Source organism: Microcebus murinus, chromosome 29 (assembly GCF_040939455.1).
Source record: "Microcebus murinus isolate Inina chromosome 29, M.murinus_Inina_mat1.0, whole genome shotgun sequence".
In the NCBI taxonomy this organism is placed as follows: domain Eukaryota; kingdom Metazoa; phylum Chordata; class Mammalia; order Primates; family Cheirogaleidae; genus Microcebus; species Microcebus murinus.
In genome coordinates, this window is record NC_134132.1 from 3,972,543 (window position 1) to 4,181,862 (window position 209,320).

Genomic DNA, 209,320 nt, shown 5'->3' on the forward strand with positions numbered 1-209,320 from the left:
TAGTCCACATAGTTAGGAAAAAGGAGGAACCATTGGGTAAAGAATGAGAGCAATGGAATTTTATTTAACTCTAGGTACCATGGTTCCGACATTAGTCAGACTAATGAATGAGCAGCCATATGGGTATTTTTGGTCACCGCGCTTCCAAGCACCAAAATAATGGAGCTACTTTTACTATTCAATTTCATCTTTAATAAGCTAGACAGGTCCTGCAGTGTTCTTTGTCTCTAATTGACCAGTACACCATCACGTGGTTTACTGCATGTGAGGAGCAAGTCATCATGTGGTACCAAGTTTATATCGTCAGAGGACTACAACATGCACATTCTACTTAACGCAGCTCAAGCAACAGGAATACAAGAGAACAGTTATGGGTGGAGACTTGTTTTTGGTGAAGTCATGTTCGCACTAACTATGGGTTAGAGACCTTACTAGGCGGGTACCTACAGAAGTTCTTCGATTGGCGCTGGAGCGTCACATGCATGCACAAGTGATATGGTGGAGATGAGGCAGCGGATGGAGGACGGGGCGACCGGAGACGGGGCGGCGCGCGTATCCAGGAGGGCAGTCCTCAGCTTTCCACCGTCAGTCTCTGCTCTGTGAGACAGGCCTGCTGGGCGACGCTTTTGTTCTCGTGATGGCGAAGTTTGGATACGACGTCCAGAAAGGCCAGATCCTGCACTTCCTTGTGTAGAGATTCTGGAAGTCAAAAACAAGACAACAGATGTGCTTCTGTTAGGTTCTAATCTTACTATGCAATCCATTCAAATGTTTACTTTGATAAGACCCAGTTACAATTCTGGAGAAAGACAGCAGTAGCTGAGCAACGTCTTTTTCAGGGATGTATTATAATCATCATATAAAATCAGGAAAGTTTTACTTGACACATTTTTAAAAAGAGGAACCAGAGGTCAAGTTCTACAGTAAAAGGTTGATTAGGGTAATGAGTCAGAATTAAACACAGCTTATATGACCTCAAGGTTCAGTTACAAATGTAACCCTATCATCAGTTCAGATATAAAGTCTGGTGAAAAACCTTATGATTTGTTTCAAATAATTTTGTGGCAAATGAAAAGTTAGTACTTCACATCCTCTCTCAAATTTCTGTGATGATGGGCTCCCTTTTAGATTTCCCATCCTTTTCCTTTTGGCTTTCTTTCTCCATTTGACCTCAATTACAGGAGAGTATAGGACTCCTGTTAAGATTCTGAGAACTCCTCTATGGGAAGAGCAAGGTCTAATAAGTTTAATCAGCACTCCCCAAAATGATGTGTTTACTTTGATAAGACTAACATAAAACTAGAACTTATTTTGTAGAAATAAATAGAAAAATCCATCTTAAAATTCATACAGAATCTCAAGAGACCCCTACTCTCCCAATCTTGAAAAAGAACAACACTGGAGGTCTCATACTTCCCGATTTTAAAACTTACTACAAAGCTACAGTGTGTGGTTCTGGCATAAAGAACTAAAACTCACCAACAAAATAAACTTCATTTAAAAAAATGGCAAAAGACTTGAATAGACATTTCTTCAATGAAGATATAGGATACAAACCACCAACAAGCACATGAAAAGATCCCAACATCCCTAATCATTAGGAAATGCAAATCAAAACCATAAGGTACGACTCCACACTCATTAGGGTGACTATTATAAACACACACACACAAATAACAAGTATTTGTGAGGGTATTTCGAAACTGCAACCTGTGTACACTGCTAGCAGAAATGTACAATGGTCCATTCACTGTGGAAAACAGAATGGTAGTTACTCAAAAAATCCAACAACCATATGATCCAGCAATTCCACTTCTGGATATATATCCCAAAAGAACAAGAGCAGGGACTTGAAAAGATATTTGTACACCAATGTTCATAGCAGTATTATTCTCAAAAGCCACAAGGTGGAACTAACCCAAATGTCCATCAACTGATGAACAGATAAAATGTGATACAGACAATGAAACACTGATGAACCTGACATGCTACGACACAGACGAGCCTTAAAGATGTTATTCCAAGTGAAATAAGGTAGACACAAAAGGACAAATAGTTTGCTGTTTGACATGTATAAGGTGGCTAGAGAGTCACATTCACAGACACGGAAAACAATGGTGGTTGGTTGGGAAAGGGGTGAATGGGGAGTTAGTGTTTAATGGGTACAGAGCTTCAGTTTGGGAAAACAAAAACTGTTCTGGAATGTACAGCAATATGAATGTACTTAATGCCACTAAACTGTACACTTGGTTAAAATAGTAAATTTTATGTATTTTACCACAATTTAAATAATGCCTCAAGAAACAATTATGAACATGCTTGAAAATGAAAGCAAGTCTCAGCAAGGAAATAGAAGTTATAATGAGGAAGCAAATGAAAAACGCTGAACTGAAAAATACAATAACTGAAATAAAACTCGATAGGCTCAGTATCAGAATGGAGGGGACAGAGGAAATAAGAGAACTGTAAGATAGAACAACAGAAATTATTCAATCTGAATAACAGAAAATAAACTAAAAAAATAACCAACTCTCAGGGACCCATAAGACTATAAAGATCTCACATTTTTGTCATTAGAAGACTAGAAGAAAGGACAGGCAGGGGCTGAAAACTGAAGAAATAATGGTTAAAACCTTTCATGTTTAGCAAAAGATGTAAACCTATAGATTCAAGAAGCTGAGCAAACTCAAAACAGGAGAAACCCAAAGAAATCCATGCCAAGACATATCACAGTCAAACTCCTGAAGACTAAAGACAAAAAAATTTTGAGAGAGAGAAATGACACCTTACCTCCAGGGGAAAAAGCAAATGGGAACACAGTGGATCTCCCATCAGCAACCATGGAGGACAGAAGAAAACAGCACATTTTTTCAAGTGCAAAAAGAAAAAAAGCCATGAACCAAGAATCCTACACTCAGAGAAAACATTCTTCAGGAATGAAGGGGAAATCAAGACATTCTCAAATGAGAAAAAAACTAAAAGAATTTGTTGCTAGCAGACCTAACCTAAAAGAATTTCTCTAAACAGAAAGAAAGTGATTTAAAAAAAGAAAGGAACAAAAAATGTGGGTAGGATTACACAGGCAAGATGGCAGACGAGAAACACCTCTAGCCAGAGTGTCTCCGCAAGAAGGAAAGATTTCAGATGAAAGTGAAAAATCAGACAAACAGGCAGACAAACATAGATAGGATGAGGGCTGGAAGGAAGGGTGCCTGAACCTAAAAGAGACTCCACGGGAAGAGGCAGCAGAGCAGAGCTGGAAGGAGAAAGACGTCGCAGGGTCTAAACCCCAAGAGGCATGGAGACCAGCGACAAGAGCGGGTGGAGCAGTTAAATTTCCTCTCCCTTGCACCTGGGACTGCTGGTGGCCCCTGGGCTGCTGGAGAGACCTGCCGACACCAGCCCAGAGACGGCTGCTGCCAGTGAGCCGAGAGCCTCTTGCCGACAGGCACCGGCTCCCTCGGGATACCACACCTCCGCCTTACAGACCCGAGCCGACTGGCAGGCGCCATATGGCTTCATTCTCCCCTCCCCACGGCTGCCGAGAGAGACACGTTAGCCACCCCCCGAAAGCATCCGGAAGGAACAGGACCTTTCCTTTTGGGGCCCTGCAGTGGACTGAGGGGTGCTCAGACTGTGAGCTCCCTACCCTTCAGCCCCCCAGGTGCTGCTGGCCTGGTGACTCCAGCAGAGTGGGGCAAATCCTGAGACAGACAGTGATCCAGCTTGGGCACCCCTTGGGTGACTTGAGACCAGCATTTTTCTCCCTGGCAGGGTCAGGAATTGATCTCCAGGGCCCAGGGGACAGGCCTGCTGGCCAGATTCTGTACACCCAGGTCTCCATCGCATTACCAGGAACAGACAGGGGCATCGCATAATGATAAAAGATTCAATTCACCAAAAAGGCATAGCAATCCTAAAGGTGTATGTACCTAACAACAGAGCTGATAATTACATGAAGCAAAAATTGATAGAACTGCAAGGACAAACCCACGATTTAGCTGAAGACTTCAGCATCCCTCTTTTATCTGTTGCTGAAAACAATTCGAAAACCAGTAGGGATATAGGAAGATCAACACCACTACCAACCAACAGGATTTAATCAACATTAAATCCTCCACCCCAAACTGCAGAACACACATTCCTTTCAAGTGTTCATGGAACACATACCAAGATATGCCAACAATTTCTTTTCTTTTTGAGATACAGTCTCACTCTGTCACCTTGCCTAGAGTGCAGTGGCGTCGTCATAGCTGTGACCTCAAACTCCTGGGCTCAAGAGATCCTCCTGCCTCAGCCTCCCGAGTAGCTGGGACTACAGGTGTGCACCATCACGCCTGGCTAATTTTTTTGGTAGAGACAGGGTCTGGGTCTTGCAGTCCTGAGCTCAAGCAATGCTACCGCTTCAGCCTCCCGGAGTGCTAGCATTACATGCGTGAGCCAACAACTTCTTGAACAAATTCCTTAGCTAGTATCAGGACATACACAATCAGAACTTGTTCTTTATATAAAATAAGATTTTAGGGCTAATGAAACTTATGCTTAGTAATTTTTTAACACTGGTTTTTGTCTACATTTGCCATATGATGATTTCTCTTAGAGTAAGGATTACTTTTATATTGAAATTTCCAAAGATTCTATCAAATAGTAGGATGACTATAGCAAATAATGTAGTATATATTTCAAGATGGCTAAAAGAAAATATTTTATATGTTATCACTACAAAGAAATAATAAATGTTTAAACTGATGGGAAAAAAAGTAATCCTATATCATCCATAAAATAATTTCTAATGCTTTTAAAACGCAAAGCAATCACTAACGATTCTGTATTTAATGTTTAATGTCAGCCACATGTTGACAGACATCAAATGATAGGAGAAATACTTACCAGACCCCATGACAGCACAGATCAGGACCATGGAATTATATTTGATTTCAGGAGCACTTCTCTCATCTGCTAGCAGTCTGTGTAAAATCTGTACCAGTTTAGCACTTTCTAGATCCTTCTCAGCAGTGCCTAGAAAATGAAACAAAGTACAGGTTGGGATCCATTGTGTATGAACCTAGTATCCTCAGGCTAAACACTGTTTCTTCTTCTAGAAACTGACCATGTGAAACCTTCCAAAAGGGACTGATAAATAATGACCTAGATAAATAATATTCTCTTTCTAGCACTCTAGAAAAGGCTGAGGTGGAAGGATTGCTCAAGGTCAGGAGTTTGAAACTAGCCTGAGCAAGAGCGAGACCCCCATCTCTACTAAAAATAGAAATTGGCCCACTAAATATATATATATATAAAATTAGCTGGGCATGGTGGCACATGCCTGTAATCCCAGCTACTCAGGAGGTTGAGGCAGGAGGATCGCTTGAGCCCAGGAGTTTGAGGCTCCTGTGAGAGAGGCTGACGCCATGGCACTCTAGCCCGGGCAACACAGTGAGACTCTGTCTCAAAACAAAAAGAAATCTCGCCCCATTTTGAGAATTACAAATATAAATCATCAGTATGAATTAAGAGGTAATCAGTTAACAGTATTTACCCAAATGGCCTTGAACTGGATGGGACCACCAAGTCTAAAACCCTAATTAGTACAAAGCAGCCTTAGGCCTTAACCACAGATCACGTGAATCTGACACACTGTCCCCAGCTGACTGTATCAGGGGTTGGTCCCCAGAGCCAAAAGTTGCTACACAAAACATAGGTGCCTAGGAGCTACCTTTTCAAGCAGAATTCTGCCCATTATGGATGCTGTATGTTAGAAACTAAAGGAATCACTTAGACTTTGCTTTTGGGGAGTTCTGAATGCAAAAATACACAGAAGATGAGACTTTAGAGTGAAGGCAAAGCTACAAAGTAACATAAACCATGGCCATAGAGAAGATCAGCAAGAGCAAATTGGTAATAGAATCAGCAGAGATGTAAGACAAAGTCCAGTTACTGCAAGAGTAGCACACTCTTCACTTGCTGTGGTATTGTAAATATTGTTTTCTTTCTCTGGGAAGCCTGCTCAAAATGCTTTCTATATTTTCTAAGTGGCCATAACTTGAAATAAACTTAACCTTAAAGCATTGTCCTAAAAATGTTACCAAAAGCACAACCAAAGGAGACAGCCATGGTAACAACCTATATAATTCTCCATATATTCAGATACAGGCGTGGACACACACAGGCAAAATGCTTCCAGTCAAAGTTCTGTCTGACTTCAATTCCACTCCTGAGCTTCCTTTCATCTGAGATAAAAATAGGAGAAAATAAGTTTGCCACAGGGGTACTTACCCAATTCTAAAGCTGCTATTAATGCCAAAGCAACAAGGGCTTCATTCTGCATTATTACATGTTCACTAGTTGCCATAGTAACTAGATGCTTGATGCCACCACTCTGTACAATGGTTTTAATTACATCCTACAATAAATAAATATCACAGAATTATAAACTAATTTTGAACATAAAGAAAATGCATTATAATCAGTCAATTCATTGTTGAGTGGTTTTGTGACCAGTGTCCTGTATGAATCTTCATTTAACCTTATTTTTTTTCTTCACAGAAGAAAAGGAAAAAGCTTTTAGCTTTAAATAAATTCATCAAAACATGACAACTTAAATTGCCTAAGTGGAAAAGACCATTGCAATTGCAGTTCGCAATGAAGGAACAGAGAGGTCTAGAAGCTACCAAAGGCAAAGAAATGAAAGTGCCACTTCCCTGAATGTTGACCTACCTCAGGATCAACAAAAGAGAATAAAACTTGAAATAATAATATACAAAAGTCCTGTCATACCTTTTCTGATAGTGCCAGGTCGTTGTTCTCTAGATACTCCAGGTAAAGCTTGTATACATTTTTTTAAGTGTTTTTAGGTTTGGTCTTACAAATACAAGAACTGGATTACATGCAGAGGGACTGAGCAGGACTTAAATCCTGTGTTTGCCTCCATTTCTCATGGTGGCTACAGCTCTGTCTTCTCTCCAAGCAGTGGGGGCATGGGGTCTGGAGTCAATAAATCCCACCAGCTTCGAGCAAATTACCAAACCTCTCTTACCTGAGTGACTTCATCTATGTTGTTGGAATGGTATTAAAAGTGTGTATCTCACAGGTTTTTGTAATAGTTACAAAGTTATCACACCAAAAGCATATGTAAGAATATCTAGCAAAAGTTAGATGAAAAAACTGGTTACATTTATTTTTAGTACTTATTTTTGTCTTCATCCCACTGAGGGTTTTGTCTTAGAACTCTTACAATAAATATAATGCAGTGGGAAGTCTCAATTAGAGTATTTTAAAAGTAATTTTCTTAGCTAGTTTTCACTATTTTTAATAATTTGAAGTAACTTCTAGATATTTTAAAAAGTAGCTTCTCCAAGTCACTTTCAATGATACAAATCTAACTGTAGTTAAAAATATTTTTCAAAGGAATTTGCTAAAATATTTGAAAAAAGTTTCCTTTATGCTTCCACATTATGTAAATTTTTAAAGGAAATCATTTGTAGACAACATCTTCGCTTTGAGCTCAAACAGGTTTAGTGCACAAGCATTTTGTATCAGCAGAGTCCAAGAACTTGGTTTTTATGGTAGCCTGTGTTCTGGTTGCCAAAAGTCTTTTCCATCAACCTCTTTTAGAAAGTGAGAAACTATCTTTTAAAGCCTTTCCTAAACTCCCAATATACTGCTTACTCAGTGACAGTGATTTGAAACTGATATAGAAGTCTTAACATTCTATAAAAATCACAAAGGAGCTTGTTGAGTAGAAAATAAGAGATTAATAGATACATATGCAGCCAGGTAAAGGAAGATCCTTGGCCTGTCATTTCATCCCCTATTTTTCGATTTACCCCCCAAAAGTCCACTGTAGTTGAAGGAAGAGCAGAGAATGAACAAAGGAAATCTGTATATCGGAAATGAATAGCTACTCAGTGGAGTCGCTTTGCCTGACGGAATGTGGGACCATGAGTAAATGGTAAAGCCAAGGTTCAAATCCAGGCAGTGTGGCTACTGGGTTCTTGTTCTTAACCATCTGCAGTCGATGGAAAAGTATCTGTACTATGTTCAGAGTGCCATGCACTGGCACTTATTTAATGTGACTCGAGGAGGCTCTATGAATGTGTTTTAAAGTTGTATTTAATTTCAAGGTATTTTTTAAATGAAAGATATTAGCACTACTTAGAGCAAGAAGGGTCATCTGGAGAATTACAAATCATTTAAACCAATACACTTCTAAAATTAATCTAGAGATCATTTGAACTTCTCTCAAACCATTTCATTTACATAAATAAATTGAAGATATACATAAGGAAATAGTTCTGTAGGAAGTCCTTTAAACCCTAGGTGTCTCTCTGCAAAGTCTCTAAAAATTCTGGAGATGTTTTATGAAGTTTGAAACAATGTTTTATTTTACAGTTCTATTTCTCCAGGAGTTTTCTTATGGAAAGCTAAGTTTTGCTACATATATTATCTGTGCTAACAATTTCACTTATTTAGCATTTATAGTCAACTTGCCCTTCATTACTAAAATAAACACAGCTTAAGACTTTGCTGATAACTGCATAATGGAGTGTTCTGAGATAGGTCGGATTTGAGATAATCAATTTATAAAATGGCAGGTTGGCATAGCCACTGAATTGGTGAGCCACTTAAAAATTTTCTTTTTCAAGATAGTATCATCCAAGCCTTCTCAGTATGGGATTTAAATAAGTGTTTGTTAGATGAATGAGCGAATGACTAAATATATTTGTTTAAACAAGTTTTTAGCTTGATAACTGATAAAGAATGTTACATTTTTAAAGGGTAAAGAAAAGCGCCTACTTTGATAGGAGGGCGTTTTTATATTTCTAGGGTTGGAGGCAAAGTATATTTGTTTTTTGTTTGTTTTTCTTTTTAGAGACAGGGTCTTGTTCTGTTGCCCATGCTGGAATGCAGTGGCATCATCATAGCTCACTGCAACCTCAAACTCCTGGGGGCTCAGGTGGTCCTCCCACCTCTGCCTCCCGAGTAGCCAGGACTTAACAGGTACACATCACTACACTTGACTAACTTTTTTATTTTATTTTTTTTTTTATATTCACTTTTCTAATTACTGTTATTTAGTAATTCTTTTTTTTTTTTTGGAGACAGAGTCTTACTCTGTTGCCCGAGCTAGAGTGCTGTGGCATCAGCCTAGCTCACAGCAACTTCAAACTCCAGGGCTTAAGCAATCCTTCTGCCTCAGCCTCCTGAGTAGCTGGGACTAAAGGCATGTGCCACCATGCGCGGCTAATTTTTTCTATATATTTTTAGTTATCCAGCTAATTTCTTTCTATTTTTAGTAGATACTCTTGCTCAGGCTGGTCTCGAACTCCTGAACTCGAGCTATCCTCCCACCTCTGCCTCTCAGAGTGCTAGGATTATAGGCATGAGCCACCACATCCGGCGACTTTTTTATTTTTTGTAGAGACGGGGTCTTGCTATGTTATCCAGGCTGGTCTCGAACTCCTGGCCTCAAGAGTTCCTCCCACCTTGTTCTCCCAAACTACTGGGATTACAGGTATGAGCCACTGTTGTCTGGCCAAACTATATTTCTTTTTCTAGTTTTGATATCTACATTTGGCAGGTTTAGATGGCTGGTCAGAACTAGATTAGGGCACTCTTTCAAGGGAAGACGTGAATTTACCTAATGGCATAAGCACAGGAATACACTGCATATGGCTGGGATGACTAAGCAGCCTGAAACCTTGTGAGTCAGTGCAAACTTTTGGAAGGTTGGACTCTAAGATAGAATTCAGGGTGGAGTATGATCTTCAAAGTTTAAGAATAAAACAAGGAGAGAGCTGTGATTCACAAGTTGGTTAAGGAGATATAGGAATGTAACAAATTTGAGCCTAGTGTTTAATTATTTTAGAAGCTTATTCCGGAACAGCATTTCCCAAAGTATGTCCAATGTAATATTAATAGATGCTACTTGCAAAAAGGATCCATGGTCAAATAGTTTCAGAATAAGTGGATTAAATAAAGTTGAGGAGGGTTATTTAGAGTAGTACTAACGTATGCTGTGAATCCCAAAGGCAAGGAAAAGTAATGTACTATTTCTATAACTAACCATGCAACATTTTTTCTTCGTGGAACATTGTTGGGATTATTATTTGATGAGACGAACTTTGAGAACTGCTGCTCAACAGTAACTATGAATTCCACTTTATTGTTGGTTTAAAAATAATTTAACAGTTCTGACCTGGAGCTCAAGCAACGAATATACCTTATAGTTCTGATCACTAAAATATACGAATCAAGGTTCCTATTTCGGCTTAGCAGGAACATACTCCCAATTGTAGGAAAGATACACAAAAGGAAAAAAGGCTGAATTATAAACCTAAAGTTATAATGTGACGATAAAGTTGCAATTCTCTAAAACTTCAAATTGTTTTTTGTCACACTTGCATTCCCCTAAGAAAGGTACCATGCTATATTTTTCCTCTTTCAAAGAACCTGCGTGGCAACAGATGCTTAATGGGTACTCAAAACCTTTTTTAGGGGTTTAAGGGGGAGGGGAGAAGTGGGAGGTTAGATGAGGGAAAGGAATACCCATGGGAAAGGAATCATGGAATTCCCATGATAAATGAAATTCACAGAAAAGCCTCAAAATCTTCAGATCTCAGTTTCATACTGTAGCATGTACATAGTTTTGGCTCCTCAATTCAGCTGTTTCTAAGATGCTGGGATGCATCTTCCCATGGCCACAATGTGTGTCCATTAACGGTCTGGTTAAGTGATTCTGTTAGCTGATACTGAACTGAAGGTACAGTGCTGAAAGTACTGAAGGTAACAGATTAATCAAGGCTTTGGTGGCCTTACTATCAATGTAACAGGAATTTATCTAAGAGCTAAAAAATTCGGATGCCAGAAGCATGTCTCTGTTGTTTGTAATCTAGTTAACAGAATAATGGCTTGCCTAAACTCTAAACCATTGGTGGGAATTCTCATGGAGTATAGCAAAGGACTAAGGGTAAAGACTCCGAAAAGCATGGGAGAGTGGCTTGGGAGCAGGCAAGTTAGAGAGTGTTAGCTGCACCTCTTCCTGTAGTATCTTGTTTGGATGCGTGGCATGAAAACCCAACCTGGGGCCAAAGCCCAAACCTGGAATTCTCTCTAAAACCACCTCCTCCTTTAAGCCTACTGTTCCATCTGTCAATTCTACTACCTGTATCTTTCTCCTTCTTTTCCATCCTCACTGCTATTAGTTGGCTGAACCATACAAAGTGTGTCAAAAACAGTTGAATATCAGCAATTTCACATTACTCAATCCAAAACTTGAATTCGGGCTTTCACCATCTCTCATGTATATTTTTGCAATAACTCTGTTATTTCTGCCCCTATAAAACCCTAGTCATTTTTCTAAATGAAAACTAAGAAATGACCCCCTGCTGCTTAAAACACTTTAAGAGCTCCTGGTTTACTACTGAATCAAATTCATCTATCTTAATTTGGCATATAATTCATCTTAGTCTCCAATTCTCATCCTCTCTGGCCACTCCCTCTACACACTCTATGCTCCAGCAATACTGCTTTATTTGTAGTTTTCTTCTAAATTCACGATGTTTTACATCTCTCTGCTTTTGTATACACTGTTGTCTTTGCCTGAAAAGGCTCTCCCCTCTGTTCTCTTCCCCTTTTCCCTCCTGAGATTCCTAGCTAACCTCTAAGACACACCCTTCTATGACACCACCTGGACCATCCATCCAGTGTTGGTCTTTCTTTCCTCCACGTTACACCCACGTGGTGTATGCGGTCTTAATGCTGCTCTTAAGCGAGCTGATTTTGTATCAGTCCCCTTACTAGACACCTAATTGCTTTAAAGTAACACTACGTTTTATAATATTCCCACTGCAAGCACCCAAGTATTAACTGTTAAATGAACAAATGGGCACAAGAAAGCAGTTATGATGGAGAAGGGAGAAAAGGAGGTCATTTTACTATTCTTTCTTGATACTTTCCATCCTGCCAACATACTGTTTGGTCTTGTGTTTGTGTTAATGAAAATGTATGGGCTTTTAGGCTGGTCCGTCTGAGACAGGTAATAGGAAGGTTCTGGTTAACAGCTGCTTTGCCCAGGGACAGATCTCAAGATTTAGCATCTGAGGGGGAAGAACACTGCTGTGACTGACCAGCTGAGATAGCTATCACAGTGAAGTCAATTACTTGTATGAAACATTTACACAAGGCAAGGAAAACCATTACTTCTCAGCTTTTTCTCTTGCCATCTTTTTAAAAAATCTGTTCTATAAATAAATGAAAATAGCTAGTGGATTTGAGTTCTAAATTGACCTTCTCAAATACCGTCACTACTGAAACTGTACCACAAGTGAAATGATCAAAAGGGTCACCTTAGAAAAGAAGGTATAAGAAAAGAAAAGGAATGCAATCTAGATACACTAAATCGGCTGGCGAACTGCTGGTCTGGTTCCCACCATTGTGATCTTTCAAATAGCTACCAAGTGCCAGACAGCTACTGTGCTAGACACTGCCATGACAATGGATTTTGTCCAACTTTGTGAGTTCTGGGCACCGTATACTACCTAGCTATCATTTCATTTCTAAACATCAGTAGCTCCCATGGTCAGAGCCTGGCACATGAATGTTTGACACTCATGCTGGTAATGGTGGTGCTAAAAATAACAGTGACGGCAGGAACAGCAACCTCCATTTAGTAAGCGCTTCCAACGTCCCAGGTACCAGCTGAATACACCGTGTACAAGATTCATTGAATCCTCACAATAATCCCAGATAAATATTATCCCAGTTCTTATTTTAAAATACGAAATGATGAGACTTGACCGTTTAAATGGTAGAGAGAAAATCTGAACCCATCTCTGTTTGATTCCAAAGCCTTACTCTTAGCTATTATGAAACAGAACTAAATAAAAAAGCTCAATCTTCATTGTTGATTAATGTATTCATATATAAATACATAAAAAATGCAGGCTTACCATGTAGGATCTACAATGTCGAGTTTCCTTCCAAAAGAGCTACTCTAGTATTTTCTAGTAAACGGTTTCCCCTGGAACTCACCTTTGATTTGCTGTGCCGTATGAGGGCAGACAGCAGTCTGTTTGACTCCCCCATCACACCAGCATGGTCTTTGGCTTCACACCATTCCACCAAACGCTCCACTAACTTAACATTCTTGCCCAGTTGCTCAGCAGCTTCTGCTATAAGAAAGAAGAAAAACCACAAAGGAATGAATCACTGATGAGCAACTGGCTGAAATAATTGCAAATCACATGTCTAAAAACACAACAATTTTATTAAAGCAAGGACTGCAAATACGCATCTGATGGGCTATCTGGCTTTTTCTATAAAGTTGTAGATTTTCATACAAAAACAAACAACTTCATATTCTTTTTGGTAAGCTTGACCATCTGGTTAGTACTCTGGCAGACTGTAACGAAGGTTTTTTAGAAGGACTTTAAGCAATCAATATAGAAAAGGGCTCAGAATTTAGAAATAATAAACATAATTCAATACTAGCAGTGGTTTTCACTGCTGTTTCTGCACAATGTTATCCCTGTTTGCCAAACAAATTTTTAAAAATTTTGACTATCACAATAATGAAATTTGATTTTGAAGACAAGGTAAAAATGGGCATAGAGTGCCAAGACACAAAAACCTCTCAGGAATAATAAACCAACCTAAAACCAGGATTACATGTACTAATAAAGAGGCATACAGTATCATTTCCACTTAAAATCAATTCATGACAAGCACAGGGATTAGTGAATGAGGTTCCAAAACCAACTTTTTTTTACCTTTTATCTGCTATTTATTTTTATGATTACATCATCCTAAATGCTAAAAACAAGTCCTTTTCCAACTAGAGGCACATTAAGACTATCATACCAAAAATGCAATTTGGAAAAACATTTCTTTTACCTTGTGCATCTATTAACATTCTTAATGTTCCCAAAAGTTTGAACTGAACCGGGGGCATTTCAGATTTAAGAAATTTCAAAACTGCCTCTGTGACCCCAGCTGATAACATCTTTGCTTTATTTATAACTAGAGAGAAAGAGAAAGAGAATATGGTTAAAGTGGTGTTAACATTCTTGATGATAAACATTCAATTCAATACACAATACACATTTACTAAATGGGTCCTTAAGGCTCATGTTGTATTTTTCTATTTAGAAACAATCCTGTTACTTTTCTAAGAATTTTAAGAATGGAATTAAGTGTGTGTGAGTGTGTAAGTATCCTGTTTGTATATAGGAGTATAACAGATAAATCATACTAACTGGCTTTTAAAACCCAACCTAAAAACATTTATTTACATAGTCTGTAAAGGAAATCTGAAAATGTTGTTGTCTTATAATAAGAAGCACAATTCCTCAATTTTATTAAATGTTTCTTTTTACCTCTGTCTCTGACCCAACTGTATTAATATGTTACAGACATTAATATATAATATTGCTTTATGAACCAAACTGAATTCATATGGATTGGATCTTCATATAATTGCATTATGTCACCTAATCAGAAATTTAGTTTTAGGCCAGGTGTGGTGGCTCATGCCTGTAATCCCAGTCACTTGGGAGGCTGAGGTGGGAAGGTTTGAGCCCAGTCTGGGCAGCATAGCAAATCCTTGTCTCTTAAAAATTAAAAAAACATTCTGTGAAAGTAGAATACAAGAATAGTTTTAACTATCTTCTGTATTCTTTCCCATGACAATGTGATTTCATGGCTCAAAAGCCTTTAATCCAAAGACAAATTAAGGCTATTTTAAAAAAACTGTATGTCTGCTTATGGGGGAAAAAAAGAAAAGCAACTTAAATCATTCTTTAGGAGATTCTCTTAATTGATTATCTTACCTCAACTAAAGATGTTTTAAAAAGCTTAACTATACTATACAATGAAAATCTAAGAGTTCACAAAAGGTAACAAGATATTTGAATGATCTGAACAAAGACAAGATTATTCTCATATAGTCTCAGAAAATGTATTTAACATATGATCTCCATTTATTAGTAAAAAAAACAGTATGAACAATTTGAAGACTAATTTTTTCTTCTTGGGCAGAGCAGGTCCACAAATCACACGGAGTAAATATCTTCCCAAAATGATGGATTTTATTTTTTACATAGCTGCTTCCTATCCATAAGCCTTACCTGGGATGGCCAGGTTTCTGAGGGCACTTAGCGCTGCATGTTGTACGGTTACGTTTCCATCTTCTACGTGTCTGTCCAGTAAATCCATAAGTTTTTCTACAATCCCATTGTCTACCATGTGAATACAATTTCCATCTGAACAAAACAAAAACATTTTTTCTTCCTCTTTAAAAATGTCTATAAATATTTTATAATACTGATACCAGCCTATTATCTACCTACATTAGGGAAAAAGGGAACTATAAAAAAGCACATTACAGGCCGGGCGCTGTGGCTCACGCCTGTAATCCTAGCTCTTGGGAGGCCGAGGCGGGCGGATTGCTCAAGGTCAGGAGTTCAAAACCAGCCTGAGCAAGAGCGAGACCCCGTCTCTACTATAAATAGAAAGAAATTAATTGGCCAACTGATATATATATAAAAAATTAGCCGGGCATGGTGGCGCATGCCTGTAGTCCCAGCTACCCGGGAGGCTGAGGCAGGAGGATCGCTTGAGCCCAGGAGTTTGAGGTTGCTGTGAGCTAGGCTGACGCCATGGCACTCACTCTAGCCTGGACAACAAAGTGAGACTCTGTCTCAAAAAAAAAAAAAAAAAAAGCACATTACAATTCTTTCTCTCATCAGATTTATAGGTTTATCTATTACTGAGTGAGATGTCTGATTATAAAGATTCTTAAAATAGATAAAATTTTAAAAATCATAAAAATTACAAGAAACATCCCTACCTTACAGCCTGATAATACATCAGAAGTAGAAACCACATGTTTAAAACACCCTTTTGTTATCATGGCTGATATTTAAATTATTAATATTTTGCTACTCTTAACTCCATCATTAGGGAGTTACTCCGAAAGAGAAGAGAGTAAAAATGGAATAAGCCATTATAATATACACCAATAGCTCATACTGGAATAAAATTAAACTAAAAAGAAAAATAAACCACATTTCCTAGACAAAGCATAGTTTGACTGAATTTGAGTTTCTTACAAGTGCCAGATTTTATAAATAAACACAAGGTCTTTTGTATCTGAAATATTAAACTAAATTAAATATCTGCCCTAAAACAGAGGATTAGTTATACTTAAGTTTTACGGGCATAAAAGTATAAACTGAGGCATAATAACCCTGGAATGAATACTCAAGAATATTAAATTCAAAATAAGATCTCAGGCAAGTGGTCGATGCATATTAGAATAGGACTTTAAGTTTACCAAGCTCTGAAGTGCAAAGAGTTCAAAAGAAGCACTTCATGATCACTGTTCGTGATCTTTAATCTGTCAGAATTTAGTTCAACTACATAAAATGTAATTTAGGAAAGTCACTATAAGTACTGTAGATTTCAAACTAAGCAGCATATACACATATTACACAAACTTGTGAACTGTTCCAGTTTTAGTACATGTGATGGCAAAGCAAAAATAAAAAAATAGAGAACATTAACAAAGGAGGAACTAATATGCTTACCATTTCTGGCAAAATTTGCAATTGCCAATGCTCCAGCAAGCTGTAGCTGGTGGTTATTTGATGGAATCCAAGAGAGCACCCTTTGAAACACACTGCCTTTTCCGCCTTCAAATAATTTCTGCATGGATTCATCTGGAGGTAAATGCAACAAATATGAGAAAAATAATTAGGCATAACAAATTCATATTCCTAAGTGAATATCCAACTGGGAAACTACATACTTCACAAACTATTAATTTCATAATGGGAAAGGTAATGAATCTTTTTATAATAAACTTTTAATAGAGACTAGACAATGGACTTTAGCATTTTTTTAGTCCAAGTCCCAAGCAGCCATTTACCTTTTAGTCCTTTGGTACCACAGCTTTGTCTTCTATATGACAGCTCTTCAAATAGTGGAAAATAGCCAAGATTCTTCTTTTTCAGTTTATTATCTCTAGCTCTATCCATGACATGTTTAAGGTTTCAAAATCATCACATCAACAGGATGTGAGATAGGAAAATGAGAAAATGTCTAGTATACTACTTACAGAAGAGACTTAATAAATTTTTAAAAATCTGATGACTAAGTTCTTTGGTTGGCATAAATTACAACTCACCTCCAAGAAGTAATAAAACCATTAGATCTGAACCAGTTTTGAGCTCAGCAATATCATCCTCTTTGTCACTATCCACTTTCTGTTGAACAATCTCTAGTAGACACTCAACCAGGCCTGCTTCAACCAGCTGTAGTTTAATAGCATCTAAAGAACAATGTGAACAAAATAACCAAAATGTGAGATAAAATAGGAGCTCTGGTATAAGCAATCCATTACAAAGAATTATAAGAAACTAAGAAAATGCACGAGTTAGGTAACACTTTCAAAGACTTGAGTTTCAAAATGATCTGATGGTACACCTTAAATACACAAAAGCTTTAGTTCATTTTTCCATTTGAAATCATGTCACCTTTCACAATGTCTCGCAGCACCTAAACAAATTGATTCTCAGCTCTGAAAGCAACTAATATCAATTCTAGATAGTATGTTCACGTTTAAAAGGCAATACTGGCTGGACACAGTGACTTACGCCTGTAATTCTAACACTTTGGGAGGCTGAGACAGGAGGATCACTTGAGGCCAGAAGTTTGAGACCAGCCTGAGGAACACAGTGAGACCCTGTCTCTAAGAAAACTTAGCTGGGTGTGGTGGTGTGTGTCTTTGGTCGCAGCTACTTTGGAGGCTGAGGCAGGTGGACTACTTGAGCCAAGGAGTTTGAGGTTGCATTAAGCTATGATGGCAGCACTGCACTCTATCCTGGACAACAATCAAACAAACAAACAAACAAAGAAAAAGGGCAACAGTATATCTGTTATATAAAGCTAAAATATGTCCACTAATGGGTCTTGAATACACAATTCTTAAAAAGTAAAGAGCTACTAGGAAATTTTAACCTATATCACAAGCATATTTGGATTCATATTTGTATAGATGTTATTTTTCTAGGGCAATTAATCTATATATAACTTTAGAAACTTAAAAAGTTATGTCTTTAAAACGGGCTTCATGCTTCATGATTTCTTTCTTTTCTTTTTTCCTTTTTTTGAGACAAGGTCTGGCTTTGTTGCCCAGACCTTGATGCCATCATAGCACTACAACCTCAAACTCCTGGGCTCGAGCGATTCTTTCGCCTTAGCCTAGCTGAGTAGCTGGGACTACAGGCGCTTGCAACCGTGCCCGGCTAATTTTTGTGAGATGGGGTTTTGCTGTGTTGCCCAGGCTGGTCTTGAGCTCCTGGCCTCAAGTAATCTTCCTGCCTCAGACTCCTAAACTGCTGGGGCTACAGGCCTACAACACCATGCCTGGCCAGGTTTTTCTTAATTTAACATTTTCTTAGGTGATGAGTACATGGTGGTTTATTAAAACATTCTATTTCTGAATAGGTTTTAAAATGTTCATAATAAAAGTTGAAAGAAAAAACCTTTTGAAGCTCTCTGATGGCTAACCAACAAAATATATTTTAGAGACAGAATTTATATCCCAACTCTATTTTTAAAAATGATCTTCACAGGAAACTCTACCCCTACATCAAATCAATTTATTATTATTAATATACTCCTAATATCCTAAATATTCTTTCATTATAACTTGATTTCACTGCAAATTTTATATTTGCATCTAATATCTATCTCCCATTATAGCAGATATACTTTATCTATCTTTAAACCTAAACTGGCCTACCTAAATGCTTTGGGTGTACATGATACTCCTTAAGATAAATGCTGATCAACTTTAAAATTACATTAGCTACCCAGAAATTTTTAAATTTACATTTAACTTTTCAGTTGGATTTTGTTTTAGACATGATTTAAGCTGTGTATGCATACATATACAGCAATGGCAGTTTCAGCCTGTCGTTTAGAAGAAACAAAGACTTTCAAAAAATATATACTTAAGACTTTCAGGCAATTTTAATGTGTAAAAATTTAGCCTTTTTATATCACCAGGACCACTGATCTTCTTTTGAATATTATCTAAGAATACGCAGAATATTCAACCTGGAATATTTCTTTAAAAGGTACACTCGCATTGCACTGTGCCAGGCTAAAAGTAGGGCGTTTCCTTGGTTACAGAATGCTAGGGGTAGAAATGTGTGGCGACTAGAATTTTAAAAAACATGATATAAAAAAGCCTTAAAAATATGAAAAACCTTGAACTGTACAAATCCCAACATATGATGTTGGAATTACTCTCCTTTGCGTACCAAGAAAACCAAGGATTAGTCTAGAAACAAGTTTTCAATCACTAGACCAAGAAATTCATTGCCAGCAACCCAGGAAGCCCATCTTGCATGCCCCTTTCTGACTACAAGCCAGGCCCTTCATTCCTCTCACCTCACTACCCTGACTGTTATGGTAATCACTCTATACTTTTTATTGTTTCACCAAATAATCATTTCTAAAAACTACAGTTTAGTTTTAACTTTTTTTGAACTTTATTAATATATAAAGGAAACCATACAATACGTAGTTTTCAGTGTTAGCTTTTTCCTTTCAACATGTTTATAAGATTCATCCACACTATTGGTTATAGCTGTCTTTGTTCTTTTTCATAACTGTATTTTTCCATTATATGAATATGATGTGTTTTATTCATTCTGTTAATGGATATGGGTGGGTTTCAATTTTTCGTTATTATAAATAATGCTGCTTTGAACATTCCTGTCCTGGCTCCTGGTGCACATATGAACATGTTTCTGGATGTATTTCTAAGAATGGAACTGCTGCATCATAGGCATGCACACTTCCAACTCCAATAAATATTATTTTCCAAATTATACCAATACTCCCACCGCTCCATATCCTCATCAACACTAGGTATTATCAGACCTTCCAGTGGGTATGTAGTGGTATTTTTTTGTGGTTTTATTTTGTATTCCCTGATTATTACAAGATTGAGCATATTTTTATGTGTTTATTAGCTTTTTGGATTTTATCTTTTGTACCTACTCAGATTTTTTGCACATTTTCCCATAAGGTTTTCTACATTTTTCTTAATGATGCATAGGGGTTTTTATATAATGCACATGAGTCCTCTGTCAGTTATTTGTGTTGTAAAAATATTCTCTCATCCACTGTCTCACTTTGTAACTCTTAATGGTGTCTTTTGAAAAATGGAAGTTTTTACTTTCAAAGCAACCAAAATATATCGATTTGTTCCTTTATGATTAGAGCCTTTTGTGACCAAAGAAAACTTTCTGTACTCCAAGGCCTGGGTGATATTCTCCTATCCTACATTTTAAGATAGACTTTTAACTCTCAAAATTAGGCCAATTTGGAATTTTCTATATAGTATGAAGCGTGGGATATCTCTAATTCAATTTTTTCCCATATTCCCAGGACCCTTTATTGAAAATACTATCCTTTCCATATTGTTTTGCAGTGACTTCTTTAAAACAAAAGGCACATCTGTTAATGCATGTTCTTGGGCTATATATTCTTTTACACTAGTGGTCTTGTCTATCCTTCTACAAGTACCATACTGTCTTTTACTATAGTTTAATCAGAATGAAGTTTTGTTATTTGTTATCTGGTAAAATCAGTTCTGCTGCCTTGTTCTCTTTCACAGTATCTTGGCTATTCCCGGCCTTTGGGATTTTGGTTAGAACTGCATTGAGTCTATAGATCAACATGGGGAGACAAAACGTCATTACAACATTGAATTCTCCAATCTAGAAGAGTAATATATATAGCTTTCCATTTATTTAGAGCTTTAATTTCTCTCAATGATTTTCTAAGTTTCCTGCTGGAGATCTTACACAACTTTAATTAGTTCATTCTTAGGTATTTCATTTTTTATAGTATGGTAAGTGTGTGTGTGTATATTTTTTTTACAGTCCAGATGTCTTTAATTTTTTTTTACGCGGCTTACGCTATGGATTCATAGGGAGCAGGCTGTAGCAGCTCAGGCTCCTTTCCACTGGTTCTTACAAGTGCGCTTCTATGGGTGAGCAGGCTGGGGCCTTCAGCTGAACTCAGATACTTTTCTCTTCGGCTTCCTCCTTTTTCTGATCATTTTCCTTCACACGTTTCAGGAAGCTATCTCGGCTCTCAGAGTGCTTAATATGCTAAATACATACATTAATACTCTTGGCAAGAATCTTGCTCTTGTTTGTTTACCACAGTGCTAACAGCATGCTGGGTAACACTGCAGACTTCCAGTTTTGTCATATAACATTGGTGGGGCATTCCTTTTCGAACAGTACCCGATTCTTTTGATGTCTACATCATCTTTCCTGTATGTGGCCATGTAGGTGGCCAAAGGAACAACTCCATGTTTTCTAAAAGGTAGAAAACATATATATTGGGTGTCCCTCCTCATTTCCTTTGTGTCTATCATTTTGGTGAATTACTGGAAGATGGCAGTCCAGCTGAAAGGTCTAAACAATATAATTTTATTTATTTTATTTATTTATTTATTTTTTTTTCGTTTGATAAGTCTAAGTTTTGCTAGGAACAATATAATTTTAATATTTTCTAGTTTTTGCTGGTATAAATACAATTTTCTTTTTCTTTTGTTTTTGGTCAGAAACCTAACTAAATTCTGGCTAATTAAAAAAATTGAACTATAAAATTGATGTATAGATTCTTTTGAATTGAACATATATAATCATATCTTATAATGGCATGAACATATATAATCTCAAAAAATGACAGTTTTATTTCTTTTCTATATCTTTTCTTTCTTTTATTCTTTCTTTTAATGCACTGGATGTTTCCCGCAATACAGTACTGAACAGAAGTGGGAATGATCCTTCTTTTTATGTTACCGTTGAGTATGTCCTCTGTAGGCTTCTGGTAGATATCCTTTTTGGATTAAAAATTTCCCTCCTATCGCTGGTTTCCTAAGAATTTTTATAAGTTTATAATTTAATTTTTACAAATAGGTAATCTTATCAACTGCTTTTTTTTTTTTAGAATCTGAGAAGATCATATGATTTCTCTCCTTTATTATTTTAAGGTGATTTATATTGCTTACATCTGAATATTAAACTGCTTTACATTTTCAGAATAAGTGCAATTTAGTATGATTAATTTTTAAATATATTACTAGAGTTGATTTACTAAAATTTTAGGACAAACTTTGGATCTATGTTCATGGTGAGATTAGCCTTTAATTTTCATTCACGTATTGTCTTTGTTGGGATTTAGTGTAAAGGTTTCATTAGCCTCATTAAAATTAATTGGTAACATTCTCTGGAAGAATTTAAGATAAGATTACTCAGCTTTTCTATTTCTTCTTATGTCATTCATACTTTAAAATGTATTGGCATCAAATTGTTCATAACTCTCTTAATAGCTGTAAGATCTGAAGGAAGGTCTCCTGTTGCATTCTTTTGGTTTTATTTGCACAATTTTGGTTAATTGTGCTTTCTCTTTCTTTTTTCCTGATTAATCAGTCTAGGAATTTACCAATTTTGATAAGTCTTTTCAGACTCAACTTTGGCAATTATATGCTTGTATTGCATTGCATGTTTTCTATTTTATTAATTTCAGCTCTTTATATATTTCTTTCCTTTTGCTTTTCTGGGTTTATGTTTTCTTTCCCCTAAATTCCTGAGAATGAATACTGAGCTCACTGATTTTAGTTTTTGTCCTTTTTAATTTCTTTCTTTTAATCCTCAATGTGATAGTAACTTTTTCTAATATATGCATTTATTGCAAAAAATTTCCAAGTATGGCTCTATCTGTATTACATAAAATTTGAGATTATAATATTTTCATTATTAGAAACATTTCTAATTTTCATTATAATTCTTTTTTGACCTCTAAAGTATTAGAAGTGTATTTCTTAATATCTGAACGTACAGAGATTTCCTAGTATCTTTTTATACTATTAGTTACTGGACAATTCACTTAGGTCAGATAAATGTATACTATGTGATTACAATCCTTTGAAATTTCTTTCATGACAAGCACACATGTTCTTCCATGTTTCACATGTTCTTGAAAGAGCTCTGCAGTTTAGAGCACTGGGTACAGTGTTCTAAAATATGCCCATTAAATAAATTTTCTTAATCATGTTGTTCAAATTTTCTATATCCTTATTTTCTTTAACTGCTTGTCCTATAAATTACTCAAAGAGGTATTAAAATCTCCCATGATACCTGTGGATTTGTCTATTCTCCTCATGGTTCTGAAAATTTTGCCCCACGTTTTGGGGTAATGTATAATTGTATCTTCGAGATGAATTATACCTATTATTACTATAGCAAGTAATACTGTATCTCTAGCCATCATCTTAGTCTATTTTATATTTATATAACTACTGCAGCCTTCTTTAGGTTTGAATGGTATAGTTTCTCCATCCGATTCTCAATCCTTTAAATCCCCTTATATTTTAATAAGTGTTCCTTATTTTAAAAAGTGTGGTTGGTTTACAAAACCCAGCTAACAAACGGTCTTTTAATTAAAGCAGTTAGGCCACACACATTTAATTACTGAAATACTATGACTTAAATCAACATTTTTAATGCTCTATTTGTCTCCCATGTTCCTTTTTCTTTCCTCTCTTGTCTTATTGTAGATTGTTAAAGCATTAAAGAAAACCAAAAAACTTTCCATAAATCCTTCTGTTTGGCAGTTATACATTATTTTAAAAAATTATTTTAGTAGTCACCTTAAAAGTTGAAATAATTGAATAACCAGAGTGTACCGTCTTCAAGATAATACAAGGGTCTTAGGACTCTAACTCCTGTTACTTCTCTTCTGATTTATGTGCTCATTTGCATCATATGTTACACCTCACAACTTATTTTTACTTTATACATTCAATGTTCATGAGATTCACCTACGTATTTACTAGTTTTTTTAATCTTTAGTCTCCCCTGCATTTACATCATTTATCTGACAAACAACCTTTATAACATCTGGCTTTCACTGTTGCTGTGGAGAAGTTAGCTGTCAGTCAAATTGTTGCTCCTTTGAAGGTAATTTGTTATTTTCTGGATACTTTTAAGATTTTGTCATAGGTTTTCTACATTTGTCATAGATTTTCTACATTTTCAGTACAATGCATGTAGATGCAGATTTCCTTTTATCAGGTTTTGAGTTCATTCAGCTTCTTGAATCTTTGACATCTTTCATAATCTCTGGTAAATTCTTTACCAAATTTCTTCTCTGTACCTTCCTAACCTCTACTCTCCATCTGGGACTTCAAAAAAATGTATATGAGAGCTTCTAACTTTATCCTTTATACCTCTTATTCTCTTTTATGTCAATTGATTTTTTTTTCTTTATAATTCATTCTGGATTTCTTTCCAATCTTCCAGTTCACTGATTTTCTAATTCAACTATATGTATCAAATCTGCCAGTAGATCCTTAATTTTGGCTGTATTTTTCAATCCAGGGATTTCCACTTGTGTGGTTTTTTTTTAAAGCTGTTATGTTGCTTTTTTCTGGTTTTTAATTTCTTTCTTAAAATTTTAAGCTTGTTTTAACACTTTAAATATAATAAGCATACCTGTTTTGAGTCAATGTCTAATAATTCCAGTATCTGGAGATTTTCTGCTATTGCCTATTCTTGCTTATAGTGTGCCTTGTCTCCCTATGTGTCTGGGCCTCTTCGATTATGTAGGAGACATTATATTTGGAAAATTATTTATATGGAATTTTTTTTATTCTGACTCATTCTCACTTTAAGATTTTTTGCCCCCAAAAGAGAATAGTTTACCAGTATTCTCACTGTTGACAGCCCCAAGACTCTAACTTTTATCCCCTTTGCCTTACAAACCTGCCTTTTCCAGAATGGCATAAGAATGTGTTAGCTACAGAAGCACCTTGCTAAGCTTTTAAAACCAGAGGAACTTGGAAAGCAGCTTTGGCCAATGGAGATATAGTTATAAAGTAGATGTAGCTGAAGTTAGATATCTCCAAAATAAAACTTATCACATTAGACAAAGAAAGAGTTTTAAGTTAAATAGCTGGCAATTAAATATGATCAAAACCTAAAATGTGAATTTATTTTCTCACCGTTTTCTGCCAATGGAGCAAGAACTTCAAAAATCATTTCTCTTTTATCATGCTCTATTTGTTTCTTGAAGAGTTTTACCAGCTCTTCAGCAATGTTTGTACTGGCAAACTGTTCTTTACTTGACTCTGTAAAATAAAAGAAAATTTAGAGTAAGCAAACAAAATTAAACCCCAAAACTGTTCTCTACTGCTTTCAATACTTGGTCATTTTGTATCATTACTGACAAATACAGACATTCTTCAAATACAGGAACAATCGAATCCATTTTTAATGCCCTTGAAAAGGAAAAATGTCCAAGGCTTTAGAAAAAATGTTCTGATCCAATTATATTTGAGGCTATAAAAAAATCCTCACTAGCATAACATATAGGTAACCATAGCAACAATAAAATTAGTCATTAATTTAGTTTCAAGGCTTTTAGTCAAAGAAAAATTACTTGTAACATATTGTATTTTACATGGCTGAATTAAAGGAGACTTGTCTTTAGTATCATTAAATTGGTGTTTTTGCACTGGTCCTGACACGCCCATGATTACAGGCCAGTTCTGCATGAGCACTGGGGTCTCATCCCCACCCCTTGCCTCCTGAGCACCTACAACCTTACTCTATAGCCTATCAATCAAGACTTAAATGTATTTCATATAAAAAATATTAAAATCACTCTTCCTTTTCTCCACTTCTTTCTTCTTCAACTACTATTCAATCTCTTTCACATTACAAGTAAGTTTCTCGATAACACTGTTTATGTACACTGGCCTCTACTTTCTCAACTCACATGCACTCTTAAACGCACTTTAAACTAGTTTTGGCCCACTTCTACACTCTGCAATCTCCTATGATTGTTCCTGCTTTTCCACCAGACCTCTATAAATTCCAGTTCCTTGGTACCTGGTCCTTTGATTTCTTACCTTCTCAGTCCTCACTCTCACCCTCTGCAATCTGACTCTCTTCCACGGCATCAAACAGCATCTCTGTGTTGACACATTTATATAAGCATAGCACTAGTGCTCTTCTAGACTCCAGGCTCTTTATTTAACAGGCCATTTGGCATCATCTCTACTTGAATCTCTCTCTAGCATCCTAAACTCAATGCCTAAAAGAGACTTTTGATATAGCCTAAAAGCTGTTTTTCCTTCAGGCTTCCTTAACTCAGTGAATGAACATTCCCTCTGTCTGTCTGCACAGGCAGAAATCCAGGAGTCACTGCTCATTTGTTCTCACTCAACTTCCATATCCAATGAATCACTGAGGTCCACCAATCGTCCTGCAAAATACAACTAGTAGGCATTCCATTTCTCTCCAATTCTCTCAATTTCTTTGGTTGCATTAGGTGTCATATTAATTTTCCAGGAGAAGTTTCTCTATAAGAATTCTAACAGATCTATGTCAAAATGATGAAAATCCAATCCAAGATGATAAAAAGGAAGGGTAAAGTGTCTTTTCCAGTAAGTTACCTAAAGCCTCAGAGACCATATTTTCCAAAGGTCAGTACATCTCACCCTAAAAGGAGGCTAGTTTGATTTAAATAGGGATGATTTATCTCCTGATAACTGCTGGTTGGTCCTCAGCTTCAGAGAATTCCCCAAATGAAATGAATTTCAGAAACATAAAATTATAGGTGAAGTATATAGACATCATCATTCATCTAGTTACATGCTTTTATTCTTCTTTAAGATAATATCATCAGCATTCCTTACCTTCCAACCCATAGTTTATTCTTCTAAACCCTTATTAAACTGTAACGAAACCACTGCTGCTACATAACCTAGGCCCTGTTGCCAGCACAGGAAAGAACGCAGAAAGTAACAAAATCTGAACTTATCCTGCCGCTGAGTAAAAAGACAGCATTAAGTATGATTTGGACAACATATCTTCAGAATGGGAGAAAATATTTTCAAACTAACCTCCTAGATTAGTTTGCATGGATCTGTTGTATCCACCAAAAGCAGAGTAATAAAAAGCAAATCAAAATCGTATTAAGTCACCCTATTAATAAAATTTGTGTTTCTTCTTTCTCTTTTATTGATAATATATCTTACTTGATATTAACACAGAAATTTACTGGAGGCTAGAGAGAAGAATCTAACTCTCATATTCATTGATGTGTTCATTTAGTTATTCAGTACATTTATTTTGAACACCTGCTTTGTACTAGGCACTATTCTGTGTACTATGTGGTGGTTGAAAAAATATACCTTGTCTCTGCCTTCAAGGAGCTTATAGTTTAGTGGGGGAAATGGATGTTTTTAAAATAATTTGCAAGTAAATTAGCATATAATTACAAATCATAGTAAAACTGCTTTTCAAATGATTCACATATAACGGAGATTCCCTTATAAGACTATATTTTTCAAACGCCAGATAGAGATCCACTAATAAGTTATGTAATCAATTTAGGATTGTGGCCAGTATTTTTAAAAATAGAATATAAACTATCAGAGTGCACTAAATATGGTTAAGATAATAACTATTGTTTAGTGTCAGATGTTTATGCAGTTAGGTGGTGATATAAGGTATATTTCTTATTGTGGGCCACAGTCCAAAAAGTGTGAAAACTATTGACCTAAGGTGGGTAGTTTAAAATCTGGGTTTCTGTGGGACACTTCTGGAGAAGTGTTAATATTTTATATTTATATTATAATGTTTTAAACACAGCAAGAGCTATATCAATATTTACATAATGAATGATATAAGGGTTCAAATGCGTAAGTTATTTATGTAATTTAAATAAATTAAATATGCTAATTTCCTTCCACAAATTTCCCTGCCAGAAAGAGCCCCCCCTACTATATAAGCATGATCCTAAATTCATATTACCAAATAAATTACTGGGTTGGATTAACTGTAAGGATTAGGCCCTATTTACTTCATAGGGTGACTATAAAGATGAGGGAGGTTTAATACAGATCCAGGACCTTCTTTTATTATAAAATGCAAGATTCCTATGACCAAACTCTCTCAAAGCCCACCCTCTATTACCATAGCTCTTATTGTATTCATTTAACCAGAAGAGATAATGATGACTAATCTTTTCTCCCTGATTCTCATTTGAGAATTGGACAATGACAGTTTACTGGGATATAGTGAACCAACAACTTAACTCTCTTCCCGTGAGATTCAGCAGCAGTTCTGCACAGTTCCTCAAAAGTTCAAGCATTTATAAGATTTAGACACATAACCATTAAAAAAAATGAAGTGATCCTCAGCAATCAATTGCAATTATATAAGCTCCTACCCAGCACAGCCTACCCAAGGATTGCTTGGTACTGGCCTTTCAAGAGGTTAGGTGAGATAAATTTCATCAGTCTTTGTTTTCTTCTATGTATTCTCCTAAAACTTCAAAAAGGAAGCAGCCTATACAGGGTGAAGGAAGACTTTGTTGCAGAGTTTATTTCTAGAGCATCACTGTCCAACAGAAATATAATGGGAGCCCAAAATGGAACCATATATGTATTAGTAAAAAAAATTTAAACAGTGAAATTTTAATATATTTTATTCCACCCAGTATATTCAAATTATTTCAGCATGCAAGCAACATTAAAAAATATTGGTAAACTATTTTACTTTATTTTTTTCTCATACTAAGTCTACAAAACCCATTGTTCAGACTATTCATATTTCAGTGCTGGTAGCTACTGTATAAGACAGTGAAGTCCTAGAAACTACTCATACTAAAATGCAAAAGTAAATGACCTACATTCTTATAAGTTTGATAAAACTGAAGGCGAGTAAAGAGAGATTTAAACCAATCATGTTTCTGTTACAAAGACTGACATTATCAGTATGGGATTATAATATGATTTGTTTAATTTCTACCAACTATATACTGAACACAAACTCCTACTTTCCATTTTAATAATGGAAAATAATAACTGAAACACTAAATATTCTTTTATTCTTGGTTTCACCTGAATGATAGAAAAAATGTGTTAATCAGGCTAGCATAAAAAAGAAGAAACAACAGAGGAAGAGAGAAGATAAGTAATACAAATACCAGAATATGACACAATAAGAGTGACTTTTACTAAATATCACTGATAAATAATTCTTACTCTCTTAGCTTGAAGACAAAAGTACAATTTTGAAATCAAGATTTTTTTAATTAGTAAGATGTAGAGACATGAGCTTTCAGTTAGAAAAACCAAGATTAGAGTCTTCATGCTGCTTTTGTTTATTTATAATATGGGGATAATTATCAGAATCTATGTATTTGCTTGTTACAACTATTATACTGAAAGCTATGATAAAACACCATTTCAACTCATTATGCCCATAATAAAGAATTTATCATGAACATGGTTGTGGGGTGGATCCAGACCAGCGAGTTGTAACTTTCTGTCCAGAGTCATAGGAAGGAAGGAGAGAAGGAAGGGAGGGGAGACAAGGAGGGAGACAAAAAAGAGAGGGAGAAAGAAAGGGTAATTTGTAATATAGAGGAAAAATAAAACACAAAAAGAGATGGGTGTGCTGAGGCTATCAGTCCTCTTCTATGTTATGACTAGAATGTGTTTCCAGCATTGGCCTTGTTCTGTCTGCCTTCTGATTTTCAAGGATTACTCACATTTTGTTTCCTAATGCTGTTACAAATATAATCTTATAAAAAAATCCCCTCTAACTCTTTTTTTGTTTTGTGAAATGAGGAAGAACCGTAGTCTGCAAGATTCCTCTTTACCTGATAAACAGTTTATATAAAATGTAATAAATTATAATGTCTTATTTCTATTTAGTAATGTGTAATGTAAATGTTGAACCTTAATACATAAAATAATTAGGGAAGCAAAGTAGCTGCAATTATAAACAATATAATCATAAGATCTAATTGGATTTACTTTTTCAAATATTGAGGCAAATATCTCAAATGCTTATAAAAAGAGTATAAGCTAAACATATAAAGAAAAATTTATTATAAGTGCATTAACAAGTTAATTACATTTGTGGTTCATGACTAAGACTTACCGAGTTCTGCTAAATTACCAAATGCAACAAGACACATTTCAGTAAGAGCTGCATTTTGGCAGTGGATGCCCAGTAATTTCACTAGGGTAGGAATAACACCCATATTGATAAGCTGAGCTTGAAGGGAATCTGTAAAAAGATAAATGAATAAATAAAATGTTCACATGTCAAATGAACATTAGTAAGAAGAAAACACCTCTTATTCTCCCTATTGTAAATTCAATGCTATTTGAATTACAGTAAAGGAAAATGAAGTCCATTCATAGGATTGTCTTAAACATTTTAAACACATTAGTTCAGAAGAGTTGAGTTTTGAATCTTTTCAATGACCAAAAGAAAATTAGAATTGAAAATATGAAAACAAAGAATATATCAAATCACTAGTCTTTTTTTAACAAACATGGTCTTATACCTTTAAAAATCAGGCTTTTAAGAAGTTAAATAATTAAACATTACCATAGGTTTAGGGAGTAAAAAGTTAGACAAAGTAATATTTGCATCATAGGAAATCACAAAATACATGAAAAGAGTAAGGAAAGTAGCAAGTTAATAAAGCCCAAGAAAGAAGACAAAAATCTTAGAATCCTTTAAAAAAGTTACTTCATTATAAAAACTGAATGTATATAATAAATACACAAAAATGATTGGTTCTGAGCATTTGCCAGCAGAGTGCTCTTTGATGACTGCTAGGAAGGAATGTGGTTTTAACAAGGAAATGATGGGTTACCTACAATATTTTTCTTCTTAAAGTTTTATTTAATTATAGTGAAAGATCATCTCAGGAAGAGGAAAATTTGGCTTGAGAGATGAAGAGAATGAGGTAAACATGCCTTGTCATCATTTGCCTTCATTTTCTAAGCAACTAATTCATTTTAAAATATTAAACATGCCTTGGATTTCCACAAGAGTTCTTTATGGGCAATGATAATAGAAAACCTGTCGCAAAGCTGAAAGTAAATGAACCAAAATAAAAATCAAAAGTACTGCCTCTTAGAATACGCTAAGAAGAAAGACATATAAACATTCATATGCTTATGAGATACACTATTACTATCAATAACTGGTTTGTCCAAAGACATAAGAATGCTTTCAATTTTTTTCTCTCTTTAAAATCATATGCCATTTTTAAGCTAATAATTTTCCCCAAATTCTTTGAAGTTACCTATTTGGGATCTAAAGGTAAAACTCTGTTTCTTATAAAACACATGTTCCCTTATAGCTCAAATCCTTGACAAGGTTGGCCAGCTAATGTCTTTTTTTACTCTTCAGCATTCTTTACCTGTAGATAAGAAAGTAGATGGGTAATGATCAAAAAAGAACATAGGCAGGGGTGAGGTGTCTCACATACTCCTGGTGGTCTTTATTGTTAATTCTTTCTGCTTTCAGAGTGAGGTATGAGGAGAAAGTCAATGGATTCTTATTGTCCCTGAAAACTGATGGCTGGGTCATTACAAATAATTAACTGGTTTGGTTGTGGGGGCCCATCTATACTAGAAAGGGGACTATTAGAAAATGAGAATAGAAAATAAAGCTGAGAAAAAGGGAAGGTAGAGTTCAAATAGTCTAAAACAATTTCAAATTTTGCAATGGAATTACGAAGTCTATTATAAGAGGAGATACAAATAAAAGAATATATTCAACTAAATGCTGTTTTTATACTTTTGGTGTTAAATTTCTTTTTCTGAATACACAATTAAGCTATTGATTTACAACACATATCTTATAGGCAAAATACTTATAGGGTAGATAGTGTTATATCTATATGTTATATTGGCAGAATACTTTAATTGTGGTTACAGTATTTATAATAATCATGCACCAAGGAGCTTTCCAAGTTAGAAATCATTTGATTACTTACCAGTAGACAGAGTTCTTTACTAGTGGATCGCCTCTGCAGATTCTGGTTCTTTAGCAGTATATTTATTTATTTATTTATTCATTTTGATTACTTTGTCAAATACTGCAGAGCTGTTGAATCATCAAATTTCAGGTACGTAAGCGTGAGCACTAGCGCATGCATTGAATGAGAGTCAAACTCCACTATATGTCTGCAAATATGTAAGCATCACACACCCCCTCAGTTCTGTTGGTACAAATTATAAAAATCCAACAGTAGGGACATCAGAGGAGTAACAAATTTTATGAAGGAGATAACTCAACAGAAGACTATCCCTTACAAGATAATACTCTTCATGTTCTCTAGCTTGGCATATCTACTGCTTTCTTGGACAGTTTTTAGAACGTTATAAATTTTGGTTCCAGGGAGAAGTGGGGCAAAAAAATTAAGTAATGATACAGAGCTTATTATACTTATTGAATATTACACTCACTGAAGTGTAATATTTGAAATTGTGGCTTATCAGGAGAAAAAAGTAGCATAGCCAAATGGCATATAGTGTGAATTGCAATAATTCATGAAAATCATGTTACTTTGTGAAAATGTGTTTTATAACTATCCAGGAGCCAAATTAATTATATACTCACATACAACATACATACCACACACAAAAGAAAAATATCATCCAATTGGACAGACTCATTTTGGACCAATTGGGTGCTTTCTTTTACATCCACTTCTGTGATGCTAACTAAAACAAAAATCATACTCAAATAGCTCTGAAATTTGTTCACATTGACTGCAAGCAAGTCATTCTCCTTGTATGATGAAAGCCCAAAGGGGGAAAAAAAAAACCAAACCTTTACTCAAACTTTTATTTTATGGACAAAGAGGTATACTAGAATATGGTTCTCAAAGTGGTGTCCCTGAAACCCTTTCAGAGGATCATAAAGTCAAAACTATCTTCATAAAGACACCAAGATTTTATTTGTCTTTTTCATCATGTTGATATTTGCACTGATGATACAAAAACAATGGTAAGTAAAACTGCTGGTACTTTAGCATGAACCCAGCCAGTTGCACCAAATTGTACTAGTAGCTGTTACATTCTTATATTCTTCTATATCCATCATATAATCACAGTAAAATAAAATGCCATTTTTTTGCAGCAATTATTTTTGGAAATTTTTTCATAAAAATGTCATTTATGTTAACATATAATGGGTTTTATTTTAAAATATAATATTAAATAACCTTAAGACTTTTCTCCATTTTAATTTCTAATTCAGTATGTATTGATAAAACCCATATACATAAAAAAAGTTCTTTGAGGTCTTCAATAACTTTTAGGCATGTAAAAGGGTCCTGTGACCAGAAGTTTCTTTCAGAACTACTGCCAAAGGATTACCTAATTCTTCTTAAAGATGGAGGGGAGGAGAAAACATGGAAAACATTAAGTTCAACGATGTGCTTAGCAGAAGTGATTAACAGGAAAAAAAGAAATAAAAATTAAGAACATGGTAGGAATCAGATTTTGGTTCTCAAATATTTTGAGAGAAATTACATTAATAAAGCACCTGAACATTTCATTTTGCTTATCTGAGTAGGAACTCAAGCCTGGAAGAATATTCCAGATTGAGTCTGTTAACCTATTTCAGTTACAATTTAGTATGTTACCATTCAGTAGCTGGTGGTGGTGGTGGTGGTGGTTTTGGATTTAGTAGGGTTCCTGTTTGTGTAGAATAAATTGATTCTTATCAATGGAAATAAATGATTTATTTGATCATCTTTTTAAAAATTTACTGCCCAAAGAAAGCTTGTGAATGTCCTTTAAAGGAAAATAGCTGACACTCATGGTATCATGAATATCAGGAGTGTGACTTTTAAATGAAAGACAGCAGGAAGATATTCTTGGAACTAGAAATAGTTCTTGTTCTCCAAACACAGTAGAGAGGGTAAGTAAAACAACTGCAAGACTAAGACTTTAGCGTCCCTCAATAAATGCCACCAACTCCAGGGGAATGTTACCAGAGCTCAACAAACACAGCAATTCACAAAAATGCAACCCAGGCCCATACATAGCGAACACTTATGTGTGAAAGACAGTCTTTAGACAGCACAATGTCATAAATGTCTGCAGATTCTCTTTTTTAACTGATCCTGACACACATCACAGACAAATACTGACCAAAATACAGATTTACAAAATTACATAGTATCAAAATGACACAGGCCCTACATGATCTATGGGAGGAAGAGGAAGAAAGGCACTGAGGGGGTGCAATACAGATGCATATACAAAGAGATATAAGGCAATCAACGCATGCGCTGGTGTGAACACTTACCTACCTACATTTGAATTTCAACGGTTCCAAGTTCTTCAGGTCACACTCATGGAAACTCCAAAGAATGGAGATCTGGAGAGAAGATCTCAAGTTGAGGAAACTTTTCCCCCCTGAGTTTTAAGTTTAATGTTTAAAACATTGGTATAGACTAGATTATAGGTCCAGAAAAGTATGCTGAGAATTCCAGTAACTCAACTGATGTTGATCAATTACTAAAAATATATTTGTTAAGGTTATAACACGTTTATCTTATAACTAAAACCATTATAGACAATGTTATAAGATTACTAAGCTTATCAATAAGTAGAACTTAATGATGAAACTGTCAAAAGACACAATGCAAAATAGTCTCTATATTAGTATAGGATATGAATATTATTCATAGTATAATGATGCAATATTGCTATTTACAGGCTTACATTAAAAACCATATCTACAGTCAAATGAGTGGTACATAGTTGAAACAGTATAAACAAGCAAATAAAACTGACAAAAAGTTCTAATTACAAATTGGCCAAAAACCACTTGAGGATAATAAAGACTGAAGAAAACTACCTTTGACTCAATGGCAAATCTGCATTTCAAAAAAAGAATATGAAAACTAATAATTAGAAATGATGTAACAGTATAGTAGAGCTTCAAGTTTAAATTAAGCAAGGTTTGGCTCTATTATAACACTGGAAAGGAAACTTCTTAAATAGAGCTATCAAAAGGATGAATATTGGTTAAAAACTTTATATATCCAACTGTAGAGGTACATGTCAGGACTTCCTTTTCAGTTCCTTATTATTTAGTATCTTTTGCTGATTGATCAGGAAAACGGAGAACTTTTATTCTAAACCCAGTGTTTAGGATATAATATTTACATGCATTTAAAGTTAAATTCAAATCCATTATTTTTAAAGCCTTCTTTACACAAAACATACATATTATGTTTCACACCCAGATTATCCCTTCAATTTAAGCCTCAGGTTATAAATTTCACTAACAATAGAATTATTTTTTCAAAAGAACAAATCACGATTCATTAATATTGAGAATATTGGAGGTTTAAAACAATACATCTATACATTTCTTGCTTTCTAGAAGTTAACAAAAAAATTTAGAAGTTCTGTGTTCTGAAAATAAAATTGTCTCTACACAGCAAAATTTCCCTTTTATAAAGTTCTCAAGATGAATGACAAAATTACATATGTGAAAGTAATGTAAAACAGCAGCAGCAGTAACAAAAAAACCCAAAGCAAAAATCATAAGAGATATAGGAAAAATATTTTATTCTGTAGAAGCCTACACATTTACTGTTCTCAATCCAATGACACCTAGAATGGTTATACCTTAATCTAGTAGGTAATATTTTTCCCTATACTCACTCCAGGTTAAATTACTTGCTACAGATCAACTTTTATTATAATGAAAAATGCAACTAAGGAAATTTCTATATCTGTTTCTACTCTAATTAAAGAAAACTCTATGCTTTCATCTCAGAAAGAAACTGGTCATTTAAAAAGTGGTCTTTATTTTTTTTTTTTTTAAATGACCGCTACCAGCTGTTGCTTAAGCAGCTTTTATTAGGAGAAACCAATCCAGTCACTTACATGGCACTGCTGAGATAAAGGCCACATCTAGAGTAAGTAGAAATTTAAGCCTGAATTTTTATAAAGCAAATTAAGCTAAATGCCAGGATAATTTATATCCCAATGTATACACCTTAAAAACGTGTTTAAAAACATAAAAATTCCTTGTTTTATAAATGGATACGTTGGCTTTTTTTAAAAAACAAACTTAACTATAATAGTTCTCCTAGAACATTATTATGATTTAGTTTTTACACTTTAAATTACACAGAAGTTATTTGCAATGTACAAATTGTGTTAACAAGATACAGCTACATATTCAAAGGATTTCTGATTTCCAGCCCAAACTCTCGCTTTTCAAATCGTATTTAACTTAATTTTTTTTTCAGTAAATGAAACAATATAGAGTAGTTAAGTGTTAATTGGATTTTACTTATAGTTAGAAAACAGGAATACTACTTTTTATAAAAGTTAACTTACACATATTTTATTTTCAGTTTCTCTCTGGATTTTTTAAGTGGCTAAATTACAGATGAAAATAGAGATATTTGCTCAAGATCTATTATTCACCTCTGGCTTTAGCCTCAGCTCTTAGAAGGCCGAACAGCTCAATGCTTACTTCAGTGTCATTTCTGGAACTTCAAAATTTGTGCACAATCAATGATCACGTGCTTGATATCACCATATTTCAGCTGACAATGCTGAGAAAGTACTACTCCTGTAATATAATGCCAAATTTTAAGTATTAAGGACACTAAAACACTGACAAAAAAACCTATAATAGTCATTTCATTTTTCAGAGATTGAAAATTCCAGATTCTTGCATTCACAAGTTCATTCCATAATGGCCAATGCTGAATATTAATGTCAATATTTGACCATGGTGGAGTTAGACCAAAATGTTCATTTTATATACCTCTACTAAAAATCATGCTCTCAGTCTGTCCATTAAGTAACGCCATTGTTATAGTAACAGTGTAGGAAGATTATGAATAAAAGTCAACCTGGTCTACTTGGGTCAAATTTAATAGGCAGAATTAGCAAGAGGCACCAAAATAACTACCTACTCTGTCCTTCATTGAAATAATTTGTTTAAAATGGCATTTGTAGCAGAACTTCATGAATGCAACCTGCTTTGGCAAACTGATTAGAAAGCTGCTGGACAAACAGTAAAAATTCACAATTTTTTTAATAGAGTACAACAGTAAAGAATAAGGTAAAGAACAAAAGTAAAGAATAAAATAAAAATAGGCTAACTTCTCAGCTGCATAGTAAATGTCTTTAACAAGCACCATTTAACTCACTAGAGTAATTTGACAAATTGGGCTTCCAAAGATGTGAAAATAAAAGTACATCTCTCATGTCTTTATAAACAGAGAATAAATGAACAGAAAAATACATTTAAAATAGTATACTGGAAAATTAGAACCATGAAGGAAAAAAGACAATGAATTACAAAGATATCATTTTATATCTTGAATTTTATTAATTTTTTCCTTAGAGTTAGGGAAAAACACTTTAGTATTTAAGAAACATATGAATTATTAATTAGTTTGTACTCATAGTAAGTAAACTTTGAAAATAGTTCCTTACTCATACGAAGCAAACCATTTTTCTACATATCCAAGATCTAGGAAATGTTCTTTCTCATCTGTAATAAAGTACTGTAATACCAAGACATGAGGATAAACAGGTAGCTCAAGCCAAAATGCTTTTTAGTTTTTAATCATGAACTGGGAAATTGTTGCTATTGATCGAAATGAAAGTAGTAGCTAAAATTAACAACAAATTAAATCATCTTTAAATTAGAGGAGAGAAAATAGGGGTCTTTCTTAAACAAGTGAATGTAAGTACTGAACTTAATACTTAAATTCAGTTGTTATGCTTCAGTAATATACCCCAGGAATTACATTTCCTAAATCACATGGATGGCCTCCCTTCAACTGTAGTTTAGTTATTACCAGTCCACGCAGCAAATAAATGTTAAGAATTATCATGAAGGTATCCCAGAGAGATTTCAGGATCCATAAAAAAAAAAAAAAAAAATTAGTCTTGCAGTAATAGTGAGCACTATAGTAACATATTAGAGAAAATTCAGCTCTATTTGTAGAAACCATATATGTGTGTGTATATGTATATAATCATGTATAAGTGTAAATAAAACATAAGTCTGATGAAGAAGCCATAGACTACATATGTTATGTTAATAATTTTAGAAGGAACCTATTTTTCCTGTCCTGATGGCACATTTCTTGCCTCTGCGTTTCTCTCTTATGGCATGGTTTATATAAAATCAGCAACGTAGTCTTTGTTTTAATGCTTATCATCATTTATAACTTTCTCTAGAGTTACAACAATCTTTCCATTTTGTGTCTCTAACACAACTGTATTAAGAAAAAATTAAACTCTCCATTATAGATTTTTCCATGAGATATTTATTGACTAATCATGGCTACTTATGCTATAACAATGGTGATCACCAATATAATCCTCAACAGGGTATTATTGTGGTTTCTAGTGCTTTGCTTTAGGTTATTGGTTTGCTTCTATTCAAACCTGCAATCAACTTTCAAGTATATATGCAGATTAATCAAGTTTGTGTGTCACCTATGGTATATTTTTAACTATAGGTCTGGTACATATTACTATCAGCATGTTTTCAATGCCCCTTTCTGCTGCTGTCATGTACTGTGTATGGGTAGGGAATGTCAACTAACACAGTGAGAAAGAGTTTATAATGCTCTTAACTTAATGAAAATGATACATTCCAATAACGTTATTTCTCTTCCAAGTATTGATTTTGTTAATGAAAATTTTAGATAATACTAAGTATCCAGAAAAGTCAATCAATAAATATTTTCCAAACTCCTATGTGCTAAAATGGTGTTATATTTGAAAACAGGTGGATAACCCAATATAATTTTTAGTCATCACTGCAATGTTTTGGCATCAGGCAACCAAAGCCAGGAAAAAGGTATTTAAAAGCCAATAGGATAAAAACAATAATAATTCAAGGTTTGAACTCTTTGGGTTACAGAATAGCTAAAACTTTGATGTTGTAACTAAATGAAGAAAAAATATAGGAAGTTCAACATACTCCCTCAAACTAAATGTCAAATCATCAACATGCTTTTCAACAGCCACAACTGTCAAATAGTCAAGCTACTTTAGAAGCCCACAGAATTGAAAAGTGCTTTTTTACCACATGAAAAATAGGATAATTTTCCAAAAAAGATGAATTTGAAAAGACTGTTACAAAAAAACTTTTATTTCTGTCTTTTATTTCAATATGATTTTATTTATATAATACTGTTGCTACAACTTCTCTGCTAAGCAGTTATAACTTTTATTACTCGGGTATTCCAAACTTACCTGAGTACAAACGTTTTAATTGTTTCACCAATGGGGAAACAAAAAATATATTCAGCTCACAGCTTTAAAAGTATAGAGTCATGAGCTGGTTCAAACCTTATGAAACTGATAAAAGCATTGAGGTATATGCAGTTTTATCAAATGGTACAAAATGTCTTTACTGAATAAATATTTTCATAATATATATATATCTTACGTATGTTTAGGAAACTTGTTTTATTCCCTATCTAATGGATTTAAAAATTGGATATGCTCAAGAGTTTCAGTGCATGGACAGGAAGCAACTGAATCAAGGTATCCTAAGTTTCAATCTGGTGTCAATCTACTCTTAGGACTAACAAACAATTTCAAAATGTTCTCTTCCAGAGAAACTATGCTGGTGGGTCTTTGTGACCATTTTCAGTACTTACCTGCATACTTTGAAAATATTTTAAAAATTGTATCTGTGAAGGTAAAGAGCACTCCCTAACTATGGATAAGGCTTAAGTTATTAGGTCCAAGGGCAGAGGTGATTTGAAGAGTATAAAGGAGGTATTTATTACTCAAATATTCTACTAAAAATTTAGCAGAAGCGTGTGTACTGAAATTCAATGGTAAACACACATAAAAAGAAACTCCATGTACCAGTGCTAATAAAAAATGCCTCCTAGGCCAAGGCAGGAGAATGGAGACCAGGCTAGGCACCATAGCAAGACCTCCATTTTCTATCCCTCAAAAAGTACCTCTTGAATTTCAAACGCTGTTGTTTTTTTGTCTCAGTAACTTATCTATACGGACAGGATCAATACCAAATTACCTGAAGTCAGTAAAGAAGATCTAATATTTAAGTCTTTCAATACAAACTTTAAAGAGTAAGGAATTGACACTACAAAAGTACTTAATAATTATGCCAAACAAACAAAATTTAAGTTAAAGCACATTAAGAAGACAAGGAATCATTTCACAAACTGTGAAGCTCATGACAGACAAAATTGAAAAAGGAAACAGAGGAAGAGGATAGTTACAACGTGACATTTGTTCTCCTTAAAAACACTAAAGATTATGTCTCTTTTATCCAGTTTGGAAAACTACATTCAAATTGCAGCTTTTGAAATAATGTAACAAAAAGACCATTTGTCCAATAACACGCTGAGAAAAGTTAATACAGCTTTCCAAAGTATCTAGGTTATTTCTTGGTAATACTTGCACACTAGAAAAAAGCTTACTCTTAAAAAAGAAATGTGTTATGCATTTAGACTGTGCACTCTGCGTGTTGTTAATGATTATGTTCTCAGTACACTTCTCTACACGCTGATATCCTATACAGGGACTCGATCACTGTCTGCTTTGTATTAGAATTAGTGAAGCTTTTGAAGACCATTTGGCCATTTGATTTACTTTTATACAGGTTTTTGAACAGCTTCCTCAAAGAACTGACAACTAGTTTAGATGTATAACAAGATTAATTCTATTATATCCAAAGCTACTATAACTTCATGATGAATTTCTTTTATTTACCTTTCTAAAATATTATCCCACTTAGCATTTTTCCTACTTCTCAAAGGTCTAAGCCCAAATGAAGTTAAAGGAAAAGGAAGTAACATGAAAAACTGACCAATGATTTCTTAATGCAATTCAGATACCTGCATAGAATGGTAAAATTTCAGTTATTTAGAAACTAGTTGTTCATTTTGTGGATTACCCAGACTATCCCATTTCTCCTGTTCATACTAAGACGATTTTCTCTTCAAAAACGATTCCCAACCAGAGGGGAAGAAAAATAGAATTAACTGGCCCTATAAGGACTGTTATTTGTTATTAGCTCAAGTTTGACAGGTAAGGCATTTGAGCAATAAAAACAACCTTCTATTATTATGGATAATTTTAATTCAGAGGTTCAAAACTGGTGGCCCTTGGACAGCATGAGACCTGAAGACATCTTCTGTTTAGCTTCTTCAGAGTTAAAAAAGCAAATGTAACACAACATTTAAAAAATTAGATGTAATACAAAAAGCTAGATTTTTACCCTTCTTTTTCCCCCAAATAAAAAGATTTGGGAGTATTTGGCCAAACTGCCGTAAAGAAACAACTGGCTAGAGAAGAGTAGTGGGGCTCCCCTTTCAATGGGACAGGGGCTCTTCAATTTGCCACAGTCCCCATCATTTGCTGTTGTCACTAGCATCAAGGGCCAAATGTAGCCATTTGTTGCCAAGATGCATCTTTTTTCTTTTTGAATTATTGAGAATATTTCTTTGGGCCCACAATTACCAAAAGTAAAAACAATGAATAATGTGTCAAAAGAACCACATATTTCTAGAACACGTGAAAGTAAAGAATAATATTACATGTTTAATATGCAAATGCTTTTGTTGAAAGACTGTAACTTAAAATGTTATTGTGAAACAAACACATAGAAAGATTTTGTGTTACTACCAGGAACATACCAGAATTTTCAGACTGTTTGATCCACACAATGATTCATATAAGATGATAAAAAAAAAATAATATTCTGTGACATAAAGTACTGTGATGCCTTAATAACACCGATTTATGTTCATTTAATTAACAACCATATAGACTACATAAAAATTACTGACATGTCAGTTGCTAGGTTCTAAAAATGTTTTACAGAGAAAAGAAACTGCTGTTTACAAGAATTTATTAAATTTCTAGAATGAGATAGCTGCAATTGCTCTGAACTTTACATTTCTAAAGCCAGATTTTATTAAAGGTTTTAAAAAAAATGCTTCTAAGTAAGCCTAGTATCTAGATAAAATAATTTTTACTGATATGAACAGTGTTCATGTTTCCAAACTATACCTGGCATTAATATAATGAACATGAAAAATATTGTTTATTTTTAAAATATTCATAGTAAGAATGCTTAAACCATACCACAAAAAAAAAACACAGATTTTTTTGTTGTTGTTTTGGTACTGATTAACATGGGCAACCCTTCAGAAACTAGTCCCATTTAGTAAACTAACCATTTTGTATTTCTGAAACAATAATTTAATGTTGGCTACTTATTAATTTTATATTCTATTTATGAATTCTTTGTTCATCAATTTTTAAATATTAATTTTATATTCCACTTATGAATTCTTTGTTCATCAATTTTTAAATATTAATTTTATATTCCACTTATGAATTCTTTGTTCATCAATTTTCATATACTTTTGTTTTGTACTATAGTAAATATGATTTTTAATTTTTCCCCCAGAGATAAAGCAAGTTTTCAGTGTTGTTTACCATTCTCATTGCTATAGTTCATCAGCATGCCACAAAAGACAGTCAAGAGCTTCTCATTGGCGGGGTCTGTTTTACTGCACAGTGACCTTAAATGGTCAATTACAATCTGTGCACCACCTGCTTGGTCAACTGCACTTCTGCCCTCATCTGTAAAACAAAGAGTTAAATTAAAAATAAAAGAAAAAAGAAATGTACCTTACAATTTCAAATATAAAACATAACAGTGTTATTCCTTATTTAGTGAGTAAGTAGAAAATAAACCTAAGCAGGGCATTAAATATGTCTTTTTGGAAAAACAAATAAACATGGAAATGGGAGTGGGATGGGCAAAAGAGACAATCACTCTTTAAGTGGAAAGATGATTATTCTCACTGGCAACATAAAGGAGCTTAAAGAACTTCTCTGTGTCCTAGGAGCTTATGATGTGAAGTATTTCACCCCCTCTTTCACAAATGAGAATTCTGTGTAAAAGGAAAAACATAGAAACCAAGTGATATTCTATTGGCGTAAGATTTTGTTCCTCAGGTTAAAAATCACTAACTTTATCTTTCTATCAGTGGTTTTCAAAGTCAGCTATTATCAAAGAAAACCATATAGGACACAGTAGAATCCTAGATGACAATATGTAATTCCTAAATATTAGTACTAGGATCTTTTTAATGGGGTTTTCTATAGTTTCTGTAGAAGTATGATCCTTTTTTTATTCTTAATTTGTGTGTCAGTTTCCTTATTCCTTCTGTCCCCTCTATAGTGCACACCAATATATGAAAATACTGCAACCAATGGTCAATATACCTTCCATTATGTATATGTATATTCTACACTGCATAGAATTGATGTCATTTAACTACTGGAACATATGAACAGCTTTAGAATACTTTCTAACAATTAAAGATAGGAATGGAAAGAGGTAGAAGGAAGAATATCTGTCTTTCTAAATCTGACTTCCTTATATAAAACATAGCTTCTAGAATAGTTCTTTCGAGAAGAAAAATGTAAGAACCACAAATGTGAGCCCCATGTGTAATTTAAGTTTACTAGTAGCCACATTAAAAAAGTAAAAAGAAACAAGTGAAAAATTAATTTTAGCAATATTTTATTTAATCCAATGTCTAATATATCCCAACATGCAATCAATATACAAATTATTAATATTTTACATTCTTTCTTCATAATAAACGTTCAAAGACCAAGTAAGTGTATTTTACCCTTACAGTTACATCTCAATTCAGACTAGTCACATTTCAGTTGCTCAATAGCCAAACTGAGCTGGTTGGTGGTTGCCATATTGGACAGTTCAGCCACAGAAGTATTACTATAACAAAAGGATCTGTAAAAGACATGGTTCACAAAGGAATTATAGCTATGAAGTCAGTAAATGAAAGATTTGCATTTTCCTAATAAAAGGACTGAAACTAAGGTCATATTTTTATAATTCCTGCTGAATCATATTAGACAATGCAATTTAAAATATATCATCTGTTTTGGTATATATACACACACACACACAACACGTACATAGCAGGGCCTCAGAAATACTAGCTTCATAATGTTGAAAAAAATGTTAAGGAAATCCATACTAAAATGAAACAAAATACTTTTCTCCACTTAGTTTCACACTATGTCCACTTAGTTTTATTATATTGTTATGTAGATGCATAACAGGACCCTATGCTTATCAGCAAATAAGATCTCAGAAAATTCTTATACTAGTTACCAGGGTAACTAGTCAGATGAACTAGCCAAGAATATTGGTTGAATCTCATTCAGAAAACTAATTTCCAAATTTGTATTTTCTAATAACAAAAATGTAAACTATCTAAATTATTTAGCAATTTGTATGTGGATGATGTCTCAGAAAACTGAACATTAGGATTAGGAAACCAAATGTTCAGACTTTCAATAATATGAATTGAAGGTTTATCCCATCACTAAATAGCAAAGCTCAAATAGTATTTGATTCTAACTGCTGAATAAATATGGGCTTTCAAATTATAAATCATGCATGCTTAGGACTTAAAAGAAGCTAAACTAAGCCTCAATTTCATGTACTAGGAAACTAAGGCTTAGAAACTATTAATATGTAGAGATGTTTGCAGTGAATTTTTAAAGCAAAGCTGGCTTCCTGTCAATACTAAGCTATTCAATAACTCAACAAATTTAAGTACAAATTTGTTCAACAAATTTAATGCAGTAAAAATATAACTACAATCAGAAGCAAATTACCTATGTGTGTTTCACAGGGCCATTATGGTTTTCTTCTTTTCCTTTTCTTCCTTTTCCTTCTGCCATGCCTTCCTCCCCTTTCTCCCAGCCCTGTTTGCACTGTCTATAACACAGCCTTTAACTCATGTGTTATTGAAAGTAGGCTGAAGACATAAACTCAATCTCTACACTAGAAATTGCATTAATACCAATTAAGAAAAGCAAAGCATATAATACAACAAATTGAGTTCCACAAATATTAACAAATTAACAAATATTAACCACCACTACAGGAATGTTTACACAGTTTGTTTCTTTTTTATGAGCAAGTCAGCCAGGGAAATAAGGTAAAAGAATTTTATTAAAATATTTAATAGAATCTAAGGATTCAAAGGAATGAATGGCATGTTATTAAAATGAGTATTATTGTTTACCTAAAAATAATTTCCAAAAGATTCCTTATTCTAAATTTTTATATCCCTGAATGTAAGCTGGCTAACTCTTTTCACATAAGTAACACCTAACTTGTGATGCATCCTGAGCTGTCGCCTCTAAAAATACAGTTTTTCAAAATACTTTTTCTTCGCAATTTAAAAATCTATCATTTTCATGCTCCCTTCTACCTTCATGGCTTAAACATCACCTTTTTCTTATTTCATCTCAGAATTTCTCCTATCAAATACAAATAATGAATGATGCCTGCATACATATCTGATATTAGTTTTGCTCCCACTCTCTAATTATTTGCATAATAACAGGATCTTGGTTTCTTAGGCATCCATCTGCTTAAATGCCTTATTTCCCACCAGAAGTTATAATCCTGTGACATAAGAAGTGGTTACTCTGGTGATGATAATGCAGCACTGCAGAAGATTATGAGTACATGAGAGAAATGAACAGCAAGAGCTGATCATACTAGTGAGAAGCTTTCATCTAATTTTGTGAAAAATTAATGAGAAACATGAGAAAAGTAGATATGTGGAGATACTGTTGAATAAATTATATTTTGTTGTCAAAGAAGTTTTAACAAATAAAAAGAGTTCAAGTTTAACATTCTAAAGTATCAGGAGTTTGTGCGCTGCCTCATTCTCTCTGCTATAAAAAGCATCCTGCACATAATGCTCTGCAAGTGTTAATTACTGACGCTGGCGTGCACAGGCTGCACGCACGCACTATGGCGAGTGCTGTTTCCACGTTAAAGATGGTATGTAGCATATAGATGCAAATGCTTTTTGAAGTTACTGACAGCCAAAATGAAAGTTAAGACACTGAGAAGGTAGATATGAATAACTTTTATCGTGAATGTACTTTAGAGATAATAACACTGATTGGTAAATTAAGATAAATTATAAACCATACTTCTTTTCTCTTATATTTCAACTCAGACTTTCCTTAAAGAAATTATGATGATTAAATATCAGCATTCTGAAATGGAACTGGGAAGTCTGAATTCTAATTCAGTTTCCTCATTACACACTTTTTAAAAGAGTATACTGTCTATGCCTGTGGTCCCCGCCCCGAGCCGCAGACCCATGCGGGTCTGTGGCCTGTTAGGAACTGGGCCACACAGCAGGAGGTGAGCAGCGGACAAGCTAGCGAAGCTTCACGTGTGTTGACAGCTGCTCCCTATCACTCGTATCACCACCTGAGCTCTGCCTCCTGCCAGATCAGCAGCAGCATTAGATTCTTGTACGAGTGTGAACCCCATTGTGAATTGCGCACGTAAGGGATCTAGGAGGTGGGGCTGAGGTGGTCATGCTAGTGCTGAGGAGCGGCTGCAAATACAGATCATCATCAGCAAAGACCATAGTAAATCAACTGCTTGCAGATTCACATCAAAGCCCTATCAGTGAGTGGCAAGTGACAATTAAGCTGCATCTGGTGGCAGGCTTTACATTGGCAAGTGAGCTGATGTACTTCAATTATATAGCTGCATCTGGTGGCAGGCTTTAAGTCAGAATCTGACACTTAAAGATTCTGGCCTGCCCATTATTTTATTTACCACTTCCGTCTGAACCTCTTCCCCCGCACTGCATACTTGTCTCAGTCACAGTTTTTGTAAACCCACAAGCTAACCCTAGCAAAATGAGTAAAATACAAACACTGCTAGAGAGCTTCTTTGAAAAAGGAGAAAGACCCAATGGTGAGACAGCAGAATATGACTGCCAACAAAATGAAAGCTGCATTTAAAAGAAAACTTAAATTATGGGTTCATTGCCACAGGTGATTCACATTCTCCAGGCCTGCTTTGTATAATACGTGGCAACTGGCTATCCAATGAAGCCACGAAACCTTCAAAACTGCTTTGCCACACGGAGACCAGACACCCAAGACAAGACTTTGGAGTTTTCAAAAGAAAAAATAAGTGAATATGAAGAAAGGAAGCAATTATTGAAGGCCACCACTTCATCAAATGTGTCTGCACTGACGGCATCATGCTTAGTGGCTAGCCACATTGCTAAAGCTAAGAAGCCCTTTGCTTTGGTGAATAGTTGATCCTGCCTGGTGCTAAGGACATCTGCTGTGAACCTTTAGGAGAGCCTGCAGCTCAAAAGGTGGCACAAACTTCTCTTTCAGCTAGCACCACAACTAGATGAATTGATGAAATAGCAGAGGATACTGAGGCATAATTGTTTGAGAGGATTAGTGAGTCACCGTGGTATTCAATCCAGGTTGATGGGTCTACCGATGTTAGCAACAAGGCAACAATACTTGTTTTTGTGCAATATATTTTTCAGGAGGATGTGCATAAGGCTATGTTACGTGCACTTTTGTTGCCAACCAACACCACAACTGTAGAATCATTCAAGTCTCTGAGTAATGACGTATCAGGAAAAGTGAATTTTGTGTCAGTGTGTGCACGGATGGAGCAGCTGCCATGACTGGACAGCTTCCTGGTTTCATACTGGGGTCAAGGTCACTTCTGGATATGAGTATACACACTGTGTCAGCCATAGAGAAATGCTGACTAGTCAAAAAATGTCACTTCAACTAAACATTTTGTAGGCTGTGATTAAAATTATCAACCACACAAAGTACATGCCCTTAACTGACGTCTGTTCGCATAGCTCTGAGGAGATGGACACAGAGCACAAATATCTTCTCTTATACACAGAAGTGAGATGGCTTTCTAAAGGTAGATCACTGGCCAGAGTTTTGAATTATGAGAGCTGCTCCAGAGATTTCTTTTAGGAAAACAGTCACCACTGGCAGCACATTTCAGTGACACAGAATGGGTTGCAAAACTTGCTTATTCTTGTTCCATATTCAACCTACTCAACAAACTCCATCTATCATTTCAGGGGAAAATGACAACTGTGTTCAAATCCATGGGGTGGGGGAGATGGTTTAGGAATGATTCAAGTGCATTACATTTATTGAGTACATTATTGCTATTATTACATTGTGATATATAACGAAATAATTATATAACTCACCATAATGCAGTATCAGTGGGAGCCCTAGGCTTGTTTTCCTGAAACTAGACAGTCCTCTCTGGGGTGATGTGGGACAGTGACAACTGCACTGTGTTGTGTATGTACAGTCTACTCTGTAATCTCATTCTGGTTGCTGTCACTGCAGAAAATCCTGCTTCACAAAGATAGGATGCTGGAAATGGAAGCAGGCTTTTCAGTGCTTTGTGGCAATCTCAGGATATTCTGCCTTGACTTTAATTCAGAATGTATGGAGATGTGAAGCTGTCTCAAACATACTTTTAAGGCCACCATCATTTTCAATCTCAGTTGATTCTCTTCTATCAAGGACAAAGTTGATTACCCTTGCCTATTTACAAATGGGAAACAGATCCATTCTTTCCCAGTTCGAGGCCTTTTGTGGTTGGGAAGTAATGCTCAAACTCTTTTGAAAGCTGAGATATGTGATCATGTACCAACTGGGAGAAAGAAGGCCCTGGCTCAATCTCTTTCAAAATCTCTGCTAATGTCTGAAAGCTGCCAAAAATCCCAATGTTCATTCATTCAGTGAGTCACAGACCTAAATGGCCTTCACTCAGGTTTCTGCTACAAGATTTACAGAGATAAAGAAGCTGAAATTCAGCTCAAAAAGAAAAATCACTAAAAAAGAAAGAAGTCAAAATGGAATATATGATCACTAGTAATCAGTGGTGTCCAAATTGCCAAATAGCTGGCTGGAGATACAATCTTGTATTTATTGTTTCAGATCTTGCTATGTGTTGTGAAAAGCATTTTGAAGACATGTAGATACTATATGTATGTAGTTAATCTTAATGATGTGCTGAAGCCAGCGTAACAGCAGAAACTGACTATCTCTTCCTAACTCTGCTTCTTTAGAGACACCATGCTGGTAGCCAGAAATCAGCCATGGTGGGAATATTTGCATGGAATTTTCCAAGAGCTATACATTACGTCTCTTTTTTTCTTTTTTCCCATAATGCCAATTGTTAATTTACCAGCACAACCCTGGGAATCTAACTGTATTTTTGTGAATTATATATTCACATATACAAACTCTCCTGATAAAAAAAAAGTATAAAACAATAAAATAATTAGTCACAGGCTATGTTGGCTAGTGATGTTAATATCAGACCCAGAAAGCAAATTTTTAATACAGACCCTTCAGTGTCAGCCAGACACTGGCAACTTGATTTTTACTTAAGTACTCTGTCTGCTTATATGATAATTTGCAAGTATACTTTTTATAAATATCTAATTTTACTTTGATATATTTTACATAGTATAAAATGCACAGATCCTAATAAAGCTCCATGAATTTTAACAGATGTATATCCCACGTAACTAACAATAAAATGAAGACATAGAGAATTCCCATCATCTCTGAATGTTCCCTTGTTTCTTTTCCAGTCAATAACCAAACCCAGCCTCCCACTTTCCTGCCCAGGCAACCATAGTCCAATTTTTAACATTATAGATTAGCTTTATTTATTCTAGGACAGCATCTAAAAGGAATAATAAAGTAAGTAAGTACATTTTTTATACTTGACTTCTTCCTTCAAAATAACACTTTGAAACTCATCCTTCTGTTTCTAAAGAACTACCAAAAATTGTCATCTTTGAAACTGGTCCCTGGTGCCAAAAAGGTTTGGGACTGCTGGTCTATACCATTATGTTCTGCATAATAACAGCACTTTCTTAGCTTCAACTGAGAATCTATTTTTGAAGATTCAATTGTGAAAAGTTTGTTGGTACCTTTTCCAAAAAATCTTTTCAGAGTATCCCTGAACTTAACAAATATTAAGACCAATCTATTAATATATCACAAAATAGTTGTCTAACATGTACACTAACCAGAAAGAATTTGATTGACAAAATCTCTTTCACATATAATTGGTTTAGGGCTTACAGTGGCATAGAATTAACAACATAATTTTCATATTCATATCAAAACTCATGGAGAGTCACAAATCCATTCACTGAGATTCATTCTGAGAATAAAAGAAATTTCCAAGATTCATAGAGAATATGCTTTGAATAACAATATTTAGGAACACAATAATGAATAAATTATATAATCTTTTTAACTTTGTAAATTGATGGGCTTTATAAGCAAGAACAAGCCCTTACTTGCACTACATAATCTTTTCACATACCTGTTACACTACCCACGATGACTTATCCAAATATTCACAACTTTCCACAGCTCCCTCCTTTTCCCAACTTTTGTATTTTTAACAGAAACCACACTTCCCGCTTCACAAAGACAACTGAACACAACAGGCACAATCTTCCTCACTTTTTCACCCTTTCCACTACTGGGCATAGGATTATATGAATTGCATCCAATCAATTTAAGTACTTCTTACTGTAATTCAAGTTCAGTTATAGCTAATTAAGAGTAAAGAAAGCAAGCCGGGCGCGGTGGCTCACGCCTGTAATCCTAGCTCTCTGGGAGGCTGAGGCGGGTGGATTGCTCGAGGTCGGGAGTTCGAAACCAGCCTGAGCAAGAGCGAGACCCCGTCTCTACTATAAATAGAAAGAAACTAATTGGCCAACTAATATATATAAAAAAAATTAGCCGGGCATGGTGGCGAATGCCTGTAATCCCAGCTACTTGGGAGGCTGAGGCAGTAGGATCGCTTGAGCCCAGGAGTTTGAGGTTGCTGTGAGCTAGGCTGACGCCATGGCACTCACTCTAGCCTAGGCAACAAAGCGAGACTCTGTCTCAAAAAAAAAAAAAAAAAAAAAGAGTAAAGAAAGAAGATTTTCAACAGCTGATCAGACTTTTTAAGCAAAGAAAGTTATAGACATGTCATAAGCTAAGGTCTTTAAGGAACTGAAAGGCAAGAACAATTAATGATGAAATACTAGGACTATCCTGATTATCAGAGAGGGAATTTGAATTTCTTTGCTACCTACAATTGAAATTTTAACTTAAGAATTTCAACAAAGGTAGAAGAGTTTAATATGAGAAAAATTATAATATCACTAAAGCAATAATTTACCATAAAATAACTATAATAAGGTCTCTTATTAAATTCTGGGTTTTGATAAGTTTGACCATAAGAAAGCCTCTTAATGTCTGTTGACAACAGCATGCTAATCTGGAAAAGGGAAAGCAGGGGCAGATGACTGCTGGGAACTTCGTTTTAGCTGTAAAGCTCTCTTACTTATTTCTGTCTTTACTGTGCCTAATACCATGTTGTACACATAGGAAGTACTTAACATATGATCTGTGTGGTTTTAATGGACCAAAAAACAAAACCCTTTGAATCTTGCTGTTTTAAGCTTTCCAATCATTAATGATTTTAATTCAGGTACCAAGTAATTATTATTAGAAACTATAAAACCATGGCAATTTAATCAGAAATTCTTTTATCAAGGTCAGCTGGAAAGCTGAGTTCTGAATTTTTTCTTGCTGAGTTCTGAAAAATTGTATTGTCTAGAAATAATTTTGATGTGTTCTTCCTTAGTAAACAGATGATTCAAGTCAAAACAATTAAAACTTAAGTTCTGGTTTACTGGTGTTAGTTTGCAAAAAGTGATAGCACTATAAAACTGCCATGATAAAATTCATTTTAATTAAGTTCCTCATGGTTTTTCCTTTGGATTCCATTGCTATGCCATTTTTTAGCCTCTAAGAACAAATAGTTCATTATCATAGTTTTTGAACATGCATAATATATGATGAACAAAGATTTCAAAAAATAGACAACATAAATGAGACTTTTAAATGTAAGAACATAAATACTACGCAAGTCTTTTTAGTTAATACCAGTTGACTTTATAACTGAGACTGGAGTCCTACATTTTAAACTTCAAAGAGCCCATTAGTTCTCAGTGTATGCTGGTCATACATGTTATGAAATTCAGATGTCTTAGAAAGCTAAATGAAATACTATAAATTCTAAAACTATCCCATCATGAGTTAAGGAAATGACTAAATTTAATTTTGCCAAAACTACATGTAAAGAATGCTCCATATATTAGTGGCAAATGGGATGGAATTTGTGAATGATTTCATTAAAATGTTACTTTAAAAAACTGTTAGTTGCATCTTTAAATTTATATGAGCTAAAATCAGGTATAAAAACTCTTCTAAAAAAGGTAGTATATTCTTACTCTGGCTTTCAGATTCAGTAATTTAGTGTCTTTATCCATATGAAATAATGTTACTGATATAGAGTATGCTTTTGAGACACAAATGTCATTTCTACTTATTATGGGTTGAATTTTGCACCTCAAAAATATCTGTTTAGGTCCTAACCCCTAGTACCTTAGAATGTGACCTTATTTGGATACAGGGTCATTGTAGATATAATTAGTTAAGATGAGGTCATGCTGAAGTTGGATAGGTCTTTAACCCAGTATGACTGGTGTCTTTATAACAGGAGGAGAATTCCATGTGAAGACACAAAGGAAGAAGATGCCCTTGTGAAGACAGAGGCAGAGATTGGAGTTATGCTACCACAAGCCAAGGAACATCTGAGGACACCAGAAACTAGAAAGAGACAAAAAAGAAAAAAGGCCGCTTTTCCTACAGGTTTCTCAGAGAGCATGGCCCTGCGAACACCTTGATTTTAGACCTATAACCTCTAAAACTGTGAAGCAATAAATTTCTATTATTTTAAGCCAGTCTGTGGTACTTTGTTATAGCAGCCCTAGGAAACTAATACTCTAACTCCACACCAACATCATGAAATGTTCAAGGTTCATACTTTTTCTCTTAGGTGTGTATTGTTTGGAAATGGGTTTTTGCTCCACAGGCAAATAGCGATGGATGCTCTGCGTGGCCCTCCTCAACAGCAGTTTGCCACTGGGAGAGGATCAAGGGCATGGAGAGAAACCCTTGTGGTGCAGGTGTGCACGGATGGCTGAAGGGAAGCAGGGACACCCAGAAATGTCCTCCAGCCCCCCACTCTAAGCACAAAATAAGAGCAGCCCACCACTAAAGGCATTTGAAGAATGTACTGCCCTGAAGTAGGGTCAGCAACAACAAAACGTGAACACACCTCAACTCCTGACTAGATTGGCTTGACTCCTACACCACACTAACAGCCTAAAACAAAAGTGTGCTCATTTCCAGAGATTAAATACTGTTCATCTCAACCTTTACCATTTTTCTATACATAATATCTAGTATCCAATAAAAAATTAAGAGATGCATTAAAAGAGAAAAATTCTGTCAAAAAAGAGGAATAAATAAGCAGAATCAAACTTACAGGTGATGATACAGATGTTAAAACTATCAGACAGGAACTTTGTAACTACAATAAAAATATTAAAAGATCTAATGGAAAAAGTGAATAACATCCATGAACAGATGTGGAATTTTGCAGAAAAATGGAGACTATAAGAAAAAGTTAAATGGAAATGCTAGACATGAAAAGCAAAGAATGATTTCAAAAAAATAATTCAAAACCAAAGAAAAACTCTGTGAACTTGCAGATCAATAGAAAAATACAAACTAAAACATGAAGAGACCAAAAGACTGGGGGTGGGAGAGTACCCAGGAACTAAAGAAAAATAGCAAATGTTCTAAAATAAGTATACAGTAGTTCCCCCTTAACCACAGTTTCACTCTCTGTGGCACCAGTTACTCATAGTCAACTATAGTCTAAAAATATTACATAGAAAGTTCCAGAAATAAACAATTTATAAGTTTTAAATTGTGCACTGTTCTGAATAGCGTGATGAATTCTCACAAGGTCCCACTTGGGACGTGAATCATCCTTTTGTCCAGCATATCCATATTACCTACCTGTAAGTCATTTAGTAGCTGTCTTGGTTATCTTACAGAACTGGGGCGAAATGGACACCCTCACAATTACAGCACAGGTGCTTGTTAAACATTAACCTTTGTTTCAGGCACAGTGGATATAAACAGGAATGTAAGAGGCCTTGCTTTCAAAGAGTTTTTATTCCAGTGAGGAAGACGGAATAGTAAACAGAATAAAAGCTCCAATACAGTTTTTCACGAAGCATTATGGGAGCAGAAAAGAGAATACATACATTTTCTGGAGGACTGGAGGAATGGATAGAGGAAAAAGTAGAAAGTAAGTTTACATAAAATTTCACAGGAATAAAAGGTTCATACTAAATATAAATATATTCACCTAATATCTACAAATAATCCACCATAGGTAGATATGTGTGTTAAAGTGTTTTCTCTAGCTCATCTGCAATCTAAGTTATATCCTATCTAATAGGAGTAAAGTTTCCTTAAAGTATTAATTAATTAATTACAAGTATTGCATAGTCAGTTTAATCAAGGTATCTCAAAAACTGTGACCAAATTAGCACTCGTTCTCCTTCCTCTATTTACTAATCATTTTGAAGAATGCCTATTATGTTTCATACACTGAACTAGGTCCTGGGAATACAAAGATAATTAATTCACAGTTTTATTTGGAGAGGTGAAAAAGTGGAGTGTGTGAAAGAAAACATTTAATTTAAGCAGTAAACACAATGAAGTGCACAGAGAATAATATAATGGAAGCACAAATAAAGAAATTAGTTTTACCTGGAGGAGTCAGAAAAGGGCTCAGGGTCATGTTTCCCAGAATGTTTTCAAGCCCTTACTGCAATTTATTATGTGTATAAAAAGAAACAAAGTGTGTACTTTTAAAAGTTCTAATTGGATTCCCTTCCTTATTTATTGAGGAAAAATTTATGTAAAACAAACTATGTAGAGTTAAAGTATATAACTGATTAGTTTTGACAGTTCTGTACACCCTAGAACCTATCATTAATCAAGCATTTTCATCACAACCAAAAGATCCCTCACGTCTCTTTGCTGAGATGTATAGAAGGCTGATGAAAAACAGGAAGATTCAATAGGTTAAGTCTTTGTTATTTTATTGTTCTACTACAGTAACATTGCTTAAAACTGGTGCAAACTGACAATAAAGAAGCCAATCCGAGTACTGTCTCTCACTTCACATTTTAATTTCATTCTCTCTGCTCCAGCCAGTATTTACCACATCACACCTGGCCTTCTAGAGTGGCTTCCTGGTATCTCTGCCTCACCTCTCTCCCCATTCTAATCCAAACTATAAGCTGTCATGAAATGGAAAATATCAACTTCCTCAAGCTATTTCAGTGGCCCTTTCATCATCCACTCATCAAAGTACAAAATAATTCCTTAGCCTATGGACATTTTAAGTGCGTAACACATTAATAAATGGATGTAAAATCAAGATCCCAACCGCAGTAGACCTACACTACCATTCAGCCATTTTTTAAAAATCATATCTTCATGACTGTTTATTACATGTCCCACCACCCCAATTCTGAACTTTCCCCCACGTACCACAAGTTTCTTACCATCACCTTGCTGCTGACTTTTATTAACAGATGGGTTTGACTTTCACTTTACTGGGAAGATAGAGGCCATGCCAGAAACACTCCTTTGACTACCCCGATTATTACTTTAAAATTTTTTTAAACTTTCAGTTATCTTCTGTCATTTTTCTCTACTGACAAAATATCCTTTCTTATTGTAATACCAACCCATTTACTTGTGTTTATGATTGTGTTTTTTTTTTGTCTATAATTTTCCCCTATCTACTACCCCTTCATTAGGAAATTTACTAAGACGTTCTCTGTTGGGTTCTAGCCTAATTCCTCTCTCCTCAAATGTTATTTTGGAGCTATCAGTTTTTTGTTGCTCTTTTCCCCTAAAAGTCAAATTTGGAGGGAGAAAAAACTGAAGGCAATTTTGTCCTTCACATGAATACATAAACCCAGTTTTTAAAATCATGGTTATTACTGTGGGCCATGCTTTAAAATTTTATGTGTATGTGTGTATATACTCACTCCCCACTCCCATCACCGCTTCAGGTAAAGATAAAAGGAACAGGGTTATTTATTTCCCAGTGAAGTGGGAATATGTATGCCTCTTAGATATGAGGGTTTTTAAACCTTTTTATTTTGAGATAATTAGAGCCTCATGAAATTTACTAAAACAAAAAAGTACAGAAATGTCTGGTGTACCTTTCATCCCACTTCCTCCAATGGTAACATTATATAATCCTAGTATGCAATATCTCAAGCAAGAAACTGACAGTGGTACAATCTACAGACTTTATTCAGAAGTCTTCAGTTTGTATATGTACTCGTGTACATGGATGGGCATGTATAGTTCTAAGCAATTTTATCATATGTTTAGATTCATATAACCATTACCAATATGGTATTTTAGAATATTCACTTTGATGCAAATTGATAATGGAATTTAAAAATCAAAGATAAGCATATTTTTTGGTCTCATAAAATAGAACTTAGATATATTACACAACATACAGAAAATGACAAGTATAATGAATGCAAAGCAGAATTGTATTTTGGTTTAAAACTAAAATAAGAAATATACTGAAGTGAAACTTCAAATTTTTAAGTTGTATCCTTGAAGCAAGTTTACCAACCAAAAAACAACACATTTGGACCATATTACCCAAATAGACTTACCTTTGCTAAGGTACTAAGATTATTTCTTAGATTCTGTTAAAGATCAGTATAAGAAACAATCACACATAGAACATTCGGGCAACTTTTGTAGAACCACTATTGGAGATGCTGTCTATAACACCAGTCAAAATTCTCTACATGTTTTAACCAGGTATGTGCACAGAACCATATAGCATCAAATGCTATACTGATGACTTCCTTCTATCATTTGTCTCAACAGTTTTTTGACTGAAGAACTGGTATATTTCTTTTTAGCATAAAATAAAAATTATAAAGCATTATCAAGTTATTTTTTTTCACCTTGGCTGCCAAGAAACTTCAGTTAAATCAGTTTTTATATATAGTTATATTATCCCTGATTCCTGCTATATTTATATTTGTGTCTCTTTATGTGATTTCTGGCTTTTATATCTTTTAACAAATTTTTTTAATTTTCATCTTATTTATTTTTTAGAAACAAGGTCTCACTCTGTTGCCCAGGCTGGAGTCTAGTGGTACAATCATAGCTCACTGCAGCCTCAAATTCATTGGCTGAAGTGATCGTTCTGCCTCAGCCTCCCCAAGTAGCTGGGACAACAGGCATGTGCCACCATGCCTGGCTAATTTTTTCTACTTTTTTTTTTTTTTAGAGATGGGGTCTTTTTTTTTTTTTCTTTCTTTCTTTCTTTACTTCTATATCCAATGGCAGCAACAGAGATGGAGTCTTGCTATGTTGTCTTGGCTGGTCTTGAACTGCTGGCCTCAAGCAATCCTCCCACTTCCTCCTCCTGAATCACTGCGATTACAGATGTGATCCACTGTGTTTGGCTATATTTTTGCTGTAAATATCTTGTGTATGTTAATGTGTTACATTATATTGCAGCACACTCCTTAGAAATGATCATAATATTTTCTTTGCATAACATAACTTGTATTCTACTTCATACTTTTATAGATAAGCGTTATTTAATCCACACAAGCCCATTCTATCAATGAAGAAGCTAAAATCAGAAAGATTAAATGATAATTTAGTAAATGGTAGAGCTGGATATACATCTATTTGCAACATCTACCTATTAGGAGTCATGTTAAAATTTTATACATTTATAATTATATTAATTTTTAATGAACTATGTTTCTTTTCTAAGCAATGCACCATTTGCTTAATTTCTTAAGAGCTGCAATTAATATTTTCATCATCCATTTTTTTATTCTGATCAAAATCCACATAATTATAGTGTGTACTCTGTAATTATCTTCAAGTTGTGTTCCTTTGTACATTATATTTTCTCCACCATATTTAATGATTTTTAGTGGCATGAATTTGATTCTAGAGCTTATGACAGTGTTACAAAACCACATCTATGTCAATCTATATTTAGGACATCTTTATGGTGGAGTACCTTCATGAGATAACAGTTATCTCTAAAAGTAGCAGTAGCATATTGTTGTTTATCCTTATGTGATGCACTTTGATAAGAATACCTTCATAAAATACAATAGATTTGATAAAAACTGAAAAATCTTGTTTTTATGCTACTTATTGGCTGATACTTCTATTTTATCTTAGAACTGAATAAAGAAAAAAAATAGGGTAAATATATAGACTTGCAAAGCCCTTTAATAACATAATTAATCAAATAACATATATCACTTAAATAAATATTTATTTTAAATGCAGTTCCCTGTTGAATATACTTGATGCAAATATACTTTGATTACTTAGGCAATTTCAAAGCATGTCTGTATTACATTAATACATACTTATCTCACCAACTTACATTGTAAAATATCATATGATTATTGCTAATTACTTTTCAGCATTTGCATTCAAATCTAAGATATCTTCATCCTATATATAACATAGTGTGGCATGGTAAGAATCACTAATATACAAAAGAGTACAGGCATATATTTGAGCATCCTTCCTATTGACATTTGAAGTCAATGAAATAAACAATATTTCACTTCATAAACAATAGTGTTGGCAAGCCTGATTACTACTTTATTTTGAACTTTTATTTACTCACCAGTGAGCAAGAATATAATTTTCTTTTCTACATGTAGACAGTGTATCATAAGTTTAAGCGTGCATATCTTTTCAATAATAGGATTAGTTACATAATAACAAGCATTAATTTTATTTCTATAAGGAGGCACATTCATTTAATTTTGAAATGTACTCACTTGAATTATAAATTTTTCTTCCTCTGTATATAAAAATCTGGAAATACTTAATTTCATGTGATTATTTTCTTCTAACCTCTGCAAACATCTTTTAACCAGTGCATCAAATAACATTTCCTGACCTCAAGCAGTAATATCCACAGAGAAAACTCAGTTTCCAATCACCAATTTATCCCTAGGAATTATAAATACAGGATGGAAATTTAACATGAAGATTTCTGAAACTATAAGGCTAGTTAAATGTATTGCCAATTTAAAATGTGCACAGTTGTATACACAAGTCAACGAAAGGAGGGGATACCACAAAGATGGCCATATAAGGAGAACACAACTCTCTCTTTTTTCATATCGCCTTTGAGAGGGATGTGTGATTAAATAGGCCAAATGTATGCATGTCTGAAACATGATACTACTTCTCTTTAAAAACCACATTCCCTAGCATAGCCCATCACATACACAGCTTTGATGATTTCTTTCCAAATGGAAATACAATTTTTCTCTCCTCTTTGATCTGAAAGATGTCAAACTTCTCATTAAAAGAGTCATTCTGACAATGTCAAAGGGCAGAAAAGTTTAAAAATAATGCTTATATCAGAAGTCTGGATACTTTAAAAGAGAAACCCATATATGAAGTGCCTTGGAAGCTCTCTGAAAGAAAAAAGACCAGGGCATTTTAAATGAAAAATGTTCCCAGCTAGTGATTCTTTCATCTCTATATGCAAGAGGGAGACTGGGATTCAAGAAGTCCATCAGCAACAAAGCCTTACTCCATCCCGTTTAGCAGTTATGCCAGCCTGCTACCTCATGTTAAGATTATATAAGACCGTGTCCTTCCATTAGAAGAGTTCCTAAAATGGGCACTGTCAAGGCTGGTAAAATTGAAATCTGACCTACTTTTTCACCCAAAGATTTCCATGGATTTTATGGTAATTATTTCTATACTTACAGCTCTCCTTTCAAATAAACTATGTTACCTGAAATATGCTAGCAGGTGCTTTACTTTTTAGGTATTAAAGTAAAAATCTACAAAACACACACAGATTTCTCAAATATTTATTTCTAATAGTGAATTCCCTATAGTACTTTCTGCATAGGTCAGTATTATGATCTACTGTAAGCCTACTAGCATCCTGAATAAACTCCTACTAAAAAAATTATTCATTTGGAGCACATTCATAAAACGTCAGTAAACTGATCAGTCTAACAGGTAAGTTTGATAAAAAACTAACATGTAGATTTTAAAACATACTTTATTTGAAAGAAAAAGATTCTTTGTATTTTCAAGGCCATCGCATATAGCCTTTCCTATTCCCCTTTTAAAAATGAAGCATTACATTCCTGAGAGTGAAGAAGGTTGATGAATTAATTAAAATAGAAGGCAATAAGACCTTTTCTTTAAAAAAAATTTTTTTAAACTTTTGATCTTTAAAATTCCCAGCTGGTACAAAAGAAAATGAGAAATGCATTTCGAGTATCCACAACCACACATTTACAGACTTTTATAGCATTACTATAATTCAAATATAAATATACTGTAGTTGTACTAAAATAATTCTCCAGCAATCACTAAGTTCATAGAATTTAATTTCAAATAAAAGGAGATGAAAGTATGCAGTCTTATGGAAATTATATGCATAAGACAGCATGGCATAATGAATACATTTTATTACATGATTTACAGTAATAAATATTTCCTTGGAAAAACAAGCACCAGATATATTCTCCAGCAAACTGGTATTAACTGAGTAGCACCTAAGTGGACACATAGGTGCTACAGTAATAGGGTATTGGGCAGGTGGGAGGGGGGAGGGGGGCGGGTATATACATACATAGTGAGTGAGATGTGCACCATCTGGGGGATGGTCATGATGGAGACTCAGACTTTTGGGGGGAGGGGGGGAAATGGGCATTTATTGAAACCTTAAAATCTGTACCCCCATAATATACCAAAATAAAAAAAATAATTAAAAAAAAAAATCTAAAAGAAAAAAAAATAAATAAATATTTCTTATATTTATTCATTTTTAAGACTGCTCACTTCATTTTCCTTAACTAAGGCTTAAAAGTTTAAAAATATGGCCTGTATTCACTATGCTTAATTATCCATTTATCTATAATTTCAACTGAACAAAATGAGGACAAACTAGTTATAAATATTTATAAATAAATGAAACAAAAAATTAACTTTATAGCTTAAAACATACCCATAGAACTTTATATAGTATATTTATATATATCTCAATAAGAGAAAAATGGATATGATAAAAAATGGACTTTAGTTTCATCAAAATAATAATCTTATTAACTAGACATTTATTACTCTAACTTTAAGGCTTTTTAAAATACAAAGGAAATAAAATTACTCTGTGTCCCTAAAAACCAAAGTAGTATGAGACAAAAGCTCACTGCATGTATTTCTCCTATTTTGACAATATTAAGTGAAACTCCATGACGAAAGTACTCAAACAGATCATATTTCCTATGTTCAAACAATGCATAATTCAAGACTAACTAAACTGAAAAAGGTTTAAAGAATACTTTTGGTAGTCTTAAATTCTAGTAACACAAAAGAAAGATAAGAATAAAAATAATAATAATAATAATCTCCAAATACATGCCACCAATCTTTGACTATTATTCTGCAGAAGTCTTTTTAATATATATTGCCAAAATTAATCATGTAAAACATACATTAAGTGGTTCATTCTTAAAGGCTAAGATCATAAGCTATGGTGTTTAATCAAAATCCTAAATGTGAAAATACAAAGTCATAAACACAAAGCACTAGAATTTTATAAATATAGCATATTAATACTCTAGGATAAAAAGAATTGGAATGAAGGACCAGATAGGTAAACTTATGGGCTATCTTACAGACTGGAAATTGTAAGTTAAAATTCATGTTAAGACATCCACATCCTCAGACATATTATGGCTTTGTCAATACTTATGGCTATTGTAACACAGTTCAGAAAAAATACAGAAAGGAGAATAAATGAGGCTAACTTTATCACTTCTGCTATAGACCAGTCATAACCAATAAATTTAGTTTCAATTTTTTTCCTATTTCTTTCTTGTATCATAAATGAATATGTTTATGCCGTTTACATCTGGCTCACATGTATAAAATCACTTTTTTGAAGGACTGCCTATTATAAAAGGGCCATGTCTTTTGTGTTTATAACAAAATATAACTCATTTCAGTTATAAACTCAATGGAGAAAATAAGCATCAAAATTTAATCTAGTTTTTTAATATGAAAAACCTAAATTCCAAGGAGGCTTAGAGGTAAATGATAAAATATGTGTTTTGGGCTCAGAAAATAAAAATCTAGGGAAAATGAGGATAAGTTAATTAAATTGAATACACTCAGTATTTCCCTGTGTTTTGTTTCTGTGTAGAAAGGGGAAGTAGAAATTCTAACATTTCTGCAATATATCCTCTACCCAAGTCGCTGCTTTCTCTTTGCCTAGTAGAGCAGTGTATTAAAGAAGGTGGTAAGGATGACGATGACATAATGACAAATAGGGATGGAGTCAATGCAAAGCAGTGGGCCAATCCAGCTTTTGAGAAAGTAACAGCTGTTATGAATGGTTTTACTCAGTTTCAATTAAAAATGTATTTGGACAGACTTAGAAACTTTAAAAAACTATGTCCATAGCATTCTCATTCAGATATTAACTTCGATAAAATCTAATTGAAAAGATACATACGTATTTTTCCTAAATTTAAAAGCCCCAATTTCTTAGAAATTGATTTACTTTCCTCTGAAAATATCATCTGTGATAACAGAGGAAAAGAATTCATTTCCTGTAACTTCTAAGTTAAGAATACAATGGCCCAAATTTCCATTGATTCTGCTAAATAAGCAGTGCTAAATCATACTGGCCCATATTAGTGTCTTAGCCTAGAAAAGTCAGTGCTAACACCAAAGTGAAATTAATCTGAAAATCATAATTCTTAAAAATTTATAAGTGTATTACTGATGCTTTAACACTTACGGCTGTCGTAACATATGTTTCCTAGAGCCCTGCCCGTTTGAAGCAGCACTTCTTGGTCTTTGCTATTTAGCAGCTGCACCAGTGGTGAAATCAATCCAGCATCCACACAAGGAATTCGCATAAATTCTGAAAATAAGAGACATACTTAATTAAAAATTTAAAGACTCACAATTTACTAAATCACCTCACTTAATAAAATATTTACTTTCTAAATGTTTAAGATGGCTTAATAGTTGAAGAGTACATTTCTGTTCAAAAGTACCCTGTTACAACCCTACTAAATACTTCATGAAATAAATACACAAAAATGAGTGGGGTCATATTTTTCTTAGTTGACAGTCTCTACCATAAACCAAAGGGATTTTTAATTAACTTGCATTAAAGCTAATTTATCATTATTTTTTATAATAAGTGGCTGTGCTATGGAAGCAATGTGCAATGATGGAAACATTGGCAAGGTGTTTTCTGAGTCTGATGAAGTACTACAGTTACAAACTAAGCCATCGAATTGTGTACTTTTTCACCATATGTTCTCTAAAAAATTCAAAATATATTTTTAAAAAAGGTTTCAGTGAGTCATTAAAAATAATAAGTTCTTTTCAATTGGTAAGACCTGGTGAAGTCCACTCCTTGTCTTTATTCTTTAATAAAATCCATTTCATGGCTCACTCATATTTGCTGCCGTACCGATGCATTTATAGGTCTAAGCACCAATTGTTAAGATTTCTTAAACTTCAAACTTATTTTTTCTTTTCTTTATAGTATACCATTCTCTATTTATTGACTTCCAATGGTACCACTACAGTCATGATTAGAAATAAACTTTTTTTTTAAACATTATCTCATGATAGACCACTATAAAATTTAAGGATAATGAAGTGATTGATGATGAAAGTTCTCCAATAACCAATATTAGAATCATCATTTTGGACATCACCACTTACCATAGGATGTTCTGGTCAATACAGTTTGTCAACAAAGAACTAAATCCTCTACCCATAACCTGTCCTACTAAATAAAAATCACTATCTTTTCGCTCTCTCTCTTTCAAGGAGGTCTACTTCCTTAGTTCGTGCCCCGTGTACCTTCATAAGCAATCCTTCTTCTCTTTCCCTTCGTTTTCAAATTCTTAGAGCACACCATACAGGGATATTGCGTGAGCTGTCACCTCTGAAATGACCTCTTAAAACTAACATAGTTTTAAGTCACAGAGGTGTTCCTCTCTAACTAAAGGATTTCATTCATATCATACCTCTTTCTTGTCACTGTCTTACTGAAAACCTCCTATAACTTAAACTCCTAAGACTGAGAGTATTTCCTACTTCTAAAACTAATCTTTAAGTTTATCTTTGATAGTTTTAACTCAGTAGTATGAGGTCTCCTATCACTCATGTTGGAAAAATACATTATGCTACACACATCCATGAATTCAATGACCAGCTATCGGAGATAACACACCAGTCTGCTTGTCTATCTCTTAATGGTTACTTACGAATCTTTATATTTCATATCTCAAATTAACATACCACCAACTAAAATTAATCAAGTTTTTTCCTTTTCACTAATCTATGCCTAGTTTCCAACAAATCATTTCATTGACTGCTAAAATAAGAAATTTAGGAATGGTCTGATTTGCACACTTATTTCATAAATAAAACTTGTTATATCTCATTTTGTTTGTTTTGTTGTTGCTATTCTTTAGGCAATGGCAACATTAATGAATTACTATTTGTCTTTGCTCTTATAGTTCTAATTATCTATATGATATCAATCTCTCAAAATTTTGACTCTACAACCAATAGCTTCAGGTATTCTTGAAATGAGGAGAGTAAATTATTACAGAAAAATTATGGAATCAAATAAAACTATTCTTTTTTTTTTTTTTTTTTTACTTAAAAACATATAAAGATAAAACAGAGCTAGTAAATTCCTCATCTTTTAATCAACACTGCCAATATAAAAGCAACATGCCAGTCTCTGGACAAAGTAAACTCTTGCCAAAAATCTCTTGCTTTTCAGCCAATTTACTTTTTCAACTGAAGAGTAGCAGCTCTCCAAAGCTAATTTTAAAGACATGAAGTTATCATCCTTCAGACAGATTTATATAAAAATACCAGTAATTTATCAAGAATATGTTTAAAATATTATATATATTATGTTGGAGAGGCTTCAGAATGGCCTTGTTCAAAGGAGTTTCTACCACATACAACCCTAAGCCTGCTACTTGTTCACATCTGGCTAGATTCTGACTTAAGTCCAGTCTATACATAGGTTTGCCAATACCCTAATGGTATATTTAGAAAAATCCGCTAAACAGCAATGGTGATAGACTTAAGAGAAAAATGTTGGCCAGGCATGGTGGCTCACACCTGTAATCCTAGCACTTGGGAGGCTGAGGCAGGAGGATTGCTTGAGGCCAGGGGTTCAAGACCAGCCTGAGAAAGAGCAAGACCCCATCTTTACAAAAACAGAAAAATTAGCTGGGTGTGGTAGTGCATGCTGGTTATCCCACCTACTTGGGAGACTGAGGCAGGAGGATTGCTGGAACTGAGGAGTTTAAGGATTCAGTGAGCTATGATGATGCCACTGCACTCTAGCTTGGGAGACAGGGCAAGACCCTGCTTCAAAAAAAAAAAAAAAAATCAGAATCTCTCTCTTGGCAATTTGAACTCATAGACTAAAAAGTTCTTAGGGTAGGGGTAAGGAAAGGATAAAATTAAGCTACATAAAGAATGACAGCAAGTAGAAATCAAAGTCAATGGAAGCCATTAGGTTGTACCGTAGAAAGTAGAAACCACTAAGTATTTGTAAATATGTGTGTGTTTATGTATATACAACATAGAATTAATTTTGTTTTCTGCATGTTTATATTTTAATGTAGAAATTCAATGCAGAAACTTTAAGGAATAGGGATTGCTCTATCTCCATATTAACAAAATTTAATAACATAATGTTGATTTTCATCAAAGACTATTTTTCCTTTAGAACTGTAGTAATATATTCATTAACTGCTTGTTGATTATTTCTATTCCTTTCTAAATCCACAGTGTTAATTCTTTACTTTTTTACTTTCCCAAACCTACTTGAATTACATATTTATTCAGCAGCATCATAAAGACCAGACTATGATGAAAACCACAAAATAAAATTATTTTCTTTTTATATACACTAAGATTTATAAAACCTCCCTTTACATATCTCTTTATCAAATATTTAAAAAACAGATACAGGTTGTATCTTCCCAACTTTCACCTACATGAAGGAACTAAATACTTTATTAATACTTTTAAACCAAAGTTTATGAGCCAAATAAAAACAGTGAGTACTAGAGTCTACCTTAATGTTTATTATACTAAATCATAATATATATTCAGAGTTTGAATTTTCTCTAATAACCGCCCCCCGATTACTTCTTAGCTTTTTATATTTTTCTTTTGAAGAACAAGGAAAACTGAGGCATGAATATAAAAGAATGATTGACTTTTGTACGTGGGTTGTCAAGCTGACATTATTTTTCATTCACACTTTGTATTTGCTCGTTTTTAAATATAATACTGATAATCATTCTTACAAAATAACTGAGGTTAAGCTTCCAACACTAAAGTGTCAAGATACACTTTAAGCTACCTGACAACAATTTTTCTGGAGTGTCAATTTTACTCAACAATTTTTCTAGGACACACACACATTTTACACTAAAATACATATGTACTTGTTGTGGAGTAGAGGGCAAATTTAAAATAAATAAATTTGTAAGACAGAACAGGAGATTTCTGTGTCTTTGGTGGTGCCCTCCCCAGATCCTCTTGGGTATATACTTTGGCTGTTTTGTTGTCAAGAGTATGCAGGCATGAGTTTTGATAAATACTTTTGCAATCTAATAAAGTACAGATAGGAAAAAAACAGCATATGTTGACCCAAACTACTGATCCTGTACTGTTTTAGACTGAGACTTGATTCTCAAGATTTATACTCATCCCCCAGAGGACTTTGTTAAAACACATGTCTAGGCCCCCTCTGAGTTCCTGATTCAGTAGGTCTAGGTGAGTGGATCCAAGAACAATTTGTATCGAAGAAGTTCCTGGGTGCTTTTGTTGTTGCTCCAAGGTAGAGAACTGCTTTAGAGGAATAGACATGAAGTGGCTCAACTTTTGCTTGTTTTTACACATTTTCACTTCAGTTACCAGCCCAATCTTTCAGTTTATATGCTGCTATCCCTGTACTCAGACAACCAGTACACTTTCCACTGCTATCATCATAAAGTCTCACTGAAAATAAGTAAAAGGAGAGGAAACAAAGTGATGCATAAATTCCATCTATTAACACTAAGTGTGAAGATAAGCAAGATTTCTCATGTATATAAAATAACCCTATCTCATATGGGATTGTTATGAGAATTTGAAATAATGTACACAACACTTGAAACAATGTAGGCACATATTAGTAGATAGCATTACGATTTATTATAATTATTATTATTCTATTATTATTAGATACCTGGAGAGTCCAGTTCTAAAAAGCAGGAAATAGTCACAGTATTTCTTATCTTGCTTATTTCTCCTTTGCCTTACATCAGTTGTAAGTCTATCATATGGGGGATATTTTATTTAAAAGGTCTAAAGTTCTTTTACTACAATTTATGGTCATAGCTATCCTCCCACATTAAACTCGCCTGTGGAACTTTTTACTAAAACCCTCTCTATGAGTTCTGAACGTCAGTACAAAGTCAGGTATGTTAATTTTTAGAGAGTCTTTTTTGTTATGTTTTGGGTTTAATATAAATCTAAGAAGTATATGCTAATACTTCTCCTCCCTGCAAAGCAGGGTAAAGATGAACAAATCAACTTCCAGCCTCATTTTTTTCTGGTTCATATAATCTTTTTTCACTGTCAAGTTTCTAATAAGAAGAAATACAAGCCCAATTAATATAGTGTTATGTCATGTTGTATTTCTAAAGATATGTATTTGTTTTAAAAAGAACACTCAACAAGATTCTATCGAGTCCACTTTTTCAGCTAGTCACTGAAAAAAGCATTGTGGTGATTAAGCAATAATCATCCAAGTATATCCCATTTATTTTAACTAGTAGAGGTTAGTAATATGCCCTTTATCAGCCTCTGATTAAAAGGACAAATGTTAAAAAAAAAAAATTCTATTATGTTTTTAGAACACAGCTGTCATCTACTAGAGTATTACTAGAAGAAACCCAGAGCAGCAGAGTTGTCATGAAACCGTGATGAAGCATTCTGAGGAATGATGTTAAAAGTATATAGGAATGGTAATCATTACACAAAAATCTATCATCCAAAATTTCTGAATATATCCTATAATGTGTAACCATTCTTAAGTAAAAGGGTTTTAAAACAAAAATTGTGGGATTTCTACTTGATTTCTGGAAATCTATATTGTGAATCTAATGAGGTTAAAAATAAACTATTTGATCTTAAAAACCAAGCTGCTTTGTATCTATTAAGATTCAGGCCGGGCGCTGTGGCTCACGCCTGTAATCCTAGCTCTTGGGAGGCCGAGGCGGGCGGATTGCTCAAGGTCAGGAGTTCGAAACCAGCCTGAGCAAGAGCGAGACCCCGTCTCTACTATAAATAGAAAGAAATTAATTGGCCAACTGATATATATATAAAAAATTAGCCGGGCATGGTGGCGCATGCCTGTAGTCCCAGCTACCCGGGAGGCTGAGGCAGAAGGATCACTCGAGCCCAGGAGTTTGAGGTTGCTGTGAGCTAGGCTGACGCCACGGCACTCACTCTAGCCTGGGCAACAAAGCGAGACTCTGTCTCAAAAAAAAAAAAAAAAAAAAAAAAAAAAAAAAAGATTCAGATACAGGTTGATGGGGGGGGGGGGTAACAATGTCTGAAAAAGATTCATTTTCAAACCAGATCTGCTTCCTGGATGTGGCGTACAAGCAAGAGGTAGCCATTTTTCAGTCAACACTGTAAAAATGGTTTACCAATATAGAACTTAATTGGAACTTAAAAGGCATTTTGAGAACTTCTAAGCAAATGGCAAAGTTTCTCAGCAATTTTCTTTTTGGTAACACACTTCAGAACACATTGTTTTACAGGCCAAAAACAACATATACTGACTGGTACTTTACACAGAGCCACCTGCCATGGTGATTATACAAATGAAGCCAGAATTTAATTTCTTTTCTTTAAATTATAATATATGCAACACTGTAAAATAAAAGAACTAAAAATATCAAACTTTGAAAATTGAGGCACACTAAAGTTATTATATTTAGTATGGCCTTCCTTTATGCTTAAAAAGTCCTTTAGGAACTCAGTATTTTTCTTAATCTGACTGAATTAAAATCATGTGCAAATATTTTTGATATAATATAATTTCTCTAAAGAATCTCTCACTGTATAAACAATGACATGGATTAAGTATTATATAAGCTAAGCTTGTTATCATTTTTCCAGAATATTCTTACATAGCAATTTAATAAATATATGTTTTCCATGAAGGTGAGTGTAAAAAACAGAACATATTCCAACTACACTGCTGAAGGGAACTGCCAATGTCAGGATGATAGGTTAAGACTAAAAAAAGTATAGTTGACTATATGTGGGTATAACACAAACAAACAAACATTAAAAAATGTTCTTAGGTCTTATGAAAAAAAAAGTATGCTTTCCTGTGACAATGAAGATGAATGACTCAATGGCAAGCTCAAGAATCCTACACCCAAAGTAAAAGTGACAAAGGTGTAGTTGGGACTAGCAGTGCTTTCCCTAATTTTACTCCAAAGGAATGGAATAGCAAATGAGAAATGTATGAACAGAATGACTATAACTATAATCATTAAAGACAATTACGTTGAAAAAGTCAAAGAAAGAGAAACAGAAATAAAAATGTCTAATCTATAAAATTAAAACATAAATTAATAAAACATACTGACAAGTAAGGTGTAAAACTGAAGATGTTCCCAGCAGAAAAATTCTTGAGGAAAACCTCACCATTTTTGGCTACTTCTGCTATGATGTTAGCTACTTTGGCTGTGCAGGAAGACTGTGGCGTCAACAGACTTGCAAACAGCTGAAGTATTCCGCTTCCTTGTATTTTTTCACTTGTTTCTGTATCTGAAAGAGAAACGTGCAAAGACCTTCAATGACAATCTTTAACATCAACACTGACAACTGTATCTACAATAAATTCTTCAAGAATTTTCCCATCCATAATATAAATTAGTTTCAGTATACATTCAAATGTATGTGTTTATGTAAAATTACCTTTGCTCTGTAAGTGGCTTTTATCTTGAGCTTTAATCTGCAAAAAACACTTGATAATATTTTGTCTGTCTACACTCAGATTATAAAAGAATTCTTTCTGAATATATCATTTGCATATCAAACTTACTCTCAATGTTAGTTTCAACCCCATCTATTCAGATTATAAAATGCTTTTTTTCTACATCCTTTTTGAATTTTAAAAGCTATAATGGCTTATTATTTTATATAAACTCAATGGTTCCCTATAATGACATAGCAACTTTTTAAAATGGCACTTATATAAGCAAAAAACTCACCTTAAATCATTTTATATGGAATGAATGAGTTTTCATTCAGCTATTGCTGAGGAGATTATATAGTTCTATACGACACCTATGTTTTCCATACAACTCATTCAAACCACCATTAATGAAGGGAACTACAAAAATTCACTCTACTTAGTGATATATTCAAGAGGCCCCTACTTTTTTCTTTTCCTTCTTTGTTAAAATACAAATAAAGAGCCTACAAGACTAAGCTATTTCATGTATCTGTTTTCGAAAGAATGACTTATTGACAAATAATAAAGCAAAGCTCAGGGAATAAAAATTACTATTTGCAAACAATGAGGGTAAATAAAACGTGTTTAACGTAGAGGGTTGTATGGCTCATTAAAAGGCTCATTAAATTTGTGTCTATATGTAGCTCTGCTAAATCCTTTAGATCCTTGGATAGACATACAAATAATAGAGAATTCTAAACATTTTTTAAGTAAATGGCAGTTGATCTGATCAATTAAGAAAATCATTTTTTACAGAATAATTTGAGTAAGTATATAGAAAAGTAAATAATGTATTTCTTTTTTTTTTTTTTTTTTTTTTTTTTTGAGACAGAGTCTCATTCTGTTGCCCAGGCTAGAGTGAGTGCCGTGGCATCAGCCTAGCTCACAGCCACCTCAAACTCCTGGGCTCAAGCGATCCTCCTGCCTCAGCCTCCCGAGTAGCTGGGACTACAGCATGTGCCACCATGCCCGGCTAATTTTTTTTCTATATATATTAGTTGGCCAATTAATTTCTTTCTATTTATAGCAGAGACGGGGTCTCGCTCTTGCTCAGGCTGGCTTTGAACTCCTGACCTCAAGCGATCCACCCGCCTCGGCCTCCCAGAGTGCTAGGACATTAGTGAGCTTTGAAATCTATTTGGTGAATGAGGACCAGCAATTCATTAAAAAGAAAAATAGAATTACCACCACCTACAACAACAACTAAAGAATAGAAAACAAAATTGCACATAGTAAAGTGAAATATTGTTTGTGAAACTTTGTTTTGAATTATGCATGTGCAACTGTACACATATGGGTACTATATATATATGTCAAATGTATTTCTGATCATCAGTTTGTATAAAAACTTAAAAACCATTCTTCCATGCACCACCTAACTATCAAAAATTCTGATTTAAAGAACTGTAACATTCCCAGTATATGCTTTTATTTTGTTTCTTGGACTAAAAAATAATTTTTAGGGTATCACCTGAAAATGCGACAGCTAAGATCCATGTTGCCCTATGTTAAAATCCTGCCTTTTCTGACCATTGCTACCAGAAGATGTACAACCTTAGAACACCAGGTCACACTGCCCCAGGGGTCTAGCCCCACCATCTGTTGGTGCTGGGATGTCAGCAAGAGTCTGGCATAAGGCATGAATCATGATTAGATGTGAAGCTGAGGCATTTGTGTGTGTAGAGGCGAGCAGTTAACTGCAAATCACCCAAGCATGTCTCACTTTATAACTAAAAGAATGGCTTAATATCAGGGCTGAATGTCAGGGGCAAGGGGAGAAACAAAACAAAATAATGCAAACTCTTACACTCTGGAGAGACTTTCCACGGATTACAATCTAATGAATTGGAAGGATCGCAGTTCTAAAATAGGAATCAAGAATTTGGGAATAGTATTTTTTATTGCTATTATTGAAGAAATAAAAGTGGAAAACATAATCTGGTTTTTCATATAAATCTGATTTACAATTTAGAAAAAATCTAACAGGACTTCTATTTAACTGCTAGCATCAGATTTTTGCGTAGGTTTAGAATTTAAGCATCTGGGAATTTACCTTTTTACTTTGGCATAAAAACGTAAAGAACAAAATACTGCTTATTGCTAAAACACCGCTGTCCAAGAAATAACTACAAAGTTTTAACTTCATTTCCATGTATACTTTCTGCACTGGCATTCTATTACATCTCAAGATGTGTATTAACCTGTGGACTGAGGATGTTTCCAGATACTTGTGAACACCCTTGAAATGACTTTCAAGGGCATTAACAAGTAGTCAGAGGTTGATGTTTGCAAGTCCAAATGAAAGCTACTTGTACAAATAATAATAATAATGCATTGTGATCAGGAGTCCATTGAAAAAAGTAGAATTTACATTATCTTTAGCCAGACTACTATTGACATTTTAACTACATTTCTTTTAAATGTTTGCAGGAATCAATTCTGCAAATCTTTCTCCCCCTTCACATTTAGGTACGGTCGTAAAAATATTTGAGTATCGGCCGGGCGCTGTGGCTCACGCCTGTAATCCTAGCTCTTGGGAGGCCGAGGCGGGCGGATTGCTCAAGGTCAGGAGTTCAAAACCAGCCTGAGCAAGAGCGAGACCCCGTCTCTACTATAAATAGAAAGAAATTAATTGGCCAACTGATATATATATAAAAAATTAGCCGGGCATGGTGGCGCATGCCTGTAGTCCCAGCTACTCGGGAGGCTGAGGCAGAAGGATCACTCAAGCCCAGGAGTTTGAGGTTGCTGTGAGCTAGGCTGACGCCACGGCACTCACTCTAGCCTGGACAACAAAGCGAGACTCTGTCTCAAAAAAAAAAAAAAAAAAATATTTGAGTATGCCTACAAATTATAGGCAGCTGGCAGTCCTTGAATTTTGAAGGACCTATATATGAAGGGCAATTGCTACTTTACATTGGTATCTGTGGGAACTACTGCAGGAGTCAAATCTATCACAAGAGCCCTTGCAATCCTGCAAGTCCTCACTCTCTCTCTCTGAAGCTCTATGTTCATGCTCTGCCTAACCTGATGGCAAGGAGGCAGCTTAGTTATGACACTGCCAGTGAAACAAGGAAAAAGAAAACTGGGCAATGAGGCCAGAGAAACCTGAAAGAAGAGTAAATCAAGAAGCCATGCTATGAAGCCACATGGGAGAAGCTAAAGCACAACTCGCACAACTCCTCAAGGCCAATACTCGGGGCAAAAGTTCCCAACAAAGCTGCCAAGTAAATATATTAAGATAACTGGCTTTGTAGTTAAATACCAAGAGGGAATTTTCAGGTATGCTACTACAACAAGCTGAATTGGTGATATTATGTCATGAGAATAAATTAATGAAAAGCATTTGATAACCAATTTATGGTAAATGTCAAGATAGAAAAATAAAATGACTGCTATTACTATGACTCTATTAGGTTAAAAATGTATTTGGATTAGATTGATAATACAGCTTGATAGTAATAAAAACGCTTTAAGTTTTACTTAGAGTTATGAGAACGATGAAGAAGTGATATCTTCATATTGTGCGTTCTAGGGGTCCCTAAGGCAGGCTGTGAGAAGACAGGTTTTCAATGAGTATTCAGATATGGGACTGAATATAAGGACCAGGAATATGATTCAAAGGCCCTGGGTATCCTGGTCTCTAGGGAACTGTGTATTTCTCAAGGGGTAGATTTTTTTAAACAAGGTGTAACAAAGAGACCTAGCCCTGTGCCTGGTGATCTGATTCAAATCCAAGGCCTCATTTACTACCACAGAGACAAATTCCAAATCCTTTCCTTTTATCCACCAGAAAACAAAACATTTGCACTTGGATATATCCTAAATATCTCAAATTTAACATGTGCAAAATCAAATTTACCCTCTTTCCTCTGAATTCATTCTGGTCTCTATCTCAGTAGGGGATTCACTGAAGCCACAACCTAGAATAATTATAAATTTTTCTCTTAGTAAATGGTTTGCTACCACTCACATTTAATCAGAACATAGGTCTCATAGATTCTGTTTAGCTATCTTTTGCATCTATCTTTTCCTTTCTACATTCGTGTTACTTTAAGTTCTCAGTTCTGACCTTTACTAAATGCAACAGCTTCCTCAAGAGTCCCCCTAACTTGAATTTGCCTCCCCCACTAATCTATCATCTACACTGGGTCACCAGAATAAAACCTCTAGAAATGCAAAGTTTACATCATTTCCCTAAATCTTTAACGGGTCCTCCAAAACTTTTGATTAAACATTCAAGCACATCCATATTTCCCAATCCTATCTCCTGATACTCCTCCATAGACATCCTACACTCCAGCCACACTAAATTACTTAAAGTAACCCAAATTAATCATCTTATTTCATAACTTTCCAGCATATGATGTTCCCTCTCTGAATGCCACCCCCCTAACCCTTCCATTTTAGTTAATTCCTACTCAGACTCACACTGTCCTCATTCAAAGGTGCTTGACTAAAAGCTATTCAATCTTTTTAACGATATCTGACTACCATAAAAACTTTATGTCTTAACTTCATATTGAGAGCATCTAAACAAATTCACAAAGCATTTTCATATATATTATCTCTTCATTTTTAAGTGATGTGAGATAGCCATTATAGGTCACGTTCGTCACATTACAAGGCCATATGATATCTTTATATTGGAAAATGAATAAGAAACCAGTGTTCCTAGTTCCTAGTCTAATGCTCTTCCTGCTACAACTGTCATTTGAAAATACATGTTCACGACTATGCGTTGGCTGGATATGCCAAATGATTATGTGAAAAATATTCTTATTTAATATCTCTTAAAGGAGTAAAAACTAAGATAAGACAACAGAAAGGGATGTATAATATTCTCAGGTAGCTCAACTGAGGCAGTAGTTAAAGGAGAGAAAGTGAGCTGAGTATACAGAGAGTAATGTAGGTTTAAAAAAAAACTTAAAACACCAAAGAGGAATATGCAGAGTATATGTAGGTTAAAGTAAAGGCCAGATAACTAAGAAATCAATGTTTCTAAAAGAAAATCGAAATATAGGAAGTGGGGGAGAAGGGTGGGAACAAACAAAATGGCAATTCTTTCACTGATGACAACTTATTCCCCCATAAAGGAAACTGATTAAGGTTCTTAAGCAAACAAAAGGAACATGAGATTCAAGGAAAAAATGATGTATGCAGTCATGAAAAGAAAGAGAGAAGAACAAAAACTCATTTATACAGTGATTCACCCTTAGAAACAGGTCTTGCTAAAAGACTAAGTTGTGAGACTTATTTTATAAAATTACAATAAAGGATTTTGATAGTTTTGTACTCATTTCAATTCCAGGGATAATGTAAGCTGTGGGAGTAGGAGAAGTTATGCCTTTGGAACTCGTCACTAGACTGAGCAGGGAGATCTGCTAGTTTGACTGTTTCCTTTAAAATTACCACTAAGTAGGTCATAACGCAGTTGCTAAAAAATTTAAGAGTTGTGTAGTTAAAAAATAAAATGTATTTACTGAAAAAGTAAACACCATGAATAAGCGTGTTAATGACTGTGGAAAAGGCAGAGATTATAATGAAAATTTTTCACTTAGAAGTCAAATAACTGAAAATATAGATATTTCCTATAGGAAATGTGGATTTCCTTACTTCAGACTAAGAGAATGAGGATGAAGTAAAAACAGTGAAGGAACATTTTTGGTAAAAAATTAATCTCCATTCTAGTGTAAAATATCTTGTGGTAAAATATAAAATAAACAAAGCTAAAGAGATTTGGCATCTACAAGATTCTTGGAAGTCTTTAATTTGCGAATGTCTACTGTGAACCTATAGGATTATATACTATTTATCAAATAAGTAATTTATTAATAAGGGCATCTAAGAAACTGAGTGATCCAAGGAATACATTATTTTTTTTTTTTTTCTTTAACGTGCTATATGTCAGAAATCAAGGAATACATTATTTAAACCACTTCGGTTCCACGCTCACCGGCCACGAAACCTTGCCCATTGCTGGCACTCATAGTCTGCACGATAGTTTGTGCTGTGCATTGATGACAAATCCGTTTTGCTCTTGTGTGGTGAGGAAAGCTTGAAAGCACTGAAAGCTTGTTTTACTTTACAGGCAGCTTTACTTGTAACGTAAATCAGAATAGGTAGCATAGACATATATGTTTTCATTATGTTATTTTTAAATGTTCACAATTTTATTTTGATAAATGAAAAATTAGAAAAGTCATTATTACGGCTGTCAGCTACAGTCGCTGTGCACGTTCATTTGTGGCTGTAGACTACAGTCCAAGCTGGGCTGTGCACATTCATCTGTGGCTGTCGACTACAGTCCACGATGGGCTGTGCGTGTTCATCTGTGGCTGTTGACTATAGTCCACGCTGGGCTGTGCACATTCATCTGTGGCTGTTGACTACAGTCCACGCTGGGCTGTGCGCGCTCATCTGTGGCTGTTGACTATAGTCGATGCTCATACTAAAGTGGTTAAGAAAATACTATTTTATATGCAAAGTATAGGTCAATGGAATGTAAAATTTACTCCACTTTCCCAGGAAAACAAAACAAACAAAAAGGTGCATAAAAAGTTAAAAAAAAAAAAAAAAGGTAAAGAGAGTTACTTAAACCAACATTATTGTAACCTTGGCAAAAGGAAAAAGCGTTAAGTGGCTCACAATATTATCTTAAATTGAGATGAAACTAAAAAATGTTCAACAATGAGTTAACTACTGTAATAGAGACAAAGGTCTAAGAATGAACAAAATGTTTTATAAACTGTCTCTTTAAGACACCCTCACTCTTTTGGGGAATTAAAACTGACATCCCTGCCTGAGGCCAGTAATCAGATGGGCAGGGGGGGTGTCCTTTGTCCTCTGTACCACAGGAGAGGGTTCAGGAATCCTACAGTTTTAGGATGCTATAGTTATAGGACACTATAGTTAACAATAGCCTGAAGCTAAAAACTCCCTTTAAAAACTCTGAATTTCTGCTTATGGATAGGACAATGGTACTTTAAGACAAGAGTCTCCCATCCTCCTCATTTGCAGGCAAATTAATAAACTTCTCTTTACTTTTCCTCAAACCACTTTGTCCTTGTTCTTCTTCAGCCTCAGGAAAAAGTATTGAACTTTCAGTAACACTACTACTGAGGTCCTGCCATTTAAAAAAGAATATTATATAATCATTAAAAAATTTTTAAAAGAATATTTAACAGCATGAGTAAATGCTCAAAAAAAGTTTCAAAAAAAGAAGCTACAATTATGCAGTATAATTCACATTTTTAAAGTAAAAATTTTGTTTTTCCATATTTTCCAAATTCTATACTATGTGCAAGCTGTCAGAATCAAAATGGAGTCACTTGTGTTTAAAGCAAACAAACAAAAACCTGGTAACAAAACTATCACAAAAGACTGCTGCGAAATCGCAATCTTGCACAAAGGCCATCACAACCTTACATGAAAAATACTTTTGCCCAGCGACTGCCTGTGTAACCTTGTTACTGATCCCTGTAGCCCAGTAGATATAGGATAGCTAACTATAATAAAAGCTATGATCTAGAGCTATGATCTAGAACACCAATCCAAACTCCTGACAAACTCTTTTTTTTTTTTTTTTTTTTGGTCTCAGTTCAAATTTAATAGAAGCTACAAGAGATTAATGGGCTGATGCCCTCTACTGATAGATACATTGCACAAATCAGATGGCCTGCCCCATAACACAACTCAGGCCATTCCCACTAAGGGAAGAAAGGCTGGTCTCCCCAACCCCTGTAGGAAAGGCCTGTCTCGTAACATACCACATCTTGGCTAAATCTAAAGTCTGTGTCTTGTGTTTTAAGTGTGGGGAAAAAAAGCACAAAAGAGGTTTTGTTCTCATGGCTGCCCACTGCAGCCCAGCACTAAAGTGGCCCAGTACTCATTTCTGCTTGGAGAAATATTCTTTGCTCTTTTGGACATCAGGTTTGATGGTATCCCTGCCAGGCTTCCAGCCAGCTGGGCACACTTCCCCATGTTTGTCAGTGAACTGTAAGGCCTGAACTAGTCTGAGTCTCATCCACAAAGCGACCAAAGGGGCGGTCATTTACAGTGATCTGCCGAAGGGTACTCTTATCATCAATAATAAAGAGGCTCCTGAACGAGATGCCTTCATCAGCCTTTAAGATCCCATAATCCTGTGCAATGGTACACTTGGGATCTGATACCAAAGAATTAAAATTAAACTAAATTAATTAAAATTCTAATTAATATATATATCATTCTATATACAAAGTATACAAAAAGATGTGTTTTTGATGAAAACATTTAAAAGGCATAAAAATATATTCTCTATTTAGAAAAATAATAATTTTGTATAATTCTGTTTCAAGGTTGTTTCAAAATATGGAGTTAGGATGGAAATAGAAATAAGATAGAAAGGAACAAGTAAGTAGGAGAGAGATGTGAAGAAAGTTATAGGTATGAAGTTGTATTTTTGGTAAGAACAGTATAAAAGAAAAGAGAATAATTTTACATAAGAAAGAATCTTGTGTAGTGAATTTTTGTCCAAAGCAAAATGGTAAGTCATTTAAGAAAGAATAAGTATAGGACAAAGCAGAAAGTCTAAGCATATAGTCAAAGGTCTGTACAGGTCGTAAAAGGTTCATGAAAGATAAATTTAGGAAAGAAATTTGTGTGTGATTAAGTTGGCTATAATTGGAATGGAATTATTTATAAGTCTTTCTAAGGCTTGAGCTTTGCTATTAAAATACACTGACACAAAACTAAAACTTTGGTCCCCTATGTTAGAACAAGCTTCTCTTGAAGTACTGATCTGCAATTAGTAAAACTGTAAGAGGTTTTGATTTTTAATTCTAAAATCTGTTTCTTTGCCAGTCATCTTCTAAACTGAAGCTTTTTCTGTTTTACAGACTCCATTTAATTTCTCTAGTTTTAGGTCAGAAATGCTGTCTTTTTCATTTAGAAAGGTAATTTCATTTCTTGAGGTAGACTTTCCCTCTTGAAGCTTCTCAGATTCATATCTCAGAAATCCAGCTTTTGCTGTGTATCGTTGCATGATTTGCAGGTCTTGCATTGCCTTCTGCTCTTCTTTCACCCACTGAAAAATCTATCTTTTTGCTTTTATAGGATGTTCTCCTTCTTATCTTTTCATTAGCTCTTTTTTTCTCTAGTTTCTAACTCTGCTGTTATAACTTGAAATTGAAATATTCTGTCTTGAAGGCCTAGAAAAAGCAATGTTTTCTTCTAGTAAAACTTGACTCTGTACTCTTGGCTTTTCTTGATGTATCTGAATTGTTCCATGTAACTAGGAGATTTCTCATACTGTTACCAAAAGCCATGCATTCCCCTGTTCAAGGTTTTAATTTTATTGTTTACATTCCTTTATAATATGGTGTACATTCACAACCTTGGACATACTCTTATTATGTCTGATTAAATTCAAGTACCTTTTTCATCAGGTTCAACTTCCAGGTTATTTGAGTGGGTTTCCCATAAGGAAAAGCAATCATACTGCAGAAGATTTTTCTTTACCTTTTTTGTTACTGGCCTAAGAAACAACAATTTTCCATTTTATCAAGATTATTTCATGTTGTCTTTTAGAATTTTGATTATTGGGAAAAACTGACCTTTGCAAGGGTTAAGGTTTTTAAAAGCCATGTAACTTTCTGTATTGCTTTTGAAGCCTTTTTATTACTACTCTGGTTAAAAACAAAACAAACAAACAAACAAACAAAAACCATTATTTCATAGTGACCTGTGATCCTGTTTTGTTCAAGTGTTTTGAACCTTTTGACATCTTTGGCAGAATTCCCTAAGATCAAAATTTTAAATTAAGATTTTCTGACTTAGAATTAACATTGAAATTTTCCAGTTGGACACATAGAGAACCTCAAAGAATGTATCTCTTATCTTTTTGAAATATTAAATGATTAGGCTTATTTGGTAAATTGTATAGAAAACACTGTCAAAAGATAAGTGATGCTAATCTTTCAATTACATCTATGAGTATGCTATTGATATGAGTGTTCCCAAACTGTACAAAACGCTTAGAAATCTAATATGTCATCAGTCATAACTATGCATATTATGTTGTATCCCACAAAATAACTAAATTTCCTTGCCAATGCTGACTATAATAAACTTCTATCAGATTTTTAAACATGGCTATCCTAAGTCTATGTCATCCACAGTTATTATTTTGAATTCTTTTCTGAAAGCATTTAACTCAGATTCATGGAAAAGACTCTAACAAGTACTCTTAAATGTAGGTTTCTAGTAACTTTAAGTTATGATATACAAAAATGATTATACCAGTTCCATGTCTTACAGGCACACACCACATAATCCAGAGCAACACGTAAGTCTTTTGTCTTTTCCCTACCCTTGGAAAAAAAGGCCAAAATAACCATGGCTCACATGACTGAACCAATATAATTACTTCGGCCAAAGAAATGCCGTGCCCTGATTGGTTTAGGTTCAAACCAATCTCTATAAATAGATCCTGTAACCTAGTGGGGGTGGAGGTAAGGATCACCTCACTTAAATACCATGGCTTCCCCAAAAAGGGAAGATTGTGAAATAAAAAAAAGGAGGGGAAAAGGAGGTGAGGATTAAGAGTGTGGAGGGAAAGAATCTTAAGTAGTAATAAAAATAAATAAATGTTAGAAACACAGAGCATAAAAGAAGCAAAGAAATGATTAAAAGCTGTATTGAAAGTGAAAGCTAAAAATTTTTAAAGTTCTATCAGACTAAATCACAACTTCCTTTCAAGTACAACCCTAGAAAGAATAGAAATTCTCAGTTACCAAATGAATTTCAAGAAAAGGGTTGAGAATGGGGAAGCAATAATGAAGGCATCATTGGCCAAGAACAAATTCGATGTTAATTTCCCAAAGGTTAAAAAAACACACCACTTCAGAACAAATGATCTGATGCTGAAATGACAAAGAATCAATAATTTTATGTAACTTTTGGTAGAGGTTTTTAATTTATTAGGAAGAATGGCTAAGACACAAGTTGTGACAGTTGTTGACCATGAGGTATTTTGAGAAAATTTAGTATTTAAAAAGTGTACTTGAGGGACAGAGAAGAATAAAGTCCTATTCTGAGAAGTAATGGAAGAATATCAAACCAAAGCACTTTAAGGAAAGCAAGCCATGAAACCGTCAGATGAAAATGCCTGTCACTGAGAGACTCTGAAAGAAGGTAAATAATTATTTTATCTTTAAGAGATCAAGAGTATGGCTAAAGAACCAATCCATAAGATGCTGATAACTTGTGTAAAATATACCTAGAACACCAACTTCAATGAATCATTCTCAAAAGAGAGGAGAAAATCAAGTAAACATTTTCAAACAGCTCCTCCTACTATATTTTGGTTACAACAATAACAAAACCCATCAATACTAAACTGAAAAGCTACCATAACCTACCAATAAAAAGGAGTAAGTATATATATCGGATTTAATTATTCACTGATAAAGTAGTAAGTAAACTAAATACAGTTGACTCTTGAACAATGCAGGGGTTAGGGGGACTAATCCCTCTGGAAGTTGATTTTCAACTCTCCCCAAACTTAATTATTATCCCATTGTCAACCAGAAGCCTTGCTAACGACATGAATAGCCAATTAACACATATTTTGTATGTTATACGTATTATAGATTGTATTCTTTCCATAAAGTTAGAGAAAATAAAATATTAAGAAAAAAATTGTATTATTTATTAAGCAGAATTCAATCACCATAAAGGTCTTCATCCTCACTGTCTTTGCATCAAGTAGGCTGAGGAGCAGGAAGAGCAAGGCTGGTCTTGCTGTCTCAGGGGTGGCAGTGGGGTAGGAGATTGACGAGGTCGAAGGGCAGGCAGGAGAGGCAGGCACACTCAGGGTAACTTTTTTTCTTAATATTTTTTGAATTTTTTTAAAATTATTTTTTCTTTCTGTTTCCCACTTCATACATATGTTTTATGTTCTTTCTTTTTAAAAATAGTTTTCAAATTTTTAAGTTTTTTTTCTATTTTCAGTGTAACTTTTATTGAAAAAAAAATCCACATATAAGTGGACCCACACAGTTCAAATCCATGCTGTTCAAGGGTCAACTGTAATGGCTTTTAAAATATACATGAGATTGAAAGATATCAGTAAACCAACAGACATTAACACCATAAGGTGTAAGGAAACATACATGCTAATGAGGATATATGACAGTATCACCATTATGCATACACTGAAGTTACAGTGTTTACTTTTGAGAGGTTTCCTCATGGCTCAAAGGAATGTTACTAGATTTGTGCACTGACTCAGCATTAAATACTTAGTTAAGTACCAACTGTGTGCTAGGCCAGGGGTGGGGAACCTGCGGCCTTAAGGCCACATGTGGCTTTCTAGGTCCTTAAGGGTCTTTTGACTGAATCCAAATTTTACAGAATCCTTAATTTTTATTAATACATTTTTTAGTCTTTAATATTTTTATTTTATTTTTTAAAATGAAAGTATTTCAAATACCAAAGAAAAAAAATAAGTTTCAAGAAAACAATCCTCCCAGACTGACCAGCACAATTAGAAGATTAGTAAGCCAGAAGAGCTAAATTGACCGCTGCTACACTCATGATTTAGTTCTAACTTCCCGTCTGACTGGTGCCACTACCGCATAAGGCTGGTTGGCGAGAGCTTATGGGGGTCGAGTACGCCAGTCTGTTATCAGCTTTTGGCAACGGTGCACTGTATTTCTGTTTGAAGTGGAATTTATGAAGAGTTGCACAGCTCGACAGTATTTTTTAATTCTATCTCCTTAAGAGCCCATCATATCAAAAAGCAGAACAAGAGAGCACTGAAGGAGGAAAGCAGATTTTTTAATGAGGATTGGGAATTGCACTATTATCTTGTTTCTGCTAAAGATAAAGATGATTCGCTTGCTTTGTGATACTGCAGTATCAACATTAAAGAATTCAATGCTCGTCAGCATTGTAACACCCACAAGGACCACAGATATTTTAAATTAGAGGGAGAGGTGCAAAAGGTTGTACTGCAGAAATTAAAAAATGAAAAGCAAAAGCAAAGATAATTCTTTCAAGCAGAATGAAGACCTGGAAATGATACCACTGAAGCAACGTATAAAGTAGCTTATATACTTGGAGGGGAAAGGGAAGCCATTCAGCGATCTGGAAATTGTGAAAAGAATGCATTGTTAAAGTTGTAGGATGCCTAGACCCCAATAACATTGCAAAGTACGAACAGCTGCCTCTTTCATGAAGAACCATAACTGAACAGTAGCATGAATTAGCCATCAACTTAATAGAACAATTGCATGCAATATTTCAAAGGGAAAATATATATTATTCAACACTTTGGATGAATCAACTGATACTACTGACTTAACGCAAGTTTTATACTTCATTTGGGTATAACAGAAGATTTTCTTTGCTACGAAGAGTTACTTGCTTTGGGCACTCTTGGGAACAGAACATGGGGAAGATATCTTCAACAACTTTCAAGACAAATGTTGTGAAGCTGGACTGACTTTGGTAAATTTAGTGAGTGTATGTACAGATGGTGCAAATTCCATGGCAGGAAAACATGAAGGGCTTATTGCACAGATTAAAAAAAGTATTAACAGATCCAGATGTCCTCATTTCTCTTCACTGTGTCTCTGGTCAGCAAAATCTCTGTGCTAAAGCTACTATTTTAAGTGATACTGCAAAAAGCTAAAAGTATTGTTCACTGTATTAGGGCAAACACAACATGGCATTCTCAGTTTTGTAACATGCTAAAGTTGAACCATGAAGTATTCAGTGTGGATTGGCTTTATCATTCTAAAGTGCGTTGGCAATCTCAGGGACAGGTGTTGCCCAAAATTTTATCTCTGCGAGGACAGTTCGATTTTTATGAGAACAGAAATGGCAGTGTGAATTACTGAAAGATTTCTATAGGAATGTAGCATTTCTGTGTGATATCATGTTAAATCAAAATTACTTGAATATTTCTTTGTAAGATAAAACTATGTCTATATATTATATGTGGGGGGAAATCCAAGCATTTCAAAAAAGCTACCTTTTCCCAAAATACTTCTTCAAAAAGAAAATTCAGATGAACATTTTTCCCAGTTAGCAAAGGTCATTGATGACCAGGATGATATAAGTGAAGCATCTGAAGACTATGCAGCTGTTATAGAGCTGTTAACTAGAGCATACAATGAAAAGGTTCACTGACTTTAAGAATCATGACATCACACTGAAATTAGCATTTCAGCCTCACCCAGTTGATATCACCAAGGCACCAAAAGAACTACAGATGGAACTGACTGAGCTCTCAGTAGATGACATTTCAAAGTCATTGTCTGATGCTAAGAAAAATCCAACTGAAATATGGAAAAATGCAAAATACCCACATCTTCAGCAACATGCCCGAAAAATGCTTTCTTGCTTTTTAAGCACTTACTACTGCGAATCTATATTCTCCTACCTGACCCAAATCAAGATGCCCTTAAGGTCACAGATGACTGATGCCCATCGATCAACTGAAACTGAGGACCTCCATGCTGCAACCAAATATTCAAATGCTTTCCAACAAAAAGCAGACACAATGAACTCATTAAAAGTTTAATTAACTTTAAAATTAATAGTTTTTATTTTTTGACATTATTAAGTACATAGTAGTTAGATTTTTACAAAATAACATACATTTGTAAGCATATCTAATTGAAATTTCTTGAATGCAGCCTTATTTGATTACAGCTAAATTAATGTGGCCTTCCCACATGAAAAGGTTCCACCCCCGCCCTGTGCTAGGCAAATGGCTAACAAGACATAGAGTTTATAATTTAATAAAGGAGAAAATATAGAAGCAGAGTTTTAATATTTTGATAAAAATTCCATAATAGACTTAATATACAGAGGCACCTAATCCAGTCTAGGCTTCTATCTGCCTAAACTTCATGGTATTTGTTGATGATCCATGGTTCCAGAACCTCATTTCCCTGAGAACTAGGGTAGTCCCCCCTTATCCCCAGGGTCACTTTCTGTGGTTTCAGTTACCCTCAGTAAACCATGATCCAAAAATATTAAGTGGAAAATTCCAGAAATAAACAATGCATATGTTTTCAGTTGCATGCCATTCTGAGTAGATGATAAAATCTTGTGCTATCCCATTCTGTCCACCGAAGACTTGACTCATCCCTTTGTCCTGAATATCCATGCTGCATATGCTACTTGCCCACTAGTCAGTGACAGACACTGCTCCTGACATCCAACCACGGACACTGCCATGGCTCAATGATGACCTCAGACCATTACAAGCAGATGATCCTCCTCCTGACATGCCATCATCAGGTCAGTAGTAGCCTAATGCTGCGTCACAATGCCTACATCATTCACCTCAATTTATCTTATAGCATCACAGAAAGAAGAGTGAGTACAATGCCAAGAAATTTTGTGAGAGATGGAGGGAGGGAGGGAGGCAGAGAGAGAGCATGCACTCACACTTCCATAACATTTACTACCATATGTTGTTATAAGTGTTCTATTTTATTATTTTTGTTAATCAAATTTTAGTGTGGCTAATTTATAAATTAAACTGTCATAAGTATGTGTGTACAGAAAAACACATAGTATACATAGGGTTTGGTACTATCCATGGTTTCAGGCACCCACTGGGGATCATGGAGCACCCCTGCGGATAAGGGGAGACCACTGTATAGATCTCTGTACTCTATTCTTTTATTCTCTGTACTCTACACACCTCTGTACTCTATTCCTCTGCAGGCCCCATGCTAAAATGGAAGGTAATAGAGACCAAGGTAGCTAGATTCAGGGTTCAAGACCATAGTCAGATATCAAAGCTGAAGTAATGACACAGAGCATCAGGTCTGTTAACACCACTGGAATGCTTGCCAGCCACTTTCCTCTCTTTACCCCACACTCATACACAACTCCTGTGGCCACTTAAGGTTCCGTGATTGCTTAGAGAATAAACAAAGTAGTTTGGCTTGCAGAATCTTGCAGATATCAGAAACTCTTTCCAAGTGCAACATTTCACAATTATTTTCCAGTTCAGCCCCATCTTCAAAATTAGTCCCTAGTCCCCATTCCCTACCACACTACCAAACCTTCTCCTCTAACCTCATCGCCGTAACAACCAATTAGTCTGTGACTGTAGGGGCAAGACTAAGTGACCTTAGCCCCCGCAGTGGAGAAGTTTGTGTTTTAAAAACATACTGTCCTTTGTAGACTATGGGGATGTGATAATACACAGAATCCCAACATGAGTACAGAAAGGTTTCAGACTGATTCTGGATTTACTAGGTATCATGGCACTAGAGTAATTGCTTAGGTTTCCCTAATACCTAAGACCAGGGGTCCTCAAACTTTTTAAACAGGGGGCCAGTTCACTGTCCCTCAGACCACTGGAGGGCCGTTGGAGAGTGCAGTGCACATTCCACACATGCGCACTGTGGGCCCCGGATGAGTCGGCTACTGAGCAGGACAGGCAGCAGTGGCAAAAACACCCAGCAGGCTGGATAAATGTCCTCGGCAGGCTGCATGTGGCCCACAGGCCGTAGTTCGAGGACGCCTGCCTAAGACAAATATCAAAATTGTAAAAATCCTACAAATTAGCATGGGGAAAGATAAAGATCAAGGCAAAATGTTCTAAAAGGGAAAAGCACGGGGTGGCCTTACTTAAGCAATAAGGGAAAAACATTATCATTATGCTAGAGACCTGTTAACAGTATCTGATTCAGGCAAACAAAGAGGGAAATAACATCAGGCAAAGCAGAATTCACTCTCAGAGAGGATAAGAAAAGATCATAATGAGAAAATGGATCCCACTCTCCCAAGCCATACAGATAGTGCAAAGTAACTGAGAAAAGAATAACTGTGAGACAGTACAGGACTTAGCCATCCCAAAGCAGCATCCCTAAGACTAGAATGATCCCTCCAGACCTATTTTTGAACACTTTTTAATTTGCCTTTTGGATTCTTGACAATTATAAGCAAACCCAGACACTCTCAAAACTGTACCTCCTACCTTTCACTTTTAGCTAGAATTCTTTTCTGGAGACTTCCCTTGAAGTGCTCTAAGGCAGAACTCCTCAACTTTCCTTTCTTTGTACAAGACTCAGGGCTTACAGCTTCCATTGTATTTTCTTAACTCAAAAATATCTGAGACATTTTGTCTTCAGGCTTTATTCAAGAACAGCTTCTCTCTTTTCAAGCTCCACCAGCTGGTGATATCACACTTGCCCCATTCTCATCGTTGTATTCTAATAACCTTCAAATTCAATGCAGCCTACTCTCAGTTTTTCTTTCCCCTCCAACTCCTGCCATCATCCTGATAACTCTCAATCCACATAAAGTGATTAATAACTTGGCCTCATACTTTAATAAAATTAATAAATGTCCTAATTCCCACTGCTTTTTAACAATAAACCACAAAATCACACTGAGGGCCTTATTGTCATGTAGAACTGCTCCATGGTTGAAAGCTTAAATTTGGAAATCACTTTCTGATCACATAAAGTGATTAATAACTTGGCCTCATACTTTAATAAAATTAATAAATGTCCTAATTCCCACTGCTTTTTAACAATAAACCACAAAATCACACTGAGGGCCTTATTGTCATGTAGAACTGCTCCATGGTTGAAAGCTTAAATTTGGAAATCACTTTCTGATCAGTCTTCTCTTCTACCATGTCTTTTATTTCTTATTAGTAAAATATTTTTTTTAACCTCAGTGAAACCTCTATTCTTTCAACTCCTCCTCCTTTACCAATCAGCCCTCTCCACAATTCATATCTTTCCTACCTTCTCAGAATAAAATGATCAATGATTTCAACAACTCTAGTATTACCTCAGTTCCCTAAAACCCTATCTATTTCACCTTGCTGTTCCATCTTGACACTGGATAAGTCTAGTCATATACTTTTCCTGTTCACTGACTTAAAAATAGAAAGTTCTATTATTGAATATGTTAGCTGGTATCACTACAAGTTCAGAGTTTAGAATCTTCATTGGAACCTCAATATTTTCAGTAATCCTTTTATCTCTAGTCATCTCCCTTTCACATTTCCTAAGCCAGGAATTCTAAACACTTACTCCTCTCTAGTGATATTCTGTCACTGTCCACAGATAACCTTCCCTGGTAATTCAGAGAGCAAATATTTTGTTCCTTCCCACGCAAACCTACCTATGGTGTTAAATCTCCTTAACTCCTATCTCAGAAAAAGACGGTCTTCTCTTCTTCATGGCTATTCTCCAACTCATCTTTCACACTGTCACCACAGTGAGCTCTTATTAATAAAACACAAATCTGATTTTTACTTGCTCTTCAATGTTGTTAGTTTAACATGGCATAAAATTCCTTTTGTAATATGACTCCTTACTCTCTTTCGAGTTTTCATCTCTTGCCCCTTCCCTGGCATGTACCCTTTTTGTTTGCCATATCAATCTTTTCAGTTTCTTACTGGACTAGCTATTTTTTTCCACCACTGTGATTTTGTACATGTTGCTTCCTTTGTGTGTGATGTTGTTCTTCCCACAATCATCAAGCTCCCACACTGTGTTTTCAAAATTCAGCATTCCACAGTCCCACTTACCAAACTTACCCCTGGCTTCACTACTCAAATACGACACTGTAATTGTTTCCGAGTTGTTAGAACATATTTGGTAGTCAAAGATATGGGAGTGAATGAGATCATCCCAGGAAAGTTTATTTTTACTGAGTCCCTGCTACATTGGGAATATAAGATAAAGAGGACACAAATCATATCCTCTGAGATCTAACTGTCTAGTAAGAGAGAGATTAATAAATTATCATAATTCAATGTGATTGGTACCACCATGCAGATTACATACAAAGTACAGTGGGAAACAATCACAGCTACATAAATATCGTGGAAATGTTCCCAAATAAGGTAACATTTGAACTGAGGTTTTAATGGCAATAATGCATAGTCTAAGCAAAAACGGAGAAAAATACATTCTACAAGGAAGGAATATGTAAAAGCATTACCAGGTGGGACTACAAACCCTATTGAGAAGTTTTAAAAAGTAGATGGTTGGCATTACTCAAGATCTGAAGAAAAACCAGGTAAAAAAAAAACAAGAGTATACCTATAAAATGCCCATTTGCCATCAGGATCCAGATGAAATACTCAAACTGTGATTTGAATCTAGCTGTTTCTACAACACTCTGTAATTAACTCTATTATATTACATATTAGACTGTATTAAAACTTATTTATTATTTATCTATCTAGACCACTAACTTCTCCAGGGCAAAATCACTAACTAATGCATGGTAGTTCCCAATTAATGCCAGTTGAATAGTATTGCATCCCTGCTCTTGTAGAGTATATAATGGAATAAATAAAAAGGCATACACAGATAATGAATATACACTGATATAAGTTCAAATCGAGAGATGGATAAACTGCAATGAGAATACTAAACAGGAAGCAACTGATTTATATTTATTGATGTTGTAATAGTTATAATTACTTCTAACAGAAGAATGAACTTATAAAGAAATTGTTTTATACTTTAAGATTCTCTCATCAAGAATATTGAAGTCAAGAATAGAAGTTTTTTGTAGAATTACCAATCACTAGCTCACACGGAGATCAAATTTATCACTTTGCATTAAGCTAATCAGGTCATGGATTACATTTTTTTTTCAAAAGCAAGCATATGCAAAAATGTTCTTTAAACCTTCAGAAATCACTGTAGAAAATTACCTTGCCTTTATATAATATTATCTCTCCCACATGCACATATCAGAAAGAAAAGATGATCAATCCATAACTAAACTATTATAAGCAAAATAAAAACATTCTGTTTGCTCCTAGAGTACAATGAAAAGATACATAACACTCAACTATGAGAAGAGAAAATTATAAAGCATCTAAAATGAGCTCACCTCACAGAACACTGTGTGCTAAAACCTAGACTTTGAATCCATGTCTCTTAAAAAAATTACTCTGCCTTTTGGAGCCTCATCGTGGGGCTTATTTCAATGAATATTAAAATCAGGTCATGAAAAACCTCAGAAAAATCAATTACAGATTCTTGTGTGGGTTCTAATGCTAACGGCATTCTTCACTAGCAGTTACCAACACATGACGATTGTGCCACAATCCATTTTGATACTTCAGTAGAAATGAGTATTCCACTTGTGACAGTTAATTTTAACAATCTGACTGGGCCATGATGCCCAGGTACTCAGTCAAACATTACTCTGGACATTTCTGTGAGGGTATTTTTGGAAGATATTAACATTTACATCAGTGGGTTTGAGGTAAAGATTTGGCCTTCATAATGTGGGTGGGCCTCATCCCATCAGGTGAAGACTGAACAGGACAAAAGACAGACCTTGCTGAAGCAACAGAGAATTCTGCTAGCAAACATCCTTCACATTTGAACTGCAACATCAGCTCTTCCCTGGGTCTCCAGCCTGCCAACCCACACTGCAGGTTTGGACTTGCCAGCCCTCGTAGTTGCATGAACCAATTCCTTGAAATAAATCTCTCTCCATATATATACACGCACACATCCTACTGGTTCTATTTCTCTAGAGAAACCTGACTAATATATAGCACTGCTCCTAAAAAAGAGGGTCATCTTAGCTCTTCCAACAAACATTTCCAAGTAAGAACGCAAATACCACACAAATATTAGGAAAAAAATACCATCAACCTTTGCTCTATTATTGTATATCAACCCTCTGCTGTCTCTTTGCCAGCAAACGAAGGCCAACCGAGGAAATAAGGGATATAATAGCTATCTTAAACTACAGGTTTGTTTGGGAGAAAGCATATTGCATGTTTATCCAATAGCTAGAAATAGGACCAATGAGCAGAAGATTAAGGATCAATATTAAAAAGTGTTTTCTAGTCTTAGGGCTATCAAAAAATGAAATACATTCCCTCATAAAGAATGGAACTCTTCCTAAAGGCTGAGTAACTAGTTGCTAAGGATGAGACAGAAAGGATTATTAGCTGGAGACTAGGTTAATAAGGTGTGTATGAACTGTAAAATTAGAGATACTATGAAAAATACTTTCACTGGCCCTGAGAATAGTGAGCTAAATAGGTCTATAGGTATCATAGAAGATACTACAAGTTTTGTTTCCAAACCTTAGTAAAATCATCTATCTCCTCTCTGCTTTCTACTATTATTTACCATCCCGTCTCCTCCGTCACTCTGACTTCTTGCTGCCTTATCTTATTCCCATTCTAATTTCATCATCCCCTGCTTACTGTTTTTAAAAATACAGAAATGAAAAAGTATCTAGGAAAAAAGCAAATACTTTAAATAAAAGGTCTCTTTCTGTGGCACACACAATTGGGCCTTCACAGGCATAAAAATTTTTCCTGTAATTTTCTTCCTCTCCTATCTTTAGATGTGTAAGTAAATTCTGCTCTTTCAGAAATTACAAGCTCTTACTTTCCCATTTGACAGCTGTTTTTATTTTCCTCTTCATTATCCTATTTATAAGAAATAATAATATATATTCATTTAAAAAATAGTTGTGGTCTTTGACTAAATTCCACAATTTTTTCTTCCAAGGCCTAGAAAAATGCTTATATTTATCTTCATCTAGACAATATGACAGTATTTTATTTATAGATTAGACCAGGTAACAGATTATGATAGTACTGCCTTTGATTCATCCTAATCAGCATTCTTTTCAACCCATTGAAAAGATATTTTCTACATTAGAAACTTGTGACTTAAAGTATGATCCACAGATTAGTAGCACACTACCATTCTCCAGAAACTCTTGAGCCCCACCCTAAAACTACTGAATCAGAATCTCTGGGAATAAGGCCCAGGTATCTGTGTTTTAACAAACTCTCCAAATAATTTATGCACCCTGTCTGAGCTATCGCTGTCCAATGGAAATAAAACATGAGTCACATACATAACTTTAAATATTCTAGCAGCAATATTTAAAAAGGTAAAAAGTAGATGAAATTAAGTTTAATAGATATTTCATTTATATAAATCATTTTAACATTAATCAATATAAAAATTAAATCTCTTTACTTTCTTTTTTTAGTATTGAGTCTTTGAAATTATAGCCCATATCAATTTCAACTAGCTGCCTTTCAAGTGCTCAATAACCACATGTGACTTAGTGGCTACTGGATAGGATTTCTAGAACCTTGTTATTAGAAGAGGAGTCCATGAGCCCCAAGCATCAACATGCATATGATCAGAGTAATTTGGAGTATAAAACAGTATAAATTAGATCAATCTGTTTTATATAAAGTAACTGCTTCTGGTGTCTTCTAAAACAATTTTTTAAAAAATTAATTCAATCAAAAATCGAGGAGTTGAAGCTTTTAACAAATTGAATTAAGTATGGAATCAGACCATTTCCTACTGTCTTTCGTTATTTTATGATTTATTCCCTCTTAATTTGACATCGCTATTTTTACTTTAAGGTCAGTAAATATATGTACTCCCATTAGACACTGAGCATTATCTCATCCCTTCTTGGCCTTTTGGCTAAGATCAAGTGTAGACACTGAATATATATTATACCACTTACGATGATAAATTATACTCTATTATACCTATTATGATAAATTATAACTTACATTTATGGATCAGTCTCTACAACAAAATAATAAGCTTCTGCTATTATTGGGAGAAAGCATAAATTTGGCACCTACTAAATAAATAACCAAATGTTGAATAAATGAACAAATGAGTCCTGAAGTGGGGAGACACGTAGTCTAAATCTTCACCTCCTCAAAGCTTGACATGACTGTACAAAATGTTCCAAAGCTAAGTGGACTCCTTTTTACTATAAACATGAAAAATTGATGTGGAAGATCATGACATTTTGCAGTGTTCTCTACTGCTGTTCTAATAGTCCCATATAACTAAAATCAGAAAAAAAAATCCAGATTTTCACTCTATCCAAATATGTTACCTTTCTTAAATCTCAAGGGAATTATATAATACATTATTTTTTTATGTGGTGGTATAATAGCCCAAACTGCCAAGTGAATGTATCTGACAGAAGGCAATGAATACTACAATGTTTTTAAAAAATTAATTCAAATAAAGATTGTTTTATATGGCCCGTTATGTATTACCCTAGAAAATTATACCCGAATCCTACCTTACTAAAAATATGAAATATTCACATCTTCAATTATTAGTGATTTATGAGAGTAAAATGGACCACAGATAAGAATATGGCATATAAGACTTTTGACTTTAGCATTTTTCATCAAGATCTTCTTATGCAGCAAATAAAAACTAATGTAGTATCTTATATTCAGTTAAGATATGTTTTTGTCTTAACATACATTCAACTAGAATCACTCTTTCTTTAATATGCTTCTACAAATTTCTTAATTTAGGATCTTTTCCATTTCTTGGCTATCCTTTCTTTGACTATTTCAAGCAAAGAGCTAATCTTATTACTTTCGATTTTATCTTTAATACTTCCATTATTTTTCCTATTTTAACAATTTTGTAGCTGGTCATTCATATTCACATATATTTATAACAAAAAATGAAAATTATAGGAAATAATGAGTAACAATGAAAAATGAAGTAACTTTGCTTTCATTTATTAACTTAGTATAAAACAAACTCCAATGGTGTGACATCTCTTCCAGTCTTAGCAGGATAATTAAGATAGATAATCTTAACAGATAAACTACAGATTTCTGTGAATTAAGATTCGTACAAAATTCTGACTGGGTGCAGTGGCTCACAACCATAATTGTAGCACTTTGGGAGGCTGAGGCCAGAGAATAGCTTGAGGCCAGGAGTTCGAGACCAGCCTGAGCAACAACACAGTGAGATCTCATCTCTACAAAATATTGAAAAAATTACTTGGGTGTGGTGGTGCATGACTATAGTACCAGCTCCTTGGCGATGGCGGGGGGGGGGGGGGGGGGGGGGCAGGCTGAGGCAAGGAGGATCGCTTAAGCCCAGGAGTTCGAGGTTGCAGTGAGCTATGATGATGTTGCACCCTAGCCCAGGCAACAGAGTTAAGACCCTGTCGCCTGATGGGGTAGGGTGGCATGGAGAACTTACTTCAATTACCTATTTTTCTGGCTAGATGTGCTTTGTGTTCCTCTTTTCCTCTAGAGCCAAATGTTGAAAATTTTTTAAATGCCCTTTAAGGCCAAATATTTTAAAAAATGTTCTAATTTAGAAAAGAATTTCTATTCATATGTTATTAAATCTTAAACTAGCAAAATTCCTATGACATTGCAAATAGGTAAAGAATCTATATAAAACTACATTTAAAAACATAAGTAAAATCATAAGCAATCAAGTTCACATTTTGGGGGTTGAGTAAATATAAACTAAGAAATAAATGAATACCTAAATTTATAGCTACAGATATCTTTTAAATACTGATGTAATATGACCTTGTAATTGTAAACAATTTCCCAGTAGCAAAAGCAACATTTTATTGAATGTAGTTTTGAAAATTTGGGGGTCTATTTATTATTAGATTGATAAATTTCCTGTAATGTTTACCAGGACATTTAATAATCATTTATTCTAATACATATACATTCATATTATCAATTTTAATAATTCTTTATGTACTAATTCTCATTAGATAAATACTTGTCCCTGATTACACAAAGGAGGATATAAATTATACTAACCTCAGTAGTATACTAAATAACCTTTATTCAAAGATTATAAAATAATGTACTTTCCCTTAAGAAAAAGTTCTCCTATTATTAATGCTCCTAATAAATAATTTTATTATAAATAAGCTTTGTAATAATAAAAAGGGTAGAGAGTCACTATTCTGAATATCAGTTGGTTTAGCCAAGAATTTGTGGTTTAAAATCATTAATTTGTTTAAAAATCATTTTTAAATTATTTTCTTAAAATGAAAAAGCATATTTACATAAAATTAAGAGCTGTTATATTTAATCGTGAAACATTAGAAGGGCTAACATTAATATCAGAAACTAAAATATACTATAACTGTATCACTGTTTTGCTGGAAGTTAAACCTGACACAGTACATCAACTTTAATTAAAAGGGAAAAAGGAAAGAAAAGTATCACTTGGTAGATGTTCTGACTGTAAAACCCAAGAAGACTGGCTAAAAATTTAACTAACAACAGAAGGTGGCTGAATACATACAAAAATATAAAAGTCAATATAGCTTTCAAATTGATCTATAATAATAATAACTTAGACTTTATAATGGGAATAAATCCATTTGTAACAACAAAAATGTAAAATACACGGCAATATTTTTAAAAAGAGAGGTATAGAAAGCATATGAACTAAACTACCTAATCTTACTGAGACATAAAAAGACAACTTCACTAAGAGAAGATATAATCTATGCAGACAAAATACTGAGAAGCTTTCGATTCTTCCCAAATTAATTTATGGCTTATTATAACTCCAAGGGAAATTTTTAGGAATGTGACAAAGTATTTATAAAATTTCTGATATAACAAATACACAAATAAAAATTTTGAAAAACAGATTTATAACAGGAAACTTCCTCCATCAAGCTACCATAACTGAAATGCATGGTAACAGGACAATATCAGAAAAACAGATTAATGAGACAGAATAAAACTCAGACAATGATGCTATTAAACAAAATGGTTATTACATGATAAAAGGAGAATCATTAACCAATGATAGATTAAACAATATACAATGTTAGGAAAAGTGTCTAGAAAAAATAATAAAATTAGGTCCTCACATACATCATATATCAAAAGTAAATTTCTGAACATAAAACAGATAAATTAATTATAATAACAAGAATATTTTAGAAGGAAACTTCCATTAGGAAAAAGTAATGATTCACTAAATTTTATTATTTCACAAAAAATGTCTCATTTATAGATTCCTAAGTCTACTTAATGATGAAACGTTAATCTTCTTTGTTTTACAATGCCAAATGGGTACTCAGGAAATTGAAATGTAAGAGGAAAAAGTGAAAGCATTTAGACTACGTAAGCTTTCTAAAGGAAAAATAACCCACTTGGACTTTCAAGTAAAACAGTAAGTAAAAAGTAGCATGATTTTGCCCTTGCCTTTAATTTCAGCTTCAAAAATCTATAATCACAGCAAACATACTGAAAGCAGTTTAATTTAATTAATCTACTTATTACCATTGCTTTCTGGTGAGAACATATAATTCTTATTCAGATACTAATACTAATTCATTTCCAATTCATTATACCAATTAAAAGACCAAGTTATTTGCCTCATATTCTTTGACACATTCAGGATATACTGGGTGCTGTAGTTTGAATGTTGTAACTTAATCCCCAATATGACAGTATCAAGAGGTGGGGCCTTCTGGAAAGTAATTAAGGCTTGAGGGCATAGCCTTTTATAATGCATTAATGCCATTATAAAGGAGGCTTCAGAGAACTGCTTCATTCTCTCCTACTCTTTCCCTTCTGTCTTCCATCACCTAAAGATGCAGTAATGCATTTAACAAGTTGCCATCACAGAGGGATGGTACCTCACCAGACTCCAAACCTGTGGGTGCCTTGATCTCAGACTTCCCAGCCTCCAGAACAGTGAGAAAATAATTTCTATTATTTGTAAATTACCCAGCCTGTGGTATTCTATTATAGCAACACAAATGGAATGACACATTGGGTTAGTGCTCATACAATTAAAGAAGCCAGTTAACATCAATCAAGCACATGGCCACAGACTTCCTCCAGCTAGCTGTAGATGCAGCTACATGGAACTCTGATGAAAAACAATGTTAGAAAAAAGCAGCAGCACAAACCCATCTCTTCTTCCTCAAGAATAACTTAAAGTGTAGTCCTTAGTGATAGTAAGTCAATACTGGTACTATAAATATTGAGGATGGCAAATCTTCTTCAGGATACATTTGGCATACAGCATCATTTCAAATCCTATTTCTCTCTTACACATTTACTCTCTGTTAGGAACGTAAAAAGTTTTTCAAATTTAGCAAACTTAAAAAGTAAAAATGGTAACATTCATTAGCTAATGTTAGCAAACCCAGATCCTCTGCCAAGGCTTCAATCACTAACTACAATTACCAGTGGAGGCTTATACCCTTCTGGAGAATGCACATAATGAGAGTCTTTTTTGCCTTTTATGAAGTACAGTGATTCAAAGCATATCAGAGGCAAACAGCACCCAGTATCATAGTTATATCTTATTTCTGTCATTAATCATCTCATGGCTTGTGAGGAATTTTAAGATAGTCTTTCTCATAATCCAATCAGATTCAAGCCTTCTCATGCTCTCTTTTCTACAAACTTGTTGATATGAATACATTTGGATATACACTGTATTCTCCTTTCTGCTTTAGATTAACCACACAGAACATATCTTGGACCCGATACACTGCCTCCTCATTTGAATCTAACCCTAGAATAACAATTTTAAGGTTCCTTTAAAATTGTCCTCTTCATACACTGAATAATCCAACTATACTTTACTTAGTTATCATTATTTTGCTTCGAAACTGCATTTTCCGTCACATTATACTGGCTGGCCCAACTCTCAAACCCACTTTGATAAGCCATCATCCACAATCCAGCACCTATAAAGTTTCAATAGAAACAAAGCATTTGTAAATATTTCATAAAATATGAACAAATGAGATCCAATGTATAATCAATATTTTAAAAACTATTAATTAGCTATTTAACATTTTTTTAAATTCTTCTTTAAGTCTTTGAAGTCTGGTAGTATTTTACAGTTATAGCACACCTCAGTTCAGACCAGCCTCATTTCAAATGCACAACAGCCATGCTGGAGAGTGACTACTATACTGGACAACACACGTTTTATAAGATTACTCTGGAAGCCTAATGAGTGCAATATTCCCTGGGTTCTTCTATGTTTAACAGTGTACAGGTTTGATACTTGCTGAGCAGCTTGACTCAATATAAAAATTATTATTCCTTTAGTTACCTAAAAATAATCCTCTACTATTAAATTCTATATTACTTTTGAAAAGCCTGGTGCCAATCTGATTTTCTTTCCTTCTTAAGTAACTTGATATTTTTGCATGGAGGCCCTGAAGAGTTATGCCTTTGATTTTATTTTTATCTTTACAGTCTACAAGTTTTAATACACTATGTCTTTTGCTTGACCATTCCACATAAATTTTCACAAGCACATGGTAGGCCCCTTCAATACATGGATTCTGGTCTTCTTTTATTTCTGGTAAGTTTATAGTTTTAAATATTACCTTTGTTTCACTGTTTTGCTTTTCTTCTTAAGGATTAGAATTGCATGTATGTTGGATCTTTTTTACTATTTTCTATATCAAACATCTTTTTTCTAATCCTTTATTTTTGTTTTCAACCCTTTCCTCAATGCCCCTTACTGAATTTTCAGTCACCTCCATTCTTCCTTGGGCACCTTGTAACTTAGTCTTAATTTCTAAAATGATTGTTGTTTTCTTCCATTTCTTCTGGTCAACTCCCATTTCATATCTTCCTGGTGTTTACTTATTTCCCTTCCAAGTTTCTGAATTTTTGCCTTTAGAGTTTTTCCTTTTCATATCTACAAAGGCTTAAGAATATTTAATACAAGTCATGGTGTTCTATTACTCATAATTGCACCATAGATGGTTTACAGGAAAAATTTTTAATAGCTAAAATGTCTTGATTCTTATTCTCTGCTTTCTTCCTGGTGGTACCTTTATATGTATCTAATTTGAAATTTCCTATTCAGTGTATAATTTTTATTTTCCTTAACTAGTATTAAAAGTTGTATGCAGTAAGGGCAACGATTTGAGATGAATTCAAATATTCTCTCTTCTGAACTTACGCCAAAGGGGGTAATGAGTATGACTTCTGATTTTGTGGGTTCTTTATTTCTACAGAAATAATTTCCCCTGTTGCTTCCTTCTTTTCATCACCAAGTATATAAGAGGAAACAACTCCTTCAACCCCCAAAATAATACTTTCCTGACCTGTCACCTGGGGTCCCATGCACTTTTAAAGTAGCCAACATGCTAATCTAAGACCAGATTTTAGTATTTTCCCCCTAGGGCAGAAATTTTTCTTTTGAAAGGCAATTTTAATTGTATACTATACTATCACCCCTGGGCTCCTGGCTCCTCATTCCTCTCTCCTCTTCTCTATGTACTCTGAACTCTCTCTGCAGTGGTCTCTGAAGCAGAGTAAGCTAGATTTGGATATTTATTTCTCTCCCTCATAATTCAAAGTCTGTCTCCTAATTATGCTGAAGGCATAGATTAGGGTTAGCTGGTTTTATCTGATCTTTTTGTTGATCTGTATAGATTCTTACAGAAGGTGTGAAAAGATTGAGATTTGGGTGGCTATCACTATTCTACAGCAATCCAGAAGTCTCAATTCTTCAGGAATAGCCAATGTCATTTTAGTTGACATCCTTAGTTGAGTTGCCTTTATTATTCAAGTGCTATCTTTATTTGATAAAAGCAGAATCTTTGGTAGTTTATGATTAGCTTTCATGGACAATGGACACAATAACTAAAAGAGGTATATAACACAAAAAATGTAAAGGAGGTAAAAAACATAATGAATTTCTAGCTTGCAAAGGAAACATATCACTTCCATGGTACATTTGATAACTTGGTGTAAAAAGGTAAAATCTATTCTAGAAACTACTATGAAAGAATAAAGTAAAATATTAATTTTTCATTTCTACTAAAATAGCAGAAATTTTCCATATTCAGTGATTGCAGACTTAGCATACTTTGAAAAAAACAGGTGATAAGAAGTTTACTTAGGAAGTAATTTTGCAACCTGATGGTAGGTCTGTTTATAAATATTAAAGGCATCAAGCAGACTAAAAGCAAATGACAACTTACTCTACTCTTAGAAAAGATTCTTGGGGTAATACACATTAGCTGCTTGTGTACATGAAACTATACCTCAGAGATATATGGCAGGTTCAGTTCCAGACCACTGCAATAAAGTGAATATCGCAATAAAGTGAGTCACACAAATTTTTTGGTTTCTCAGGGCATATCGAAGTTATGTTTATACTATAGTGTAGTCTATTAAGTATGAAACAGCATTATGTCTAAAAAAATATACATACCTTAATTAGAGAATACTTTATTGCTAAAAAATGCTAACAATCATCTGAGCCTTTAGCAAGTCGTAAGTTTTTTGTTGGTAAAAGTTCTTGCCTCCATGCTGGTGGTTGCTGTCTGATCTGTGTGGTGGCTTGAAGGCTGGGGTAACTATGGCAAATTCTTAAAATAAGCTAAAAGAAGTCTGTCACATCGATTGACTCTTTCTCTGTAGCAGGCACTGCTGTTTGACAGCATTTTACCCACAGTAGAACTTCTTTCAAAATTAAAGTCAATCCTCTCAAACCCTGCTGCGTTTTATCAACTAAGTTCATATAATATTCTAAATCCTTTGTTGTCATTTCAATAATGTTCATAGCATTTTCACCAGGAGTAGATTCCATCTCAAGAAACCACTTTCTTTGCTCATCTATAAGAAGCAACTCCTCATCTGTTCAAGCTTGATCATGAGATTGTAGCAATTCAGTCACATCTTTAGTCTCCACTTCTAATTTTAGTTCTCTTACTGTTTTCCATCACGTCTGCAGTTACTTCCCACCATAGTCCTAAACCCCTCAAAGTCATCGATGAGGGTTAGAATTAACTTCTTCCGAACTCTTGTTTATGCTGATATTTTGACCTCCTCCCACGAATCATGAATGTTCTTAATGAAACCTAGAATGGCAGATCCTTTTCAAAAGGCTTTAAATTTCCTTTGCCCAGATACATCAGAGGAATCACTATATATGGCAACTACACCTTATGAAATGTTATTTCTCAAATAACAAGAACTGAAGGTCAAAAGTGCTTCTTGATCTATGGGCTGCAAAATGGATGCTATGTTAGCAGGTATGAAAACATTAATCTCGCAGTACATCTCTATCAGAGCTCTTGTGTGGCCAGATGCATTGTCAATGAAGAGTAATATGATGAAAAGAATCTTTTTTTCCTGAATAGTAGGTCTCAACAGTAGGCTGAAAATATTCTATAAACCATGTTATATATAGATGTACTATCATTCAACCTTTGTTTTTCCATTTCTAGAGCATAGGCAGAGTAGACCTAGCATAATTCTTAAGGGTCCTAGGATTTTCAGAATGGTAAATCAGCATTGGCTTCAGCTTAAAATCACCAGTTGCATTAGCTGGTGAAGCTTTGAAGCCAGACATTGACTTCTTCCTAGATACGAAAGTCCTAAATGGCATCACTTACAATAGCAGGCTGTGTTATCTACATTGAAATTCTGGTGTTTAATGCAGCCACCTTCATCAGTGACCTTAGCTAGATCTTCTGGATAACTTGCTGCAGCTCCTACATCAGTACTTGCTTCGCCTTCCACTTTTATGTTATGGAATTGGCTTCTTTCCTTAAAACCTCATGAATCAACCTCTGCTCGCTTCACACTTTTCTTCTGCAGGTTCCTCACCTCTCTAAGCCTCCAGGGAATTGAAGAGAGTTAGGGCCCTGCTCTGGAATAGGCTTTGGCCTATGGGAATGCTGTGGCTGGTCTGATCTTCTATTCAGAGCACAGCAGCTTTCTCCATATCAGCAATAAGGCTGTTTTGCTTTCTTATCATTTATGTATTCACTGGAGTAGCACTTTTTATTTCCTTCAAGAACTATTCCTTTGCATTCACAACCTGGCTAACTGGCGCAAAAGGCCTAGCTTTTGGCCAATCTCCGCTTTCCATGTGCCTTCTTCACTAAGCTTAATCATTTCTAGCTTCTGATTTATAGTGAGAGAGGTATGACTCTTTCTTTCACTTGAACACTTAAGAGGCCACTGTAGGATTATTGTTGTGTCTCAAGAATAGGCAGGCCTGAGGCGAGGAAGCAAGATGCCAGGGGAGGGGCAGAGTCAATGGAGCAGTCAGCATATACACAGTATTTACCAATTAAGTTCACTGTAGTACATGGGCATAGTTCGTGGCACCTCAAATTAACTACAATAGTAACAGCGAAGATCACTGATCATAGATCACCACAGTAGATAAAATATTAATGAAAAAGTTTGAAATATTGCAACAATTATCAAAATGTGACACAGAGACATGAAGTGAGCACAAGCTGTTAGAAAAATGACACCAACAGACTTACTTAATTCAGTTTCCAGAAACCTTCAATTTGTAAAGAAAAAAAGCACATGATATCTGGAGTACAATAAAACGACATATGCCTGTAATTAAGTATGTTTAGGATTGTAGCCTATAAGGGAGCCAAAAATCAACACAACAAATAAAGAATATGGGCAAGCAAATAATCTAAGGGCTAGGAAATAAAATAAACTAAGCATTCAACATATGAGTATTATGGCATATGGTTAGGAATGCAGAACTAGACATAACACTTTTTTCTTTAAAAACAAGTAAACCTGTGTTGTCGCACAGAGTTGTTGTACAGAAAGTAAAAATTACGTAACTCTTGTATGAAATAGAAGTGACGACAGGTAAGAAACTAAGTTACGTACAAAGGAAAATGAGACAATGAGGCAGAGGAAGACAGCCTAATTCTTCAGGAACAGAGTGTAAAAGCTGTATTGGTAATCATGCTGGCATCATTTTACGGTTACCCCAGCAACAGGAAATGGTCCCCATGCTCTTAGAATAGAATGAATAGAATTTTTATTATAAATAAATAGAATGTTAATTTTTCTTGTCTTTGGGGGTTTAATTTAAATTAGTAGTTTCTCTTGCAAGATGATTTACATGCCATATTCTCAAAGGACAATTTCTGTCTCAATGTTTAATGATGAAAATAGGTGGCCTATTGTTTTAAATTTTCAAATAAGCATGAAATAACAGAGTAACTATACTACAACACAGTAAGAATTTACTGAGAATCTTCTAACTATAACCTAAATCAAAAGAGACCAGAATAAACAGAGGCTGATTTCTTGGCTGGCAGCCTTCATATATTTACTAAAAACATTTAAAAACTGAGATCTGATGTATTTATATAAGTGAATGAATGCCTCTACATTAATTTAGACCAGAGATTTACACAAAATGATTGCTTGAACAAAATGTTTTCCATAAAACCTAGTAAGTATTCAAGTCTTCCAACTCTTGCCCCTTAAGATAGATATATATACTGTATTTACTGTTACAGGAGGAAACACTACTACTGCTAAAGAAAGAAAAGTACTCTAAAGTCATACATCAAAGTAAAAATTTTAATTTCAGAGTATGATCATCTGTAATATATAATTCAAATATACTAAAATGACAGTGTAAAAATTTTAAAAGCATTATTTCTTTCCTTTCAGAAATATCCTTTCCAGTGACAGGTTAGTAGATTGTAATACTAAAATAAAATTTAAAGTTTAGATTTCTATTACACACATTACCATCTTATATTTGTACAGAATGGAGAAATCTTTCTTCCTTGATCAGGTGCAATCCTGGTGCAAACAGTGATATTTTTAGTTAAAACACCTGACACTACGGAAGAATTATGGAACTAGAAGGTCTCTGTATAAAAAAGGCAAGTACAAATTCATCCAACTTAAATGCTTTATAATTTACCTTTAAGGGGACAAAAGCAGCAATGAATCAATCACTTTATTCAGGGAAGAATGCAGAAAGCAAACATCTTACTGGTAAATTTTACTTTTTCTTATTTAAAAGCTATTATGTTAATTTTATGAAGTATAGCAATAAATACCTATAAAATAAATATATCAGTGTATAGTACAAAAAAAAAAGGCCTTACCAACTCTTTACCAAAAATTTGGAACTATTTTAAAGAAAAAGCAAAAATTTAAGATGATATTAAAACTAGCTTCTGGGAACAGTTTCACATTATATAAACTCAGCAAAAAGCTTCATTTTATCAGATTATAATTTTTTATTTTGTAAACTAAGAGTTTGAATCCAAACTCTGAATTCTGCCAGAGCAAGGCAAATAACCTTACTAAATCTGTTTCCTCATTCGTTAAATGATAACAATACCTACACCTCATGGGACTACAGGAGAGATTAGATAAATAGAGTCCTCTACCCTGTCCTACACACAGTAGGTGCTCCAATGAGAGTGATAACTCTCAAGTCAAAGACATCTGCATGAACTCCAATGTCAAATTCTTTAGTGTGAGTAGTCTTAGATATGAGAACATTTATAAATTTTGCTTCAGATTGTTAACAATTTTTTTGTTCCTTTCCTGGGAAATTAAATTGGATGAGTTTATTGTTTTTATTAACAACTTATGGTTACATGGCCTTAACATCTTATGATGTATAATTTCAAGGCTATTTTCAATAAATAGGTTCAGTTAATATGCCCACAATGGGCCTGAAATTTAATCTAATAATCACATGCTTCTCAGTACTTCTTGAATCTGTACTTTAAAAAGCTATAAATTTTTGCTTCCTGTTTTCTTCATTTCCCTTCAATTTCATCTCTCTGTCTTCCAGTACTACCAGGAGAGAACTGAACAACCTTCTACCTGTAACCAGGGACATCACTTTCATGTCCTTCAATTTCTAAAGCAAATGGCCTATTTAGAAAGTTCTACTTTTTTTCTAAGAGAGAAAAAATGGGCCATTGAAAACAAAAAAAGGTTATAAAAACAACTTTTAAAAAAAATAAACTTGAGATACTCAATTTAGTTAGGCAAATTACATTATTATGTAAAGCTGCCTAAATAGGCACAAGTAAAAATTAGGGTGTAATGTGGTTCTTTCTAGTTCTAGACCATAGCTATCCAAAAGAACTTTCTGTGATCACAGGAATGTTTCATATCTGTAAGTCCTAAGAAGGCAGTTACCTGCCAAATACGCCTACTGAATAGTGACACTAAGGAACTTAATTTTAAATTTTATTTAATTTTACTAAATTTAAACAGTCACATATATTATATTTACCATAATAGACAGCACTGCGCTAAACTCCTTTCCTGCCTTTTTTCTTTACATCTGGAACTTTATCCAGATGCTCTTACTGAACAAGGAACCCCTTCTCTATTATCTCTAAGATTAAATAGCTTGACAGAGTTATGATATCAAAAGAAAAAACTACTGAAAAAGAATTTTAAAAGCTAGCTTTAAAATGTGCTTTTTTGATGAAGAGTACAGCAATCAATTTTTTAGACTTTCTAATCATAGTTTACTAAAAATTAAAATTAAAAAAATAACACACATATCTAGTGCATGAAATTGAAACCTTAACAATATATACTTTCCCCTGAACTCTTTGCCAGGAACATGATCAGCCCCAGGATTAGATAATGGCATAATTAAACACAAGTATAGCACAAACCATGGTACAACCAAGGCGAATTACCGTAACAAAATTCATTCTACACCTATGTATTCACAGTGATAACACAGAAATCAGTGAATAGAAATATAAGTCAAATGCAATAATACAGTGTGTTAGTTAATGAAGAATTGTGTGATTTCCATCTCTAGTATTATTTACCACAACACCAAAGATCAAGTCTTAGCTCAATTTCAAGAGATTTTTGGATGACTGTTGATGGTTCTTTCCAATTTAATCTATGCATATACATTATTTTAAAGTAAAATTATTTAAAAATATGACCTTAAGATCTCAGAAAAAAATGTTAAGTGTTTTGAACTTCCCCGTTCTCTGTTTCTCCTCCCTCCCTCCCTCTCCTTCCCTCTCCCCTTCCCTCTCTCCCTCCCTCCCTCCCTCCCCCTCTCCCTCTCTCTCTCTCTCCCCTTCCTCACTTTCCCAACATATAAACACAGTCTACTTTTAAAGTACAAATGTAGGCGTTAAGAAGAAAAACAACTATAATGCTTGTCCCTTAGGAATGAAATAATGGCCTCTCTCTGAGACTGGTATTAATGTCATTACCACCAACCAATTCTTCCTTTCTTTTGCCTATCAACTTGGCTTTGAGCCCTTGAAGGGGGGCGGGGGTAGGAGGGTGGAACATGTAAAACAACCTCAGTATTCAAAGATAGGATTCAAAAGAATTTAAGTTATGTGAATACAAGTTATGTGCTTAACTACATACCAGTTTCTGAATGACTGCTGATTTAATTTTCTTATTTGGAATTTGAGTAAACATAATGAAACTTACTATTCTGAGCCAGGGCTTGAAGCAGACAATCCAAGCATCCTTCTAAACTGTCTTCAGTCCTGTCAACAGCTGTTATCTTCAGCTTCTTTAAGGTATCACTGAGATCATCTGCTTAAAGAACAAAAATCAGAAATCTCATCAATCTTATGAACATCAAATGTTACATGATAAAAGGATACGCAGTTGCCGCTAACCTGCAAAAGGTTTCCATTATTGTGAATTAACCTTTGCGTACATTCCAAAATGGCATTAGATTGCACTATTACAAAAATATTAAGTAAAACTTTGTCTGTTTAACTCAGGCACAAAATATCCACTCTATATGTGTAAGATACCAGTAATATTCCACAGATTATCAGAGAATATATTTTTCCAATATTTTTATACCTTACTGAGTTTGTTCAGGAAACCAGGTATGGTTAAGAAATATTAAATGTTTGCAAAAAATTATATGGCTTCACAAATATTTTTTTATTTTTTACTTTCTCTGTTGTATTTTAAAGACAAAAAAATGCAGGTTTAGAAAAGTTTCAAAATAACATGATTTCAAATAAAGTGTGATGACTACAAAACCTACTTTAACACTTCCATATGAAAAATATTAATACTTCATATCAAAGTATTGCGTTAAGCCAAAACATGCACATTTTGGGATATAAAGCTATGTTCTCCTCCTAAATTTTATGTGAATTCCTCTAGACCACAAATTCTCAAAACCTCTTTACACTATTGAAAATTATTAAGAATCCCAAAGAGCTTTCATTTACATTATTTCTACAGATATTTAATATATTAAAAGTCAAAACTGAGACTTTAAAAAATTTAGTTCATTTAAATGTAATAATTATATGCCTATTGCATGCTAACATAATTAGCATTTTAATGAAAAATAAGTATATTTCCAAAACAAAAACAATTAGCAAGAAGAGTGGCATTGTTTTACGTTTTTACAAATCTCTGTAACATGTAGCTCAATAGAAGATAACTGGATTTTCATACCTGCTTCTATATTGTCTTTTTAATGTGTGTTTACTTGAATAGATGAAAAAAAAATTCAGCCTCACATATATATGTAGTTGGAAAACGGAGTATTTGAATAGCCTTTTCAGATAACTGTGGATATTTGCTGACACACTAAAATTTTGTAAGTGGGAGTTCTGTAAGGGTTAGTTGCCATGTGAAATCTGAAATAATATCAATGAGCATTTCCATTCTTCAGAAGAGGAATGATTTATCTGATAAACTGAGAAAGAGGAAGTAAACATGCCTAACTCAGTCCCTTTTGGGTTCTTGTTCTTTTGGAAGGGGTAAGAATTTTCTGTTCTCTCATACCTTTAGCTGTCCAGCTGCACCAGTGATGAAATCAGTAAATGGTTTTTTAGTAAATATGTTTAATTTAGCACTAAAGTATTAGCAATCCTGTTGTGACTATACAAAGAGAGTCCTTCACTCTAGACTTTATCAATATTAAAGCAGATATTTTAAATTTTAGCAGATCACCAGTGTTCTGAACTTGAGTAAGGAACAGAAGGTATTATTTTTGGACTCCTTCAAACCATGACAGTAAATCTCAATAGTGAATCTTTACCAGCCAAATTGTTTTTTGTGCAAAATATAGGTTTCTATATTTTGTATTTACTTATAAGACACTGAAATTGTTCTAATGAAAATTTCTCAGTCTCTGGCTGGTAGTAAGGCAGAAAGTAGAGGAAGAAATGGATAATTTCCATGGGAGATTTCAGCACTACGAAGTATTAATAACCAAAATACATTTTTTTCTTAAAAGAATAATGTCTTTCCTATACAACAACATATGGTCTAGCTAGTCTTGTGAAAGAAAAACATGACATCTTCAAAAGGTTAAACCAAAGTTGACTTAGGTCATTAAATATGAGTCTCCAACTTCTTAACTGCTTAATCGCTCCTAAAGCCACAATCTAACGAAGTCCACTACAAATTTAACAAAATTAGTCTGGTAAAGGTCTTAAATGATATCTTGACAAAGCCAATGGATTTTTCTCAATCCTCTTATTTGACATCTCTGTACCAATTGTCTCTTTTTTCATTTTTGGAACACCTTCTCTTAACTTCAAAATGCCAGTCTCTTAACATTTGTTTTTGGCCTTCTTCCACAGATCGATCTTCTCTCTCTGCCCCTTTAACTGTTAATGTGACATTGGTTCTGCCCAGAGACCTCTTCTCTTCCTGATATATGCATGTTCTCCAGAGTATTAGGATGGTATGGTGTCTTTCTTTCCTTTCTCCAGCTGGATAGATCAATTCCTTTACCTCCCTAGCAATATAAAGAATTGCCACATGTTAGGCCTTGTTACATTTGGATAAAACCTGATTGCAACTTCTGGTTACCCTGATCAATTAGTTATCATTCCAAGGATTTCCCAAAAGTCCCCATTAAAGGCATTTAAACAGTTATACTTTCCCACTAGAACTTTCAAACAGCCTTGCCAAGCCTTTTCTTTTTTCTTATAGTCCTGTATACCACCAGGCACCACAGGCTCTTTATGCTACAATCTCTCTCTTCTATAAACCAGAAACTCAAATTATTTACTGGTCTGTAAGCACTTATTGCAATAAAGAGTTTTTAAAACACCTAAATTTTTGCGGTTATCAGTTCCCCTCTTTTTAAAATCAACCTTAAGAAAAACCAATGGGGAAAGTGAGGCTGTTTCAATATTTAAATAACTTGGCTTATTTAAAAGTACTTATCATCACCAGCATTAAAGTATATACTTGACTGTGAGCAAAAGATTGTCCCAAAGGGCCAGTCTCAACATAAGACAGTATCATGTTAAACTAGTTAAGTCTTAAAATTCTTTGAAATTTCTGGTAGCATTTTTCAGTTTATCTTCCTTATAATATTATCCAGAAATAACAGCTTTATTTCCAAGGTTATTGAGCCTAAAATATTATATTTGAAAATGTCAATTCCATCACTTTACTACATGCTAATAGGTATATGCATGCAAAGACAGATAAATGTGTTTGTTATCTTTGGACAACTATACCACTATCAATAATAAAACTCATTGGAGACAAGTACATGACAAGAACTGCTAACTGAGCTTGTCAAAGTTCAAGACTTTTTTACCCCCCCTTCAAATGTCATTCAATTTTTTTCTAAATCTATAATTGCCACAACTATTTAGTAACAAAGCTTTATTTACTAGCATCATTATTCACATCAAATGTAAAATAAAAATTATTTCTGTACTAATGTGGTTTAAGTACCTAGAATGTAGCCAAGGCATGAATGGAAGAATTTCAAATATATCTCAAAATGAATGGCATTAAGTCAATTTGGGGCACCTGGCTTAAGGAGCGATAACTAATACTCTCTCCTCTATATTCTATTTTACTTATCTAAAGGGCTTAGTATCTGACAGAATGAAGCTATTTTTAAAAGCTTGTGTAATGAAGAAGAAATCATTGTTTTTGTTAGCATGTCAAGTGAAAAGTACTGTATTTTTAAAATGTAACATTTTCAGTTTTACAATATTGTAATTCAGTTTTTTATCTTTTGTTGTTGTTGTTTAACATATGTTTACACAGTTGGTCCTGAGCCAGTCTGAAATCCAAACCTTTGAACAAATTAGTCTACTGTGTCTTCCATTAAATTGTACTAGATGTGAGGGGAAAATTTTATTTTGTATTTGTTTTTTCTTTCTTTTAGTGAAATGTCTGCTAGTTGAGGAACTTAAAAACTAACAAAAGATTTAGGTCTCCTCTAGTTATTACCTCCCACCATTTTGGTTTTTTAGAGACAGGGTCTTGCTCTATCACCCAGACTAGAGTGAAGTGGCATGATCACAGCTCCCTGCAACTGCCAACTCCCACCCAGGCTCAAACAATCCCCCTGGTTGAACCTTTGGACGGAGGCATGTGCCACCACATCTGGTTAATTTTTAGATTTTTTGTAGGGGTAGGGTCTTATTATATTGCCCAGGCTGGTCTCAAACTCCTGGCCTCAAGCAATCCTTCCACCTTGACCTCCTAAAGTTCTAGGTTTACAGGTATGAGCCACTGTGCACAGCCTCTTTTTATTGCTAGAACAAGTACACAACGACTGTTTCTGAGTTTTATTGAACTTGGCCTTTTTCTACTCATTCAGACTAGAAACCTCAGAAACATGTTCTTCCCAGATCATATCACTATTCTTAAAAAATCTTTAGTAGTTTAATATTGCCTAAAATCCAGAATACTGTACATGAAAACTGAGAGCCTCAACATTATGTCCTCATTTCCCATTACTTTCTCACACGCATCATGTGTGTCAGTCCCACTAGATTACTGTGTTTTTCTCAGGCGCACTTCCATTTTTACAATTGTGCGAATTCATTTCTTCCTCTCTAAAATGCCTTTCTATGGATTTTCCATGTATAGATTGGCTACTTATATGGCAAAGTCAACAAATACACCATTTCTTAGGTGAAATCTTCTATTCCTGCAGTCAGATCACCCCTTCCTTTTTCAGGCGTCCATATTTTGTTTATACCTCAATTATGGCACTGATTTCACTATTTTCTATATCACTACTTACATTAAGCCAGGTTTCACCATAACCAAACAACTCAAAAACAGAGAAGATAGCATATTTTGGAGATTAACAGTGCAGTCTCTGGAGTCAATCCATTTGGGTTTAAATCCTAGCTCTGCCTTCACCTGTATTATCTTAGGCAAGCTGCTGCTGCTTTTTTTTCTTTGCTTTCTCATACATAGAATGCAGATGACAATACTACCTAACCCATCAGGTTGTGGTCCTAGCTCAGAGTAAGCAATCACTCAATGTTTGACTGTTGATATAACATTATTAACTGTCACTGTTATATTACTATAACCATCATGTTGTCTTATACACAGTAGGCATCAATAAATTACTGAATTGAATCAAATAAAACTTGTGCATCCAGTTGTGACCCATAAACACGAGAATTGTCTATTTCCAATTTTCTTTCTTCATTGTTATTTAATTCCTTTAAACACACACATAAAGTGTAATTAAAATGTATAAATGGGATAATATCTTTCCCTTTTTTGCTTGGTCTTCTTCCCTTCATCTTCATCAACCTCTCCACTCACATGTCAATGAACTAAGATTTTTTTAAGCTTTCCTGTCTTTTCCCTCACATAATCACGTATAGATATGCAGAAAGTTTTGGGGAGCTTTGTTAACTAAAATGGGATCTTATACATACTTTTCTGAATCTCGATTTTCTCACTCAATAACTCTTGTAAATTACTCCAAGTCGATCTGTATAGCTCTAACTCATTCTTTTAAATAGCTGTGATGGGCTCCATGATACAGATATAGCACAATGTAGTCAGCCATTTCTGTATGCATAGGTTTCACTTTTATTGTTTCATTTTGGTCACTGGTAACAAGAGTGCAATACACATCTTTGTAAGTGCACATAGGCTTTTAGTTTTATGTGATAATAGTATGAAGGGTTTAAAGTAATATGCAATTGTTATTTTAATTTTCATTTCTTTAACCAATATAAATGTCAGCATTTTTTCATGTTTGTCAGCCACCTGGATTTGCTTTCGTACAGTGTTCAGTCACATCCCTTATCTAGTTTTCAAATAGGTTTATCTGTCTTGTTTTTATTATATAGTATAGACATTAACCTTTTGTCTATCTCTATATAATCTTTTCCCCCTAAAATCTATCATTAATCTACTGGCTGTGTTATGTATTTGCACCCTAATCTTCTTTTATAGCATCTGGATTCTCAGCCATGATTAAGTTAAGTCTCTTTGGCTCCCAGAAAATGGCCCAATTGTCTTGTAATATTATGATTCTTTGAGTTTCTACTTAACTATTTCATTCACTGGAATTCCATTTATATATAGACTAAGATTGGGGTTTACTTTTATTTTCCTGTCAGGAATAGAAACATTTCTAACATTTGAAGAGACAATTAAGACGTAAAAACTGTTCAATTAAATGAGAACTCCAAATTAAATTTTATAACTTTTGTACACCTGAATTCTATCTTAATTCATTAATATATGACTTTAACATGTAGTCATACTTATTTATACACATGGATTTTGCTCCTAGTATGGTTCTCCAGGTTGCAAAGACATTGTATTAATAATTCTGTGCCCTTTCACTAGTTATCCACATGTCTACACACTGAATACACCTCTTTCATTCCACAAGTTGATTATAATTAGACATCTCATATCACTTCCCTCCCTCTCTTCAGACAAAAAGAGAAACTTAAGATTCTATAAAATCTAAGAGCTCAGATGAATTTAATCAACCTGCCCTATGTGTCATGCAGTTTGAACACTATACCAAGTAGTTGAATTCTAAAACTTAACTTCATAAGTTTATAAATCTATGAAACTAAGAAATTATTTTTGCAGAATTTTATACAGTTCTAAATTTTCTATATTTTTCATTTTGCTAGTAGTTTTATAGTCCCAGACACATAAAACTCTGCTAGTATAGTTCTACTGTTAAATGGGAAATTCTTCTAGGACACTCACACTACTTCTCACTATAGCGAAAATGTAATAAATCCTGACAACCTACATTACTTTTTTAGTTACTTGCATCTTTTACTATGCATTATGGCATAAATAACTATGATTAAGAAACATTTTTAATAAGATGGGCTACACTAAAAATAATGACTTCATTTCACTGTAAGTTTTTTCCTCTATTTCATAAATCTGATACAAACTTTTACAGCAGTCATTTTTTATTTATTCTTAAATGGAGTTAAAAGTCTATTTTAGTATGAACTAGAAACACTATAGTCTTGTCATGTTTGATTAGAGGGTCAAGAATCTGATAGATGATCTTCACAACTATAATATTAAACCATAATGAATAAGAGCAAGATACAGTTTATAAAATTTTATTTCACACAATGCCAAAAGACCTTTTCACCAAGAGTTCAAGGATTATTTCACTGTTTTATAGCTATCAAATATAGTTTTAGCATATAACATGACACAAATTGCTAAAAAGTTAACACACTGTCCTTTCTAAAAATTACATAGTGATTCACACTGACATTTAGGCTTGATTAATTCTTTGTCTCAGAATTGACCAAGAAAAGTATTAGGGTGATTTCTTCTCAACGGTCTCCTAAATGGGAAGATTTAAGATACTCATGTCAAATAGTGGTCAACACCCAGGATGTTATGAATATAAGCCAACTTAAAGAATCAATGTAGATAAATCAACAAAGCTTGATGAAATCTGTCAAACAATCTAAAAAAAAAAACCCAAGTAGTATACTGGGACGATGTTAGTGAAAATTGTAATCTGTCAATTAAAAATAGCTCTGTGTTTAAGAATTGTTGAAATAATCTCTATTCACAAGAGTAGCTCTAAAAGATGCTGGAAAGCATAAACTATACATAGTACTTTTAAACTTCACTTCTGTATAGGTAAGCTAACTACATTTATAAGAAAGGAGAAACTTTCTAAACACAAAAATAAAAATAACTACTTGAAACATATTTGCCCAGATCCAGCTCCTTATGCCTACAGTGTGCCTGCAAGTCAACCTAACACCTCACCTTTATCAGTACTGTTATAACCAGGATTCCTCCAGAACAGTGACTTAATGGTTTACTCTTTTATCCTGTGATCCTAATTTCTGAGGACCCCCCCCCTTTTTTTTTAATCTCTTAGCTCACATTCTCTATTTAGCTCCTCAGATTAGTACACTGATCTTGGCCTTACTACCTTAGTTGTAAACTTCTACTCCTCCGGGATACTACTCAAGTGCCTGCCTACAATGCTTTGGCTCCTGGCACTTAGGTTCAAGGGTAAAAGATATCCTGCCTGCAAGTTCTGCCCTAGACTCTAGGATATGCCTGACAGCAGAGGAAGACCAGGCAAGGGACAAATGATATAATTTCAATAAGAGGAAATTTTGCCTGAAAGCGTATGGGAATTTTAACAGGCTATATAAATTGGATAAAGAGAAGTGCTTGAGGTTATCTACTTAGATTTCCAGTCTTAAGCAAGATTCTTTACCAGACCATATTCAAAGTTGTAACTAATCAAGTATAATGGTGATTATACTTGAAGTAAAGACCCTGTTCTATAATGAAGTAAAGAAGTAAAGACTCTGTTCTATAATGATTTGTAATAAGAGAGCACTAGATTACAGACTGACAAGAACTACATAAATCGGGCTTTCTTTAGCTGAAGAAATATACAGATAAGTATTTCATTAAGATGGGTGCAAAGCAGAGTCTTAGTAACCTAATAACATGGAAGAGACAACATACACTGAAATTTACAAATTTTTAGATAATACCAACTTTCCTGGGTAATGAAATGCCAACCAGAGAAAAATGATATATGCCCAAGAGGTCATAAATGTGACAGATGAATTTAACATAGGCATATATTAAACAATACAATAAGAATTTTAAATAATTTAAAGAATTTTCTAATAAAAAATAATACTTGGCTGAACTATCATTTTTGAACACACAGAGGAAATATTATCCCAGGATACTGCTACAGAAAGCAAAAAGAACTTTTAGGATCAAGATAAAAAACAAGACAATTTAGATATAAATTAAATAAATAAAATAGAAAGAATGACAATATACTTAAAGCTATGATGCATAATAAATTTAAAAATAAATAAAACTCAAGCAATAAATTGTGTCAGTTACCTTATATGTGTGTGTCCCAGCTCCAAATTCACCTGTATTGCCTGATCTGCAAAAAATGAACCTGGACCCTTTAAATATTTTGCCTTTGCCAGATGTGACTACGAACTTTGTCTACAGAAGCCAGTGGATAGGAAGGAGCTCTCCTTCCTTCTCAGCCTACATGATTTCCTCCAGTGCCAAATGCCGGCAAGTCACAGTTTTCACCATGTATTTTCTCCCCCTTTCAACTCAGACAGCAGTGCTGTGTAGGACAGTCCCCAGACGGCTCATGTCTGTACTCCAGCTCAGGTCACCATCTCCTTAGCCCTGGAAGCACACGTGGGGGCCCTGTGGGCAGGCCACCCAGAGCCACTCTGGCCTAAACGGCACACAGGAGTGTGTGGGATTCCTGCAGAAGGCGGCCTGTATTGGCTGGTTGGTGCCAACTTCCTCTGCGCATCTCACTCTCTCCGTGTGCTCACCCGTCAACTTCAGCTTGCTTGTCCTCTAAAGAGTTGTTCCTGCAGGCCAGGCGACTGTGGACCATCAACTCGGGCCTAGCTAACTCAGTGAACTTCTATACCACCCAGAGAGTTGAAACCACATCTTCTAATGAGAACCCACCTTTCCAAGGAAGTTAAGTTTCTCCTTCCTTGTAAATACTTCCTCAGGCCTAGATTACCCTTTAGAGTTTGCTGTCCACCTTTTATAGTCACTCTCCTACTACTGCATAATAATTTTACATTAAATGGCCCCTGTTTAAATTGCTGTGTTGAAATACAATTCCCCCCATTTTCTTGGCATTCCTGCAAAGGAAACTGATAAACTATAATAAAGATAATTCTCCTTCCCTGAAGACATTCAGGATTATTAAAACAAACAAACAAAAAATTCCCCTCTTCTCCCTAGAGATTTGCTTTTAACTTACTTTTGAGGTAATAAAAAACCTAGAGATGCCTTCCTCCTTTTCAGGAAGGATTTGTTTAATTCCAAAATAAAGATAAGGAGTGTGTATTTCTGGGATGGGCAGATGTGCCAGCAACCCTACAAGCTTCCAGCGTCATAATTTTAGGGCTCCTTGCCTGTGCTGAAACCCTGCTACATGTGCAGCATGACACCAAGTTCTCACTGTCAACCTGCTGAGATTTGGGCTTAGGTGACTGACACTAAAACGCTCTGTGAATAATAAACTGTTCCCTGATCGACAGACCTCATGTCTGTTGCATAAACTTAACATTGTGTGGTTTGTCTTCTGATTGGGCCTAGACTGATACAGATATATGAACAGCCTTCTTAGAAAAATGAGGAGTTACATGAGGAAAGACTACTAGCTCTTTTCAGTGAACAATATCATAAGCTGTAAGATCATGAATATTATGTATAAGGTTAAGAAGGTAATCTTAAACTTCTACCCATCCAACAGTATGAATTAAGTGCCAAGAACCACCGAATACTGCACTAGGTGCTACATAGTATTAATGTGTAAAGATGAATGCAACACAGCTCTGTCCTCCAGTTTTTCACAATATGTTGTGATACAAATATTTTTTAATTTTAATTTTATTCTGCTATAATAACTTAATATTCACAACATGGCTTGGTTAAAATAGTACAATAAATAGCATTATGTTCTTTGGTTTTATCTCTGAATATAAGACAAAGTATCCCCTAAATGATTGTATTTTCAGCTTTGGAAATGAAAATTAAAAATTATATGGATATAACTTTATGTAGTATTTACAAACTAATTTGGGAAATAGGTGCCTTGTGAAATAAGTGCTATTATTATCATCTGTATTTTAATAGATGAGAAAGTTGAATTCAGAAGTTGAAAAAGTTGCCCTGAAAAAGTGCCAAGGTTGGAATAAATCCAGACATGCCTGTCTTCCAAGTACAGGCACTTTTCACTGTACAGGTAGTCAGCACTCTGCACAGTTACATGAAACTCACTGATCTCATGCAGATCAGAACTGTGCAAAGCAAGTACTGTATCTTGCATTATAGAGATGTAAAATCTTCAAGAATAAATTTATAATTCAATCATGTTATCTAGCTGTAGTAGGTGACAACTGTCTATGTCTCTGAATACATGACTAAAAATATCACAATGAAATATACTAGGGAGCAGTGCCATGGTATCTCAAGGGTGGTACAATGCTGAATATATACTCTATCAGTAAATGTTTAATTGGATAAGTAAATGCTAAAAAAAAAAAGTTTCAAATCATCATAAAGAGCACTTGTATATGCTAGGGAAGCCGTACTAGGTGCTGAGTAAGTAAATATGATCTGTCCTCTTATTTAAAGCTTAGGGGTTAGTATTTTTTTTTTTTTTGAGAATCAAATGATGGCCTTATCTGTTTCCATTACTAATTTCTTTACTAAAATTCTTTCAAAAGCAAGAAATATGACTGCTTGAACTACTTACTTTGTCACTTTTTGTAGTACCTAATATGGTAGTCTTATGTTGCTGATTTGACTGACGGTGCTTTGTACAAACTATACAAAAGCCAGAAATGTGATACAACGGACAGTTATTCTTTCTTGGAGCTGACCACCACACCATCCTTCCCAGAAATGCATCTTTGCAACTAAAGAGAAAATACATCAATCAGTTCATGTAAATTTTTTCTCTGTTCTGATTTTATTTTGGGGACTAAATATATCTTATAATTTTAAAGACAAATTAATATTTACATTTCTGTGAAGCATAAATATATAAATGTAAATTTTGACATCTTATAATGATCAGTTCCATCTTTTGTATTGGAGTTACTGTAGGAATCCTCAAACAGGAATATTTTTCAGAAGTACAGAATATGGTTTTTAAAACCTGACAAATTTCAGCTGGGCACGGTGGCTCATGCCTGTAAACCTAGCACTTTGCAAGGCCAAGACAGAAGGCTCCTTTGAGCCCAGGAATTTGAGATCATCCTGGGCAATACTGAGACCCTGTCTCTACAAAATATAAAAAAATTAGCCAGGTATAGCAGCATGTACACGTAGTCCCAGATACTCAGGAGGCTGAGGCAGGACGATCACTGGAGGCCAACAGTTGGAGGCTGCAGTGAGCTATGATGATGCCCCTGCACTCTAGCCCAGGCAACAAAGTAAGACCCTGTCTCAAAAACCTGACAAATTTCTTATCAAAAATAGTCTTAGATAGTGTGGGTTTCTCACAGTTCTGAAAGCAATTTTTTGTAAAAGTACAATTCCCAGGGTTTTTTCCCTAAGAAAAACAAAACTCTCACCCCCACAAATTAACAGACTTTACTAGTTATCTGAAATTATTTTACATAATTTTAATAATTATTTTTATAGTTAAAAATAATTTAAAATTATATATGATTTTATAATTATTTTGCATATAATTATTTTAACTTTTATAAGAATTATTTTATGTTAGAAAATGCTAAGGTATAGGAAAATAATACTCCTTAGAAACAGTCTAGCAATACTATTGTACTTTGATGACTTTTTAAAATGCCATGCCATCACTTTCCCTAGAAAATGTATTTAATGCTCAAGGGCCAAAAATAAGAAGAGGAAAAAATAAAACAGATCTTGGTTTGGGTAAGTCCTTATTAGGTAACTGAGCGTGAAGGTTTCCATATTATAATTTGTATTAGTTCCCTATGAGGTGGGTTCCTTCCCTTCCATTTTCATTTGGAATCTATTCTTTGGTTCTTATTCAGTAATAATGATAGTATCTTAAGGGTATAAATGAAATGAGAATATAAAGAGCTTAGTAAAGGCTAGACACAGTTTATGGAAGAGCAGAGAACCTATCTTCTCTCTGATTTCTTATATCATTCTGATCAACTGAAAATTCAGTTGGAAGAAGCAACAGGGGACATCGAAAGTGAAGGAGCAGGTGACTGGGCGATTGATTCTGCAAGATGGAAAGGATCTGTAGGGAGGCAATCACACATGGTGAAGGTCAAGAGGATGGAGACCTGGGGTGCCACGCTTACCTACAGACACTGCAGACGAGCTGTGAGGGGGCTCCCTCTGCCACCACAGACCTCTGGACCATTCGGGGAAGGAGCTGCTCAGGGTCTATGCAGACACATTATACTGGAGAGCAGGCGCAGCAGAGATTTGGTGGCTGCCAATCCTGGGTTTCTGCAGCTGATGCCATGCTGAGTTCTCAGGTGCACAGCACCAGGTCTGTGCAGGACTCAGCTTTGCAGCAGTAGGCTTTACATCATCCCCACTGGGCCAGGTAGGAAGCGGGCAAAGCAGACACTGCCCCATGCCATGCCCTGTAACTGGGAGTCGAATTCCCCTCTCCACCCAGGGCGGGAACTGAGCAGAGGAGGTACTCAGGTGACACAGGCACCAACTGGGAAGCCTTGGGCCAATGCCTCAATAGGACATAGGTGGGAAGAGAACCCTGGCTGTCTGATGGCCCAGGCCTGGAACCGAACACTGCCAGTGTGATTTGGCCTCCAGAGTCCCTATGCCAGTGGAAGAACCCCCCACCAGCATGGCTCTGCTTCTGTGGTCCCCAGGTCCGGCTCTGAGGCTCTCACAGTGCCTGGGCCTGAAACCCTACTCCTGTAGCTCCAGAGTTCCCACTTGCCCGTGACATCACCACCGAGATTCCAGCTTGCGCCTGGACCCGAAGACCCCACCCCTGAGTCTCCAACACTGCCTCTGGGCCAGCGGAACCACCCTGAGGTGCAATGCTCTCCCAGACACCCCCAGCTGTGAGCTGCCATTAAACCTGGAGCTGGTTTGAGCAAATGACCACAGCCCGGACACCCATGACCACTACCTTGATAGCCTCACCCAGCTGCCACTGTCACCTCTGCAGGCAGACCCTGGACAGAGCAATCCCCCACAATACCAGGCTCCGTGGAGAAGGTCTCAACCAGCCCCCGACTTGAATTTCCAACAACAATCTAGGGAACAACCCACCACCACAAACAAAGAACACCCAGTGCTGGCTTGAACAGTAGCAATCACAGGGGAATGGGACAAAACAGAATAGGTGCAGTACAGGTTCTCGGTGCTCCTTACTCCTTCCCTGCCAGATCAACATTCCAGAGCAGGATAAAAAGCACCATCTAGGGACCTCCCCTTCTTCTAACTAAGCAAGAGAGTTCCCAGCAAAGGAGAACAGGTGCCTTGCAAACCTATTAGCCCTGATCTGAGAGAAGAGGATTCGGATGAGAAGAAACCAGCAAAAGAACGCTGTCAACATAAAAACAAAACAGTTCCACACCCCCAAGGGATCACAATGGAGCTACAGAAGTGGGCTCTAGACTAAAATAAACTGTCAAAATGACAAAAATGGAATTCAGAATATGGACGGAAAATGAAATGAATGGAATTGAAGAGAAAGTTGAAAACCAACAAAGAGAAGCCAAAATATATTTTAGGAAATCAATAAAAAAAAAAAGAAAAAGTTGCTGAAGAGCTAGACAACATAAGATAGGATATAACAGAACTTAAAGAAATGAAAGAGTCATTTAGGGAATTTCAAAACACAGCAGAAAGCTTCAAAAACAGACTAAACCAAGGAGAAGAAAAGAATCTCAAAGCTTGAAAACAAGGCTCTTGAGCTAAGCCAGTGTATTAAAAGAAGCAGAAAAGGGAATGCAAAAGACTGAGCAATCACTTAGGGAAATCCGGGACTGTGCAAAGTGAACTAATATGCAAATTATCAGTATCCCTGAGGGAGAAGAAGACAGAGCAAGAAGCATGGAAAATCTATTTGAGGGAATTATTGAGAAAAATCTCCCTGGTATCACCAGAGATTCTGACATCCAGATACAAGATGGCCATCAAACACGGGGAAGATTCATAGCAAACAGGACATCTCCAAGACACACAGTAATTAAACTGGTCAAAGTCAAAATGAAGGAGAAAATTCTACATGCAGTAAAACAAAAGCAACAGCTAGCCTACAATGGAAAACCCATCAGGCTAACTGCAGACTTCTCAGTGGAGACCTTACAAACCAGAAGAGATTGGGGCCCCATCTGTAGCCTTCTTAAACACAACAAATGCCAGCCTAGAATTCTGTACCCTGCAAAACTAAGTTTCATAAAGGAAGGAGAAATAAAGACTTTTCCAGGCAAGCAACCACTGAGGAAATTTGTGACAACCAGACCTGCCCTGCAGAAAATATTCAGAACTGCATTATACATAGAACCTATGTAAAATCCCCCAAAAGCCAAAGCTCCAGAGCTTGTATAAAACAGCAGCACAAGAGGAAAAACAAAGCAATAAGGTACTACCCAAAATGATGCCCTTATAAAAGAGATCTCAGAGAGCTTTCTCAATCCTTCCACCATATGAGGTTATAGGGAGAAGACAGCTTATAAACCAGGAAGCAGGTCCTCACCAGACACCAAAACTGCCAGCACTTGATCTTGGACTTCTCAGCCTCTAGGACTGTGAGAAATAAATTTCTGTTGTTTATAAAGCCTAGTCTATGCCGGTATCCTGTTATAGCAGCTTGAACGCACCAAGAAAGTTCTCTAGCAGCTTGTAAAAACTGGTTAAAAGGAAGGACTCCAGGAGAAAGAAATCTGCTAAAAGAGTAGTGAAGTAGTCTCAAGAAGAGATGATAAAGGCCTGAACTTAACGTTTTAGAGTAAAGAGAAGACTAATTCAAGGAGGTAAAATTGTTAAAACTAGGGGAATCTAATGGATGTTCAAAGCAGAATTACTCCAGATTTTAGGAATGGTTGCCTGGATGGATGGTGACACCATTCACTTGAATAGGGAATTCACAGGCAGAAAAAGTGTTGGGGAAAGGTACAGTAGCGTAGCACTACTCTAAAGTAAGAGTTGGCAAACTACAGCTTACAGCCTGTTCTTGCACAGCCCAGAGGAAAGAATGGCTTATTACATTTATAAATGGTTGAATAAAATGAAAAGAACTTATTTCATGACATGCAAATTATGTTAAATTCAAATTTCAGTGTCTATAAATAAAGATTTATTGGAACACAACTCATTCCTTTGTGTACTGTCTATAGGTGTGTTCACATTACAATGGCAGAGTTGAGCAATTCTGACAAAAACATCACTCTGCATTGGTGCTTGATGCAGTACAAATCGCAGTGACACAATTATGACTCGCTAGTGTTTGAAATACCATGTGTATTGTCATACCACATTTTAACCATTACATCAAAACAAGTATACTTCAAATGTCATACTTTTAAGACATTTAAAGTTGTAAGTGAATTATTTTATTATTGTGTTAGATAGCAAACCGTTGTATCAATAACACTGTTATTGTTTTTTTCTAGCTATGTCAGAAAAATACAATATACATTGATATTCCCAGACTAAGCATTCATCACATTCCCAACCCCTAGGAAAGCAGAGTAAGCAGGAAATATAAAACAAAGTATCTCATTCACAACAGATCAATCTCTCTCTCTCTCTCTCTCTCTCATACACACACACACACACACACACACACACACACACACACACACACAGAAGCTGCAAACAAAATAAGTTTCTGAATAGCTCGTTTCCAAGCAAGGAAATCGGGTTACCCATGGTGAGTTAATTAAATTATATCTGACTACAGTAACCAGATAAATATTTCCAGAGCAAATACACTTGTTTAAGAATAGCCTTTCAGTGAAATAACTACTAGAGGTAAAGATTCTGGTAGCAATATCAACATTCAACTAAAAAACAAGGCAAAAGATTTTGAGGGGTTTTCCTTGGCTCGTGATGAGTTAACAGATATTAGGGACACTGCTTAACTGTTTTCTCAAGCTATTCCATGCTTGAAATCACTTAAGAGTCAACCTCTATGAAGAATCCGCATAGAATAATAGACAAAAATAGTTTCACATTTGAGAAAACATTAATTCAGTATAACCTGAAGTGGAATCTGCTAAGATGTATTACAACTAATGGTGGCAAAAATATATGAGGAACAGAAATAAGATTAGTTGAACAATTTACAAAGTTGAAAGCATAAGGTGTTTATAGCTTACAGGTCTTCATTCTATTACTCATCAATACGTTTTTTATGAGGAAAAATAATTTTTTTTTGAGACAGAGTCTCACTCTGCTGCCTGGGCTAGAATGCCATGGCATCAGCCTAGCTCACAGCAACCTCAAATTCCTGGGCTCAAGCGATCCTCCTGCCTCAGCCTCCTGAGTAGCTGGGACTACAGGCATGTGCCACCATGCTGGCTAAGTTTTTTTCTATATATTTTTAGCTGGCCAATTAATTTCTTTCTATTTTTAGTAGAGACGGGGTCTCGCTCAGGCTGGTTTTGAACTCCTGACCTCAAGCGATCCGCCTGCCTTTGCCTCCCAGAGTGCTAGTATTACAGGCATGAGCCACGACATCCAGCCAAGAAAAATTTTTAATCTATCATGTGTCATTGAATCAGTAGTGTAACCAGTGAATTTCATTTGTTCTCACAAACTTAACCATCATCAGTTCTGTGCATCTAGATCAGAAATAAAAACAAAGTATTCTGACTTGCCTTATTACACAGAAGTGTAACAGCTTAACAATTGTAAAGTTTCATTGTGATTTTTTTGAGTTCAAGGGCACAAGTGAAATTTTCTGAACAAAAAGAAATTCCTTCAACCACTATTATGGCTTTAGAAAGTAGGTTTTACTGCAGATTTTATAATGTTTCCTCATGAATCTGACCTTAAGGCAAAATAGCACTTATGAGAAACTTACACTACTGTAAAGTTATTTTGACAACACTGTTCCAATCATAAGTAACAATCTGCTTTACAAACTTCCTGCTGTCAAAAGTTAAAATAAGAACTCCATGCATACACAAATTTGCAAAAGATATATTTTGAAAACTCAAACTATAGTTCCAGCAGTGCTTTTCAGACCTCATTGCAAGTGTAAAGAAAATTTCTATATTTCAAAATCCATTTAACTATTTAATTGAGGAGCTCTCACCTAACCTTCAACTGGAAATGGTCAATCTGCAATGTAATAGCATGCCAAATGTCAACTATTAACAGAAGGAACTTTTTTTTTTTTAGATAGGGTCCATGTTATGGTGCCCAGGGTGGTCTCGAACTCCTGGCTCAAGCGATTCTTCTGCCTCAGTCTCCTAAAGTGCTGTGATTAAAGGCATGTACAGGCATGAGCCATCATGCCTGGCCAAGAATCTAAAAGCAGTCTATAAATGCCTTTTTGCAATGAATATGCTCATTAAGATCACATGCAATTGACGATACCTATCTGTATAAAAAAAAAAGCTTTAAAGATGAAATTCACAAAATGGCATTACAGATCTGCATTAACAAATGAACATCTGCAATCAATTCTGAAAGGATAACTCTGAATCTCAATTAAGTGAAATTTTATCTTCCCAAAAGAACTTCAATCTTTTCATTATGTACTATAATAATTTGTGTTCAGTTAATGCTATCATATTTTGAATTCAGTAAAAAAAAAATTGTGGATATGTGTTTTTTCTTATCTATTTTCTCTTCTTTATGTGTAATAGGCTTCATTTTGCCTTTTGGCCTGCAGAGCCTAAAATACTTACATCTGGCCCATCATGGAAAAAGTTGGTCAATCTCTGCTTGGTAATGATGTTATTCTCAATACAGCATCATCTGGGAATATCTTGACAATGCAAATCCTCAGCCTACTCCACACCTATTAAATCAGAATTTCTGAAGGTGGGCGCACTAATTTTTTTAAACAAGTTCTCTAGTTGATTCTTACGCAAGCTGAAGTTTGAGAACCACTACTCTAAATCAGGATTTTAGAGTATTAGTTGTCTCCCTGGATAACTAATTTAATTGTTTGAATCAGTAAAATGGGTATAGTGCACTCACGTCATAGAACTGCTGGAAAGATTAAAATTAAATTTTAAAAACTATGTAAAGTGTAGCATGATAACTGACATCAATAATTCATAATAAATGGTAATTATTAACTCAGTGGTGTACTGGAGACCCCTATCCTGGCCCATGAGATATGATTACTAAATTTTCAGAAATTTCATGAGGCAGTTATTAAAACAGCTGTTACTGAAATTAAATTACATAAATTTAAAATTAAATGAGTCATATTAAAACAGAGGTATTAATACTCAAAACCATCACTACTTAATCACTACATTTTACTATTATCCGTGCTCAAGAGGTTATTATGTGTGATATACTATATAATGACATGCTGCATATTATCTCTTCCCAACTCTGCATTTGGTGACACCATTTTAGTAACCTGAAACTGGCCATGGTAGGAGTATTTATACCACATGAAATTGACAACCACCACAAATCAGGGCTATTTTGGAGAAGGACTTTTGTTAAACATTACCAGCACCCCCTCATTATGATTATTAAAAATTATAAAATGAGTTCCATTTTGAAATCAATGAGTTTGAATTAACTATGCAGGTAGAGATATCTAATAATTTGCTCGATACAAAGACATAGCCCAGATACGTACATTTAGGTACCAACAACTACCGAAAAATCATTCTGTGAAAAAAATCATTTTATGAACAAAGAGTCAGAAAGACTTTGGAATTTACAAGTACAGTTGATCCTTGAACAATGCAGGGGTTAGGAACACTGACCCCTTGCATAGTCGGAATCCACGTATAACTGTTACGTCCCAAAACTTAACTAATAGCCTACTGTTGACCAGAAGTCTTACTAATAACAGTCGATTAACACATATTTTATATATTAATATGCATCATTTACTGTATTCTTACAATAAAGCTAGAGAAAAGAAAATGTCATTAAGAAAGCCATAGGGAAGAGAAAATATATTTACTATTCATTAAGTGGAAATGGATCACCATAAAGGTCTTCATCTTTGTAATTCACACTGAACAGGATGAGGAAGAGGAGGGGTTGGTCTTGACATCTGGGGTAGCAGAGGTGGTGAAAGGGGAGGAAGGAGAGGCAGGCACACTCAGTGTAACTTTATTGAAAAAAAAATCCACACATAAGTGGACCCACACGGTTCAAACCCTGTGTTGTTCAAGGGTTGATGATACAGCCAACCTTGGCCAGCAAATCAATTTAACCCCTTCCATTTATCACCATTCCAGTCCTTGGTTTCAACCCCTGATATGCTTCTAGTAACAAAAGTTGAATAAAAAGAAACATTGAGAGAATTATATTACTCTGCAATTTGAATCCAGTACCCATATCTTAGCCAGCATGGGAAATGGTTTTTTAGACCATTTATTGAGACAAAGCTAACAAATTGGTTCAAACTTTGAAGCTGCTACCTCAAGTAGATATTACTATTTGAACACTAACAAAAAACAAGTTACACAGAGATGAATATGAGATGTCAACCAAACTGAGTATATTTCAAACTTTAACTTCAAAGAAACATAGAACTTTAGAACCTAAATACACTTTATAATTGCCATGGCTTGAATGCTTCTGTCCACTCCAAAACTCATGTTGAAACTTAATCCCCAATGCAACAGTATTGGGAGGTGGGGCCTAATGGGAGGTGTTTGGATCATTAGGGCTCTGTCCTGATCAATGGATTAACAATGCTGCTAAAAAGGTTTCAGGTAATGAGTTCTCTCTTCTCTTTGGAGGATGCAGAAACTAAGTACCATCCTGGAACTGGGGTCCCAAGGTTTGATCTTGGAGTTCATTGACTCCACACTGTAAGAGAATAAATTTCTGCTCTTTATAAATTATCCAGTCTCAGGTATTCTGTTATAGCAGTACAAAATGGATTAAGACAATAATCTAATCTGGTATCTTCATTTATTATTGTTCTTCTCTCCATAAGAAAGAGCTATTTACCAAGTTAAACACCTAGGAAAGTACAGGTTGAGTATCCCTTATCTGAAATGCATGGAACCAGAAGTGTCTCAGATTTTGTAATATATGCATTATACTTACTGGTTCCGTATCCCTAATCTGAAAACCCAAAATCTAAAATGCTGCAATGAGCATTTCCTTTGAGCATCATATCTGTGCTCAAAAGTTTCAGATTTGGGAGCATTTCAGACTTGGGATTAGAGACACCCAACCTGTATTTTAAATTAATTTTTTTTCCTTATCAGTTATCTGAACATTTGGCTATTTAAAATTACATGAGGCTGGGCCCAGTGGCTCATGCCTGTAATCCTAGCACTCTGGGAGGCCGAGGCGGGCGGATTGCTCGAGGTCAGGAGTTCGAAACCAGCCTGAGCAAGAGCAAGACCCCGTATCTACTATATATAGAAAGAAATTAACTGGCCAACTAATATATATATAGAAAAAATTAGCCGAGCATGGTGGTGCATGCCTGTAGTCCCAGCTACTTGGGAGGCTAAGGCAGAAGGATCGCTTGAGCCCAGGAGATTGAGGTTGCTGTGAGCTAGGCTGACGCCATGGCACTCACTCTAGCCTGGGCAACAAAGCGGTACTCTGTCAAAAAAAAAAATTACATGAGGTTCCCAGAGCAGTGGATCTTCCTTCTCCATTCCTCCTGATGTTCATGGCTGGATATTAAAAATTTAGGTAATTCTAATAGCTCTTGCTGGCATAACCAATAATTCCAGAATTACCCAACTTCAAATTCAAATGATCAGGAATCTCTGGAGAAAGCAACGACACCTTTCCTCAAAGTTCCCTAAAAATTCCAAGATTCCACTATGAAAACAAAAACTCTTTGGTTATCAAAGTGAATTAATGCTGTTGTGGCTATCCAAATGTAGTTAGTACTTGAGACTTCAAAACACGACTCTAACAAGATAAAATTTAGCCATTTTCCCATATAAAAAAAATTGGACATATACAAAAACCAGGTACAATGCCAACATAAGAAAAATCATTGAACTTGTCAATCTATCATCTATATACTTTTAAAATTACAAATCTAGTAATTATCAGCTATCAAAAATATTTTATCATCCTACCTTGACTTGAAAAGAGCAAGTAAAACTAATATTTATTTATCCATGAAAAACATTCTCTAAGTCTACTTAGAAATAAAACAAAAGGAAAGACCATCTATAAATTTGATACATATCTACAGAGAAAACTACAACTCCAGGAATTAAGAGTATAATTAGAAGCATACATATAAACTAGAGAAGTCCCAAATTCACAAAGTCTAACAGTATATTTTAAATGATAAAACCATTCATTAGTAAAAAGTATTTTCTTTATGCAGAATTCTGTGCAAAATTATAAAATTATAAATTCTAAACTCACTCTGCATGACAGATATTACAAAAATAAAAATTTTACTACACTAAGTCACAAAGACAAAAAAAAGGAACATAAAAGAAAAATGTGAGACACTATGGTGAAATTACACATTATTCTCAGGCAAGAAAACAACATGTGTCATTCCATGTAAAATGCAACATTTAAAAACTATTTTTAAAAATCTATGCTTTCTTACAGATTTTTAAACAGGGCAAGAAATACAGCATGACTGTACCTAGTGAACTGTTTCCACTTACTCATTAGTCACTGAGCTTTTACAGCTGACCTCTACATCGCCTATATCTTTTAAAGTTGCATTTTTGGAAAATATACTGGGTAATACCCTAACCAAACCACATCAAGTTAGAGCCTTTTCTCAGTGCTACTGCTCTGAAGCAACAGATGTCATCAACCATTCACTCATTACTGAAACCAACCATATACCATTTTTAGTCTTTTGTTACTACCTATTTCTGTCTTTTTCAGCATCAAATCATGCCACTTCTTCTCCCTAATTATGGGAGCATTCCTCACAATTCTTACCTTAGACAAATTTTCTTTTTCTTTGTTGACTCTCCTCCTCTGATCTAACTTCAAATACCATCTCAAGATATTTGTGGATAACTTCCAGTTAGTTCAAATCCTAACTCTCCTGAGAGTTAAAATAATTGTTTAACTACTTTTGACCTAGTTTCAGTCAACAAATTTTTATTGTACAGCTGCTATGTGCCATTCGTGTTAGACATTAGTGTTAGATACGTACTCAAATCCTAATATGACAAAGCCCCTGTCATCAAGGAGCAGAGACTAAATGACATACCAAAAAGGTCAAACTCAACTGGTCCAAAAATTCAGTATTTGTTTCCTCTTCCAATGGATTGAATATATAAGTAACAGGTCTCCACATTCTCATTATCATCCAGGCTAAAACCTGTGACTCCTTTCTCAGTTCCACAATCAGGTAACAAGTAAACCCTGTTCTTTATTTGCAATATTCTATTCCCATTGCCACAATCTAGTTCAGGCTATTAAATATTTTCACTCAAACTGAAACCACCACCTTCTTAGGTGTTCTCCAGTTTCTCATCGAATCCATCTTGTACTCAAATGACAGATTAATTTTCCTATAGATGTAATCCGTTGCTTAAATGCATGAAAATGTTTAGTGGCCCCTCAATAGATAAACCCAAGTTCAAACTCTTCTTCAGCTTGGCATTTATGGTCCTCCACTATCTGGTCATTAACCATTACCACTGTATTACTTTTTCATGTCTGTCACCAACTATTTCCTTACCTTTTGCTCTAGCCCAATATGGCTATTCAATCATATCCTGGATACTCCTCAAATGTTCCCTATCTTCATTTATGTCATTTCTTCCCTTCTCCCAACCCCTTTCTGATTAACAGGCTCATTTCTACCTTTCAGTTTAACCAACCTTTGGTTCATATAACACCATTCTCTAAAACCGTCTCTTCATCCTCTGAATCTGTAATATATGTGAAGGTCTTTTATATCACTTACACATTTATTTCTATTATAGTTATTTGTGAATGTGTTACGCCATTCCTATTAAGATTATAAGCAACTGAAACATTAAACATCTTATTCATCTTTGTCCTCCCACAGTGCATTGATATTGTTGACATTCAATAAATATTAAATATGTTAAATTTATAATAAAACATATATATAAAATAATAGCTATGGTCCATAGGTTATAAAGAAATTTTACTTTACTTTCCTTAAAGAAAATCACTGCCGGCCGGGCGCGGTGGCTCACGCCTGTAATCCTAGCACTCTGGGAGGCTGAGGCGGGCGGATTGCTCGAGGTCAGGAGTTCGAAACCAGCCTGAGCAAGAGTGAGACCCCATCTCTACTATAAATAGAAAGAAATTAATTGGCCAACTAATATATCTAAAAAATTAGCCGGGCATGGTGGCACATGCCTGTAGTCCCAGCTACTCGGGAGGCTGAGGCAGAAGGATTACTTGAGCCCAGGAGTTTGAGGTTGCTGTGAGCTAGGCTGACGCCACGGCACTCACTAAGCCTGGGCAACAAGTGAGACTCTGTCTCCAAAAAAAAAAAAAAAAAAAAAAAAAAAAGGAAATCACTGCCATGCGAATATCTTTTTTTAAAAAATCACCTTATTTCTTGAGAAGACACATTAAAAAGTGCTTTTTTTCCCCCTACAATTAACCAGTATACCACCTACTTTCTTATGTGTATATCAATTATTACAATAATTTCCTTGGCTCAGATATAAATCTGTTTTCCAAAGTTTCAATTTTACATTATTATATGTACCTACTGATCATACATGAAACCACCTTACTATTGAAAAGAGCAGTTTAGAAGGAACTGGGTTACTTCAGGTTGACTGAAAACCCACACTTCAGAGACAACCCAGCTTTTTCTAAGGGAAAAGAAGCCATAGTTACTATGGCACTGTACAATTATACTTATTTGTTCCCGCATATGCCACACCGCCATAATATCTACCAACCCAAATGTTTGTTCAGAGCCCATGTTTTCAGGGTCAAGCTGCAAATAATAAATAGGTGTTAAGTTCAATTAATTCACTAAAGATTTAATGAATGCCTACTATGTGAAGGGAAATAATAAAACAATTTTAATTCTCTAGAACTCATGATTAAATATACAACACACACGCACACATACACACAAACAACTCCATTATAAGGTAGATTATGTAAGTGCTAAAAAGCTTCTGTCAAGGTACAAACAGTGCTATGAGGAGAGATTAACCAAAGAGTACAGGAGAAGGTTTCAAAATGAGAGATGAGTTTCTATTGTCTCCCATTTTTTATTTTTTTATTATTTATTTTTCTTATGTTCTTCCCAGTATAGACCCCCCTTTTTAAATCAAGCCATAGCATGAAGGATTTAAGATTATTTTAAGTAGATAATTTCATTTATTTTACGTATTTTTATTCACTAGAATTGCAACAGAATTGGATTTCTTCCCCCGAGAAAGTACTAATTCAATACGTAAGTTAAAATCTTAGTTAAATGGGCTAAGTAAGTGCACCTGAAACATGGGGAAATGTATTTTCCAGGCCATACCTGTAGCCTATAATTAAGAAAATCTGTGTATTTTCAAAGGAAAGACATGGTATATCTAACAATCTAATATTTATTTAAAATTCTACTTCTAGAGAAAGAGTAGGCACACATAAATGGGCCACCCTATTTTTACAGGAATTCGTTCAGCTTATCAATAGTACTCACATTAAAAGGCTGAAGCAAATGAACAACTGAAAATAAAATTCAGGACCCTGGATCATATTTCATTCAAACCACCACCTCCTCCAACACCGGCCTCTTCACAAAGTGGTCTGAATCAGAGCTTGGAGCAAATGAAAAAAATCATTTGCTTTTCCAGGAAGCTTCATCAACACCATTTCTCGATTTAGATACTTCCTTGAAGATTCTGAGTTGCCATGACCTAACTCTAGAAGTGTTGGGCGCTGCACTGACAGATGAAAGGACCACCCTCATCTCAAGCTTAAGATAACTCGCACAGAAGGGGTGGGAAAAGTCCAAGTTGACAGATGCCAACGGAGCAAATTTTAAAAAAAGAGGAAATTATGATAGACAGGAGTGGAAGCAAACCGGGGAGCATGCAGAAGTAGTGTATTCCAAGTTGCTACTATTAAAAGAAACTTTCGGGTTTTAATTACATTAACAGCATTCATCTGACGTTTTTGTGATTACCAAATGTAACAGCGAAGCAAGATAGAAAGATTTAGATTAAATTATATATAGTTTGATAAAACATATTTGCTTTTAAATCTGTTATTCAGACCAATCTCTCCAGATTAACTACAAATACAAAGGGACCAGAATCAGACAGTGCAGACGGAGGCAGGGAAGCTGGGAGGGAACAACCGGCATCAAGTTCGGCAACACCCGCTGCCGGGCGCAGCTTCCTGCTCGGGCAGGCAGGCGGAGGGCCGGGCAGACGGGCTGAGCGCGGGGACATCGCCCGTGCTGTCGCCAGCCCCGGCTCGCAGCTCGCGGCTCCGCCCGGCCTCACGCTCCTCGTGGCCTCCGGCAAGTCATCTTTCCGCCCTGAGGCCGTCCGCTCCCCCGCGGACAGCCATCTCCGCGCCGGCCGTAAGGTCGCCCTCACAAACTACCTGCCCGCACTTGCCGCCCGGGGGGCGGGCGCGGGCGAGCGGAGGTCGCGCGGGCTGAGGGGAGGTCGCGCGGGCTGAGGGGAGGTCGCCCGGGCTGAGGGGAGGTCGCGCCGACGGGGAAGAAGTTGGACCCGGCGGTCTCCCGCGGGGGAAGGAGGCGCGGCCTCCCGAGCGCGGCGGCCGGAGCGGAGGACGCGAGCCGGCGAGGCGGGCGCGGTGGAGGAGGGGACGGCGGCGCCGTGGCCCCGCGGCCGACCCCGCCCGCGCCGGCCCTCCCGCCGCACCTGGCGCGCCCCCGCGCGCCGCCGGCCCCGGAGGCAGAGCCGCCGCCTCGCTCCGCGGACCGGGGAAACCCGGCAACTTTGCGCGAGAAACGCTGCCCACCCGGCAGCACGCCGGGGAAGAGGAAAATGTCAGGCGATGACGGCGAGGAAGGATGACTTACCCATGGTCCTCCCGGGGTGCGGAGCCGGCGGGGCGAGGCGAAGGTCTCCGGCGCGGGCGGCGCGGCTCTGTGTCCTCCCTCTACCTCCGTCTCTCCCGCAGCCAGGGAGGGACCCGCGGGGGGCGGCCGCCGGGGAGGAGCAGCTAGAGCTGCTGCAGGCGGCGCGGCCGCGGCGGGGACGAGCGGCGGGGCGGGGCGGGGCGGGGCGGGGCGGGCGCAGCCTGCGGCGGGCGCGGCTCCGAGCGGGCGGGCGGGCGGCGGAGGCGCCGAGCCCGCCTGAGGAGCGCCGGCCCCGACGCGCGGCCCGGGTGCCCCGCCCTCCCCGCCGCGCATGCCCAGTGCGGTCTGTGCTCGCGTGTGCGGCTGAGCGTGCGGGTGGGCGTGTGTTTGCGGACGGGCTGCAGCTGCCGCGGAGCAGCCTGATGGCGGCCGTCTGAGGGGCGGATGCGGGCCCGGAGAGGGTCAGGGGTGGGCACGCCGAACTCAACCTGCTACCGTGGGACTCTCCCCGGGCTCGTCGCCCCGCCCGTCCCCGCCGACTCACTCCCGGAACGCGGGCCCGCGTTCCTGACAGGACGCCGGCTGCACAGGCGGGAATTGGCCGGAGGAGACGCCGGGCCGCCTCGGAGCCCGGAGGGCGCTGGGAAGCGAGCGGACTCCCGCGCCGACGCTGGGGAGGGCGCGCGGGCCGTCAGTCCGGCGCCTCCGGGGCCACCTGAGGACGCGTGCTGGGCGCGGCCGGGCGGCTGCCGGGAGGGCGCTCGCAGCGGCGCGGCTCGGGGCGGCCGGTCTAGGGACGGGGTCCCGCGGCCGGCTCGGGTGCCCGCCCGCAATTTCCTCGGCAGGTGTCCTCCCCTGGGGGAGCGCGGCCCCCGTTCCCCGGGGGCGCTAGAAAGGCCCTTAGGCAAGGAGCCGTCGGGCTCCACCCCGCTCCTGTGAACGCGGAAGCAGCGACATTCTCCGAAATCAGAACCGCGGCGGGGACCGGAGCAGGGCGCTCCCTGTGGAGGGCGCCCCCGGCCGGCACGCGCGAGGCCGGGGCTGGCTCGCGCCCTCTGCCCTCGGGGAGGAGGCCGGAGACACCCGCGACGGCCCGCACCCTCGCCCTGCCCCGCCCGCCCCTGTACGACGGGCGAGCAGCCCGGCCGCTCTCCCGAGACTGCAGCGCCCCAGGCCTGCCGGGGAGAGGGGCTCACTCGGTACAACCTGTGGGAGGAAGAATAGCTGAAATTGAGGGTTCTTTCCCGGTTCAACTTTTTCAATCCAATGTTGGTTCAGAAGGGGTTTCCTTTTTCTTTTTTTTTTTTTAATTCGTGTCCCACTCTCACAGATCAGTTTCTGTTTGTATGGCTAATATTACAAGCACCCAAGTCAGAAGGGGCCCTGTCATTTGCTGAACAGATTTTATGTGATTTTTATAAAACAGAAATGAAACACAATAAGTAAAAAGATAGGTTTGGTAAAACAGGAAAATGCAATTTAGAAGTCAAAGATAATGGACTTTTCTGATGCACGAGATAGGTGCCTCTATTCCAATATGAGGATGATTTTCCTGTTTGCCTCAAAATAATCTTACGCACCGAATTAGTTTCCTAAGGCTGCTGTAGCCATGTACCCACACACTGAGTGGCTCAGAGCAACGGAAATTATTGTCTCACAATTCTGGAGGCCAGAAGTCTGAAATTAATTTGTAGGCTGGGCTATGCTCCCTCTAAAGACCCTGGGAAAGGATCCCTTCCATGCCTCTCTACTGGCCCCTGGAAGTTCCTTGGCTGTGACAGCGTAACTCCCATCTTCCCATGGCTGTTCTCCCCGTGTACTTCCGTGTTCAAATTTCCCTTGTTTAAATAAGTGCTGGTCATGTTGGATTAGGAGCCAACCTTACTCTAGTTATGGCTTCATTAACATTAATTATATCTACATGACCTTATTTCCAAGTAAAATCACATTCTGAAGTCCTGGAGGTTAGCACTTCAACATATAAATTGGGAAGGGGGACACTATTCAACCCATAACGTCAGTGCAGTCTTAAACTATGAGTCCTCTATTGGGTGCACTCTTTGTACTAATTTATCCACTCATTTAGTTCAGAGATTTCTTGAGTGCCCGTTATGTATCAGGCACTATACTATGCACTAGGAATTTAAAAAAAAAAAAATCAAACTATGGCTCCTGCCTTCAAAAAGCTTATATATTAGAAAACTTGTTTTGATAATACTTCTAGTCATTGATCACAAAAATAGCTAGAATCTAATCTGATGTCAAGACTCCCAAAATCAGTCTACTAGTGTCCCTGCTGCAGGTTAAACAATGGTCAGAATTAGATTAGGCCTGCTACAAAATACAGAGGAAACTCTGGCCCAGTTCAGAGGTTTTCAAATTCTATCCAGGGAATATTATATTCACAAAGTATCACATTTATTTGAATAACAAGTTCTGTTGAAAATTGGTTTATGATTAGCTAAATAGCTGTTTTGGGGAGGTATCAAGGAAAATGTCTACCAGAAAAGATCAGAGCAGTACATTCTGACAAGGTTTCTAACATAACTTACCTCATTGATACATGTAACCTTAAAGAGGTTAGAAGGTGATTTAAATTATTTAAAGGAAATGTATTGGAAGGGGCAGTGCAAGAAGTAGAAAGGGAAGAAAGAGAATGTTCTTTAAAAAAATAATAGGAAACTGATTGCCTCTTCTTTGCCATGATGTTCTGAATATCATTTAAGGGAATCTCTGTGGAGCAGTTAACTGAATTTTGCAGTGATAAAAAGTGATTTGGCAGTGAACAGCCTTCTGCCTAAACTCTTTATTTTTAAAAGATTTCATTGGTAAGGTTAGGTTAGTCCAGGTTGAATAACTGAAATGTCTTAAGCTAACTGTAACCCCTGACTACCCACCACCATACCATTTACTATACTATATATTAACTATTTTCTAAATGTTGTAAAATCTAAATTTTTTTCATAGTCTGTCACCTCAAACTAATGACCACATATTTCAAACAACTATAGACCTAGATTATATAATTTTTTAGATGGGACATACCACTTTAAAATTAGTTAAGTAGTTATTGAGCCTCTTTTCTGAGCTCAGCACTGTGTTAGATGCCACCATAGTGATAGGTTCATATATAAACAGAGTAAGATGAGTATATTTTTAAAGTCTATTCCTATTAGAAAATCTCCTGGGTCTGTGAGTGTTAACATATAAAGACAATTAGTCAAAGAAATCAAAGACGGCTTCATAAAAAGAGGGTACTTGAAGGATGGATAGAATTTTTTTGGAGAGGTAATAGAAAGAAAGGAATCTACTCCGAGAGAGAGACAATAGGAGCAAAGGCCCGGATACACCATATTCATAAGACCACAAAAAAGGTGCATAGTGGGGCATATTGGGAAATAAGATTGGAAATTTAATATGAGGAACAGATTGTGAAAGGCTGAAAAATCCAGGCAGAGGGATTTCAACTTGATAAGATAGGAAATAAGGAACCACTGAAAGTTCCTGAGAAATGGAATAACATGGTGAAAACAGTATCAAAGGAAGAGAAGAAGTAGTGCATTAAAGAAAGTAATATTTATTGTTTTTCAGTAATTATTATAATTTAAATGTTAAAAATGTGTCATTCTGTCTAGGAAATAGGTACACTGGGTGAATAAGACATGGTTTTGGCCCTCACAGAGTATAGTGGTAGAGACAGACCAGTAAATAGTTAAAATGTGCTACAGTTACCACAATAAGGTAGTGTGGAAGAACATAGGTAGAACATTTAACCGTATCATGGAAAGCCTCCTGGAGAAGATTCTATTTAAGCAGAGACCGAAGGATAAATAGAAGTCAGCTAGGCAGGCTATATGTATACAAGGCCTGGGGGCAAGAGTTTGAATCTTTGAGGAACCTGCAAGCAGTTCTTTTTGGCTAGAGTGAGCTTTGCAAAGATGTGGGGAAAGAGAGTTCATGGGACAAGAGTGGACAACTTAAAGAGATCAAATCTTGTAGGGCCTGGATATCTGAGTCAAGGTATTAGACATTATCCTAAGGGCAGCAACAAGCCCTTAAAGGGTCTTAAGTTTGAAAGTAACATTGTTAAATTTATATTTTAGTAGTTGCAAAGTAGAAAATGGCTAAGCATGGGATCTAGACTGGAGGCTGAGGGACTACATAATATTCCAAGTGTGAGCTGAACTAAAATAAAGGCAGTGGGGTTAGAGAGTAATGGACAGTCTTGAGAAATATTAAGGAAGTAGTATTGGCTAGATGATTGATTAGAGATTGTATAGTTTTCTTTTCTTTAATAATATGATAGCAGTATGTATGAGGTATTATTATCTCAGCTTTACAAATGATGAAAATGTTCAGAGATTAAATAATTTAACTTGGGGTCTATAATAAGTAAAGGGAGCAGAAATAAAATCTAAGGCTCTCTGGCTCAAATCCTCACAGCAATACTACATAGATAAATGTGTTGAGGAAAAATGCCTTATATTTTTTATGACTTCCATAGATTAAAAAAGAATACAATGTTACAAAATATTTTTATTTGAAGCAAGAGTTTCATGTCTTTAAACTATGATTTTTTTTTGCTCCTGCATCTCTGAAATTTATAGGTATAAAAGACAGAACTGCTGCATTACTATCATATCATTTTATATATGTTTAACAGAGCTATTTTTGATTAGGATATAGGTTCAGTTATACTTAAAATAATAGCCTACTTTTATTTCAATCGGGTTTGCCATTCTGCCCAACTCAGTTTTTAAAGAGTTCTTTAGAGTGGTGTCAGTTCAGAGAAGAATAAGATCTCAGTTCAAAGAAGCTTTACTAAGTTTTCTCACCTTTTATATCCACATTTCATAATAATGAGAAAGTTGTGCCAAAGTATAATAAATAGGTGATTGACAACACCAAGAGACCTAACATTACCATAGAGGGAGAGTTCAAGCAATAAGAATACTGAGTCCCATTCCACTGCCAACTACCTCTGTGGCAGTTAATTTTATCTTTCTGAGCAGTTCACTTTGTCTCTGACTCTCATTTCCTCAAAATTGTGAATTATAATATCTGTCTCTCAAGGAGAGAAGTCATGAACTGTCTTTCAAATGTAAGGAATATCTTTCTCATGGAGCTTGGTTCTGGTAAAGGCATTTAGCTCTACTATCTAAAATTATCTCCACTTTCCACCCCACCCACCCACATGTACACATGCTCACAGACTCACTAAAGAAATGCTCCAAGTCTTAAAACATTGCATTCCTCCTACCCTGGACTGGCCTAAGGCAAAACTGGGAAGTGAAATTAGTTTTTGTTGCTCATATAATTGTTTATGTGTCAGGAAATCTCATTAAAAAGCACTTGAGTTAGGTAGTTTACAGATAAGGAAATGGAGAATCAAAATATTTTAATTCATTTGCTTAATGTCACATGACCAATAAATTTTGTAGAGTTGACATTTGAAACAGATCAGTTTGATTTCAAAATCCATGCTTCTTGCATTTCATCACACTGCCCCATGCAAATTTGTTCCTCACCCCCAAGCTCACCTCCATGATGACATTACATGAGAAAGAGATGCCTATATTTTGTCTTATTTACTTCTCCACACTGGCAAGGTTGCCTGTCTGGTTTAGTTTCTATCTAGGAATGCTTTCCTGTTCAAGTGATGGGAAGCTAACAAAGTAATCTCTGCCAATACGCTCCTAACCATCTTTTCCAAACCCTGAACAACATGGATCTGAACTGCTGCGGGGTCCACTTACAAGAGGATTTTCTTCCACCTCTGTCACTGCTAGACAGCAAGATCAACCCTCTTCCTCCTCCTAGGCTTACACAAGGTGAAGCTATAAGGACAAAGACCTTTACGATGATCTACTTCCATTTAATGGCTAATAATTTCCTCTTAGGATTTTCTTAACATTTTCTTCTCTCTAGCTTACTTTATTGTAAGAATACAGTATATAATGCATATAACACACAAAATATGTGTTAACCTACTGTTGGGGTTATTGGTAAGAGTTTGAATCTATAGTAGGTTATTAGTAGTTACGTTTTGGGGGGAGCCCCAAGTTATACGTGGATTTTTGACTACACAGAGATGGGTGAGTGGTGTTGGCACTCCTAATTCCTAAAGTGTTCAAAGATCAACTGTAATTCAAAACAGGTTCTGATGAGATTTTGCTTCCTTCATATACTTATCTGTAGCTCAAGTCACCAACAGTTACCCATTCTCCCTACTCTTAGGGTTTTTCCAGATACTCTTGAAATATCCACCATCTCCTTTTGAGGCATCTTGTTTCATCTACTTGAAGTTCAACTAAAGACTCACTTCCTTTAGAAGACATTTTCGAATTTAGTCTCATCCAGTCCTCATTAAGCAATGTTTAATGTTTATAAAGCTTCTGTAATAAAAGCTGGCTAATTTAGCCTTCTGAATAGAAAAGCCTCGTGAACCAGCATGTCTACTCAGCTACAATTCACTGACAATCGATTCTTACAGCGTGGATCCTCAGGGCCTGCAAGGTTCTGAAGTACTAAAGGCTGAATAAAGTTTGCTTAATGTAGTAGCGTGATATATATCACACTACTACATATAGTAAACTGACATGTATGTAGTAGTGTGATATATATTACGCTACTACATATATGTCAGTTTACTTTCTAAATTTATTAACTAGTTCTCTAATCATGCTGGAAAATAGACTTTTCTTACTTTTTATTATATATAATATATTTCATTGATATACATTTTTATCTTTTCATATATATCATAAATTTCTTTTGGATGTGTTTTTTTCCTTCCTAGAACCTAGTAAAAGTTTTATGTGTGTAATCAATAAACATTAAGTTGACCCCTATTTTCTTGAAATAAACAACTCTCTAAGGTATTTGCACGTCTGAAACTTGTTTTTTATGCTAAAAAGAAAAACATTTTCTGCTTTTGTGGGAACAAAACTATTATGTCAATATAAAAAACTCACATGGAAATCAATTGAAATAAACACTTTGAAATTATCAAGTCAGCAAACCAGGTATTAATTCTAAGTTGCTAGTTCCATGTCATCATTTATTCAACAACTACTTATTACCAGCCTACTATGATTCAAGCCCTGGGGTTACAGTAGTGAACAATAAAGACCTGTTCCCTCATTGAGTACATTTGGAAAGAGGAGGACAAACAATATGCACATAAATAAACCACGCAGAACAATGTGAGAAGTGCTGTGAGGAAAGCAGATAAGGAACCAGACAAGCATGGCAGTGGGGAAGGGCTTTATGTAACATTGTGTATGCGAAGGCCACTCTGGGAAAGTGATAATTAATTTAAGACCTGAAGATAAGGAGCCAGTTGTGCAAAAAGGAAAAGGAAGAGGAACTTTTCAGGCAGAGGGATCCCCAAGTACGAAGTGCAAGCAGGAAAATTTAGAACCAAGTGGGCCATGGAATTCTGGAATCAGTAGATGGGGACCTATAGCAGCTTCATTGCTGATGCTGCTGATTGGAGAGCTGTGGCCAAATGGGCTTCCTAATACCATTCCCACTGCCGTCGCCCTGAATAAATTTATCTCCCCTGTTGTCCTAGGCAGGGATGAACTGCAGGCTTTGCCCTCAAGGGCAGGCCAGTAAGTATCTGGCAGAAAATTAAGCCTTTCTTAAAAAAAAGAACCCTAGAACACGCTCAGTTTCTGCTCCCCATCTCACCAGTAGGATAAATCTTTCTTCCTCTCAGGGGAAGAAAGGAGTCCTAAGGGATGGCAGCAGATGAGGCAGTTATGAAGAGATACTAGGAATGTTTCCATGGTTTTCATCTGGTAGAGAAAAAGTTCTTTCTTTGCTATGAAATGCATGGAGTAGGGGGATAAATATTCCCCTTACACGTCCATCAGTTGGGGCTTAGAGGCCAGGGTTCCGAATTTGAATTTCGTTCTAAATACTAACAGAAAGTATTGAAAGGTTTGCAGCCGTGGAGATGCATGGACTGATTTATGATTTGGAAAGACCGCTCTGCCTTCTGTGGAGATCAATGGGACGAAGGGGGGAGATTCTGGGAGGCTGTCACAGTGACCAGGGTGAGACTCGCTGCAGCTGGCTGCACCCGAAGCCCCGGGTCATTTGGTGAAGAGGGAGAAAAGCCAGAGCATTAGAGTCCAAAGGCAGAAAGGCTGGGGTTTTGCTGATGAATTAGATTTTTAGGAGAGAGACAGAGTTCAGAGAGATGAGGCTAAGTGTGAGATTTCTGATGTAAATGACTGGATGGGCGGTGACGTCATGTATTGAAATGAGGAAAACTGGGAGAGAAATAAGATGGCAACAGAATCATACTCCTTGGGTTTGACAACGTGAAGATTGTTGATGATTCGGCAATGATAATTTTGTGAATACTGGGAAGGGAAGCCAAATTTAAAGCTTGAAGAAGAACTAGCAGGTGACTGCTTGTCAACATACTTCTTCAAAAGTTTTGCTATGGAAGTGATCAGAAGAATGGCATAATAAGGGAGATAGGAGATTTTAAAAGGCTTTTTTACACTACAGGGAATGATTCATTGGTGACACAGGGTAAACAGAATAACTGGAAGTACAAAATTTTTGGAAAGGCAAGAGTGTGTGAGGGCCTGAGAGGAGGACAGGAGTGAAGGCCATACAGATACAGTTGGTGGATTTGATGACAGGAAGATGGAAAGTCCTCACTGAATGACTTCAGTTTTATTTATGAAGCATGGGGGGGTGTCATAATGGAGGGTAAGAGGAGGGGCAGGGGAGAAAGGAGGTTTGAGTGGGGCAGTGAGCACGAAGCAGCTGTGTGCAAAATTACAAATGCAAATCTAAGGCAGAAATTAAGTCGTATGGCTGGGCAGTTTTTAATGTCCATTTAAGGTTTGTAATTATTAATGAAAAGTTTAATATATCAGCTTGGTTCTATTATTTTCTTATTCAACATTTCTTTGCTATTGGAGGTCCTGATATGGTCAAAGAATGGTTGCAGTGAACTGAAAGGGTAAAATGTTTAAAGTTTGTATTTCAGAGGCAATTCAGCTTATAAGTTCTAGGGTCTGACCATGGGAGCAGGAGGCTGAAGAGGAGTATAGGAAAAATTCAGAAGTCAAGGAACTGAGAGGAAGGTTAGAGGCTGAGTCATCACATGGATGCGAGCTATTGGCCCTGTAGCAGATGGGTGCGAGGGAAAAAGCAGATGTCATTTGAGAGGGCTCTAGGGTAAAATGATGTCCTCAAATGGAAAGATATTTTACAGTCAAATGATGGAAGACAAAGCTTCCAGAATGTAGTATGTAGGAGAGCGATTTTCAAATTCATTGCTGCTTAATTAACCACACTAAAACTCAATGTCTTAAAATAATGATTTTATTATTTCGTAAGATACTGTAAGTTGACTGGGCCCAGCTAGGTGTTCCTTATGATTCATGTGACATCAGATGGGGCTGAAATCATCTGGGGCTTTGACTGGGCTGGAACATCCAACCCACGACGGCTCATTTGCATATCTGGTGCCTTAGTGATGGTGGCTGGAAAGTTGGGCTCAGCTAGGATGGCCAGGTCATTCTCTCTCTCTCTTTTCAGCTCATCTCAAGGTCTTTCCCTCTCCACATGAATTTTCCTGCAGTGTAGCTGGACAGTTTACATGGCAGTTCAAGGTTCCCCAATATGCCAACATGGAAGCTGTCAGGACTTCTTAAGGCTTAGACCCAGGATGACACAGCATCTCTTCTGCCACATTCTCTGGATTAAAGTGAGGCAGAGGGACAGTCCAGATCCAGGGGCAGGGAGGGGGTGATAATCACCATGATGTCAATACCAGGAGATGTGATCCAACTTCTATGAAAATGATTTACAACAGGAAGTTTATTGATCCCAGACCCAGAATTCTTTGAAGGTAGAGTGGAAAGGCTGAAGTAGGAGTGGGATTTAGTTTAGAAGATTACAGAGCAGCATGGGAATGGGAGAGCAGGTTGTAATGGATGACAGAGGGAATTGTATTAATATCTCCAAAGATGACTGTGGTCAACAGGAATTTGTGACACGACAGCCTGGTACTGCTAAAGCAGTGATCTCCAAACGTCCTTTTGATCATGCACCCCTAACTAAAAAATGTTTGCACATTCCTCAAATATAATTCACAATTATTATATACTTAATAATATTCTACTATATAATGTACTTTGTAAGACAAACATAAAAGTAGAAATTAAGAATGATGCGATAAAGATAAACTAAGTAATAGTTTCAAATTATTTTATTTGGTTTATCAATGGTTTAATAACCTTTTGGGCCTTTTTGGTAAAAGCACTTCACTTAAAAAATGCCTCATCAATTTAAAAAATCTTGGTTTAACACCTTGTGATTCTAAGTTTAGTTTATTCCCTTGTTGGTTTTAATGGCTATTGTAGCTGAAAAGCTTTCTCATAACAATAAGTACAGCCAGACGGAAAAAGTGCACCATTAGTTGTGCTTGCTAAATTGTGATACTCGTTTTTCAATCCCATCCCCAATTATGTGAAGGGTTTTGGTGAAATTCAGCTAGCAAATGTATATCAACCCATCAGTCGGTTGTTCTTACAAACTAATCAGAAGTTATTGCATTTTTGTATTTTTAAGAAAGGGGTTCAAAACCCATAGAAATTACTCATTTGGGAGACCGTTAACATGGTTTTTAAAACTGTATTTCCAAGTTTTTAAGTGTGCAGATTTTAAGAGTTTCTTCATTTAAATAGTTTTCGGCAACAGAATTAGGTAACAATGGAACATTTCCAAGTGTCTATTTTTAAAATGCTCTCTCCATAGCACAAATGTCTTTAGAACAGCCTCACTTTCTCCTTCATTATTAAAAATGTCACCTTTACCTTGAAAAAACTGATTAACAGTATTATTCCAAAAAACTGACAGTTACTTGTTCACTTGTATTCATAGAAAAGGTCAGCATACTGGGAACACTTGTCAATTTTTTTTAAAAGATAAGTGTCACTCAGCTTTTAGTTGGACAGTCCTTTCTACAGAATAACCAATGAACTGGGTACTATGTGGTAGAAAGTTTTTCACAATCAGCTCTTCTCTTATTACAAAGTATTATAAAGGCTCTGTTATTATTTTAAAGATCTTATTTTATAAAAATTAACCACATTGACAACATTCTGTGTAGCACAGTGTAATATGTAGAAAGGAAATGAACTTAGGAGAGTTTTGCTGCCAAGTTCTACTAGGGCTCCTTCTATACTACGTGTTTGGCTTCTAGAACGACTGAAGACAACTGTGTTAGTACATTAAGCACTAGAAAAATGTAAATCCCTATACATTTTTTTAGATACAAAATAAATATAAGTCTAAAGTCTAATATTTTCTTCTTGCTCCACATTGTTTTGTTTTGCATGCCCCACGTTGGGAGCCACATTCTTTGAGGAGGACCAGGAGGGAGGTCACTTTGCTCTTGCAATATGGTCCTAAGTAAAACGGTAAAACAGTGACTTTAGGGTGACTATTCCTTCTGGAGGCACCTGGTGTTGTAGAGCTGCAGTCCCCAACCCCTGGGCCGCAGACTAGTACCAGGCAATGGCCTGATAGGAACTGGGCCACACGGGGGAAGGTGAGCAGTGGGCGAGTGAGCGAAGCTTCATCTGTGTTTATAGCCGTTCCCATTGCTCACATCACTGCCTGAGCTCCACCTCCTGTCAGATCAGCATGGGCCTTAGATCTGGAGTGTGAACCCTGCTGTGAACTGCGCATGCGAGGGTTCTAGGCTGCGTGCTCCTTGTGAGAATCTAATGCCTGGTGATCTGAGGTGGAGCTGAGGCGGTGATGCTAGCGCGGGGGAGCGGCTGCAATACAGATGATCGTTCATTAGGTTTGCCTGCACAATAAATGTAATATGCTTGAATCATCCCCAAACCATCCCCCACCACCCCTAGTCTGTGGAAAAATTGTCTTCCATGGAACTGGTCCCTGATGCCAAAAAGGTTGGGGACTGCTGTGGTAGAGGATAATGCCCAAAAGCCTCATTGTAGTACAATTATTAAGTACCAACTATATGCAGGCCATGGTTCTAACCATGGCTTTTACATTGAAAGATAGAAATTGGGCAGGAGAGAGAAGGATGAAGAAGTGATACTAGTGGTTCATTTTTCTCACACAAAATTCTGAAGCACTGAATCAGAGAGAATAAAAACTATTAGTATTTGACAAGACCTCTGGATGATAAAGAGATCTGGTCTAACTCCTAGTCTTCAGGTATATATCATATACTTTTATTAATTCACTCAACATTTTTTTCCCCAGAACTTTTGGCATTTAGAAGTAAGGTAAATAAGTTTCAAAGATTTACCAAATTTTACCATAGTAGTCAGTAACACAAAGCTAAGTACCCAAGTTTTCTATCTAAAAATACGTCTTTTAAGAAGCTCTTCAGACTGGGCCCGGTGGCTCATGCCTGTAATCCCAGCACTCTGGAAGGCCGAGGTGGGAGCATTGCTTGAGCTCAGGAGTTTGAGACCAGTCTGAGCAAGAGCGAGAACCCATCTCTGCTAAATATAGAAAAAAAAAAAATAGCCAGGCCTGGTGGCTCACACCTGTAGTCCCAGCTACTTGGGAGGCTGAGGCAGGAGGATTGCTTGTGCCCAAGAATTTGAGGTTGCTGTGAGCTAGGCTGATACCATGGCACTTTTGCCTGGGTGACAGAGCAAGACTCTGTCCCCCTCTCTCAAAAAGTAAAATTAAAAAAAAAAAAGAAGCTTTTCAAGTTATCAGGATATAATTTAATCAGGCATAAAATGCTAAGAACAAAACCAAAACACAGTGTCCCCCAAAACAAAAAAGCACAACAGGACTTGTGCCTTCAGGGAACAGCATGGACATCGGATGCTGAAGTCAGATAATGGTATGCTGAGTTCAGGAATGATGGGGGGTGGGGGTGGGGGGGATGGGGGGGTGCTAGCACAAGAAGTATCAGTCCAAAAAGGAAGTTGTTGGAAACAGTTGTCTTTTTAACAAACAAGCACATTGGACCAGCAGCTCACAGGCAAATCTTAGAATTTCTATAAACATAGAAGAAGAAAATCTTGCTGGCTTGGGAGCGATTATAAAATGGGTATTGGATGTAGGAGTCTGGAGCTTGGTGGAGAGGAAGAGTTCATTCTCTGCTTTTCCTCAGGGGCTCCTTCTCCTCTGTGGGCATCTAAATATTGGTGGGCCCTCTTCTCTTCTCTCCTCTACACACTCTCCTTGAATGTCTTCATTTAGTCCTAAGGCCATATGTCATCTCTTATCTTGACACTGAGCTCCAGAGATGTAGATCCAGCCACCTGCCATGATATTTCGTCTTGAGTGTCATCAACAATTCAAATTTTACATGACCAAAACAGAAATTCTGATTGTCTGCCCTCCCCCAGTCTGCTCCTTTCCCATTCTTTATCTTCTCATTTTGTTTAAATCAAAACACTGGAAGTCACTGTTGATTCTTCTCTTTCCTTCTCTGTCGACCCTGCATTTGATCCATCCAATTCTTCCTTGTTTCAGACATTTCACATCTGTCCACTTGTACCAGTTTACCACACGGGTCCAAGCCACCATCATCTCATTCCTAGACTTCTTCAGGAGCCTCCTGGCTGGTCTCCCTAATTTTTCTCTTTCCTCTTTTACAATCTGATCTCCACACAGCCACCAGAATCATCATTATAAAATGTAAATCAGATTTAGCAAGCTTAAAACCTTTCAAACTTCTTACTTTATTTTGGAGAACATCAAAATTCATTATCATATAAGACCTCAAGTGATCTACCCAATGTTTGCATTTTTGTCATCCTTTGAAACCCTTTTCTCCTTCCACTGTCTGTCTGTTTCCTAAACATGCCAGGCTTGTTCTTGCCTTGGCTATTCCCTCAGCCAGGAATGCCCTTTCCTCAGATATTTCCATTACTGCCTCCTTCTTGCCATTCAGGTCACAGACCAGGTATCTCCGAACTCACTCACCTCACTTCTACACAAACAAACAAATCTAAAATAGTCACTCTATCATGTCACCTTGTTTTATTTTTTTCATAGCCTTACTGATATTTTCTTCTTTTATTTATTTGTTTTTTCCCTGTACTAGAATGTGACGACACTGAGAACAAGGATTTTGTCTTTCTTGTTGACTGGCACTATTGGAACAGAGCCTGGCATGATTTTCTTTGAAACATCAATTGCACTCTCTAATTGACTGCAGTGGAAGAGAGAGCTTTAATGATGGAATATTATAAGCCTCATTAAAGTGTCTCATATCCAATACTATTTAATGGAACAAGGGGGTCATACCCAGCAACAGTTGTTTGGTACTGGGAGAAATGTCAAAAAGTCTTAATAGCTTCAGACTTCTGATTCAGGGAATGAATGTATAAGCTCAAGGAGCTCTTCTGAGCATATACTGTGCGGGTGACATTGATAGGATTATACAGGAGATAAGATTGTGGAAGGGAGCCAACTCATTTGTCCAGCTAATTATATTATGCGGGCTTAGGAGAAAAGAACACACAGAGAGAGATAATACTAAAATAGTAATAACAGGAGTTCCCTCTTATCCGCAGGGAATATGTCCCAACACCCCGAGTGCATGTCTGAAATCTCAGATAGTACTGAATCCTTTATATACTTGTACTATGTTGTTGTTTTTTCTGTATATATATATATATATATATATATATATATATATATATATACCCATGATAAAATTTAACTTATAAATTAGGCACAGTAAGAAATTAACAACTTGTATTTGGTATATATTTGGCTTCTCTTTGGCACATCTGAATTACCAGCATCACTACCCTTGCATTTTGGTGCCATTATTAATTGAACACAAGCACTTCATATTGGTATCCAAACAATCCACCTGATAACTGAGAGGGTTACAAAGAGGCTAATGGACATGTAGTGACTACAGCTGGAAAAGGGATGATTCAGGTCCTGAGTGGGATGCAGTGACATATCACGAGATTTCATCTTGCTAATCGGAATGGCACTCAATTTAAAACTGATTAATTTTTTGTTTCTGGAATTTTCCATTTTATATTTTCGAACCACAATTGACCACAGGTAACTGAAACCATGGAAAGTGAAACTGTGGATAAGAAAGGACTATGCATAGAAGAAATACAAGATAGAGCTGGATAGAATTCAGACAAATTGCATAAACAGAGATCAGTTAACTACAAAATATGATTTATGCTTTCAAGGAAATTTTCAATATAAAGGTAGAGGCAAACATAGTTAAATGGAATCCAAGTTCTTCTTGGACTTCTTGGACTCAATTCATGCATAGCTTCAGGCTAGACTACTCAGTTTTAGCCCTTAAATAAATCCAACTGTGAGAATATTGCTTAGAAATATAGACATCCTAAAGGTTTAATAGGAAAACAGAGGAGGGAGTCATATAGCAAAACAGCATAAAACTCTGAGCTTTCTGCAAAGTTTTTCTCATATAATTGCTTTATTCTTGCCAGTTCTTGCTGAGAATCTACTCAGCAGCCTTTATAACCACCTTGCTCAGGTTTCCTTTTCCCCTTCCCTCTTCCCCCTTCTCAAAATCTAGCCATCTTGCATGAGTTTGTTTATTAGCAAAGCAACCTAATCACCAACCAAACTATGACCGCCTGTTGTTCCAGTGCATTGTAGGATGGTCGGCATAGGAGTGCAGGTGGGGAAAATGGCTCGCCTAATATTACAGATATGTTTGGAAAATGGAAGATGATCCAATGTTGTTGGAGTTTAAGTTTTATGAAGGGGTTAATTGGAAATAAACCTGAAAACATAGCTCAGGGCATGATTAGCCTTGAAAGCTACTCCAACCTTTGGCTACCAGCCTCCTCTGCCCTACCTTTCCCCGTCTCTAGTAACCACTGTTCTACTTTCTACTTATAGGAGATCAACTATTTCAGCTTCCACATATGAGTGAGAACATATGATATTTATCCTTCTGTGCCTGGCTCATATGTTTCTAAAAAAGTATTCATTTTATCTAAGTTTTCATATTTGTTGGCATAAAGCTATCCATAATACTATATTTTCTTTTGTTTTTACTATAGCTATTTCCATAGACAGATATCCTGTTTTGAATTTAATGTACTCTATTTAAGCCTTTCCCCTCTCTTCCTCATAGCTCACACAATCAATTTGTCATATTTCATAAATTTCTTTTTCTTTCCAGGAAATATCTTTTGTAGTTGTTGATTTTCTCTATTATTTCATTTTTATTTTATTAGTTTCTGCTCTCATTATCTTATTCCTTTTACTTTTTAAAAGGTTTACAACATGGTTCTTTTCCTGGCTTCCTGAATCAACACATTTAAATTCAATCTTATTTGTTTTTAAATAAATACATTTAAATCTATAAATTACTTTACAATTATTGTTTCAGCTTTAAGTCATAGTTTGTTATATGGTATGTTTATTTTCATTTAATTCTGAATATTTCATCATTTCCATTTCTATTTATCCTTTGAAGAATTTAGGAGAGCAACCTTTAATTTACAAATATACATTTTTACTCTTATTATTGACTTATAATTTAATGCACACTATGATTATATTATGACTTAATAGATGCTCAATTTTTGTAAATGTTCTAAGCATACAAAGAAAGAATATATAAACCTATAGGGAGTAGGACTCTATCTATACATACATAACAGTTAATTTTATTGTTCAAATCTTCCATAACCTGAGTTTTTTACCTGCTTGTTGTTCCAATTTGTGATAAAGGGGTATTACAATCTTTTGTAATAATTATAGATTTTATTAATTCTTGCAATTCTATTTTGTATGTTTAATGGCTATTCTGTTAGAAGTATGCATGATCATAATTATTGCAACTTCCAGGTGGATCTTTTCTGCTACTATTTTGTCATATCATTTGTATGTCTATTAATGTTCTATTTTAACAGGCTTCATTTTTTTATATTTTCAAATATTATATTGCTAAAATAATTTTCCTCTGGTTAGTAATTGCATGGGATATCTTTTTTTTTTTTTTCTTTTTAAGAGACAAAGTCTTATTCTGTCTCCCAGGCTGGAGTGCAGTGGCTAATTTTTAAACTTTTTTTGTAGAGACAGAGTCTATGTTGCCCAGGCCAGTGTCAAACTCCTGGCCTCAAGCAATTCTCCGGACAGCCTACCAAAGTGCTGGGATTCCAGGTGTGAGCTACTGTGCCTGGCTGTCTTTTATTTTCACCTATGTTTGGTCTTTAGTTTAATGTATTATTAGTAGCACAGAGCAAGGTTTTATTGTTTTATCCAATCTAAATCTCATTTATGACTATTATATTTCTGGTAATTTGCACTGGTCTTTATCATCTTGTTTTACATTTTCTCCCTACCATTTTCTTTTTGGTACTGCTTTTTAGTTTTTTTTTTGTCTTCTTTAGGACTGAAAGTTTTCTATTTTCCTTTTCGTCTGCTGAGTCATTCATTACTGATTTTATATATATTTTAGTGGTAATCCTTAGTTTTTCCCATAATATTTAACTATAAATTTTTCTTATAGATTTTAAGTTATTTAGTATCTCAGTCCTTCTCCAAACATGTAAGTGATCTTAGAATGCTTGAATTATTAATTGATTATACACTCCCATCTTGTTATGAGTGTTTAGCATTTTATTTTATTTATTTATTTATTTATTTATTTTGAGACAGAGTCTCACTTTGTTGCCCAGGCTAGAGTGAGTGCCGTGGCGTCAGCCTAGCTCACAGCAACCTCACACTCCTGGGCTCAAGCAATCCTTCTGCCTCAGCCTCCCGAGTAGCTGGGGCTACAGGCATGTGCCACCATGCCCGGCTAATTTTTTCTATATATATATATTAGTTGGCCAATTAATTTCTTTCTGTTTATAGTAGAGACGGGGTCTCACTCTTGCTCAGGCTGGTTTTGAACTCCTGACCTCGATCAATCCACCCGCCTCAGCCTCCCAGAGTGCTAGGATTACAGGTGTGAGCCACCACGCCCGGCCAGCATTTTATTTTTTAATACAAAAGTAGTAGCTTTTTTTACAATCAATACTAATACTAATTAAATTTATTTTCATTAATTTTTGAAGACATCATTAAAAAAAGAATTTCAGGCATCTGTGCCAGTTTTATTTTATTTGTTGCTGAAGGCCATCCTTTATTAGTTCTTTTAGTAAGAATCCATGGGTAATAATGTTAGTCTTTCTGTATCTGAAAATGTATTTTGCCTCAAATGATAGTTTGGATATTAAATTTTAGCTTAACAATTATTTTTCCTCAATGCTTTAAAGCTGTTATTTCATTGCACTCTGGTACCTGTTAGTACTGAAGAGAGGCCGTGTTGGAGGTTAAAAATGTGTTACTTTTCTCTTTCTGGTAGCTTTTAATATTTTGTCTTTATTCCTTTTTTTAAAATTCAGGTTTATTGAGGTAGAGTTTACATACAGTGAAATTACTCTTTTTATGTGTATAGCTCTATAGAACATTTACACTGTCCCAAAAAGTTTTCTGATGCCCTTGTTATTTAATCCCTCCTCCACCTCCAATCTCTGACAACGATCTGATTACCATCCCTATGGATTTGCCTCATGTAATTGGAATCCCACAGAACTTTGTATTTGGCTCCTCTTATCATGATACTTTGGAAGTTGACCCATGTTGTATGTATTTGCACTTTGTGCCTTTTTTATCACTGAGCTGTGTTCCATTGTATGAATGTTCCACAATTTGTTTATCCATTCACTATTCACCAATTGGTGGAGCTCTGAGTTGTTTCCAGTGGGGGGGCCATTATAAATAGATATGCTACAAACATTCTCCTACAGGAATTTATGTAGACATATATTTTTATTGCCTTATTCAATGTTTAGGACTGTCATTGCTGGTTCATACAAGACGTGCTCGTTTTACTTTATAAGACATTGCAAAGATGTTTTCCAAAGTGGTTGTCCAATTCTGCTAATTCTCTCTTTGACTGTATCCATTCTGTCCTATCTAGAGCTTTCTTCTATTTATAGAGTTTTAAAAATCTCAATAGCTTTTTTTTAGTTTACACACAGTCTATGATTCTCATATTTATCTTTTTCTTCTTTTTTATCTGCTTTTGTTTCAATTTTTTTGAAAGAAAACTATACCTTCACTTATATCAATGGACTTACTAAATGGTTACTAAACTTATTAAAATTAATTAATTACTAAACTTATCAAAATATTTCTAGGGGCTGCCTGCACTTACGTGGATGGCTTTGAAACTGGAGACCGTTCCTCCATCTGCAAAGCCAGCAGCACAGCATCCTCAAGTCTCTCTCTCAGTGTGACCCTTCTGCCTTCCTCCTCCACTGATAAACACCCTTGTGATTACATTGGGCTCACCGGATAATCCAGGCTACTCCGCACATCACATCACAGGTCCGTCTGATTAACAACCTTAATCACATATGCTCATGGGCTGAGTGTGGTGGCTCACGCCTGTGATCCTAGCACTCTGGGAGGCTGAGGCAAGAGTATCGCCCAAGGTCAGGAGTTTGAAACCAGCCTGAGCAAGAGTGAGACCCCGTCTCTATTAAAAATAGAAAGAAATTAATTGGCCAACTAAAAATATATAGAAAAAATTAGCCGGGCATGGTAGTGGATGCCTGTAGTCCCAGCTACTCGGGAGGCTGAGGCAGGAGGATCTCTTGAGCCCAGGAATTTGAGGTTGCTGTGAGCCAGGCTGATGCCATGGGACTCTAGCCTAGGCAACAGAGTCAGACTCTGTCTCAAAAAAAAAAAAAAAAAATGAAATCAAAACATATGCTCATGGCTGCAATCTTAACTTCCCTTTGCCATGTGACCTAATATATTTACAGGTTCTGGGGATTAGGATGTGGACTTTTATGGTATAGGTCTTCTATCCACCACAGAAGGTATTACCATTTCAAGTCAGAGGGAGAAGGTGATTATAAAATGATATTGAATTAAGTGGCTAGCTAGCCACTTGGAAAATTAGAAATAAAGGCTGTCTGCTTTACTCTTAACAACATAATCAAAATAGCTGGATCAAAGGCTTCAGTTTTATTAAACAAAAAAGTATAAATGTATAAGAAGAAAATGTGGATAAATAAGGTAGACATTTTAAGGGATAACACAAAAATTAGAAGCTACTAGATGAACAATTCTAAAGTTACTGTATGAAGATTTGTATGAAAAAATAATCTCAAATATAGTAAACAATAATAAATCACAAACTAGGAAAAAATTTGCCACATATTTGCTAAACAAAGGACCAGTATTCATAAAGAAAGAGTTCTTAAAATCAATAATAAAAAGGCAACCAACCCAATAGCAAAATAGAAGTGGGTGAAGGCAGTTACAGAAGATGTGTGAATGGATACCAAACACACTTTTTTTTCCTTTTATTTGAGCATGTTTGATTTTATAATTCAGAAACAAATTTAAAATATAGGTTTCATAGTAGGTAACATTTAAGAGTCCTTCCTGTTCTATCAAGGATTCTAAATTTTTTAAGTACTCTGTGAGACTGCTATTTGTATCAGTGTACGAGGATAGTATATAAGTCCTGAATAATGCATAACAATTTTATCTACAGAAATTATCACAAGTTTTTACATCTTGCTAAGTTCATAGAACTAGATTTTTTATTGGATACATTAAAATGTAGAAAGAAATATCACTGTGGTTACTTTCTAATAGTAATTCAGAAGGTAGCCCAGATATCATAACATTTTAAACCATAAACTGAGATTAGGATGAGGATTCTTTAAATTTTATAAAACTACTTAAAAGTAAAAAGGTTTTTCCTATGTAAACTAGTAAATAGGAATATTATCATAATGGTTTTGTAGGTATTCAAGAATTATAATTTGGTAAAATGTTTTTAATTAAGTTGTCTCTACTTTATAATTTGCTTTATTTTTATGCAGTGGCAAAATGCAAATATTTCTCATAGGAACTTTAATATTCAAACTCATAAAAATATTCTCAAATCTTGTGGGATTTATTAAGAACATTAATCTTGCCTTAATATTTGAGGATGTGGCCAAAGTGGGAGCTATTTAAATTACTAAACTCTTAGGAGAGTCTTTTATTTTATTATTTTTATCAAGCCAAATGCTAACATGAAAACTACCATTTTTTTGAACCAAGATAGACAAAAGAACTATAGTTGTCAAGTTTCAGATAAAGCATGTATTCTTGAAAGTAATTACTACAATTCCCAAACAGAGAGAATTATTTAAAATGATAATGCAAAATAATTTTACTTTCATGATCCTATGTTGCTCTTTTAGTTTTACATTTTGGTTCAAATTCTTCAACACAATCCATTTGATATGCTTGTTTTGTAGATGTTCTTTTCCCTGGAGGATTTTTCAGAATATTTCATCAGCTTGTGTTTCCCAAGCTCCCATATCTGAGAATTTGAATAGAGACTCCCAGAGAGATTATGGCTAAGTGAGACCTCATTATCAAAATACATTTGGTTTGAACATATGCCCCAGGATTTGAGTCTATTTATCTTCATCCCTTTTCAGGCCTCAATTATCAAGGTAGTTTAATATTTTCCACAGTTTTCATTTTTAGTAACAGAAAGAAACCAGTTTTTTTTTCCGGCACATTATGGGGGTACAGATTTTAAGGTTTCAATAAATGCCCATTTCCCCCCTCCCCCCACAAGTCTGAGTCTCCATCATGACCATCCCCCAGATGGTGCACATCTCACTCATTATGTATGTATATACCCGCCCCCCTCCCCCCTGCCCAATATCCTATTACTGTAGTACCTATGTGACCACTTAGGTGCTGTTCAGTTAATACCAGTTTGCTGGTGAGTATATGTGGTGCTTGTTTTTCCATTCTTGGGAAACTTCACTTAATAGTATGGGTTCCAGCTCTAACCAGGATAATATTAGATGTGCTATGTCACCATTGAAGAAACCAGTTTTTTGAAAAGCATACCTCTCATTTCAGAAATACAACTAATTCTATCTTCATTGGAATTATAATTAAAATAGAATAATGGTGACTTGTGCTTATCTATTTATACAATCATGTGTATATAATACTACTTAAAAATACTTAGAATATTTTAGTACGTAATTTTCCACAATTTTCTAACTAGACATTAGCACAAATGAATTAATCTCCTGTAGCTGTTTCACAGACTCTGTCTACTCTACAAAGAGATGTAAGTGTCTATAGCCTTCAAATTGTCAACGATGACAGGAAATAGTATATTACAGATGCAAAACTGTCTCCATCTTTGGAAGCACCCCTCTTTAACTAATTAAGATTCCAAAAACTTTGTCACCTAGGTTTTCTTAATAGAACTATAACATGTTTGCCAGATGATTGGTGGCTTTATGAATTCATTATCTTTTAGCTCTGAGAAGATGTTTTTAAAATGCAGATAGATGTTAATGTTAAATTTGTTATTTTCACTATAGCCTGGAGTATAATATTTTAGATTTGTTCTATTAATTAAAAGTAGGGTGTGTGTTTGTGCGTGCGTTTGGGTCTTGGGGCAAAATTCAGATGTTTGCACAAATTTTGATTTTTCAAACTGTGATTCAGAAAGCAATAGTAACCTTATTAAAATTATATTTAAAGTGTGCTTTTGCAGTGAAATTAGCAGAACATGGAAAATATTTCTATTTCTCCTGTGTTGATGCTATGACTCCCTGCCAGTTCAATATTGAGTGATATGAAGACAGATGTTGTCAACATAGTTGGCCAGATTACAGGAAAAAGAAACTTAATTTATCTAGAGTCTTAAAACTCCACTTTATGTAAAGTCCACTTTATGTAACGCCTTCCCTTTTGTTCTGAGAGTCTCATTTAAGAAACTGCTGCATAGCTTTTTTTCACAAGATATAATTGAAGGAGATGGACTCCCCTGGGACACAGCCTCCTTTGGGGTTTGGGAAGTATTGGGTAATCTTCTCGGCCTTCCTGTGTGCTGGCGTGGACACTCACGAGTCTGACTGAGCACCTGATGATTTTGTCAAACTGCTCTGCAATTTTGCTAGATTGGCTTTTTACTTCTCTAGTCTTATAAAGATTGTTGGTCTCATACAATGTCTGAAAGAACCAGCTTTCTTGTAGGCTGCCCATGTGAATCAGGACGATAGAGGTGGAGTTTGAGAGGCAGGAAGACATTGCCAGGTGTACCTGACAATTCTCTGGCATGGGGATGCAGGTGTGAGGAGCCAGCCCCATGGTTGCGTATGAAACTTTAAAAAAGCCAGTTACCCTTCTGGTCCCACCAAGAGTTAAAGGTATTTGGTAATAAAGAGTCTGAATTTTGATGAGGAAGAATATTCTGTTTTATTTTTTCCCCCAGTGAGTTCAGCTGTGGCCACATTGTATCTATGGAAGATGGAACAGCTCTGTTCTCACCTGAAAGCCATGATGGATATTAAAGAAGTTTGCAGGCCTGGCTCAGAGATCACAAGACAATGGCTGAAAAAATGGAACAATAGGCCATTTCAATGTTTTTCAACCAGTGTCATACACTACCAGTGCAGAGGTATATAGAGAAATATGGTTGAGAAACTGGAGGGCATGGAATTTGCTGATGCCTCCCAGGCAAGAGCCAACTTGTTACTGCCCAGACTAATTAAATTGAACTTTCACAGGACATCACACTCTTTACCGCACGTATCACAACTTCACTAACTACAATTTTAATTAGATAATTACATGCATAATTATTGGTAAGTTTTCTCTCTTATTGGATGGTATGTTCCTTGAGAACAGAAACATGACTGTCTTACTCACTGCTACAAACTCAATACCAGCAAATAGTTGAAATGGATACTTGTTGAATGAATAAATGGTAGTAATTTGGGTGGAAGCAAAACTTCCCTGCAGCTCCTTCAAGCTATATATGTATGAAATTGAATTTAACTTATCTTCTACCCTCTTATCCTTCAAATCTGCTTTTCTTCCTGTGTTCATTAATATGGTTAATGGTATTATAATTTATCTGGTTTCCCAAATTAGAAAGCTCAGAGCCATCCTACATTCCTCTCTCTTCCCCAGTCTAATTGACCTTCAGTTTTTTTCATTTTGCTCCAGACTATCTCTGGATTTGGATCCTTCTCTCCCTTTCTTTATCTAGCTTTTATTATCCATTATCTGAAGCATTATAATAGCCTCTAAATGGGATTGGTAGCTGTTAATTTCCACCCATTTCACTCTATACAATGACATTGATGGTATCTTCCAAAACCTTGGTGTATGGACACCTTTCTGCTTGTAATTTTTTCACTGATCCTCTATTAACTAAAAAATAGTCTTACATCACTTATAGAGTAGTCTTCAATGGGAATGATACTGTTCCTTAGGGATATTTGATAATCTGTAGGTACAGGTTTCTTTTTCTTTTTTTGTCATAGAGATTGGAGGTACTATTGGCCTTTCTTGGGCAGGGACCTGGGAAGTTAGATGTTATGCAGGAACAGTCTTTCTCAACAAAAAATTGTTTCATCTGTTGCACAACTTTCAAATGTCTCCCGAGCAATTAACGTAGGTGAAACACCAGCTTGGGCATTTAAACAAGAGTTTTGCAGGAATGAAAGTATTGTGTAAACTGAGCGAAGTATGTACTTTGTTTTGTTCAGAATATTACAGAAGTTGGTTACCATTTTGGAGAATCATGCCACTGATCACTGTGGATGCTGTTTGGGGTATTTGAATTGCCAAAAACATACCTGCACTTATGGCTGTCACATTTATAGTGAGTCTGTATATAGATGCAAGCATCTGACTACTTCATGTTTTCCAATGCAGCTGTGGCTGAGCATTGAAATATTGAAATACATACTATTTTATCATAAATTACTTTCCTTTTATTTCTTTTATATATGACATCAAATATTATATTGAGTTTTTTGTAACCATGCATAGATCAGTTTTATCATCCATAAATTTCATTTCAGAAAAGTAATAGGAACAAATATTTGTTAGTAATAAGGATTGTTGGGTTTAAAATTGTACATGAAGTGGGGCCTCAGATTTATTCACACTATACTTAGGTGAGCAAAGAAAATGGAATCTTTTTATTTTCTCTAGGGCTGATCTGATATTTCCCATACTCCCTACTTAACTGTGTAGTGGGTAAAAGAAAATATAAATTTTAATCTAAACCTGTACACATAATCTGGTAAAATAATTTTAAACATCTTTTTGGGTAAATGTATAATTACTTAAGGGTAGAATATTTCAGGTTTCTTTTCTCACCACTATTCTTCTTCAAGAGACTTTGAGGTAGGAAGAGAAGTAGTTCACATGACCCCGTGGTGGTGAGGAAAGGAGTTCCTCACTCTCTAACTAGGTGACCTCATCTTAGAGAACGCTTGGCTTTGAATGCCATCTATATGCTGCAGATGACCTAGAGACTGACCTCCCATCTTCAACCTTCTCTAGACTTGTTTATCTGTCTCCAACTTGATATCTCTACTTGTATGTCTAATTGGCATCTCCAACAGAACACAGCCAAGACAAAACTCTTGATTTCCACTGTTTTCCAGATCCACTCATCTTCTACCAAGCTTTCTCCATATCAGTAAAGGCCACTGTACCCCATTGCTCAGACCAACAACTCAAACTATAGTCTCCATTCCTCTCCTTGCCTCACATTCCAATCAGATCCATTAGCAAGGCCTTTGGGCTCTACCTCCAAAATCGATGGAAAATCTGACAACATTCACTATCTCCACTGTTACAACTTTAAGCCTCTGTCACCTTGCACTTGGACCACTATAATAATCATTTCTTGACTGGCCTCCTTGTTTTCACTTTTGTCCCTTACAGCCCATTCTTCACATGACACCCAGAATTATCTTTCTAATGGGCAAATCAGACCATGCCACTCCCCTTCATGCAACCCTTTATGACTCTCCAATGTAATCAGAGTAGAATCCAAACTCTACCATGGACTGCAAGGCCCTGTGTCTTCCAGCCTCTGCCTGTCTCTTGACTTCATCTCCTGCCACTGTCCTCCTCATTCACAGTGTTCTACTTCACTTCAGATCTGGCCCCAAATCTTCATGTGCTGCCTCCTCACCACCTGGGGCTCAACCCTAAAATCACTGCATCAGAAAGCTCTGCCTGGCTTGTTCTGCTCTGTGTCTCCAGGTCAAAACATCTAGCGTCAGCTCACTGGCCAATCTCTTCCATGAAAAGGCTGGACGTGAATACTGCCTGCACTAGCAACCATCTAGTGCAGTTTTGCAGGTGATGTCGTAGCATCCGCTGCTGAAGAGTGGCCGTTTGCCCTAGGCCTTAAAGTTCCCTTCCAGAGGGTCCTTTCTAGTGAACCCAGACTGTGCTGGCCTGCTGGCATTCTCAGCACCTTTGACGTCCCTCCCTAAAGCACTCATGAACTTCTGGGATCCCTGTAGGATATGCATCAGCCATGAAGGGCCAGGAGAGGTGTCTCAGATATTTATGTGACACTTAACTATCCTTATCTCCACAGCATTGTTCCCAAGCCATGTTGGACACAGCGCTGAGTGAAGGGTGGGGTTCTTCTGGGCCTGTGGCCTCCCCAACACCGCTCCTAAGGAGTGAGCCCTAGATTCAGTGTCCATACCCTTTGCAATTCTTGTTTTGACTTTTCTAAGTGCCCTTCCCTGTCATGCCCCACCCTCTACCTCCAATCCCTCTGCTGACTAGAAGCATGAACTGGGAGGAGAGAGGAGACATCTTCCTGATGCTGCCCTCCCTACTCTCCCTACCTCTCTTCTTTCTACTATAATCCATGAAGACTGAAAGGGGCAGGCTCTTCCAGCTTAGCCCTCCTGTCTGGACTGTATCTCCCTTACACATGCTATATAGTCTGGCTTTTGAAATATTGAAGGGAGACATCAAGAAATTTAGCGGATCCTTTTCTCTCTCTCTTACAAAACCTGGCTCTCTCAGTTACTATAATGTCTTCCTGTAGAGATCAAATAAGTCTGTTTTGAGACTCAAAGCTAACCGAGGGCCTCTTTATTTTGTAGTGTTTCCCCTTCCCTGGAATGATAAATATCACGACTTGACTTCGGGAGTGAAAGAATACAAAGGAAAGTGCTTTAACTTTCCTTTAAATACTCAGTTAATGAGTATTTAGTGGAGTATTTAACTTTCCATTAAATACTTAGTTAATACATTATAATGTATTAACTGAGTATTGGTAAAATCTTATCCATACTACATGGATACAGCACAGCCTGACCCCAATCTGCTGTATCATCTCATCCTCGTTTCCTAGCCTGTCTCATCTGCTGCACAAACCCTGCTCTTCAGACACATACATTTCTTACCATTTTCTGAACACAGCATACTCCATGAATTAGCACAGCTGTTTATTTTGCCTAGAATATCCTTTTCCAACTTACCCTCTGCTTGGCAAAGCCTCTGATATCCTTCCAGATTTAGCTCAAATGTCACCTCCCAGGGAAGCCTACTCCAACCAGCTTCTCTTCTGTAATGTCACAGCAATATGGAAATATCACCACTCTAGCATGTATCACATTACAGGTATATTATAACTATTTCTTTACCACTCGTTTGCTCAGCACTTCAGCAGCGGGAACAGAGTTTTACCCATCTCTTTGCCATCAGCTCCTAGTATTCTGGCTAAACATACCTCCTCTGTTTTTATTATTCAATCTAGACAGTGAACAGAATTTATATTATGTAGGGAAAGGTTACTAAATTCCTGCAATAATGTAATTCATCCTTTAATTTGCTACATGAAAATGTGAAAGCAACAAAGATTAAGAAGAGAGATAGTTTTAAAATCTAAAATTATCTCTTTCCTATTTTTTTATGCAAAGAATAAAGAATTCATGTGAGGAGAAAACATTGTAATGAATTTTTTAAAAATCCACCATTTTGTGCATACTTCAAAAAGAATTATAAACTACTATTTTAAAAGTCCCATACTTTCCAGTCTACGTTAATAAACAATCAGAATGTTTTAGATAAAACAAAATGTTCCAATCATGCTTCAATGAATGAATATGCTAAACTAGAGAAAGAAAGGAAAAATCAAGATAATAACTAATTGTACAATTTGAACATCAATTAAAAACAAAATAAAAGGTCTTTGTTTTAGGAAGAGAAAGAGATAACATGCCTGTGGAATTATATCCTATCTTCTTTCCTTCGTTTCCTTCTTTCATAATGAAATAAAAGCAGGACTGCTCTATCACAAGCAGGGAAAGTTATGTCAAAAGAATCCATGTAAAAGACATCACTCAAGGGAAGGCTGAATTCTCAAGAGGTTAAAGCAAGAGCTTGGAGACTCTGACTTTTCTTTAATGTACTGTGTTGCTTTGTTCAACCAGAACATTTTTGCTCTGATCCACCACCATAGTAGCCTTGAGGCTGTTATTTTTCTATTTGAAATTCAGGATCAGAACATATTGCTGCTTCTTCACCTTGGCAAAACTCACTACTGTAAAGACGTGGCATTTTCTTTAAAAGACATGAGAGAATGGTCTATGAAATATTGAGGTTTGAATATTGTTCCCTGAAAATTTGTGTCCACCCAGAACCTCAGAATGTAACCTTATTTGGAAGTAGGGTCTTTGCAGATGTAATTAGTTAACAATCTCAAGATCATACTGCATTAGGTTAGGCCCCAATCGAATGACAGGTGTTTTATAAGAAGAGGTGAAGAGGCACAGCGACACATGGAGAAGGCTATATAAAAATGGAGACAGAGATTGGAGCAAAGCAACTACAAGCAGGGAATGCCATGGATTACTGGAAGTCACCAGAAGTTGAAAGAAGCAAGCAAGGATTGTTGACACCTTGATTTCAGACTTTTGGCCTCCAAAACTGTGAGAAAATAAATTTCTGTTGTTTTAAGCCATGAAGTTTGTGGCATTATTACAGCAGCCCTAAGAAATTAATATAGCATAGTAGACAATTTTTAGTACCTACGTTATCCCAGGAAGCAGAAAGGCCCCAGGATTTAGAGGGGAGAAGAGTCCTTCCTTCTGTGAACTTTCCCATCGCTGTTCATAGCATATAATCGTCTGGTTTTCCTCCTCTTACTATACGTAGCCACTATACGGGTGACTTAGCTGAGAAATTAGAGTGTCCTTGCAAAGCACCCCTGAAGTAACTTTAAACTAGGTAGTTTCTGAGGACTGAATAAATGGGGTTCCTTCAAGTTTTGTTCAATTGTTTGTTTAGAGACAGGGTCTCACTCTGTTGCCCAGGCTACAGTAGTGGCATCATCATAGCTCACTGCAACCCCAAACTCCTGGGCTCAAGCAGTCCTTCTGCCTCTGCCTCCTGAGTAGTTGGTATTACAGGCACCCCTGCTTGGCTAATTTTTCCATTTTTTTGGAGAGACAGGGTCTCGCTCTTGCTCAGGCTGGTCTCAAACTCCTGGCTTAAGCAATCCTCCCACCTTAGCTTCCCAAAGTGCTAGCATTACAGGCGTGAGCCACCATGCCAAGCCTTCTACTGTTTTCAAAGGTATGTATATGCTATAATCACAACTACTGTCTACAGTACCGTAGGTTGTATACTTCACAATTCTAGGGGTAGCATTCATATGAATGTCAATACTCAGAAGAGAGCACAATGTGAACAGACATATGACTGTTGTGATTTATAAAATATAATTTCATATAAAAGCATTATTGAATTAATAGCCAGTTGTTTGTTATGTATTTTTCTCCATCACTGGATTTTTAAATAACAGCTACTATTCTGTAAGTGGCTATGACTTTCTTAAAAAGAAGTCCTTACACAAAATATATTTAACTTTGCTACACTAATAAGCCCATAGCCTGCTAGTCTCTTTTATCTTTCCCTATCATTTGTCACCCATATAAATCAGTCCTAAACCTCTGCCCATCATTTCTTCACAATATTTCTTAAATACTGTCTGCCTTCTGAATAAAAACCACTTTATTCCAGGTGTTCAGGGCTTCCGGCTAGGATGACTATAAGCAGATTCCTGTTCCATTTTGTTTTCCATCTCTTGACTCCTGTTTATTTGTGACAGATTAATGTTTATAAAAATAATATTTTATTATGTCAATCCTTTGGTCAGGAACTCTCACCAACTTCCTTTTACATGTGGAATTAAATCCAAGTTTCTCCATCTTTCATTCAAACTTCTGTTTAGTTATTTTCTGTCTGATCTCTATCTTTTCTTACCACTTCCTATCACTATTGTTTTTTAAGTTGGAAAATTGACTCTACAATAATGTTAAATTACAACAGTGAAATTTTGATTTCCCTCTATTACTTCCCATTTCCATCTTTTGGCTTGGAAGTTCTAGAAAGAGAACATACATGAGCCATACAGAGGAAGAAGATCTGGCTCAAAATTATTCATTCATTTTTAGCTTTAGAGACTCTGCTTTATAAATTGTGTTTTGAAATAGATTTCAAGAAACTTTCCATACATATTGCAAATGCATGGATCTTAACCATAAAACCTATCTTAAACATTAAATACATTTTAATTTCTCATGTAATTATATTTTAGTTTTGAAAGGTTTATATAGCATTATTGTCACTTCCCAATAATTATATTATTAATAACAAGTAAAATTTCAGCCTTTTCCTTTTACATCTCACATGAAAATAGATCTTCACATTAAAAAGCAGTGGTAGCAGTCCTTCTAAGGTTAAACTTCTGTTGCTAATACCTCATACATTCTATACTAATAGTGAGGTTTATTATATATGAGCTGTTACAGTTGATGCCACTTATTACTTAATATGTGAAACTTACAAGCTTACAGAATTGACAAAATAGGGAGCTAATATATTATCTGAAGTTAAGAAGTCTTCATGAGGAATACATCATGTGTTAGTTATCTATCTGTTCAGGTCCGTTAACATATTTTAAAAGAACAAAAGGCAAGAGAATCCAAGGCAAAATAGAAATTCCTAGGGGTTTGCAATGGAAGGAAACAACAAACAAGCAAATAATGAAGTAGGGAACGTATTGCTAAGATCTGTCCAAATGTTCAGAAACCAAAGGCAAAAATGGCTGGTCGCTAGGTGCAATGGTCATCTGGCATGCTGTTATCTGACAATGCCCAGCAAACCACAGTAGTGATCACCATAGCAATCTTTTCCTTCCTGAAAGCTTTGGACTCAGGCAATTGGAGAATTTGTTTTCCATGGTAATATTTCTCCAATTCTATAATTAAAGTATCAAATAGGATTTTGCCAAATTAACTTTTCAGAATCCCATCTGTTCTTAAAGATTAGGGTACCTGAATAATCATTTTTATAATGTTCTAATACAACTGCTGGAAAAATAATAACTGTGTTTTGACTGCAGCAAGCCACATTTATTAATTGGAGCTGCAATACCACTACTGACATTGGCAGAGTGGGAAAAAACCCATATGTTATTTAGGCTGGTTCTGAATATCTGTTTTTTTTCCCCTTTAGTGGTGTTTATCCACACGGAGCTGAAGAAAGTATAAAGGCCAAGTGAAAATCTGATGGTTATTCAACCAGAAAATGTCAACAAATCAGGAATTTTTTTTTTAATCTAGAAAACTCTGCTTAGAAATAGATGTTAGAAATAAAGGCAAAAATAAAGGTTAGAAAAAGCATGAAATGAGTTTGGACATCAAATTTTGACATGTACACCTATATACATTGTTTTATTCCTTGTGAAAATGTCAAGAATGCCATCATTTATTATTGGCTACATGTTAACAGCTCAAAGCAACATATCATAATAGCAGAGATGAAAAGCACTCAGCCTAGACTTGGGAGTTGGGAATAATGGTCAAGAAAAGTGGTGTTTAAAAATGGTGAGAGAAAACCAATCACAGGGATGGGGAATGGGTAACAGACAGATGAGAAATGCTCCCTTGCAAACTACATATGACCCCAAGTCAATTTGAAACAATATTCCCATATATTCTCTGATCTGGGTGGCACCAAAAATGGGCCCATTGAAGGCCAGTAGGAAAAACAATTGCCAACTCCATCTACTGTCTTGCAATTATGTTTGTTACATGCTGTGAGTAAATCTTCTGAACTAAGCATGTGCCTGCTCACATAGCCCTAAATAATATAAAACCCATAATAATATTACCATTTCATAATAAAAGCATAACAACTACCCCCACTGTTTATCTTGAACTCTAAACTGGATGCAATATAGTTGTTCAGGATCATAGTGAAGTCTATTTCCATTAAATATTACAATAGCATTTCTTATATTATAGCGTTGCTTATACTCGGACATTTTGCAAAACTTTGGTCTTACCCCCTTATCCCCTCGAAGGCCAGAGTTGGGTGCTAGTTAAGCAGGCAGATGGACAGCAGGTTAGATCACATGAGGTGGTTACCTTGTGTGCTAGGAGGAACAGGAGCAGAGTAAAAGCAAATGGAGTCTTAGAGAATTAAGAATAAAAACCAAGGCCAGGTGTGGTGGCTCGTACCTGTAATCATAGCACTCTGGAAGGCCAAGGCGAGAGGATTCCTTGAGGTCAGGAGCTCAAGACCAGCCTCAGTAATAGTGAGCCACTGACTCTACAAAACAATAAAAAAAAAATTAGCTGGGCATGGTGGTGAGCACCTGTAGTTCCAGCTACTTGGGAGGCTGAGGTAGGAGGATCGCTTGAGCCCAGGAGTTTGAGGTTGCAGTGAACTATGATCACAGCACTGCACTCTAGCCAGGGTGACAGAGAGTGAGACTCTGTCTCAAAACCACCACCAACAACAAAAACCATAAAACAAAAACAAAAACAAAAAAATCCAGGAAAACCAAATTTGTTATCATGTCTAAGAGGTAATCCTAGACCAGGAATGGGAGACAGGCCCAGGAGACAGGAATTCAGAGCGTATAAAATAGCACTGGTACTCAAGAGGATTCTCTTGCTTTAATTTCGATTACTAATATGATGGAAAATATGCACATGATAAAAAATATTAAACAAGTACATAGAGGTGTAAAATGAAAAGTAAACTGTCCCACTCCCTTTACTTCTACTTCCACTTTCCAGACATAACAATTGTCAACAGCTTCTTTTTTTATTTAAACAAAATTTATAGCGTACACGTGTTTTTTCATTACATGGATGGATCGTATCATGCTGAAATCAGGGTTTTCAGTGTGCCTATCACCAGAAGAGTGTGCATTGTACCATAGAAGTAGATCTTTACTCCTCACTCCCCTTCCTCTCTTCCCCTCTTCTTGATTTTCAATGTCCATTACACCACTTTATGACCATATGTATCCCTCGTTTAACTCTCACTTGTAAGTGAGAACATGTGGTATTTGTTTTTCCATTCCTGAGATACTTCACTTACGATAATGGTCTCCAGTTGCATTCAAGTTGCTGCAAAAAACATCTTTATCCACTCATCAGTTGATAGGCACTTAGGTTGATTCCATATTTTTGCAACTATGGATTGTGCTGCAATAAACAGTTGGGTGCAGGTGTCTTTTTGATATAATGACTGCTTTTCCTTTGAGTAAATACTCAGTAGTGGGATTGCTGAATCGAATGGTAAGTGTACTTCTGGTTCTTTGAGGAATCTCCATACTGTTTTCCATAGCGATTGTACTAATAATTTACATTCCCCCCAACAGTGTTAAGTGTTCCCTTTTCACTGCATACATGCCAATATCTATTGGTTTTTTTTGACTTTTTAGTAATGGTCATCCTGACAGGGGTAAGGTGGTTATTTTATTGCAGTTTTAATTTGCATTTTCCTGATAATTAGTGATGTTGAGTATTTTTTCATATATTTGTTGGCCATTTGTCTATCTTCTTTTTAAAAACATCTCTTTGTGGCTTTTGCCCACTTTTTGATATGGTTATTTGTTTTTTTCTTGCTGATTTCTTTGAGTTCTTTCTAGATTCTGGATATTAGCCCTTTGTCAGATGAATGATTTGCAAATATTTTCTCCCATTCTGTAGATTTTCTATTTGGTTTGTTGCTTATTTCCTTTGCTGTGCAAAACTTTTAGTTTAATGAAGTCTCATTTATTTATTTTTCTTGTTGTGGTATTTGCTCTTGCGGTCTTAGTCATAAATTCTTTGCCTAGGCCAATATCCAGAAGAGTTTTTCTTACATTTTGTTCTAGAATTTTTAAGGTTTTGGGTCTTACAGTTAAGTCTTTATCTTGAGTTAATTTTTGTATATGGGGAGAGATAGGGATCTAGGTTCATCCTTCTGTATGTGGTTATTCAATTTCCCCCGCACTCTTTCCCCAGTGTATGTTTTTTTCTGCTTTGTCAATCAGTTGGTGTCAACAGTTTCCTATATATCCTTCCAGGATTTCTATAAAAACATAGAATTAAACATAAAACATAGATTTTTTAGTTTAAAAATCATTATATTTATTATGAAATTATGTTAAAATATAAGTGTAAGTCATGTAATAACTAAAAAAAAGCAGTTCCCAATGTAAATCTACAAAATAAGCAAAGTTCTGAAAAATCAGGCATTCAAGCAAAAGGAACCATTTTTACTAATCAGTTTTTATTATGTTTGGTGATAATTATAGGGAACAAACCAATTAATTGGAACTAGATATAAAGACAATGAATATTTTTAAGGCAAACACGTGTGCCTTTTAAATTCTTTTTTTTTTTGAGACAGAGTCTCACTTTGTTGCCCAGACTAGAGTGAGTGCCGTGGCGTCAGCCTGGCTCACAGCAACCTCAATCTCCAGGGCTCAGCGATCCTCCTGCCTCAGCCTCCCGAGTAGCTGGGACTACAGGCATGCGCCACCATGCCCGGTTAATTTTTTGTATATATATTTTTAGTTGGTCAATTAATTTATTTCTATTTTTGGTAGAGACGGGGTCTTGCTCAGGCTGGTTTCGAACTCCTGACCTTGAGCAATCCGCCCGCCTCGGCCTCCCAAAGTGCTAGGATTACAGGCGTGAGCCACCACGCCCGGCCTTAAATTCTTTTAAATAACAATGGAATCATAGCATAAGCTGTTTCTGTGCCTAGCTTTATTTTCTTAAACTAATAATATTTTTTGGAGACCTTTCCATATCAACCAATACAGATTTACCTTAAACTTCCTGATTACCGAACAGTTTCTGTCATATGGATTTGCTGTGATTTTTACAACCAGTCCGATATTAGTGAATGCTGAGCAAAATGCTAATTGCACTATTTCAAACAATGCTGCAATAAGTAATTTTATATGTTTTTGCACATTTGTGTGAGTATATCTGTATGTTAAGTTCATTTTAAATGCAATTACTATGCCAATTTTTATTACATTAAAATAAATTTTAATAAGTGTTGACAAATTGCCTTCCAAAGGAGTTGTACCAATTTACATCCATTAAAAGCAGAGGAACATGCCTGTTTCCCTGAGGATTCACCGTCACTGAGTATTTCCACTTTCTAATCTTTGCTAATGTCCTAAGTGAAAAGAGTGGTATATCAATTTTTCAAAGTCTTTTGAATTAATTACAGCTGAAGTTAATTATTTTTTCATAGGATTCTTAGCTATTTTTATTCCTTTTTTTTTTCTTTTAACATAAGATAGATCATATCAGTCTTCTCTCAAAACCCTCCTGTAGTTTTCCATTTTATCCAAAGTTCTTACTGTGCCCTATACAGACTCTAAAAGATTGGGCTCCGGGCTTCCTCTCTCACCTCATCTATCAATCCCTCTCTTTCTTCCTCTGCCCCAACTATGCTGTCTTTCTCACGTTGCCTCGGGCATGCCAGACATATTAATGTCTGGGGTTTTTGCTTTTGCTGTTCCCTCTGCCTGGAATTCTTTCCCCCCTACAGCAGCCCGGCTTACTCCAGCTCCCTGCTCAAATGTCACCTTTGCAGAGAGCTCTTACCTTACCACCCTACTGAAGTAACACATGCCTTCCTCCACCCTGTCTCTCCTCATCCAACTGTATTTTTCTTCATAACACTCTCCCTGAAATGTCAAGTGGTTGTCCACAGAGGGAGAGGTATTTGGCAACGTCTAGAAACATTTTGGGATGGCACAGCTGGGGAGGAGGGGATTGCTGGCGCTGGCATCTGGTGGGTAGATGTTAAACATCCTGTAATGCACAGAACAGCCCACCACACAAAGAATTCTCTGGTCTAAAATGTCAACACTGCAGAGGTTGAGAAACTCTGATATGCATTTTTATTGGTTTACTGTCTATCTTTCCCCTACTAGCAGAGATCCTATTTAAAATAGTTACATGGCCTGGAACGGCCATGGGAACTGAGTAATGAGATTGGGCAGAAGTCGTAAACAACTACTATGGCCAAACAAGTGTTGACCATCTTAATATCAGCCTTCCTACTAGAATTAACACACATGAAAGAGAGTTTGTTCTGTGCCTGCATCATTTCTTTGTTTAGTAAAATATTTTAAAATTGATCTGCACTGCAATAAACTATATCATTTTCAAATTTCTTTAACAGCTTTATTGAGGTATAATTTACATACTATAAAATTCACCTATTTCTTTTTTATTATTTATTTCAGAATATTACGGGGTATAAATGTTTTGGCTACATGCATTGCTTTTGTACAGTTTGAGTCAAAGTTATGAATGTGCCCATCACTCAGATAGTGTGCATTGTACCTGTTAGGTGTGATTTTACCCATCCCCTCCCCCCTGCACTTCAATTCCGTTGAATTTTATTTCCATATGTGTACATGAGTGCTAATCAGTTAGTTCCAATTTAATAGTGAGTACACATGGTGTTTGTTTCTCCATTCTTGTAATATTTCACTCAGGAGAATGGTCTCTAGTTCCATCCACATTGTTACAAAAGGTATTAATTCATTTTTTATAGCTGAGTAGTACTTCATGGTATGCATATAAAACATTTTATTAATTCACTTATGAATTGATGGGTACTTGGGTTGATTTCACATCTTTGCAATTGTGAATTGTGCTACAATAAACATTTGAGTACAAGTGTCCTTTTTTGTCTATGTGATTGCTTTTTTCTTATTGATTAGCAAGTCTCATTAATGTGTTAAAGAAATTAGGACTTTATTGTCATTTGTTGCAAATAGTTTTTTCTTCACGTAGTTGATTGTATTTTGTCTTTGTAGTAATTGTCGTTGTCTTACAGGATCTTTTAATTTTTATGCAGTCAAATGTAATCTATTCCTTAATGACTTTGGATTTTGGGGCTTCCTATAAAAGCCTCCTACTTGAAGAGTACAAAAAAATTCTCTCATCTTTTCTTTGTTTCTCTTATGATTTTATTTTTATAATGAAACATTTATATATTTGGAATTTATTTTGAGATCTTTCTAAATTGCTGGCCCAGTTTTCTAACATCATTTATTGAATAACTTATTTTTCCCTTAGTAATTTAAAGAGATATAATTAATAGACTAAATTCCTATTTCGTTTTGGGGCTAATTTCTAAATTCTCTTTAATTCACAGATCTAACTATTCTTTGGCTATTAATGATATTTATTAATATTGAATTTTTACACATATTAATACCTGTTTTCTCCATCATAATCTTCCCTTTAAGAAGTTTTCTGGCCATACATTTATTTTTATAGGTGAGCTGAACTATAGTATTTTTATAAATTCAAAAAGAAAAAAAACTTCCTGGAACCTTTCTTTTTTGGGAGGGATGACATTTTGTTTGAAATAACATTAAATTAATTTATTAAACTTTGGGAGAATTTTCATCTTTATGTTATTGAGTCTTTCTATACCAGATCAAAGCATATTTCCATTTATTTAAATTTTTAAAAATTCCTCAACTTTTCCCCCAAGTACATTATATATTTTTCTTTTTAAGTTTACTTCTAAGTGTTTTAATTATGAAATCTGATTTTGTAAATGAGATGAGTTCTTTCAATTTATTTGCTAACCATTTTTGTCCAGTCGTTTTTTTTTTTATTTTTTTATTTTTTTTATTGAGTGCCAGACACATAAGGAATGGAAGTGTGACTCGAGTTTAAAAGTACAGAGTTAAGACAAACAATTTCAGTTTCTGGGCTACATTTGGTCATATTTTTTTGCCAAGGTTGCCACCTGCCACCTCCCCATTTCAAACTAAGACTGCCTTCTCTTATCAGTGAGGCAACGTTGTGTCTTAGCATCTTACCCAGTTAGCCAACTCCCTGCTCTCCACCCTGAGATTTGCAAAACAGGCTGTTATAAATCTATATATGGTTTTCTATGTTGTAATTATTAAAAATCTTTTCTAGCATTTTGAGTTATGTGGGGTTTTAAAAAATACATTTATTAACTATATTTTTTTGCTCAATTTTTATATTCCCATGGAGGCAACAGAACTGTGATCTAGGTTTTAAAATATCTGTAGCTTATACTCAGAGATGTGGGAGTAGAGGGAGGCTGCTAAAATTCTGAAAGTGAGCAGAGCTGGAAACCACAACTTAATTCATCATTTTGGCATATATCAATTAGCAACCTCGTTCTCATATTTGCAGAAACGCCAATGTCTGCCTTCTGTGGCCTCCCCACAACAAACTAGCCAGGAAAAGAAATTAGGAGAGAGAACTAAAAAGTCTATGGAGGCTTTTAGCATCAGAGGTTTTCTGTTATTGCACTTGGTTTCTCTGCTGAACATCTGTTCTGCATGGTCTGAGGACACAGATTTATTACTGCTGCAATGCCACCTGTAGAAGGCTAAAACAGGACCCACACCTTTCACCTCTCACAAAAACCAACTCACGCTGGATAACAGACTTAAACCTAAGATATGAAACTATTAGAACTCTAGAGGAAAAAGTTGGAAACACTCTCCTAGACATCGGCCTGGGCAAAGAGTTTATGAAGAAGTCCCCAAAGGCAATCACAGCAGCAACAAAAATAAATAAATGGGACATGATCAAACTACAAAGCTTCTGCACAGCCAAAGAAATAGTCATGAAAGTAAACAGACAACCTACAGAATGGGAGAAAATTTTTGCATCCTATGCATCCGATAAGGGACTGATAACTAGAATATACTTAGAACTCACGAAACTCAGGAAGAAAAAATCAAATAACCCCATTAAAAAGTGGGCAAAGGACTTGAACAGAAATTTTTCTAAAGAAGACAGAAGAATGGCCAACAAACATATGAAGAAATGCTCAACATCTCTAATCATCAGGGAAATGCAAATCAAAACCACAATGAGATATCACTTAACCCCAGTGAGAATGGCCTTTATCAAAAAATCTCCAAACAATAAATGCTGGCGTGGTTGCGGAGAGAGAGGAACACTCCTACACTGCTGGTGGGACTGCAAACTAGTTCAACCTCTGTGGAAAGCAATATGGAGATACCTTAAAGCGATACAAGTGAATCTACCATTTGATCCAGCAATCCCATTGCTGGGCATCTACCCAAATGATCCAGTGACACTCTACATCACTGCACACTGCTGCCACAGCTAGGCTTTAAGTTTATGCTTACACACACTTAGCCACTGACTCCAAATCTTGACTTGGTGCTAGGTTGTTAGGAACCGAAGTAGCTTAGGAGCTTCCTACATCTCCCATGGGCTTTAACCAAAACCGTACTTGTTCTGGGTGGCTAGTTTCCTGACTTGGCTGGGTCTTAAGCCCAAACCATTGACGAAGAATTCTACTCCAAAACCTTTGGTGCCATTTTCAATTCAAAATTTTGGGCAAAACCACCTCAATCTGTCTGAAATTTTCTAACAATGTCAAACCTCCAAAAGGGAAGTTGTTCAGATCATGCTTCATTTCTTCTCCAAGTAGCTCCTTCATCAATATGCAATTTTTCCCATACCCTAACCTAGAGGCAATCTCTGTATAACAAGAAGTCTGGAGGAAAAACACCAGGTAATGAGACTTTTACCCAAGAGAACAGGTGCCTGAACATCTTACACAACTAAGAGCAAAACAGAGATCTCCAAAGGGACTGGCTACAGGTACCTAAACCAAGAAGTACTGCTAGCCTGTTACTCAGTGTTCTAAATTCAGCCTCAACTGGAACTCTGTTACACTTGCAGGCCATCAAAAACCAAAGCAGACCAGAAGGAGGTGTGAGAGTGTTAGGAGAGAGAAATAGAAAAGTGTGGACATAATTGCCTAAAACTTCTTTTGATGCTTTCAGTTTGCCTTTAGGGTGTGTGGACGGATCAGCCAGGTGTAAAAGATGACAGACGGAAGGAGAACTATTTAAATATAATAATACTTGGATGCAAATCTTTAAAACAGTCCACATAAGCTCTGTTATGATTGGAATCCAAATGCCATCTCTTTTCAACATTAACAAAATTATATTCTATCCTCACATGTTGCTTTAGGCATCTCATTTACCAACACACTTGGACATCAGATAGGCATAAATTAAAGTATATAATTTATAGTGCATAAAATCACAGAATGCTTATTGATTGCTAAATTAGGATAATATATTTTAGCTGGTGCAGTCATTTATCAATAAATCTTAATTGAATTTTCAAGCTAGAGCCTGCAGAGCAAATGCGCTCTAGTATTTTTTTAGGTTTTCAGAAACATTTAGCCCAAATGTTGTGAATATTCCCTGCCTAAATGTAACTGGATCATCTTGCAACAAAGATGATTCAATTCTCTTAACTTATTCAAATGAAAATCATTCACATATTCTAGATCTTAAACTACTCTATAAATGTAATTAGCTTTTCTTGTAAACTGCATTCCAACTGGGAGAATATTACTAAATATTACTCTTTCTCCTTTAAATACATTCTCAAATTTCAGTCCTACTTTCAGTACAATCACACATTAAACCTTTACCTCTGGGATAAACAGAAAGATGAATTGATATATTAAAAAGACTATTTCCTTTAGAGAATTTTGCCAATATTTTTGTAGAGAATAAATAATATATGCCAGCTAAAAACACTAATGGTGTAGAAAGTCATGGGACTAATCCTAACATTTAAAAAATAACATTCAGTAGTTTAGACCTTTGACTTCAAGAAAACAATGGTTGAGGCATTCACTTTAGAATTTTAGTTTTCAATGCCTCATTTTATCTGAGGCATTTTATCAAGGTTAATGTCTACAATTTTCATAAAATTGCACTTCCATTAATATGGTCTGTCTTCACTGGGTTCCCTCAAAACCACTCTGAAACAAGAGCTTAGGTGCAGATAGTATATTTGGGAAGTGATCCCACATGCAGGCAAATTGAGGAAGCCAAATTGAGATGGGGAAGCCAGAAAAGCCAGGAAAGAGTGCATTGATAAGCAAAGTATTAATATATAAGTGGGCAGCTGGGGCTTAATTGTGTTGGGAACTGCAAAGAAACTCTGTATGCCATATATGGAAATAAACGAAGACCAGAGACAGGCAAAGGCTATACTCAGAGCTTGCTATAGCAAGAGAGCCAGTCAGTTGTGTTTTGGCACAGGGAGGCAGAGGAGAGGGAAAGCTTTATAGTGGAAAAAAGGGGAGGCTTCATTCAGGTCTGCCTTGATTGGATGCTGTCAGCATGGGGAAGCCATAGGCAGGCTAACTACAAGTGAGGCATCTAATGTGATTGGGTGGGGGTGCTTATTTGGCTTTCTCTGGTTTGTCCTAAATTGGAAGCAGGGACAAAAATTAGGGAAGCTGTCAGATATTAATCAAGTACTGGCCATTTGGGGCCAATTGGTATAGGAATTTTTTTTTTTTTTACTTCCTGGACTGTTTGATAGAGATAGTGGTCTGACTTCCTACAGGTCTGACTTGTAGACAGTAGGCTGGCTTTGTGCAGATATGGGTTAGTTTCCCAGGGCAGTTGCTGCAGATTTTAGGTCTGGCCATTGTCTATGTATTCAGTCTCTCACATGCTTTAGAATGATCTTTCTGGAGGCTGGGAAGCCTGGGGCATTTGCCACCTATTTCCAGCCCCATTAGTGGTCATCGCATTGAATGACTTGAATACAGCAAACTCCCAAAGCCCCAGAGAAAAGCCTCAGGCAGGGAAGAGAGCATTTGAGGTAGGAAGCTGTCAGCACGTTGGAACTGTCTGTCTTCTGCAGTTGACCTCTTTGTAACTTGATTATATTTGCAAAGATCCTATTTTCAAATAAGGACACATTATAAAGTTCTAGGCAGATGTGAATTTTTGTGGGACATCATTCAATCCAGTTCAAGAGGTAAGAATTAACTTGCCCAAAACTGATTCCCTGAAGGCTGGTCTCTAAGAAAAAGGAGTTGGTCTTCTACAAAGCTCATGAAATATGGCCACAGCCAAACCTTAAGGCAGTCAATCCTAGTCAACCACCAATCCTACACTTGAGCTCCTGATCATGCCAGGGGAAGGACTCGTGCTTGCTGCAAATGTAAAAGCTAAGCTCAGAAATAGGCCTAGAGCCAAGCTTCTGCCATATCATCTTGTTATAGTATCCTAGTCTCTGCTTCCCTGGGGGTAGGGGTCAATGTTTCCCTGATCACGCATCTTAAAAGCCTGCAGACCAGGGAATAGGATCCCTCTCCCAGAATGTGACATCAGACCATGTTAATGCTCTGTGTTCTACCTCACAATACAACAGGGGACCTGCACACTTGTTTCTGCTCCTGTCTCTGTGACATTTTCCCCAATATACTTTGCTTTAATAGGTCAGGTTGTGTGTACTGTCTGGCCATTGGTTGTTTTTCGCATGACAGTATATTATTTTATTACAACACCACTCTCCGAGGTAAATACACAGTCATCTTTCCAAATCTCATGCAAGTGAAGTTAACTTCTTAAGCTGATTAAGCGGAAAAGGGAGTTTGTATAAAGGGCGTTGGTTAGCTCACAGAAGTGCATGGAGGCCTGGAGAACCAGACTTGAAGTTAACCTCCGAGGAGCAATTCTAGGAAGCACACAGCGGAGCTGGCCGCAGGAAGCAGCTGCTGCTCCCGTCGCTGTCCCACAGAGCACTGCGGAAGGGACTGCCAACTCGCAGCTACCGCCTAGGCCATTTCTGCGCCAGGACTGGACCTCGACATCTCTGTCCAGAAGAAGGCAGCGTCGTTGTCCCCGTGCCAGAAACATGGATTCTGGCTGGCGCCGCCTTCTCTCGTGGCTCACTGACGGCTCGGACCCTCGTGCGTCCCGGTCCGATAGCAGGAGCCAAAGCTGCCGCCGCGCCCCAGGCCCGGTTGCAAGGGAGGCTGGGAATTTTGTTTTCTGCGTTCTACTTGCGGCTGCAGGACTCTTAAGACTGGGAATCTTCCAATGCGGTAATGTGATTTCGAAAATATGCTCAGTAGTTAGAAAACATGACAAATATCCACATCCAACATAGTGAGCAAGCTTATTTTACCTGTGAGGAAACTGAAAATCAGGAAATTTCAATGACATGTTTAATGTCACACAACCAGAAGGGGTAGAGGAGTCAGGCTATAAATCCAGGTTGGTCTGACTTTAAATCCCACACCCTTAATTCACAGCTTCTTTTGTCCAAACCAAAAATGTATAGATGAGTACATACTATTATACATAGAATTCTCAGATAAGAACAGTTCTGTTATTGTTACCAGTGTTGACAGTGTGGTTCAAATGGGAATGTGTGGTGGGCATCTATTTTGTTTTTTCTGTGTGGGTTTTTTTGGGGAAGGGTCTGCTCATTATCTGTTCTCTCTTCTGGTAATAGCAACCCTTCCTTTCAAAAGCCAACCCTCTCCAAATACATGTGGACCCAGAGGGACTGTTGTTACAGCATTCTCATTCCCTCCTGCAAGAGTGGGCATGCAAATTAGGCTAGCCAATCCTTGACCTCATCCCCTTGGCCACAGCGATTGGCTCAGGGATGGGCATGTTACCTGAGCCAGGCCAATAAGAATTCTTAGGACTTTTGTGAAAGTCAGCATAAGAGACCCCCTCTGTGGTTGGCTGAGTAATGGGCCCTCCCAAAGATGTTGACATCTAGATTAAATTATAAGAAACTATCTTTATGGTCTTGAGGTAAATCATTATTTCTTAGATAAAACACAATGACCAGAATAAATACCATTAATAAATTAAACTTCATTAAAATTAAGAGCTTACATTCTTCGAAAGATACCATTAAGGAGTGAAAAGTAAGCCAAAGATCAGAAGAACATATTCATAAGACATAGATCCCCCAAAACACTGTTACCCACTAGAAAAATTAGAAAATAAAAAGACTGACTATACCAGAATGTTAGTAAGACTGTAGAGAAACTGGAACTCTCATACATTGCTGGTGGGAATGTTAATTGGTACAATTTCCCCTTGGAAATTTGTTTGGCAGTATCTATTGAAGTGTTTACCATGAGACCCAGCAATGTTATCTCTAGCATAATCAGTGCTTATGTCACCAAGTACATGTATAAGAAAGCCAACCCTCTCCAAATACATGTGTGTGTTCATAGTAGCTTTATTCATAACCACATATATCTGGAAACAACCTAAATCTACATCAATCTGATAATGGATAAACCAACTGTGGTATTTTCATACAATGGAATATTCAGAAAACTACCACTACATGCAACAAAATGGATGAATCTCACAGACATATGTTGCACAAAATAAACTAGGAACAACAGAGTATATATTGCATGAGTCTTTTAATATGAAGATGAAAAGTAAAAATTAGTTTATGGTTATAGAAGTCAGGATAGTATTCTCTTTGGGGAAGTATTGATTAGGAGATGCCTAAGGGAGACTTTTGTAGTGCTGAAAATATTCCATCTCTTGGTTTGGGTTGTGTTTATGTGAATATATTCATATGTAAAAATTCATTTAGATGTAATGAAAAACTTTCAGAAAAACAAAAATTGAGAGAATTAATCAATAGTAGGTATGCGCTAAAAAAAATAAAAAAGGGAGTTTTTCAGTCAAAAAGAAAATGATTCTAAATGGAAACAAGGAAATGCAGAAAGTGGTAAAGAGCAACAGAAAGGCCAAAAGTGAGTAAATATCAGCTGCATAAAACAATTATAGCAATGTCAAATGACATTTATAATTATAAAATTAAAATACTTGACAACAATAGCACAAAAGGAGGAAAGGAGTAGTTAACAGAGTTAAAGTGTTCTAAAGTGCTACTCGTTTGTTTGTTTTAAACATATTAAGTCCTAAAATCTAGCAAGTATTTTACCCTTTATAGCACATCTCAATTTGGGCCAGCCACATTTTAAGTGCTCACATATGGCTACTAGCTAACATGTTGGACAGCCCGGCTCTAGAGCAGTGGTTCTCAAGAGGGGGGGATATTGTCCCCGAAGGGGCATTTAGGAATGTCTGAAGACATTTTTGATTGTCATAACTGGGGGAGCGAGGGAGGTGCTAATGGTGGGTAATGAGTAGAAGCCATGGATGCTCTTAAACATCTTACAATAGACACAGAACAGCCTTCTCCATTCCCAGTAAAGACTAATTTAGTCTAAAATATCAATTATATTGTGGTTGAGATACCTTGCTTTAGAGTAACCTCTAAAATACTACTTAGAAAGTGTATAACCAGTAAGCAAATGGTGGTGGGAGAATGAATAGTAAAAATGATTTGGCTGATTCAAAAGAGTAAAATAATGGAAAGAAAAAAGGCATATAGAACAGGTGGGACAAATAGAAACGTATAGTAATATTAGTAAAATCACATTAAATATTAATGGATAAATATTCCAAGACTAAAATTTTCAGATGGAGGGAAAAGCTCCCGACTACACGCTGCAAAGGAAACATGTTGAATATAAGAAAACAGACAAGTTGAAGGTAAAATTGTTAAAAAGTCTAGACCATGCAAATTCTATCCAAAACAAAAGTGGTATAGCTATACCAATATCAAAATAGATTTTAGTATAAAATGTACTACTAGAAGCAAAGAAAGATATTTCATAATGATATAAAGGCCCTCTATTAGAGTGATAGAAGTGATTGATTTAAAATGCCAGGTGAACATATTACTTCACTGATATAAATCTTTCACTCTCCCCATTGACCTTGGATAAAGCTGGAGCTACAATTATGGCAGATGAGATGCTCCATGAATCACCTGCTTCACCCCTAACATCTTAAGTCATTTCTTTCCTCAAAATTTATGTTTACAGGTGTGTTGAAGAACATGCAATTACTTAAAATTACCGTATTGTTTTATGCTCTCAGTGCTTTTGCTCATATTAGTCCCTCTGGAATGCTTCTTCTTGTGGAAATTATCTGAAAAAATTCTATTTATCTTTCAGAGATATATTCTGCTATAGCCTATCTAAAGTTTTTCTGATTGGTTTCCACATATAATTCTTCACTCCTTGGTATACCTCATAAACATTTTAAAAATAATTTTTTGTACTACATTTGTTTATATATTCTGTCTTTTCTTCTAGCCAGCAGGAAGACATTAGGCCCTTATTAACTTTTATTGAACTTAATGTATTTGTGTTGGTAAATTGCAGTAGCCTTAGAGAAATACTTGCTATAAAATTGTCTAAAATTTTTACCATTGTATTTTGCCAAGAAATATATTTCTTTTAGATTCAGCTAACTTGTAAATTCTTTATATAATGATTTTAATTCATGTTTTTAAAACTAAAAGCTTATTATTCTTTTCTAATTTTATTAATTTTATACTTTGAATGGAATCATGTGGACAGTTAATATAATAGTTATTCCAGTACAATTTCTGAGAAGGTGTATTTATATTGCTTTTCTGTTACAGATTGCTTGATTTTTTGTCATGGCATTTTTAGTTTTTTAGACTGATCTAACCAAATTGTAATCAGTATATAAATTAACTTGAAAATTTTGCATTGTATGTATTTTTATAAAATAACATACTTTTTAATTAAAAAGTATGAATGCATAGTTTATGAGAATTTAGAGTAGAATTTTCAGAAATTATTCAATGCATTACTATCAGCCACAGTGCTATCATTAGGAAAAGCTGCAATGACAAGGTTTGAATTTTTGGATGGGTTTCAAAATGTATTCAGCTGATTCTACAGTTCTTTCTGCTAGGCTTACAAATTAAAATAGCCAAAGTAATTTCTTAGGTGAATTGATATATAAGCAGGCTAATGATGTTTGAATAATTTGAAAATAGAGGAATTTTAAATTTGTGTTTTAGTAGATTGGGTAAGGATGAAAACTTTGAATCAAACAGTCTGGATATGAATTCAAGCTTTCCATATCCTAGCTATAACCCTAAGCAATTCCCTTAACTTCCCTAAGACAGAGGTTTGTTCATCTGCAAAATGCAGATAATAATATTACCTATTTAATAGGTTATTTTGAGGTTTAAATAACTTAATTTAGATAAGACACTTAGCATGGTTCCCATTATATAGTAAATGCTCAATGAAAATGCTAATATAACAGATATAGCTAAGTAAAATCAATAAAGTTAATTTAAGGGCTATTTTACATCTATCATATATATCTAAGTACTACTAATAAAAGCTACCATTTAGTGAGCACTGTGCTAAATATTTTATATACATTATTTCATTTGAGTTGTACAATAACTTTGGGAGTTAGTATAATGTTCTTAATTTATGGATAAGTTAACTGAGGCTCTGAGAGTATATGCCTAAAGTTATATATTCAGGAAGAATATTTTGGGTGCTGGTCAGGTGTGGGGGGTAAACTCACAACTAATGGATGTGGAACACATTGTATGGGGGAAGGGCACACTTGTAGCCCTGGCTTGGGTGAAGCAAAGGCATTATATATAACCAAAATGTTTATACCCCTATAATATTCTGAAATTTAAAAAAAAGAATATTTTGACATGATCATATGAAGCAGACGTTTTAATGTCAGGTATATTTTGGTACAGCCTATAAAAACAAACCTTTAAACTTTCTGTTTTCCCCTGCCAAATGAAAATAGCTTTATTATGTTCTTTTCCAATTAAAAACAAAGAACACACATGTTGAAAACAATTCTGGCAATACAGGAGGATATAAGAATCACTTATCATTTTGCCACTCAAAAAGATAACCACAGTTAATATATTTGGTAAAATAAGTAGCAGACACTGCTAGTTGTCTATCAAATATCCATTCCACACTTATTTCTTAACAACGAACCCAAATTTTTGTTTGGATCAAGCTAAAATATCTCCCCAGACAAGCAGTGGCACTGTGAACCAGTTCTGGCCAAGGAGACTCAAGCAGAAATCGCTGTGTGGGCCCTGCTGGAAAGGTGACTGACTTGCCCGGCAGTCACCTTTTCCCTTTTCCTGCACGGAGTGCAAACATGCTAGGAGTAAAGCGATCATCTTTTGGCCTAAAAGAACAAAATCACATGCAGTCTGGCATAATGAAGCCTGAGTAGTCCCTGGTGGCTTTGTGGAGCCATTTTATCAGTCCTGAACTGCCTACTTTGGAAATTCTTGTTATAAGGAAAAACAACTTTTTGATTAATCCATGTTAATCTTTTTTCTGTAACGTGCAGCTAAGTGCAATCTTAACAGATACACTATCATTCTGGAATTTTCTTCCTATCCTATTACACTAAGCATTAAAAGGTAATCTTATGGCTGGGTGCGGTGGCTCACACCTGTAATCCTAGCACTCTAGGAGGCCAAGGTGGGTGGATTGCTCAAGGTCAGGAGTTCAGGACCAGCCTGAGGAAGAGTGAGACCCTGTCTCTACTATAAATAGAAAGAAATTAATTGGCCAACTAAATATATATATATATATATATATATATATATGTAAATTAGCCAGGCATGGTGGCGCACACCTGTAGTCCCAGCTACTTGGGAGGCTGAGGCAGGAGGATCACTTGAGCCCAGGAGTTTAAGGTTGCTGTGAGCTAAGCCAATGCCATGGCACTCTAGCCCGGGCAACCGAAGTGAGACTCCGTCTCAAAAAAAAATGGTAATCTTACTATAATGCTTATTATAAATAGGTAACATTATTATAATAGGTAACCTTATTATATAATTATAATTTTGCAATAAACAGTATTTATTTCACTATATGTCATTCAGGTAGACTCTGTTATCTGCCACACCCAACCACCCTTTCTCCTAAATTTTTGTTAACAGAATTCTAATTTTGTTCAGACGGCATTTTGTTCAGCCCTGGGGATAAATCTTGATTGGTGTATATGTTAATTATAGCTGTCTATTCTCTTTTGCCAATAATTTGTCTAGACATTACACTGTGATGTCATTCTGGCCAATGTTACCTAAGAGGAGGTCTACTGAAGACATGTGGGAAAGATTCACCCTCCTGAAAAGAGGCATGTGAGAAGAGCATTTTTTTTTCCTCCTTCACCATCTCTTCTGCTTGAGATTCTATTCCATGAAGATATAATGTTTAGAGCTACAGCAGCCATCTTGCAAAACTAAGGGGAAATATTATTGGCACTCTGGTGATTACACATTGCAGACAATCTGTGACACTAACTAGCTTTTCTTCTAACATAAACAATAAATGTATTTATGCTTTAAGCTTCTGTTGGTTTTTTTATTTGTAGACAAAAGCATTCCTAATGACACATTTATTAAAAAAACATCTATTGTGCATTATTTCAGGGAATATATCTGTAAACAAAATTGATTCTTTTGCCTTCATAGAGCTTACTTTTGAAGGGAGGGCCATATTACATAAATAAATTATATCATAGATAAGTAATATAGTAAGTTACATTGTATATTAGAAAGCAATAGAGGCTATGGAGAACAATAGGACAGAAACGGTACTTAGTGAGTATTGGTTGGTCAGGAAAGGTCCATTGAGAAAAATCACCCTTCAGCAATGACTTGGAGTTGGTAAAGGAGTTAGCTTTGTGGATTTCTGGACAAAGAGAGTTTCAGGCAGAGAGAGAAAGCCCTTCTGGTGGGAGAGTGCCTGGTATGTTCAAATAGTGCCAAGCAGGCCCCTATGGATAGACTGGAGTGAGTGACTGAGAATAGAAATTAGCCAGAGATCTGGGAGGACAAGATTGTGTAGGACCTTGGTAAGACTTTGGATTTTACTCTGAAGTAACTGAATGGTCATTCAAGAATTTTGCAGAGTAATAACATGATCCAACTAACATTTTAAAGAATCATGTGGCCTGCTGGTGCATCAGGTAGTACATTTCCCAAATGTGGATTATTCAACCTTGAAAAATGCCTTGTGGGAGACCATAGTACTACATTACATCCGCATAGGTCAAGCCTGTCAGCCTAGCTGCTTTGCAGTCTCTTGATGAAGTGGGAACCAACCTGCACGAACTTCTAGTTTTTGCTTTGTCTTCCTGACTTCTTATTTGAGTGACATAAACTCAGACACACACACACACACACACACACACACACACACACACACACAGAACTAGCAATAGTATATTGGTATAAATTTATCTCATTGGAAACTTTATCTGCTGCAAATATAGATTTTGCAAAAGATATGCTCCATTTACATTACAAACAGAACTCCTAATTTCTCAGTCTGAGGGGGTTTACTCTCTTTTAGTAGCTAGAAATTTACTGCACATTTGAATTCAGTAATTCTCAAAGGGGCCGCTTCTGGAGAGCACTTGGAATTTGTGAGAGGTGTTTTTATGTCACAATGATTGGGTGGCACTACCAGCATTTAGCTGTTTGGAGCTAGGCATGTTCAATATCCTGTACTGTGAGAAATGATCTCATTAAACACAGAACCGCTCCATGTCCTGCACCACTTTTAGATGTCTCACTGCATATTCATGAGTTGGAAAGTCTTCTTGTGATTTTCTGAGCCTCGAATCCAACACCATTTACCTATAAATAAAAGTATTTTCAGAAGGTTTTAATATGCTTGGAAGTTTTCAGGAATGTAGTCACTGGGGCAAATTTGGAGAAAACTGAGCTTTTTTTCTTCTTGTAAACCTTACCAAGAGTTGTTCACCATTTTGGAGAATCATGTCACTGACATCCAGCACTATTTGTGGTGTTTGAATTGCTAGTGTAACTTACTCTGATCGGTTTGCACTTATTGTCCATTGTATGGTGATTTCAAATGTTAAACAAATATAAAGAAAAGTATCAACAGTATTCAGCTGAATATTTTATTTCTTCTAATTGCCAAATATTCGTTGTAAGTAGGTGCACGAATTGCCTACTTTATATGTCTTCTTCTTTAGCTGTGCTCATGTATTCACAACAATAAAATGTTATTTTATTTTATACTAACTTCCTTTTTATTTCTCCTCTGTATTATAGTTAGGGCACTAGATTGCCTTTTTATGGTGAAATTATGTGTTTCTTGGTTATGCCACCAATGAATTGCATTTCAGGATGATAAAGTGGTCATTTCAAAGTATTAGTTTTAAAGAGAGGATGTTGCATCTAATAGGCTTGAGAACCATTGGTTTAAAGGACTGCTTTTCTTATTTCTAACAAGAGTTCTAAATAGTCTTAGTAACCATTTTCAACCTAGGATAATCTCATCATAAATGTAAAACATCTTAAGAAGTTTGCAATTTAGTTGGGAGGTAAAACAAGTAAATGGACATTAGAGAACAATGAGCAGATACTATCCAACACTTTCTCTAGTTTTTGGTTTACTTATTTTTTCTACAACTGTGGGCAGATGACTATGCAACATGCAAAAAACAAAATCTTGAAGGGATTTCATAAGCATCACAAGCACATGGAACTTACAAAAGTTAATTTGATAATACTTAATCATAATGCATAATTGTTACTGCCCTGAATGATAATTAGGAATCTGTAGTAACAATATTTTAATAACTGAAATTATATTACTGTTACAGAAATAAACCATTTTCTCCTCTTTTAAAACTTTTATTAATATTTTTGAATCTAAATGAATAATATTAAAAGTTTATCTGATCCTATAGGCAGTTTAAATCATACTCATACCAACACATTGAAAAATCCAAGATCATAGATTCCTGTTTTATAGATTTTTACGGATTAAATGGGTCAAGTTTATTTTGTTGAAGACAAATTATGTTCCTCAAACCTCTTCTATTTTTTTTTTTTTTTTTTTTTTTGAGACAGAGTCTCACTTTGTTGCCCAGGCTAGAGTGAGTGCCGTGGCGTCAGCCTGGCTCACAGCAACCTCAATCTCCAGGGCTCAGCGATCCTCCTGCCTCAGCCTCCCGAGTAGCTGGGACTACAGGCATGCGCCACCATGCCCGGCTAATTTTTTGTATATATATTTTTAGTTGGTCAATTAATTTATTTCTATTTTTGGTAGAGACGGGGTCTCGCTCAGGCTGGTTTCGAACTCCTAACCTTGAGCAATCCGCCCGCCTCGGCCTCCCAAAGTGCTAGGATTACAGGCGTGAGCCACCACGCCCGGCCCCTCTTCTATTTTTGAGGCAAGAGTCAGGACAGATAAGAACACACTGCTCCTCCTGTATTCCCTGCCATAGGTGCCCTTGTCACATGAAGAAAAGGAACACGGTGAACAGAGTGGCTGACGGGGAAGGTCCCGGGTTGGGAGATAATGCATTCAGGATTTTTATTCATTCCTTCATTCACAAATATTTGTGTGCCCTTCTTGCTGCTAGTGTTTAAGCATTTGGACAACATACCTGTTCTTTCTTTCCTTAAGGGCTTGCCTGAGAGTACAAGGCAGCACAGCAGGTGCTCTGAAGCTGTGGCTATATGCCCAAAGTTGGAATAACAGTCTGACTCAGCTTTTCACATAATGCAAGGCTAGCTATTGTTTTTAGTTGCCAAGTACACTGGCCAGATCACTGGCCAGCTCCTATCCCCTCTTCCCGTGACACAGTTTGTATCCTTGGGCATGTAGTGCAAACCAGGTCAAGAGAATACTTCTCTGGGGAGGCAGGTGATGTGACCCAAGTCCCACTAGTTCACCAGGATTGTTATAGATAGAGATAGCAAGGAAAGCCTTGCTTTTGCATACCAGAGTTAGAAGTTTATGAAAATAGGTGCCAGTGGTTTTATTTCTTAGTCTTGTGGAGAATGGTCCTTTGCAGTAGGAGATAATAAAATCATCAGAAAGGGTGGAGATTACAGAAAGGGGGAAAGAGAGAGAAGCATTGAATGCTGTTTCTAGGTCTGAGGCTCTAAAACCTGACACTCTTCTGGGTGTTAATTGATCACAGATTCCGGGCAGAGGAGCTGCTCCCTCAACTCTGAATCACACGGTCACCATCTGGAGCTCAAAGCAGCACTGTTCATGCCCAGGGCCCCGAATGTGTCTTATACAAACAGTTCCTTCAACCTCTGGCCCCCAGGGCCTTATCTGCTACCAGCAGTGTCCTCAACTTACATCTCCCAAAAAAAGCAACCATTTTCAGGTGTAGAGGAGTCTTAATCTCAGGGGAGACATTCCCTCAAGGGAATTAAATCTGTGGAAATGCAACTCTTGTCGAGCAAGTAAACAATCTTTTATATAATTAACAAAACCCTTCTTCTTCTAACTGTAATCTTTTCTATATATTTACATGACAAAATATGCAAGAGGTTTAATCAGAACAAAGGAGCCATTTGTCCCAAATCTGTTTCCATGCTTTTGTGAAACAAAAAACTGTTGGTAGCTTTGAAATGAGTTTTTTCAGCTCCTGTGTTTCTAAACCAAGGTGCCAAGACTCAGCCCAAGCTCAAGCTCAAAGTGGCCTGTGCCTTTCTTTCTCCTAGCATCCTGTGCAAGTTCTCAGCTTCTGTCCTACAAACGGGAACTGAGCCCATAGGGGTGGAAGTGCCGGTGACTTTCTTTTCCATTTTGCTCCAGATGTCACTATTGTTATATTTGAGATTCACAAGGCCGCAAGAGATTCACAACGCAGCAGGACAGAGAGACAGAGTCACTGAGGCTGTAATTACCAAAAGGAGTTTTATTGTCTAGCTCGAGCTAGGGTCCGAGCCCCCAGAGTGCCAGTGCAGTGGCCTCTTCTCCGGGCAGGGACCCTCCTTCGTGTGTTAGTCCCCTTTTATAACTTAGTTGTTTACACACTGGTCATGCATCTGCCCCCACAGTGATTCTTACTTCATCTTGCCCCTGATAGGCTCTAACCTGTTCCGGGTCCTAGCTGAGACACTCCGGTTTCCGTGTTGTCTTTTTCCTCTGCATCCCATAATGTACCCATAATGCCTTGCGGTTAGCAAACAAGCAGTAAACAGAAGCTGGAAGATGTCCATTGTCCTTATAGCCCAGCATCTTACAACTATAATGTTCCTGTGAAGATCATAAACATCTGAATGGGGTTGTTCTATGAGTAATTAGAAATGTAGTACTGAAACACAGTGAAATGCCAAGGAAAGAAATAGAAATTTAAAAGCAACTCCAATGGAGGGAAGAGTTGAATTAATTGGTCGTATGGTGGGGTTCAGGGTACTGTGCCTTTGAGAAAAACTGTGGCACATTCTTATGGACAGAGCCAGAGCCTCTAACAGGGACCAGGTTAGAGCACAATGAGGCCACCCAGCTCTATTTTGGTGTACTTAAGGCCTTCTAATCCCTTGCCCGACCTCTTCATATCATTGTCAAATAACAGCTGCAATCTTGATCAGCCCCTTTCAACTTGAGTTCTCACAGTAGCCCTCTCTCCTGAGTCTTGATGCTTTTGCCATTTGCCTGGGTTCCTGAAATATCCCTGCTGCTCTTTCTGCTTTTGCTATTGGTATTAATAGTGTAAAGGAGATTTGGGCATGATATATGACACAAGGCAGTTTTAATATTAGTTTAGTTTCTATTATGAAAAGGAATGGGCATTTAAAAGAAAAATCTGGCCAGGTGTGGTGGCTCATACCTGTAATACCAGTGCTTTGGGAGGCTGAGGCAAGAGGATTGCTGGAAGCTGGAAGTTCAAGACCAGCCTGGGCAACATAGCGAGACTGTGTCTACAAAATCAAAAAGAAAATTAGCTAGGGATGGTGCACATCTATTGTTCTAGCTATTTGGGAGGCTGAGGCAGGAGGATTGCTTAAGTCAGAAATTTAATGCTGCAATGAGCTATGATCAAGCCACTGCACCCCAGCCTGACTGACAGAGTAAAAAACCTTGTTTCTTAAAAAAAAAAATCCATATTCATAAGAACCATAATTAGGATTATGTTAAGAAGTCTCATTGGAAAGGAATCTTAACAAGGATCAGATTTTAGTTAGATAGTAAAAATTAATAATTAATTGGATTGGTCTCAGTCTCCCTCTAGCATCTTCCTGTTGCTCAGTTAGAGGCTAGAAGCACACACTGGGGAAGATTCAGGATTGGGTGTGATGCTGTAGGTCTATCGCATGGTGCATGGTTAGGAGAGTCCCGGGTGTTGAACTTCTGCTAGAGATGGCCTGTATTAAACATTACCATTTTGGAACGTTGGTGTGTTGGCTGTATGTTGGCTCACATGATGCCCATTCCACTCCCCACCTGCTGTTTTCTTTATTTGACTTGATTATAGTGACTATAAAACCTGAAAACTCAATTCCCCAGCCTCTCTTGAAACAAAGGTGGCCATGTGATGAGTTTCTGGCCAATTAAATATATAAACAGATGTGATATGGTACCATTACTTCCCCTCTCTTCTTTTTACCTGGTTTGTGGTTTTGAGGCCTACAGGCACGTGTCGTCTCAGCACATATATTCATATGTCTCAGCACACACATTCACATGTCTGAGCACACTTATTCAGCACACATATTCATATGCTAATGTGGGTAAAGGGACAAAGCTGCTTTGGATTGGAGACAATCTCTGCCTCAAGTAGCCACCCCAAGACTAAATGCTCAGCATCTCAACTTACTTTTAACCACTTATAGCACTGAAATGGTTTCTGTGTTAAGATGCTTTTAGCTATGCTTTCTCTTCTCTGAAGCTGAACATGTCACACACATGTTGGAATTTGAAGAGGTTCTTGGGGGGCAAGAAGGCAACTCTTCAGCTGAGAGATAGGGAATAGTTAGGTAACTGAAAGTCATGCTGAAGGCAAGGAGCAAGTTAGTCTTTGTGAGGCAAAAGCAGGAAATATGGAGTGTAAAAAAGAAATTCTGTTAAAAGAGAAGGATTTCTGATTTAACAAATCTGGGGGTTGGTCATCGTGACGAGAAGATGAAAGTGAAGGCTCGGCAGGTGCCTCGCCAATGGAATGGAGATGAAAGGCTGCAGAGTCAAGGAAGGAAAGAAATAGGACTAAAGGAACCGGAGCCGTGAGGTTCCCTTCGTATGAGAAGAGACTGGTGAGCAGGAAGAATGTGCTGTTGGGGCTGAAGGTGTTGAAGGAGAAGGAGGAGGTTTTGCTAGATGAGAGCTGTAATGCTGTGAAGTGGGGGGAGAGATTTAGACCGAGGATTTACATTTCAGATGACGAGGCTGGCAGGGAGGGTGCTGGCTCTGTCGGGAATCTAGGAGATTGGAAATCTAGAAGAAAAGCAATTCTGAGGAATAGACCCTGTTTTCCTTCTCCCACCCTTGTTGTACAACCACTCGTTCTCCTTGACCTTTTCCTGCTCCTCCTCCTCTGGTCGATTTAGGTCAGATTGCAACCCAGCAAATAAAATATGTAGATGGGTAGATTTCTCTGAACCATCTTCCCTGGTTATGATTAACACACTAAAAATAATAATTATTATAATTAATTATAATATAAATATATATTGTATAATACTTATAGACAATATAAGTATTACAGATAATACAATGTTCAACACATAATAGGTGTCTAACAGCATTCAAAGTGCTATAAATATATTAACTCATTTAATATTCATGAAAACCCAATTGATTTTGTGTTAAAGCAGCTTTGAGACATACGATGTGTGTAAAAGGCAAAGTACACTAGACAATTAAGGAGATGAATTTAATTTGGGCAATTGCAGCAGGGAATACATTTATTAATGAGGAATGATGAGCATCTGAAAGAACAGGAAGAGGCATGGGGTTTTATAGAGGCAGATAAACAAGGTGAGCCATGTAGGAGTTATGAGGAAGGATGGAGACACCTTGGAACTTGGGAGGCCAGGGTTGAGCTTTGTAGCTATCTATTTTCCAGGACACAAAAGGGTTCAGGGATTTCTTAACAATTGCTGCTCAGCACACAGGGCTCAGAACATTGCCGGGAAATGGAAAAATGAGAGGAGCATATGAATGGAACAAACAATTAAATGACAATTTTCAAACTCTATACTGTAACTCAAACCCTTTGACATGCATTAAGGGCCTATTATTCTACAAGTTATATAAAATTATCTACTATTAAATTTCAGCAGAATGGAAATTTAGGATCATCCTCGGTGCTACATTTTTAAGAAAAGCCTAATATACTTGGGAAGTGATTATTTATGATACAAATTGATTAAAGTTTTTAACAAGCTTCCCAATGATCTATTTTTGATAATAGTGTCAACAGTGAGAAGCCATTCAAGAACTTAACAATAAGAAAAATAAGATTGTCCTCTAAGAAAGTTATTCTTAGTGGCTTAAAAAAACAACAAAAAAACAGGGGCAGCATTATAACTGAGTCCAAGCTCGTACCACTCATGGCAGGACAGCCAATAAGTCAAGAGACAAGGTGTTGGGGAAAGGAAAGGGACTTTTATTTGGAGAGCAAGCAAACTGAGAAGACGGCGGATTAGTGTCCAAAAAACTATCTTAAGTTAGTAAGAACGTTAGGCTCCTTTTTATTATAAGGGAAGGGAGAAGGGGATTGCAAGAGGTCACTGAGGACTGCAGGCATTTGGGCGCTGGCAAGGTTCTGAGGAGGTTGTAAGACTTCTTTGTTCTTGGTCAGTTAACTTTGGAGGGTGTAGGTCAGGTCACAGTGTTCCTATCTTTAATGTAGCATTGTTACTTGCTTGTGTCCTTTCTTTATCTCCCTGGGAGTTAGTTTGGGGAAAAGACAGTCATCATCTTTCTTCTAGTTTACGTAGAGAGCTAAGCAGAAGCTTTTAACATAGAGGGTATTAGCACAGGGGGTCAGTAGCAAAATGGAGCTAATTATGTTAAGCCCCCTTCCACTGTTATGGTGTATGTCTCTAGCATCAAATAGTGCTTTGAATGGGGTTGGTACTCAACTACTTTTAAGTTAGTGACTTTGTAGGAATCAACTTGGAGACTAGGTAGAATTCAGGACTAAACAGTTTGGGAAACCCCAGACTTCAATCAAAATAACTGGGGTGGGCCAGGCATGGTGGCTCACACCTGTAATCCTAGCACTTTGGAAGGCTTAGGTGGGAGGATCACTTGAGTCCAGGAGTCTGAGATCAGCCTGAGCAACATAGTGAGAACTTATCTCTACACAAAATTTAAAAATTAGCTGGGTATGTTGGCACTTGCTTATAGTCCCACCTACTCAGGAAGTGGAGGCAGGAGGATCACTTGAACTCAGGAGTTTGAGGTTGCTGTGAGCTATGATAACCAATAGAGTGAGCCCCTACCTCAACAAAACAGAACAGAACAAAACGCAACACAAAAACAAAAAAACCTGGGTGCAATCTCAAGAGACAGATCTGGACTGTGATTACAATTTAATAAGCAAAACCCCAACCAGTGGTATTATGCTTTATTTAGAGAGACTGTGTAAACAAAAAGGTAAGTTCTCTTTGGAGTAAAGAAAATGGAAACCCAAAAGGAAAAGCTGCTAATGTCCATTCAAGCATCGTCAGGGCAGAGAATGCTCGGACTGATGAAAACGTCCTGAGGAGGTGAGAGCTCCAAGCTTCTCTAATCTGATTCCATTAACCATGTGAATTGTATAACTAATGTTCCTATTCTAATTCCATGCTTATTAAGCAACATTGTAATTCTAATTTGGCTTCTCCTGGCTGTCAGAGGAACAAAATCTTGGACTTAGTGAGATTTATATTGTCTCTAACCAGGGCAAAATTGAACTGCAGCCATGCACTTAGCTGTTTCTTTATAGATATGTCATTAACTATTCCACTCTGGAAACTGAGAGGCTGAGAAACTCAAGCATGAGAGTGGTAGAATTATATTTCAGATATACTACATATCTCAGGCTGCAGCGTAGAGACGGGATTTAAGAAATACAAGACTGGGATCCAGCAAACTAGTTAGAAGTGAATTATTGAGATTGTCCAGGCAGGAGACAATGAAGAACCGAATTAGGGGTGTGTAGGGATAAAGGACTGTAGAGATGAAAAAGGAAACATTTCTCTGCCTCCTCACCAGTCCTGGGTATTATTTTCTAAGTCTACTCATTTGATAGGTGAGTAATGTTATCTCATTGTTGAGACATTAATGTCTCATTACCAATAAAGATGCACATTTTTGACTTGATTAATTCTTTTGCTTAACTACTGTTTATTTTTTTTAATTTAATTTTTCTTTCATAAAATTCTTTAGACCTGAAGTATAAAAGAGATTTAAGCTACTGAGAATAGCCAACAATGGCAATAGGGGCATTGAAACTCACAAACCAAATAGAACAGATTGAAATGCAAAGCAATCCTATTTTACTTTAATGTAATGCATTAACTTTGGTCTGACCTTCAGCTTTGATTTACACAAAGTTTCCTGGGAGACAGAATTTACTGACTCAGCATAGACCAAAGGACTTGTGTTGTAAGAGTCCAAAAATTTAATTCTAAGGAATGGAGTAAGTTCCTCCAGAATTCAATCAGTTTTAAGGCTCAGGAAAATAATTTTAAAAATGAGATTAGAAGAGCAATCCAAAAGCAAACGCCACAGTAATATTTTTCTTCCTGGCATTTATTTATCATACAATAAGCAAAGATAATAGCAATAAAGGACTTTTGTTTTATTAAAGAAAGTTAAATCATCCACAATCTTATAACCATAACACAACTTAAAAAATTTTTTTTGTACTTTAGTTTTCGTGTTTGTGTAGTTGGTATGAGTTTGATGCCTTTAATAGTGTTTGGGAAGTCACTCAAATGGATTTCTTTCCTCTTATGTGGCTAACTTCTAGAGAAGGTGCTGGATTTTCTGGAGCAATAATAGCTAGATACCACAGCCCCTATTTGATTACCATGGCAGTGATATGCTGAGCAATTTCTTCCCATTGAGAAAAGACAATTTTACTTGAGGAATGCAAGCCCTTTTAAATCATTAGGCCCAGAGAGACATTAAAATGAGACAGCAATCACATCCTACTTTCCCCCCTTGAGCTATGTATTTATCTCTTGAAGCTGCTTGCTATTGCCACAAGTAGCTATAAATTAACCTACCAATGCCATACCGAACATTATAATCCTGTAGCTTAACAATGAATAGCCAATCACTAATCAATGTTACTTCTATAAACCAACGAGAATTCCTAACAAACAACTTTGTCTCGCCCACTCCCTATCCACCTTTATTGCCTTTAAAAATATGCTCATAATAAAGGTCAAACAGAACTCATATCCTAGGTTACTTGGGTCTGAATCTTGTGGACAGCTGTCCTCACTTTGGCTCAAGCGAATTCTTTACATTATATTTTGTGCCTCAGCATTTTCCTTTCAGGTTGACACCGTGGACCAAAGATTTTTACAACTCAAACTCAAATTTGAAAGATGTACAAATAGTGTCTTTTTAATCACTTTACAAATCATTTTGCCCTTAGTAGTTTTCTTTTCTTTTTTTACTCTCAAATATTTTTTAGTATAAAAGTAACATTTAAGCACTATAGCACTGTGAAAGAATTCTAGAATCAGATCTGGGCTTTTATCATAGCCCTGTAACTTATAAATCACACATTCACAGCAATTTTTTTGGACTTTAGTTTTCTCTTCTGTAAATATATTTTCATGTTTCTTCTAAGTATTAGATGGTGCCAAGTCATAGATTATGCACTTGGTGAATATTAATTCCCTCTAATGTACTCAGTGAATGTTAATTCTCTCGTATTCTATGAGTTGTTTTTAAATGTTATGCTCTTGAGCATATGTGAGGCTGCCCTTTGGTTCATGGCTGTAGTCAGTATCTGAAATGCTTTAACCATTTTTTTTCCATACTGCCTCCAACTCTTAGGGATGCTTGATTAATTACAAGGACGAAAAACAAAACAAAACAAGTTAAGCCTTATAACAAGCAAAGGGAATTTATGAAATTATAAAAATTCTGGAAAAATACAAGTACTAATTATGCCTAAAATTTCTTGATGTCTTATTTGTGTCATCTCCTCATTGTTTTTTAGCACCATGCTCTGCCTAACACACTAGATATAACTTGAATAACCAGGTAGATATTCTCCTCGATGCCCACCTCATGGAGAGAAAGGGTAAAGGACATTTGACATTATTTGAAAAACAGATGGTGGCAGACTGAGACAAATTCTGGGTTCCACTGTTGCTAGAACTGGCAGCGTCCCTAGTCCCTTGCAGACATGCCTTCTTTTCTCTCTGGCACAAACCACAGATGGGCTCCTTCTCAACCTTGGTCAGCATCATGCTGGCCCTGGTCACCTTGTTTATCCTTTTTTGATATACTTTAAGGCTCAAGGCATCTTAAACACTTTGCTTCTTCTGTTCTATTTGATTTGTATGAGGAATTTTCATTAACCAGTGGTATATATATGAGTTTGTTTTTCAGATGGAGTTTAACTATTTGAATTGTTCTAAACTAGTGTGTGGGCCTCTTCTCACTAATGACCACAGAGCCTATAATAGCAGCAGGTTCTTCCAAATTTGAAATGTTTGCTTCCTTTAAAATCTCTAACATATTCTCATTTTTGGTCTTTGGGAAGGAGTCCTGAAGTTTTCAACTCAGCTGTCTATTAGAGACAGATGATATACCATAAGTCCAAGGGGTCCCTGACTACTCCTCTTTGAATTATTCCTCTGCAATGAAAGTCAAAAATCTGTTATTAATCTGGGCATGAGGATAACTGCCTATAGTCCCAGTTACTTGGGAGGCTGGGGTGGAAGTATTGCTTGAGCCCAGGAGTTTGAGGCCAGCCTGAGCAGCATAGGAAGACCTTGTCTCAGAAACAAGTAAAAAAAAAAATCTACTCTTAGGTGACATCTGATTCAGATAATCAACTGGATGCTAAAACTATCCCATACAGAACAGGATGGGATAGTTTCAAAGTATCTAATCACAAATTACTAATTAATTATAAAAGAAAAACTAGTGATGTTACAGTGTAGACACCTGGCAGACACCACTTTAATTTAGTAATCAAAGTTAGTATCACCAATACTGGTACTGTTAATGGGAAAAAAAACCCAAACTCTGGAAAATAATTTAAAGAGGTTTATTCTGAGTCAAATATGTGTTACTATGGCCCAGGATACCATACCCAAGAAGTCCTGAGCAAGTGGTCCTGAAACAGTTGGATTACAGTTTGGTTTTTTACATTTTAGGGAGATAGGAATTGCAGGTAAAATCACAACTTAATATATGGAAGGTGTAAATTGGTTTGGAGCAAAAAGGCAGGACATCTCAAAGGTGAGGTGGGTTTACAGGCTATAGGTGGATTCAAAGATTCTTTGATTTGTAATTGGTTAAATACATAAAGCTTTGGCAATTTTTCATATATTCATTGGCCATTAGTCTATCTTCTTTTGAAAACCTTCTGTTCATGTCTTTTGTCCACTTTTTAATGGGATTATTTGATGTTTTCTTGTAGATTTACTTGAGTTGTTTGTAGATTCTGGTTATTAGCCCTTTATTGGACATATAGAATCCAAGTATTTTCTCCCGTTCTGTAGGTTGTCTATTCACTCTATTGATTGTGTCCTTGGCTGTGCAGAAGCTTTTAAATTTAATCAGGTCCCATTTATTTATTTTTGTTGTTGTTATGATTGCCTTTGGGGTCTTCTTCATAAATTATTTGCTTAGGCTGATATCTATGAGTTTTTCCAACCTCTTCTTCTAGGATTCTTATAGTTTCATGCCTTAGGTTTAAGTCTGTTATGCATCATGAGTTAATTTTTGTGAGCGGTGAGAGGTGCAGATCCTATTTTAGTCTTCTATATGTCACTATCCAGTTTTTCCAGCACCATTTATTAAATAGGGAATTTTTCCCCCAGTGTATGTTTTTGTTTGCTTTGTCAAAGATCAGATGACAATATGAAGTTTTATATCTGGATTCTCTGTTCTGATCCATTGATTTATGTCTCTATTCTTGTGCCCATATCATGCTGTTTTGGTTACTATCATAATATAGCTTGAAGTCTGATAAAGTGATGCCTCTTGATTTGTTCTTTTTGCCTAAGGTTGCTTTGGATATTCAGAGTCTTTTCTGGTTCGATACAAAGTGTAAAATTATTTTTTTCCAGATATGCAAAAATGACGTTGGTATTTTAATGGGTACTGCAATGAATCTGTAAATCACTTTGGGTATATAGATATTTTACCAATGTTGATTTTGCTTATCCATGAGCATTATATGTTTTTCCATTTGTTTACATCCTCTGTGAGTGTTTCATAGTTCTCCCTGTAGAGGTTTTTCCCCTCCTTGGTTAAACATATTACTAGGTATTTTATTTTCTTTGTTGCTATTGTGAAAGGTATAGAGTCTTTGATTTAAACCTCAGTTTGACTGTTGTTTGGATATAGGAATGCTACTGACTTGTGTACATTGATTTTGTAACCTGAGACTTTGCTGAATTTATTTATCAACTCTAGGAGTCTTTTGGGAAAATCCTTGGGGTTTTCTATATATAAGATAAAATCATCAGTAAAGAGTGATAATTTGACCTCCTCTTTCCTCATTTGGATACCCTTAATTTCCTTCTCTTGTCTGATCATTCTGGCTAGCACTTCCAGCAGCATGTGGAACAGAAGTGGTGACAGTGGACAATCTTGTCTGGCTCCAGTTCTAAGTGGGGAAGCTTTCAATTTTTCCCAATTTAGTATGATGTTGGTTGTGGGTTTGTCTTATATGGCTTTTATAATATTGAGGTATGTTCCATCTATGCCTATCTTGTTAAGAGTTCTTATCATAAAAGGGTGCTGAATTTTGTTGAATGCTTTTTCTGCATCCATTGAGAAGATCATATGGTCTTTGTTTTTGCTTCTATTTATGCAGTGAATCACAGTTATAGATTTGTGTATGTTGAACAATCCTTGAAGCTCTGGGATGAAGCCCACTTAATTGTGGTGGATTATTTTTTTGATGTTCAATTGAATTCAGTTTGATAGAATTTTATGGAGAAAATTTGTGTCTATATTAATAAGGGATATTGGCTTGTAGTTTTCTTGTATCCTTTCCTGGCTTTGGTATCAATGTGATATTGGCTTTGTAAAACCAGTTGGGGAGGATTCCTTCCTTCTCTATGTTTTGAATTAATTTCTGAAGTAAAGGTACCAGTTCTTCTTTGCAGGTCTGATAAAATTCAGCTGTGACATCATCTGGTTCTGGACTTTTTTTTGTTGGGTGATTTTTTTATATTGCTTCGATTTCATGACTTGATACTGGACTGTTTAGGAGGAGTTCTATTTCTTCCTGATTGAGCCTAGGGAGGTTGTATGTTTCCAAGAATTTATCTATTTCCTCACCATTGTCAAGTTTATGTGCATAGAGATTTTTATACTACTCCAAGATTATATTTTGTATTTTCATGGTATCAGTTGTAATATCTTCTTTTTCATTTCTGATTGAGCTTATTATGGTCCTTTCCTTTCTGTTTCTGGTTAATCTAGCGAAATGTCTCTAATCATCAGGGAAATTCAAGTCAAAACTACAATGAGATATCACTTAACTCCAATGAATATTACTTTTATCAAAAACTCCCAAAACAACAGGTGCTGTCGTGGATCTTGAGAGAACAGAACACTTATACACTGTTGGGGGAACTGCAAACTAGTACAACCTCTATGGAAAGTAGTATGGAGATAACTCAAAGAACTAAAAGCAGACCTACCATTAGATACAGCAATCCCACTACTGGGTATCAAAGGAAAAAAAGACATTTTATAAAAAAGACACTTGCACTCGAATGTTTATAGCAACATAATTCATAGTTGCAAAGATGTGGAATCAACCCAAGTGCCCATCAATACATGAGTGGATTAATAAAATGTGGTATATGTATACCATGGAGTATTAGCCATAAAAAATGGTTAATTAATATCTTTTGTAACAACCTGGATGGAACTGGAGACCATCCTTTTCAGTGCAGTATCAAAAGAATGGAAAAACAAAGATGACATGTACTGACTACTAAATTGGAACTAATTGATCAACATATATGGTGGTAAAATACAGTGGAAATCAGTAGGTGGGAAGGGGGAGGAGAGGATGGGTAAATTCACATCTAACAGGTACAGCGTACCCTATCTGAGTGATTGACATACTAATAACTTTGACTCAAACTGCACAAAAGCAATTCATGTAACCAAAACATTTGCACCCCTGTAATATTCTCAAAAAAAAATAAATAAATAAACAGAAATAAATCTTGGGCCAGGTACAGTGGGTCATACCAGTAATCTTAGCACTTTGGGAGGCAGGAGGATTGCTTGAATCCAGGAGTTTGAGACCAGCCTGAGCAAGAGCAAGACCTCATCTCTACAAAAAATAGAAAAATTAGCTGAGCATGGTGGCAGGGGCAACTGTAGTCCCAGCTTTTTAGGAGTCTCAGGCAGGAGAATCACTGGAGCCCAGGAGTGTGTGATTGCAGTGAGCTTTGATGACACCACTGCACTCTAGCCCAGGCAACAGAGTGAATGAAACCTTGTCTCCAAAAACAAAAAAAGAAAAGAAATAAAGCTTTGTTGAAAGACTTTGAGTTAGTGGGGAGGAGTGTTTGGGTAAAGAAGTCTGTTAATCACAGAACAAGCCACAATATACTGACTCAAAGTGATCTGTTAAGTAAATTGATGGGCTGCAGGTTTGACTTCACCTTTGTCTTGCATGGTCTTAGGGCCTGACTACAATTAGTCTAAACTCTAAAAGGGAGGAAGTTTAGTGAGGTGTGTTTGATCTCCCTCCCCTTCATGGCTGGAAATGCAGTTTTAAGGTTTTTCTGGGGTTTGCTTGGCCAAGAGGGGGCCCATTTAGTCAGCAGGGCTTAGGATTTTATTTTAGTGTACGGCACTTAGTAGATAAAACATGAACTATTTTTCCTCTGTTTTCACACCATAACACAGAATATTTCTGTGACCAGATTTGTGGGGTTTTCCCCCTACACGCCAAGCAATTCTGCAGCAGATACTAGCTAGGTGTCCTCCAATTCAATTCAATTCTGATACTATCTATCTGGAGATCCTACAGTTTGAGGGCCCAGTCCCCAAAACTGTCTCTTACCCTTAAGATGCCAATTACAAGCTCCATGTTGTTTCACCTGTGTTTCTGATTGGCTACAAATTGGGGTTCTTATGACTCCGTCCTTGGGTTCAACTAATTTGCTAGAGTGGCTCACAGAACTCAGGGAAACACATTTACTGGTTTATCATAAAGGATATCCTTGCGGCAATGTGTACAGCTAGGGTTACAGTTCTTGACCAGGGGAAAAAACCGAGTGGCACATGAAGAGTTGGAGAATAGCCTTTATTCCTCCCCAGCAGGCTTAGCACACCTAATGTTACAGATCTCCTCATGTTTTCCAACCTTCTGACCCTTCTGCCCCCCTTCCTGGTTCTCCTCCTGCTTTTATACCCTTGGTAGGGCTCAAAAAGCATCCAATCAACTACAAGCTTTAACATCCAATCAACACCAAGCTTTAACATCCAATCAACAACAAGCTTTAACATCCAATCAACAACAAGCTTTAGATCCAATCAACAACAAGATTTAACATCCAATCAAAAACAGTGGGATTCAAAAATTACCCAATCAGGATCACACAAGCAGCATGGCCAGAAACAGGCAGTGGCCTGCGGACCTGGGGGCATTCCAGCACTGGGGGCCCCATGTGGCTCTCTGCCATGGGGCTGGGCCCCAGCAGCGCCCTCCAACTGGCCGCGGGCAGCACTGGCCCATGGAGATGCGGAGCAATGGGGAGGCGGCAAGCAGCCGCAGTCCCGGCCACCGACATTTTCCATATCAATATTACAGAGGTTACAGATAAAGACATGCATAGGGTCAAGTGTGGGAAAGGACACGGAGCTTCCGTGTCCTCCCAATTGCACCACCCTCTGGGAACCTTGCGTTGGCTATCTGGAAGATCTCCAAACTCAGTTCTTTTGAGTTTGAATGGAAGCTCATTATGTAGGCACGATTGATTAAATCACTGGCCATTGCTGATCAATTAACCCTTCAGCCTCTCTCCCCTCCCTGGAGGTTAGGGGGAGGTTGGGCTGAAAGTTCCAACCCTCTAATGCTGCCTGGGTCTTTCTGATGACCAGCCCATCTCTGCAGCTACCTAGGGGCTGACAACTACCAGTCAACTAAGGAAGACTTTGTAGATTCTCAGAATTTTAGGAGTCATATGGGGTCAAAGACTAAATATTGTACATATTTTAGATTAATAATATCACAGTGACAAATAGATATGAAGTGCCTCCTGATGAGAAACACTGATGACAATGAAATAACACTTATGATATTCCTGCCCAAAACACATAAACTGAATCAGATCATGAGGAATCATCAGATAAATATAAAGTGAGGGATACACTACAAAATAACTGGCTTATATTCTTCAAAAATATTAGTAACATGAAAGACTAAAGAATTATTTCAGATTAAAGGAGATAAAACAGATGTAAAAACTTAAAGTGTGACTCAGACTGGATCGTGGACCAGATTTTTTTGCTATACAAGACATTATTGGAACAATTGGTAAAATTTAAATAATCTTCTGATTAGATAATATTATCCAAGGTTAACTTTCCTGATTTTGATCATTTTACTGTGGTTATGTAGGTGAATTCCCTTGTTAGGAAATATACACTGAAATATTCAAGGGTAAAGGCACATGATGTCTGCAACTTTCTTTCAAACGGTTCAGAAAAGTAGTATTGTGTGTATGTGTATACTTTCAAGTATATACTTTCAAATTTACAACATATAAATATACAATACTTTCAAAACCAAAAACTACAGACATAATTTCCATGAAGTGAGCATGAAAGCAACAAGTCATTAAACCAGGGATTAGTAAACTTTCTGTTAAGAGCCAAATAATAAATATTTTCGGCTTTGTAGGCAGTGTGATTTCTGTTGCTACTATGTAACTTTGTGGTTGTAGGTGGAAAGCACTCAACAACAACATGAAGACAAATGATAGTGGCTGTGTTACAATGAAACTGTATTGACGAAAACAGGCAGTGTAATGGATTTGACCTAAGAGTTGTGGTTTGCCTACCTCCTGCACTGAACTGTTAGATCCTTCACACTAAGGATGGTGTCTTCTTGTCTTTGTTTCTTTAGTTCCCCCAAGACTTAGCATCCAAGAGGTCCTCAACAAGGACCTGTTTGTCAGTTAAATGAAGATGGTCCCTCCCTACCTTAACCCTGGGTCCTTGATTCTCACAGGTAGGTGTAACCTTAACCAAATCACTTGCTACTTCTTTTGATGGCCTCACAATCTCCCCCTTAAATACTAACAGTAATATGATATAAGCTATCATATTATGCCTACTTTTAAGACTCTGTAAAAATCAGAATACACTATTCTTGCGAAGGCCAAATTTTTAGAAATTCCCACAAGGTCATGGGAAAGGGGACATTCTGCCTACTTGCTGGGAAACCTGTTGGAGTTTAGTTATAATCCCTTTTTAGGGCATGTGATGTTGAGAGTTTCTTTTTTATTATAATTTTACTAAGGATCCCTGACCAGAAGAAATTTGGTAACCTGGTTGGGAAGACAATACACAAATGAAAAAATTATAGAATAGTAGCTAATTATTCTATAAACCTAACAACTTTTATTTTCTAACTTTCTGCTTCAAGGCTTACATGTCATTGATTAATTAGAAATCATGTCATGTTTTTCCTTAATTCCCATGGTAATCTGTTGCTATGAATTATGTCCATGAATTATCTGTTGCAATGAATTATGTCCCCATTCATACATGTATGTTGGAACCTGTCTCCCACTGTGATTCTATTTGCAGATAGTGCTGCTTTTAGGAGATAAAGTTAAAGAAGGTCATAAGGTTGGGGTCTTAAAACAATAGGATTGGTGACCTTAGAAGAAAAGGAAGAGATCTCCCCCTCCTCCTGCTCTGCCCTTCCCTTCCTCCTTCTCATCTTCTCTACTCCTTCTCCTCACTCTCACTCGTTGCCAGGTGAGTATGCAGCAAGAAGGCAGCTGTCTACAAGCCAGGAGAAGAGCCATCACCAGGAACTGAATCACCTGGCACCTTTTTCTGGGACTTCCCAGCCTCCAGAACTGTGAGAAAATAAATTTCTGTTGTTAAAGGCACTGAGTTTATGATATTTTTTATGGAATTCTGAGCAGACTAATACCTTTGTTTATTATATCTTGAATTATAATAATTTCTGGGTATATATTTTCTTTATTCTTGCAGTGATTAAGTTTATGTGTCAACTTAAACTTATGTGTTTATGCCACAGTACCCAGATAAAACATTATTCTAAGTGTCTCTGTGAAGATATTGTTTGGATAAGATTAACATTCAAATCAATAGACTTTGAGTAAAGCAGATTACCCTCCATAATGTGGGTGGATCTCATCCAACCAGTTGCAAGCTTTAAGAGAAAAGGACTGAGGTCCCCCAGAGAAGAAGGAATTCTCCAGTGGACTGCCTTTGAACTGCAACTCTTCCTTGCAACGCTTTCCTTGGTTTATAGCCTGCTTGCCTATCCTGAAGATTTTGGAGGTACCAGGCCCCACAATTGTGTGAGCCAATTTCTTAAAATCTTTCTCTCTCTCTCTCTCTCCTACCTCTTTCTACACACACACACACACACACACACCCACACAGATTCTATTGGTTCTGTTTCTCTGGAGAACCCTAACTTAAACAGTTCTTCCAGCAGGAATAGCTTTGTCAGCAAGACAAACATATTTATCCCTGTGCTTGGGTGGGCTTGCCTGGGTGATTTCCCTTTTACTCTACTTCCATGGCCAATCAACACCTCCCTCTCCTTTTCATGGATACATTCATTCATTACCTATGTTAATATATTCAATAAGGTATAATCAAATCTTGCTGACTTGACTTGGCAGGAATTCTGTGTTTCAAGTGACTTTGCCTATAAATCGATTATATTTAAATATATAGTTTATATCTTCAAGTACAATCTTATTTACCCAATATTCAAATTCTGGTGAGACCACCCACTGCAGCACTCTGTACTGACAATTGCAGAAAGTAAATTAATGTTTTGCTAATAGCTGCATTTGAGGTTAGTGTCATCAGATATTTCCTGGACATCAGGAGCTATTTTGATTGTGTAAAAGGATGTCTTAGGAAATCTCTTAAGTATCATTCTTCCTTGTAATTATTTCACTTGAGTTTAGGTACCCTGCTGTTGCATTATTTCCATGTCCCCGTATTTGCATATTTCCATTGTGATAAACATCTGCACTCATCTTTACTTTCTTCCCTCCTGTCTCAGAAAATGAAGTGTCCCTCCTACTGCTCAACCCACTGCAATCTTGCTTCTGCCCAATCCCCAACCCCTTCACCTCAAGACTGAAATTGTCTTCACTGAAATAATGTATTAAAATTGCCAAATTCAGTGGAGCCCTTTAAGTATCATTATTATTATTTTTTTTGTGTGTGTGCGCTAAATCTCTCTTCTGATTGTTGGTGAAGCACCTCTCAAAACTCTATCCTTTCTGCTCTTGGCTTCCCGAACATTATTTATTCTAGCTCTAATCAAGTATGCCTATAGGCCTAACCAATTTTATTATTTTCCTTCATAAGCTCCTCTTCTTTGGCCTTCAGATCATTAATCATGATTTGTTTTGATATGCAGGCACTGGTTTTCTCTGTCTCCGCATGTCAGCTGACCATTAATATGGTTTTAATACCTCTTGTATACTGACTTCCTAATCTATACCTCAGCTTCAATATTTTCTGTATTTATATGTATTTAACTAGATACAAATTCCTAAGTATTGGCAATGTTTTAGCATTTCATACTATGAAAATAAAACATAACTTTTGTTGATCAAACTTTAAATTTCTTTTCTTTTCTTTTTTTGTGACAAAGTCTCACTCTCTTGCCTGGGCTAGAGTGCTGTGGCATCAGCCTAGCTCACAGCAACTTCAAACTCTTGGGCTCAAGCCATCTTCCTGCCTCAGCCTCCTGAGTAGCGGGGACTACAGGCACGCACCACCACCGTGCCTGGCTAATTTTTTTTCTATTTTTAGTTGTTTGGCTAATTTCTTTCTATTTATAGTAGAGATGGGGTTTTGCTCTTGCTCAGCCTGGTCTCCAACTCCTGAGCTCAAGCAATCCTCCAAGCTCAGCCTCCCAGAGTGCTAGGATAACACACGTGAGCCACTGTGCCTTTAAATTTCTTAACCATATTAACTGGTATTAGATAGAAATTTCTCATGTCATTACAGAGATAGTGTCCTTATAATCTTTTTCTGAATTTGCTCAATTTAATTAGATATGTGAATTAAAAAGGGAAGAAAATTAGACACATTCTTAAATTTGTGAGAAATTAAATAAATGTATAACTGCAGTGGGATACATTTAGATTTAAATCAGTTTCCCAAGATAAAGGGAATAATAATTTAATTCAAGCAAATATTGAGACTTGTCTTTAAGCATATTATTTTTAGAAAGTATCAACTTGGTATTATAGCAAAAACCTGAGAATACAATTAATGCAATGTGAGTAGTTAACAGTATCATTATTATAAAAGCAACTTCTTCTTTTCTCTTAAAAATCAAAGTTTCATAAATATAATATAATAAATTTATATATCACTAATTGGGCTGAAAACTCCTTTAGGGCAGAGGATGTGTCTTAGATAGTGTTATGTGTTGAATTGTGTCCTCCCCAAATTTATATATTGAAATCCTAACCCCCAGTACCTCAGAATATGACCTTATTTGGAGAGAGGGTCTTCACAGAGATAATCAAGTTAAAATAAGGTCATCAAGGGTCCCTAATCCAATATGATTGGGGTACTCAAAAGAAGAGGTTTGGACAGAGGCATGCATAGAGGGAAGATGACGTGGAGAGCCACAGGGAGAACGGGATCATCTATAAGCCAAGGAGAAAGGCCTGGGACAGATTATTCCCTCACATCCGTCAGAAGGAACCAACCCTGCTAGCACCTTGACTATGGACCTCTAGCCTCCAGAACTTTGAAACAATAAATTCTGTTGTTTCAGCCACCCAGGTTTTGGTTACTTTGCTGTATGTAGCAACCATAGCAAACTGACATAGATAGCTGGAGTACATACAGGACTCAGTTCTTGAAGCATAACAGATGCTTCATAATTGGTTATTTTTAACATTAAATATCTCTCTTTAATCTCAAAACAACTAGTGAATTCTTTAACATTTGAGTAAAGCAATCAGACCACATAATGGAAAAAATGATCAGTCAATGTACATTTGTCATATTAATTGTGTTGGTTGCAATATGTTTTTTATGACTTTAGGACATCATTTTATCTTTCTTTTAACATTGGAATTTGGTTTCTAACATAGCTCACACATAATATATAAAAATTGTGTCTTTTTCTGTTTTGTGTACTTTAATGATGAACCATATCTGAAAATCATATAATGATAAAATCCATTATTTGACTATAATATTCAATATTCTCAACATTTATCCTTACTATATCTTTCCCCTTTGCCCCTGGAAGTTCCTCTGAAAGATCAACTCACAATAAGGCAGATTACATGGGGAGAATCATAGTGATTACCCAACGGTGTCCAGATGTTTATGTACCCTCATTTTAGAAGGGAGGGAGAGATGAGGAATATAGGAAATTCTGTTTGGGGGCAATAAATGGTAACTAGGGAGGATGAATAGATACTTGGGAGAATGAATGGATGGGGGCAAGAGGGTGACTTGTAAATGATTCTCAGGGTTGGGCCTGGTCTGGTTGCATTCTTGATCTTTCCTGGATTATATTGAGATAACAGGGAGGGGAGGGAAAGGTAATTGTTCTTTTTTGATGGATCCTTCTGGTTTTATGCAGATAGAGAGAAAGCCCTTTCTAACTCCTATTGATCTCTTAGAGCCTTTAATTAAAAATAGTCTTTATACCAAGGAGTCATATTAATATTTTGGGGTGAAATTCCCTGAAGTCCTTTACTTTAAAGAAAAAACCCTTAAAGAAAACTTTCCCATTTTTCTTGATTAACTTTTTTCTTCCTTAACATATTTTCCTCTTTGGCTTTATATTTTATTTGGGATACTAACTTTATTGAATAATTACTGTATTTCAGACACTATGCTACATAATTTCATATTTCATATCATATTTAATCCTCACAATAACCCAGTGAGTTATTACTTCCACTTTTTAATTGAGGCCATAGAGGGTCATTGAAACTAGGTGACCTGCCCAAGGTTGTGTAGGTAGTAAATGACCAGATCACCAGATGATGATATTATCTCAAGTCTTTCATTTCAGTGCTCAGTGTTCTTTTACCTAATACTGTGTTTCTAGATGCAATTATACTAGTTATGTATCAATAAGCCCATCAGTTAAAATATTTTTTTCTGTAACAGAAATTCTGACCTAAAATGGTTTAAACACTAAAGAAATTTATTATCTCGGTATATCAGAAATACCAGAGGTAGAACGTGGTGGCTCATGCCTATATAATATAATCCTAGCACTCTGGGAGGCTGAGGTGGGAGGATCGCTCAAGGTCAGGAGTTCGGGACCAGCCTGAGCAAGAGTGAGACCCTGTCTCTACTAAAAAAATAGAAAGAAATTAGCTGGACAACCAAAAATATATAGGAAAAATTGGCTGGGCATGGTGGTACATGCCTGTAGTTGCAGCTACTTGGGAGGCTGAGGCAGGAGGATTGCTAGAGCCCAGGAGTTTGAGGTTGCTGTGGGCTAGGCTGACGCTATGGCACTCTAACCCAGGCAACAGAGTGATACTCTGTCTCAAAAAAACAAAACCAAAACAAACAAACAAACCAAAAAACCCCACAAGATTAGTATTTAAGAACAAAAAGATGGGGTTTTCTGTTTTCCCCATCATATCACGGTAAATAACCTTAAAAAGAGAGAGCTGATTAACTTGTTGAGCTGATGGATCTAACAGTAGCACTATGGCTACAATTTGGAGTTTCTTATAAATCTTTGTGTAAAACTTGTTAGTAGAATTATGGTAGATATACATAGAATATCGTTCCAGCTATTATAGGTAAGTTACCTTAGATGTCTGGGAATAACTTCCTATAAGAAACAACTGCCCACTTAGTATTATTAAGAAGCCATTTATGGACTAGTCACCTTTCAGTGGTCTCCACAGGCTGGCCATGTTGGCTCATGTTGTATTCCCCACACTTTGAGAGGCTGAGGCAAGAGGATTGCTTGAGGCCGGGAATTTCAGACCAGCCTGAGACCTCCTATCTACGAAAAAAAAGGAGCTGGGTGTGGTGGCATGAACCTGTAGTCCCAGCTATTTGGGAGGCTGAGGCAGGAGGATCACTTGAGCCCAGGAGTTTGAGGTTACATATTAATGAACATGCTGTATAGCCAGATTTCCCTTACACTTTAATAAATTATGTCGTGTGACCTGAGACAGTACAGCTAAGGTAGATGTCATTTTCCCTATTCTCTCTTCATGTGTGACCTTCCAGAAGCCATTACCTTTGCCCAAATGACAATCTTCCTTATTAAAGATAACTTTTCTTTAGGCAAAAATATCTCAGTAGGGGGCATTTCCCTCTTAAAACCTCTTAAGTAAGGATCTTCCATTTCTGATTGCACCGTCTGGCAGGAGTGTTCCCCAAATGATGGTTAGACAGGACTGCTCCATGAGCCGAGCCAGGGTCAGGACATGGTCTGAGTGTGGTGTACCTTCTGCTTGCTTGACTGATGTGCTATGTCTTACATGTTGAAATGTAGCTGAGAAGCTGAGAAGCTTTCTGAACTATAAATAATTCCAGAAAATGAAATGATTGCAAAAACATTGGACAGATCTGGGACTTTTGCTCTTAAGAAATAAAAAGTCAACTGGATGCTAAATTGAGTAGACCATAATCATTTTCTATTGCTTCTAGATCAACTTTTTCATTTTTAAGCATGAGGAAACTAAGGTCTAATTGGGTATAACTATCCTAAGGTAAGCAGTTAGTGAAACTAATTCAGATTTTTGAACTTAGCTTTCTATACCTGATTTTAAGCATTCAGAGACAATGGAGTCACCAGTCCACTTTATTATACTATAGAGTTTTATTATATATCAGTAGTAGTGCAAAATGTACATTTGATATAAATTAATATTTAATATTTATAAGTTTTGGTGTATTTCATTATAGATAGATAGATATTTCCTTTGGGTTACTTAAATTATTCATCCAGTGCTAGAATTCTGGCTACTGTGTTCATGAATAAGGACATAAAATATAGTATATTAGACATATTTTCAAGAACTTTTTATTGTTAGGTTTCCTATTAAATTATTTAGATGGAACAATAAAGCTAAATTATTTCATGTATGAATTAATAAAAGGATTCATGATTTTATTAGCATAAATTGGTGAAATTGTGCCATCTAGTGCCCTTCACTAAAAAGCAAAACAAAACAAAACAAGAAAACCCACTTTTTTTTAAGATTTATTTTTTAGTTCCTAGAATCTTAAATGTTGCAGATTAAAATAAGTCCATAAATTGATTTGTTCACCCCTAATACTACAGATAAGAAATACAAGAACAAAAATGAAAATCAGGACACATGTGACTGGAAAAGTGTATTCCAGGCACAGGGAAGAATGCTCACCACTCCCTCGGGATCATTCCAAGCATTTCCTAACATTTGTTTCTCCATCTAGTATAACATTCTCAGTGTGTATTAGTGAGGAGAAGAGTAAGAAGCCTTGTGATGAGGCTGAAGACCACTAAATAATGATATTCTTGGTGGCTGGTGGTGGGAGGGAGGGAGGATCCCTTGGAAGCTGAAGTTTCTTCTCCTCTTCCTTGCATTTCCCCTGTCCACTGTGTGGCCACCACAATCCCTATCCTGGGAACTGGAGGAATCAGAGTTGTGTGTATATGTGTGTGTGTGTTTTAATAAGAGGAGGAAAAGAGGAGTTACAGGTTACATTATGCTAAACAGGGGGAGTGTGAGGGAGAAGATAAAGAAAAAATATATATATATTTTTTAGTGTGCTGGTAGCTGATGTTAATTGATAGAAAGCTTTTGAGTCACATTTATCCAGATTTGGGTTTGTGTGATTTTGGAATTACATAATTACTTTTGGAGACTTAATTTTCATATGTTCATAAAAAGGTGGGGGTGGGAGCAAAGAAGGGTTAAGTTTGGGTATCTTATAAAATTGTTGGGTGAAAACCTAATGATTTACCTAGTAAGCTTCACTTAACTATTAACTATACATCATCTTGTGACTTTTATTTTCTTCACATTTCTTGTGTCTTGAATTGCTATTTAACTTATGCTTTTGGGATTTGTGTCAACAACTATATATCCATATTTACATGTCTATAAAAATGTTTTGCATAATTCTCAAAGTCTTGCTCATAGTAAGTAATTGACAGATATTTGTTACTTACTGGGCTTTGGTAGAATTTCCTTTACCATGTTTAAAGATATGTTGTTAACAAATCTTTTATATAACAATCATGGAAAAGAAGTATACATCATCAAACATCTGACATTTCATAAGCACTCATGTAACTTAAGGTAATTAGTTAATATTTTATTTTTAATTGTGGTAAAAACCACATAACATAAAATTTACAATTTTTAAGTGTATAGTTCACTACCATTAAAGTATAGTCATATTTTTGCGTAATGTATCTCCAGAACTTTTTCATCTTTTAAAATTCAAACTCTATACTACTTAAACAATAGTTCCCCATTTCCCCCTCCCTCCAGCCCCTGGTAACCACCATTCTAGTTTATGTTTCCATGAATTTGACTACTTTAGAAATTTCATAAGAGGAACAAGAGTGTATTCGTGTTTTTGTGACTGGCTTGTTTCACTTAGTAAAATGTCCTATAGATTCATACATGCTGCAGCATGTGACAGGGTTGCCCTTCTTTTTAAGGCTGAATATTATTCAAGGTCATTATTTTTAAAGTACTTAGACTGCAGTCAGAAGACTCAATCAATGAGAACTAT

General features: G+C 36.1%; 1 protein-coding gene across 5 annotated transcripts; it reads right to left on the reverse strand.

Moving 5' to 3' along the window:
• Positions 1-279: 279 nt before the first annotated feature.
• Positions 280-132,640, reverse strand: RAP1GDS1 (Rap1 GTPase-GDP dissociation stimulator 1). 5 transcript variants are annotated; one of them, XM_012763619.3, is made up of 15 exons: positions 132,452-132,640; positions 106,027-106,134; positions 69,665-69,787; positions 62,688-62,813; positions 42,413-42,559; positions 30,054-30,182; positions 25,097-25,222; positions 17,186-17,329; positions 16,587-16,718; positions 15,126-15,260; positions 13,894-14,019; positions 13,033-13,172; positions 6,277-6,403; positions 4,891-5,019; positions 280-699 (listed from the first exon to the last, which is right to left on the reverse strand). In XM_012763619.3, exons 1-15 carry the CDS (start codon positions 132,453-132,455, stop codon positions 572-574), a joined length of 1,824 nt encoding a protein of 607 aa, XP_012619073.1. In that variant the 5' UTR covers positions 132,456-132,640; the 3' UTR covers positions 280-571. The 5 variants fall into 5 exon arrangements, with proteins under 5 accessions (XP_012619073.1, XP_012619074.1, XP_012619072.1 ...); XM_012763620.3 differs by having other exon boundaries at positions 13,033-13,169; positions 106,027-106,137; XM_012763618.3 differs by having other exon boundaries at positions 106,027-106,137.
• Positions 132,641-209,320: the final 76,680 nt, after the last annotated feature.

Excerpts from the sequence above, each read along its gene's own strand:
- RAP1GDS1 (XM_012763618.3), bottom strand. Across the intron at positions 69,788-106,026 it reads TCAAGCCCTGGCTCAGAATA|ATACAGAAACAAGTGAAAAA; the intron begins GTAAGTTTCATT and ends TTTCTCTTTCAG. Across the intron at positions 30,183-42,412 it reads GAACTATAGCAATGAGAATG|ATTCCCTTCAAGCTCAGCTT; the intron begins GTAAACAACACT and ends ATCTTTTTACAG.